The sequence below is a fragment of the Diceros bicornis genome, chromosome 24, assembly GCF_020826845.1.
Source record: "Diceros bicornis minor isolate mBicDic1 chromosome 24, mDicBic1.mat.cur, whole genome shotgun sequence".
Classification (NCBI taxonomy): Eukaryota; Metazoa; Chordata; class Mammalia; order Perissodactyla; family Rhinocerotidae; genus Diceros; species Diceros bicornis.
Window position 1 is genome coordinate 22,911,457 of NC_080763.1, and position 234,487 is coordinate 23,145,943.

The 234,487-nt window shown below is 44.0% G+C and overlaps 7 protein-coding genes across 21 annotated transcripts; 2 read left to right on the forward strand and 5 right to left on the reverse strand.

Annotated features, from left to right (window-relative positions):
• Positions 1-13,527: 13,527 nt before the first annotated feature.
• PGF (placental growth factor) lies at positions 13,528-26,660 on the reverse strand. The gene is made up of 7 exons (XM_058567390.1): positions 26,282-26,660; positions 25,032-25,074; positions 20,434-20,630; positions 19,574-19,650; positions 17,514-17,543; positions 17,346-17,408; positions 13,528-14,417 (listed from the first exon to the last, which is right to left on the reverse strand). Exons 1-7 carry the CDS (start codon positions 26,354-26,356, stop codon positions 14,390-14,392), a joined length of 513 nt encoding a protein of 170 aa, XP_058423373.1. The 5' UTR covers positions 26,357-26,660; the 3' UTR covers positions 13,528-14,389.
• A 34,908-nt stretch (positions 26,661-61,568) lies between these two features.
• On the forward strand, positions 61,569-67,816 carry EIF2B2 (eukaryotic translation initiation factor 2B subunit beta). 3 transcript variants are annotated; one of them, XM_058567387.1, is made up of 9 exons: positions 61,569-61,804; positions 61,902-62,022; positions 62,181-62,329; positions 63,256-63,419; positions 64,064-64,159; positions 64,767-64,904; positions 65,947-66,013; positions 67,077-67,166; positions 67,242-67,816. In XM_058567387.1, the coding sequence occupies exons 1-9, from the start codon at positions 61,642-61,644 to the stop codon at positions 67,379-67,381; spliced, it is 1,128 nt and encodes a 375-aa protein (XP_058423370.1). In that variant the 5' UTR covers positions 61,569-61,641; the 3' UTR covers positions 67,382-67,816. The 3 variants fall into 3 exon arrangements, with proteins under 3 accessions (XP_058423370.1, XP_058423369.1, XP_058423371.1); XM_058567386.1 differs by having other exon boundaries at positions 67,262-67,816; XM_058567388.1 differs by lacking the exon at positions 67,077-67,166 and having other exon boundaries at positions 61,572-61,804; positions 67,262-67,816.
• Positions 67,817-74,579: 6,763 nt separating this feature from the next.
• Positions 74,580-102,187, reverse strand: MLH3 (mutL homolog 3). Of its 7 annotated transcripts, none has more exons than XM_058567373.1 (14): positions 99,073-101,899; positions 97,401-98,151; positions 94,107-94,205; positions 93,333-93,418; positions 92,252-92,356; positions 91,060-91,132; positions 88,004-88,123; positions 86,447-86,518; positions 84,805-84,916; positions 83,626-83,785; positions 78,645-78,668; positions 78,459-78,537; positions 76,322-76,473; positions 74,580-75,551 (listed from the first exon to the last, which is right to left on the reverse strand). In XM_058567373.1, the coding sequence occupies exons 1-14, from the start codon at positions 100,666-100,668 to the stop codon at positions 75,429-75,431; spliced, it is 3,552 nt and encodes a 1,183-aa protein (XP_058423356.1). In that variant the 5' UTR covers positions 100,669-101,899; the 3' UTR covers positions 74,580-75,428. The 7 variants fall into 7 exon arrangements, 6 of the variants coding, with proteins under 6 accessions (XP_058423356.1, XP_058423351.1, XP_058423352.1 ...); XM_058567368.1 differs by adding an exon at positions 102,125-102,187 and having other exon boundaries at positions 74,581-75,551; positions 97,401-100,731; XM_058567369.1 differs by lacking the exon at positions 94,107-94,205 and having other exon boundaries at positions 74,581-75,551; positions 97,401-101,898.
• A 1,501-nt stretch (positions 102,188-103,688) lies between these two features.
• ACYP1 (acylphosphatase 1) lies at positions 103,689-115,691 on the reverse strand. 3 transcript variants are annotated; one of them, XM_058567391.1, is made up of 3 exons: positions 115,482-115,691; positions 111,233-111,330; positions 103,689-104,101 (listed from the first exon to the last, which is right to left on the reverse strand). In XM_058567391.1, the coding sequence occupies exons 1-3, from the start codon at positions 115,645-115,647 to the stop codon at positions 103,886-103,888; spliced, it is 480 nt and encodes a 159-aa protein (XP_058423374.1). In that variant the 5' UTR covers positions 115,648-115,691; the 3' UTR covers positions 103,689-103,885. The 3 variants fall into 3 exon arrangements, with proteins under 3 accessions (XP_058423374.1, XP_058423376.1, XP_058423375.1); XM_058567393.1 differs by lacking the exon at positions 115,482-115,691 and adding an exon at positions 111,693-111,820; XM_058567392.1 differs by lacking the exon at positions 115,482-115,691 and adding an exon at positions 111,707-111,793.
• A 229-nt stretch (positions 115,692-115,920) lies between these two features.
• Positions 115,921-127,381, forward strand: ZC2HC1C (zinc finger C2HC-type containing 1C). 4 transcript variants are annotated; one of them, XM_058567383.1, is made up of 3 exons: positions 115,921-116,179; positions 116,862-117,697; positions 123,405-123,467. In XM_058567383.1, exons 2-3 carry the CDS (start codon positions 116,881-116,883, stop codon positions 123,407-123,409), a joined length of 822 nt encoding a protein of 273 aa, XP_058423366.1. In that variant the 5' UTR covers positions 115,921-116,179; positions 116,862-116,880; the 3' UTR covers positions 123,410-123,467. The 4 variants fall into 4 exon arrangements, with proteins under 4 accessions (XP_058423366.1, XP_058423363.1, XP_058423365.1 ...); XM_058567380.1 differs by having other exon boundaries at positions 115,922-116,179; positions 116,862-118,209; positions 123,405-127,381; XM_058567382.1 differs by having other exon boundaries at positions 115,922-116,010; positions 116,862-118,209; positions 123,405-127,381.
• A 78-nt stretch (positions 127,382-127,459) lies between these two features.
• NEK9 (NIMA related kinase 9) lies at positions 127,460-165,383 on the reverse strand. 2 transcript variants are annotated; one of them, XM_058567374.1, is made up of 22 exons: positions 165,034-165,383; positions 162,390-162,567; positions 160,605-160,660; positions 159,992-160,062; positions 158,608-158,713; positions 156,576-156,707; positions 154,531-154,641; positions 153,073-153,137; positions 150,290-150,340; positions 149,642-149,834; positions 147,084-147,228; positions 146,248-146,448; positions 146,009-146,055; positions 144,610-144,765; positions 143,141-143,249; positions 142,470-142,631; positions 138,998-139,168; positions 138,136-138,195; positions 135,095-135,303; positions 133,852-134,013; positions 132,203-132,412; positions 127,460-130,016 (listed from the first exon to the last, which is right to left on the reverse strand). In XM_058567374.1, the coding sequence occupies exons 1-22, from the start codon at positions 165,250-165,252 to the stop codon at positions 129,894-129,896; spliced, it is 2,937 nt and encodes a 978-aa protein (XP_058423357.1). In that variant the 5' UTR covers positions 165,253-165,383; the 3' UTR covers positions 127,460-129,893. The 2 variants fall into 2 exon arrangements, with proteins under 2 accessions (XP_058423357.1, XP_058423358.1); XM_058567375.1 differs by lacking the exon at positions 156,576-156,707.
• Positions 165,384-170,420: 5,037 nt separating this feature from the next.
• TMED10 (transmembrane p24 trafficking protein 10) lies at positions 170,421-204,258 on the reverse strand. Its single transcript, XM_058567389.1, has 5 exons — positions 203,999-204,258; positions 186,556-186,667; positions 181,994-182,067; positions 174,481-174,607; positions 170,421-173,592 (listed from the first exon to the last, which is right to left on the reverse strand). The coding sequence occupies exons 1-5, from the start codon at positions 204,221-204,223 to the stop codon at positions 173,471-173,473; spliced, it is 660 nt and encodes a 219-aa protein (XP_058423372.1). The 5' UTR covers positions 204,224-204,258; the 3' UTR covers positions 170,421-173,470.
• Between the last annotated feature and the right edge of the window lie 30,229 nt (positions 204,259-234,487).

The window sequence follows — 234,487 nt, forward strand, 5'->3', positions numbered from 1 at the left end:
TCTTGCTCTGCCGGAGACACCTTTTCATACCTCGTCCTTTTCCTGACTCCCAGCCCTCCTCCCCCATCCTCACTCTCAGCCACAGACGTTGCTTCCTCCTTCCCTTGAAAACATGGGAGCATGGACTCCTACCCTGCCTGCTGTCCGCGACCCGCCAGGTCTGCAACCACATGCTGCCTCCCCACCTCTTTCCATAGATGCCTTGTCTGTGCCCCATTGAAGGCCAGCCTTCCACTTGGGATCAATCCTGTCCTATCACCTACTCCAGGACACTGCTCCAGCAAGTCTCCCCTCTCTCTCCTATGTCGTTAATTTTTGGCTCCCACTGGATCGTTCCCATCGGATACAAATATGATGCTGATTTTCTCATCTTGAAAGCAAAACCAGAAAACAAAACAAAACAACACTCTTGGCCTCACTTCTCCCTCTACCTACCCCCCTAGGTTTGCAGCAAAACTCCTCTTCGAAAGAAATGTCTATACTTGCTGTCTCCAGTTTCTCTTCTCCCATTCTTTCTTGACCCCACTCTGATGAGGCTTTCTTCCTCAACATTCCTCTGAAATTGCTCTTGGTCAGGTTACCAATGACCTCTTAGTTGCTAAACCCAAGGGTCATTTCTCAGTGCTCACCTACTTGATCTCTCAGGAGCGTCTGAGCCAGGTGATCACAGCCCACTCTCCACGCACTTCCTCTCCAGGCTCCCAAGACCCACTCTCTCTTTGTTGCCTCCTGTCTTGCTGGCAGCCCCTTCTCCTTTGATGGCTCTTCTCCTCCTTGCCAACTTCTGAATGCTAGAGTGTCTCAGGGCTCAGTCCTTGACATCTTCCCTTTATCCTTACTCTCTTGATGAGGGATTGTACCCAGTCTCATGATTTTAAATAGTATTCTTCCATACACTGATGATTCTGTACATCTATTTTACAGATATACAGATATCTTATATCTTCTGTACCTCTTAGCTTACACCTCTCTACCAGACTTAAGTATTTAATAGTCTAATAAAACATCTCAAATTCAATAAGTTCAGAATTAATTTTTTTTTTTTTGCTGAGGAAAATTGGCCCTGGGCTCACATCTGTGCCCATCTTCCATCTCGATATGTGGGATTCACTACAGCATGGCTTGATAAGCAGTGCGTAGGTCCGTGCCTGGGATCCAGACCTGTGAACCCTGGGCCACAGAAGTGGAACATGCGAACTTAACCACTATGCCACCAGGCCGGCCCCCAGAACTAAATTCTTAAAACACAGCCTGCAGAATTGGAGAAAATATTTGCAAATCATATATCTGATAAGGGTCTAGTATCTGGAATATATAAAGAACTCTTACAATTCAACAATAAAAAGACAAATAAACTAATTTAAAAATGGGCAAAGATTTGAGTTGACATTTCTCCAAACAAGATATACAAATGGCCAATAAGCAGTTGAGAAGATGCTCAACATTATTGGCCATTAGGGGAATGCAACTAAAACCACAATGAGATGCAACTCTGCACCCACAAGGATGGCTATAATCAAAAAGATAGACAATAACACGTGTTGGCAAGGATCTGGAGAAATTGGAACCATCATATATTGCTGGTCAGAATGTAAAATGGTACAGCCACCTTCGAAAGCAATTTAAAAGTTCCTCAAAAAGTTAAACATAGAGTTACCATATGACCCAGCAATTCATGCCTAGGTATGTACTCAAGAGACCTGAACACATGTCCACATGAAAACATATGTATGAATGTTCATAGGCGCATTATTCATAATAGCCAAAAAGTGGACAACCCAAATGTCCACTAACTGATGAATGGATAAATAAAAGGTGATATATCCATACAATGGAATACTATCCAGCCATAAAAAAGAATGAAGTGCTGATTCATGCTACAACGTGGATGAACTTTGAAAACATTATGCTGAGTGAAAGAAGCCAGACACAGAAGGGCACATATTGTATGATTCCATTTATAAAAATCTCCAGAATAGGCGAATTCACTGAGACAGAAAATAAATATCAGGGAGGGGGGAAAGAGGAGTGGCTAAAGGGTATGGGTTTCTTTTGGGGGTCAACAAATGTTCTAGAATTAGATAATGTGATGGTTGTGCAACTTGTAAATATACTAAGAACCATCGAATTCACATTGTAAAGGGGTGAATTTTTGATATGAGAATTATATCTCAATAAAAAATCATCATAATGAAAAAGAAAAAAATACTGAACTCTTGATCATCTCCCACCTGAAATCTTCTCTACCTAAAGAGAGATGGAGCCTCTTCCAGCTCCATCCTTCCAATTGCTCAAGCCAAAAGATTTGGAACCATCCTGGCTTCTCTCATTTTCTTACACCCCACATTTAATCCATTAGAATATCATAATGGGTTTTCCTACTAAATAAATCCAGAATCTGAGCACTTCTCACCCCCTGCACTGGGATGACTCTTGCAGGAAGATCTTCATCTCATATCTGATTTACTATTGGAGATTCCTCCTGTCTTCCTCTTTCTACCGTTGCCACTCCAAAGGCCATTCTCAACACTGTATTGGGGGATCCTTTTGAAACACAAGTCAGATTCTGTCCCTCTTCTGCTCAAAACTCTGCAAGTGCTCCCATCTTACTCCAAGAAAAACTCAAAGTCCCTACTGTGACCTCCAAGGTCCTCAAGGTCACCCTCTCCTACTGTTTCTCCAGCTTCACCTCGTACCAACCTCACTCATTCAACTCCAGCCACTCGAGCTTCCTCATGGCTTCTGGAACACACCTGGCAACTCCCACACCAGAGCCTTTGCCCTGCAGCTGCCCTCTGGCTAGCATAGTCTGCCTGGTAAACCCTGCCCCTGCTTTGAGTCATTGCCCTGATGTCACTTTCTTGAGAGATCTACTCTGACTACACCCTCCCAACACCTCTACTCTCCCTTACCCTGCTCTGCTTCTTTTCCAGTGCACTCAACACCACTAGCATGGTATATAATTTACTTATTTATTTTTCTATGTTTATTTTCTTTCCTCCCCCAAATGGGTAAGGGACTTTATCTGCTTTGTTCACTGACATATCCCAAGTGCCTAGAACAGCATGTGGTACATAGAGAGTGTTGCTCAATAAATATTTGCTGAATGAATGAATGAGCTCTGAAGAACTAGAAGGAATTAACCAGAAAGTGTTTGGAGAAGGCAGTGGAAGAGAATGTTCTGGGTGGAGACATAACATGTATAAATGCCTTAACAAAGTAAGGAAGAAAAATAACATTTGCACATCAAACAGATGGCATAAAATCATTTGATAAAATTTAACACTCATTCACGATAGGGACAAACTCTTAATAAACTCTAAACAAACGCATGAACTTCTTAACTTGTAAAAGGGTTATCTACCAGAAACTTAGAGCAAATGCTGTATGTAATGGTGGAGCATTAGAAGCGTTCCCACGGTCCAGTTGTCCTTTTGGCATATGGTAGCATCATACTTCTCTACCCCTTTGGAAGTTAGGCTTGGCCCCAGGACTTGCCTTGTCCTGTGAAATGCTAGTGGACAGAACATGAGTTATTTCAGGATGGAAGCTTCAAAAGCCAGTGCATGCTTCACTCTGCCCCTTCCTCCTGCCGTGGTGGTCATGGAAGCACATGTCCATGGAGACACAGAGCGCCCATCCGACTGGGTCTCTGAGAAATGACAAAAAGGAGCTCTTCCCTGTACCATGACTTGTGTTACATGAGGTGTGAGAAATAAATTTTTATTGTGTTAAGCCACTAGATTTGAGGATTGTTTGTTACTGCAGCATTTCTTGACCTATCTTGAATAATACACCCAATGCCGTCAGAAATGAACCAACATCTCTACTCTTCAACAATATACTGGAAGTTACAACTAACGCAGTAAGAAATTAAAAACAAGCAAGAGGTTTAAAGATTGGACAGGAAGAGGCCAAATTGCCATTATTTGTGATGATATGATTATCCACCTGGAAAACCCAGAGCAACAACTGGTGAGTTCAGCAAAGTGGACACCAAATCAATATTTACAAATCAAGAGCTTTCCTACATATCAGCAATAACAATCTGAAAACGTAATAATAATTTTAAAATCCCATTCACCATCATAACAAAAACTATGAAATATTTGGTAATAAACTAATTAGAAATATATAAGGAGTTCATGGAGAAAAGAATAAAATTATATTGAAAGACACAAAAAAGACCCAAATAAATGGAGAAATGTGTTGTATTCAATAATGGGATGACTATCATTGTAAAGATGTCGATTTTCTCTAACTTAAGTTTAAAACTTCAATGTAATTCCAATCAAAATACCAAAAGAGCTCTTCACAGAAACTGACAGAGTGCTTCTAAAATTCATATGTTTATTCATTCACTTAACAAAAACTTATGGAGGGCTACTGTTGGTCTGACCCTGTTCTAGGTACTGAGGTTACGGTGGTGAAGAAGACAAACAAAAAAAACCCTTTGTGGAGATTTCATTCTAATGGAGAAAACCAATAATAAACACACAGGCATACAGATACATAATATCCCATGGTGATTTTACATAGTATATACAAGTGTGCAATAATACCCCCTTGAAAAAGAACAAATGGTAGGGGTTAGGAGCTTGCCTTACCAGATCAAAAGGCATATTATAAAGCTGCAATTTTTCTTTTTTTATAAAGCTGCAATTTTTAAAATAGGTGGCATTGGTACACATAAATAGATGATAAGAATACAATATAGTTCAAAAAGAAACTCATGCATCTAGGGGGATTTGACTTAGGATAAAGAAGGCATTTCAAACCAGCGGGGCAAGGATGAATTCTTCATGAGAGGTGTTGGGACAATTGACTTATGGAAAGAAAATTGATCCCTACCTCATACCATATGTAAAAATAAATTCAAGTTTAAAATTCTAAATTTAAAAAAAGAGACAACCTCAAATTTTTAGAAGAAAGTGTCAAAGAATAGCAGCATGATCCTCAGGTAGAAAGTACCTTTTAAATATTCCTGGTAGGGAGGAATATTAAATTAGTGCATTTTGGAGGGTGATTTATCCAAACCATTTAAAGTGGAAATACACATAATCTATGATCTATCAATTCCACTTCTAGATATTTAATCTAGAAAAACACTTGCCCAGATACATAAGGATATATATGGATATAAATTGCAGCATTGCTTGCAATATCAAAACATTCCAAATTCAATATCTTATGGAATATCAATATGGAAATGAATTAATAAAATGTGGTATCGTCATATATTGAATTATTATTGTGATTCAGCATTTTAAAAGAATGAACTAGAACTAAATCTATGTATATGAACATAAAAGATCTCAAAAACAAATTTTTGAGTAAAAAGTCAGTTCCTAAATGTTACCTACAATACGATGCCATTTATATTTGTATTTTTAAAATACACACACAAAAGAATACTATATGTTATCTATATATTATACTGTATACATCAGGATTCTCCAGAGAAATGGAACCAATAAGATAGGTAGGTAGGTAGATAGATAGATAGATAGATAGATCAATGATAGATAGATAGATAGAGATAGATTTCTTATTATAAGAAATTGACTCATGCAACTGCAGAGGCTGAGAAGTCCCACAATCTGCATCTGCAGGCTGGAAACCTAGAAATGCCTGTGGCATAGTTCCAGTCTGAATCTGAGGGCCTGAGAACCAGGAGAACTGATGGTGTACGCCCCAGCCCAAGGGCAGGAGAAGATCAGTGTCCAGCTCAATCAGGCAGAGAGCGAATTCTCCCTTCCTCCACCTTTTTGTTCAATTCAGACTCTCAATGGATTGGGTGATGCCCACCCACATTCGGGAGGACAATCTGCTTTACTCAGTCTATCAATTCAAATGCAAATCTCTTCTGGAAACACTCTCACAGACACATCCAGAAATAACGTTTAACCAAATTTCTGGGCACCCCACAACCCAGTCAAGTTGGCACATAAAATTAACCATCACGTATAGCGACAGCTAACATCTATTCAACACTTACTATGAGCCTGGCACTATCGTAATCACTTAACATGAACCGTCTTATGTATATCATAAAACTACACTATTAGTTACTGTTATTAATTCTTACTTTACAGATGATAAAACTGAGGCAGGGAGAGGTTAAGTAATCTGCTTAAGCTTGCACAGTTAGGAAGCAGGAGCACTAGGAATCAAGCCTTAGCAGTCCGGCTCCAGAATCCAAGCTCTGGACCACTGCGCTGGTCAAATTAAGCTCCTAACAGGGGTGATATCCAGGAAGTGGAGGCAGGGACCTGGACTTGGGGGAGGGGGCAGGCAGTGGTCAAATAAGGCTCTACAATATCTGTAATGTTCTATGTTTTTAAAGAACAAAGTAAATTGGTATATTATTTGTGATATTAAAATTAATTAAAAAATATATATAGTAAATATATAGATACATGAAATTATACCATTGTTTTTCAGAACATAGTCATCAGTGCTACTGGGAAGCTGACAGTACTCCATAAGGTTCTAATGGTGGACTAGACCCAGTTTGATGGGGAGGGATGTTTGGAGACTTTCCTGAGGAAGTGCCTTTGAGCTGAGTGATGGATGATGCGTGTCTATTAGTCAGCAAGTTTGAGGGGTTGGGTGCGGGAGAGGGGAAGGGATTTCCTGGCAGAGGAAACAGCAATGAGCACAGGCCATGAGGAGGCACCACAAATTCCAGGAACTACAAGACAAGACAGGTGCGTTGGACCTTAGAGAAAGAGGGGGCATGGCATGAGATAAGGCTGGAGACGTGGGCAGAGGTCAGACCTCATGGAAGCTTCCAGGCTAAGGAAAGGACTGGGAGTTTAATTCTAAGAACAATGTGTACTGTTGAATAAGATGAAAACTGGAAACTCTGGCACCACGGAAATCCTTGGAGTCACTTTCGCAGGGCTGTGTTATGGTAGTGAGTGGAAATGCCAGTCAAGATTCCAAAAGTTTAGACAACTCTCAAAACATGTGCATCTGAAGCACAAGAGCAAGATAGGGAGCTACTTGGAGGGAGAATGTGCAATTGAGGGATAGGTTTGATTTTTGCTGCTGCTGTTATTTTTATGATGGAAGAACCTTCTATACACAAAGACATTTCCACAAGGATGTTCATCATAGCATTGTTTATTATAACAACAACAAAAAAGAGAACCTAAATGTTCAATGTAGAACAATTAATTAAATTACGGGATATCCAAATGCTGCAAGGCAATTCAGTACTCAAAAAATCATATTGCAGAGGACTATCTAATGTCATGGGGAACTGTCTACAATATATTAAGTTTAAAAAGCAAGTTATAAAATAACGAGTATATTACGATCTCCTTTTTGTATGAGAAATTAAGTGTACGTGGCAGGATGCCTCCTTCACCTCTTCCTTTCTCTCTGTCTTCACGCCTGGTGGTGGTGGGAGCCCCAGCCTAGGTTAACTTTATATCAAAGCTGAAAAAAAATGTATTGCTCGTGCTCTGAATTTTGGAAGAATTTGTGATGGATTATAAGGAAGATTTTTTGGGAGAAATACTGCAGGAAGATATAACCACTCAGTATCTGAAACAAGAGGCTGAGTTTCCTGTGGGCTTCAGCAAGGGAGAGCTGTACTTGCAAGGCTCCGTCTCTGAGCAAGGCAGAGAGTTAATCTCACATTGGCTTTAGGGAAGCGCAGAGTTCAGGGATAGGTCAGCTTTCCGAGTGTTTAGGAACTAGTTGACCTTTGACCCTGGAAGCACGGTCAATGGAGTGAATCTGTTGCTGACTGGTTATTTTCAGAAGGGTGGGCCAATGCTGACTGAGCACACGGTTTCAGGAGCATGGTTCCTGAAACGAGTGGTCATATAAACCAGGTTTATAGCTGGTTCTAAGAGTTACTTGTTATTATGGCCACATAACAATTGGTCTTCTCCTAAGAGGCTGGGAATGTTTTATCCTCAGGGGAAAGGGGAGGGGGTGGCAGGGAAGTCTATACATATCCACATACATTTAAAGATGAAATGTCTCAGGGAAATAGCTCCTGTGTATCCTTTGCTGCTGGAGCTAACCTTGATTGGCCAGGGCTGGTTTCTAAAGAAGGATCCCAAAGGCATCCAGAGTCTCCTGGGTTTGGACCAGGGACTTGGTTGTGAGAGAAGAGTCTGGGCCCCTCCTCAGCCTTCCCAGGTCTGGTGAGAAATGGTATTTCCAGCTGATCCAGGAGGATGGCTCCAGGATGTCCTCCAGGTTCTGACTGGACACCCTCCTGAGTGATGGCCTCCATGACCCCACAAGGCAGGCCCTGCATCCACCAGTGACTCCCGAGCCTGAGAAGCCTCAGTTTCCGCCTCGCTGCGGGGCAGCCGCGGCCAGCTGTCAGCCCCCTGAACGTCCAGAGACTCTGGGGCTGAAATTCCTTGGGCAGCTTTCTCCCCCTCTCAGTACTTCCTTCCAGCTGGCAAGTGAGAAGGCTTCAGAGGCTTCAGAAGAGGGTTGTGGCAGAGACAGCTTTGAAAAGGATCAAGAGCTCAAGGAGGGGAGGATATCACCATTACAGCCTAAACCTCAGACCCCAGCTGGGGGCGGCAGGCGGTCACATGTCCGTAAACAACCAGCGCTGTGGGCCTGGGGCTGTGTGAGCACAGGGGCTCCCCTTACCGTGTTGCCCACATGGTAACTCATGGGTGGCCCAGGCTGACTGCTGGGGGGTGGGGGCAGGGGCCTAGAAGAGAGAGAAGGAGAAAAGGGAGACAGAGCATGGGGGGCGAGGCAGGGGTTCTCTCCCACTCTAAGTCTGACTGAGGACAGGGCTGACTCTCTTGCCTCAATGAGGGGTCAGTATGGCAGCAGGACCCTCTCCCCATCACCCAGGTAACGTCCTCTCACTGAGAGAAACAGGGAGTGGGTCCAACTCTGGGAGGAAGCCTTCAACCTCCTCCCTGCCTGACTGTCCTGCCTGATAGTTTCCATGGTAACAAAGTCACCTCAGGGACTAGAAACACACCATCTTTTTGGCCTGGAGCCCGTTGGTCTCTGAGGTGGGGCCCACAGACGGCTAGCCTAGCCGAGGCCAGACCCTCATCTGCCTCAGTCACAGCCAATGTCGTGGGGGAGGGGGAGTGCTCCAGCCTTCCCTCAGGAAAGGGAAGGGTAAGCCTTCTCTAGGAAAACAGCTGCTGGGCTCTGGTGCTGACAGACAGCCATCTTTCCACACCACGGCTCTGTCCTGTCACCGCCCTGTCTGGAGCCTTGATTTCCCACCAGAGTTTGTGGAGGGGCCTATTCTGCTGACCCCGACCCACCTCACAGATGTCTGGCCTGCCTCTCAGGCTTGGAGCAGACACAGTTCTCCTCCCCTCCTCCCCTCCTCTGCTTTCCATCCTGAGGAAGAGATGATGTGGTGAGGGGTAGAGAGCACAGGCCTTGGAGACAGATCTGGATGCAATTCCATCTCAGTCACTTACTGGTAAAATTTTAAATTCTGGCTCACTTCACTTCCATGGCTCTGGGCAAGTCTGGGCCTCAGCTTCTTCATTTGTAAAGTGAGAAGGTAGAAATGGATTATTTGTAAATTTTCTTTCAGTCTTGGATTCCAAGATCGTGTCACACTCCCGCTTAAAAAATTTCAGTGCCTCCCACTGCCTAGCAAAGCCCTAACTCCCTAGGACGGTGTCCAGGGCCCAGCCTATTTTCCAGCCTCATCCATCACTCTTCTGCATCATGTACCTTAAGCATCAGCCGTACTGAACCACTTGAAAATCCCTATACAGCTATGGGTTTTCCATCTCTGGGTCTTTGTTAACGGGTGGCCTCCAGCTAGAATGCCTTCATCAGAAGCTCCACAATAAAACCCTGGCTCTTTCTCTAGATCTAGCCCTGAAGTCTACTTCCCTCTCCAGGCTTACCTTCTCTCTTAGTTCTTAGGTAGATCAACTTAGCCTCTGCAGCTAAGACCTCTCTCCTTATTCTCCGTATTCCTTGGAGAATGGGGTTTTCTTTGGTAAGTGGGGAAACTGGGAAGACTTTCACACGCTAATGTATTTTGCCCCCTCACACATGTGTCTACTACAAAATGCCTGGTCCTAGTAGACTCAAAAATGTTCATGAATGAATGAATGAATGATCAGGGTAACCAGCCCACATGCATAATTAGGACCAAACTCTCTGCTTCTCTCCATCCCCAGTGCTTCTTCCAGACCAAGCCACCATAATTGGTTGCCCGGATTTGCTACAGCCTTCTAAACGGTACTTGTGCCTCTAGTGTTGTGCCCCTAGGGTCTATTTCTTCATGCAGAAGGCAGAGTGATCTTTCAAAAATGTATGTAATATCACTTCATTCTCCTGCTTGAAACCCTCCAACAGTTTCCCTCCACATTATAACAAAACTCAAACTCCTTACCCTGCAAAGCCCTTCGTGATCTGGCCCCTGCCCACCTCTAACATCACATCTCATGTCCCTCCCTCCTTTGCCCATCATGCTCCAGCCACCCTGGGATTCCTTCTAGGCCTTTGCATCAGCTGTGTCTTCTGTTTGCAGTGCACCTGTCCTCCGTTTTGGAGTGATCTTCGCATGACCAACTCCTCGTCCTTCAAACTTCACCGTAAATGTCACGTCCACAGAGAGGCCTTCCACAGCCTCCTGATCGAGAGTACTTGCCCCCAAACACTATCTCATCACCTTTCCTTATTGTGCATTCATCCCCTATTGCTGCATAACAAAGCCCCCAATTTGTTATAATAATATCTCATGATTCTACGGGTTAGGAAATCAAACATGGTACAGTGGGTACAGCTTGTCTCTGCTCCATGGAGTCTGGGGCTTCCGCTGCAATGACTCTGATAGCTGGGAGCTGGAACAGCGGGGGGCTGGCTGAGCTTCTCTCCTTCTCATCCTCTCTCTCTCCACACGTCTATATGGCTAGCTTGGGCTTCCTTCCAACATGGCGACCTCATGATAGTTGGACTTCTTACATGGCAGCTCAGGGTTCCAAGAGACCAAGGCAGAAGCTGCCAGTCCTCTTGAAAGGACTCGGAACTGTTATGGGGTCCCTTCTGCCACACTCTATTGATCAAAGCAGGTCAAAGGGAGGGAACAGAGACCTCTCCTTTCGAGGGGAGGAATGTCAGAGAATTCAAGGCCATCTCTAATATGCCGGAACCACATTTTGGCAATAAGACACTTACTTATTAATTTCTTTGTTTACAAGTTACATGTATAGCTTGCTTATTGAGCAAACAGTGGGTGTACAAACAAACCAGTTTTATCTCTCATCATTGCTTAGATGAACTATGTTGATTCTCCTGTTCCTGTCTCTTAGTAGCATCTTGGGCAGATCTTCTAATGTTCCTGTCACTTTGATTTATTAAAGGCCCAGCCCCATTTAGCTGGTCAATCCAATTTAAGACCAACCCCTTTCCCTCCCCCAGGCAGGACCTGGATTTGGCTCAAGGGAGCGGAGAGGGGCATGGTCTGCCCTTGTACCCCCTTCTCCCTCCACAATCCCTATCTCTTCTTTCACACAGGGTCAGGAAGGAGAAATTGGGGGAAAGTCCTCTTAGCTGTGGCCATCTCTTCTCTGGCCATGAATGTGCCTGGCATGACAGGCATCCAGATGCCAACTCTCTTGTGGGCGCACTGCAGGGCCACTCTGCATCACTCTTCCCTGATGTGTTCCTTTCCAGCTCTGTATCTGAGCCCCCCCACTCAGCCATTGCCCCAACCCTACACCCACAGCCTATAGCCTGTGGGGTCTCCTCACCTGCAGGCCTCCTTCTTGGGAGACCATGGGCAAGGCAGCTCATGGCCATTTATCTACCGCCATGTCCCCCTGACCCGTGGGAAACTCCTGCTGAATACCCCGAGGCATCCCTCTCTCTGCCCTCTGTCACTCTTCAGTTTTCCATCCCCCCAGTTCCCATTCAGATAGCACATGGGCTAATCTGAATGGCATATCCAGCTCCAGGGAGAGGAGGAGGAAGGGCCAGTACCCAGGTCTCCAGTGACCTCCCTCCCTCCCCTCCCCTTCCCCTCCCTGGTCTTCTGCTCATGGAGATTGAGGACGGGGGTGGTGGGTGATGTTTGGGCCTAGCAGAATTACTTCAGCCATCTCTTAATAAATCCTGTGGGCAGCTGTGTCCAGCCCCAAATTGTTTCTTCTTTGTTTTAGAGTGTGGGGTACTCAAGACCCCGTTTTCCTTAGCTCTGGGTCCAGTCACCAATCTGAGCAACAATAAAGTCCCTCCAATAGCCTGTAACACAGGACTATGGTCTGTCTCTCTCCTCAAATGCAGGATCCATGAGAGCAGGTCCTTGTGTGTTTTATTCCTCACTGGATCATTGGTGCCCAGGACAGCGTCAGGTACATAGGTGGGGATCCACAAATATGTAATGAGCAAATGATACGGGCCCCCTAGGACCTAACTGATCTGAAAGGACTGCCGATATGGTCAAATGGACCAGCCAGTTGCTTTCCTACTTGTTCCCACTGCGAGGCTCCTGGCCATGGATGCAGATTTTTCCATCTGGCCTCCAGGAGCTCCCCGGTCTCTGTCTAGTTCTCTACAGGGGTTGCTGGCCTGGGTGGGGAGGCTGACCTCCAAGTGGGTGACTTGTGAAGCTGATAGCCTTGGAGATGCTACAGGGGCTGGGCTGGGGTCCCTGGGGCCGAGCCAGAGGCCTGGCCAAGGGGAAGGGGTGCTCTTCTCAGCTCTCAGTCTGTCAAAGGCAACGGCTCAGAATGGCTGCGGCCCAAGAGTGGAGAAGCAGGAGAGAAAGTGTGTTTCTTCCGCAAAGTATGTCCCCCGGGGCTGGCCAGTCCGCCTCCTATGATCACCAGCCAGAAGCACATTCTGACCGGAGTGTCCTTCAGGGGGGCCCAGGCCTTGGGCAGCTGCCTCAGCAGGACCACCCCACCCCACCCCACCCCATTGGACCGTCCATGGCTTCCCTCCAAAGCCCGAGGCGGGCCCCTGCCCCCTGGGCCCCTGTGGGTCTGTCCTGAACAGTCCCCAGGAGAGAAAATGGGAACTGCCCTTCCCACAACACTTACAACATAAAGACAAACACACCTTGTGGGTCAGGGGCAGATGGGAGTCTGATAGTAAGTGGTTTGGACCGAAAAAAGAAAAAAAAAAGAATTCTTTTTCGTTTCATGCCAAGGCGTTCAGGAGGAAGGCAGAGAAAGGTGGGAGGTAAAAAGAAGAAATCAAGCAGCATCTGCAGATCCCTGCATGCAGCAGCCCGAGCAGGCTGGAGAGGCTGCAGGTCAGTCCCCTGGGGCCAGGGCCCGAGGAGCTTAGAACCCCATTCACTTGGGGTCCAGAGGGCCAGCCACTGGGCTGGGTGTGGGGTGAACCTGGGGGGTGGGGGAAGGGGACTGTGCTCCTGAATTTGAGGCTGTTCATGGGTGGCCCGGGCCAGGGTCTCCCAACTTTGGGGCCAAGACTACATCTTAGGAACCTCTCGTTATGGGAGGAGTGGACCTCAGGGTTCTGCCAAAAGCAACTGGGAAGAAGATACCCTGCAGGAGCAGGCTGGAGCCACCCCCAGGGCAGCCTTGGAGCCCATAATCCCTTCTTCTGTCTTGCTTCCATTTTCTGCTGTTGCCCACTGTCCAGCAGACACACTCCCCTGGAAAAGCTGCTTCCAGACTAGAATAGTTTATTCAAGAGAATCTGGCTTGGCAGTCAGACAGCCACGCAGGGGCAGCTCGCTCCATGTCCAGCCTGGGGCCCACTCTTGGCCTGTGTCCCTGAGAGGGGCAGGATGGTGATGCCTCAGCCACAAAGAACAATGTCCCAGCACAAGCAGTGGCAAGATAGGAGGAGAGACCATAAGGGACAAGGAGTGGCAAAGGCCCCCAGGCAACCACTGTTCTCCAGAGCTGAACATTCTGATCTCCAGGGTGCAGAGCTGCTGCCAGGAAGAGGAGGAAGCAGGGGACCCCTCCACTTCCTGCCTGCCTTCCCACCCAGCTGGGGCCCTGGCGGCCAGAGGAGGCTCCTCCAGCCCCACCCTGGCCAAGAGCTCCCGCAGCAAGGGCTGCCTGTCCAAGCAGAGCCCAAGGCCCAGGAATAGACAGTGGGTCCCCCTCTCCTTCCCATGCCAGCCCCCCAGAGAGCCCCGGGGCCTCTGGGGCCTGGCTTGCCCCTCACAAAGCCACAAGTCTTGCTTCTTCTCAAGCTGAGGCACACACAGGCCTGTGGCTGCCTTCTCTCTTTCTCTCACGTTCTGTTTAAGGCACTGAATTCCTGAGGGTCCTATCCCCCCCTGCCCCTCATCTTGGAGGGAGCGAGTCATTCAGCAGGGATACAATTGGCTAATAAATAGAGGGCAGGTGCCAGCAGGGAGGTAACCGAGTGTGACGGTAATAAATACACGAGCCGCGTGTGGGGTCTCTCTTCTCCGAGGGGCTGGTTACCTCCGGGGAACAGTATCGCCGCACCTGCAGAGACCAAACACAGACGGGGAATCAGCACACTGGGGAGGGAGGCGCCCCTCCTACGGGAGGGCGGACAAACCCAGAGCGGGAGCTTGGACAGGGAGCACGGGGAGCTTGCAGCACTCCTGGATCTCTGCTCACACCGAGGCCAATAAGAAGCTAGGAGCTACTCTTCACCAAGCACTTACCCAGGTGCCCCGCCCTGCGCTAAGCACTCTCTTATTTACCCTTAACAATATCCCATGAGGAAGGCACTGTTACTATAAGCCTTTTGCAGATGAGGAAACTGAGGCTCAGAGAGGTTAAGAAACTTGCCCAAGGTCACACAGCTAGTCAGTGACAGAGCCAGCTTTGAACCCACTCTGGCTCCATGCACTAATGCCTCTGGTTACTCTGGGACAGCAGTCTGCAAACTGGGGTACCGGCACCCCTAGATGTACATGAAGATTGTCCAAGGTGTATGTGAGTATTGATGGTTTTAAAGGAATCGTTTTCAGCCTCCACATGTGCTCCGCCTGAAAACTGTCTGCCTGAGAGGTCTGCTTCCCCCCCTTAATCCACAGCTCCTCTTCTCCCCTCAGAAAGGAAGGAAGCATCTTGCCCACTCCAAACCCTGTTACAGTGCTTTGCTCCCAGGTAAAACAGTATTCAGGGGTCGGGTGGGGGGTGGACACTGAACAAAAGAACAATTTGAGATACGGGTGTAGGTATTGAGAAAGGAGACATGGCGTAACAAGCCTTCCGCAAGTCAAGTGGTTTCCAAGTCTTTGCTTTCAACAAAATGGAAGAACAACTTAACCGATTGTCAGCTAATATATCAGAAGAAGTCATTTTCGTTAGCAGATCACCTTGAGGTTTTTGGCAAATAACTTGGAAGACTGAGTGACATCTAGTTCCATTCACTTACTTATATGAGCGCAGTTTCTCATCCTTTTCATCTATAAAAACTGATGGGCAGGGAGGGAAGTAATGCTGAATGCTCAGTCTGACAGCGAGTAATAATCATTAACGGGTTCATTAACTAATTGAAAAGAGGTAGCCACATCCATCTCGTGGAGAGCCGTTCTGAATAAGATAGATTGCACTTTTATGCTCAGCATTTATTAAATATGATGTATTTGTGCCATTCTGATCAATTGGTACTACTAATAATTATTGTGAGAATTCATTCCAGGAGAAAATTTAATTTAGAGTTTTATGTTCACAGGAAATTTAAAATAATTCAGGGCCGGCCCCGTGGCTTAGCGGTTAAATGCGCGCGCTCCGCTACTGGCGGCCTGGGTTCTGATCCCGGGCGCGCACCTACGCACTGCTTCTCCGGCCATGCTGAGGCCGCGTCCCACACACAGCAACTAGAAGGATGTGCAGCTATGACATATAACTATCTACTGGGGCTTTGGGGGAAAAATAAATACATAAAAATTTAAAAAATAAAAATAAAAATAAAATAAAATAATTCAGACTTATATACACCATTGTTGTGGCAGGTATATATGGCAAGGTGACACAGAAGAGACTTTTGAACATTAAAAAAATATTTCATTAGGCTGAAATTCTGTGGGGAAAGTGAAATGGAAATATAAGTTCAAGGAAAAAAGAAGCAATGTAAATATGCAACTATTAAAGGAGAGTGTTCACTTTTTTTGTTATTGCTGTCGTTCATTTTTTAAAAAGTGGATGATGGTGAGTATTAAGTTAGGATGGCTTATTCCATGGGATACATCTGAAGAGTTATATAAGGGCTTTATATTAAAATATTTGTAACTTTTTTTAATATTTATAACATTTTTATATTTATATATAACATGCCAGAAATGATATCCTTTGCAACTATTTACAATTTTGATGGAAAAGTTCAATGTCAACTTAAAAAGGAACAAGGGAGGACATGGGTTTTTGACATTCTTTGAGGAGATTCCCAAATGAGATGTTTCAAGACTGCTGTCCTGACAGATCGAGCAACGGGATGCTTTCTGTCCGGGGCTGTCCGGCCAGGGGGAGCCCTGCATTGACTACACTGCCAGCTCCTTCTCTGAGGCTTTACTGGGGCTCAGGGGAGAAATAAGGGCCACATGTCTTCAGGGAACCAACTTCCCCAGAACCCCTGTCTTCACAGAGTGGGGTGGAAGTCTCTGTCAGGGAGGGGCAGGCTTATGGGGTAGGACCTGGGTCAGCTCCAATCCCACGGCATGAAATGACTTCCTGAGGTCTTGGAGAGGGGAGGAGACAGGCCCTGAAGGAAAACCGCACTGTGACTGAGTTACGGTGCGTGTGAAATATTTTATTTTTTCCTATTTACTCACACAGAGTTGAGTTTTCCCTTCTCTACTCCCTCTCTCTCAGCCACACTCAGGCCTGGACTCCAGCCTGGGCCTCCAGGTCTGAAGCCAAGATAGGCAGGTAACATCGAAAGGGAAAGAGGAAGCACGTGGACCCCAAGGCCTCCTGGGAAATACTGGCCTGGGAGCCAGTGAGGGGTTGCACCTTCCCCAGGGCCACCAGGAAGGAGCTCTGGGTAAGTCTTCAGCTGTTGGGCTTTTCAGTCCTAGAATGTAAGCACTGGCGAGCAGGAATCCTGTGGGTTTGGTCACTGATGTATCTGGCACACAGTAAGTGCTTGCTAAATATTTGTAGAATGACTGAATGCTCAGTGGGCCCTCGACCTCTTATTCTACACACAGAGGAAAACTAGACTCAGAGAGGTGACATGACTTGCTCGAGGCCACACAGACACTCAGGGCTGAGCCAGGACAACAACTAAGGTCCCTTGATGCTTCCTGGGCCCTCGAATCTCTCAGAGTGCGGCTCCCTGCTCTGGCCCCAAGACTGCCTGGGCCTTGCTTTCCCCTTCCGACCACTGCCCCCTGCTGGCAGGGCGGGGCTCCCCTCTGGCCCAGCCTCCTTGCCATCCCTGGGCCCCCGCGCACTCACAGGTGGCAGTCTGTGGGTCTCTGCTTCTCTCTCTTCCTCTTCCCCCTGCCCTTGGGTCTCCTCCTGCAATAAGCCAAAAGCGTCAGGACAAGGCGGCTGGGGGCCCCCATGCTAGGACAGGGGCTGGCAGGCCCGAGAACAGCCCGGAGCCCCAGCCAGGCCACTTACCTTTCTGGCTTCATCTTCTCCCGCAGAGGCCTGGCAAAACAGACAGAGAGAGAGAAGGGGAGAATCAGGAGAGCGGTAGGTGGGGGCTCCCTGCCACCCCCACATCTTGCCTCAGACATCCCGAGTCCTGGTCCTGCAGCTGGCACTGAAGCCACTAGGGGGTAGCATGGAGCTAGTGAGGAACAGATGGCCAGAGGCCTCTGGGCTTCAGCTCCACTCAAGACTGGTGACCTCACCAAGAGAGGTACCAGTTCCCTCTCCCGGCTCCTCTCCACACCCTTCTGCTCCTCAGCGTCTTGGCATCAAATCTGGGGACTTGTGAGTCTGTTGTCTGCTGCCTTTTTTGTTCACTTCCTTCGGGTGCACTCTGGAATCTCAAGGACAGTGAACGAGGGCCAAGGCTGTGGACTGGAGGATGCTGCCGCCAGCTAAGGCTGACTGTCAGGGCACAACTGCCACCCCTGCCCTGGGGATGTGTGACACTGCAGGCAACAGCAGGGGGAGTGAAGGAGGACGTAGGGTGAGGGGAGGTGAGCACAAGCCCCACAGTCACCTGGCATGTCCTGGCTCTGCCTCCTGGGGCTGTGGCTGTTGGCCCAGAAGCAAGAAGAAAGGTGTCCCTGTTGCCCAGCCCACTGGAAGGGGACAGAGCTCAGTCTTCCCCAGGAACGGGGGGTGGGGGGTGGGGCAGTGTGCTAACAGTCAGCTTCGGGGCCAGGGACTGCTGCCCTAGGCTGGCTGTCTCCTTTGGGAACCAGGGCAGGGTACTAGGGCCACTCGGGACTGCCTGGTCATGTGTCTGCCATCTTGGGCAAGTCAGAGACACTCTTGGAGCCTCAGTCTCCTTGTCTGCCTGCCTCAACAGAGTGGTTGTGAGGGCAAAGGTGATATAGAAGGTGAAGGGTCACCATCCGGCACTGTGCCCTGGGGGGTTCACTACTGAACTATTGTTATATGGCTAAGCCCTGGCTGGGAAGGACGGGAGGAAACAGACTGAGGCAGGGCCCCTGAGAGCGGTACAATGAAGAGGGCCCAGAGCCTGGGCTCAGGGCCAAAAGGGTCAGCCAGAGTCCCGGACAATAGGCAGCACTGGGGCTCCTGGAGAACGTGGTAATGGCCATGAGAGGGAGCATGAAATAGGGCAGGCGTAGGGGTAGACAGGCTGGTGGGCCCGCACTAGCTGTGGCAAATCATGCAACCAGACCAAGCCTTAGTCTCCTCATCTGTAAAATGGGGATGCCAAGAGTACCTACCTCCCAGGGTGGTTCTGAGAGCAGGGGCCTGGTCTGTCTTGCTCACCACTGTATCCCAAGCATCTAGGACAGTGCCTGGCATACAGTAGGCACTCAATAAACGTTTGTTGAATAAATGAGAAAAGTGCCCAGTGTGGGGCTAGGCACAGAGTAGATGCACAATAACCAGAGTAGATGGTCCTCCCCCTCTTCTCACCCCAGGATGGGGCTCAGCACCCCTAGTCTGGTGCCTCTATCATGGCCCAGTGGCACCAGGAGAGTATCTCTGCCCATTTCTCTCTTCCCTGAGCCTGGCTGGCGGTGCCAGGCCTGCTGCTTCTGGTGACTAATGTTCAGGGTGCCCTGGGCATGGCAAGACTGGCGCTGGTCCAAGGCTCTGCCAGGTGGGGTTGCGATTTTAAAGAAAGCCTGGTGCCTCCTTCCTTCTGCCCCTTCCTCCCACCAGGGCTTGTCCTTCTCTGTGCTCCTCTCCCAGGGGCACCAGCCTGGCCCAGACTTGTAATGTCTTTGCCTCAGGTGTCTCTTCCAGGGCTGGGCAGCTGGCTCCCATCTCTGGGAGGGGGTGATGTGCCCCAAGCCCCTGAAGGTCTGGGAGGGACCCAGGCTTCCTCTGCCCCTGCGGCTTCTCAACAGCTGTGCTCCAGCTGCTGGGACCACCTCCCTAGGCAACACTGGCTGATGGTGGGACAAAAGGCAGCTGCTACTAGTCCCCATTTTCCTGGTCTCCCTCAGCCAGGAAGGAAGTGCAGCCTGCAGCTGAGGCTGCCAAGTGTGTGGGGCTGTGCCTGCCACCCTCTGAGGACCTACCTGCATTCACAGCGCACGTGCTGTGAGAAGGTCAGCTCCACATAGGAGGGCCGGTCCCCAGAGCGGATCTTCAGGAGCTGCGGGGAGAGAAAGGTTGGCTGCCTGGATTGGGGGTGGCCCACCCCCTCCTTGGGGGGAGGACCAGACTCCCAGTTCCCCACCAGCCTTTGGACAACAGGCCCTCATTCTGCTTTGAGTGTGGGGCAAACAGCCCTCCCATCTGCATGACGATCTGAGGGAGCCCCCTGTCCCTCCCTACCCAGGGCCACCAGCATAGCAATGGTGTAGGAAGGGGGTCCATGCTCTGGAATCAGAGAGACTTATGTTCAAATCTCCACTCTTCCACCTGCCAAGCAAGTGAAATAATGTCTCTGAACCTCGAGTTCCTCATCTGTGAAATGGGAATAACGCTTGTCTCGAAGGATTGGAAGTTGAGGTGAGATTTATGAAGGGCCTAGCACAGTGCTTAGCATTACTCAGAAAGCACCTGACAAACCATTGTGTACGTGCCTGTGTGTGCGTGCCCGCGTGCAAGCAAAGTGCAGGGACTGAGCTGGCTTGAGAGGGCTCGGAATGCTCCTGGTACAAACAAGGACTTCTTGAATCTGAGCAGATTTCTTTTCCAACCTCAACCAGATATCCTGGGTCTTGGGGTAGGGCTAAGCTAGAGCCTGAGAACGCTGGTAAGGGAGGAGGTGAGTGGGCTCAGAGCCCAGATGGGGCTCAGGAAGGAGGGCGCTGTGCTGGAGTCAGTTCCAGTCCTGTGACCTTGGCCTGCCCTCCTTCCCTCTCCAGGTGGCCCCTCGAGCAGGGTGTGGACGATGAGGCAGGCCAGGACATGAGGAGGGCACTCTCCCTACCTGCATGGTGACATTGACCGTCTCCACGGGGACACAGTGCAGGTTCTCATCGCCACAGCAGCCGGTGCAGCGCAGCAGGGAGACGCAGGACGGGCTGAACATGTGCTCCACCTCGCTGGGGTACTCAGTCACGACGTCCACCAGCCTCTCCAGCGCCCGGCAGTAGCTGCGGCCCCACACTTCCTGGAAGGGCACCACTACGAGGCGGCACAGACAGCTGCGTCAGGCCAGGAGGGGCCGGCTCCTCGAAGCCCCAGACCCGGCTCTCCAGGCCCTGCAGGGCCTTCGAGGTTCAGCCTACACCCCCTCCTCCACGAAGCCCCCAGCCTATCTGGGCTCCCACTGCTCTGAACTCCTGGTGTGATCCCTCTGGGATGACTGTTCTGCTCTTGGCTCATCTGCTGGATGAACATCCCAGTGGAATGGAACTTCCAGGTGCCCTGAGCTCTCTGCTCTGTTCTCAACTCAGGCACCCACATCTGCCTTGGTGCCTCAGGAGCTCCGAGGAGCGTGCTCTGGCAGCTCCCCAGGCCCTCTGGGTCTTTCTCAGGCCTGACCTAGTGCTTCCTCAGTCTTGGGGAATTTTCAGAAAACAGTCAGTTCTGCAAGACTGGCTTGCAGAGTCCCACAGGGAGGGTTAGCCTTCCCCTTAGTCCTTATTTCCCACCCCACGCTGGGCCAGCTCCTCTGCCTGGCAGCCAAGACTGCAGCCAGCAACGTGCCCCATCCCGACTCTCCATTTTAGTTGGACCAGCCCGCGCATCAAGCCCAGGCTGCATCACCGTAATTCCCACCTTTGGGCTCTGCTCCTTGCCCCCTTCTCATTTCTAACCAAATAAAGCCCATCACCCATTTCTCAAGGCCCAACTCCCACCTCCTCCCCGAAGCCTTCTCCAACTTTTCCAGTATGAACAGATGTTCCTCCTTTGAGCATAACTGAGGGCTTGCCTTATCTCGCCCATTGGTGGCTCTTATCTCCTTTACAACCAAGTGGAGGCTCTGCGAGGCCAGGGACCCAAGCGCCCGGTAAACACAGGCTAAGTAATTACTGATTGATTAGATGACAGTTCACTGAGGATTATCAGGGATGTCCCTGACCACCACGACGTCCTGGCGGTTGTGACCAGGATCGTTTGGGGGCTGATCTGGCATCTCTCAAAAGATGCTGCTCCTTCAGGAGAAGGCCTGGGGCCTGGACCCAAACAGAGGCTCACAGGAAGTGAGTAGCTAGAACCAGGAGACCTGGCTTCTAGTCCTGGCCCTACACTGGCTGTGTGACCTTGGGAAAGTCACTTAACCTTTCTGGGTATACCAGTTTCCTCGACTGGGGAAAACGAAGAAGGTTGGGAATAGATAGTTGCTAAGGTCTCTCCCAGCTCTGACTGACGGTCTGTGATGCTGTGCATACAACCCAGCCCAGCCTTGAGACCGTGGGCAGAGAAACAACTCCGGCCCTGGGTCATCCTGCCCTGTACCTGATGGTCGTTCTCAGCTGGTGGGGGAGGACAGGGAAGCTGGGCCACCTGGGGACCCTGCAGCCTCTGCCCTAGAGCAATGGCCTCTCCTGGCAGCCCCTCACTTCCTTCCATGGCCCTTCCCAGGAGGCAGAGGGGCCGAAGTCCATTCCATTGAGCCTCTGAGGACATGAGTCTCAGGGTAATCTCAGAGGAAAAATAAACTTCAGCCCGCGCAGAGGCCCTCGGGAAAGGCTGTAAGCTGATGGAAAATACCCAAGAGGCGCTGTGTCCATGTGGAGCTGGCGGAGGCGGCCACACGGGCAATAAACCGTGCTTATCTGGGCGTCTGCTGCTCCATTCTGCCCTGTCTGCTTAGGGGGCACTAGGATTAGGCCTGTGGATGGGAGAGGGACCAGAGGCTTCCCTTGATCCTACCTCTCCAGCCACTGGGACACTCTCCCTGGATCCAAGTGGGGAACAAGGCCCTCTCCTTCTAGGCAGCCACGAAGCCCCGAAGCCCTGGGGACGCTGGCCTTTGCAGTGCGAGGTCAGAGGAGCACCCCCAACCCTAACTCCGTGAGTGTGTGTTTAGCCTAAAATCTTCATGAGCACTATGTAACTTCGAGCGTTTAATCTCCGCCTTGGAAAACATAAATAACAGCAGAGGAATAGCCAGCTGCCAAAGCACCATAGGAGGCTCAGGCTCCTGCTCTGGGACCAGCCATCAGGGAGGGGACAGCACTACAGAAGGGGCACCCCAGCCCCCTACCATTCAGCCAACAGACTCCCACCCAGTGGTGCTGTCAGGCCTCGGCCAGGCTAAGCAGAGCCGGCTGGGCCTTGGCGGCAGAAGAAGGGATTTCCTGTCCTCACCCCCACACCCCACCATGTAGGCTGTATCAACAGGTCCCAGGCTCCAGGGCCCTGAAATCTGCCACTTGCCGGGCCACATGGCCAGACCATGCTGGCGGACGGGCTGAGAAGAAGGTGGGCTGGGCCTGGTTTACTGGGCAGCCCCCAGGAAAGAGGGCAATTCATCTGTGGAGGCTGCTGCCTGGGTGTGTGGGAGAAACAAAGGGAGCCGGGTAAGGGGCCGGCTGAGGGAGCGTGGTGACCGCTCCCAGATGTGGGCTGAGCCCCTCAGCAAAGAGCTCTGCTCAGCTGCTCCTGAACGCACTTCCTCTGGCCCCAGACCTGCTCCAGAGGTAGGGGTGGCGGGAGAGGAATGGGAGGCTGTGTCCAGTCAGGCACCTGGCCAGGGTGGGTGGTCTCACAAGGGCCACCAGTGGGCCCTCAGCTCTCCCACTGGCCCTATGGACAAGCCTCCCATCTGGCTCCAGCTGCCTACCACCCAGGACGGAGGAGACCCAAGAAGGGAAACGTTTAATCCTGAGAGCAAGCTTCTGGGGAGGCTGCTGGGGAGGGGCCACAGGGCTATGCAGAGCTGCTGGTCACCAGACCGAGCCCAGCAGGTGTCCTCTCCATGGTCACTGGCGGGGCACACAGCCAGCCCGCCTCAAGGGACACCCTGCTCATGTCTGTTCAGCCATGAGCCGTGGGGAGGTCTGGTGCCAAGCACTCCAGCTCAGCCACATAAACGGAGGAGTATCTGATGCTTTAGGTGACCCCAAGGGCCTCTCGGAGCCTCAGGTTCTTCATCTATAAAATGTGGAGAATACAAATGCCTTCCTAGTTCGCAGCCTGTGGTCAGCACAGAATTATGGTAGATGCCCAATGCTATTATTAGAATAGTAGTAGTAAAAATCAATGTCCACGACTGCAAAGTGCAGACCACGTTGTCTCTTGTCTGTGTTAGTGGGAGGGGATGGCGTTTTCAGATTTTGATAATTGGGGTCCAAAGCTCATTGTACTTCCCCTGGTCACAATACAGGAACCCTGATTGATCAGGTTGAGAGATGAGCTGCCCTAATGAGTCAACACTTCCAGGCCTCCTCACCCTGGTCCCTGGGAGATATATACTCTTGTGACTCCTCTGTGGAGTCAGATAATCCTACAATTTTAGAAAGATAACCTTAAATATGTAATCTAATGCTCCCATTTCACAGATGAGGAAACTGAGGCTCAGACTTCTTTGGTAGCTATTGCCTGAAACACACTAAAAGCATCAAAAAGGCCATGGGGTGGAGATGGGTGATGGGTCCCTCTCCAAATCCTAGAGAGCCTAATGTTGTGCCAGTCCCCGAGGGCACAGCAGGGGAGGGGCAGAGTGTCAAAGAAGTCAAGGTCTGATACCTCCCCCACCTTCTCCGTGCCAAGGGGCCTGGGACTGAGTCATCGGCGCATGGCCAGGCCCAGGAGAGGCTAGCTACCAGGCAGGCAGGTGGGTGGGCGGGCAGGCAGGCCAGCAGAGAGAGGGTGTTCCCGGCTCACAAAGGCCATCACGCGTGTGCATGTGCACGTCCCTACACGCTCCCTCTCCCACGACACAGGAGGAAGCCTTAGCAGTGGTGTGTGGCCTCGCTGCACGTCTCGGAGAGGCAGGGAGGGAGGAGCGAGGCAAGGAGCCTGGCATGCACCTCCTGCCTTCTGCATGTATGTCTCTTTGGCAAACGTCTTTCTCTTTGAAGATTTCCTCTTGATGCAACTCAGGGTGGGGAGTGGAGGGGCCAGTGAGGACCCGACTCCTGTTCTGTCTATTTGTAATCAATGGAAGGCCTGGTCAGATCCCTGCAGATGCGCCTGGGCGGGCTGGTGGGAAGGTCCCCTCAGCCCTCCCTCGTCCTCTTGACTGCTTGCCCACTGCATCCAGCTCCCAGACCCCCAGTCTGGCCCCTGGCACTCACTGCCCACACTGCGCTCCAAGACCCCATCTGCTCCCTTACACATGCTGGGAAGGGGCTCTGAGCCAATCACACGCACCCTGGGTATACTGGCCCCAGCCCTGCTTTCTGTGTGCTGGGTGACCCTGGCCCAGGAATACACCTTTCTAGGCCTCTGGGTCACAAAGGGGGGATCTCTTAAGCCCTGCCAACTTCATCAGCCAGGATGTCAGCCAGCTTGCAGTCTCTCCAACTCAGTCTCAGCCTGTACCCACCCTTCATGCCCATCTCTTCCCATCTCTGCAGAGGCCTGGGAGGGAGGGCTGGATGAGCACACCGACCCCCAGCCCAGCCGGCTTACCTTCCACCTCTGACGAGCTGTTCCCAGCAGACAAGGCCCACTGCTGTGGACAGAAAGGTGCAGAGATGAGGGGACCACATGGGCCTCTGCGCTCTGGGGCCGAGCGCGTTGGCAAGAGCGTAGAGGCCCCTCTGGGCTCCTTCCCTGCCCCGCCCCCCCGCCCCGGAGCTGCCTCTTTCCAGGTGCAACTAAAACCTCACTGGACCCTGGGTGTGTCCCACCCCTCTCTTTAGCCTCAGTTTCCTCATTTGAAAAGGGTGGGAGGCTGGAGGCTCTTGGAGACTCTTTGCCCTCTGTGCTCCAAAGATCTTGCAATCCTTCGGGGTCTCCCATCTACCCAGCCCCCAGGCCAGCCCTGCTGGGCCCTGTGCAGCCCGCCTTGGCTGGGTGCCAGAGCACAGGGGGAGGTGATCAGCTGGTGGGAGCCGAGGGGCCGGAGCGGGTGGCGCCATGAGCTGGTGCTGCCGGTAACGTTACACCTCTGGCCAGCCTTGCAGCAGGCAGACGGTGGTGGGTGGTGGGGCTCTTCCGCCCCAGTGGGACCGCCCAGCCCACCCACTCTTGGGCTGGGGCCGGGGACTACCGGGGCAGCGGGACAGCACAGTGGGAAGGGAGCTCATTGGCTTTGTCAGGATTTCACTGCCCGAGCTGGCTCCTGGCCAACCTCACCCGGCTCCTGGGAAAAGGGCCCTGCTCACTTCCCCAGGCCCTGCACTGAGGACCTCCAGCTGCCCACCCGGGAAAGAGGGCACAGCATGACCTCTTGTCTCGCCCCCAGCCCACCCAGGAGCCCTGGGCTCAGCCTGGAACCCTGGTGGGGGCAGGGCCCAGCCTCCCCACCAATGGCCACTTCAGCAGGCTTCCCCTCCACCAGGCCGGGTCAGAGGTCCTGGGGGCGCCTGCCTTGTCACGGGGCCTCGACCCTGACCACAAGGCCAGGGACCCGCCTGGGATTAGTGGAGAGATGCTTTTAGCAAAGCCACCAGGGCTCCAGGGGCCAGACAGGAAACCTCCCTCCCTTCCCTGTGGCTTCCCTGCCCCCGCCAAGACAGACCCCAGAGCTAGAGTATGGGACAGCCCAGCCTAAGGTCTGCTCCCAGATGGCGTGGTCCAGCCTGGCTCCTGGGAAGTGTGTGGACATCCTCGGAGGTGCCCCTCCCCGGAGAGGGTCTGTGATTTCAGAGCCCCTGCTTCGAGTGTTGAGGGTGGGACGGTCAGGGGAGTCAGCCTGGGGGTGGGAGTGGTCTTACCTGGGGGGGCACAGCAGGCAGCGCCAGCCCAGCCAGGAGCTGCACGAAGCAAGTGAGCAGCCTCATGGCAGGCATCTTCTCAGACGTCCCAAGCCAGGGGGCTCCAAGGGAAAACCACCATGCTCGTCCCCCCGGGGGAGCCCCTGGCACAGGAGGAGAGGAGCTGAATGGGGGGCCGGATGCCCCCCTCACTGCTGCCCCGAGGTCCCCGCTGGGGGCCTGAGCATCCTCTGGAAGCCCGGGGGAGTCGGGAGCCCGCAGGTAAGGCTGTGGCTGGGGAACCTGATGCGGAGCGCCCGGCGGGGCGGGGCGGTGTGGGGCAGGCGGGTCCCTGGGGAGGGTCCGTCGGGCGCCCAGCGCGACCCCCGGTTCTCTCGTGGCTGGCCAGTGAAGATGCGACTTCCTCCTCAGACAGCAGCTCCCTTCTGGGACTGAAGCTTGTCGGCGACTGGGTTTCAGGGGCCGTGAACGGGGCGTGGCTGCAGGCCGGCCCCGCCCACCGCCGACGCCGCTCCAGACCCGAGACCCGGCGAGCGGCCGAGCGCGGAGCCGGCCCGGAGGCGGACGCGGCGGCGCGGACCTGAGCGCGCCGGCCCCGCAGTGCGTGGAAGGGGCGCTCCCGACGCAGACCCTCACGCCCCATCGGAGCCTGGCGTCCGGGGCTCCGGGACCCCGGAGCACACAGTGCCAGCCAGCGGAGAGGGGCCCACAGCTCTGCTCCTGCTCTTCTAGGCCGGCCACCTGGGGTGGGGGCATCCAGATGTGCAGCCCAACGTCTGCCAACAAGGTTCATGACCTTAGCGGCCTCTGCAGAAACTGCAGCCTCAGACCCCTAGGAAGGCAGCAATTAGGTGAGGCCCTTCCACCTATACCATCCCCACAATCCTCAGGGGTGAAAGGATTATTAATCCTATTTTATAAATGAAGAAACTGAGGTTCCCAGAGTGCCCCTGCCTGTATGTTGTACATACATATGCACACTTGAAAAGTGTGTGTGTGTATATCTGTGTGTGTGTGTCTGAGGAACTGACAGAGACAAACCCCAAGCCACATGACTCCAGAACTGTCTCTCCACCCCATGCACCATCCTCCTGGCCAGGCACTCAGACAGCAGAGCAGCCCAGCTGTGGGCACCTGGCTGGGGGTCCAGCACTATTTCCTCTTGTGGGAAGCAGTTTTCTCAGGCCTTCCCTGTGAGGCCGCCACATGTGGGTTGGAGAGTGGCCTAGTGCAGCATTTCCTCCTGGTCCTCGGAGGAGGAAGAAATGCTCCAAGGTGACAGGGGTCTGCCAATGGGTCTGTGTGTGTCTGTGCACGTATGTGGGCATTTATGTGTGACTGTGAAGATCCACGTGTGCTATGGGTCTCTGTGTGATCTGAGTGTCTGCATGTCTCCGCTGTATGTACGAATGTGGCTTGTGTGGGGGTCTGGTCTCTTGGTATCTCTGTATGCTTATGTGATTATGTGTGTGTATGTGTCTGCTGTGTCTCTAGATGTGTTTGGAAGGGTGTCTGAATGTGCATTTCAGGGGGATTGTGAATTTGTATGCCTGCCTGTGTCTTTGTGTGTGTGTCTCTCTCTGTGTGTGAGTATCTGGACGAGCTTCTGTGTGTGACTGTGCATCTCTCTGTGCATTTGTGTGTGCCCTCCTGTGGTCCTTGAGCATTCATCACTGCCACCACCCTCGCTGCACGGCTCCCTGGCTGCAAGAACCTGGCAGGATTCGGAATCATGGGTTGGCCTGGCCTGCGGCTGGTGGGCAGCTGTGGGAGAGGAGGGAAGCCTGGGAGGCGGCCCCTACAGCTCACATTCCAGCCAGGAGCGGAGAGGCCAGGGCGGCCCCTGCTCTCACCCCAGTGACCTCTGCGTCCGCTGCCTGCCTGCCCACCCACGCAGGGCTGCCAGAGACACTGCCTTTCTGCCTGGTCTGCCCCAAGCCTGGAGGTCCGGGAGCCAGGGACCAGTCACCAGACAGCTAAATGGGGGCTGCAAAGAACTTTCTGATGAGCTCCAACGTGCTAGGGCTCGTGGGCAGACAGATTCGTTCCTGGCCCAGGGTCATGGTGGAGGGAGTCTGGGGATTGCTGTGCATGTGTATGGGGGTGAGTAGACGTGTGTTTGTGCATATCTGGATCATAGATGTTTGCCCATAGCATCTGTGTATACATATGCAGGTGTCTATGTGTGTCTTTATTTTGGATTTGGATTTGTGTACATGGGCACGGGTGTGTATTGTGCATGAGTGTGTGTATTTAAATATCCGTATTGTATATGCTTGTCTATAGCTGAATGTTTTGAGCACCTATGCACTGGATGCATTTGCCTATAACCATGTATGTATAGGGGTGTGTATATTGTGTATGTGCGTGTGTTTGTAGTCATTCATTTATTCTTTAATTCACCACATATTGCTTAAGCCCTACTATGCCCCAGGGGCTGGGATGTGGTGTGGGGGTTCCCTTGAAGTTGATGTTTGGGGAGGTGGGGTACCGATGGTGGGGGACACCGCAGCTCTCTTCCTACACTCCGGAGTGAGCTCAACACCTGGGCAATGACTGTCATTCCCTCCAGTGCACCTCAGGCTTGTTGTCACTAAACTGGGGGCTATAGCCTTCTCAACCTGGCTCTTGGGTTGTGAGATGGATTAGCTGGCATAGACTAAGTGACAGAAATCAATAAGACTCCAAAATTTCCATGAGTTAGAGATAGAACTTTACTCTTGCTCACCTCCAGTCCAGGGCGGGTGTGCTGGTAGCTCGGCTCCCCTGAACTGTGACTCTAGTCCTTGCAGGCCATATAACCTCAAGTGACTTCCTTTACTTCTCAGAATCCCCGCTTCCTCCATCTAAATATATGAGAATAATAACAGTCCTTACCTCGTAGGTGGGGACCGACAAAGCAGCTGGGTGCAGGAAATTGTAGTTGTTAGGCGTGATTTCTAATTCAACTTTTCATTCTTATTAGAGATATAAAAACACTGCAGTGACAGAGCCGGGTCCTTGCCTTCATGAACATGAGACAGATAGAAAATAAAGAATCTCATGTTTCTGCCAGTTGCAGGGGAGCAAAAGGATAGAGGGATTTGCACGTGTGCATGCATGTGTGCACACACACACACACACAAATTCTCACTATCACCATCCAGGTGATCCGTCTCCCTGTCATGAGGCCTGCTGAGTATCCAGGCTCTGAGTACCTCCACTGGCAGAGTCAGTGCTCACGGCTCAGCGTTCTGTCATCAGAATTCTCACTACAGCCCTATGAAGTAGGTTTTAATTATTTTCATTTTGAAGATGGGAAAATGGAGGTGCAGGGAATTTAAGTAATTTGCCCACAGTCATGTAGCTACTAAGGAAGGGACGGAATTGGGGATCAAGCCCAGGTCTTTCTCCAGAGCTCTCTTCAGTGAGCAGAAGCTGTCTCTGCAAACTTACAAATACGTTGAAGGAGGGCCGATGTTTCAAACCCTTTCTCGGTCTTCCCCTTGCTGAAACAGAGTGGGTGCTTGACAAACTCTGAAAAGCTGACATGTGGGAGGGAGAAGCCCTCATCCCAGGCCTGGAGCTGCCCCCGTCACAGGGAGTTGGGCAAATACAGGTAAACAGGAGGGTCTAGGCCATAGGAACACTGTTTGGGCATGACAGCAGTCACCATGAGCAGCCGTGGATTCTAGCCCTGCATGCTAGGCTGCCGGGCCAGCCCCCACCTCCCAAGGCTGCCCCAAAACACAGGACTTTCCACATTTTGCATTAGTCATGGTCTTAGCCTGAAACACTTGCCTCAACCCATCCCAATTTCTTGGCTTTCAGCTTCCTGACTCATTTTCCCATTTTGGTCTGGCCTCTTCTTTGTCTTGACCCTCTGAATTACTTCCCTTTTCCTTCTCCCTTGATGACAATTCAGCATCAGGCACTGGAGCGGTGTCCCAGGTGGCCCTGGGTAAGCCCTCTCCCTCTGACCCTGTCCCTGAGCCCTGGACCTGGGTATGGCCAGAGTGGGGTGAGATACAGAGTATCCAGTGACTAGATTGCCTCCTTCCTGGCTGTCAGGGAGAGGTTGGGCCAAGGGCCTTTCCACTTTGTTAGGCTGTAGCCACCAACTAGCCAAGTCACCAGCAAGAAGATACTTGGTTGACCTCTCTGCCTTCTCGTCCTGCCTCCTGGGCTGGGATTTCCTGTGGCCCTCAACCTGCGCCCTCTTCTTCTCTCCATGCACTTCTTCCAGGCAGGCTGATGGTCATCCTGGCCACCACCACTGGGTGAGATGCCTCATCTAGGCTCTCCCAGCACCTTGAATTGCCCCTCCATCGTGGCACCTGGCCCCATGTCATCACTGCCCAGCTGTTTGTCTGTCTTCCCTCAGACCATAAGATCTGAGGGGACAGACACTTGTTCACCCTTGGATCCCCAGCACCTAGTGCGGTGCCTGGCACACAGTAGGTGCCTAATTGATGTTTGTTGAGTTGCGCCAATCCTCAGAGCACTCACTCCTCTCCCCACAGGGAAGACATCCTAAGTCTGCCCATTCCTTACCCAAATGTCCTTCAGCCTTCAGAGGTAGCCCTCCTAGACCCCATGCTCAAGACAACTTGGGTGGGCCTCTTTGGTGGGGGTAAGTGTGGAAGAACAATGTCCTGTTACTGTGTAATCATGACCTGGGTTGGTCACCACAGCCCCACCAGCCCCCAGGGGACAAGGCTCATGCCTCAGGCCAGAGACCAGAACCCGGTGGGAGGCCGAGGGTGGGGCTGAGTTGGAAGGGAGACAAGAGCAGAGCCCATGGGTGACCAAGTGGTTCCCAGGGGCGGGAAACAAGATGGCACCCACCACAAGGGCTGTGAACAAGGGAAGCCAGGGAAGGTGCCCACGGCCTTGTCCCAGGCCTTTGGGGCGACGTGTCGTCACCAAAGGATTGGAAACCTGTACTTTGGGAACTTGGCAGCCAGGGCTGGGTTTTTCGTGTTTTCTGTAATTATTTCCCTTTTGTTCTCCCTTAGTATTTAGTAAAGCCCTTTGTAAAAATGCCAGCTGGATGGGCCGACCCCGTGGCTTAGCGGTTAAGTGTGCGCGCTCTGCTGCTGGCGGCCCGGGGTTCGGATCCCGGGTGCGCACCGACACACCGCTTCTCCGGCCATGCTAAGGCCGCGTCCCACATACAACAACTAGAAGGCTGTGCAACTATGACATACAACTATCTACTGGGGCTTTGGGGGAAAATAATAAATAAATAAATAAAAAGACTACAGCATAAAAAAAATGCTAGCTGGTCTCAGCTGTGCTAAGAGGAATGATGAAGGGGTCCTCTGTGCGTGCTTGGCCCCGCGCTTAGTGGTGGCAGCAAAGTCAAGGACCACTAAGGGCAAAGGGAGGCTCTGGGGCCACGGCCAGCACTTCGTGTCCAGCAGCCTCCCCGACACTGAGCTTCCCTCCAGGCTCTTCCAGGCCCCAGATTGGGCTTTATTGAAACCATAGGGGCTAGAGGGCCGACCAGTCACGGCTGCTTTGAGGGAGGGCGTTTATGCAGATCCTAGTGGTGTCCAAAGCTCTGGAGAAATCCAGAGGCCAGGCACCTGCTGTGCCCTGGCTACCCAGTCGGGGGCAGTCCTCCCCAGCTGGGGCTACTTGGCAAGCTGCTGTCAAGGAACGGGGCTCATGAGCTGGTGCCATAACTGCCTCCCCTTCCTGCGCTCCCAACTCAGGACCCTTGCTAAGCCTTGGTCCCCTGCCTGCCTGCTGCCTGCCGGGGTGGACACTCAGCTGGTCCCTTCCCAACTGCTGGGACCCTCCACACCTTTCTCTCCCTCTTCTCCTTCCAGCCTCTCCTCGCCTCCCCATTGCTCTCTCAGCTGCCCTGGTGAGAGGGGCTGGGAGACCTTCCTCCTCAGGAACAATCGCCCCTTTCTCTCTGTTGTGTAAGTGATACGCGAGGAGAGGAAGCTATTTGTAATTAATCGGCTGTGATGTGGAATGGAGCTTTCTGAGAACTGGAGAGGCCGCCAACAGCTCGGGGCTGTCCTGCCTCTGCGACAGCTGGGTTGTTGGGGATGGCAGGTCCCCCTTCTCATCCCCCACTCCACTGGGGAGGCCTGAGGGATGATGGCGGGTGGTAGCTTCTGCCCACGTGGCACCTTCTGTGTGCCAGGCTCTGTGCTTCACACATTTAGTACATGGGAATCTCCCGACCACCTCTGAGGGAAGATTGTTGCCCCCACATTTCAGATGAGGAAACAGAGGTTCAGGGAGGTGAAGTTACTCATGCAAGTTCCCTCAGCTAGCAAGCAGCAGAAAGGAGAAGGATGGACAAGGTCCAGCTGAGGCTGTGCAAGGAGGCAGTGTCTGGCATGGATTAAGAGCCTGCCTTTTACTAGCTGCATGATCTCGAGCAAGTCTTTTCAGCTTTCTAAGCCCATCTCAGAGGTGGGTTATGTGGTTTAAATGAGAAAGTGGAAATTGATCACATAGCATAGTGCCTGGTATGCTGTAAATGCTTAATAACTTCAGCTATTATGATCATTTCCTGGAGAAAGGGAAAAGAAGTGAGCCAGATTACCCCCACCAAGCTTCAAGCAGACCCCGCCATGGTCTCCTGGACCATGGTCCCCATGGTCACCACAGATGACAGGAAAGCCATCCCAGAGGAGGCAAGGCTGCTGGGTTATTCCTCTGCCCTCCAAGGTTGAGCCACCTCAGAGACCTCCTTCTCCATAGAGTGGGAATATGGGGAGAGAATGGGAGAGAAGAGGGCACCCACATCCATTGGGTCCCTTCGCTATGCCAGTTGCATAGCGGTTCATAGAGATGATCCTGCTTCATAGACGATCACAGATAATTATGAATTAGCATCTGAAGAACCAGAGTCAAGGTGCAAAGTGTTATGGGAGCATAAAGGGTGGGGAAGAGGATGCTGGTGTGTGTATGTGATCAAAATAAATATCTATCTCCCTGGCCTGGGAATCCTGACCATCCCTTCCCCCAGGGAAGGCACCCACCCAGAAGCTGGAAGATTCTGTGAAAGGGGGAGGGAGATGGGCCCTAGAACCAGGGCCCTTGGCTTCTTGGGGAAGGAGGTCTTAGTGCCCTGGGCACGTCTTCAAGGTGGCAGTGTGACAAAAGTCTTCTGTAGGGACTTCCCCAAAGGAAAAAAAAAGTGATGCTTGCTTCCTGGGGAGTAACTGAAGGACTTCCCTGAGCTCCTGGGGGAGGGCTTTAGGGGGAGGGAGAGGGAAACAGCAACCCAAAGACCATCGCTGCCCCTTACCCTCAGGCCACTGCATCCAGAGGCTGCAGAGTCTGGGGAGGCGGCCAGCGGCCCGAAGTTGTTGCTTGTGTCCCAGAGCTGGCAGTGGGGTGAAGGGCCTGGAGTCTCGGCTTAGCATTCACTCTGATGCCAAGAGCCCAGGGGGTGGCCACGGGCTTCTGTTCTTGTCAGGAGTGACGTTGTCTCTGTATGGGTCAGAAGGTTGGTGGAGACTTTATAAACTAAACATCTCCTAATGGGAACAGCGTGCATCTGGGTGAGGATCCCTGAGAGGCCTGTATCTCTTCCATTTTAATGTCACCCCTTGGAGCCTTAGCCCCTGGTCAAGTTGTCATTCTGTGCTTCAGAGGGAGGGGCCGGGCCAGTGAATCAGCAAGACTCCAAGAGAAGGAGCTGCATCTTCTGTGGGTCCTTCCCTCAGTCAGCCCTACTGAGAGCCAGCCCCTGGGCTCAGCGCTGGAGACACCAAGAAGATTATGGCCCTCGAGGGGCTTCCAGTCCAGCGGGAAAGGCTTAATGTTGTCTTAAATATATCAAGTCTGTGCAAAACAGAGCCCTCCAGGGCCTCTGCCGCAGACTCATGGTCACAGGCGGGTGAGCGGCTGAACCTTAGATGGCCTGTCCTCTCGAGGGCCTTCAGGCACGTGAAAGATAGAGAGTTCCAGAGACTTCCGAGGAGGTCCACTGAGGGGGCAAGAAAGGCTTCACATGGAGAAGGTACCGCTTGTGTAGCATGTCACAGGATGAACCAAAGTTTTTCCAGAATCCAAAGGCGGAAAGAGCACTGTAGTCAAGTGGAATAGCTTGGTGAGCTGTGGGTTATTTGCAGGACATCAAGGAATCTGGTGGGGCTGGACTGTGTGCAGGGTGGGGGAGGGACTGTGCCCGGAGAGAAAACTGGAAGGGAAGGCTGGGGTCAGATTGTGAAGTGTTTTGAAGGCAGTGAGAGATTGAGAGCTCACAGTTTATTCTAAGGACTCCAGGGAGCCATTGCAGGTTCTTCAGCAGGGTAGTGACATGGCTAGATGTGTATTTCAGAGAAACAACTCAGAGCAGGTGGAGAGTTTGGCTTAGAGGCAGGAAGACCAGATCTGTGGTTGTCGCAGAGCTGAGAGTGGCCTGAATCAAGATAATGGCTGTGGCAGGAGACAGGATGGGACCCAATGCCACCCAGATAAAAGAGTTCATTTCTCAGCCTTCTTTGGAGCTGGCTGTGGCCTTAGGACTGAGTTCTGACCGATCCCTGCCCCTTAGGGCTTTTAAGGATTCTGGGTGTAAGTAGAAGTATTAGGTTTGACCTCGGGGAAGTCTCCTTAAAAGGAAGAGCATGTCTTACTTCTCTACCTGCCAAGCTTTTACCTAGAACTCCATTATGATGGTAGGAGCTCTTGTAGTCATCTTGGACCATGAGGATGAGTTAGAAAAAAATTGGATCTCGGAAAACTTTACAGGGTTGCCATATCAGCTATGGCCTGCTTACATCCAGAATTATTTTATGTGAGGGGGAAATCAACTTCTATCTTGTTAAGTCACTGTTATTTTGGAGTTTTCCGTTAACATACATGTTGTTCTGCATTTTGCCTTATAACGGTGAGAAAATGAATTCCACAGTTGTGTATGAGTTTCATAGGAAAAGAGGCTACATTCTTCCATGGCTTGTGCTGGGGAGTGAGTCATATCACTGTTTCCTGGGAAGAGTTGGGGCTCTCCATCCCCTCTCAGTTTGAAGCAGGAATGGAGAGGCCACTGTTAAGGATATAGACGTTGTGGCCCAGCTGGGCTGGACCTGCCTTCCCAGCTTCATCCCTCCCTTCCCAGCTCTCATCTTCCCCCAGAGAGCACAGGAAGGAAACTTTGTTGGGGGCAGGGGGTGCAGAGGGGAGTCAGATTAGTTCCTCTTATGGTTGGATTCCCAGGGGTGGAGGAGACAGAAAGTCTAGTGGAGGGTTCAGCAGACAGACAGTGGACCTCCAGCTGGCCCCTCAGGCCCCAGGCTCTTCTTTGAGCAAAGAACACTTGGCTGCTTGTCCAAAGATCGTCCTCTGCCTCCAGCTCCCCTCATCTTGGAGAAGAACAGGGGCCTTGAGTCTATAGCCCAGGAGGCCCTAAGGGGCAGGTTCCTGCCTTGGGTATAATGGGGTGGGGGTGTGGGGTGGGAATGGAGGCGGAGTTGGGTCTGGAGGCTGACATGAGCCATTTCACTCTAACTTTCCAGCTCTAGCTTTAGGTCAGGAAAGCTATGAGGGAGGGGGTCCAGTTCTCCCAAATTATGAATGAAATGCTCCAGATGACATCATATACCTTGAATCACTTCCATATCTTTCTTCCAGGAACCTGCAGGAGTTCCCCAAACCCACACTTACTGAGTGTCACGTATACTTCTCATGTCTATGTGTGTGATCTCACTCCATCCTCACAGCAGCCCTGAGAGTTGGCATCGGCCCCATTTTAGCGATGAGAATGGTGAGGCACAGACAGGTTAAGTAACTTGCCTCAGGTCACCCAGCCAATAAGTGGCCAAGCTGGAACTTGAACACTAGTCATGTGGCTCCAAAGACCAGGCTTTTTGTGCCAGTCATTGCTGGGGAGCCCCTGCGGCAGGGGAGGCCTAGGCCTGAAGTCACAGAGGGCAGTTTCCAGGTCCTCCCAAACCTAGATCAGGTTGTGAAGGAAGGGCCCTCCGTTCCAGCCCTCCTGCCTCTCACCCCTTCTTACCACCCCCTCTTGTACTCCTACCTCATCTTCACTTTCCATTGTCTGCACTTGGAAGATTTTGAGTGACAGTGGATTTGTGTCAATCAAAATAATATTATATATATATAATAATAATATTAATAATCCCTTATGGAGATTTACTGATTTCAAACCCCTTTCACATACTTCGTGTGCTGAAAACACCCCTGTGAGGCAGTCAAATGAAGAGATGGAGATTCAAAGACACTAAGAGACTTGTCCAGGGCCACATAGCTGGCGAACGTGGTGGTTGGTATTTGGACATGGCAAATACGATATGCTGTCGGATGGAGCCCGACCTCTGACCTCAGGCCTCTTAGTACTTTTTGAATGACACCTACCCTGCTCCAGGCCCTGTGCTGGGGGAGACTCCGAGGCGTAAGACATACTCTTAGCCCCTGAGATGCTCCAAAGCCAGCAGTACTAGGAAGAAAAGCTGAGGAGTCACGCCAAGACCCAGAGCTGGTGTAAGCAGCTATGGGTGGGGGGTCTCAGAAGAGTCAATCAGAGGGATCACTCCTCCCAGGGTGTCTGCATTTTTCCAGGGACCAAAAATCTCCCATAACCATGTGTCACATTCACGATGCATTGCCATATCCAAATACCACCTACGCTATTATTTATTTGTTTAGATTGATGCTTTTTTTCTTTTTACTTAAAGAATATTTGTAAAGGAAACATTATATCACTACTTTAAATAGAAAGGTAACTGTAAAGAGCAATTAAATTGTAGCTGGATGTTGCTGGTGAAGACTCTGAGCCTGAGGCCTGCTCTCTTTTTGTTAAAAAGGACACTTAGCAGGTGTTACTGAGAGGTTAGAGACACAGTAGCCCCGGACTGAGGCTTTCTTCTTGACTCATTAGGAGGATGGAAAGAGGATCAGAAAGGGGACAATTTTCTCACTCCATGATTCAATGTTATTAAAGGCTAGCTAAAATCATCTCAGACATGCCCCAAATCATCTCCTGTGCTGTCCATTCTTTGAGAATCAGTGGCATAGAAAAACGAACCTTCCAGTGCCCAGGGTCAGGGTCTGTGTGATGTTTAAGGAGCAGATCCTCCACTGGCAAGCCCGCAGGGCAATATGGAAGGGTCACTGCATCTTCTCTCTGAAAAAGAACAAAAAGGATAGTAGGCTTCTCAGCTTTGGTGCATCCTTTCACAACTTACAGAGACTTTTAAGCATTTGAAGCTCACAGCCTTGTGAGACCCACCAGATCCCTGGGTAATTTTCCTCTCTATTGTGGCAGAGAAAGCTCAGGTAGAGAAGGTCGAAGGGCCTCCCAGGGCCATCCAGCAGGTAACCCAACAAAATACTGAGCAAATGTTTGATGGCCCTCTCTAGATCCACCCCATCCTTAGGTGGGAGAATGCAGCATCCACTTTGTATGGGAAACTTGTCCCCCAGTGAAGCAAACCCAGATCCTCGGAGGTTGATCCTAGAAGAAGAGCTTCTGCAGGAGCCATCCTGGGAGTCTGATCTCTGCCCTTGAAACCGGATTCACCTTCCCTTGGGGGTCTCTCTTCCTGATTCCCACTGCTTCCACCCTGTTGGTCCCAGTGGGTACTCAGGGAAAGGAAGGACAAGAGGCACAAACACTGAGAGAATGGGAATGGGTCACTGTCCAGAGCCTGAGACGTCTGCCCCCCAGTGTCAAAGGCCCGGGGACCTCAGTTCCTGGCCTGCGCCTGCCTCCACATGGATGGCTCATCTGCTAGCCTACCACCAGGGAGTTCCTCCTACACTTTGCAGCCTCTTCATGGTCCAGGTCCAAAGAACCTCATTCCCGGGCCTCTGCCTGGCCAGGCCTTTCCAGCTCCGGGCTGGCTCTTACACCAAGGGACACACTCTTCATAACTGGTCTCAGCAATACTTCCCCTTCCGGCAAGACCCGCCTCTGACATTCGGGGTGTGGCCCAGCAGTATAAACACAGTCACCTTGTTTTAATTAGACAATATATATCCATTGTAGAAAATACAAATTAGCATAAAGAATAAAATAAAAAATTGCTCAATCTCATCACCAAGAGAAAACTCTTATTTAATATGTTGTTGTCTATCCTCTAGACGTATTTATATGCATGCATATGTTTTTTTCTCTATTGTTTTGTAGCATGCTTTCTTCATTTAGCATATTTGGTAATGCTTTTTCATATCAGTAGTGAAAATTCTACAGCTTTGCCACTCAAAGTGTGATCTGGGGACCAGCAACATGGGCATCGCGAGAGCTTCTTAGAAATGCAGAATTTCAGGTGTCACCCCGGGCCTGTTGAATCAAAATCTTCATTTTAACAAGACCCCTGGGGAATTCTTGCATGCATTAGGGTTTAAGAGTGCTGCTATTTGGCATCATTTTTAATCTTGTACTCCCAGGGAGTACTTACCACCATGTGGCTAAATTTTTCTTCTCAAAGCCACCTATAATTGGGCATTTAGGTTATATCTAATATTTTCTCTGTTAACAATGCTACAATGAGCATCTTTGTACATATTTGTTGCTTGTATCCCTTAAATTCCTAGACATAGAATTTCTAGGTCAAAGGCTTTTGATGCTTGTCGTCAAGTTGCTCTACAGAAAGGCTGTTCCAGTTTACAGTCCTCTCTGCAATGTCCAAGAGTGAAAAGATCCCTACACTCTGGCATCCTTGGTGTTATCATTCTGTTACATCTTTGCCATCAGATCTGTGACAGTGTGTCTCAGGGATGCCTCTGGATACATTTCCTTGGTTACTAGCCAGAGTATTTGCTGTTTGCCTTTCTTCTGGCTGTGGGTCTGCTGGGGTCTTTTATACCCAAAGTCCGCCAAGATGAGAGTGAGAGATGTTGCTAGTGAGGGCCGCAGGTGGCTGAGCCCATGCTGGTGGAGAGTCCTGCACAGAGTGGACACTCATGTTCACTCTCTGAGGGTCCCAGCCTCATGGTGTGTCCAGACCCCAGAGCAAGTGCCCAGCCAAGCCCCTGCCTCCTGGCCTGGTGAGGACTGCATCCTGGCTGCCACCCAGGATGGTGTTCTTAGGCCCGGCTGGGCACCCCATGGTTCCCCAGGCAGGCAAGCAGGCCAGCCAGGTGTTCTGGGGGGAGCTGGCCGTGAGGACAATTCAGGGAAGTGACCCTGCCCGGTTGCAGAGCTCCTGCCCCAGCAAGCATTGTGAGCCACCCACTGGCCACTGTTGCTGAAGCTGCTGACGGTGGCAGCAGGAAGCAGCGCTTACTCAGCCCTGGCTGCACGTGGCTGTTTGCTGCCTCCCTCCGCCCAGCCTTCCTCCCAGGCACAGCCTGCCCAGCCAGCAGCTGGAGGAAGTAGTGCGTGGGGAGGAAACAGGCAGGACCACCCCCCACATCCCCTGCAAGGCTGCACCTGTGCTTTGCCGGCCCTGCCACCTGTTGCCCGACTGGGCATGAGGCCTGACTGGGGGAACTCTGCAGCAGAGCGAGGCATGGGGCTGGGACATGGCGTGCTTCTGGCCCTGGGGCAGGGAAACGTGGAGTGGGACCCTGCATTGACATCTACTGTATGTGTCTCTCATTCCCCACAGCCACTGAAATGTATGTATTATTATCTCCCTCTGACAAACAAGGAAATCCAAGCTCAGAAAATAGGAGCAATAATAGCCTAACCTAGAGATGGCTTATTAGGTGCCAGGAACTCTGCTGAACACTTTGCAAATGTTAACTTATTCAAGTCTCACAAAAATAGTGGGTACAACAGTAGACCCATTTTCGGTGAAGAAACCGAGGCTTGGAGAGGTGAAGGCACTTGCTCTAGGTCACACAGCCTGTGAGGGGCGGATCTAAGTGTCTGACTCCGAAGTTCACACCCTTACCCCTGCCTCCTGACCCCTTGCCCATCAGGTGACCCTTCCAGAGCCCCAGACCTGGCTGAGAGTAGCAGCGGGGAAGGTGGAAGGGGCCAGCCCGCTGCACTCCTCAGATTGCCTCAGTACTGGCCACCCGTCCCCTGCAGGAGCATCCAAGCTGTCCCTCACGTGGCGCTGCTCTGAGGGAGTTGCCTGACCCCGGGCCTTTGTCTCGTCATCCTCTCCCATGTCTCCTTCCCCCCGAGCAGGTGTCCTTGGGGACTGTCTCTCAGATGCTATGTCCTCTGGCTGTCTCAATCCTGCTCTGTGACGCCCTGACCCTGGGTTTCTCTGGCTCTTCTCTTTGATGGGCAAAAGGAGAAAAGGGGGAATTTACATGAAATGTAGCAAACAAGTTGCACCCAGTTGCCATGAGCTGCAGAAAAGTGTCTCCCGGCTGGTTGCTGAATGGGTAGAGGATAAAGCAGAGGGGAAAGGAAGGAGGAGGCTGTTCAAGGGCTGGGGGGCCAGCGGGGCTGGTGTCTGGAGGATGAGAGGCGCCTGCTCCCCAGAACTAGGGAGAGTGCGGTGGCCCTGGGCCCCCACACACCTCCTTTCACCTTCCACAGTGGCGGTGGTGGCCCCAGGCTGCCCCGAGGGCTGTGCAGCTGTTGCTGCTGATGCAAGCTCCTGGCTGCGGGAGGCTGGGAAGGCCAGGAGAAAGGAGGGAGTTGTTCTCAGAGGGAGGGTCTCTGCGTAAGCCTGTTGACAAGCTTTCAAGTCTGCAAGACGGAACTCTGGGTTCTCAACCAGATTCACTCGGTCCCAAGTGGGGCTCCAGGCCAGGCCTCCGGGCCTTTGGTGATCAGGGTGGAGTCCAACCGCAGCTGTTATGGCAACCTGTATCTCTTCAGGACTGCACGGAAAGGCCTAGAGCCTGCAGCCCAGGGGACCAGGGGCTCAGAAGTATGTGGCAATGGGCAAGTCCACGGATGTGCCAGGGGGAACCCTATAGGGTAGGGTCCTGAAAGGGGCCTGACTTTGGTTCAGCCGCTTCCTTCCAGTTCTTGCCTCTTCCCAGCAGTGTCTCCTGGGTCTGGCCTAACTGAATTGGACTTCTGCCAAGCTGGCTGGCCTCCAGGTGGATTTGGGACAGACAGCTGGGATGTGGTGTTTCCCGCTCTGAAGAGATGGAGGCTGGAGATGGGACCGTGGTGGGGCTGGAGCCAGGAGTGCTGGGCCCCTTGGCTACAGATCTCAGCAGGATGGTGGGGTCACGGGTGGGTGGAGGCCGGCTGGAATGCCTATAGTGAGGTTTCCCAGGGAAGGAATATGTCAAAGGATCAGGAGCAGATGGTCCCCATACCTCCACCCGTTCTTTACCCAGGTGCCCCTGAGACCTGAGTGGGTACCTCTGGAAGGCCCTGAAGCCCCCTCCTACGTCCTCACTGCACAGCTCTCACTCGTTCAGGAGAATAGTTCCTCTCCTCCCTGGGGTCAGGTCAGCCTGCTCCAGGGTAGCATCAGGCACTGTTCACTCGTCTCTTTTTGCATCTCCCAGTGGACTTGGTCACAGCTGCCTGGACTCCTGATTCTGGTGTGGACACTGTGTTCAGCTCCTCAAGACAACCTGTGCTTGGCTCTCCGGGGCACACATGAATAATAGTACAGCCCTTCCCCCCGCCCCCAGCTGCCAGGTTCAGCTTTGGTCTTTCTTCCTGTCCTTCCTTCTCTGGACCACTCCTATCCATCCTTTGAGGCCCATGTCAGATGTGAAGCTTTTCCTGCTCCTCCCCACCTGTTCCAGGCAGAATCACTCATTTTCCCTCTCTCTGCTCCCTTAGCACAAAGCACTGAGTGAATGAAGCTTCCCAAAGAGCCATTCTGATCTTGATACTCTCCTGCTCAAACACTTTCCATGGCTTCCCATTGCAGACAGGCCTTTTGCACTTTTCGGCTTCCTCATCTCCTAGGCTGCACCAGAGAACCCTCCACTCCAATCAAGTGGTCCCCCAGCCTTCCCCCAAACTGGGCCTGAACCTTCCCCTCTCTACTCTCCTGCTCAGGCCAAGCCTTCTTCCTGGAACACACACCACCATGCTCACCTCTTGAAATCCTACCCACTCGGGAAGGCCTGGCATCTCCTGGTGCCCTGGGAGGCCAAAGGCTTCTGAAAGGGCATAAGAGAAACCTCCCTTGGGGGCCCAGTGTCCCTCTTACACCCCCTCTCCTTTTGAACAACTCCCATCATATATTCCATAATTTGAACCAAGCAGCAGCTGAAAGCCTCCCATGAATGTCCCACGAAGCGTGTCATTGTGTGTGGATGAATATATATATGTATATATACGTTCATGGGAAGATATAAGCAAGCATGGGGAGCTGTGCATGAGTTTGGAAATGTGTGGGAATGAATGTGCCTCTGCACGTGTGAAAGTGGGTGTGTGCACGTGTGTGTGCATGTGAGCCTATGCAGGTGAACCTGTGCCTGCATGCCAATGTGTGTGTGCACATGTGAACCTGTATGGGTGTTTGTGTGTGTTTAAGGTGTGTGCTTGTATATGCAGGTGAATCTGTAAGTGCACGTGGGTGTATGTGTCCTGGTGCACTTCCTTCCGTCCAGCCTAGGGGTACTGGGGAAGGCCAAGGCCCATTAGTCTGGCTTCCACACCCCCATAACCTCCAGGGGCGTGAGGAGGGGCTGCACATTGCATCCTGACTTTTGACAGAGATAAACGAAGCATTCCTGTGAGGTTGCCGGGCCGTGGCAATGAGCGGCTGTGAGTGGCAGGGGTGTGGCCCCATGGTGACCTGGCCCCTGGCCTTCAGCCCTCAGCACCACTTGTCCCCTACAGAGCTGGCAACCAGGACTAGGAGGGCTCAGGAGGGGTCCAACAAGAGATAATGACTCTGTGCTGGTCCCCAGGCAACAGGAGCACTCCATGGGCCTCTGAAGAGCTGCATATGTTGCACCCCGGCAGCGGGGACAGTGACGGGGCCAGAGTACCCGGGAGATGCCAGGTCTATGGTCCTCTTTCCTCTGTGGAGTAAACTTTGGAGGAACAAAGCAATAGGTTAATGCTGACGGAGGGTCTGTTTCTGTGAACCCACTTTAAATGGAACAAGGAGTTACAGGTTTAAAGTGCAGCCAGGAGGCTTAGGCTAGCCCTAAGGAGGCAGCGTCCTTTGCTGACAAAGGCCACAAAATCTGCGTCTGCAAAGATCCCAACAGCAGGATCCATATCCACCCACAGGGCTAGAGGAGAGCATCAGAGGCAGGAGCCTGGCCTGGATGTGCTTTAGAAGTACCCCCACACATTGTTCTGGGTCTGTCTCGTGGCCTCTGCAGCTCTGAGGGGCCCAGAAGGGAGTCTGGGGAGAGGGTTAGCCAGCGTACTTCCATGCACTGCTCCCAAGACCCTTCCCTCTACTCCTCCCTCCAGAACCTTCTTATCCTCCATTTCCTGCTGCCCTCCCCTCACCTCCAAGTGGCTGCCCCAGCCTTGCCCCCAAAGTGGCTTCCTCACTCCCTCCCTTCTGCTCCAGAATTTGGGAAAGAAGCCACAAATTCTCCCAGCAGACCACCCCTAAAGGCCCAGCCCAGTCCTGCCTGGTGCCTGGAGTACAGCCCTGGGCTTCCCGCCCACAGGAGAGGTGCGTAGAGGCCCAAACCAGAGAGGCACCTCAGGAGGGCAGGGAGAGGGCAGGCCTCAGTGGGCACCATCCCTCACCAGGGTGGTCCTGAGGCCAACTGAACATGAGAGTGTGCCCTGGGGCCACCACCTCCGTGCTGGGGTCCCCCTTCTCTGAGGAGCTTTGGTGCCCCTGCCTTGCCCTTCCTGGTGGCTTCCTCTTGCTCCCTAGGGAGTAGCCATGGGGGAGCACATGCAGAGGTGCTCAGGGAGGATGTGGAGGGAGGTGCCCCCCCATACCCCAGGCTCCCCTCCTCCTCCTCCTGGAGCTCCTGTGCCTTCCTTGGGAGGTCTGACCTAGGCGAGCCCAGGGACAAGGGGAGGAGGTCGTTAATCACCATTATTTATTATTTCTTATATAACAGGTATTATGAAACATGGGGCCTTGTACCAGGCAGGACTGGGAATATGTGAAAGACAGTCCCTATCAGTAAGAGCTTCCCATGGGATGACCAGGTAGGCCAGGAGCCATCTGGCAACTTGCAGACCAGTCTGGAAAGAGGGGTGCAGGCTGGACTGGGCTCTGGTTGAAGGTGAGTCAGTTTGCTGTGACTGCCCATTACCTCTGGGAGCCCCGAGGTAGGAAGGGATCTGGGTTGGGGGGCCCCCTGCACCACAGCAGGACCAGATCAGCTCTGGCTCCAGGGTGGCCTGGGTCACAGCTGGAGTTGTCACAATATTGACCCAGGAGGAGATAACATCCAAAGGGCTTGGAGTCCCAGTCGGACAAGGAGCAGGATGTCGCTGGAAAAGATCCCTGGCCCCCAGGGGGATCCAACTAAATGGGACTTTAATAGGTCTCTTCCAGCTCAGATTTCATGGGTAATTGGAAGCAGTTTCTGAGCTGAGCAGAGTGGGCTGGCCCGGGTGGCCTGCTGGGGACTGAGGCGGGGCAGGGGATGATGCCTCCATGCCACCCCACACGTCCCACTGTGGACTCACTGGGGGCTTCCGGACTCCCTTTATTCTGCTTCCGAAGGGCTGCTGTTTTAACCCCTTCAGAGAAAGAAGGTAGATAAGTAGAGAGAGAAGACTTGAGTCAGAGTTAGCTTACAGGGGAAAAGAGAAGCATGTCTTGAGCAGGACACGCACTAGGCCTTCATTCATTCATTCATTCATTCAAGAAATCTACACTAACATTTAAAGCTGGCAACAACGCTTTAAGATAGAACTCTTACATTTTTTTAATTACAAAAGAGGTACATACTTATTGAAATAAAATTCAAGCAATATTGTGGTATATTAAGCAAAAAGTAAAAATTCTCCTCCCCCACACCCACTACTCTGTCCCTCCCTCACCACTCCCATACTCCAGGAATGACCTCTGTCTACAATCTATTGGATATCCTTCCAGACCATCTTCAATGCATTCTGTACTACATTCTGCTGTTTTTATTCAACAGTGCATCGTTAATATCCTTCCAAGGCGCCAAGTAGAATGTGGATATTCCTTACTCCCATTTTAAAGATGAGAAAACTGAGATTCAGAAAGGTTTGATGCTGTCCTAGGCTGCAGAGCCAGGCCTGTTCTCACCCTGCCAGAGCTTCCAGCCTCTTCCCTGTAGAGGGTGGATATGATGGGGCAGAGAGGCTGGAAAATCGCTGAGGGAGGGTTGGGACGGGAGAGGGGCTGGAGAACAGGAAGGAAGCAGCAGGCTAGGGAGAGGGTGCAGGTCTGCTCGGAGTGCAGCAGTGCCCTCCTCCAGTGTCCCTCCGGAGCCCACGCTGTACTCCTGCCCAGGGGCCTGGGGCCCTGCAGGCCTGGGCTGGGCAGGGCTGGGCAACTGGCAGTGGAGGGGTTTTCAAACCAAACCCGACAAGAGGGAAGGAAGGACTGCATTTCAGCCCCAAACGTGCCTGGGGCACATACATTTCTCCTCTGGCTGCCCCCTCCCTAGGCCTCAAGGGGCATGTCTTGCCTAACACCATTGGTGGGTGCAGGCCTCTGCTCCTGCCTGCTAATGCTGACCAGATGGGCCTGTGTTCTCCCTCTCTGGCTACGGTCCTACATTTCCCTGCGGCCTCCAGTTACCTGGCCTCCAGCGACATGTCCACCAGCTGAGGGCGGGCACTCCTTACTGCAGCCAAGGCCCTGAGCAGCCAGGACCAGCTCCTACTCACAGAGGACTTGGCAACCCCTCAGGGAGGGGACTGAGGGGACAGGCATGTGGGAGGCCAGCCCAGCCTGTGCCTCAGCCTGAAGTGTAAACAAGACAGGCTCTGAAAAGGTCGTGACCCAGAGGCCTCCACACCAGCCACCCAGCCTTCCTCCTCCCTGCCTGGGACCTCCAAGGGGAAGCTGAGAAAACACAGAGGATGGACAGGGAAGAAAATATCCATGTTCCTCCTAGGCAGACATATGCACTCTCACCCAGGCACACGCGTGCATGTGCACACTCATGCGCACACCAGCTGATGCAGAAAGGGAGAACTCGGCCGAGGTGTAGCACAGCTGCCCATCAGAGATGGCTTAAGGGATGCTGCCTGTAGAGGCAGGGGAATGGACCAGGTGGCCTTTGGGGAGCTCTCCATGCCTTAGTCTGTCTGGAAACATGCTCCCACAGGGACCACCCAGACCTTGGATGGGATCACAGAGATTCACCCACAGGGTACTCAGGCCAATTGGAGAAGAGGACACCAATCTGCTCACTTTGCCAATATCCTCGGCAAACCTACTCTGTGCCAGGCACCATGCTGGGCCTGGGAGTACAGAGGGCACCTGAAAGGGTCCACTTGTACCAGGCACCACTGAGCATATGGGGAAGAGGGTCCCTACCGGCAAGAGAGGAGCCGATCCCTCCACACGGGGGTGGCTGAGCAGTCACTGAGGGGCTGCAGAGTGGTCTTCGGCCAAGCCAAGGCCACACCTAGGATTAAGACCCTCCATCCCCGCCCCAGCTAGTGCCCAGCTTACAACAAGCCTGGGAACAACCCTGCCCACAACCCACCCCACCCCCACAGTTCTGGCCCTGGCTGGGGCCCCAGAAAGGAAATCACTAAGGAGGATTGAGTGTCAATTCACAAACTAATCCGATCAGTGCAAACAGCTACAGCACACGCTGTTCCCCACGCCGCAGCCCCCTCCCCTGCTCCAGAGACCCTGGCGGCTGCTGGCTGGCAGGCCGGCCCCTGCCTGGCTGTGAGGCCAATTACAGCGGCCTTAATCACCACAGTGGCGGCGGCGCGGCGTTAACAACTGTCTGCTCATCAGTCTCCTTCCCGGGGCGTCGCGGAGGAGATGACCCCTTGCAGCTCTCCTCAAAGGAGCAGGAGCGTGAAACTGGATCCCAACAACAACCCAGTGGCCGCCGTCCAGGGTAACGCCTGGCTCCTCTCGCTGCCTGCTGGTCTCCTGTGTGTTTGCCCGGCTCCGCCCGCCCTGGGGTGGAGGGCCCACGAGGACAGGCCTGGGGACTGCGCATCCTCTGAGCACTAACGCCATTGCCATTGCTCCCTCCTAGCCGCCATTGCTTCCAACAGCTGAGCTGGGGAGGCGGGGGGACTCCCTGCCAGCCAGAGCAAATTAGGTGCCTGGACATTGAGGTCTGCTTGGCATTTCCTGTGTTGGCTTTGGCTGGCGAGGCCAGGCCAGTGGGCCGCCCTCTTGACCCAAGCGGAGTCAAACAGGCACGTCCTGGACTCTGGAGCCCACTGATTTCTGCTCTCTGCCCCACAGGGAATCCTGTTCCGGAAAAAAAGCTCACCCCTTCCCGCCTGGGTTCCCACTGAGCTGCCTTCCCTTGCCTTGTAGGGTGCTCTGACGCCTGAGGCCTGGCCAGCCCCCAACCTGGTTCATCTCAATGCATGTTCCTCAGGCTCAGGAATGGAGCCCACAGAATTCGCAGGCCGTCAAGCCTCCCAGTGCCTCCTGGATGTGGTGAGGCCCCTCTGCCTGCCGGCCCCCAAGGCTGGGGTTCAGTGTGGGGCTCTGAGCTCCTCTGATCTCCTGCTCCCATCTGTCTGTGAATAATTTCCCCAGCCCAAGCCCTGTCCTTTGCTTGGGCCCCAAGGAGCCATGGGCAAGGAGCTGCTCTGGGCGTCAGCACCTGGGATCCAGCTCGAGACCCTGCAGGAGCTCCCATGAAGGGCCGGCTTCACCTGCAGGCTTCAGCATTGCTAGGTCCGGTTCCTCAGCCCATGTTTTCTTTCTCTTTGGGTCTTTGAGACACCAGACTGTCCAAAACAAGAAGACTTCGTGATACCCATTTCCCCAAACAGCAGAGTCTGTAACACAATCAGGCTCTTTGCGTGCAGTGTGGTCCCCAGTTGCCCCATCCCTGCCCAAGCCAGCTCCCCTTGGGGCATAGAGCACTCCTCATTCCCAGTGGCCAGGGGTCTCTGGCCTAGGATTTGGCAAGGCTGGGCAGAAAGAGCAGAGCTAAATCCTATCCCATAGACCATCACTGGTCCACAGCTCTTTCCTTTCTTCTCCCCAGCTTTGCGGGGCCAGCAGAGCCTGTGAGAAGCAGCAGGAAATGGAAAGAGTCTAGAGCATAAGCCCAGAATTAGACACCTGAGTACGAGTCCAGCTCTACCGCACACCTGCTGTGTGCCTGGAACAGGTACCAAGTGGCTGGGAAACTCAGTCGCCTTGTCAGTAAAATGGGGACAACAGAGGCACCTATGGCATAGGGTTTGTGAGAGAGGTCAATGGGCCTAGCCTATAGTGATCCCTCAATAAATGGCTACCATTTAAACAGCTATACCTCTGCATGGGGTTGGCTGAGCAGTCACTCAGGGGTCTGCAGAGTGGTCCTGGGTCAAGCTTAGGCCACACCTAGGATGGAGACCCTGCACCCCTACCCCATGGTTGCTTCCTTGCCCCTAGGTCAGCTCTGCACTGCTGTCTCCCTGAGTAGGCTGCAGGCCTGGTCTGGCTCTCTCCTGAGCCCCTCTGCCCCAAGGCCATCAAGAACTTGCCACCCCAACTGGACAGGCCAGCCTGCCAGGGCAGAGCACTCTCGGGGGCACTCGGAGATGGTTGGGTACCCTGAATCCCTGCTTGTGGAGGTCTCTGCCTGTCTCCAGGGGAACAGAAGGCATAGCACAAGCATCCTCGGCTCCTCAGTGCCAGGCACATGACTGCTCAGCAGTTTGCTGAACGTATGGTGAAAAAAGAAGAGGCTCTGGACTTCCTACACTGCTCATGGTAGGAGCAATAGGCATAATTTTTCTGGAAAGTTTGGGGTGATATTTATCAAGAAGACTGAGGAGTGTTTATCACCTTGATGCGCAATTCCAACTTCTGGTACTCTCCATGGGGAAATAATCTGAAATGCCAGGAGACAGGCAGGGCTGCGGGAGTACTCATAAAAATTTCTACAAAGATGTTCTTCTTAGTATCATTTATAATAGGAAACAAACAAAAATACAAAGAAGATACCTCAGTATCCAAAGGCAGGAGATTGGGTAAGTATATTATGTTATATCCATTCACCTAAGGAAGTAAAGAGTAAGCACTAAAAATTATGTTTAGGAAAAAATTTTAATGACATGGCAACATCTGAGTAAAAACATCAGGATATCTAACTGCTGACAAAGTATAATCTTAACTATGTGAAAAAATAATTTATGAAGGGGTAAACAAAATGTGATATATGTAATGAAATATTATTCAGTCTTAAAAAGGAATGAATTCTGCACATGCTACAACATGGATGAATCTTAAGGACATTATCCTGAGTGAAATATGCCAGAGAAATATGATAAACACTGTATGATTCCACTTATATGAAGTACCTGGAGTAGTCAAATTCACTGAGACAGAAAGTAGCATGGTGGTTGCCAGGGACTGGGGGCTGGGGAGTTAGTGTTTATGGGTACAGAGTTTCAATTTGGGAAAATGAAAAGTTCTGGAGATGGTGATGGTTGCACAAAAATGAGAATGTACTAAACACCACTGAACTGTATACTTAAAAATGGTTAAAATGGTAGGGGCCAGCCCCGTGGCAGACTGGTTAAAGTTCTGTGCGCTCCACTGTGGCGGCCGGGGATCGCAGGTTCAGATCCTGGGTGCAGACCTACTCCACTCATCAGCCATGTTGTGGAGGCATCCCACATACAAAACAGAGGAAGACTGGCACAGATATTAGCTCAGGGCTAATCTTCCTCAAGGAAAAAAAAAAAAAGGTTAAAATGGTAGATTTTTTATTACGTATATTTTACCACAATTAAAAAAGGTCATAGGGAAATACATTAACATGTTCATAATGAATATTTTTGAGTAAAGGGATTACCGGTGATCTTTATTCTTTTTAGTTTCCAACATTTCGCCCCTCGTAAATGAGATTTTCTGTTTTGTTTGCTGTTTGTTTTAAGGAAGCTTGCTCCAGCGTCTCCCAGATGTGTGCGGGGGTGGGGGAGGGGGGAGAGGCTGGGTCCAGCTGCAGCTGGAATTGAGGAGAGAAGCACTGTCTGCTGGGGAGGAGTGGCTCAGAGAAGGCTTGGGCTCTCCCCTAAGCTCTCGCTCCCCTACTGACCGGCTTCTTCCTCTGCCTTCCCTCCACACTCCGGGCCTGGCCCAGGGGCCTCTCCCCAGCAACAGCACGGTCACTAGCCTGAAGGGGCTGCCCCAGCCCTAGTGGGAATGCGGGCTTGGGGCTTTCTCAGACGGTCAGTACCCACGATGCCTTCCCGCTGCTGCTCCGCCCCAGCCCAGCTGCAAAAACAACAGCCCATACCCAAAGCCCTGTTATTGAAGCCCTGAGTGGAGCCTCAGTGAGCAGCAGAAGGAGTAGGGATGGGGCCTGCCAGCCACAAACAGACCTAGGGGCAGGGGTGCTCTTGGGAGGTTGGAGAGTCCTGTTCCCCTGGGGAAACTTGGCTCCGAGATATGTGGGGAAGGGGCTTGGGGAGGACTGGGGGACTGAGGGCCAACTCTGCCAGTGGCCTCCCCAGCTCCCTAGAGACTAGGGGGGTGGGGGCGGAGGTGGGGAGGAAGTCAAGCCACTTGGGAACCCGCTGAGCCAAGCCGTGGGCAGGAGGCGGCACCACCGTGGCTCCTGGGCGGGCCAGGGCCAAGGCTTTCCCACGGGGTATGACTGGCCACTGGGCTCTGCGGAGCCATCCACCCCAGGCTCCAGCCTGTGAGCCCAGGGGGTTTCTGTGCAGTCTTCCCTTCAGGGGGTAGGGACTGGCAGGTGAGATTCAGAGCCCAGCAGGGCTCTTTCCTGTCTGCCCCCGGCACCCTCTGGTATGTGTTGGGCATCCTAGCAAGGCCAGGGCAAAGCTCTCAGAGGCCTGCTACTCAGCTTTCTCAGCATCAGCTCCAGTCTTATCCACCAGCTCCTTACTCATGTGACAGGGTAGGGACAGCGCTCATATCACAAAGATCCTGAAGGTCTCAGAGACTGGTGGAAGCCTGGCCCCTGTCTGACTCCTAAAGGCCATTCCTCCCACTCTAACATGAAGTCTGTGGATGCTGTGGAATTAGGAGGCACTGTGGAAGTCTCTGGAGACACAGACCTGGGTTAGAATCCAAGCTCTGCTCCACCAGCTGTATGACAGGGCTCATCACATGACCTCTCTGAGCCTCGGCTCCCTCCACGGTAAAATGAAGAAGTTAACATTTACTGTGTAGTCTTGGAAGGTTTATATACAAAGTCGCTGGCACAGTGTAGGTGCTTAATAAGTGGAGGACACTGTGATTCTTATTACTCAAGCCCCAAGAAGTGAAATTAGCTGAAACTGGAAAGAACTTTCTGATCTCAATTCTCAGTTCGGTCCCCCACCCGCTACATTCTGCACGCTGGAGAGAGCATGTGTGAGCAGTCCCCACATCTTTTCTTTTCCACTCTGGTCAGGAACTAGTTAATCAAAGTACCGTCTGAGGTTAGACAATGACTGTCTGTTGTTAAGGATGTTCCTGGCCACAGGCATTAAACCAGGGATAGAAACTATTCCAAGGAAGGAGGGGGGCCAGATGGGAGAGGGGGAACCTCGGCCCTTGGGAGCCACCAGCAGCCTCTGTCTGCAGGTTAGTCACCGCGAGTTACTTATGCACTAAGAGCAGCAGGAAGCTGCTCAGACCCAGGACCCAGGCTTCCTGATGGCCACATCATCATGCAAGTCTGCTGCTGTTCTGAAACGCTTTCAGGTAGTTGCAATAACTGATTCATTCTTTTTTTTTTTTTCTTTTTTGTGAGGAAGACCGGCCCTGAGCTAACATCTATTGCCAATCCTCCTCCTTTTTTTTCCCCTTTTACTTCCCAAAGCCCCAGTAGATAGTTGTATGTCATAGTTGCACATCCTTCTAGTTGCTGTATGTGGGATGTGGCCTCAGCATGGCCAGAGAAGCGGCGCGACGCTGCGCGCCCAGGGTTCTGAACCGGGCCGCCAGTAGCAGATCGCACGCACTTAACTGCTAAGCCACGGGGCCAGCCCCAACTGATTTCATTCTTGAAAGAGAGGAGTTATAGAAGTGAAAGCTGGTGTTATTTTTCCTCTGGATTACCTGGTCTTTGAAATTACAACTAGATCTTTATTAAGTACACTAAAATCACCTTTTATGAAGATTTTTAAAAATTCTCTCGATTATGTAGTGGGTATCCAGACCTACTGCTTTGAAGATCAATAGCAGTACAATGTCTCTAAATCTTTGAGACATGAAATGTCACTGTTATTGTCATCTCCACCGACAGACAAGATCACCCAGCTTGGGAGAGGCAGAACTAAGATCTGAACTGAGATCATATGACTTCCAAACCCAAGCTTTTAAACAGTTGAACATTCAATTACACTGCTACCGTAGCTAAGAGGATAACTGGCTAGTGGGCCTTGGTCTCCACGTTAATTTTTTTCCGGGATCACAGACTATTTGTTTTTGTCTACCTATGTGCTTGGTACATTGCCACTTAGGAGGAACCTATCAATTGTGGAATAATTGATCTGTTGACTGGAACCAGCTCACTTCATAGGGCTGTTTAGAGATCAAAAGAGATAAGGAATATGAAAGCCTTTAACTAAAAGGCAAAATCCTCTACAATGTAAGGGATGCTGCTTTTTACTATTGAGGTTCCCCTAGTACAGGGCTGTTTTCCAATATGCAACATGACACCTGGTATAAAGGTGCTTAGTCAACATTGTTACATATTAATATGTTGATCTATGAAGAGCAGCTGTTAATATGCAATCCTAACAACAATAGGGGAGTGTTTTTTCTAATCACATGCCCTGATACCACTACCTGTGTCTGTCATTAGAATTTCCCTCCAAATTCCTAGCAATTAACCATGTTCAAGCAGCAGGGACTCTCAAGAACAGAGCCAGATTCCACAAAAATATAAACCCACATTTAGACCAAGATTAGCTTCTAGTCGAGCAGAAGGTAGAAGAGTGGCTCTAGCTTCAGGCCTGGCTAGATCTGAGGGCCTACATCAGCTCATACACTCTTTCTCTCACTCTAGGACCTGGTCTCCTTGATTCTGCTTCTCCTGGAGGAGTTGCCTGACTTGCTCCTGCAGACAAGCTTTCTCCACGAGGCAGCAAAGCTGGCTACTGATAGTCCCAAGGTGACCTCCTTACCACAGATGATCTAAAGGTGAGAAACCTGCTTTCTTCCAGGGTCCATATAGCAAATCACAGGGGAGGACTCAATGGCTTTGCACAACCAGTCAGAGGGGAGGTGACTGACCAGACCTGAGTGGGGTGTCATCCCTGTGGCTAGGGGCCACTTGAGGCACCAGGAGGCCCTGGGATTGACAGTTCCACCCGAATGACATAGGATGAGGAGGAGCAGTTCCCAAAGGAAAGCAAGTGCAGAGCAGACAAAAACAACAGGTGTCCACTACAATAGCACTTGTTCTCAGGTTGCGTAGAGACATGACTTATCCACCAAAACAATCAGAGAAGGATAAAAACAGTAGTGCATTCGCATGCCCCAGCGTTGAGTCAAAGCCCTTCAGGAAAAGGAAGTGATCTGATGGCCTAAAGGAGATTATTTGGAACTGAACGAGAAAGACACAAATATTTTAGTCAGCCTCCCTCCCCCCCGTTGAGATTATCATCATAATCACCTTATTCTCCAAATTAACTTCGGAAACTGTGATTTGATAATTATGCAGATAATTAGTCAGAATGTTTGAAATTGGGACACTGGGAAAATCTGGAAGATGTGGTCAACATAATCATACTCCCGGTTGAGAGAATGGACCTGATTAAGGATTTCTTACTTTTCTTCTCTGTCTTACAAATAATTTCTTTCTGATTATAAATGGGAAGCGTTTATTGTAGAAATTTTGGAAAATACAGAACAGTACCAAAACGAAAACAAAAATCACTCTTGCATTTGTTAGGATTGGGGGTGACTGCAAGGGACACAAACCCAAAGCAAAGATAACAGTGGCTTAAACAAGACTGAAGTTTATTTTGCTCACAGCTACATGAAATCCAAAAGTCCAGGCGGGTATGGGAACCCGCTCCACAGAGACCTCAGGGTGCCCAGGCTCCCTCCAGCTCACTCCTCTGCCATCCCTGCAGTGTGGTCTGCATCCTCATCATCTTAGCTGGCAGAGCAGAAAGGCAGCAAGAAAGAGAAAGGGATAAAGAGGCCAAGGACCCATGCCAGCTATCTCCTAGGGAAAGTTCTCAGAAGCAGCAACACAACACTTCCACACCATCTCATTGGGAAGAATGTGGTCACAGGGCCACATCTACCTGCTAGGGAGACTGGGAAATGTAGTCTTTATTCTGGGTGGCTATTTGCCCTACTAAAACTCGATTACTACAGAAGAATGGCTTTTGAGGCAATTAGCGGTCTCTGATAAACCTGTAATCGTACTATCCAGATAGCCACTGTTAACATCTTGGTACGTGTCATTTATACAGACACACATCCACACACTCACCCACACCTATATAGATAGATAGATGAGTAGATGGAGATAGATAGATAGATACATAGCATATATACGTGTATATAGAGGTGTGTGTGTATGTTTAAGTATATGCGTGTGTATATATAAATTGTATACATGTAACACATATGAATAACATATATTTTTAAATGAAATTGAGATCCCACCAAATATACTATTCTTTACGTCCTGCTTTTTTGTTTTTTTTTGGTGAGGAAGATTGGCCCTGAGCTAACATCTGTTGCCAATCTTGCTCTATTTTGTATATGGAATGCCACCACAGCATGGCTTGGTGAGCGTTTTGTGTAGGTCCGTGCCTGGCATCTGAACCCGCAAACCCCAGGCCACCGAAGTGGAGTGTGCGAACTTAACCACTACACCACCAGGCTGGCCCCCCATATGTCCTGCTTTTTTGAAAAATTGCAGACTTTAAACAAAGTCTCTTCTATTACCTATTTTAGCACTGAGTCATTTAACAATTATAGCTAAAGTAATGTAATGCTTTATAATTTTCTTTTAAATAGATGTTTTTATTTTATAAATTCCAGTTTATGAAGTTTTTGTTTAACTATTTATTCTGAAATAATTGTACATTCACAGGAGGTTGAAAGGAATGTACACCAAAGTCCCATGCACCCTTCCACCTGCCTCCCTAGTGGTAACATGTTATACAACTATGACACAATATCAAAACCAAGATATTGACATTGGTACAATCCACAGAGCTTATTTAGATTTTACCAGTTATACATGCACTGGTGTGTGTGTGCAGCTCTATGCAATTTTATCATGTGTAGCCTTGCATAACCATCACCACAATCAGGAGACTCAACTGTACTATCTTTTGTGTTACTCCTTTATAGCCACACCCATCCCATGTCCCTACCCATCCCTAACCCCCCAACCACTAATCCATTCTTTATCTCTATAATTATGTTACTTTATGAATGTTACATAAATGGAATTATGCAGTATCTATACTTTTGAGATTGGCTTTTTTCACTCAGTGTAATTTTCTTGAGGTTCATCTAAGTTGTTGCATATATCAATTGTTTGGTCTTTTTTATTGCTAAGCCATATTCCATGGTATGGATGTAGCATAGTTTTGTTAAACATTAACCAACTGGAGCACATTTGGGTAGTTTCCAGTTTTTGGCTATTACAAATAAAGCTGCTATGAACATTCATGTACAAATTCCTACTTGGACATAAGTGCTCATTTCTCTGGGATAAATGACCAAGAGCAATTGCTGGGTTGTATTATAAATCCATTTTTAGTTTTGAAAGGAACTGCCAAACTATTTTCCAGAGTGACTGTATGCAACCTACTTTTCACAATATGTTGTCAACAATTCTCCTTATCGTTAGGCATTTCCTAAGTCATTAAATATTCTTCTAAAACATAAGATTCCATTGTATGGCTGTACTATAATTTCCAAACCAATTTCCTAATTTTGAATATTTGGAAATATTTCTGGGGCCGGCCCCGTGGTTTAGCGGTTAAGTGTGCATGCTCCGCTACTGGTGGCCCGGGTTCAGATCCCGGGTGCGCACCGACACACTGCTTCTCCGGCCATGCTCAGGCCACACCCCACATCCAGCAACTAGAAGGATGTGCAACTACGACACACAACTATCTACTGGGGCTTTGGGGAAACAAAAGGAGGAGGATTGGCAATAGATGTTAGCTCAGAGCCGGTCTTCCTCAGGAAAAAGAGGAGGATTAGCATGGATGTTAGCTCAGGGCTGATCTTCCTCACAAAAAAAAAAAAAAAGAAATATTTCTGATTTTTGTGTTATAAGTAATAAAGTGAAAAATACTGTGGATAAATCTTTGTGCCTATTTCTGATTATTTCCTTAGGATAAATTTCTAGACACGGGCATGCTAGTTTAAAGGGTATGAATGAACATTTTAAAGTCTTTTGCTCTATTTTTCCAAATTCCCCTACTGAAAGGTGTTTCAATTTACAATCTCACAGCAATATACGAGAATTGGGCCAAGTTTCTAAAGGTACTCATATTGCAACACCAATTGCAGTCAAACAGTTGGTATCCTTAATATATACACAGATCTTACAAATCAACTAGAAAAAGATAAATACCCAATATCAAGATGCTTTGGGCTGCAAGTGACAGAAAATTCCATTGAAAATTATAGAAACAATAGAGAAATTTATCACTTCATATAATAAGACGTCTAGTGGTAGGGCAACTTCTAGGTTTGTTAATTTCACACAACAACTTTAATAAAAGACACCACAGTACACAGACTAACAGCGTAGCCTCTGAAGCGAGACTGTTGGGTTTACACGCCACCTCTTCCACGCACCGGGTGTGTGACATTGAGCAAGTTACTTATCCTATTTATGCTTCAGGTTCCTCTTTTGAAAATGGTCATATTATCTATCTCATAGGATTGCTGTAAGGATGAAAAGAGTTAACATATGTAAAATATCCATTATGTGTTGATACTATCAAGAGCCTAGGTTCTTTCTGTTTTTCTGTTCTGCCATCCTCAGCATGTCAACTTTATCCTCAGTCTTGAGACCGCATGGTCGCAAGACAGCTGCAGTAACTCTAGGCATCATATCCAGGAAGACCAGAGATAGAAGAAACTAAGTAGCCTTCTGTTTTTTTCTTAAGAACAGAGAAATCTTTCCAGGAAGTCCTAAACAGACCTCCCTCATATGCCACTGGCTAGAACATGGGTTACCCTATACCATATCTATAAAAAAAAAGGAGAATGGAATTACCATGATTGGCTTAGACCAATCAAGATTTACCCGTAAGCTAAAACCACTTTCCCTTTGAGTAGAAACCAAACAAAATCAGTTATTTTTAACAAAGAAGAAGAAAGAAATGGATATTAGGTGCACAATCAGAATGTCTGCCATACATCACATTAGAAAAATGGACAAACCACATGCACCAGCAATTCATAAGAGAAGAAATGCAAATGGTAAATAAACATGAAAAAATGTTCATTATGATTAATGAAAAAAGAAACGCAAATTAAAAGGAGTTTTTCTATTTTCTCTACCAATTTGCCAATGATGAAAAAGAATGATAATCATCTACAATAGCGACAAATATATAAGGTGCCTAGGAATAAATCTTACACAAGATGTGCAAGAACTATATAAAGAAAATTATAAAATTTTACTTAACAACATTAAAGAAGACCTAAATAAATGGAGATATATACCATGTTCATGGATAGGAAGACTCAGTATCTTAAAGATGTCAATTCTCAAATTGATTTGGATATTTAAAGCAATTCCAACCAGAATCACAATAGTTTTTTTGTTTTTGAGGAATAGACAAGTTATTTCCAAAATATATACGAAAGAGCAAAGGCCCAAAACTAGTCAAGACACTCTTAAAGAAAGGAATATCGCAAGAGGATTTTTCTTACCAGCTAGCAAGACTTTTTTTTATTTATAAGATAATAGTAATTCAGATAATGTGATACTGGTTCAGGGATAGGCAAATTTAGCAATGGAACAAAATAGAGGACCCCAAAACAGATTCACACATTATAGTAACTTGACAGAATCACAGCGGTAGCACTGAAAATCACTGGAGAAAGAATGGAAAAAGAAAATAAAATTTGATTCCCATCTCTCACCCTACATAGAAAGTAATTCAAAATTATGTGTAAAGACAAAATTGTAAATTATTTAGAAGGAAATTAGGAGATTATCTTTATGACTTTAGATTAGGAAAGGATTTTTTTTTTTTTAAACAAAACACAAGAGGCATTAACTATAAAAGACGACAAGGTTGGTATATCTGACCATGTTAAAATCAAGAACGCTGTTCGAAGACATCTCAAAGTGAATACAAAGAAAATCCATTAACTGAGAGAAGATATTTATAAGATAAATAACTGAAAAAGATTAGTATTCAGAATATATAAGGAACTCCTACAGATCTATTAGAAAAATATTTTTTAAAAAGCCATAAGTAGGCAAAAGACAAACAGGTATTTCACAAAGGAGAAAAAACACATGGCCAATAAACATGTGAAAAAAATGAACAACCTCAATAGTAATCAGGAAAACAAATTAAGATCACAGTGATACATCCTTTTATATCTACCTGATTCCCCCAAAATAAAACAGTTGATAATACCAAGTGCTGGTAAGGATGTAGATCAGCTGGAACTCTTTAAGTCCCACTGGAAGGAGCACACATTGATTTAACCACTTTGGAAGACTAGCACTGTTTGTAATGTTGAATATTCACATAGCCTATGACCCAGCTGTTTCACTTGTAGGTGTGCCAAAATATACACACGAATATTTATAGCTTATATTCACCCACCTCCCAAAAAGACTGGAAACAACCCAAATATCTGCTGAAAGAAAATGAATACAAAAATTGTGGTATGGTCACATGATGGAATATTACGCAACAGTGCAAATGAGACAACTACAGGTACATGTAACAACATGGATGAATTTTAGAAACGTCATGTTGAGCGAATAAAGCAAGTTGTAGAAAATTACATTATAATGCCATTTGTAAAAAACTCAAAAACAAGCAAAACAATATGTTATTTAGGGATTGTAAATATATAATAAATTATTTTTTTATAAAGCAAAGGAATATCAACCAAAATTTAGTTTAGTGGTTATCCTTAGGTGTGGGAAAAGACAGGGAAATGAGGCAGAAGTGCACACACTTCGATGTAATGGTATCAGTAGTATTTTAGGTTTTTTTTTTAATATATCACATATTTATTTTTTTAAATTGTGATAAACACACATAACATAAAATTTACCATATTAGCCCTTTTTAAGTGTGCAGTTCAGTGGCAGTAAGTATATTTACATTGTTGTGCAATGTAAATGCACATCCATCATCCATCTTTAGAACTCTTTTCATCTTGTAAACCAAAACTCTGTACCCATAAAGTAATAACTTACCCCTCCCTCCAGCTCCTGACAACCACCATTCTACTGTCTTGTCTATGCATTTGAGAATTTTAGTTATTAAATTGGAAGATGGGTTCATAGGTGTTCATTTTGTTGTCATGCTTCACAACTTGCATATATACACAGACACATATATATACTACACACACACACAAGAATATATATATATATATTCTTTTGGATGTATAAAATAGTACGTACCTTATTTTTTAATGGCTTGATATCTGGAAAAATAAAGAACGACAATACCCAAAATTGGCTAGAACATGGCAAATGTTAGCTAGTATGTAAGTTGATACAATTTTTAAGACATTTTAAACTTAGACAGGAAAATTTACAAATCTTTTATGGCTTTTGGGAGCTACGATGTTTTCAATTTTGGTTTCTGATTATTCATTGCTAGTATTTAGAAGTAGAATTGGTTTTTGTGTTAACCTTCCTCCTTGCTAAATTCGCTTATTAGTTCTAGGAAGTTTTTTGTTATTATTTTGATTCTTTGGGATTTTTCTTTGTAGACAATCATGTCTTCTCTGAATAGGGACAGTTTTCTTTCTTTCCGTCTGTGTGGTTTTTAAAACTTATTTCTTTTTCAAGCCTTATTGCACTAGCTAGGACTTTAAGTACAGGAGTGGTGAGAGTGGACATCCTTGCTTTCTGATCTTAGGCAGAAAGGAGTTTTTCACCATTAAGCGTGATGTTAGGTGTAGGCTTTTGCAGATGCTCTTTATCAAGTTAAATAAGTTCCCGTCTATTTCTAGTCTTCTGAGAGTTTTTAAAATCATGAATGGCTGTTGAATTTTGTCAAACGCTTTTTGCATCAACTGATATGATCATGTGGTTTTACTTTTTAGATTGTTAATATGGTGTATTAAATTGATGTGCTTTTCAAATGATGAAACAGCTTTGCATTCCAGGTTTAAATTCTACTTAGTAATTATGTATTAATCTTTTTATGTATTGCTGGATTTGATAATAATTTGTTGCAGATTTTTGCATCTATGCTCATGAGGGATATTGGTATATAGTTTTCTTTTTTGCACTATCTTTGTCTGATTTTGGTATTGATATAACGTTCTCAGAGGGCAATTTGTCAATTGTAACAAAAAGTCTTAGAAATGTGTGCGCCCAAGGATTCCACTTCTAAGAATTTATCTTAAGGAAATAATTAGAAATTCTCATTACACCCAGACTTTGGGTTCAGACAGACTTGGATTTAAATATGTAGGCATCGTCTTACTAACTGCTTAAATTCTGTGGGTCTGTTTCCTAATCTGCAGAATGAGAATAAGAGGATCAACCTCACAGAGTTGCATTAGATGAGACAATTCACACACAGTCCCCAACACAGAGTAAATGGTAGCTCTTGGTATTGTTATACTCTCCAGCCTCTGTAGTCTGTCCAAACGGAAAGACATCATCTTTGCTCCCATATTAGCTCCTACTTTGAATCTCCTGATTAGTGGGTATTCGGTCTCCTCATGCTTATATTAGGTGTGCTGGGCGCTGGGAACGCAAAGGCAAAAAAGATACGGTCCCTGCCCTCACGGAGCTGAATCTATTAGACAGACACAGGCGCAAACGAACCAATAATATGCAATGTTAACAGCGTTATAATGGGGCGTCTGCCCAAGGTGGGCGCGCACTCCGAGCGTCTGTGTCAGGAGACCGGGCGGTCACCGGAGCTAGGGGACCAGGAATGATGTCAGCAACTTCTCCAGTTTAGCCTCGAGTCGCGGTGGGGGGCGTAGAAAGACCGGCTGTTTCCACAGCAACCGCACTAGCCACCCTCTAGAGACCTCAAGCGTCACCTTTGTTCTGCGTCTGAGAAACCAGGAAAGGCCACTTCCCGTCCTCGGGCTCCGCCGGCGCCCGGACACTGGGCTGTACCCGAACAACTCGAGCTCTAAATTTCTGATTGGCTCAGGCAGATAGAGGGGGCGGGAAGTGGCAGCGAGGGGCGTGGCCCGCAGTCTCCCGCACTGGAGTTTTCCTCGCAGAGCGGAAGCCGACCTCGACGTCCCCGGAAGTGCAAACCCAGAGTTCGGACAGGTGTGGATTCCGCCGGCAAGGCGGCTCTTTTAGAGATGCCAGGAGCCGCGGCCAAGGGCTCGGAGTTGTCCGAGAGGATCGAGAGTTTCGTAGAGGCCCTGAAGCGGGGCGGCGGGCCGCGCAGCTCTGAGGACATGGCTCGGGAGACGCTGGGGCTGCTGCGCCGGATCATCACGGACCACCGCTGGAGCAACGCAGGTGAGGCGGGCCTAGCTCCATCGCGCCCCTCGTCGCTTTCCGTTCCCGATCCTCAGCGCGCGTTTGCCCTGCTCACCCTCTCTCTCTTGGACCGCAGAGGAGCTCATGGAACTGATCCGCAGAGAGGGCCGGAGGATGGCGGCCGCGCAGCCCTCAGAGACCACTGTGGGCAACATGGTGCGGAGAGTGCTCAGGATCATCCGGGAGGAGTATGGCAGGTCAGGCCCACGTCCTGGGCTCTGGGTTGGACCCACTGATGCTTTTTGCACGAGCCCCCTCCCTGCTTGGAGCCTTTATTGGAGCTGAGCAGCCCCTGTTACTTAAATGACCACACCTCCTCCCCAGCTCCCTCTTTGGGTCTGGTTGCCTCCCGTAGACTCCACGGACGCAGCGACGAGAGCGATCAGCAGGAGTCCCTGCACAAACTCTTGACATCTGGAGGCCTGATCGAGGATTTCAGCTCACATTATGCCCAACTCCAGTCCAACATCATTGAGGCAATTAATGAGCTGCTTGTGGAGCTGGGTAAGAGTCCTGATCGTCGGCTGGACAGTACAGGTTGCAGGCAGATGAGGAAACAGAGGACTCTGGAAGTTGTTCATTAGTAGAGATGGGAGATAACCAGTCCTATGGTTCTCAGAGGTTTGTTCTCCATCCTGACTAGGGAGGGTTGGAACAGGTGGCAGGACTAAGATAACCCTCTCTACATTTCCTTACAGACTAACGCTTTATAGATTGCAAGTCCACTATGGCAGAGACTCGATTAGGGAAGAGCTTTATTTTTATTTTAAAGAGATGAACCCCCGAAAACCACAATTAATAGATCCTCCTTCACTGAACTTCCTCTTGAATTTTTATACATACATACATAACACCTCTATTCCCCTTGTCCTCATGACCCAGGAGACCTGCAGATATTCATTACAATCCGAGATCCCCAGGGGAGGAAGAGGCTGGGTCTGTCTGTGCACTGAGCTGCTGCTCCCAAATTCCTCCCCTGTTTTTCTTCTGTGGCCTTCCTCGCAGAAGGAAGTGTTGTGGCCACCTTTTGGAGGAAGAGTTCTTTTAGGGGGAAGCTCTGTTTACCCTACTCTCGGCGCTTTAGGATTTCCCAGATTGGACCATTTCTTGCTTGAATTTATTGTCTTCAAAGTCAATTGTAAGGAGCTGGTATAGTGGCAGGGGGCCGGGGGGGACTTGGTGAGTAGGGTACTGCTGGGAAAGAGGGCAGACTGAGAACTTGGGAGGTAGAAGATCCCAGAGGAGCAGGACTTTTAAGGAAACGTGACCTTTCACATTAAATCCATTAAGCCTCTGTTACTGCGGTCAGGTAGGTGGGCAGTCTGTGTGATGGACACATGACACATGTCCCTTTCTGTCTTCTGTCATGTCTGTTCATGATGTAGCATGGCAATTTCATATTTTCCTTGCAAAACTGACTGTTCTTACAGAAGGGACAATGGAGAACATTGCAGCTCAGGCTCTGGAGCACATCCACTCCAATGAGGTGATCATGACCATTGGCTTCTCTCGAACTGTAGAGGCCTTCCTCAAAGAGGCTGCCCGAAAGAGGAAATTCCATGTCATTGTGGCAGAGTGTGCTCCTTTCTGCCAGGTAGGGGGACTGCTGGGGTTGTTAAGAAAAATGAAAAATGAGGAGAGAATAAAGGAAAGATAGATGGGGGCCATACCAACTTTGGATTGATAAGCAAGACATTGAGAAGATAAAGTAAAACATTAAGGGAATTTTCAAGTTGTTCATCCTGTGAACATTCTTAAACATTGATTTGAGAAAATTAGGTGAACTGCTGAATCACAGAAAAGATAAATATCGGTTCTTTTAGGAATCAAAATAGGGTAAATTACCTTGGGGATGACTGATGCTTGGTCTGACCTCACTCAATCCCTAGGTAGATAATAGTTCTCAAAAAAGGAAATATGTAAGGATGCAGGATGTTGTAAAATAATGAGCCAAGAGCTAGCTTGTCAGCTATGTCTGATTATGCAAGCAAGTAGTATTTCCAGTTTTGTGGCTGCTCTAGTGCTGCTATGGAGTATTAAACAGTTATTAGCTTCTCCTGGGCTTCCCTGCAGCTCACCAGAGAATACCTCGCATAGGCAGAACAATGGGTTATCTGTTGGAAATCGTGTGTTGGAAGTGCTCCGTATCACAGAATTCCCCAGGTGCAGTTACATTTGCAAGGTCTTTCACTCTCTCTAGCTCTTTGTCCCAGCATCAGCCTCTCTCTCCTATTGCAGGGTCATGAAATGGCAGTCAATTTGTCCGATGCAGGAATTGAGACAACTGTCATGACCGATTCTGCCATTTTTGCAGTTATGTCAAGAGTCAACAAGGTGAGTGTATTTGGAGTTATATTATGTTGAATTCATGAAGATGATACTTCTGAAATAGTGGTTTCCCCCCCTATAATATCCATGAGAAAAGAAGAAAGCTTCTAGCACCTTTTGAAAATACACACTTGGGCTTTTTAGTCTATTAATTGAATTTCTTTTCCCGTTATCTGTATCCTTGTTCCTCACTTGGAATAGCCTTTTTTTTGGTGAAAGCTTTGGAAAGAATGAAGTAGGACTAAGCTAAGCGTGTCAGCTGCTAGGGATCGGGTAGAGGGCTCTGCCTTATGCTCAGAGAGCTTGCTGGTGGTGGATGTGAATAGAAGGGCTCCCAGCTTCTCAGGATGTGTGGCATATAGAGTTCCGGAAAAGCCAGGGCTAAGAGCAATAGGTATTGGGATTTTTGGTCTCGTACTATGTTCATTCTTTCCATGGGAACCCACTCTTATGCTAGAATTTGCGGTCCTGAGCCTAGAATCCCTTTCCCTCTACTGGTGTGTGACTCCCCAGGATGCCAAGACTGAGGCCTGTGCATTCAGGCTGTTGTGCCCAATGACTCTTTTATGGCTCTATCCCCGGGATGGCTCACATTTTTCTTCTGGTCCCAAAGGTGATCATTGGCACAAAGACCATCCTAGCCAACGGTGCCTTGAGAGCTGTGACAGGAACGCATACTCTAGCATTGGCAGCAAAACACCATTCCACCCCCCTCATCGTCTGTGCTCCTATGTTCAAGCTTTCCCCACAGGTATGTCTGTCTGTCTCCAGCTGGTTTCGAGTCTGCCTCTAGCCAACAGAGAGAAGGAAGCCCAAGCGTAGGCTTAAACTCTGGGCTTTCAACTTGCTTGCTCTGCGGCTTCTCTTTATCTGCATTTACTCAATGAATTAGACCCAGTAGAGGCTGTAAAAAGCCACGGAAGTCTTGATCCAGGAAAAACAATGGATAGTTACAACTGTCAGCTTTAGGAAGTCGAAATTGTAAGGTCAGGCCAGTGCATAGTTGGAGAAGCCCATTTGTTTACCTTGCCACCACTCCCTGTCACCCTGGCCATTTCTGAAAATGCCAAGCAAGTTGAAACGGGAACACAGAATCAGTTTTATTTGTCGTAGTTCCGGGGACTATCCTCTGTAGCCTGAATACAAGCAGTTACTAAGTGAAGAGCCATTGCATCAGTGATAGAAACTATTTGCTTTAAAAATATCAGGTCTCTTTTTTTTTTAATTGAGGTAAAATTCATGTAGCACAATTAACCATTTTAAAATGTACAGTTCAGTGGCATCTGCTACATTCATGGCATTGTGCAACTACCACTCTCTAGTTTCAAAACTTTCTCCTCATCCCAGAAAAACAGTCCGTATGCACTAAGTAATCACTCCCTAATCTCCATTCTCCCCGTCTCCTAGTAAACTCTAATTTGCTTTCTGTTTTTATGGATTTGCCTATTTTTGATATGTCATAGAAAAAGAATTATATAATACGTGCCCTTTTGTTTCTGAATTCTTTCACTTAGCGTAATGTTTTGGGGGTTCATCTGACTTGTAGCACAGTATTTTGTTCCTTTTTATGGCTGAATAATATTCTATTGTATGGATATACCACAGGTTCTTTAAACATTCATCTGTTGATGGACATTTTGGGTTTTTTCTGTCTTTTAGCTTTTGTGAATAATGCTGCTATAAGCATTTGTGTACAAGTTTCTGTGTGCACAAGTGTTTTTTATTTCTCTTCGGTAGATACCTAGAAGTGGAATTGCTGGGTCTCTCTTTTTTTTAAATTTTTCCTTTTCCAGTTCCCCAATGAAGAAGATTCATTTCACAAGTTTGTGGCTCCTGAAGAAGTCCTGCCTTTCACAGAAGGTACAGAAGTTGTGTGTGTGCATGTGCACATGCACGTGTGTGTGTGTTGGTCTTTTTGATTTGGTTTTTGTGGTCACTGGAGTTGAATGCTCTCAGGTTGTGCTTTTTATCATATTTCCTGTGGGGATGTTTTCTTGAGCAGCTTAGAGTACCTGGGGACCTGATAGTCCACATTCATTTTATTCTGACACTAATACATTTTAGCTGAGTTATTGGGGCCATGGTGGGGGAGATCACTTAGCATTGACTGGGTTTGGCTTTGCACCTTGTTTGAGACACAGGCAACAACCCAATGGGAAAATGTACTTGTTCTCAGTTGCCGTAAGGAATCATTTTGGTGACTTGGCTGCCAAAGGAAGCAGGCTCTGAAGTGTTCCTATTTATAAAACTTGCCTGTGGCCTGGATACCTTTGTGTGTTGGGGTCCTTCTCTCTGACTTCTTCTGAATCAGCAGCTTTGCTCAGTGAGCTTGCTGCCTCATCAACAGTTAACATGGCCTTAAACATGCTCCGGGAGCAAAGCATAGTACTTGGGGTGCCAATTCTTCTTGGATGTTCAATAACTTCATCCATTTATCCAAACATTGATTCTTTCAAGAAATATTTCTATCTGTTGAGCACCCGCAGTGTGTCCAGCACTATCTAGCACTAGGGATGTAACAGTGAGCAACAGATAGGCTCTGCTCCCACGGAGCTTATGTTCCGTTGCAGAAGACAGACAAGGAAATGTCAGGTCATGGGATGTTTTAGGAAGACAACAAATAAGGATGATGTGATGGAAAGTGGCTAGGAGACTGCCTTAGACTGGAGAAGGGTCTTAATGAGATGACATTTCAGTTGAGTCCTGAATGAATAGAACCCACTATGTGAAGATGAAGGAAAGAGTTTTCCAGGCGTTGGAGCAAAGGGCCTGAGTTAGGTACATGCTTAGCCAGTTGGAAAAAGATGGCCATATGTCTGGAGAGTAATGAGCAAGGAGAGTGGTACAAATTATAATTAGTGTAGTGCAGTGGGAGGGGCCAGATCTTGAAGGTTGCAATTCCAAGTTTGAATTTTATTCTAAGGGCTGTGGAAAGGCGCTGGAGAGTATCATGATCTGAAGTCATTTCTTCTGGTTTGCGTTTTGCTGCAGCTTTCCTTCCTTGGCGTAGCAAGTGTGCCTGCATTACTGAGCCTAGAATCTATATGCTACTTAATTATGAGGGCAGGATCCTCAGTTTTATCTTTAGCACGTGTGATTGCCTTTCAGGGGACATTCTGGAGAAGGTCAGCGTTCACTGCCCTGTGTTTGACTACGTCCCCCCAGAGCTCATTACCCTCTTTATCTCCAACATTGGTGGGAACGCACCTTCCTACATCTACCGCCTGATGAGTGAACTCTACCATCCTGACGATTATGTCCTATGACCACCACTCGTCCTAAGCAGAAGCTGCTTAGGCAAACACAGAATGGAGAGGAGGCTTCAGTGCTGCTGCTGAAACACATCTTCCTTGTAATGGGGGAGTGAACTGGAGTCAACCTAATAAAACTTGATGCTGTTCCCTGCCTCTTTAGTCATCCCATAACAAGGACGCACATCCAGGACTGTTTCTTGCCTTTCAGGTCTTAGCAGAGCAACAGGTCCGACCTATTGATTTTAGAGCCTCTTAGTGACCTGAGGCATCTGTTTCAGGAACTTAAACTTTCTGGTTTAGTGGTGTGTTAAACATAACACTGAATACCTTGCTGGGATACAGGTTTTTGCTCAGAAATGGCTACTACACCTTTTCCTAGGCTGTGCCAATAAATGCTGCTCGAAGGTTCCCAAGTTGGTTTATTTATTGTTCTGCTCTGATTGAACTGCCTGAAACAGCAGCAGCAGAGCCCTTTTCATGTTTTCATAGAGGGCTGTAAGGAGGTAATGGTCTAAAACAGAGAAGTGCAAATGGAAGTATTTACAGTTTCCTTTATAATTCACTGGAAAGGGTCTCAAACAACTTGCTAGTAGTCTAAGACAGTGGTTCTAGAACTTCTCTGATCTTAAGAATCATCTGGAAGCTTAAAAAAATACACAATCTTGGGCTCCATTCCAGACCTAGTTTATCTGATCTTGGGTGGGAATCTGTTTATTTTTATTTATTTATTTATTTTGGTAAGGAAGATCAGCCCTAAGCTAACATCTGATGCCGATCCTCCTGTTTTTTTTTTGCCGAGGAAGACTGGCCCTGAGCTAACATCCGTGCCCATCTTCCTCTGCTTTATATGGGATGCTGCCACAGCACGGCGTGACACGTGTCTGTGCGTGCCCGGGATCCGAACCCGCGAACCCTGGTCCGCCGAAGCAGAGTGCATGCACTTAGCAGCTTGTGCCACCGGGCAGGCCCCAGGAATCTGTTTAAAGCTCCTTAGAAAAGGACCCTCTCATGTACTGTTAATAGGATTGTAAATTGGTACAAACTCTTTTAGGGCAATTTTGAACCTGCACTTCTAGAATTATTTGTATACGCACACAAAGATGTAGACAAGAATGTGCATTGTAGCAGCTGTAATGTCACAGCATAAGTGTGCATCAATAGCATTTTGCATTCTGTTAATTAAAAACAAAGGTTTTTAAATAAGTATGACATACTGTGAAACAATATGTATACACTGCAATCAAGGTTTCAAAAGGGTGGCTTGAGGGCAGTGTCTGGATTGACATTTTGGTTGGTTCACCCAGTATTTAATTTGAATTAGTTACCAATATTTAAAAATCTGGAGATTGCACATTAAGCAAATGGAGATTTTTTGCTTCTCTTGAAAACTCAGAAGATTTGGCGATGCTGCACGCATATTCCCAAATGGCAGCCCTTGGCTGTGGTTGAGTAGCTTCTGATTCCATTAGATGGAAAATCTCCAGTTTTCCGCAGTTCCTCCCACGTCCATTTAACTCATTTATGTTGTCTGCTTAACCTCCATAGGAATCTGAATTGTGACCCTCATGTTGACAGAGTGGAATAGATTTGTAAGGAAGTCCATTTTAATTTCTGTTAATGAAAAACAAGCTGGGGAAAAACCAAGCTACAGAGCAATATGCGTATGACCCTTACTTCATTACAACAAAACAAAATGTGCACATGTGTAGGATAAAACTACAGAAGAATAACTTCAAACAGTACCAGCAGGAGGACGTCGTCTAACTTGATTTAGTAAGTTTATGTAGTGTTCCCATGTTTTACGTGTACTACATTAGTAATTATGTTTTCAAAAAGTCTCCCTGGGTAATCCAGATGATCTGCCGTGTTTGGGAAGTACTGGTCCAAAGCAGAGGTCTGAGGTAGACTTGAGGGTGCAGAGGAACCTCTGGGATGCTTGTCGCAAAGGCTGCCTCCTGCCCCTTGGGGCAGTGTGTAGGGTGGCGGGAGGGAGTGCTGGGAGTCTGCACGTTTAGCAGTAAGCACTTCAAGGGATTTTTTTTTAATTTTTATTTATTTATTTTTTTCCCCCAAAGCCCCGGTAGATAGTTGTATGTCATAGTTGCACAGCCTTCTAGTTGCTGTATGTGGGACGCAGCCTCAGCATGGCCGGAGAAGCAGTGCGTCGGTGCACGCCCAGGATCCAAACCCGGGCCGCCAGCAGCGGAGCGCGCGTACTTAACCGCTAAGCCATGGGGCCGGCCCCTCCAAGGGATTTTAACAGGAGATTTGATAACCACACTCCAGTAAACCCTGGCCAGAGGTGGGCTATGAGGGAGAAGCCTCTGCTCTGTGATACCTCCTTGAGATAGATCTTTGCCTTAGGGCTCTTGTCTTCCCCAAGAGGGACAAAACAAAACAGCAGAGGGTCAGTCTAAAACACTGACCTAAACGCTCTTTGACTCAGACGATCCTGACTCACTCAGGCCTCAGTCTGTCCATTATTTCCTAAAGCATCTAAGACCCCACGCTTTCTCAGTGAAGTGGCTTATAGCTACCAATTATGAGCAATTATCTCCTGAAGGCACCAATTCTAACAGCAATTCACTTGGGGACAATTGTGTGGTTTGGAGTAAGAGCAGCAGTGAGTCAAGGAATTTAAATCTGTTTTTGGCTCCAAAAACACTTTATGATACTTGTCCTTTGTGCATCTTAGTCTCTGGGTCTAAAATTAGCACCAACATCCTTCCCAGGCATAACTGAGATGGAGGAAGGTTACAAGGGTAGAGGCTCTGTCTCTTTGGTCAACTCTTCCAGTGCCTAGAACAGAACTGCACAAATGCATATTCTTCAGAATCTTTAGGACTGCAATTAAGTAAATCCCACAGAGCTATTTATATGCCTTGTTTCTCTATTTCCCTCTCTCCCTTTTCCTATTTGAGAGTCAATATTGGAAATAAATATCAGAACGTGATCTGAACAGGGAGTAACTGAGGAGTTCCATGTCGACTTACTACCTTTCAGCCTTTGTGCCCACCTCCCACCCCTGCCTTTGCAGGCAGAACCCGGAAACGAAGAAAAAAAGCTGTTGTAGCTTAGAGAGAATTAATAGAGGATTCCATGGATGTGAAAGGTTTCCTGAATATGCTAAATAAACCAAGTTAGATAACTTACTCAATACAGTTTGTAAAGATACTTTTTCCCACGGTTTATATCTTCCAATTTGGGCGGAGGGCAGGAAAGGCACAATTCTTGGAACTCGAATAAGGAACAGAAATTCCTAATTTAGCCTCAGAAGAGAAGTCTCTAAAAAACACTCTACCAAGAAAAACTTAAGTGTAAAGTGATACCTCAAAGAAATACATGCTGGTACCCAAAGGATCATAAGTTTCACAGATGTGCTTCAAAACCGTGCCTCACAGCAGTCTGTTACATCAGTCTCTGGGTTAATGAAGGCTGTCAGTCACACAGTTCCATCACTGAGCTACCTGGCTCTGTAATACCACATATGTAGAACTCAGTACATGAGAACTGCTTTGCCGTAAAGAGTCCAGATGGTGATGTAATTATTGTAAAGGCCCCATACTATCCGCCTGTCCTCGCACAAACTCCCTCTGCGGACACGTACCTAGTTGACACAAAGGAGCTATTCTGAAATGTGGTTTGAAAGTGTTTTCTATCTGGCCTACTTTGCTTTGAATTATTCTTTCATTCACCAAACAGCTGTGCCAGGATATTGTGCAATGTCTAAGCAGTTATTATTAATAAAGAGCTATAGTCTAAGCTTTCAATCTTCTTCACAACCCTTCACAGTGGAGGGCAGCCTTGGAGCCTAACTACACTGAAATGGTGATTGCTTGATGTTTATGTTAAATACTGTGCTGAAGAGAAGGAGCCTTTCAGGAGTATTTTTTCAGGCATGTTATATTTAGAATTAAGACTTGCCTAGAGAAGAAGGAAGCTACTTAAAAACTTGACAAGATTGCTAAAATTCATAATTTATATGTAAATTAAAATTCTGCAGTTAACTACTATAAAAGAGAGGTGATGAAACACCTTGAATAATGATAAACAATAGCAGTACCTAACTCCAAACCACCTTTTTTGGGGGTCAGGGGGACATCATTGGATACTCCTTGCTTTTGAAGTAAACAAGAGCAAGTTGTTTAGTCAGGCAAGTTGTAAGGGTCAAGTCAGACCAACTCTAACTTCTTTAGACTGCCACTTGAGTCACGCTAGCTCACTGGCTTGATAGATTCCAATATGTAAGACACTCAGATTCCCACAGACCTTGATCAGGTTGTCTGAACTTTATCAGATGTTTCTGGATAACACTGAGTGCTCTATGACAAATGGGCATGGAGTGAAAATGATCCAAGGGTTTGAAAAAGCCTAAGCCATAGGATGACCTCTTTTTTCTTTATATCCCCCACAACTTCTGATGCAATACATTTAGAAGGGACTCACAGTGAATAGTTACTGAATGATGAGTAAATGGAGGGGGAGAAGGAAGGAAGGGTTTATTTGGTGTAGATTAGCCAGATTTTTGGCTTCCCAGACTTCTTTTCCTCTCTCCTGAGCCCACCTTTTTGCCATCTCATGTTGATGAGCAACTTCAGCTGAGAAAGGGTGAAAACAGGCATGATGTATGGTGGCAGACATCCCAGTGAGTTCTCACTGTTAGCCTCCTTTTGTAAAGGGTTTTGATGGAATGGGGTGGCACGTCGGGTTGAGAACAGGTAAGGAGAGCCTGGTTCTCTGTGCCAGAAGCTGCTCCTCCCTTCATCCAGATATGCAGATACTGGCTCCCGCCTGAAGCTTCAGCTGAGCTTGGCTGTCAGGCTCTCTAGGAACTGATGGGCTGCATCCGTTCTTCTCACTTCGTGTGGCTTCCTCAGCCCCCTACTCATCTCTAGAACTTGGCCTTGGGCCCCCCTTCTGCCCTGCCTGTTTTGGTTGCTGTGTTTTTTTCACTGTAAGGCCCAGATCCCAGCTGTTCATTTGTGTTTGATCCTTTGCCTTGCTCTGACATCTGATTGCTAGAACCTCTCCGTTCTCAACTACTCATGGAGTTTCAGATCCCCAGCTAGGTTCTGGACATTGCTCTAGCCCCCTCCCAGTCTCTCCCCTTCCTTCTAGCCTACACTCTAAGCTTTGCTTTAAGCTTTTCTGATACTAGCTCCTATTGTCATCTATAGTTTTAACTCGGACAGAATTATTATCTCCTCTTATCAATAATAAAGACATAGCTGTAACTCAAGATCACTAAACCTAGAGGAAGTTACCATAGTCCAGCATCAGTTTTCTTGTCTCTTCCCTGACTGAAGCTAAGCTCCTTAAAGGTATGCAACCTTATTTCTCAATAAAATTTTGATTAATGTTACCAAAAAAGGAACTCTCAAGAATGGCTTCATTGCACATCTCATCTCTCAAGTTTTACTCTGAAGTTAACAAAGCCTCCACCAACCAGAATCTAACAAAGCTGAACCACTAAGTTTACAAACTTATAAATCCCTAATAAATTATAAATATATAGGGCAGCATGGGGTAATAATGGGGAGTGTGCAGTATGAACTCACACAGACGTGGGTCTGAATTCTGGCTCGCTTAGCTTGGTCCTCAGCAAACTGGTTAACATCTCTGACCTTAGTAATCTCACTGTAAAAGAGAGATACTAGCTTCCTAAGAGACTGTTGTAAGGATTAGAAATAATATATACAAAGCATCCAGTATATGTAAGCCTTCGATAAATGGTAACTAGGGGCCTGCCCAGTGGCGCAAGCGGTTAAGTGTGCGCACTCCGCTGCAGCGGCCCGGGGTTCACCGGTTCAGATTGGGCACACACCGATGCACTGCTTGGCAAGCTATGCGGTGGTGGAAGATGGGTACGGATGTTAGCCCAGGGCCAGTCTCCTCTTTTTTTTGCCGAGAAAGACTGGCCCTGGGCTAACACCCGTACCCATCTTCCTCCACTTTATATGGGACGCCACCACCGCATGGCTTGCCAAATAAGGTAGGCAAAAATTATTTTGTAAACCTTAAAGCACCATATAGGTATTAATGATTACTATCATGTGTTAGGAAATTAAATGTATCTTTACTCTTATGGCACCTGAGTTAGAACAAAACAAAACTCTAACAGGCAATAAAAGTAATGTTAGGTATATTTAACTAATAGGTTGGTTTTATGCTGATGCATGCTACTGAGTTTATAAATTATTAAAATAGGATAATTATCTGTTACATTCCTTGAGTCTGGCTAGCCAGGAAGATTGGCTACATAATTTATGGAGAACTTTTTCTAATTCTCTGCTATTCTTGTGAAAAGCATGGTTTGGGATTACAACAAAACCTTTTGAAATCGTACCCCATCATCCTAATATAAGAGGTATCGTAACACTTTTTTTTTAATCCCACAAATTGGTTTGACCTAAAAGGATTTTTAAAACTCCCAGGACAGCTGGCGTCCATGTAGCTCTGGAGAGTGGAGGCAGAGGTCCAGAGGCCACGGCACCCCACTGGGCCTGGAGGCAGAGCCCCTGACAGCCTTACAGATCCCCTGAAAACACTCTCCTTTCTAAGGTCATGTCTCCCAGTCTATGAAACCATTTATATGTATTTAGAAGAATAAAGGCCATTTTGAGACAGTGGTGCCTATTCTTCAGGGTTCCAATTACGTAATTCTACAAGGATCCCCTTGAAAAACAGTGAAGGCTTTCCCTGAACCTTCTCTGAGGCACACTCTAATGAATGCAATACTTCATTGCTCCTGTAAGATTCACCGCAGGGCTGTTGGCAAATGAACTTTTCTTCCATGAGCACAAATTTGTTTCCTCTATTAAAAAATGAAGAAAATCATTCCATTGATACAAAGGCCAATTTGAGCAGGCTGGTCAGGAAATAAATACAAAAGGGGAAAATCTCGTTGCAACATCTTTCTCATTGTACGGCATCCCAGTTGCGATAAACATCACCAGCTGGTTTTTTGCTTTTTTTTCCTTCTATAGGACTTCGGTCTAATTGAGTTTCATTAACCAGAAATCAAATCATCTAAAAAGGTGGGGGAAATACAGATGAAGAGTGGCATAACAAGCATTTGCAGAAAGATCAGTCCTGGTCCCAAATGAAATTATGAGGCCATTAGATAGGCATCCTGTAATAAAACCAAGATATAATTTGAAAGGGACCAAAAGAAGTCTTATCTCCTGAAAAAATGTAGAGAACATATCTTGGTTAGGCTAAAAGGATAAATGCTGCATTTTGATATGAAAAATTGCTTTCACATAAAGAGAGATACTTTACAAAGTACAAAAAAAGCATATTTTAAAAAACAAACTCATAGTACTTTCCCCATTTTACTGGTTTGGGATATGAACATCAGTCTCTGAAAGAGTTTTTAAAGAGGCAATAAAACAAACAAAAAACCAGGAACAGGACTTTAAATTTTCTCTATTCTATCCTTGTCTTTGTTTATCAATAGTTTTTATCCCTAAAATAATCTAACCATAGGCCTGATGGGAGACTGCAGGGAACGTTTTTATTGAGCATAGAGATTTGGAATGTGAAGCAGCAGCAGAGGGAAGTGAAGACGACTGAGGAAAAGAAGGGGACTCCTGTGGGCAGCCCAGGAAGGCCGACTCCATCCCTGCGAGGTCAGCGTCAGGTAAATTACATCAATGCAAATTATGAGGCTGGAAAAACTGCAAAACAAAAACAAAATAACCCCCATCCCATCCCAAGAAAAACCAAAAACAAATCAAGCAGACAATCAATCATTAAATTTTATCCCTAAATAAGTTACAAAAAGTAGATATCATAGGGCCACCTCCTGTGTCCATGGATGCAAATGAATGAACTGTCCAGGTTTGGATTCCATCTGGCTACTCAGCTAGAGGAGCATCTGCTCAAGGAAGAGTGATGTTGCTTGGTTGCTCGGGTACACTGGGCAGATTCAGGCAAGACCGTGGGTGCCTGCTGCTCATGCTCTTTGCACAGAGGCAGACAGCATCTCTTTGGTTCCTCATAAATCAACAATTCTGTTCTCATGGTGGCTCACAAGGAGGCATGGAAGCCTGTAGGCTTTGCCTTGTATCACAACCTTCTGCTTTTCCAAACAGACGCCAGGCCTGGGCCATTTTGCAAAGTTTAGCAAGATTGGGTTTAATCTATGGGAAGAAAGAGAATAATTCCAATTAGCACTATGAAAAGCCAAGTGGCATATAAGTATTTCCAAATTATGGCTATTCAAATCTGTTTAGATTTCTATTCTGGATTCAGAAAAGATTATAGATTTCCTTAGGATAAGTGGGACTGAAAACTTTAAGTCTAGATTTCCATTTCTTCAGGAATGGAGACAAAACTTTCTTCATTGTCACGTGAAACAACAAGTTTTTAATGGAGTAAAATCCACTGGATGAGTCAGAAAACATCAGTACCTGAAAACTCCATGAAAGAAAAGACTTTATAGTGCTTAGCAGGAAAGGTAAGCAAAAGAAAAGATTTTGGAAAGCAGCAACATGGATATTCCTATTATGCTCTCATGTTCTGTTTCATTTAAGATTATAACAAGGACAGAAAATGTTCTTTAATTCAAATCACTCTGTGCCTTTATTGCATTATCCACATCATTGTTCCTGGGCTGCTGAGTAATCAGGGCCAAAGCATAATGTGGAAATCTCCTAAGCTTGATTCCCTGCCTGAGGATCTCCAAATCATAACTCTATAAATCCATGGAGATGGCTACCATTTCCAGCAAGGTCACCATCTCCAGAAAGTACCACCAAGCAACTGGCTGTTTAGGCTACATTTATTTGCCAGCAGTGAATTTGCTGTGTTTCTACCAACTTTCTGTAGCCCCAGAGAGAACTTCTACATCTTATCAAACCTAGAGCCAGTAGGCAACAGATGTTCAGGATATGTCAGTCTATACATGTACCTGTTTTTCCTGCTCCAAGTGGTCTATGTCAGCTAACGGCAGCATAGAAGGTCTCCCATGAGCACACTGGAATGGCAGCTGGCACCAGGACAGAGCTTCAATAAGGCGACAGCTCTCCTCTAGGCTCAGGCCATCATTAAACTTAATGGCCCCTAAACGAAAGACAGAAACAAGAAGGTTATGGTGTGTATGGTGGGAAACCAGTGCTGACCCTGGGTCAGACCCAAATATCTGGGAAAAGTAAGATATGTCTTAAGCTTCTTTCATGTGACTTTAATACTGCTTGAAATTGGCACTTACAGCCATGGATGAAACTAAGGCTTCAGGAGTGACCTGTCTCTCAGCTTTTCCTTATGGAGTCATTGTCTTTCTAATCCCTGTAGGAGGCATTCTTTAACTTGCTAGGATTTTGCTTTCAGAGGTTTTCTCAAAGAGGCAAGAGCAATATTTTTGTCTACTTTTTACATGGTTGTGAAATCGAGGTCATCTTTGTCTAGAGTCAATCTATCACCAAGATCTCTGATTGTTTCCCTACAATGTCCACTTTATTTGCTTCTTTTTTCTATTTCCATAATAATCTTCCTAAACTCTCATATTGTCAGAACCTGCCTTTATGCATACATTAATTCACTCAGTCAACAAATATTTGCGAAGTATATACTTTGTCTTAGGAGCTATGCCAGGCAGTGAATGAGCCAGATGATCTCCACCCTCATGGACTTACGACCTAATGGGTGAGACAAACATTAGACAAATAGTTACACAATAATTTAAATTATAAATTTAAGTACTAGAAAATATAGAGTATGAAAGAATATATAATAGGAAGACCAAACCCAGTTTAGGAGGGTCAGGGAAGGCTTTCCTGGCAAAATGGTAGGTAATCTGAGACCTTAGGTTAAGAAAGACATGGCTAATTGAAGAAGCAGCAGGAAGGCATTTCAGACAGAGGAAAAAGGCAAGAGCAGAAGTCCAGCACACAAGAACAAGACCAAGGACGTAGGCTGGAATGTCAAGCGCAAGGCAGAGAGCGATGTGAGATGAAACTGGAGAGGCAGGCAGGGGCCAGATCATGAAGACCCTTGTAGGCCATGGTGAAGAATAAAATTTTTATTCCCAGAGCAATGGGTAGTCACTGGCACGTTTTAGTTAGAAGAATGACATACTCACAGGGATGTTTCAAAAGGAACACAAAAGAAACATCTGGTTGCTGAGGGTCCAATGGCTTGAAGGGGAGTCAGAATGGACATGGGGAGACTAAGTAAAAAGACTCAACAGTGGCAAGAACTAGGGAGGTGGCAGTGGAAACAAATCACATCAGAGAGATTTAAGATACATTTTGAAGGTAGAGGTGATGAAATTTGGTGATGGAGCAGATATGAGAAGTAAAGACAGGATAATGGTGCAAAGGAGTTTACAATATTTGCAGGAGACAAACTAATGAGGGACTGACATTACTAAGCCAGAAAAGACAGGAGTGAGAAGAGGAGAAGGCTGATGGAAAGATAAAAGGAGGGAGGGTGTCAGTGGACTGAAGACCCCACTGTGGTCAAATGATAGTTGCAGGGGATCCTGTAGCTGTCACGATCCCTAAAGTAAGTTCCTCCAATACCGTTTTCTATATTTTATCGTATTACCCTACTCAGGAACCTAATGCCTTCTGTATAAAATCTAAAGGTTTTGTTGTGACCTTCTAGGCTTCTATTCTTTCTTACTAGCCTAATTTCTTGATACTTTTTGCTGCTCCTCATATAACTAATTTGTTTCTGCCTTTGGGTCTCTGCACAGGCTAATTCCTCCCCCTATAGTAAACTTTCCTTCCATCCTATGACTCTATGTCCCTCAGCTCATTCAAAACTTGACTGAAAATGCATCTCCTCTAGGTGTTACTCCTCCACTCATAAGTCAGTCTGCATTCTGGTTAAATACATGTGTTGGTATTTTGCTTTGTACAAGTAATGTTTTCATGTTCATTTTTAGTGTATTGTTTGTTGATCTAAACTGTACCCTCCAAGAGGCGAAGTAGTAAATGTGCCTTCTACTTCTTTCATAATTTCATAATTTTCATAATCAAAAAAACCCCTGCCAGTGCTTAGCATGCGGAGGCACTCAACAGCTGGTATGTGGAGAGTCTTACCATGGCAGGCTTGGGATGCCAGCACCTTCTGGACAGTCAGTGGCAAAGTCCCTTGGATGCCTCCTGTGGTCTGGAGTAGCTAATGCATAAACACAATCTTTATTAGTGGGAAAAGGAAATGGGACAATGGAGGCTTTTGTGTGTGGTGCCTCTGTGTGAAACCCCAAAAATAAGAGAAAAGTTTACCTCCACTTGTTCTCGAATAAATTCCTACAAAGAAAAAAGGAAAACACCCATTAAGCTACTTATAATTGCCCTTTGATAGTGTACAAAATATCCCAATTTTCTTCTTTAAAATATGTCTCTTAAAGGAGAGAGTTCTAGCCATATAGTACTTAGGTGCATAATTTATTTCTTGTAAGGCACTTTGAATATGAAATACCAAGACAGATGAATAGACTCTTATTGAATAGAGAATATATTTAGCTACTGAAACTTCCTCCAGAGATAGCTCATCAGCTCATGAGGTTATGTAACCAGTGAGAGTAGTCTTGATGATTCAACTGATTCTAAATATCAGGGAGGCATCTCACTAAGAGGCTGTCTGTTTGTATTTATAATCTTAGCCAGAACAAGTGTAATATTACATGCAAACAGAATAAATACACAACAATCATCAACACAACTGTGCACTCAGTATAACACTTGCTTAAATATCATAAACATAAGCAGTCATTTTAGTTCCCACAGGCTTTTTTTTTTTTGACAATTCCCTTCAGGTCAAAAAGCTTATTTTCTGAGACATTCTGATAATAAGTTTCTCCTCCCTCACATATCTCTGTCCTAGCGCAGCCTTTTCAATAGTTATATCCCTGTAGATGATAATATTTACAAAAGGACTTTAAAGAAATTTAAATCAGACACTATTTCATGCTACCAATTTGTTTAACCTCTTGAGGTAAAAAAACACTTTTGTGATATGGCACATTTAACAATTTCTTTATAAGAAAACACAGGATTTCTTTACTAGAAAGGGCTATGTATAAATTAGTTTCCTAAGATTACAACATGGTAGCCTTCTTTTTAAACCAGACTCAGAAAATACTCTCCCCTCCCTCATATATACTCTAGTCCACCATGCTTATAAATGAGCATATTTACCAAGAGCTAGGTGGTAGACAGTATATATTTTTTAAAAGCCATGTATTTTCCCCAAAAGCCTAAACAGAAAGATGTCTTATAACACCTGACCCACTAACAAAGCTTAGAGTGGATACAGATCTAACCTAACTTCTTTGCTATTCTCCTTGTGCTTATATATCTGGGGTGTGTAAACATCAGTTTGTAAGCCTGGTGAATGGGAGATGGATCTTACTCTCTGTTCATTTTTCAATGGTTTGACTAATGCTAGGTAATTTAAATAATACTAAAAAGGCTTGTTCATCAGGCTAGAGCATAGAACTTTATAGAAAGATGTATTAGTGATCTTTCAACTGCTAGGATCTAAGGAGTTACCTCCTCCTCTTCAAGATACCAAAACTGTTCTAGCTTCTTCCAGAATCAACAAAAATCTCTCCTGATCAGCCTGACTTAACATAATCGAGATTTTCTGAAACCATAAGCTTTGTCTCAATTTGAAGTAAACTTCTTACTAGTAGTCTTTGAAGTCACTTTAGGAAAAGTTTTTATTGCAATTTTCTGGTTAAATACTTAGGGATTGAATTACAATAAAAGATTCTAACAGATCCTATCTTTTGGATTTAAGACAACTTGGAGGAGGAACCCTAGAGAAAATAAGCTCTGTCGGGAGAAAAGAGCATAGCTGAAAGGAAAGCACACAGTGTCTGATCAAAGGGCACTTTGGAAAGGGTAAACCAACATAGTCCCAGAGCTGGCTCTGTTAACTGCCTCTTCCTCAAGAATGTCTCCTCGCCCTCAGCCTCCAAACATGCTGAAGTCTCTCCCATCTGAAAACAAACATCTTTCCTCAAGCTTGGGTCCTGCCCCACACTTCCCAACCCTCCCTAACCTTTAGCTATCACCCTCTCTCTTCTGTATGCAGGCAAGTTCTTGAAAGAGGAGCCCACTTAGCCCACTTCCTGTCCCTTCACTCTCTCCCTGACCCACTGCAGTCTGTCTTCTGCCCCACCTCACCCCCAGGAACACATTCCACAAGGTAACCAATGTCCTCATGACGGCCAACTCCAACTTTCCAGGCTTTACTCCACTCCTTTCTTGCTTAAACTTCCCTTGGTTTTGGCAATATTCCTTTTCCTAGGCTTGCCTCCTCCCTCTCTGACTAAATATTTTCAATCATCCTTTACAGTTTCCTCTTTTCGGCAGTAGCTTTCCAGACCTTTGCCGAAACATATACACCCTGAATGCTGGTATTCTACGGCTCCACCCTTTGCTCTCTTCTCTTTTTATTCTTCATATTCTCCCTGGACAATCTCACTTCCTCTAGACTCCTCTCCAGCTTCTGATATTATCAAAATATATGTACTGTTAACTCCCAAATAGATACATATAGCCCAGACTTCTTTCCCAAACACTAGATTGTCAGGCTGCCTGTACACTGGACATCCCCACTTGAAGGCACATTCCATGTGTCTAAACCTAGGCTCATAATCTGACACCCCAACCAGGTATGTATTTCCTTTTTCTGTCAATGGTACCACCATCCTTCCAGTCATCCCTCATCCAAGCTAGAACCCTCAGAATCATTACTTATCTTTTCTCCTTTATCCCTTTTATATTCTCTTGCTTACCAGGTCCTCTTGATTCTACCTTCCAAATTATGTTTCAAATATGTCCATCCTCTCCATTCCCACTGCTACTGACTTTGTCAAATCCTCATCCTCTCTTATTTGAACCAGTGCAAGAACCTCTCAACAGCTCTCCCTACCTCAAATCTTTCCCATATCAATCTATCCCACAATTTATCCACTAAATCTATCTTCTAATTTTTTAGATATTACTAAAGTAATTCAGATTTCCAGAAAAATGGTAGACTGAGTTGATGTGGATATGCCTGTGCGCCAAACAGAAAGAGCTAGAGATAAAGGAGTAAGAAACCAAAATGAATAAAACAGGATACCATGAAAAAAGAACAGACAGATTTGAGAAAGAACCAAATAAAAATTCTGGAAATAAAAAAATATAGTAATTGAAATAAAAAACCCAGTGGACAAGTTAAACATCTAATTAAACAGTAGGTGAAGAGAGAATTTAGTTCACTAGAAGATAAATGAGGAAATTTCCCAGAATGCATCACAGAGAGATTAAACAATGGCAAATATGAGAAGTTAAAAGACATGGAGACTAGAAAGATAAGGTCCAATAGACATCCGACAGGATTTCTAGGAGACGAGAGAGAATGGAGGAAGAAGCAATGTTTGAAGTGATAACTGTACATTTTTCCAAATAAAGAAGCATGATGGGGGGCTGGCCCCATGGCTTAGCAGTTAAATGTGAGTGCTCCGCTACTGGCGGCCCAGGTTTGGATCCAGGGCACACACCAACGCACCGCTTGTCCGGCCATGCTGAGGCGGCGTCCCACATACAGCAGCTAGAAGGATGTGCAACTATGACACACAACTATGTACTGGGGCCTTGGGGAGAAAAAGGGAAAAAAAGGAGGGGGATTGGCAATAGATGTTAGCTCAGGGCCGGTATTCCTCAGCAAAAAGAGGAGGGTTGGCATGGATGTTAGGTCAGGGCTGATCTTCCTCACAAAAAGAAAAAAAAAAAAAAAAAGAAGCATGATGAATCCCAAGAAGGAAATGAAAATAAATCCATACAAAGATACATCATAGGGAAATGGCAGAACACCAAAGACAAAGAGAAAATCTTAAAAGCAACCAGAGAGAAAATCAGATTACCTACAAAGTAATGATAATTAGATTGACAAGGGACTTTTAACGGCAAAAATAGAATGTCAAAAGTAATGGGATATTTTCAAAATGCTGAGGGATAACTGGCAATGTGCAATTCTATTTTTAGCTAGACAATCATGCAAGTGTGAAAATAAAGACATTTTCAAAGACAATTTATCATTCATGGATTCTTGATAAAAGAACTTTTAAAAGATTTACTTCCATCAAAAAGAAAACTGAACACAGAAAGAATAAGTAGGATTCAAGAAGCAACAGTGAACAAAGACTCTGGTAACAATTTGGTTAATCTAAATAAACACTGACTATAAAAGTAATGACTACCAGGGAGATTAAAAACAAGGTGGAATTAAAATACTAGGTAACAACATGTAAGATGGGAGGGGAGTGACGGAAGATAAAGGGTTGTAAGGTTTTTGTACAGTTTAGGAAGAGAATAGAGGAACAAATTACCTTTAAACTTTGTTAAGTATGCAGGCTAAAATTTAAGGCTAATCTAAAGGAACACAAATGGAATATGTAACTTCTAAACCAGTAGAGAAAAAAAAAAGAAAATTCTAATAGAAAACAGGAAAGGAGGAAAGAAAAGGCAACAAAGACAAAATAAATTATATTTGTTGTAAAAAAAAAAAAAATGAAACACATAAGAAAAGTAAGAAGTAATGGCCTCGTCATCACCTCCAATGCCACATCCCAGCAGCAGCTTTCCAGACCTTTACAAAACATATATGTAGAGTACTCATATTTAAAATGCAATGCTAAAATGTATCTTACTCTTCTTCATTGGCTGCCTACAGGATGAAATTCAAACTACTTAGCAGAATATGCTAAATCCCTTTATGAGCTGGTCTTGATAGCCTATCTAGCCTCATCCAGTCCCACCACTACCCCATAGAGATCTTAACTGGAGCCATATATATTGGTAGTTCCCTAAACATAGGATCTGCTTCAAGTCTCTGGTATCTGTTGCTCTGTTTAGAATGCTGTTCTCCCTTCTTCTGTACTTGGCAGGCTCCTGCTGTTCTACAAGACTTTTCCTAATAAAACAGCTTTCTGTGACAGTTTCCTTGACCTCCACCCTCCTGGACACAGTAATCATTCTGTATTTCCATAGCACTTTTGAACATACTTCTACTGGCCAAATTTCACTATATTATAATTATTTAGATGTTCTTCCTCTCCTCAAGCTAATTCATCTTTGAATCTCTAGCACCTGGCACACAGCAGGTACTTCATAAATTCTCATTGAATAAAAGATGAATATAGAGTTTCTAAACAAAATATGAGGTTACTATCACTCAGCAATTTCCTCAACACCTGCAGTTATGTCTTACCTCCACGATACTCTTGGTCACAGTAGATCTTCCTCTTCGAACTTCATTAGCTTCTCTTTCTACAAAACAGAGTGGCACTTTTCCTACAAGGACCAGAGACTCACTAGTGTCTGGAAATGTAATTTCAAGGCCCAGATCTTCCAGATTGTTTTGGTAACACCTAAAGAGATAACCTCAAATGTAAAAGCATGACTTTTCATTCACATTTTAGTACTGGTACTGAATACTTAATAGTTTCTCAAAAGCTGCCACAAGTTTTAAGGGTTGTACTGTTTTTCTGACACTTATGGGCATTTATTTAGGGTTTTATTATCAAACTTCCTTTCCGAATTACAGTAACCTTCATTTTTTTTTCTTTTTTCCATTGAGAGAATCAATTTATTTCTAGGTCTTGTTCCTCAGTTTTTATTCTTCACTGAGGAATTGCTAACTTCTCATTGTTGGCACTTAGAGGAGTCTGGCACAAATAAAAGGGCTGAGAATGTTTTGAATCAGCGTTAAAGCAGGGAGGTAATTAACAGCCCCAGGAACTGAGAAGTCCTGATTAACGGGATGTAAATAAATGGATCTGCCTCTAATATAAATTATGCCTCAGGGAAAAAGATTTATTGGCAATAGCATATTCCCAAACCTGAAACAAATTCAGAGACAATTCTCTCTTTTTCATTTCCAATCATTTGCACTGTCCAAAAGTGGGAAAACGTCCTATCTTGTGATTCACTATATGATTTGCCCCTTCCCTGCGGCTCCGTGTTTTACTTTCTTCCCAATATGATTATGGTAACGAAAACTAAGAATCTAGAATGCGCCAAGGCAAAGCAGAATGGAAGCAATTACTGCAGTAACTTTGCTTTCAGAAACAGCACAGCATAAACACTGACTGGTTCCAAGAAATGTTGAGAGTATTCTAAGCCAACTGCTGGAAAAAATTATCAGAGAAACTCTATCCTATACTCAACAGCTGTGATATAGTGAAGAGAACAGCACTGGGAGTCAGAAGAGCTGCATCTGAGTGCCTGCTCCACCATCTAATAGTTGTTAGGACTTTGAATAAGTCATGTAACCTCTCCTGGTCTCAGGTGCCTCATCTGAAAAAAGGAACAATAGTTATGCTTATGCCTCAGAGAATTATTGTGAGAATTTACACTACCAACATCCCATCCTCATGGTGGTACTAACCATAAGAGTCTCCTTTGTTCCTCTGTCACTGATATCTCTAGTGGAGGACTTACAGTGGAAGACAGTAATTTTTTCCGACCAGAGCCTTGTGGCTGTTGCTTCTCATAAGAATCTGTTGGGAGAAAGATGAATGGGTTAAGAATAGGAAATGAAGTCTTCTAGATTCAGATAAAAATGAAGCATGGTAAGGCACAGCCATGTACTTATTACAGTGCTTAGCAGTGTGTTCAATGTTCAGTTTTAGGTTTTGAATTTCCATTATTGAAGTCAAACTAGTAAACATCCAGTCTGTTTATTCATTTTAGCAGTATTTTCCAAAATAAGAAATATAAGACTTAAATCTTACATTCAAATGAATAATGCACTGTTCCTGTAGATAGTCAATAAATGCGATTTTAACAACAGAGGTGAATAATGTGGATTACTGGGGAAATAAAATGGGTTTACTACACAACCCTGTGGCTCAAGAAGGCTTCCCCATTCCTTCAGAAGGGTTTCCCAGCCTCTGAAGACAAGCAGTCAGTACTATTCTCAAATGGTCCAGGGCCTATAGCAAGTAAGTTTTTCTAATACTGTTTTTACTACATCTTTCCCAACAATTAGGTCTTCATTTTATAAGGAAAAGTGAACACAGAAGTAACATCATTGTCATTCTAGCCCATCAAAGATCTCTCTAGGTCCTCCCTCACCTAACTCTTTGACATTAGGGTTTTTCATTACTTGACCACAGGGGTAAAGATGTTCCTGGTATTTTACCTCTTGGGGAACACACTGCCTCACGATGAGAAAAAAGGGTAGCAAAGATTAAAAAGCATGTATTGACTTTGGAAGGATACATAACAAATGAGTGATACTAGTTGCCTCTGGGGAGAGAAACTAGGTGGGATGAGGGACAAAGGTAGAACGGAGACTTTATTATATTCCCTTTTGTATCGTTCAGACTTGAACCTATTTGATCATACTACCTATTCAAAAACAAATTAAATTTTAAAATAAAAACAATATATTGGGCCCTCTGAACTGCTGGTGGTCTCTGCCCAATGAACTGTGAAGAAGGTATACCAACATCATATGGGCATATGGCGGGGCATATCTTTGTGCTGGATGTCATGATAAAGTAGGCTAACCCTTAGGTACCCAATCCTTAGGGTTGATGATAAATATATGACAAATATGCCTTTGACCATGTAAGTAAGACCCACATATTTGAATCAGTAAAGTGAACTACTGCATTCTTTTAGTTATAAAAGAAGCCAAACCAAAGGACTTCAGCTTAATTTTTTTTTTTTTTTGGTGAGGAAGATCAGCCCTGAGCTAACATCCATGCCAATCCTCCTCTTTTTGCTGAGGAAGACTGGCCCTGGGCTAACATCCGTGCCCATCTTCCTCCACTTTATATGGGACACCGCTACAGCATGGCCTGACAAGCGGTGCCTCGGTGTGCGCCCGGGATCCAAAGCCTGGCCGCCAGCAGCGGAGCGCGCGCACTTAACCACTACGCCACTGGGCCGGCCCCTCAGCTTAATTTTTTAAACATACAATTCATCTTTCCTCACAACAGTCACAGTTAGAAAAACTCTTTCAGGTGTACAAATTCTGCTTGGGACTCGCAGATCTTTTCTAGTCCCAAACAGATGCTTACCAATAATAAGCTGCTCCAAACGGACACGCTCATGGGCAGCATGCTGATCCACCAAAACTAGCAGGTTTCCATCTAGAAGATTAGCAAGGATTACTGGAGTTTCAAATTCTCAGATCAAGATTAAAATAATCATGTGGTGTTGAGGGAGAAAAGGTTAATTCAAACTATTTAACAACATGAGCATAAGAGAAACATACATACTGAATAGTAACAAGTCTATCTTTTATTTTCTAAAAAAGTCAAAATTATCGGGAAAACTAAAACAAATTTATCCCTGATGAAAAACTGTTTAGATCATTAGTATTTCATTTATAAAACAAGGTTAAAGCCCTACATTCTTACTGTTTAAATACTGATTTTTGCTTTATTAATTCAAATTTGATATAATGAAGGATCATTAAAAAAACAGATTATAATAATCAGCTGACCTTGATTTGCAAGCTACTCTGGAACCCAAGAAGAACGTGATCCTATTACACTCTAGATTAGAGGTCAGCAAATGTTTTCTGTGAGGGGCCAGACAGTAAATATTTTAGGCTTTTGGGATACACAGTTTCTGTCACAACTACTCGACTATTCATTTTGAACCAAAGCAGCCATAGACAATATGTGAATATTGTAGCTTTGTTCCAATAAAACTTTATTACAGACACTGAAATATTAATTTCACGTAATTTTAATGTGTCAAGAAATATTCTTCTGGGGCCAGCACTGTGGCATAGTGGTTAAGTTTGGCATGCTCCACTTTGGTGGCCCAGGTTTGCAGGTTCGGATCCGGGGCACAGACCCACATCACTCCATCAGCCATGCTGTGGCGGTGACCCAATTACAAAGTAGAGGAAGACTGGCACAGGTGTTAGCTCAGGGCTAATCTTCCTCAAGCAAAAAAGAGGAAGATTGGCAACAAATGTTAGCTCAGGGCAAATCTTCCTCAGCAAAGAAAAAAAAAGAAATATTCTTCTACTTTTGCTTTTTTTCAGCTATTTAAAAATGTAAAAGCCATTCTTATCTCCCTGGCTATACAAAAACAGGTGATGGCTGGATCTGGCCCACAGGCCATAGATTGCCTTGCTTTAGACTAAGGCTTCTCAAACTTTGATGGGTATACGCATCACCTGGCGATCTTATTAAAATGCAGATTCTGATTCAGTAGGTTAGGAATGGGACACAAGATTCTGCACTTCTAACAAAGTCCCAAGTGACGCTATTTACAGACCATGACTTTGTGCAGCAAGGCTTAAGACTCTCAAGTGCATGAGAGGAGGCAGAATGTTCTGACCCAAAAAGCCAAACCTACAGGGAAATCTCTTTCTCGTTGACAGGACTGATTCTCAGTTACATCAGTACATTTTTTTAGCTTGTAATTTTATTACTTTTGGCCACAGGGTTGTGGTTTATTGCTACCGATTATATAGAAATAAAAGTTCTCCTCTTGTATTTGATCAAAATAGATAATGCCTATTTTTCCTATTTCTACTAAAGATTAAAAAATTGTTTCTATGGCACCATCAAATTCATGGCATGAGAGATTAAGATTTAAAGAAAAAAAGGAAATACTTTTTTTGACAGCATGTTTTTGACAGCAGTTCAACCATAGAAACAGCTCCAAAATGTTGGATTTTAAACTCCTTTGAGGATAGGAGAAGTTGCAGCTGGTTGTGATGAATACTGAACATCCTGTATTGGGCAAAACAATGGAATAAATAATAAATTTTGAGGGAGCAACCTCAAACGTGAAACTAGAGCCAATGTGAATTACCAAGAGTCGGAGACCTGAAGAAGTCAATCCTGCACCTGACTCTGGAGGAATGGTTGATAGTCTATGTAGGGTTCACGACATTTTCCATTTCTCGAATGACACAGAATATATTAAGGTAATTTATTCATGTCAGAAGCTGTATTTTTGATATTCCAACACAACAGAATAGAAGCTTCATAAGGGCAAGGACTTCTGCCTGTTATATTCCCAACATGTGTATCAGCACCAGGACATAGGCACTCAATAATAATATTTACAGAATAAATGAATGCATCCTTATTCTTTAGGGTACCATAACTGAGCAACTGTATTTTACTGGAGGTGGAAAAATGCAATAAAAAATGCCAATAGATGGCATTAATTTCACTATAATTTAAAACAATAATCTATTTGTCCATTACAAAAGTATGTGCAAATATTAAAATAAAAGTCAGTCAATTATAGGAATAGGTTGCTTTTGGTATTTGTGAGCGACAGTAAAAATACTTACATTTTAATTTAGAAAATGTATTTATCTAAGAGTACTCTTTGGTGGCAGCTAATCATTACACTGATAATATAGAACCTCAAGAGAAATTTAAAGAGGTCCATTTTACTTCTCTGAACATCTGCAGATTTTGTGGCTACACCCATCTCAGGTGCCACTAGTAGAGATTTTGGTGTTAAACAACAAAGAATTCCAGGTAATCAAAACTTCAGAAAAAAATCTATTCACTTTATAGAAACAGTAGGAAAAAAACTACTAGAATTTGACCTTCGCTAATTCCATATTTATGATAATTATGACACAATTTTTAGTTAATCTGCCTTTGATCTATTATGACATTTACTAAACAAATCTACAATGTAAACAAGGTAAAAGGGAATATTTTGAAATACAAAGAGAATGAACTTTCAAACTTTAGAAGCACTCGCCTGCAGGTTTACCTTTCTAGAGCCAACCTCTCTACCGGTGCTCAGGGGTCACAGCCACTCAGGCCTTTTCTGGAACCTTACACTATAAAGCATTCCTTGTAACTGTGCTCAAGAGTCTCCTAGTTTAAAAAAAAAAAAAAAAGCCTTCTCTAACTCTCACCCTCCTCAGTCCCTCTCTTCCACGTCATAGATTTCTGAGTCTCTCCTTTTGGTCTCTGTCAGCATCCTGCCCTACCTCTTCTCTGAAACAGCTCTCATTTATTTAAGTCTCTGACTTCCACTGTCAGGAAATTGAACAGTTATTTTTGATCCTCATCTTAACATCTCGGCAGCATTTAGTACAAAGTCTTGGCTTTGCAACACACCCGTCTTCTGTTTTTTTCCTATTTCTCTAGCTGTTCCTTCACAATCTCTCTTGCTGGTTCACTCTTTTCTACCCAGCTGTTAGATGCTGGAATTATTCTAGATTCAGAATCTCTCCTCTCCTCACTCTTCACCCCTTTTCTCAGTGATAAAATGTACACCCATGACTTCAATGACCAACTTTATGCTGACAGCTCACATTTATATCTCCATGTCAGAATGTTTCTCTAGTCCCAGACCTGTAATATCCACCCACATTCTTGACATCTCTTCTTGAACATTTCAAAGAGATTTCAGACTGAACTCATGATTTTCACCCTCCCTGCCTGTGTCTCCTCCAACCTGGTCCTGCAACATCATCCACTCAGTTATGGAAGTGAGAAAACTAGGAGTCATCTTTGATATACTTTCCCCGTATCCAATCCATCACCAAGCCCTGTTAACTTTATCTCCTAAATATCTTTCTAATGCATTCACTTCTCTCTAGTCCACCCTGGTCCCAGCTAACTGTAATTTCTCCGATATTGCAATATCCTCCTAAAAGTCTCTCTGCAGTTACTGGGACTCCACTCCGACACCCAATCCATTTTCAACACTGCAACCAGAGCAATATTTTCAAAATGCAAATGTGATGTGACATGTGCCACTGTGAAAACAAACAACAAAAACAGAAAACAAAAAGCTTTCAATTGTTTCCAGTTGGTGTTGGGACAAAGACAAAGCTTGTAACTAGCATTTACGTTCTGGCTGCAACCTCCTTCTCTAGCCTCACCTCCTTGCTCTCGTTCCCGCTGCACTTGCCCTGCTTCCTCTCACTAAATGGCAGGAAGACACAAACTGCATGTGTTATTACCTCTGCCCAGTGTTCTCCTCCCTCCCTCCTGTACCTGGTTACCTCATCCTCAGACTTCAGATCTCACTTTACCAAGAAAACCTTCCCTGACCTCCCAGACTAAATCAAATCTCCCAAACCACGTTCTTATAGCATCTTGTTTTCTCTCCTCCACAACACCAGCTACAGGGAAAATTTTAATGTTTGTGTAATTGTCTGTTTCTCTGGCATGTATGTTTTTTCCCACCACTGTATCCCTAGGGCCTAGTACAGTCTCTGGCATGAAATAGGCACTCAATCAATATTTTTTGAATGAGTTAATGTTATTATTTACAAACCATTACTGTTTTATTAAAGCAGGTCACCAAGAAATTGTATATAATGCTTGATAAACCTAGCAGAGTTCATTATATAAACTTTCTATTATTATAAATGGAATACATGAAAACATTATTTAAAAGTCAAACAATATAAAATATTCTAAAGAGTAAAAGATGAAATTTCCCCTTTGCCCACTCCCATTCTCACTCCCAAGGTAACTACTACTAATAGTTTAATGTGTATCTTATATATATGTATATAAAACTAAAAATACATTAAAACTGTTGTTTCAGAATATTAATTTACAGCGGTTTTCCCTAATCTGTCCAAATCATTGTAACTGTATTGTATATAAAAATAACCTTAAAAGGAAGCTATTAGAAGACCAGCTGGTTATTAATCGAGGCTAAACTCCATTCTTACCTGCCTCACCATTCTCTTCAGTCTTAGTGCTCATTAAACAGGCAATAAACTTGTTATCCACTTGCTGGAGAACCTGCCATACATTCAAATAAGTGGTACAACACTAAATAAAGATTAACAAAGGCTTATCTGCATAGAAAGAGACAAAACCGTACTTAATTTAGAGTTGTTTGCATTATAACATTCACATCTAAGACTGAGGTAAGGTGCTGATGAACCTAAGGGAGTCATTAGGAAGGATAAAGAATGGGCAAGTAGAGTGATCAGAAAACATAAAAGGAAGGAGACTATAAGAGAACACAGACGGAGGCATCTAAGAGAGACATGCTAACGAAACTTTAGAGTAGACCTGAAATGTTCCCAACAGAATGACTCCTATTAATAGGCAATATGACCAGAGAATTAGTAATATGACCAGATTACTAACAAATAGGGCTGAAATAAATTTTGGAAATTTATGCAAAAGCAAGGAAAACCATTTTGGAGGAACTAGTCCATTAAAAGCCACCACGGTATTAGACCTTAGTGGCTCCTCTCTGTCCAGGTACAGATAAGGTTCCCCTATTGGCCCCCAGTCTACACCACTTCCCTAGGGTCTATTTCTGGATCAAGGGCTTGCTTTGCTCTGGTACCAGGTCAATGCCAGGTTAGGAGTTTACCTAGATCTGTCTAACATCCTAATTTGTTTTCATATTGAAATCAAGGAGACGAAGACAGCTTGAGTGGTGTAAAGAGGGCAAACTAGACAAGCAGATGAGACAAGGGGTCCTTTTTGTTAATGGAACTCCTCAATCTGGGGTCTCCTAAGCCATGTCATTTGTAGCCTCACATAATAGAGGGTCATTTAAAAAGGGGCAGTGTCGCACATTTAAGGACAATGTCTCTACAGTACTTAGTTGATTTATAAATTATTGTCAAAATATGAAGTCAATATATGACCTTTGAAACTGTGAGCCTGAATCCATAATTCATCCCTCCAAACCTGCTCACACTACTAAGGACATTTTTTCCTTTGTAATTATAACTAGTTCTTTGCTTTTTCTTGTGGTGATAAAAGTTCCAGTAAGATTTAAAAAAACACATGTGCCTTGACCTGCGTGGTCTATATCATTAAGTAAATCCAATTCCACAAGAGTTAGTCTAGCTTAGGTCTTATATATATTTTTATGAGATTTCAAAGTCAATCTTTTACCTGCATCGAATGAATCATTTCTTTAGTGAAACGATAAGGATACAAGATATTGTGAATTTTAACCGCTAAGCTCTCAGCCTGGCCACTGCTTACATCAACAGCAACCTAGAAAGAACCAGCACAAACATCATTTAAATTTTAATTTCCTATGTCTGAAGATGTTTTACCAAAGATCTCAAAGTGCCTTAATATTATTATTATTATTTTTTAATAATTTTATTTATTTATTTTTTTCCCCCAAAGCCCCAGTAGATAGTTGTATGTCATAGCTGCACATCCTTCTAGTTGCTGTATGTGGGACGCGGCCTCAGCATGGCTGGAGAAGCGGTGTGTCGGTGCGCACCCGGGATCCGAACCCGGGCCGCCAGGAGCAGAGCGCGTGCACTTAACCGCTAAGCCACGGGGCCGGCCCTCAAAGTGCCTTAAAAACGTTTATTTTCATAGAACCTGCTAGAGGTGGGTTGAATTCAGGGAATTTACAGAAATTCAAAAGGCTCTATAAATTATTAGTCTTAAATAATAATTTTTGTTTATAAACAAAATTACTGACAAAAATCAATGTTATTTCAGAATAGCAATCTGTCTATGCTCCGTGATCAAGTCCTTAAAGATATCTTAACTGAAGAATCAGTAATCAGATGTTCATCTATTATACACCCTCATTACAACACACTAAGCACATTCTGTGATAACCCACTGAGGAGAGAACGCACACTCAGGTCCAGTGATGAACTGTTCCTCCAGGAGAAGATTCACTGCTTTATCCAATGATAACACTTTTTATTATCACCACCTTAAATACTTTGCCAAAACTGCAAGTCAGGGTTTCTAAGAGTGGTAAACACATTTACTATTCACATACTGATTACACATGTTTAATCCAAAATGTCTGAACTCCCAAAATGCTATGAATTTTGATTCCTCTTCTCTACATTAAATATAATTTCCAAATACATTATTTGGAAACATGCCCACTTTCCATTTATAATTACAAATTAGTATAGTCATTCATGCTCATACCCAACTTAAATGAAATTCAAATTTTAAAATAACAGGTAAAGAAAAATTGCTGCAAACCCACCTCTGGATAACGGGCAAATACTGGATTGTCCCATTCTGAGAACAAAGACTGAAGCGATTCACTACCAACAGCATCATACACAGTATCTAGGGCAAAAAGGGATAGGTCAAATCAGCATCAAGAGCCTCGGGGAAGGGTGAATGGCACCTCATATTTGGTGTGGTGTAGCTCAAGACCAAAGATCAGACACACTTTACAATATTCTACAAATGTCCAGTGTTTGCTGTATCTCTAAATTGTTTTGATCTGTTATTTTTAAAACTAGAATTGATGATCGTATCTTCTGGCATTATAGCTTTTTCTCCAAATTATTTTCAAGAGATATTTCAGAATACAAGTCCAGAAGAAACTGGTCCAAATTAGTAGCCTCACTTCCTTTAGATAAAAATATACCTTCTCTATTTTCAGAAACAAAGAAAAGAAAAAATAATAAATGTCTGTAGCTTTTTTTGTGGGTAAGAGTTTTCTTACATAAAACTACTGCAATATGGAGTACAACTCCGATCTTGAAAAATAACCATTTTCTCCTCACAAGATGCCACAGACTGTGCATAATCACCCAGTATTGACCTCAAGTCTGGAAAAGTAATTTCTGATCTAAATGCATGCACTGAATTACTTAGTTCTGCTGTTAAATAGGACCGTGGGGAATTCTTGGTTCCAGCAAGGCACAGCTGGCACTGATCAAGCTTAATAATACAACTCTGCTTTGTTTTTGAGTTAGGTGGTACAGAATGTACTAGGTGTACTGTCAGTCTCTCTCATTGCCCCTACCTCTGTTATTCTGTCTCATCACAGTCCTCTCTTCCCGAGCTCTAGGAAGGAAAGGAAGAACAAGGTCGCTTCTAAAAGGATGACACCTGTACTGAGATCCTAAATATAAAAAAGAAAAACCTAGACATTTGAACTCAAAATATAAACAATTTAAAAATTAAGTTACATAAAATCTCTTTCTGCACAAACTGAATCAAGACATAAGGCAGACTACTAAACAGTAGATTGAGAGTCAGATGTTCTTTAATGAGATTATTCTGCTAATTTAGGAATCTACATTAATGCTAAGTCCCATTATCCATCTAGACCCGACAGAATGAGGACCTATTAAAAGAGACCACTGATTCTCGGTGGGGGCAATTTTGCTTGGGGTACATTTGGCAATATTTTGAGACATTTTTGGTTGTCACACCTTGAGTGAGGGGTGCTACTGGCATCTAGCAGATAGAGGCAAGGGACGCTGCTAAATATCCTACAATGTATAGGACAAACCCTACAACAAAGAATTATCTAGTCCAAAATGTCAATTGTGCCACTGTTGAGAAACTCTGTATTAGACATATAGTGGTACTTAACTGCCATCCTCCACTACTTGGTGCAACCTTCGCAAGTCCCCAGTTTATATGTCTCTTATCGTCAGTATATGTGTCTATTATAAAAATCATGTCATCATATTATAATTATGTTTAGATAGCTGTCTTCCCTAATAGACTGCGAACTCCTGAAAGCAAAGTCAATTAATCCGCAATGTGGTGGCACCTAGCACAGTGTGAAAGATCAATAAGCGAATGAATAGATGAATAGATGAATGAATGAAAAGTTCTGAATTTAATCTCCAAAGTCCAGTAAGATCTGGCCCAAATTATACCTCCTCTCTGAAGGATGATCAGATTTGAGTTTTAGAAACAATGCTGAATTTGACAGCTTTGAACAGGGGCAAAACATGATGAAACTAATATTTCAAAAAAATAAATCTGTTGGACAAAAACTGGAGAGAAATTAAATTCAGAATGATAAAATTAAAGTGTGATGTGAAATAAGGTTGTGTCACTGGTAACAGAAAGGACACAGTTCAAGACATTTTAAAGAAAAAAACTGCCAGGGCTTAGAGACTTGACACTACTCCTTAAAATTACCTTTATAGATCCTCTCTGCTGTACAACTAAATTTACCTCTTAAGAATTCACCTTATGTAACATTTTTGTGTATGCTTCAACAATGTCCTAATGTCCTGCTATATACATCAGCCATTTCTAGAAAGGTAACATTCCATGTGAATGGAGGGTGCTTAGGAGCCATCTTTTCATGGAACTCGTTTCTATACATAAAATACTTTATTTTTCATTATGAAACTCTGAGTTAACATGACCTTCAGAAGTTCACTATAAGACTTGCTAATCCAGAAAGTTAAGTAAGTTTAAGTGTTTTAAATATCTAGATTTAAGAGGAACAGATGTTTATGTTGAGTATGGCAGCCAAGATGTCCCCCTTTGTTTTAGCAACAACCATCTCAGTTTAAGGTAATCCAGTTATTTTTGGTCAGCATGTTCAGGAAGATGAGGCGCCAGTGCCTTACAGTGACGTCTGATAAGCATTCAATATAAATCAGGACATAAAACTACACAGACTGAAAAAACACGTGTCTTTAAGAGCAACCTGATAGTCTCAGGAGCAGTATTGAAAGAAAAGGCTTTTCTCCTATTTAATACTTTGAAAGTTACTACAGTGATTTTTTTTTTTGTGAGGAAGATCAGCCCTGAGCTAACGTCCATGCCAATCCTCCTCTTTTTGCTGAGGAAGACCGGCCCTGGGCTAACATCCATGCCCATCTTCCTCCACTTTATGTGGGATGCCGCCACAGCATGGCCTGACAAGCGGTGCGTTGGTGCGCGCCCGGGATCCGAACTCGGGCTGCCAGCAGCTGAGCACGCACGCTTAACCGCTACGCCATGGGGCTGGCTCCTAGTGATTATTTTTTTCACAAGGAAAAAAACTGGAAACCATTGAAAAATAAAGGTCTTATTTAACCTTAAATAAATCAGAGCCTCCTGCTAGAGATATTCATCCTAAGGAGAAATTATAAATGAATTTGCAATTACATTCATACAATTTACATTCTTCTGCAACATTCGAGACTTTTAATATGGACACACATTTAACGTTTGTCCTCCTGATGCAAAACCAAGATTATATATGTCCAGATGGAAGTCAGTTTTACCATCTCCCAACATCTGGCTCTCAACACACTGCCAAAACAATGTCACCTCTAATGTTGAGTGAGACCTGAGAACTCAGAGTCCTCGTCTAGGCTCTGAAGCAGCCTTGTGGTATGATCTAAAAGCCACGTTATTGTTTTCCTGAATAACAACTACTTATACCAAACAGATCAAGTGGATTAGCATATGTATTAGCATAAAGTACATTTGAAAAGTATAGTTATGAAAGTACATACTTAACCTATATTCAAAAAAAATTATGGCCAAGTTCTATTTTCTAAAAAAAAAAAAAAAGTTCATAAATATGGTACCGTACTGAGCCATGGATTTTATTGGGAAATCTAGGATAACAGGATCATTCTGGCTTTTTACCTGGGAGCTGCAGAGAACAACTTCTAGAAAAATACCACACTGGCATTGCAGGTGCCTTTAAAGACAAATTTCTAGGAGAGTTATGTTTGGGAGAGAGCAGAAAGCATGGTAGGGAAGCCCTGTGCATCTTCTCAACTATTAATAGTACAATTTTCATTAAAAACTGTCTCGTCCTGGGGCCGGCCCCATAGCATAGTGGTTAAGCCTGCGCCCTCTGCTGCTGCTGGCTGCCCAGGTTCGGATCCCAGGTGCGCACCAACACACTGCCTGTCAGGCCATGCTGTGGTGGCGTCCCATATAAAGTGGAGGAAGATGGGCACTGATGTTAGCTCAGGGCCAGTCTTCCTCAGCAAAAAGAGGAGGATTGGCATGGATGTTAGCTCAGGGCTGATCTTTCTCACACACACACACAAACACACTAAATAAATAAATAAATAAAATTTAAAAACTGTCTCGCCCTCTTACACATACACACACCCATAGACACATATACGTACACTTCCATTCTACATCAATCTTTCATTGTATTTCTAGATTTAAATAGTATTGGACCTAGAGAATCTTAATATATCATAAAGTGTTTTATAATTAAACTTCAAAATGTTCTATCTGCTGAGATAATCTCTTTGAACAATGATTATCTAACTCCTTGGCCATTATTCCCATCTTCAAAAGCAATGCATGCCAGTGAACACTATATACTTACCATTCTCAAGCATGACATCCACAGCCACAGTTGTCAGGTCTTTAGTACAAGCAGCCTGAACATCCTCAGTAGGAGCAGTGAATGTGCTAAGTCCAGTTATTTTGTTGATATAAACCATTCTTCCCAGTGCTACATCAAAATGCTGCTGCCAATCCAAAGAACATGTGTTTGACTCTTCATCTTCAGAACAAGTTCTTGCTATAGATTCCTCACTCTGAAAACAAGTTCCCTTTTGGTCAACTGTGGAATCTTCTATGTGACTCATTAACATTCTACTGGGAGAGTCAGGACTTCCTCTCTGCTGTTCTGAAGCTATAAGAACATCTGAATCTTTACTGAAAGACTTACAATTATTAGAGGGTAATACCAAAGGAGTTTCTGGTATCACTGAGTTCTCTGTTGTATTGTCAGAATATGTTTCATCCTGTGTGACAGAGTCCAACGTCGGGATGATGCCACTCTCTGTTTTCTTATGCTCATTTTTAAATAACTTATAAGAATCTAGGGTTAACCCACTGCACAAGTCAATGTCTTTCCTATTGGAATCTGATTGTAGAAGTTCATTAAAATGACTCATCATTTCCACTGTTGGAGTCTCTCTTTCGGAACCTTTCATTCTGGATAATTTAGAGGCTAGAGATTCAGGTGACTTCTCAACATCCAAAAGTTTTCTGTCAAAATGAGATAACTCCTTCAGAGTCGTAGGACTTTCTCTTAAGCAAGGCATCTGTTGTTCCAAACAATCTTCTTCCTTGGAGAATGGAAACTTCTCTGAGTAAAGAATGTGACTGACTGGTTGACAACTACTATTTGAATCATTACGTCTCATAGTAGTGATTTTACAAATATTGGAGTTGTCTAAGTGGTTCTTATCTTTCCGCAGACTGTCAGGTTCAACTTGAGGACTGAGATTGGTAGTGATTTCAAAATTATTATTTTCCATTTCTGTATTCAGAGGATTTTTAACGTTCCCATATTGCCTCTTAAACTTCTCTAAAGATCCTAGTTGTGAACTTAAGCTTAGCTTCTTAAGGGCTATGGGTTTGGAGGAATCAATCAACTTATCTGTTTTCTTACTACCATTTGAAACATGTTTACACCAAGGGAAAGAAGAGGATGTGTTAGGTAATAAGCAGCCTGTATGTGACTTTTTACTACCTTCCTGAAAAATAGCAAAATTTTTATAAGTTGCTATGGGTTTGTTCTCTAGCCCATAACTTATATTTGTTCTGCATAATTTTTTGTTGGGCAGTTGAGCAAATTCTGTACTTACAGTGCTGGTTAAATCTTTGATGTTTGGAGTCTCAATTGAATGCCATGTTCTATTTCCAAATGTTTCTTTGGCACTTGCAGGACCAGGTCGAACACAATTTTTAAATAAATGTTCTGTTTCAGTTAATTTAGTTTGCTCACTTTGTACCACATGAGTTATAAAGCCAGTGGAACATAATTTAACTTGTCCATAACTAAAAACGTTTCTTTTTCCACAATTACTAGGTTCTTTTTTTCTTTTCTCATCCTCTCTCTGAGCACCATGTACTCTCAATGACGTTGTCTCATAAGGCAGAGGTTGGTATCCCATTTCAGTAGCATCTTTAAATCTCTCTAGTTGATTCTGAATTCTATTATTTTTCAGGATGTTGGCAGTCATGCCATTAACAGTAGTACTTACTTTCTGTGTTTCTAGATCTTCTCCATTTTCCTCAAAGTGATAAGATGTCTGAAAAGGGCTTGTGAACATTTCTGAACTGGTTCCATATGGATTTCCTGAAGAGTTAAGTTCCAAACAGGATTTTTTATGTTTCTCATTTTCTCCTGATTCTGATGCTTCAGCTGTTTCTTGTTCTAAGATCCCTGATTTTGAGCAAGAGCTATCTTTGTTTTGTAAAGATGACTCTGTCTTTTTACTATGGCCTGGGCCATCTGAGTCATAAGTGTACAAAAATGAATCATTTGTCTTTTTTATGATAGCTTCTGAATCCTTAGAATTCTGTGTATTTATGTTTTCTATAGTAGCTTTTCTTTTCACAGCTTTTGACTGCAAATTAAACATTTCATAGGAATCCAAAATATTATTACATGCTTCCTGGAAACTGACCTGGTCACCCTTCTCATCAGAGGACACATGCTTCTGAAGAGGAGCACTAAGTAAACTAAAATCATTATCTTCACTAAATTCCTTAATGTCCTCACCTGACAATTCCACAAATAATTTTTCTTTCTTTAAAAACATTTTTACTCCTTCCTGAATGCAAACCAAAGGAGTATCCCAGTTCTGAAACTCAATCAGAGTTTTTGCTGGTTCCATGCACACATCATACTCACAGAATTGGCACTGCATATTGATTACATATATCCCATGGAGTTCTGGGTTAGACCGAAGTCGAGGACTTGAATTCATGTGCCTACTGGCAGAGCCATTCTTTGGTTTGCATATAGTACTTTCTTTCCTTAATAAAAAGTCAATGAGTTTATGTAACTTTGTCCTTAAAACTAGCCTTTTGTTCACAAACAAAAACTGCATATTCTTATTATAATGTGCGTCAGAGCTGATATAGCCACTAAGCTCAAACTCTTTATATTTAAAATTTATTTCTCTTAACTTTTGGGACTTGCCCAGTCCATAAATTTGACAAAATCGGGAACATATGTCTTTGGTTTTAGGAAGTTGGAGAACCATGGAACCAGAAACATCATTTCTCAGAGAGAAAGAAATGTAAGGGTGCATGAGTGAGAGAGCCTCTATCCTCTGCCTAACCTTCTCAAACTCCAGTCTAGGATCCATGCACTTCCTTCTCACAGGTAACTGATGAAATAGGTTATATACTGTTACTGTTGTCCCAGCGCTTGGTCTAGTCAAGTCAGCTTCACAAGCTTTCAGGGCTTTTCCATTCTGAAACAGTTTCACAAAAGTTTTCATTGTCCTGTTTTTCTTGGACGAAACTTCCACAGCACTGGCCATGTCAGCTATACTTGCCAAGGCCTCCCCTCGGAAACCATAAAACCTTGGGTTCTCCAAGTCCTGTATAGAGTTGCATTTACTAGTGAAATAACGATTTCCCACCTTGTCTACATCATCACTCCCCATCCCAAATCCATTGTCTATCACTTGAACTTGGAAGGTTTCCAGATTCACCCTGACAGCCACACATTTTGCTTCCGCATCAATACTGTTGAGGGCAAGCTCCTCAACGCATTGGCCTAAGGAGCATATAGCCAAACCAGAACGCAATTTGGCTTGTACTTCAACTGACAAGCACTTGATCATGGCAGGAGGAAAGCTGGTGAGAAGGCCAGGCACTGGTTTCCTTCTCTGACTGGAAATAATTGCCTATGGGAGGAAAACCACACACACACATTATCAAAGCTTCAGAGTTACATAGCATTACCCATTTCTCTCAAGCATTATGAAGAAATATCATCTGAGGTAAATGAAATCTCTCATTAAACCACATTGTAAAACAAAACAAAACAAATTATAGCTCTGATCTCTAGGCAGATCACACAGCTCACGTTTGGTGCAACAGATTTAACATCCAAAGTAGCATTAATAATTTCATAATTTTGACTGCTCCTTTCCAAATCCCACATGCCCTAAAGTGAAATCAGAATCACACTTGAAATTGACCCATAAAGACAGTGTTAGAAACTCTAATCACTTCACCAAAAACAGATGCCTAAACTAAATTCAGCTAAGAAATATTAGCTAGAATTTATTCATGAAAAAGACATCCAAGCTAGTTTTATAACACTTATACATTAGGTGATAACCATGACTTTTAGAAAAAATTTATAATCAAGTGCTGGGAGACACTGTAATAAGGAAGGTGAAGGGGGAAATTAAAAAAATCAAATTGTATCAAGAAGAGATGAGCATTGAGAGATTATTATTATTATTGGTTAAAGGTAGTTGCCTCAGAGGAAAGAGACTGGGATTGGGAAAGGATAAGGAAGGGAAATTCCTTTTCATTATAAGCCTTCCTTTCTCTATCATTTGATTTTAAAATATTGTTCATGTATTACTTTGATAAAAAGTTTTCAGAGGGTCCTTATTATTAATACTCTTTTGTATTAATACTTTTTTGGTCTTTACGGGTGGCTACAATCTACCTTGGCCATAATAGTGATGGTCAGGGGCTACCTGAACTTGATTTTGTTTTCTTGCAGGTAAAAAAAATTAAGATTATAGTGTAATTAAATGTGCCGTCTTTTCTTCATAGGTGAGAGAGCAGCACAGGCTGGACCTCTCCAAGATAGCAGGGCTAGTTTTTCAAACCTGGGAAAATCAGAGCTATAATCGCAGATCTGATGCTTTCTAAGCTAATGAACTTGACAGCCGGCAGCGAATGAAAGCAAAATGTTTAACAGTATTCCGATTGTTACCCAACTCAACGATTTCCTGATTACATCCCACTCCTTTCAGGGGCACAGCTCCTGGGTCAAATGGGACAATGCGGTCTGGGACCCGAGCTAAGAAAGTTTCGGAGGGCAGGGCCAGGGCGCGGACCCCCCAGGCTCAGGCTCCACCCCGTCCCCTCCCCCAACTCTCAACCCGCACCCCCGGCAGCCGGGACGGGCGCCCGCGCTGAAGAAAGGCCGGGAGGCCTCCTGGAGCTCTTGCGCAGCTGGGTCCGAAAAGCTGGCCCGCAGCAGTCGTCACCGTCCTCTGGTGTTACAAGAGCTCCAGGAACCATCCTTTCGTCGCGTGCTTCCCCCCAAGTCACCTAGGATCGCGCTTCACCATCACCCCGACACCAACCGCCTCGGACTCCGGACGCGCGCACGGTGGCTCGCGAGGCTCATGCACGCGCGAGCCCACGAGCATGCGCTTTTGAGGAGGCTCGCCGAGGACACCCTTTCGTCCGTGACGCCCCAATGCGCATGCGCACCAAGTGTTACCGGCTTAGGCGCTCTCAAGCCCAGAGTCCCTTCATACTGGTAGTCCGAATTCTCAATCCATATCCCCTTTTAGCATGGTGTGAAAAGCTGTTTCTAGCAATTTTTACTTTTGTTTTTCCCGTTTCCCCTTTCCTCCTTTCTCCGTACTACCATTTACTTCAATATATATTTTATTTGCTGCTTGTCTGTCCTCTCTCACTAAAAGGTAAGCTATATGAAGGTAGGGATTTTGTCAGTTTTGTTTTACTGCTGTGTCCCCATGGCCAAGAAGAGTGCCTGGCCTATGTTAGGATCTCAATGAATGAATAAATCCAGAGCCTTCCATCTTATGGAATTATAGCATTTCAGAGCTGGAAAAGACTGGGAAATTATCTAGCTCAACTTTCTTAATTTATAGATGAGGAAACCACGACCCCCTTCATTGACTTTTTTGGTATCTTCCCAATACCACCGCAGCTTCTTTTCTAATGGGAAGAAAGTGGAATTCTAAGAACGCTGTGAGAATAGGTGTTTCGGGAATCGTTAACCAATCCTCAGTTTTTGCTTTCCATCTCATTTTCATTGAAACCTTATATTTTTAAAAATTGGAATTTATGACAACTTTGTCAAACCCAGTAAGCATTTGATATATATTGTTTAATGGCTGACCAAACCAAATCAGGAGATTTCTAGGGCTGATGAAGCAAAATCTTAATTATTGCTTGTATGAGCCTGCTGGGGCTGCTGTAACAAAAAATACTACAGATTAGGTGGCTTAAACAACAGAAATTTATTTTGTCACAGCTCTGGAGGCTAGAAGTCTGAGATCAAGGTGTCGACATGGTTAATTTCTTCGGAGGCCTCTCTGCTTGGCTTGTACGTGACTGTCTTCTCCGTCTGTGTTGACATGTTCTTTCCTCTGTGCACTCACATATCTCTGTCCAAATTTCCTCTTTTTATAAGGACACTAGGGCATGTTGGATTAGGGCTCACCCTAATGACCTCATTTAACCTTAATTACCTATCTCCAAATACAGTTATATTCTGAGGTGCTGGGGGATTAGGACTTCAACATACGAATTTTGGGGGGACATAATTTAGCCCATAACATCACTTTATGTGAATTCCTTACCCAGAGGAAAGGAATGACAGCAGAAACTCCAGAAAACTAAAAGTAATTAGTCCAAAACATCATTTGAACAGCTAACAAATTGAATTTGTGGTATTTGTTCTTATTAGGTGTGCAATTTCCTGAAGAAAAACTTCATGGAAACCATTTAAAGAAATCATTCAAAGTAACCACTTTTTCTTTCAGATTTCTTTAAATTACCTTAAAATTCTCTTCCCACAGATGTTTACTGAGTAAATACCTCTTATTTTACCCAAAATAAAGTTCACCAAAGATAAGGATAGGTTCTGTGTTTTTATTGATTAGACCTGTGTACACCTGTAATCCATCCATCATACATATAATATACAGTATCTGTATCAAATATCTGATACTAAAATAACTTACTGACAAATTCTAATATTGAACACAGAACAGTTCTATTAACAATAAAAAAACAAAACCACGAGTTTTTCTTGGAAAATTTAAATTTAGGCCATTATTTCACAATTTGGAAATCTGCGTAATCCAACTTTAAGATGACTTTCTCATTGTTGAAGTTTGCTCTGTCGATGTGCGATTTGGGACTTCCTTTTGTCTCAAGCCATTCTTGCATGTGACGCACTTTGGAGATGGGACCTTGCAATTGTCCTTGCACTGTGCCCTGGTCAGTGTTCTGGACCCAGCCTACCAATCCCAGCTTTTTACCCTCAGCCTAAGGGAAATAAAAAGACAAGAGAGCGAAATCCAGTGAGACTAAACAAAACATAGTGAGACTACAATCTGTGCCAGAATCTTGGCCTAGAATCAAGCCACTGAAACTAATTTGATATTGTCCAGAACAGTCAAAACAGAAGGATAGCAAGGAGAATCTCATTGCTGATCTTACCATGAAGTGTTGGCCACTTGACTCCATTTCCTTCTTCTACCCTATAAAACCCAGGCACTAGAATTTTTTACTGTGTAGTCAATTTGGTTAAGTACTAAAGACTTAAGACCAAATCAAATGCTTTCAAACTAATTCCCTAAGGCTGATTGTTGTTAGGATACTGGGCTGTATCTTGCTCATTTTCCCTCCTAATCAAGAATCTATTGGGTATATTAAATAGAAAAAGCAGGAAGTTAGCTGATCCTTCTCTTTGTCTTGAACCAGGACCACACCTAAACAAATCCAGATGAATAAGTGTCCATTATATCTTTAAAGATCATTATAGAGTATTTCAGAATTTCTTGGGCAACTCATTCCATTGTTCTCACTACAGAGAAACTGTCTAACCCAAGGTCTTCAAGTTGCATCCAAAGCCCACTTTCTGTCATCCTCCTGGAGAAGGAAAAAGCAGCTGGTGATCAGCCTCTGAACACCAAAGTTTCATGAGACTACATAACTATTAGGTTTTCACTTGACTTTCTTCTCTTCCGTCTAAATAATCACAATGCCTTTAAAGTTGAATAAGTTTATGAAGACCATCTAATCATTGTAGTTGCTCTTTTCTCAACCTTTCCAATGTTCTTTCCTTTAAGTCATTAAAGTGTGGAATGACTGAAAATTTGGGAAAGGGAGCAATGTTTTAGAGGTAATTTTATTTTTGTAAAATTTCCAAGTAAGGATACTATAAAGTTATTGATTGTTAAAGTAATCTAAATAGAAAGGGTTGGATTAAAAAAGAAAATGGGAGTTAACATGACTCTATGCCCAAATGCCAGAGTAGTGACCTAGTAAATGTGGGAAATTGCTGGAGCTGGCCAAAGAAAATGTTATGCACAGCAAAACCATGTTTGAGGAAGAACTGAAGTATCCATCAAATCAGTTATATTCAAAGCCAAGACATGTTTGCATAATGAACAAAAGAGACTTGAGTCAAATAAGTAACAGTTTAAAGGATACAGAGGAAATTAAGGAATGAAGATAAATAGGAGATACCTACAGGATGTATTAAGTGCTGAAGATGGTGGCATAAAAAAAGAATGTGGGGAATGGATTTTGGGAAGACTCCACATCCAAATGACTTTGTATAACAACTGCACTCTTCTGCTTCAAATTAACCTGGGAGAGTTGCCTATCCCTAGTTCTTGGTTACATTATATGGCAACTCACTATAAGAAGGATCATGCTGAGTTTGGAGCAGGCGGTTATAACAGTGAAATAAATCTTTAAATTGCAATGTGTGATTAATCTGAACTCCCAAGAGTGAGTGAGTTCACTCTGAATGAGTTTGACTGGTGTTGAGAATGAGAATTTCCGACAGTTTTATTTGTGCCCTCAATTCTGAGCTTATTTTTTAAATGATAGCATAATGTTGCTGACTCATGTTCAGTTTTGAATATCTAAACAAGTAAACAGTGTTTTTTCCTAAGAAAATGCCAAAAAAGCTAATTCTCCCTCATAACCATATTTGTGCTTGGAAAGTCATCTGGAAACATTTTAAGGAATATAATCACCAACTCTAGTCTCAATCTAAAAAAAGTCCCCTCAAATCAATAAACTAGACTTCCACCTTAGGAAACTAGAAAAACAAGAGCAACCCAAAACAAGCAGAAACAAGGAAACAATAAAGATTAGAGCAGGAGTTAATAAAATATAGAAAAAAAGAGAAAATCAATGAAACCAAAGTTGGTTCTTCGAAAAGATCAACAAAATTGTCAAACCTTTAGCTAAACTTATAAAGAACGAAAGAGAGAAGGCTCAAATTACTAAAATCAGAAATGAAAGAGGGGATATTACCACCAACCTTAGAAAAATAAAAAGAATTACAAGGGAATACTATGAACAATTGTATGCCAACAAATTAGATAACTTAGATGAAAAGGGCAGATTCCTAGAAAGACTCAAACTACAGAAACTGAATCAAGAAGAAATAGAAAATCTGAATAGACCTATAAAAAGTAAAGTAACTAAATTAGTAATCAAAAACTTCCCACAAAGAAAAGCTCAGGATTAGATGGTTTCACAGGTGAATTCTACCGAACGTTTAAAGAAGAATCCTTCACAAACTCTTCCAAAAAACAGAAGAGGAGGAAACACTTCCCAAATCATTCCATTAAGCAAGTATTACCCTCATATCAAAACCAGACAAAGATCTCACAAGAAAAGAAAACTAAAGACAAATATCCCTTGTGAATACAGGCATACCTTGTTTTATTGCATTTCACTTTATTGCACTTTGCAGATACTGCAAAGATTATGACTTGCTGAAGGCTCAGATGATAGGTAGCCTTTTTTAGCAATAAAGTATTTTTTTAATTGAGGTATGTGCATTGTTTTTTTAGACATAATGCTACTGCACACTTAACAGACTACAGTATACTGTAAACATAACTTTTATATGCACTGGGAAACAAACAAATTTAGGTGACTCACTTTATTGTGTTATTCATTTTATTATGGTGGTCTGGAACCAAACCCTCAATATCTCCAAGGTATGCCTGTACTGATAAAAAAGTCCTCAACAAGATATGAGCAAACCAAATCTAGCAGTATATAAAAAAGATTATACACCATGAAAAATTGGAATTTATCCCAGGAATGAAAGGTTAGTTCAACATACAAAAACAGTACACCACATTAATAAATAAAACACCATATTAATAAATAAAATGGAATGTAACATATCATATTAATAAATAAAACAGAAAGCAGATGATCATCTCAATAGATGAAGAAAAAGCATTTGACAAAATCCAACATCTTTTTATGATAAAAACACTCAACAAACTAGGAACAGGAGAGAACTTCCTTCACCTGATAAAAGGCATCTGTGAAAAACCCACAACTAACACCATACCTAATGGTGAAAGACTGAAAGCTATCCCCCTAAGATCAGGAACAAGACAAAGATATCTGCTCTCACCACTTCTACTCAATATTATACTGAAGGTTCTAGCCAGGGCAGGGAAAAAGAAAGAAAAAGCATTCAGAGTGGAAAGGAAGAAGTAAAACTACCTCTACTCACAAATGACATATCCTGCATACAGAAAAGTCCTAAGGAATACACACACAGACACAGACACACACACATTCACAAACTAGAACAAAGAAGTTCACAAGGTTGCAGGATACAAGATCAATACACAAAAATCAATTGTATTTTTACACACTAGCAATGAACAATCAAAAATGAAATTAAGAAAACAATTCCATTTATAATAGCATCAAAAAAAATAAAATTCTTAGGAAAAAATTTAACAAAAGAAGTGCAAGACTTATATATGGAAAACTATAAAATATTTTGAAAGAAATTAAAGAAGATCTAAGTAAATGGAAAGACATCTCATGTTCACAGACTGGATGATTTAATAGTAAGATGACAACACTCCCTAAAGTGATCTACAGATTCTACACAATACCTATCAAAAGCCCAGCTGCCTTCTTTGCAGAAGTTGACATTGATCCTAAAATTCATATAGAAACATAAGGGACCCAGAATAGCTAAAAATAATCTTGAAAAGGAAGAACAAAGTTGAAGGACCCATACATCCCAATTTCAAAATTTACTACAAAGCTACAGTAATCAAGACAGTGTGGTACTGGCACAAAGACAGATATATAGATCAATTGGAGTCCATGAATAAACCCTTACATTTATGGTCAATTGATTTTTGACAAGGGTGCCATGACAATTCAATGGGGAAAATAATAGTCTTTTTAACAAGTGGTGCTGGGACAACTGGATATCCACATGCAAAAGAACAAAGTTGGACCCCCTACCTCACACCACATAAAAATTTAACTCAAACTGGATCAAAGACCTGAAGCTAAGAGCTTGAACTATAAAAATTTTAGAAGAAACTTTTAGAAGAAAACATAGGCGTGAACCTTCACGACCTTGGATTTAGGCAAAGCTTTCTTAGATATAACACTAAAAGCACAAGCAACAAAAGAAAAGATAAATTCGACTTCATCAATATTAAAAAACTTTTGTGCTTCAAAATTTTCATCAAGAAAGTGAAAGGAAAACCTGCAGAAAAGGAGAAATATTTGAAAATCATATAAATGATAAGGGACTAGTACCCAGAATATATAAAAATCCTTACAATTCAACAAGAAGACAACTCAATTAAAAAATGGGCAAAGGATTTGAATAGACATTTCTCCAAAGAAGATATAGAATATCTTCTTTCATGTGCCAATAAACATATGAAAAGATGTTCAACATTATTAGTCATTAGGAGAAGGCAAACAAAACCACAATGAAGATATATACATACACTGGAATATTATTCAGCCTTAAAAAGGAAGGAAATTCGGACACATGCTACAATATGGACAGTCCTTAAGGACATTATGCTAGTGAAATAAGCCAGTCATAACAGGACAAATACTGTATGATTCCACTTATATGAGGTACCAAGAGTAGTCAAATTCATCAAGACAGAAAGTAGTAGTGTGATTGCCAGGGGCTGGGAGGAGGGGAAAATTAGGAGTTATTGTTTAATGGATACAGAGCTTCAGTTTTACAAGATGAAAAGAGTTCTGTGAATGGATGGTGGTGATGGTAGCACAACAGTGTGAATGTACTGAAGGTCACTGAACTGTATACTTAAAAATGGTTAAAATGGCAAATTTTACATTATGTATATTTTACTACAATTTTTTAAAAAAGTGTGTTATATAGCTTCCAAATATTTGGGGATTTTCCAGTTCTCTTTATGTTATTGATTTGTAGTTTAGTTCCATTATGGTCGGCGAACATGCTTTGTATGACTTAAATCCTTTTAAATTAATTGATACCAGAAAACAACAAAAAACCAGAATACGTCAAAACAAAACAACAAAAAACCACTTCACACCCACTAGGATGGCTATAATAAAAATGATAGACAATAACAATTGTTGACAAGGATCTGGAAAAGGTGGAATTCTCATACATCATTGTGAGAATGTAAAATGGTGCAGCTGCTTTGGAAAATAGTTTGGCAGTTCCTCAAAAAGTTATACATAGAGTTACCATGTGACCCAGCAATCTACTCCTAGGTATATATACCCAATGGAACTGAAAACAATGCTTACACAGAAACAGGTACATAAATGTTCACAGCATCATTTTTCATAATAGCCAAAAAGTAGAAACAACCTAAATGTCCATCAATTGATGAATAGATATATAAAATGTGGTATATCCATACAGTGGAATATTATTCAGCCATAAGAAGGAATGAAGTACTGACATATGCAATAAACAATATGAATAAACCTTGAAAACATGTTAAGTGAAAGAAGCCAAACACAAAAGGCCACATATTATATGATTCCATTTACATTAAATGTCCAGAACCAGCAAATCCATAGAGACAGAAATGAAGCTAGTGGTTGCCAGGGGCTAGGAGGATAAGGAGTGAGTGCTAATGGCTATGTGGTTTCTTTTTGATGTGGTGATGAAATGTTCTGGAATTAGTGCACAACTTTGTAAATATACTAAAAGCCATTGCATTATACACTTTAAAAGGGTGAATTTTATGGGATGTTAATTATATTGCAACTTAAAAAAAAAGTCCCAGTATTCCCATCACTCATTCTAGGAGTGATGGAATTTAATTAAGAGGCCAGATGATATCAATATGCAAACTGACTGTAGCAAAATAAAACAATTGTTAAAATGAACATACATATTTAAATGATTATAAGTAGTCAAGAATAAGCTACAGGTCTAATTAAGGGGAAAAAAAGATGGCATTTTCCTTGTGGTTTTCCAAATCAATATTTGTTTCTCTGCATTCTTTTATTTGCTCTTTAAATTGAGGGCGAGGGGGTCAGTAAAGAAAGATGGGCTAGACTACCATCTGGTCCTTTTCCCTCAACAACTTTAATTAATCTTTGAAGTTGTCACCTCCATTTACTAAATCACAGGAACTTACCCTGCATAATTGGTAGCAAAGGAAATGGAACACAGCTCTTGCTACGACTTTCAGCAATTCTTTTTTTCCAACAGGCACTTCATATATGAGTATGAAACAGGAGGAAATGATGTGCAAGTAACTGGAAAAAGGGGTAGTGACATTTAACATTCATATTTCAAAGATTCAGATTTGAATTTTAAATACCACAGTTGCAGGAATGTGACACTTGGAAAGTTCTGCAGTCTTAACTCATTATTTTTGGGGCTGGAGATACACTGGGCAGTGTGATACCCCCCTATCGAAAATAGAAGGGAAATTGAGATTGCATTTGTGTGTGCACCTTGAGAGAAGATTAATGACGTTGAGGCAGAGGCTGTCAATAGTTTGTTCATCTCCTCAACTACTCCCTATGACTCTAAAAGGAATACCAGACTCCATGTGCAGTGTTACCACGACTTATCCTGGAATGTAGTATCTTCATTAGAAAAGCTTCACCTGGAAAAGGTAATTGTTCTTTCAAAGCCAAAATGAGTAAAAAGGAATTAAGTGGAGGAATGGAGGAAGGCTGAAGAAGTGAAAGAGGTCTGAGAAAATGCAGCAGCTACAGCGGAAGCAATTACATAAATCACATAAATGTCATGAGTTCATCGAAATGCCATCTCCTTGATCAACGTAAGCTTTCTTACAAGAAGTGTGGCTTGGTTTGATGATGCCACAACAGGGAAAACTGAGGAATCCTCTATGCCCCTTTGGAAGAGAGAAGCTCATGAATACGTGTCTGGGTACTCAGGTACCACTGTTAGAAAACACCAGTAGTAACACCGATGAATCTTCCCTTTACATTGTGTTTTACCCATTGCAAAGCATTTTCATACCCACTGCTCTACAAACCTCCTCTTTGCCATGCAGCTACCAAACAGCCAGCTTCTTCCGGGGTACGTCTGCCAGGAACATGTCTCTTGTTCCCACGCTCATAACCTAGGTTTGTCCCCAAAGCCTGCAGGCCACATACCTGAGTGTACTTGCGGAAAAATACCCCTTGCACCTTCCCAAAAATTTCATAATCCACTGATATCAGAGTGTCCCCTTCTGCCATGCTCACGTTCACACCTGTCAGAGACCAGGAAAGCAGAAAAGTAAAGGACTCATCATCCTATTCCACGCCCCTAATCCTGAGACAGAAACGGCCACCCTCTCCCCTTCTCCATCCTTAACACCTGCGACCTCTTCCTGACCTTAAGGTGCCCCGACTTCAGAGTACGTAAGCGGATACGTGCAAGCGCGGTGTGTGAACAGAGGGCACCCGGGCAAAGGAACTTCGGTCGCAACTGCCCACCGAGGCCTCTTTTGGGGCAATTACCTGCTTATCCAGTGACCTCCCTACACCCATCTCCGATTCTGCTCCCTCTCCATCCCTACCTCTTCCCAGGGACCTGGCTTCGCTGCGGCAGCCAGAATCCCCTTCTACTAACATTTTAGGACTAACCGAATGATAAGTGCGCCCCGTAGCCACGTCCCAGGATCACCCTCGTCGTTCTCCTCCCAGGCGGCCGAGACTACATCAGCGACCACCACGCGAACGGCCCCCTCAGCCGCGTAACCGTCGCGCCCGGAAGCTTAGAGTGCAGCTCCTCTTTCGCTGTCTCTCATGCCCATCACCTCCGCCGACCAATCACAGACGGAGCACTCCGGCGCAGAGCCCGCCCAGAGGGTGGGGTTTCGGGACGCGGTTGTCACGAGCGTGAGCGAGCCTCGGGCTGGGGATCTGTCCAGGGTCTCGGATCAGAAATAGAGTACCTGGCTGATGTTATTTCTTTCTCTAAAATTCATTTGCCCGGGTTCAGATCCCAGGCGCAGACCAATGCACCGCTTGTCAGGCCATGCTGTGGCGGCGTCCCACATAAAGTGGAGGAAGATGGGCACAGATGTTAGCCAGGGCCAGACTTCCTCAGCAAAAAGAGGAGGATTGGCATGGATGTTAGCTCAGGGCTGATCTTCCTCAAGAAAAAAAAACCTATTGAGTGTCTATTATGTATGGGACACCCATAGGATGTACAAAGATGAAAGATATATAACCTTTGTCCTCAAAGAGTTTTTCATTTAGTGTAAGGGACAAATATGCACGCAAATAATGACAAAACAATGCACAATACGCTAATTCAATGCCATGAACACCCATTGAGAGCTGATCATGAGCCAGCCCCGTGCTATAACAAGAACAGAAAATATTACGGGAGCACAAAAGAGCAAAGAGATTCACTCTGGGAAGATTGGAAAAGCTTCTTGGAGGAAACAGCATATTATCCAAGGTTACCCAACCATGACGGGTAAGTGACGGAGCTGGGATTTGGTTCCAAGCAGTCTGAATACAGAGCCCACTCCCATAAAGGCTATGTTCTACCACCTCCTAGTACGTGGAGCTTGGCCTGAGGTAGTGCCACTGAGGTAACAAACTGCAAATAGTCAGGTATGGCTAGACCAGGGGTTCTCAACCCTGGCTGCACATTAGGACCTTGGGGGAAGCTTTTAAAAATACTGATACCCAGGTCTCACCCCTAGAAATTGCTTTCCAGATAGTCCTAAAGCACAGCCAGGGTGGAGAGCAACTGGACTAGACTCTGGGGAGGCAGGGCTGGAAAGGTAGGCTGGAACTAATCTGGCAGGTTGAAATACCACGTTAAATTACGTGTTTCAGCTTTATGCTATAGGTACGACAGGTTTGGAAGTATTTAGGATAATTATTCTGGCAGCAGCATGAAGGATGAGCTCAGGGAGCAGATGTTGAAGGCAAGAATAGCAGTTAGGATTGTGATGCCATCCAATGAGAAGAGAGGAAAAACTCACCTACGGTAGAAGAAATGTAAAGGAAGGGTCATATATGAGAGACACTGCAAAGTAAATCCATCAGAGCCTGCTGACCGATTAGAGGGAAGGAGTGACAAAGAGGTACTCGGAGATGACTGATGCTTTCAGCGTGAGAAGGAACACTGGAGAAGAAGTGGATTGGGGGACTGGAGAGATGATCATGAGTTTGTTTTCTGTCACGCTGAGTTTGAGGTTCCTGAGGAACATTCATGTGGAGGTGCTAAATGAGCAGCTGGAAATTTGAGTCTGTAACTAAGTAGAGAGAGCTAAGCTGGATATCACTTATACACAGGTGAGACTTGAAATTTCAGCATTTGCTTGAATCACCAAGAAAGAGAATGTCTGAAACTGCATGTATATGAGAAATAAGAGGGCTTTGGAGAACACCTAAATTTGGGGGGCAGGTGAGGAAAAGACATAAATGCCAGAGACCTGGAAGAAGATGGAGCAAGGACATGTAGGAAGAAACCAAGGAAGCACAGGAGAGTGGGGCCGGCCCTGTGGTGTAATGGTTAAGTTCTCGAGCTCTGCTTCAGTGGCCTGGGGTTCGCAGGCCTGGATCCCAGCAGTGGACTTATGCACTGCTTATCAAGCCATGCTGTGGCAGGCATCACATATAAAGTAGAGGAAGATGGGCACGGAAGTTAGCCCAGGGCCAATCTTCCTCAGAAAAAAGAGGAGGATTGGCAACAGATGTTAGCTCAGGGCTAATCTTCTTCACCAAAAAAAAAAAAGAAAAGAAAAAAAGGCACAGGAGAAAGTGAGAAGAGAGTTCCAAAGGAGTGAAAAATCAATAATGTCAAATAAGTAGCCTGAAGAAATAGCAGCTTTTGTCTTTGGTCATTGGAAGGTCATTGGTAGCCTTGCAGTTAAATACAGTGGAAAGAGTGGAAACCAGACCACAATGGACTGGATAATGAGCAGGAGATGAGGAAGTGGGGGCAGCAAATGTAAAGTTTTCTATTAAGAAGTCTTGTGGCGAAGAGGAGAAATAAATGGGACCCTACCATGAGAGGTGGCAGGTCAAGAAAAATGAGGTTTGTTTTGCAGAGGAAAGTTAAGCATATTTTAAAACAAAGAGAAGGAATATGTGGATAGACACAACTTGAAGCTAATAAGATGGAGGGGTAAAGTGATGGAGTCAATTCATGGAGGGTAATGAAACGGACTAATTCAAGAGAACTCATGGAAAGAGAAATACTCTTCTTCCTCAGAGACAAGAGGGAAGGAAGTCAAGATGGAGGGAGGCACTCTGGCAAATTCTGCCAGACTGGAGGGGAGCTGTGGGAGCTGATGACAAGCAGGCCCCATGCTGAGATAACTAGGACTTTGAGAAGAGTGGGAAACGTCTGGGACTGCATATATAGAGAAGGCAGTAGAGAGTCAACTAGGAAAGAAAACAAAGAATATAAGGACTGCCCTGGAGGGCCCCACCAAGGAATTTCTTTGTAACATCTAAAAGATGTAATATGACAAGTTAAAGTATTAACACTGACTACTGCTGTCTATATTATTTTCCATGTGCATGAATCTTTTGAGTAGTTATGATATTGGCTCAACACAAGGTTAACATAAGGGAAGCCATACTGTAGAAAAGAAACCCTATTGTAACTTTGAATGATCTCTGATTAATTAGCCCAGACATGCTCTGTGGATTTTATGGCCACTCCCAGTTGCTGTAAGTTGATAACTTTGTTCTCTTGAGTTCCTTAGGAATGTGATGACCCCCCAACAGAGAGTCTATGCTGATAGCCATCATCAATAACAACTGAAAGATCTGGTGTGGCGACTCCCAGTCTGTAACACCAGAAGGTCAACATTCCTAAACCCCTCCCCTATAACCCACTGGCCTATGTAACTGCTTTAAGATTTTGTGCCCCTTAAGATGGTTCTTTTGGACATGAGTCAGCAATCTTCCCTTTTGCTAGCAAGCTGTAATAAAAAGTCCTTTTTCTCCTTGCTTCTTGACTATTGGCATGCCTCACAGCCAGCAGATGAACCCCCTTTTTAGGTGGTAACAGTTACAGGAAAAAAGTAAGCTGCCTGTTCTAAATAGCTTACACAAAGGAACTGAAGCATGAAGACAAATAAACTCTTTTCTGATGTTAACAATTTATACAGTATCATTTAGTGTTGAAACTAGGTTATACTGATTATTTTCAATCTGGTAGTTAACTTTATTATCATTTCATTTGGCTGAGTCATTCTTGGGCCCTAAGAAAAGACGGCCAGAGTTACCACGTGAGAATCAAACATCATATCAAAATAATTAGACTGGCTACAAAAACTACCCCGGACAGATACTGCATAGCAAAACCTAGGCGAGTTAATAAAATTTGACTGCAAGGTCCAAATTATCGGCGAGGAAAAGCACGGAGAGAGATACATAGCCATACCTGGGGCCCGGACAGAGCAGCGGAGCATGCTAAGAAAGGCTATCAGCAGGCCCACTCCCGCTAAGTGGGCGGACATCGGAATCCTGCCGCGGAATGACTGGCGGGCACAGCTAGGGGCTCGGGCGTTTGCCAGGGAGGGGCGCGCCCCAGGGTCTGGGAGCACCATTCACAGAAAAATACAAGTTCTTTCATGGAGCCCCAGAAAAGCTTCTCCCGCCCCCTCCCCCATTCCCAAGGGCAGGGCGATGGAGCTCCAGAGTTGGCAGGACACCCAGTCAAGTGATACTCAGGCTGACCGCACCCCCCACCCGCCCCGCCGCGTGCGGACTGCGCCTGCGCGCGCTGCCCCGGGCGGGCGGTGCTCGCTGCCAGAGGCGGGGTTGGGCGCGCACACGCTCCAGTCTCCAGGCAACGGGAATAACAGAGGCCAGCTGAGAGCGCCTGCGCGGCCGGCGGTTGGTGGGTGTCCGGTCGGGAAAACTAGGTTCTGGAGTTTTCCCTGAGCAGGGACGGTCCCCGAGAGCCTCAGGTACGCGCAAGGGCGCGGAGACGTGAGGTCAGCACCTCGCCCTCCCAAGAGCCAGAGGTCAGAAGAGCGCTTTGTCCCCAAAGCGGGCTCCCCAGTGGGGGCGCCCCAGCTGACCCTCCAGGACAGAACGTGACTTCCGCATTCCGAATCTAAAACCTGCAGCGGCCAGGTCAGGTGGTCCCCGCCTTTCAGGTTACAGACCTCTCGCTGTCTGCGCCGCGGGGGCTCCTTGGGTGAGGATTTGTCAGCCAGGCACCTGCTGCACCAGGCCCTGAGCGCCCTCTGTGCTCTTTGGAGTCAAGCACGGTTTCAGCGGGAGGGAAGCCTTGAGAGCTCTTTGTTGCCAGTCATTTACCTCCGGGCTGCAGTTTTCTCACCTATACAAGGATTGGGCTGGACTCGCAGTTCTAAATTCCAGTCATGTACTCTAACTGAGCGAACCCCTCAGTTTACGGGTGAAAAAACTGGAACCAGCAAGGGAAGTTGCTTGTCCTTTGTCACCGGCCAAAAGCCTGACTTTCAATCCAATAGCTCTTTCCACCTACTACGGAGTATGATGTGTCCGGCAGGAGCATCACTGTGTATGGCAGGGGCTAGTACTGCTATAAAGGAAAGCTAGGCAGCAGGAACACCTGTATCATATTCGTTTTTCTATCCTCAGGACCTAATAAGCACTCACAGGACATAATCTCTTGCCAAATGCTTATTGAACGAAAGCTCTGGCAGACCCAGCACCACTGTCCCTAAAAAGTCTAAGGGGAAATGTGGGTAGGACAAGTGTAGAAACAGTTTACTTTAGTAGCTGGGGTGAATCTCAAACTCCTCATATATCTGGTTTCAATTTCTTCTAGGCTTCAGTCCAGGCCCTGAATGGCTGGTCTCCAGTTGGTGCCACCTCTGCCTGTGGGCGTTATGCTCCCATATAATAAAATAGAAGCTCCAGGGCTGCACTCAGCCAAGCAAGACCCCTGTGAAAAAGGTGACTCTTGCCAGCGGTCCTCGATGGGGCACCTGAGGAACAATTTCCAGCAGAAGCTTTTGAGCAACAAAGAGCTGACAGTGGATAATCTCTATACTCACCCCAAATGGAACACCTGCACAGAAGCCCAGAGCCACACCTATCCCCACTGTGCTGGAATCAGCCAGCAAGATTCAGGAAGCAATACCCAGGGCCAAACAAAGTGTTTGTTTTACTCATCAAGCCATCAGTCCCGGTATCCCAAAGCAAATAACCAGGACTTCATCCCCTTTACAAAGAAGCGAGTTGGGGTAGACCGGGCATACCCACTGAAGCCCGTGTTCCATCGGAAGTCTCGTAGTACAGGTGAGGCTGGCACTGATGGGGACCAGAATGTCTCTCCACGACCCCCTGAGCCAAGAGAGTTTTCATACAGCAGCTTTGATTCAAGAAACTGGGTGAACGCATCTGTGGCTGGCACTGTTGCTGCCATGCAGGGGGAGAGGGCCATGGCAAACCTCAACAGGACTTTGTGGCTGCAGATCCAAAGACTAGAGGCTGCAGGAGAGAGCTTAGAGGAGGAAATCCGAAGAAAAGAGACCCTCCTGAGGCAAAAGCTGAAGAAGACAGAGGAGGAACTCAGAAGGATTCAAAAGGAAAAGGAACAGACAGAGGAAAATGAAAAAGGAGAGCTACAGAGAAAGACACTCCCCAGGAGAAGAGTCAAAGGTAATAGCAACACCACATACAAACCTCTCTTCTCCCCAGAATTCGGGTCTGAGGGGGTCTTCAGTAGAGACAGGGGAGAGGATGAAACTTGGGTATGGTCTCAAGAAAATTCTAGTCCATTCCAGTTCTCTGATTATGGACTACAGAAGCTCAAAAGAGAAAGACTGGGGGCAAGCAATAACAAAATCCGAGACCGAGTCTCAGGGCCATTGAAGGCGAAGTTTTCTCAGCCTTCAGAAGTGCCAGGCAGTGCTTTGCAGGGATCCACCAGCAATTCTAGCTTGCCCGGGGCACCAGACTCCTCAGGTCCCAGCTGTCCCACTGAAGAGCCAGAACTCGGCGAGTGCAGCCACTGTGGACGCAAGTTTCTCTTGGTCAGGCTGGAGAGACACTCCAATGTTTGCCGCAGGATGCAGAGTTCCAAGAGGAAAGTGTTTGACTCATCCAGGGCCCGGGCTAAGGGCACAGAACTAGAGCAGTACTTGAACTGGAAGGGACCAGCCTCAGTCAAGGTAACAAGGGCTTCATGGATTTGACTTTGAGTGTAAGGGCCTGTTATATCCTCATCAGTTTTCTTTAGTAGAATTTCATGTGTCAAATAGGGAGAAAGTGAGAATTAACAATTATTGAGTACTACTGTGTGCCGGTCACTGTGATGGGAGTTTTTCATATGGTCCTCACCACAACCCTGTGAGGATTTCATTATCTCTTATCAATTCAAAAATTAAGTCTCAGAGGGCCCAGCCTGGTGGCACAAGCGGTTAAGTGTGCGTGCTCTGCTGCGGTGGCCTGGGGTTCGCCGGTTCGGATCCCGGGCGTGCACCAACACACCGCTTGGCAAGCCATGCCATAGCGGTGTCCCATATAAAGTGGAGGAAGATGGGCATGGATGTTAGCCCAGGGCCAGCCTTCCTCAGCAAAAAAGAGGAGGATTGGCAGATGTTAGCACAGTGCTGATCTCCTCACAAAAAAAAAAAAAAAAATTAAGTCTCAGAGAGGTTAAGTTGGTTGAGATCACAAACAGCTTTAAATGACAGAGTCGGCATATAAATCTGGGTCAGAATGACTCCAAAATCTAGACTTAAAAAATATATGTCCTTTTGATTATAAAAGTAATAAACACTACTGTAAAAAATTCAAAAGACAGGAAAATTATAAAGAAAACAACTATGCAGCATTTTACCACCCTGAGAGAATTCCTTGCTCTAGGATCTGTTACCACTCCTATAACCATATCTATTTTTTCAGGATTAGCTCAATTTTGATATATCTTCTTAGTAAATACATGAAACACAACTAAGTTTGGAATTCTTTATCTCCCCATTTAGAGTGTAAACACCTTAAAGGTAAAGGAATTTATTTTCAGTGATGGTTCAAAACATTCCTAGCTACAGAAAAACTAGGTTGTATAAAGTAAGGACTTCAAGACACTTACATGATAAGTTTAGGGGAACTTCACAGGCACATTTGGACAGTCAGATCTGGAGAAGATTGTCTCGGAAATAAGTCCATGACCCTGTCAAGGTTATGCCGCTTGGTTTGTAAAATGAGTGTTTCTCAAAGTGTGGCATGCTGACAAACATTTTTCATTTTAGTGTGTATTAGAAAAATATAACAACATATTAAGCCCTTGATTTCCAGGAATCATGAATTTAAAGAAAAATATTAAGTAATTAATAGGGGGAGGGGCCGACCCCGTGGCGTAGCGGTTAAGTGTGCGCGCTCTGCTACTGGCAGCCCAGGTTCAGATCCTGGGCGCACACCGACGCACCAATTCTCCGGCCATGCTGAGGCCGCGTCCCACATACAGCAACTAGAAGGATGTGCAACTATGGCATACAACTACCTACTGGGGCTTTGGGGAGAAAAAAAAAGGAGGAGGATTGGCAATAGATGTTAGCTCAGAGCCGGTCTTCCTCAGCAAAAAGAGGAGGATTAGCATGGATGTTAGCTCAGGGCTGATCTTCCTCACACACACAAAAAAAACTAGAGGGATAAAGTGACAGTAGTATGCAAATGATCAAAGTTTGGGAAAGCCTAGACCATATGATCTCAAAGGCCCCATCCAGCCTTTGAGCTGGATATTCTAGCAAAATGTGAGAGCCTCATTTCATTTCTTTCCAGCCCTCCCTCTGCTGCACTAGCACCTCTGGTCCTTCAGCACTTGACAGTTTCTGTGCGTTTTTAATGGGGCCTTTAAAAACTCACATTTATGTGATGGCTGTTAGGAAAAGTAGTTTGCATTTAGTTACTTCTTTCAGTACAGTTTGGGAGATCACCTGAGAAAGTCCCTTCCGTGTTCAGAGATAATCTCCCTGAAATCCAGTGTCCAATAACAAGTCAACATTTTGCTCTTGCAGATGATGACATGATCACCAGTTCCTGGTCTTTCCTGTTTTCTTTCTGGTCAACCCAATGATCCACTGGGGTATTCTCTGTCCCACTATCGTGGTTTATTTCCGGCCAGAATCTGAAGAATCTTGTGTTTCTTAAATTCCTAAATACAGTGGCAGTGAAGCAAAAGAATTGGGTTTCTGAGATCAGACACCCTAGCTTTGTGGAAACTAGTTTAGGGGAATATGTTGCACTGAGGACACCAAGGCAGAAAGGACCTGCACTGAGATGCACTTCCCTCCTTGGAATGTCTCAAGTCTTATTCCAAAGCTCTGTGCCCCTGGAAGCTGCGTGGTTTGTGTCTACCAGTCATTCCTCTAGTAGACTCACAAGAACAGGTGATTTTTCCTTGTATTCTTTAATCTTCGCATAACTTCCAGCAGACTCATACCTATTGTCTCTCTACTGGACCTTAAGCATTTGAGCACAGGGACCACATTTCTGTGCTTTGTGATACATGTTAAATGAATAAAATTTCAATACAATGAAAATTAAAGTATAAGTAGCATATGGTTGAGGAACTTTCCCCTAATTCAGTTCTTTTAAAGGTTCCTGGATACCATCTCTAACACTTGATTTTCTTGCCTTCTTGTCTGTGTCAGAGACTCTCTTGATGCTTCCTTTTCCTTTGATAGCATCTCTTCCTATTATTCATCATTAATGATGTCAGATCACCAAGCAGCTACTAGTCTTCTTTCTTTTTTCTTGTTTTTAAAATTAATTTTCTTTTAATCTAAATTATATTTGAATACATTTTAAAAATCATGTAGTACTAAGTGATGCATAATGCAGACCAGCAGTATCCTGCCTCATCCCTCTCCAATCCCTAATCCAGCCCCCAGAGGCAGCCTTCAGTTCTATAGATGACTCTTCTGGTATGCATTTCCATATTTCTAAATAATATGCTTATTTTCTTGATTTATCAGTTTTGCACATTATCTGATGACTGCTTCGTATGGACGCTGCGGGTTAAGGTCTCTTTCACATCCCCTCTCCTAGTGCTTGTCTCCTTCCCTTATCCTCCCATTGTAGTAGAAGTACAATTTTGGGTTAAATCTGTAGTCAGCTTTTACATTATAATGACCTTGTAAATTTTGTTCACTGATGAGTGAACAAATTCTGCCCCTGCACCTGGAGTTAATAATTGACTCATGTTTTCATGTGTTTAGTCCTCCATACCTAATTTTTTTCCTAAATGATCTGTCTAATGTCAGACACCTGTTAATGTCTGTGTCCATGCTTGAACACCTGTCATAATCTATCAGTTTGATTTTTTTGTTCTGGAAAGCTCCCTCTCACCATTCTTTTTCCTCCTGCTCCAGTCTGGAGTGGTTATTCTCTGGGCCTGCTGCAGACCTGTTGTCTTGGGATGCCTCTCTGCTTCTCTCCTGTGTTGGGTCCCCTGTTTCCAGCATCCTGTGTCTTCCTTTTTCTTGCTTTACTTCTTGCTTTGGTGAAGCTTACTAAGAAAGGTGCATGGGAGGCATACTTTTTGTCTTGGAATGAAGGAAAATATCTATATAAGAGCCTCATATTTGATTGATAATTTTGCCAGTAGGGAATTCTACATGGAAAATTATTTTCTGTTAGAACTTATTACGCATTTTCCCACGAGCTTTTAGCATCCAGTGTACAGAAATCTGATGCTATTTTGATTCCTGCTCCATTATATGAAACCTACTTTGTTTTTTTTTTTCTTTTTCTGATAGTTTACAGGATTCTCTCTTTATTTTTTTTTTAAACAGTTTTTATTTATTTATTTTTTTGTGAGGAAGTTCAGCCCTGAGCTAACATCCATGCTAATCCTCCTCTTTTTGCTGAGGAAGACCGGCTCTGAGCTAACATCTATTGCCAATCCTCCTCCTTTTTTTCTCCCCAAAGCCCCAGTAGATAGTTATATGCCATAGTTGCACATCCTTCTAGTTGCTGTATGTGGGACGCGGCCTCAGCATGGCAGGAGATGCGCTGCGTCGGTGCGCACCCAGGATCCGAACCCAGGCCACCAGTAGCGGAGGGCGCGCACTTAACTGCTAAGCCACGGGGCCAGCCCTCTCTTTATTTTGAAATTCTGAAATTTTACAATGATTCTGTTGGACACTTGGTAGGCCATTTCAGTCTCAAGAGTAGTGACCTTTAATTCTAGGAATGTTCACTGTATTATTTCTTTAATAATTTTCTCCCTGTGTTTCTTGTGTTCTTTTTGGAAAACCTAATGGATTCACTTCCTGGATTGACTCTAATTTTCTAATCTTTTCTTTTCTACTTTCCATCTTGATCTTTTTTCCCATTCTGAGTAATTTCTTGACATTATTTTCTATTTTTATTTTTGGCTGTCAGAGTTTTAATTTATAATAGTTCTTTCTGGTTCTCTGGTTGTTTCTTTTTCATACTATATATATTCTTGTTTTATGGACACAAGCTCTTCTTTGTTGATATTATGGTTTTTTGTAAAAAAAAAGATTTGTTGATATTATGGTTTTGTAAAAAAAAGTTTTCTCCTGCTGCCTGCCTTGTTGCTGCTTCCTGAGAGCATGTGCATGCATGTGTGTGTTCGTGTACCTATTTTGGTCTCTCTCGTTAGAGCTTTACTCAAATATCTGGTGATCCTGGGCTGTCCATTCATATTTAAGTTTCAGTGGGGCTTGTTGACTAAGGGCCTTCATATTAGGGTTATCAAATAGTGAGCCTTTTAACTGGGGTCCTTCAGAGTTAGCATCTGATGGCTTTTCTCTCAAATGCTTAGTGCATCCAGAGAACCCTTCAGTCTCCTAAAAGGGTGCCAGTGTGCTTGGTACTCTGGGAGTTGAGTGGAGGAAGGAGGCCGACAGTTCCAAAATTCATTTTATATACTTGCACTCGATCCCTATTTTAAGCCCCAAGATTAACTCTGTTCTCCACTGTGCCTGGATTTCCTGAGTCTGAAAGCTGTCTAGTTCAATTTCTCCAGAGAATAAACACCTGTTCTCTTGTGAGGGTGCTAGAAGTGATGCACACTTGGGTGTACAAGGTGGGAGAGGAGCCCTGGGGCCAACTTGTTTTCAGCCCTGCACCTCCTGCCTTTCCACTACTTGAACTTCCAAGCACTGAACCTCCCAGGGGTTCTGCTGGGAAAAATGGCTTGCCTCTCAGCACTATGCCCCTTAGTTTAAGTGCCTCCACTCGGGCAAGTCAGTTATCACTGTTGCTCCTTTCCTGTTCTCTTTGACCTTGTGGATTAACATTCTTTTTATTTCCTTACTATCATTCTAATGGAGACTCATAAGGAGATGAGGTAAACGCCAAGTTGATTGATCAGTCTTCCTTCTACTTACAGGCTGAACTCCCTCAGAAGAGCAACTGGAGACAGAAGCACGAATCTTTCATCTGTACCCTCCGTCAGGCTCGAGAGGTCCAGCAGGTAATTGCCAGGCAAGGTGGAAATCCCTCAGACTTGCCTCCCATCCTGCCTGCAGAAAATCCAGACTACATTCAGTGTCCTCACTGTAGCCGCCACTTTGCTCCCAAGGTGGCCGAGCGGCACATTCACAAGTGTAAGACCATCAAGAACCGTCCTCCGCCTCCAAGGAAGCATTACAGTTGAGCAAACAACAGTGGAAATCTCTGTAGTTCCAAAGGCTCTGCTTCCCTTCAGCAGTAAATAGGAATAGAACAATTTGATGCAAAGCAGAAAGAACTAAAACTTTTACAGCTCCCAGATCTGCCTGCAGAGCTGAAATCAGTGAGGAGAGACCCCTTGCCAAGCAGCAGAAGGCAGCAGGAAGCCTCAGCTTCCCACTAAATTACCACCTCAGGCTGGCGTGCCTTATGTTATTGCCCTAAGGACTGATGAGTGAAGACACTTAAGAGTAGCAAGCAGGCTACATTAAAGCTCTCTTCTCATAAGCCCGACTTGTGGTTTGTGTTAGTTAAGTGACTCCATTTGCTGTGCCTTCTTGCCACTGCCTCTGCGTATATGTCTGTGGTTCCTGTTAACTCTTCTTGCTCTTGCGTAAAGCTGGCTCATTAGGATGAGTTGGTGTCAGAGGATCATGGTCACCCGGATGGTATCTTACAAAAGATAATACGATTTTGCTGAAAGGAAAATAGAATTCTGTCCTTAACCTCCCTGGTGCATGGTCCTGGCCAAAGGCCAATAGAAGTATGTAAGGTTAGGGTGCCAGAACATCCTAAACCCTCCCTGTGGTGTACTGTGTAATAAAGGGGACCTCATCTTGATGTACTTTACAAGGTAGGGATGGGAGAAAGCACATTGTCTCAATAGTTGTTCTTTTCTAATGGATTTCATATGTCAAAAAAAAAAAAAAAAGGAAGGAAGGAAGAAACTTGTTTCAGCTATTGCTAGCACTTTGCTTTCAAATCAGGCTGGTTGGATGGTTTTTAAATGAGACAGAAAAATCTACCATCCAAGCAAGCTGGGACACTCCAGTGTCACACGTCCCTGCCAATTATACCACAATAAACTAAACTTTGAAGGAAAAGGTACCAGATATTTTTAATTTTCTCTGTGCGGAATCATGCCTAGTGCAAGTAACCTTCATAATTAGGCCCTCAATAAATGGGTTTTGGGGATTTAAAATTAAACAAGTAATAAAATGAGTGAGTCCTAGACTTGTCAAATGGGAGAAGTGATAAGGTATTGTCTGATGGGGGTAATATCAGTTCAGATAGGATGAAGCTAGCACGAAAGATCTGAAATACTAGGATTTTTGTCCTGAGAGCATCACTCAAATTGTTAGTTTAAAATACAGAGAAAAATCACCCAACCTGACCTGGGCAAGCGGGACTGGGCAGACAACAAAACCATATTTTACTAAACAACAAATGGCCATTCACTCTTGTTCCATTTCCTCTGTAGCTTCTGCTGAGTGGCTGTGCTAACAGATCAGACCAATTTAAACTGTGAGTTTAAGGTCTTAGCTGTGAAGCTGCAGGACACTAGGCTGAAAAAAAATTATTTTTTTGTGTGAGGAAGATCAGCCCTGAGATAGCATCCATGCCAATCCTCCTCTTTTGCTGAGGAAGAGTGGCCCTGGGCTAACATCCGTGCCCATCTTCCTCCACTTTATGTGGGACGCCGCCACAGTGTGGCCTGACAAGCGGTGTGTTGGTGCGTGCCCGGGATCTGAACCCGGGCAGCCAGCAGCAGAGCGCACGCACTTAACTGCTATGCCACAGGCCGGCCCCCTGAAAAAATTTATGTATTTAAAAAACAGCATACATTGTATTGCTTTATGCTCTTCTTAATTGTTGCAAAGAAAAAGAGTTATCACATAATGGGGCTTTTGGTTGGCCACTTACAGAAACCTCATATAGAGACGCTGGATATTTAACCCAATATATACATTCCCCAGGCAAGCTTAATGAGGTATACACTTGAAGTTTCACAATGATGGTAGAAGCAACAGATGACAAGAATGAGCTGTGGCCAAGGTCACAAAGTGGTAGCCTGTGGACTGCTTTGCCCCTCAGATATGTTTCATTTGGCTGGCACTGCATTAAAATATAATTTGACATTTAAAAATTGGGATACGGAGCGTGTCTTAAAAAACTGAAAGTTCTGGAAGCACCGGGCCAGCAACCCTGCATAGCACCGAGTGAGGTTCCGAATCGGTTGCTCCTGCAGACAGGACAGAGCACTGAGATCACCACAGCCCCACCTGGCCTGCTTCACTTATTTGCCTTCTCTGCCTGGCCCCATAGGCACTTGGGTTTGGGATCCCTGGATGATGTTATTAAGGTCAGAGATCAGAGCCCTCCAGGGAGAACAAATGTGTGTGGAAAGAGTGCTTTCTATAGACACAGGAAGCAGTTATTCACTTATGTTGCTAAAGAAATAAAACAATAGTCAATGCCTTAGTGTTCCCTTTGATTTCAACATGTTTAGGCCTTGATTATATTAGGAATATATTAGTCTTTTATTTATTTTTCTTTGTGAGGAAGATCAGCCCTGAGCTAACATCCATGCCAATCCTCCTCTTTTTGCTGAGGAAGACCGGCCCTGAGCTAACATCTATTGCCAATCCTCCTCCTTTTTTTCCCATTTTTCTCCCCAAAGCCCCAGTAGATAGTTGCATGTCGTAGTTGCACATCCTGCTAGTTGCTGTATGTGGGATGCTGCCTCAGCATGGCCGGTGCGTCGGTGCGTGCCCGGGATCCAAACCCGCGCCGCCAGCAGCGGAGCACACGCACCTAACAGCTAAGCCCCAGGGCCGGCCCCTATATTAGTCTTTTAAATTCAGCTTGATCTGACCTTTGGGAAGAGGTAAGAACCCTTGTTTTTATCTCTAAGTCTCTTCCTGGATAGGAGAGGATGATAGTGGATAAATAAACGCTGCTTGTTAATGTCCATGTGTTACATTACTTTATCCAACAACCTCTAGTGCAAGTAAATGTTATAAATTTTAAAGTTCAAAAGGTTACGCAATGGGAAAAATTTCATGGTGAAACTCACTTCATTTAAGTGTGTGCAGACGTGCTGAGATAGTATTTCTTAACAGCAGTGTACTCAATGCAGCACAGTACCTTTTGGCCAACATTTGCTTTTGGGAATCAATTTATCATTCTTCACGGCTACACAGGAGGTAGCAGAGACATGATGTAGTGTTTTTCTTCCTAATGTTCATGATTCTGTGAGGGTTAGTGATCAGCATGTTTATTTCCATAGTTCATCACTGGAGTAATAAATGATTCCTGGCTTTGCGGGAGGAAGGAACATGTTTTGTAGTCCTGACTACAGCCCATTCTGCCCTGACATTATCATGAATAATACTTCTTTGGAGGCCCAGGGATACTCATTTCAACGAATTTATTTAATACATCCTTGCTCCCAGAATTGTTCTTTCTATTATGAATGTTTCCAAATACATGGCAAATCAAATGAAATGTGAGTTTAAGGCTGCTTTTGCTTTAAACTTTAGTGAAATGCCCAGCCAAGAGAAGTTATAACTTGGCTGTGCTATGCCAGAGAGACCAAATACAGTTCAAGCTCTTTGAGGGGAAAACAGTTTTATAAACATAAACTGGTATTATCACTTGAAAAAGCCCACTGAGATTGAGGAGGTAAGTACAAGAAGTGATCCTTCCTCTTTTAATGGCTCATTTTTTAATCCCTCTGCACTTTTAAGCACTATATTTTAAAAATTTGAAGGAAAAGTTGTAGAAGCAGAAATGATTCTGTTAGCAAGAAAAAAATTGGAAAGAAGCAAAGATTATTTCTGGTGCAAATGTCCCTTGCGTTGTCTCTGTTACAAGAACATTTATTTATTTATATAAAGACTCATTGAATCAGATTCATGAAGGCCTAGAATCTGGGTGTTTTATCCCCAGTGACTAAGGTCCGTGCGCAGGCTTACTGAGGCATTGCACTGATTGAGAGTTTAAATGTTTATTTAAAACAGAAATGCCAAACCACTCCACCCTCAACCTTTCAAACATCTGGCTAACAATAAGCTAGTTCTTCAGCAACAATGTCAGAGCAGAGGAGTAACTCAGGTTATACTATAACTCAAAAGCAATACTACTGGAAATCTTAAAACACCTAACACTGCATAAAGAAGAAAAGTAGGACAAATTTAAGAGAATTATCTACAGAAAACCATTCAAAGGCATTTCTGCTGCCTCACTTTTTACTTTTTGTCTAATGTATGGCTGCCACCTTTGAACTGGTTTCTGTTTGCATAGCTGTTTGGTGGGAAAAATCATATGGCTGTCCCAGGCACAATTTGGGAAAGTGCAAATTGTCTCTAAGGCACAGAACTTAGATTCTCAGCCAGATTAACACCAAACCTAGACTTCCCAAAGAAACATGCTAAAGAAAACGACCACAGCATTCCACTGCTGGAAAATGACTCCCATCTGGAACAAGAGCAGGGCTCTCACCCTTTCTTCAATGCTCACTTTCATCCCACAGTCTCAGCAACGTGCCCATGTTCCTCAGTTCCATAGCAGAAGCAATACTCATGATTAACACCCAAACTGACCCTGCCTCTCAGGCCTGCTGAGATGGTGAGCATGAGGGATACAGGAACATGAAAGGCCAGTCAGTCCTTAAAAAAGTCAAAGTTGCATTTACAAGATGAACCAAAACCCATTATTAGGGTTTATAGCAAACCCCCAAGTCCCCAGAACTTGTAACTTTAATCTAGGGTTGGCCCCTTCCCTTATTTTAAGAAAAGGCTTCAGTGATTACATTAGTACCATTGTACTAGGCTTCCCAGAATTGAGAAAACAATGGGAACATCAAACCAAAGAAGATCCCATTGAACAGAGTTGCCCATCCCCAGCCATGGGGTTTTCCCCAAGCATCAGCCTTTACACTACCAGTTTTAGGGAAATGGCAAAATTTCCATTGCACAGGTCCTTCCAAAATATTAAACAGATAGCAAATATTCATTTTTTGGTTTGGGGAAAATGAGACAAAAATTAGTCATTTGTAGGGAGGAGGATGTGAGACTCATCAAGGCAGCTCCTGGACCCAAAATACTAAAGGAACATTTCATGATGCTAGGTGGAAACACAGAGTTCACATCCTTAAGTAAAACCATCGAACACTTGCCTAGAACTTCATGAAGTTTTGTTCTTTCAGGACACTTTCTCTTTGGGAAAGCTAGCTTGCTCCTGTCTACAAGGACACAATAACTGGGATTAGAAGGGAGCTCTCGGCCAAATTCCTTCACTTGGCAGGTTCTACCCGTTCTGTTAGGCTTTAGGGACTACCAGGGTTTGGTGCTGGCTTTGGGCCACTCAAGTAGGAAAGATGATACAGATTCACTGATATGGCTTCATAAAACACCAAAAGGGGAAAAATACTGACTAGACATACAGAAAGGGAGTTGTTGGGGCTGCTGACGTCAAATTTAGAACCCTAAGAGCCATGAAGGCAGAGGCACAAGAAGCCTTCTTATGAGCAGAAGACTCAGTCACTCTAGGCCCTCTCGAAGATACCAAGTAGAGGAAGCTAAAGGAGGACCTCCTTTCCCTCATGATTTTCTCTTAAGGCCATTCCTACCGCCCCACTGACTCAGTTCTCTACAAGATACCTCATCTCTTAGAGGTAACTTCCGAAGCTAGGAAATCCCACCCTGCATTAGCCACAGCGTGAAACTCCAGCTGTGTGATGAGGAGGGACCTGCCCTTCTTTCTCTACTCCTCACTGAAGATATTTCAATCAACCCTCAGAGGAAAAGCAATCTAAGCCCACTTTTCCTCCTAAAGCATTTTAGCTGCACGAAGTAACTGAACTTTCTGAAAACAAGCCCTACATTGACTCCATCGGACAAATTTTCCTAGACTCAGGACTCCTGAGAGGGCTCAGAATACTTCACCACTCTCCAGATGACCCAGGATGGGCCACGCTTGGTTCTAGCCCATTCCAGCTTTACACTTTTCCCTCCTCCACCTAGAGGTGCAATGCCTGGTGGTGAATTCCCAAGGCAGCTTCCAATTAATGGTGAAAATGATAAATGGGATATAAGCTGCTACCAGCGAAATTAAGGTGAGCATTGTGTCTCCTCTTCAAAGGTGGGATCAACAGATGAGGTACAGAGCTGCTGTTGCTATGGCAGTCACTGAGGACAAAGCCAGGGCCATGGGGCCCTTCCATTCTCCAACACAAAACCACTCCTAGACCCTATCTAAAAGGCAATGCCACTCTCCAAGTGTACATGGAAAGTGCTTCAGAGCCTCCGCCTTGCGCTCCTTGTCTGCAAGTGAACAAAGCCAGGAAAGCGCTCTCTGCATTCAGTAAGTGTGCTGTGAAGTTCTTTGGATCCCAGTTTCCTGGAGGCTATACAGGCTCAGGAGACTAGAGGCTGGGTCGACAGGAGTCTGTTCCCAGGAGGCACCAGGAATCTGAATCTAAGTCAGGCTTTGGATCCATTTCCATCTCTTCCTTTGCTGTCTGAGTTCCTTTGGAATGCATCCCCACCTGTCCAAATAAAACACAGTTCCACATTAACAACACTGCTACCTAGTCACAGTAGTTCAGGACTAGATTTTCTTTTTTTTTTTTTTTTTAATTTCAATGAAGTCCAGCTTATCAATTAATTATTTCTTTCATGGATCACGCCTTTGGTGTTGTATCTAAAAAGTCATTGCCATACCCCAGGTCATCTAGATTTTCTGTGTGATCTTCTAGGAGGTTTTTTTTTTTGGTGAGCAAGATCAGCCCTGAGCTAACATCCATGCTAATCCTCCTCTTTTTGCTGAGGAAGACCGGCTCTGAGCTAACGTGTATTGCCAATCCTCCTCCTTTTTTTTTTTCCCCCCCAAAGCCCCAGTAGATAGTTGTATGTCATAGCTGCACATCCTTCTAGTTGCTGTATGTGGGACGTGGCCTCAGCATGGGCGGAAAAGCAAGGCGTCGGTGTGCGCCTGGGATCCGAACCTGGGACGCCAGTAGCGGAGCACGTGCACTTAACCGCTAAGCCACGGGGCCGGCCCCAGGACTAGATTTTCAATGCCACCCTGTAAGGATCTGTAGCCACAGTTTTGTGAGAAGCTCATAATGCTACCCAGATAAAGTTCACACCATTAATTTGCTGCAGGTAGGGTGACTGACTGTCCTGGTTTGCCCAGGACTGCAGGATTTTCTGGGATGCAGAACTCTCAGTTTTAAAACTAAGACAGTCCTAGGAAAAACAATCCTCATGCTTGCTACAGCTGCCAATCACCCCATGCTTATCTTAAGTGTGTATATTACTTCCAAAGTACTTTTAGAGACATTATTTCATCTAACCCTCAAAACAACCATACCAGGTGGGTGGTATTATTTTCTTCTTTTAGGTGAGAAACCAGGGCTCATAGACACAAAGTAATTTGTCCAAACATATGTAGCTGGTCACTGGCAAAGCCAAGGGTGGAGCCCTATTTCCCCACTCCTAGTTCACTTTACATAGAGCAATACTATGGCTCTTTAAAAACGATGTGAGCAGCAGCACCTGTGAACTATTTTTACCAAAAATGTTTTACCTGAATCTAATCAAGCCTTAAGTCTAATTTCCAGTTTATAGAAATGACAGGGTGACAAAAAAACAAGTTAAGCAACATCCCAAGAAAACAAGACAAATCCAGAATGTGGGACATTCTCTTAAACAACTGACCCAGTTTCTTCAACAAGTTAATGCCGTGAAAATTAAAAAAAAAAAAAAAAAGTGATGGTGGTAGAGGGTATTGTTCTCGATTAAAAGAAACAAGATATAAATGTAATGTGAGGTTCTTAACTGATAAAAACAGTTACAAAGGACATTTTTGTGGGGAAACTGAGAAAATTCGAGTATCAACTGGGTACTGGATGAGAATTGAGACTATTAGTGTTAATTTTGCTAGGTGTGATAATAGTATTGTGGTTATCCAGGAGAATAAATGTCTTTATTTCTGGATATGTATAATAAAATATTTGGGGGGGGTAGGTCATGACTTCTATAATTTACTTAAAAATAGTTTAGCAAAATAAATATATATACACACATACACACATATTTTAAATACACAGAGATATATAGCCACACATATTTTAAACACACACATACACACATATTTGAAACTAATACAGCAACATGTTAACAACCGTTGAATTTAGATGGTGGATAAATGGGTATTCACTGAGCTGTAATGTTTAAAATTTTTCATAATAAAAAGTAAAAGAGGGGTTGGCCTGGTGGCGTAGCTGTTAAGTGAGTGCACTCCGCTTCGGCAGCCCAGGGTTCGCTGCTTCGGATCCCCGGTGCGCACTGATGCACGGCTTGTCAAGCCATGCTGTGGCGGCGTCCCAAATAAAGAAGAGGAAGATGGGTACAGATGTTAGCCCAGGGCCAGTCTTCCTCAGCAAAAAGAGGAGGATTGGCATCAGATGTTAGCTCAGGGCTAATCTTCCTCACAAAAAAAAAAAAAAACAACAAAAAAAAGTAAAACAAAAAAAGTAACAAAAAACAATGGCAATTAGGTGATGAAAATGATTCAATCCAGGTGCCTGAACAAGGCCCAAGCCTTCTGGGATTAATTACAAAAGTTACGTAGTTGCAAAGGAATAAGTCTATTTCAGTCCTTGATGTTTTGTTTCTGTGATTCTTCAAAACAGAATTAGAAATTGAATTATTCTTTTAATGCTCTCACCTGCTGCCCTCCTTCTAATTTCTTGTTCAGCTTCTGTAGTTGGGTGAAAATCTGGAGGTTTTCTTGCTGTAGTTTCTGTTGTTCAGCCAGACACTTTAACACCAGACCCTGCAATCTTTCCACCTCCACCTGCAGAGTGCTGCATGCACAGGGAGGAGGCAATGGCGTTCCCTTTCCAGCACATGTTCCTGCAGGATTCAGCCGAGGTGGCTAAAGAGAGAAGAGAGAGAGGTCACAGGAGGTTCTGCCTGGGTGCCACAGCTCCCCAACCTAAACTTCCTCTAAGTGCTATCAGATTTTATTGTTAAAGTAACAAGAATATGGGCCGGCCCCGTGGCTTAGTGGTTAAGTGCGCGTGCTGCGCTGCTGGGGGCCTGGGTTCGGATCCCAGGCGCGTACCGATGCACCGCTTCTCCGGCCATGCTGAAGCCGTGTCCCACATACATCAACTAGAAGGATGTGCAGCTATGACATACAACTATCTACTGGGGCTTTGAGGGGAAAAAAATAAATAAATAAAATCTAAAAAAAAAAAAAATAAAATTATTAAAAAAAAAAAAGTAACAAGATAAAACACACATACGCATGAAGTATATGTAAGAGAAATGGAAAACCGGCTGAGATTACAGTAATACCTCACTTGAACATAACAGGGCAAGAGAGCTCTCAGTGTCTCAGTCCCAATTATGCTAAGGTAGAAGAATAATCACCTACTTTGGTGAACTTTGTGAAAAAGCATGATTTGGTTTGGAACAAGTCTTTCTGATCACAGTGAGGATCTAAAAGTATCAATATTCATGAAATGTAGTGGATCATACTTGAGAAGAGATTTGAGAGGTGTTCAGTAAATAGGATCACCAAAACAACGGACAGAGGAATTAAGACGTTCACCTTGAAGTTTCAAAGGTTTTATTACCTCTTCTGGGAAGCTTTTCAATTATCCTAGTCTAGATTTTTCTCCCTTCTTCTGCAGTACTTTGTTTATAGCAAGGGACAGCAAAAAACAGCCCATGGGCCAAATATGGCCTACTGCCTATTTCTGTTAATAAAGTTTTATTGGAACACAAGCATGCTAATTCTTTATGTATTATCTATGGCTGCTTTTGTACTACAGTGTTAGAGTTGAGTAGCTGAAAAACGAGACTGTATGATCCACAAAGCCAAAAATAATTACTATGTGGCCCTTTATAGAAAAAGTTTGATGACCCCTGGTTTACCGTTTTATTGAGGTATTTACCACAATTTGATTTCTACCAAGGTTAGGTATACGTGTGTTGCTCCCTCACTAGGCTACAAGCATTATTTCTTATATTTTGAGCCTCCAACCCACTCTAGCAGTGTCATGAAAAATTGAATTTGAATTTTGGAATTTCAATTTTGGTACTTCTGAGGTAGACAGAAAAGAAAGACAATCCTTTGGTATAGAAAGGTGTTAGCCTGTCAGAAATGTGAAAGGGTAAAGACTTTTCCAAGGCAACTTGGTTTGGCCTTGGCTAGAGGCTTTAAGCAGTCCCAAATAGTATGAGTTGATGCAGGGCAGCTGGGAGAGTAGTGAAGCTAGAGGAGGAGTCAGTGAGGCCAGGAGAACAGGACAGAGCTTACAGCCACTGGTTACCTAGTTGTGATTCAAAGGCAAAAAGCTCAGTTACCCAGGCTCCGACTGGGGGCTTGTGTTCCGAAGGAGCTTCTGAGGCCACTTTGAGTCCTTGCAGCTCTTCATAGGGCAAGGTATCTTTCTCAGACTCTGAAAAAGCTGCACTTAGGGGAGATGGGCTGTCAGGCATGGGGATGAATTCTGCATTTTCCAGCTCCTATGTATAAGAGAAAGAATCTCATCAGTTCTATTTGAGCCATTTACTTTCTCCCAAATTCCCTTCTTGCTATAGCTTTCACTCTGTCATGACATCGGCACCATCTAGTGGAGCAGGACAGGTGTGGTTATAACACAGCTCACCCTACCTGTCAACAGCCCGCCAGTCTTCCTCAAGAGGAGTAACAGTGATGCGAATTCCAACTCAAATTTAAGAACACAGTTTGCAGTGTCCGGCACGTTTCCCCAAAACATTTATTCTACACGGGCTATTCATGGAGATGGGAAGCTCTAAGGTGATGGCAGTGAGGCCGATTGCCAGGCTGCTAAAGGCTGAGGCTGAAGCTTTAGACAGAACACTGTGCTGTTTCCTCCGTTCATACCCCCAAATAGCAAGTTTAATCTTATTGGGGAGTTTTAAATCTATAGATTCTTTTTTTTTTTTTGTAAAAAAGTTAAAATTTCACAAACTATAAATGTTCACTGCAGACAATGAGAAAATACAGATGGGCAAAGGGAGATGATAAAAACCACCAGCAATTCCATCACTCACCGATAGCCAGTTAAAATGATCAATATATAATCTTGCAGACATTCTTCTACACATTACATATTTGCTGAGAGAATGGGATCATACTGCACAGATATTCCCTCCTTTTCTGCATAGCCATATGTTGTAACCAACTTTTCATATAAATAGACTCCAACATTTTTATGTCTGTACTTCAACTTTCATAAACATTTTTCTATCGTAAGGCATTCCAATTGCTCTGATATTCCACTTCTACAAACCACAGAACAAAATCTGTAAGTTTAATTTGTATATATGCATTACAAAAACTGCCTTCAAGGAAAGGTGTATTAAACTCACATTTATTTAAGTAATATAGGTATGACAACATTTTGTATCTCTTCCTGTTAGGAAGAAAAAAAGATTCGTTCCAGGTAGAAATCAGAAAGTTAGATGCCTGCTGCAAAACAGTTTAACAGGACACAGGAAATGAAGAGATCCTGGCAACTCCTCTCTAGTCCCTGCAAAGGGCCTGATATTTTATCTAAGGTACCTTTACCAAAGGAATTACCTTTCGAAGCCAGCCAGGACAGGAGCTGCTGGCCCCACTACTGATCCCCATGGCCTCCGTGGGACTGACTAAACCTTCCATTCCTCGGTCTGCTTCCATTGTTCCTCGGAAGCCTCCACTTGGATCAGGAGTTTCAGATTCCTGCCGACTGTCCTCCTCTTCTCCCCCAGCACCGCCACCGCCGCCTCCTGGGCTAGAGCTCTGAACCACTGACAGATACACAGCACAGAAGTAGAAAGCTTTGCTATGCAGCAAGAAAGATTTAGCACCCCAGTGACCCTTGGAAAGGTTCCTAGAGTTGTATGAAGTAGAATAGCAAAGATGCAAGTCAGATATGTGGGACTAGATTTTTGGTTTTTACATAACGTATCTGTATATTAGTATCTTCATAATGATAATTCACTTCTACTTTCCAGACATGCTTATCCCTATGTCCATGGCAGATTATCAGTGTTCTAAAGCCTTATTGAACAATCACCCAACCATGGTTCACCAAATCTAGCACCCATGCTTTAACAGATACATTCAGACTCCAGCATCCTCCATAGAGGTTCATCTTATATACAAACCTCTTTTTAACATTTGAGCCAAACACCTCTTAAAGTTCCCCAAACGCCATTCTGTGGAAACACCCTAATGGAGAATTCTTCAATGATGCAATTCATTAAATTCTCTGATGACTATTTGTAAGAATTTTTAAATATGATGGCTGCTTCTTTCATATCATGAAGTATACTCCAAGTTACCTTAATGAAGACTAGCTGATGTATAGTCAGGAAATGAAATTGAATTTCAATATGGGCCAAAGAAAACTATAATTAAGAAAGTAAATTTGCCAAAGCTTAAAAAAAAAAATTTACGGTATATTCCAAAGTTAAATGTAAAGGATTATTTGTGATCACCTGCCATACTGGCCTGAGGACTGATTGTGCCACATTGTGATCCTACTGAACTGTGATCCTACAGCAGAACTGTAGATGCCAAAATAAGTTCTGAAGCTTGCTTTTTTGTTTTTTTTTTTTGTGAGGAGGTCAGCCCTGAGCTAACATCCATGCCAATCCTCCTCTTTTTGCTGAGGAAGACTGGCCCTGAGCTAACATCCGTGCCCATCTTCCTCCACTTTATGTGGGACGCCACCTCAGCATGGCCTGACAAGCGGTGCGTCGGTGTGCACCCGGAATCTGAACCTGGGCCACCAGCAGCGGAGCACACGCACTTAACCGCTATGCCATGGGGCTGGCCCCACTTTTTTGTTTTAAATAGCTTTTAAAAATTATGTTACATTTGAGATATACATAAGACTATTTTTAACATGCGTGTAAGTTTTGATGCCTAACAAAATAAATACACATGAATCTACCACTTGAATAACTAGATTTCCAATACGGTAGCCACTGGCCATATATGGCTAAATTTAAATAAAATTAAAAATTCAGTCCCTTAGTCACAGTAGCCATTTTTCAAGTGCTCAATAGCTACATGTGGCTAGTGGTTACTACACTGAACAGCACAAATATAGGACATTTCCATTGTTGCAGAAAGATCTATGGGACAGTCCTGAACTAGAACATTACCTATATCACTCTCCCTGCCTTTATGAATTCCTTCCTTCTCAGGCCTCCTACTCAGATGTAACCACTGATTAATTCTGTATTTATTATTTCTTCTTAAAAAAAATACTTTATCACATATTTATGTATCCTTAAGCAATATATTATTTATTTTGCTTGTTTCTGAACTTTATACAAAGGCACGCAGTCTGCTGAAATCTGCTTTTTACATTTCACATTATGGAAATATTTATAGATGTTGCTCATTTTCCTCCTGTATAATATTCCATTGGATGATTATAACACATTTAGTCACAGATACTTATTGAACATATACCATTTGCTAGGCTCTCTTCCAGGCAATGTGGATAAAATTAATGCATAAAAAAGACAAAAATTCCTGCTCTTATGGAGTTATATTTTCTGGCCAATGGATATGTGCTTTTTTAATGACATTTTTCCTTTAAATACTGTCCCAGCAAAACAAAGCTGTAATAGAACAGCTTATTTTATCATTTGTGACAGATATTAATATGTACAAATAGATGCTAAGCAATGGATTATTTAAGGAAACCAATAAAAGGTATGATATGTGTATGTATGTATGTGAATGTGTAAACTGAAGTTCAACAAGTCTAGATCAGATGTTCAACTGTTGCTTTTTGGAGGATTAATCTGCTTTTACTTTGGGTCTTTATCTGTTTTGATTCCACAAAATATCAGAATCCAGGTTCTGAGACATCAAAGACTACAGGTACTATAGCAATGGAATACCAAAAAGGAACATAGATTCAATTTCCTGGCATGATCTAAAATAACAGAGAACCAAGAAGAAAGCAGTTAAAGAAAAACTATCAGAGGCTTTGGGCTGATTTTCCTAACCACACTGAAAGTTTAGCCAACTTTTAATTCTGAAGGCCTGTTTTGAAGGACTATTTCTATAGACTGGAATACCTCTAGGAATACCATGGAAGTAAAGGGTAGGCAGAAGCCATAGTCCCTAGCATAGTAAGGAAAGGAACAATACATAAGTCACATTACAATGTTGGGCAAGCCACTTTAATTACTTCCATATGCTTGGTGGCAAAGATATACTCTCCCTCTGACCACGATGTAAAAATCAAAACTGGGCCAGCCCCAGGGCTTAGCGGTTAAGTACGCGCGCTCTGCTGCTGGCGGCCCGGGTTCAGATCCCGGGCGCGCACCGACGCACCGCTTCTCCGGCCACGCTGAGGCCGTGTCCCACATACAGCAACTCAAAGGATGTGCAGCTATGACATACAACTATCTACTGGGGCTTTGGGGGAAAAAATAAATAAATAAAAATAAAAACTTACTGTGAAATCCACCAAAGTAAGATCTTCCCTCTTCCACTCTATTCCTCATTTCCCAAAGATATTTCCTATTTTCATTTTTTTAGAGACTGCATGGAATCCAACTCAAAGACCCACACCTCAGAAAACCACTTATACCTGAAACATTGCTACTTACCAGTTCCGATGGATAAGCCACTGCTATTAGAACGGATGGTCTTAGAATTCAATACTTTCTCTGAGGAAAAATATTCAGTAGGTAAGCACTGTATACAGCTATAGGCAGAAAAAGTGAGAAGACTAGGCTAGGGAGTTAACTTAGGAGATAAGTGCTATCCTTGACCCCAGATAACTTTATAATTATTATTTACTGTTTTAGATATTAACATCATAAGCCAACCACCACTAGCTACTCTAACCATATTCACTATGTAAAGTAGCAATTCTCCACCTTGGCTGACCTTTGGAATCATCTGGGAAGCTTTAGAAACTAACAATGCCTAGGTCCTACCCCAGAGATTTTGATTTAATTGGTCAAGGGTAGGATCTGGATAATGGGACTTCTAAGAAGCTCCTTAGAGGATTCTAATGTGCAGCCAGGGTTGCAAACCACTGATCTAAAAGAATGGACTTGTAAACCCTCACAAAGGCATTTATAATCTAGTTCGTAACAAAGTAATCTTTATACAGAAAGCAGTTATGACTTTCTTTTTAAAAGTGTACTGAATGTTTCTCACAAAAGCATGAACACAGACATCAAATTAGTGGATGACTAGAAGTAACAAATTATATGGTGAGGAGGGCAGAGCCCAAGGTTATCACATTAAAAAATGGTCAAGAGGTGGCAGATGACAAAGCTCAGGAAATGACAATGTTCTTTTTCTATCACTAGGTCTGGCATCACTGACCATTGTAAGACTTAAAGAAATAAGCTTTTTTCTTCAGGACACTTCTGTTTCCAAGAATGGGACCATTAGTACCTTAGGTGTAGGTCTATCCTCTGTCAAAGCCACCTTAACCCCCACATACGAAACTCTTACCAACAATGAGAATGGTGTGCCAGCCACGGCAAGATAGGTCTGGTACGTGATGCAGAGATCCAAAAATAGGCCGAGGCCATGAAGTACAGATATCAGAGCCATGTGGTCTCTCTGTGGGGGTCATTGCCAGGCGACCATTACCACCATTGCCCCAGGCAAAAATGTGATTATCTAGAAAACAAATTAAACAGCAGGTAGTTTAATAGAACACTGGCTGGATGGGCCGGCCCCGTGGCTTAGCGTTTAAGTGCTTGCGCTCTGCTGCTGGTGGCCCGGGTTTGGATCCCAGGCGCGCACCAACACACTGCTTCTCTGGCCATGCTGAGGCTGCGTCCCACATACAGCAACTAGAAGGATGTGCAGCTATGACATACAACTATCCACTGGGGCTTTGGGGGGAAAATAAATAAATAAATAAAATCTTTAAAAAAATAGAACACTGGCTTCCCAACTCTTTGGGTTCCCCATCTTTATGCCCTAGAGTTAGAAAGATTTCCCACTGTGTACAACACAAGGGAAAGCTGTTTATTCCCCTATATAGAGCCTAAAGTCTTCCTGATCCCACCCAGGTAAAAATGACCATGTACTGCCATTCATTCATTTATTCACTCATTCAACAACTTTTTTTTGGGTTACCATTCAAATATTTATTGGGCATCTACTTCATGACAGGTACTGCTCGAGGTACCAGGGACACAGCAGTGAACAAAACAAAGTTGCTGCCCTTGTGGAACTGACATTGTAGTGGGGGAGACTGATAACACATAAATAAAGACCTAATACTTCAGGCAATGATAAGTACTATGAAGGAAGAGAAATGGTAAAGAAAAGTAAGTGGAAATAAAGCATAATAATGGAGTACTATTACTCTGGGGTAGTCAGAGAAGTACTTTTGACACTTGAGCAGAGACCTGATTGAAGTGAGAAAAAGAGAGCCTTGAGGATATCTAGGGGAAGAGCTTTCCAGTCAGAGGGAACAGCAAGTGCAAAGATCCTGTGCAGGTAACACGAGTATCACAAACACGGAACAAGAAGGCCCCTGCAGCTGGAGCAAAGTAAGGGAGGGGACAGTGGTCAGAGAAGAGGTCAGGAGGTGGCTGGGGTCCTGGTCATGTAGGGCCATGCAGGCCACTGTAATGACTTTGGTTTTTATTGACAGAGATAGGAAACCATTAGAAGTTCTGAGCCATAGGTATTTAGGATCCCTGAGCTACCATGACTACAACTGACTTCAGGGGAGCAAGGGTAGAAGCAAGGAGACCAGATGTAGCAGTAAAGATGGTGAGAAGTGGTTGGACATATTCTGAAGATTATCAATAGAACTTGCTGATGGATGGGACATAGGGTGTAGGATGGAGCTGCCATTTACTGAGATGGGAAGGCTGCAGGAGGGACAGATTTGGGCAGAAAATCAGAAGTTTAAATTTGAATATACTGTTTGTTTGAGATGCCTATCTTATCCAAATTAGGATTTTGTTTTAATCAAAAAGGGATGTTAGGGCCGGCCCCGTGTCTTAGCGGTTAAGTGCGCGTGCTCTGCTGCTGGCGGCCCGGGTTCAGATCCCGGGTGCGCACTGACGCACCGCTTCTCTGGCCATGCTGAGGCCGTGTCCCACATACAGCAACTAGAAGGATGTGCAGCTATGACATACAACTATCTACTGGGGCTTTGGGGGGAAAAAAAAAAGGGGGTGTTATTAAGGATTAACCCAGGACAACAGGCATGAATCAGGACTGACCCAGGAAAACTATGCTACAAAGCCACCCTATCTTTAGCCATCTAAGTTGAGGGGCTGTTGAATAAGTGAGTCTGCAGGTCACAGGTGGTAATATACAGTCATGCGTTGCTTAACGGTGGGATATGTTCTGAGTAACACATCATTAGGCAATTTCATCATTGTGTCAACATTATAAAGTGTACTTACACAAACCTAGATGGTATAGCCTACTACACACCTAGGCTATAATCTTATGGGACCACCATCATATATGCGGACTGTCATTGGCTTAAACGTTGCTATGCAGCGCATGACTGTAAAGTTCTTAGTGTATGGGGGGATTTAAGATAATGACCTCACTTAGGGAGTGAAGGGAGACGGTGGAGAGAGAGGAGGATTGAGCCCTTGGCGCTCCAGAGCTTAGCGGAGTTGAATACTGCTATCATGGCGCCTTATGCATCTGCCTGTACCAGTCTGTTTATATGTATGTCTCCCCTGCTCTACTAGACTGTGAGCTCCTTGAGGACAGAGGCTTTCTGAAACTCACTTCTAAATTCGAGAGCCTAGAAGAGGACCTGGAACATAGTAAGAACTCGGTTTATGTTTGCTGTGTGAATGAGGCGATCAAATACAGTTCAGAGGAGTACAGGAACATTTATCAAGAGGTAATATGTCCAGCCACAGAATCCAATTCTACCCTCCTCATTCTGAAGTTTAACTCATGAAGTACAGAGATGTACTGAGGAAACATTACCTCTTTGAGGCCCTGACAGAAGTGCTACTGAACTTGCTGTACTCAATTTAATCCTCAGTGACATGCTGACTCTGTCTTTCTAGGTAATATTGGCATTTATCTAGTCTGACCTAAATAGTTTGCTCCCTAAAGTCTCCTGTTCTGGGACAAGCAGGGAAGGTTAATGTGCCAGTCTGAAAGTTGGTTCACTTAATTAAAAGCAGTAACAGACCACTTATGTGACACTATCCCTGGACTCCTCATGTGTATATAATAGGCACAGACCAAAAGAAAACAAAGACATCTCAGAGCATGAGCAACAACAGAAAAAGCTGAAATGAGTCAAAGGTAAGAAGATGAAATGTGACTGTTGTTCAGCAGTCACAAGAAAGAAGCAGCTACAAATATCAAAAAAGTTCAGAAGATGATATAGGAAGAAGAGAGAAAAAAGACAAAAAAAGCAGAAGAAAGAGGGAAGGGAATGAAGACTGGCGGAAGTGGCAGGAAAGAAGAGAAGCAGTGATAGGTGCAAGGAGATGCTGCTGAGTAGAAATAGCTATGAGAGGAAAGAGAGAAGAAAAATCAATTAGACCAATCCAGGAAGCTGAAAGACCCATGGTATACAGTCCTTCAAGGCCTAGCAGTCCCTAAAGACATCACTGCAGTGCAGCTGACTCCAACTAAGAAGCAAGGTTAAATTATGTTGCTGGGCAAGGTATATATAGAAGCATTTAACAATTCTTAAAACATTTTACCAAAAAAGCTAAAGTGAAAAAAGTAGGGCCTTAGAATATTAACTTGCCATTATCTAGAAATCTGACGTCTTAAAAACAATCACTATGTTGGACACATGAAAGGTTAATGAAGCTCAATATGCATAACAATTGGCCACCAATTTAACACAAATAATAAAGTAAATGTATGATTTAGCTATACAAATAACCAGCTCACCTCTTTCCCAACCAAAAATTAAAACATAGCGATCCATCCAGAAAGCTTGAAATGACGTGTACAGACTCACCATCAGTGGCAGCAATGGTAAACTCATCACCGCAGGAGACCCTGATCACTTGCTTCCCACCTAGGGGTCCCCCCAACAAGTTGATGCCTAGACGCTTCTTATAATTCCCAACGCCCAGCTGTCCACACTTGTTGCAGCCAAAGGTCAGCAGCCGGCCTCGCTCTGAGAGAGAAGCAAAAATGAATAACCAGGGACAAATGCGTCACGAAACAGAGGATAAAACACAGCCAATGCAGAGTTCCACGGACTAGCTTCTGGTTGTTAGAGTACAAAAATATAAAGCTAGCCAAAGGATCCTGGACCTAGCGCAGCTAGGGTATCCAGAACTATGACCAATTAGACCCAAGAAGTGACTCAATATTGTATTTTCTCTCCAATATTGCATTTTAAATGTGGAAAATTCTAAATTAGAATACTTACAGAGGGTACTAATTAGAGAGTAGTTGTCTGGAATTATAGGTGTGGCATTCTTATTAAGGGATGTATTGATTATGCATTCATAATGATCATCAACAAAAACTGTACTTGAATGCCTAACATGTTAATGAGATAATCCTGGATACTAGGGGGAACTCAGAAGAGTGTATATAACGTTAAGAAGAGGTAATACTTCACAGAATAAAAGAGCTCGAGCTACTGAAGCATGTGTATACAGTTGTAAATCAACTCACCATCAATAGCAGCGGTGTGAGTCTTGCCTGGGGCAATTGTACGAATCTTATAAAAGGACAACTGTTTGGCCAAGGTAAAGGAGGTTGTGTAGGGAACTTCGTGGTATGCCTGAAACAAGGTAAAACACAAAGCAAAGACTCATAAGGCACAAACTAGAGAGCTAACAGGTAACAGGCTTTCAAGCAAATCATATTACTAAGAAGGTGCCAGGTAGCTTTTCATCTCCAATAGAATACAAGAAGAAATAAGCTCAATATGTAATCAGAGAATTCAATTAGTATATGAGGCAGGATTTTCTGATAACAAAAGTTTTAGATTCCTAATTGGGGTATGCAAAACATGAACGTTCCACCCCAGAAGATATTTACATAAGGATAGAATCATTGACATTTGTCTTGGTTATACACTCTGCATGCCTAACAAGGGCAAGGGCAAAGTATTAAAATCCTGAGGACTCTCCAGCCCATAAAGCAACCAGTTTATTGTGATCTAATTTCATCTACAGGGCAGTGTTTCTCAACGTGTTAAAATCCTTGTTCCTTTAGATTAGCATTAAAAAAAAGTCCTCTCATGTAAGTTTTAAATTTCACAACAAATCCAATGTTATAACAAAACCCAAATCAAGTAATGGTAATTCTGCATATGTCTTTTCAAAGTACACAGACACCCTATTCAGACCTGCCCTGAATTTGTACTCTCCCATTTGAGAACCACTACTTCAGAGATTGCAGAAAAATTCTTATCTTTTCCAGTGATTCAGGAAACTTTTATCTCTTAATTTGATTCTTCAAAAATGATGACAGCTCATCATACTAACACAAAGAAGAGACTAAGACTTAATATTAGTGGTGAATTTCATGACATCATTGAAGGAGGAGAATGGAAATTATATTTAAAAATCCTATATAGGATTAGTGATTTGGGAGCAATAAATTTAAAAAACTCTCCAGGGAGGTGATGCATGGAAATATGTTTCTTTTCATAACGTTAATTTTCTTATACCTATTTCAGGGATAAGGTAGAATCTGAATTCCATCACTTGACTCTTTGTAATCAATTTATTTATTGAGGTATAACATACTGTAAAATATTGTACAGCTTGATACATTTTCCTTATGCATATAAATGTAAAACCACCACCCAGATCAAGATACAGACCATTCTCATCTCCCTAGGATCCCTCCCGCCCCTTCTATTAATAACCATACCCCTCCCCCTAGAAGTAACCACTATTCTGACTTCTGCCATCACAAGTTAATTTTGCCTGTTCTTAAACTTTATATAAATAGAATCATATAGTATGTACTCTTTTGTGGCTGGCTTCTTTTGCTAAATATAATGTCTGTGAAATCGTCACTTTATTCTTAAGTTAAAATCCATGGTCTCTAACCAATAATAGCATTCCCAGAAAAATTCCAACCTACAGAAGTTCTGACATTGTGGTTAGGACATCAAAGGGGGTACTCACTTCATGGTTGATGATTCCAGACATGCACTGATTCAGACCCAGCTTGTTGAACTCATTGAGTCCACAGGCCAGCACTTTGCCTGACTGGGTCAGCAGAAACGTCCCATCACAGCCACACTGAACTGCAACAATAATCAAGGCCTTGGGAACATCCACCTGCACGAAAAAAAAGAAATCCCCTAAACATAACTTGTATTAGGTAAAAAAACGCCCCAGTTCTTTCCAAAGTGATATCCTGCATTCAGCAGAATGACTACAGGAAAGTAAAGGTTGCTCTGTTCTCTTCAGATTTGCCCAGCAGCTTAGAGGCTACTGCTTTCAACCAGGAGCTCAAGTTTTATAATACAGTACAAGAAGGCAGTTTCAGGTCAGCTAAACAGACAAGCCCTGTCAAAGTCTGTTTTAGTCAGTAGGTTCTACCTAGGAAGACTTCTCAGAAAATGTTGGGAAAGGAGAAGCTTCGCTACATTGCAGATTTTGTCCTCTGAGATGGAAGGCTCCATGACAGTTATAGAAGAAACTCAGTAGCCCTGTGGGGTTCTAGTCTGGTCAAACTATAAGTGAGGTGACAGAGTACTGAGGTAGCAGCCAGGAATCTGAATGCTCACATCCCTCTGCAGCTAACTAGACAGGCCTGGAGAATGGTGGGGGCACATAATGGATGTTTCTGAAATCTGAAAACTCAAACCTCAAAGTTTCTACTACAGCCTTTTCAGAAGAAGAGGAACAGCTGTGAATCCCACTGAGCATGGTCCCACAAATATTTAAGTTAATTTTTAAAATGTAAATAAACTTCGTTAACAGTGAATGGTACAGTTGAATATAGACAACCTTCCAGTGGGCAAGCCTGTGCCCTAGGGAGGGTGTGAGAGAGATGTGACCATGCTCCTCTCTCAGCTGGTTTCAGCACTTCCTGTGCCAGCTCTTGCAGTAATTACTGAGAGTAATTAGATATCATGTGTCATACAATATGACCCCTAAGTACAAATGACTATTTCATCTGGTGTTCAACTGTGCAAGTAGGAGGGGAAAATGGCTGTGTTGGGTTAAGAGACAGTATATTGCTTTCCAATATCTTCCCAAGGAATTTTCCAGGGTGTATTTAGCTCAATGTGACTTGTTCATTTCACTGTACATGCTGATTTTAGCTCTTATCCCCGAGTTAAGATGTGACTCCAGAGTGTCCACATTGCCTGTATCCTCTTTCTCAACTTTTTATGATTTAGTCAGATGAGAAGACCACATGGTGCTAAATCAGGAATCCTGGAATGTCAGTCTCCCAGAGAGGAAATACTTCAGAAACAAACACTTTAATATGAGGAGTCAGGGAAAGAGGACATATTACTGGGGTCTATGTGACCTAGATAGGCTTTATGGAAGAAGCTGCTTCTGATTTTACCTTTTGTGGTGTATAATAATCCTCTTCTGAATCCAAACCCAGTCGTCCTGAGATACACATAAGAAAGAAAATCATTAAAATGAGGGCCTCCTTCCCAGTGAAAATATTCTATAAGATTATTCTCTTTTACTGAATTAACACTTCTCAAGTGGAAGCTGCATGATATGTTTAGATGCATAGAAGCTTGAAGTCAGGTTGTGCAGCTGGGAATCAGTGGAGAGGGACAAGGCTACACCTACCGTATTCACCACAACCCCAAGAATAGACTTCTTTGTTTCGTGTCAAAACCACCACATGATTATCTCCACAGGAGACCTGCTCCACTGGATTGTTCAGGAAGAAGTTCAGCTGCATGGGTTCTAGTACTTCAGGGCCAGCAACCTTGTCCACCCCCATGCAGCCATAATAATCAGATCCAAAGGCATAGAGTTGACCCTCATCTGCAAAAGGAAGGAAAGCAAAACCCATCAAAGGAATGACTTATTCTGTACAATCAGAAAGCTAGGCAGGGCTGGAATGAGGACTACCCCAGCCAATGATCTCACATGAGCTGATTACATCAGAAAAATCTGAAGGATAGACTGTGCAAGTCTAGAGCTATTTGTGTAGGGGGTCATGAGTACTGTTACAATAATAGTTAAAAAAAATGGTAAGATTATCATGTTAAAAAGGCTTAATATTTTACTAGGGTCATCTCTCTTTTATAGAGAAAAAGACAAGTACCAAGGAATCATTAAGTGAGTAATGGCAAGCCCAAAACTAAATTTCAGCTCTGGATTCCTGATTTAGTGTTATCCACACCTGACTAAGTGGTGAGGTTATTTATCCCCCAACTGGGACATACAACATATTTCCTGATCCCACCTCTTCTCTGTTATCCACTTGCCTTCTCCTTGTTCATCATCCCCCTAATACTATAGCAAATTTGGCCTGTTGTTTTTAATGTGTATATTTGCTTATTGTCTTTGGTTCTTTGAATCCTGTCTTTTGTTGTAAAATCCCAACTAAAATAGTACAGCATTAAGTACAATACCTCACATTAAATGCATTTGGATGCTTTCTGCTGATGGCTTACCTGTCACACAGACAGTGAAATCATCCCCACATGACACCTGCCGGATAGCTTTGCCTTGCAACTTTTCCACATGCTTTGGCTGTCGGTAGGAGGCTTTGTCTCCATGGCCCAGCTGACCATGGAGTTTAGTACCCCCTTGCATGTTCTGTGAAATAAAAAGGTCTTGTGAAGTTTTAACTTTTCACGCCAAAAGCTAATCTTCAATATAACTTCTTATTAAGAAAAATAGTAACGGGGCCGGCCCGGTGGCGCAGCAGTTAAATGCACGCCATCTGCTTTGGCAGCCCAGGGTTTGCAGGTTCGGATCCTGGGCACGCGCTGACGCACCGCTTATTAAGCCGTGCTGTGGAGGTGTCCCATATAAAGTACAGGAAGATGGGCACGGATGTTAGCCCAGGGCCGATCTTCCTCAAGGAGAAAAGGGGAGGATTGGCATCAGATGTTAGCTCAGGGCTAGTCTTCCTTACCAAAAAAAAAAAAAAAAAAAAGAAAAATAGTAGGAAAAAAATCAGCTGGAAATTTAGAAATGAAAAAAAAAATGGGCAAGAAGATTAAATCTTTTTTTTGGCTTTTTGTGAGGAAGATCAGCCCTGAGCTAACATCCATGCCAATCTTCTTCTTTTTTTTTGCTGAGGAAGACTGGCCTTGAGCTAACATCTGTGCCTATCTTCCTCCACTTTATGTGGGATGCTGCCACAGCATGGCCTGACAAGTGATGCATCGGTATGCACCCAGGATCTGAACCCGGGCCGCCAGCAGTAGAACGCACGCACTTAACCGCTACACCATGGGGCTGGCTCCCTAAGGATTAAACCTTTTAACGGTAGGTAGTATAAAACCCCTGCCAACAGGTAAACATTTAAAAAGTATCCAGATTGATATCCATCAGGCCTTAAAAGGACACATTCCCAATTTTGTCTTTCTCTTTCAAGTCTAAGTTGAACTATATATTTAATTATGAGTGATGGTGAAAAAAAATTCTTTATATAGTCTAATTTGATTGTTTTCCACAGGAGTATAGCCCCTTGGAAATCCTAAATAGAAGTTTGACAAATTTTGGTCACAGTTTCCCTGAAATATGGAACTGTCATAAAGAATTTGGCTACAGGGCCGGCCCCGTGGCTTAGTGGTTAAGTGCACGCGCTCCGCTGCTGGTGGCCCGGGTTCGGATCCCAGGCGCACACCGACACACCACTTCTCCAGCCATGCTGAGGCCACGTCCCACATACAGCAACTAGAAGGATGTGCAGCTATGACATACCACTATCTACTGGGGCTTTGGGGGAAAAAAAATAAATAAAATTATTAAAAAAAAAAAAAAAGAATCTGGTTACAAGAATCTGAGCACTGAGAACACAGCACTGAGAATAGTCCCAAATGACTTTTCAACAGTTTTATAGAGATAAGTAATTCTTTTCATTCAATAATTCAACTGTAAGTCATTATACATATGTTTTTTAAGGCACTAATTTCACTCCACCTCTGGCAGCACCCCCAGGGGCTAGTTCTTTAAGGGATAGGGTTTTAGGAAATAACAGCAAGTTAACAATCCATAACAGAGGCCAAATCATTCATTCATTCTTTCAGTCAGTCAATAGTTGAGTGTCTACTCTGTCACACACTGGAGATAAAGCCTATCCACATGGAGAAGTTATCTGAAACTACTGGAAAAAATGAGCTTCCTCAGGAAGAGGAGGAAGACTGAGAAGAACCAAGGGCCTAAGACAAGGTTGGTTAAAGGAAAGCAGCCTGAAAAGAGCCTGAGAAGGCACAGCTGAAGAAACAAGAGGAAAGCCAAGAGAACACGCTCTTATAGAAGCCAAGGGAAGAAAAGCTTCAAGAAGGAGGAAATGGTCCACTATGTGAAATGCTGCTGGGAGGTCAAGCAAGGTAAGGACTAAAAAGTATCTGTTTTATTTTCACAATTTATAGGTCACTTTGTCAAGTAGTACTTTGAGTAGTTTCAATCGAGTGGAAGGGATAGAAAGTGCATCGTAGGTGAATGAGGAGCGAGTGGGAGATGAGGAGACAGACAGCAAATACAGGCAACTTGTTCAAGAAGGTGAGAAATAGGGTAGAATCTAGAAGGCACAAAGGAAAATTCTACTCAATATATACCTAGCCATCTTCCATCAGTGATGGAGGTCTTAGAATTTTCCTGATATGGTATACTGCTTCATTTGTTTACAAAGCTATTTCACAGATACTAGTGGCTCTGAACCTCATGGTAATAGAAGAGAGCAAATGACTTTCTGAAATCACTCACCTATAAATGAGAAAGTCCAGTCTCCTGAGTCCAAATCTAGGGCTCTTTTAATTCTTTCTCTTTCATTCATTCATTCAAAAAACATTTACAAGTGACCTAATATGTACCAGGCATTGGGGATACATCAGTGAACTCAACTGACAAAATCCCTGCTCTCCTAACAGCTTACATTCCCTCACGCTATGCTGCCACTCCCGCAGCTGATGTTCAACTAACAAGATACTTAGACATCCCGGGCCCAGCAAACAATTAGGCTTACGTCATGGTTCTAAAGTACTTAGCTTTCACTTACCACCCAGGTGTACAGTTCCTTCTCCACTGTGACCACAGCAAAGTGGGTATTCCCTGCACACACCTGCCGGGCACTACAGCCACTCTTGATGACATCCAGTTTCTGGGGAGTGGATTTTCCACCACCCCAAACATAGACTTCACTGGTTCGCGATGTTACCACAGCAATGGGAGCCTCAGTCACAGTGCTTGACCTGCCAACAACCCCCAGAACAAAGTCACATTTAACATAAAAACCACATCAAAGAAAAATGCTTCCAGTCTGTTCCCTGAGAAGAACTGCCAATTATGGTATGAGAAAGTATGTTCTTTCTTGACAACTTATTTCAACCTCTATCATACCAGGCTTTGCAATTCCTGCCGCAGGGCTTCACCACAGCTTGGCCAGATCAGATTCCAGTCTGATCCATAACACCTACACTTTTCAACTTTTCAACATTCAGCATAGTAATGATGTCCACTTTAGCATGAGGGTGAAATTACAGCTTTCTTTTTCTCAGAAATGACTATTTGACATTTAAGCAGATGTTGGCTTCTGAAATGATACCAAAGGCTACTTACTGGGATCAAACAATGCTTAGGCCCAAGAAAGAAAGACGCCCTAGTGGTAATTGAACATATATTACTTCAAGAGTCTCTTGAGCATTACCTTGGTCTCTTTGTAGGTGCATTAAGCAGTGTGACTTTTTCCTCCATCTCTCTACCAAAAGAAAAGTAAAGATACATGAGCGAAATAATAGGTTCCTATATTGCAACAGTGTCTTTTTAATACATTGCACAGATTTAATCCTCTATAAACCATGTACCTCCTACAACATTACAATACTTTTAGGAAAGTAGCTCAATGCAACTTAAACAGTTATATAGGCCTGGCATTAGCCAATTCATTAAATACAAGGGGGCCAGCAGTTTGGGGCCGTTTGTTTTCTATCTCTGAGAAATGTTCCAAGCTGGAACAGAGAGCCCTGAGAACCTCTGATGCACATTTTTAAGTACCTGCTGACATCTCCATCTAGCCTGCCCACTGACTCCCCAGATTCAACATCTCTAAATCTCAGCTCATTGTCTCTCTCCCACACAGCTTTTCTTTCTTTCTTTTTTTTTTTTTAAGATTTTATTTATTTATTTATTTTCCCCCCAAAGCCCCAGTAGATAGTTGTACGTCATAGTTGCACATCCTTCTAGTTGCTGTATGTGGGATGCGGCCTCAGCATGGCTGGAGAAGCGGTGCGTCGGTGTGCGCCCGGGATCCGAACCCGGGCCGCCAGCAGTGGAGCGCGCGCACTTAACCGCTAAGCCACGGGGCCGGCCCCAGCTTTTCTTTCTGACTCTCCTATTTCCCTAACTGGCACCCCCTATTCTCCCAGTCAACTAGGCTTCAAACTCAGTCATCTCTGACTCAGCTGTCTCCCTTTCTTCAATATTCAAGTTCTACAGATTCTACCTACACAATGCCCTTTACACTCACCTCTCCTTTCCAGTCTCACCACCTCAGTTCTGGGCAGCTTTACTTCCCACCTGGACTGTGGCAGCACCTCCTAATCGGTCTCCCTTACCACAGTTCTAATCCACTTTAATCAGTCCTGTACTGATTTAACACTGATATTAGTATTGCTAAATTACTCTTCCTTAGGCATGCCTCTCAGCACATGAACTACCCTCTCACAAACATCCACTACTTCTGTACTACCTCTTGAATTAAGCATAAATTCCTTCATCTGGCATTCAAGATTCTCCACCTCCCTTTCTAGGCTTCCTTCCCTCTACTTACTCCCCAGGTTCTAGCCCAAGGGTCTTACTCTGCCTAAATCAATTACAGCTGAATTCCTGGAGTGGCACTTAGGCATCAGTTTTTTTTTTTTTTTAAGTTCCTGAGGTGGGAGAGCCTCAGGTCTAGAACCACTAATCCAGCCAAATACAACTTAGTATTTCTTGAATATTTTCCACAATTCCTGTGTCTGTGCTTTATCCTGAAAGCTCTGTCTTATGTTTTTCCATCAAAGTACAAAGTTCTAACAAAGTACTGCATGTAAATCTACAATTATCTCAATAAAAATCGCAAATAAAAATTATCAGTGGGGGCTGGCCCAGTGGCGTAGTGGTTAAGTTTGCATGCTCCACTTTGGTGGCCTGGGGTTCGTGGGTTCGGATCCCAGGTGCGGACATACACACCGCTCATCAAGCCATGCCGTGACAGCATCCCACACACAAAAAATAGAGGAAGATTGGCAGTAGATGTTAGCTCAGGGCCAACCTTCCTCACCAAAAAAAAAAAAAAAAAAAAAAAATCAATGGAAATATTTAAATAAGAGATTAAAATAGTGATTATATTGTTGGAAATAAGCCAGATAAAAAATTTAAATACGCGTAACCAGCCACAAGAGGTGATATTGCCTGAATCTGCATAGAATATAAATGAAAAATCACGGTGCTGTATCTGGGGTATTACACATAATTCTAGGCACTAAAAGACTGGCTAGAGATCAACTGGAAAAGAACCAGAAAGATTAATTAAATGACACAACAGAAGAAAGGTACTGACCAAACAAAAAAGATTATGGAATAAGGTATATACGTCATGTATCTAAGGGCAAGAGTCGAAAAAGAGCACAGTAAATGTTTGACTATCGGGAAGATACAGAAACAAAGAACTGGTAGGGAAGGAAGAAGGGGAGTAAGGCGATAACAGGATGAAATACAGACTAGAACATTTAAGAAAGATAAAGAATACCTTTTCCTTTAATTTAGGGTTTGAAGCCTCCTACAGAAGTGAGGGATAAAACACCTCCTTCCTACCTCTAGAGACCTCTAATACAGAATGAATCTCAGGAAATAACCTGTCAGGAATCAATCAAGCTCGACTTCAGGAAATGGGCAAAAGGTATCTGAAGAGGACTCCTCCAACTGCAACCTACTATCTAAAGAAAGGCACTAAAAACAAAGGCCCAATCCAAATCCACACCATCATCCAACAATCGTAGAGCCTTGTGCCAGGCCCTGGGCTGAGCACTTTATATGCTACCTCCTTTAATCCTTACCCTACCTCACTTTATAGAGGAAAAAACTGAGGCACAGAGATGGTAAATAAGTTGATAAAGATAATGACAGAACTCACATACAAACCTAAGGATGTGAGTCCAGAGCGCTCCCCTCTTAATTACTATGCTCTAATGCCCTAACTCTAGATTAAAACTCACAGATGGGGGAGTGCAGGGCTCTAGGAGTCCATCAGTATAACTTTAGAATAAAAGAGCACAGGCTAAGGAGGAAAGTCAGGAGCTACCCCCAAGCAATGAAAGCAGAGACGCTGGCAGAAAATAGCACCAGAGTAGCCAAGTCAGGAAACAGCACCCTCTCTTGTGGTACTCTGATCAGGTTTCTAACAGTCAACCATCTACAGAAAGATAACAGAGTGACTTCCTTGTATTTTACCTCCTGCGTTTCCTGAGAAGGGGGCGATCCAGAAGTTCATCTGCAGTGGGTCTCTGCTCAGGATCCTAAAAAGTACAAAAGGGGTTAGTTTTAATTTAAAGCAAATGGGCAAAATGGGATTTAAAGAGGAATTTTATGTCCTCTTAGAAAGCTGTAGGTTAATTATTCAAAGACCACTGTATATTATTATCCTTTTGTTTCAAAAAACAATTTCTTATGTCATAGTCCATGCTTCATGCTTATCATCTCATTATCATCAACACTTATATGTGAATGAGAATGCACCTTCCTCACCTTTCAGTTAGGGCAGTGGCTCTCAAATTTCAATATATACAGCACATAAGAATCTCCCATGGGGCCGGCCCGGTGGCGCAAGCGGTTAAGTGCGCGTGATCCGCTGCGGCGGCCCAGGGTTCGCCAGTTCGGATCCCGGGCACGGACCAACACACCACTTGGCAAGCCATGCTGTGGCAGCATCCCATATGAAGTGGGGGAGGATGGGCACGGATGTTTGCCCAGGGCCAGTCTTCCTCAGCAAAAAAAAAGAGGAGGATTGGCAGATGTTAGCACAGGGCTGATCTCCTCACACACAGACAAAAAATAAATAAAAAAAAGAATCTCCCAAAATGCTTGTTATAAATAAAGATTTCTAGGCTTTATCCACAGAGATTCTGATCCATTTGGTCTGGGGTGGGGCCCAGGAATCTTCACTTTTTACTTGTAAAACTCCCCCATCCCCTGGAGATTCTAATGCCTGTGGCTCATGGACCACACTTTGAAAAATAATGACCTAGAGCTACACTGCAAAGCAACTGTGAGATATTAGAACTATATTCATTCTTCACATTAGGAACTCTAAATTACCTCTGACTATAATTTTATAAAATTTTAAAAAATTAATCTTTTTTTAATTTTTGGGGGGGGGGGGGGTGAGGAAGATTGGCCCTGAGCCAACATCTATTTAGCCAATCTTTCTCTTTTTTGCTTGAGGAATATTGTCCCTAAGCTAACATCTGTGCCAATCTTCCTCTTTTTTTTTTTGGTATGTGGGACACCACCACAGCAAGGTTTGATGAGCTGTGTGTCAGTCCGTGCCCAGGTTCTGAACCCGCGAACCCCAGGCCACCATAGCACAGTGTGCAAACTTAACCACTATGCCACCGCGCCGGCCCAATATAAAAACTAATCTTGACCATAAGAAATAGAGTACAATTTACATGGTAAAATCATTTCACAAATTAATAAAGTAAGAATAAAGCAGAATAAAGGAAGAATTTATTGGCTAAACCACACAACTATCATGAATTGCCAATGCCTATTCTTCTGGGTACAGTCACAAATACATCCTACCCTGGGGAAGCAGATATGGGTTCACGTAGGTTCATCTATGCCATACCCCAAACAGGAAGGCTGGAAGGGAAAATACTAAACTGAAATCAATATGTAAGTCACAATTACCTGGTCAAGGCACGCATGGACCATCTGGATCAGTTCCAAAGAGTACTGGCTAGAATCAACTTCCATGGCCCGGATTCCTTGTACAATCTTCACACACAGGTTGAGTGGGTTCTGTAAGAAAATGATGATTGAATTATTTTTGGTTATATAAAGATGACATTATAATCTACCAGTAGGGGCTCTGAGATGTCTGTAACTATTATTTAAAGAAGTGGCAATAGTTCTGCATTGGGTCTGACTTCCCCCCCCTTTTTTTTTTTTGTGAGGAAGATCAGCCCTGAGCTAACATCCGTGCTAATCCTCCTCTTTTCTGCTGAGGAAGACCGGCTCTGAGCTAACATCTATTGCCAATCCTCCTCCTTTTTTTTTCCCCAAAGCCCCAGTAGATAGTTGTACGTCATAGTTGCACATCCTTCTAGTTCCTGTATGTGGGACGCGGCCTCAGCATGGCTGGAGAAGCGGTGCGTCGGTGCGCGCCCGGGATCCGAACCCGGGCCGCCAGTATCGAAGAGTGCGCACTTAACCACTAAGCCACAGGGCCGGCCCGGGTCTGACTTCTTTTTACAACTATTAATATGCATCAGCAAGAAATGGTTAGGGATGCACTGCTACTATCAGATGGAATGAAGACAACTGGCCAACATGGAGATATGACTATGTGGCCAACAGCATAATACTTAGAGTATATTATAATCTGACCCTTCAACTGAATCCCAAGAAAAGGGAAAGCAAGGTTAGCCATGCTTCTTGGCTTTAAGTAACTCCTTTGCCAACTAATTTGCCTCTAATTTAATTTAACTGACAACTAATTTATATACCCTAATAATGACTATACAGGTGATACTCTGCTGTACAGACAAGGCACTGAATAATAAGATGATAATGATAATAATATGATTATAATAATATCACCACCACCTTTATTGAGAGACCACTATGTATTAGGCAGACATGTTACATATATGAGCATTTTTTTCAATCCTTGCAAACACCATGCAAGGATATTATTATCATTACCAATTCAGAGATGTAAAGTAACTTGCCCAAGACTACACAGACAGTAAAAAATGGAGCCATAATTCCATCCAAAGTCTGTCTAATTCCAAAACTCATTTTCCTTCCACTATATCATTTAGGAGAATTAGATGATATACCAGAACAAACTTCAGGATTTAGAAACATAAATAGATCTCAAGAAAGGCCAATGAATTTTTATTATCTTACATCTGCATTTTTCATAAACATTATCAGAGCAACTCTGTGAGAGGGATATATATTTTTTCCCTGTTATAGATAATGAAATAGAGGATCAAAGAGATGAAGTGACTTGCCTAAGTTCTCACACCTGATTTGTAGAATACTGAATGTGAATCTAGTTTTGCTATTCAAATTGTGGTCCATGGACCAGCAGCATCAGCATCATCTAGTAGCTTGTTAGAAATGCAGAATATCAGGCCCTGTCCCAGACCCACTAAAACAGAGGCTGCATTTTAACAAGATATCCAGGTGATTTCCTATGTGTATTAAAGTTTGAGAAGCACTGCTTTACACTGGGCTTCACTTAAGAGGAAAAGAAAAAAGACAAAGGAATTTGTTGTCCATAAAACAATAACAATCTTTAATGAGTCAGTGTATAATTTTTCAAAAAAAGATCACTTTAATGATTATTATATAATTTGCTTTAGCTTTTAAAAAAAATGATGCAGCTGAAGCATAAGAAATAAAATGGCCTCTCCAAACTGCAGCATCACGTAGTTGATCCTAGAGCCGGTTTTAAAATTACAGTCAACAAATTCAAGTGCAGTGCTCAAAGTACTTGATTATGACTATTTCGATGGGGAATTCAAGTTGGAGATAAATCTGGTCTATAGCATTTTAATAATACACTACTAAGCCAGTATCTGAATACTTGTTGCTATTTTTGCCTACAGTTGATTTCTGTTCAAGAAATCAGAAGCTTAGGATAATCAGAATAAATGAAGTTGATTCTCTCAACTAAGTTGTACCATCTGCAAGGACAATGGAGGGATAATACATCAACTTACTGTAGCATCAAACGTTCTCTTTAGTGTAAGCAGTTCAAAAATGACGCAACCTACTGCCCAGATATCAGACTTGAAATTGTATTTTACTCCTTGGCAGAGCTCTGGAGACATGTAATATGGAGTGCCCACAAGCTGAACAAGAAAGAAAACAATCAAAGAATAACTTCTTTTCTGAGGTAACTACATTAATATTTCAACAACTAAATTAAATTTCCCAGGAACTAGAGATAACAACTATAAACATTCATCAGCATATCCGAAAATGGTTTTTATGAGATGATGCCACTATGGGGAGAAATTTTATCCCTATCAAATCTCTTGGGCCAATTTCTGTGGTAAAGGCAGTGTGGTAATTTGGGAGTAACAACAGCTCTGTGATTCCTGGACCAAAGAGGCTTTAGGCATTCAAGCCCCACTGAAGACTTCATACAGATAAAGACACCTAGTAAAAGTTTACTAATGGAAAAAACCAAAAAAAACTGGCAGTGGAGAGATGGTAACTGAATAAAGGGGTTAAAAGTTCTAACTGCAGGGGCCGGCCCCGTGGCTTAGCGGTTAAGTGCGCGCGCTCCGCTACTGGCGGCCCGGGTTCGGATCCCGGGCGCGCACCGAGGCACCGTTTCTCCGGCCACGCTGAGGCCGCGTCCCACATACAGCAACTAGAAGGATGTGCAGCTATGACATACAACTATCTACTGGGGGTTTGGGGGGGAAAAGGAGGAAGATTGGCAATAGATGTTAGCTCAGAGCCGGTCTTCCTCAGCAAAAAGAGGAGGATTAGCATGGATGTTAGCTCAGGGCTGATCTTCCTCGCAAAAAAAAAAAAATAATAATAAAAATAAAAATAAATAAAAAAATAAAAGAGAACCTGTAATTTAAAAAAAAAAAAAAAGTTCTAACTGCAATGTACAGTAGTGAAACTTTGTAAATGGTTCAATTTAATATTTGTAATACTAACAGCTAGTGAATTTCTTTCAAATTTGAAAAAGATCTTCTGACTTTAAGAATGGGTTTGGAAATAAAAATGTCCTGAATGGAGGTCATGTCTCTCCCAAGATGAGAGAGAATGAGTAGCCCAGAAATTCTAATAAAACTGACAGCCATCTTTAATCAGCAAAACAAAGAAATTTTCAGATGGCTTACATGGCATTTATAAATTTTCATTATCATTCCTTCTTTGCATTTAACTGGCTAAAAAAACTCAAATCTTGGTTTTATCAGATTATTCTTGATGAGAAAAATCCATATAAGGACATGACTGCTCCCTCAGAAGCTCAATATGGCACCATCATACAAGCAGACTGAGTCCTTGAAGCAGACTCCCAACCCTGGCTATCAGCTTCCTTGGATGTCTCTAAATTGCTTGCAGCCGTATCTGGACATTATCTGAAAACATCATCAGGACAAAATTAATATTATTAACTCATATTTTCAAGTTCTTTTAAGGACACGGCATTATGAAACCGGAAGAGTAATAACTGAGTTTTACAATTCCTAAAAGGATGAGATCGCTGTCTTTAAAGATCAACTTCTGTCTACTCTTTACCTAAGAAAGACAATAGTAAGGGAGGGTAAGAAGGGAGTCCCACAGTTCAGACTACATACGATATTAAAGATCAGACTGTTCTCTGGGCATCAGCCTTTATTTGTAATATAGGGCTTCTGAACCAGAAAAATTCAAAGGAAATGCAATCCTAAACTCAAAGATTAAATAAGAGATAAAGAGAAATCTACTAAAGATCCTAGGCTGGAAAAAACAGTAAAGTATTTTATTGCTTTTAGAAAAGTCTCTAGTCAGTGTTAGAAAGCACTATGAGGTCAGAGCTGTAATGTGGACAATGACTCTTGAAAGAACACCTGACCACAGAAATGCCTGTTAGTGAGCCCAGGAAAAAGATTCCTGAAGACTTGCTTTATAAGTATGGAAAACTTCCAAGAATATTGAGAAAAGTGCAAGATTTAGGAGGTACCATTATATCTCATGGTGATGGAAAGGAAAAAAAAAATTAAGACAAGGGCAACACATACTTACTGTCTCAGCCATGGAATACTCAGAATTAAGTTTCTTTGCTAGGCCATAATCTCCAAGTTTTATCAGGTTTGCCTTGGTCAGAAAAATATTTAATGTCTTTATATCTCTAAAAAAAAAAGATGCTGTGTATTAACCCATACAGTCAATTGTTTTATCTCATCCCCTACCCTACCCAGGATTAGCACAGAATAAAAATGAGCATGTCACCACTGCTCAGACTATTATGGGATCCCAAATAATGGTCATCACTTTCACATGCACTTTACATTGAAAAGGGGACTCGGGGGAGTGGAGGCAGAGAATTAACCTCATCCTCCAGGGCTTCACTGCACAGGCATGCCATACTACTGAAGCTGTTAGAAGAAGTTGAGAGGGTCAGACAAAAAAAAACAGCGCCTAGGTAATCATAATTCCTATAACGGGCACTGCATCTTCAATTACCACTTATGTCTTGAATTAGGGATATCGAGGCAATTTTAACACTTGTTTGGTGTCCAAGTTTCAAATCTGCTAAGGCAAGAGAAAATGCTGCACATCCCAGCAGCAACATGATGAGGCTGTGTGTACATCATGTCAATAAAATCACTGGCCATTTTTCTAAAGATGAAGTGACCATATGTAACACAATGTAAATGTAACATAAATAAACTGTGCCTGGTTCACACTCTGGCTTCTTTTATTGAAAGACGTGAAAAAAACTGGAACAATATTCTTTGTGGCTTTTGAAAAGAAAATAACAATATGCAACTACAGCTATTCAATAGCTATCAAGAAATATATGCTAACTGAATGAGCAAACCAAGAAAAAACCAAATGCTGGTGTATTAACATTAATCTCTAGCAACGGTCAATGACTCACTTCAGAAGGGTAAAATGACGTGGAAATGTTCTTATAATGGTTCTCTCCTATAGCTAGAAATGAACACAAAGCTGTTTTTCTCCCAAAGACCTGGTAAAATTACATAATTAATTATACAAAATGAATAGGCTTTTTATTTAAATTAACAGACTTAATTACAAAATTAAAACCAACTGCCAATTATTATTGCTCAGAGAAAACATGTACTGTGAATTCCAACCAATCTAATATGACTTCTCATAGTAGCTTCTAGGCTCTACCGAGGAATTAATGAATTGAACTCTAAAGTATCTCTTAAAGAAATGACTAAGCAGTACTTAGCTACTGAGGAGATTCTTCTCAAACATAGTTTAACTTCAGGAAGTGAAGATAACAGCCCTCATTACTCACTTTTTCTTTTCTAAATTATACCAATGGAAAAGACTTCACTGCTTAATCAAGAAAATAATGGTGCTGATGGGAGGTACCAAAGGTAGGGGTTGGACTGCTGGACAGGAATCCATCCCATATTCTTTCACTCATTACCTATGAAGGATTCCAGCTTTATGGATACAGCTCACTGCTGAAACAATCTGAAATAGGTACCACACCACCATCTGCAGAGAAAAAATAAATTGTATTTGCACTGGAAACAAAAACAGTTCCATTTAAATAAACACACACACTCAAACAAACAAAACAAAGGAAGCTACAACCAGAGGTTATGATTCAACATGACTTGACATCTCTTGCTTGTAGATTGAGTAGGCAAAGAAAAGTGGTAGGGGTAAAAAGAAAAAGCAGGTCATCATAAAATAGTTCCGATGTTGTTATAAAATACAGTATGGTGAAGCAGACTTGTAGAAAGAAATCCAGGAATAATGCAAAGGTATAGAAAACTGGGCACACCAGTACGCAGTAATAGAAATGGGAAAGAAAGCCCATAGAGACTCATGATGCGGAGGTAAACCGTTTAGGAAGCAGCTATAGACAGCTTCCTTGTTAGAGGTTTCCTTTCTCATGAATATCAACCAGAGCCCGGAAGGAGTCTGAACAAAAGGAAAAAACACTCTTCATTGTTGGAAGAGTAAATACAGAAGTAGAATGCAAGAATCACAACATTACAATTCTAGCTTCCTTCCATAGAAACATGAATTACCTCTTCCTCAAACAACTTGTCCTTCTGACGAAGGATTTTGTCATACAGGTTCCCTCCTGTAATAAAACAAAAGACAGGTTTGAATTGCTTAATAGAGATCAAAGCTTGGCTCCTGTATCTACTAGGGTTTTAACAGGTGACACAAGGAAATGAAGGATTCTGCTTCCTCTCTAAAGGAAACCCCTTCTTCCCTCTTGGCTCTTCACATCAGTACAAAACTCTTCACATCTTTCAAAGACTGTATCTGAAATATTCTTCAAATATTTCCTTCCCTAACAGAAGAGGCTCAATACAAAAATGGAAAGTATGACATTTTTAGAAAAGATAAGAGTTAAAGACCATTCCTAAGTACCCCACTTAGTGAAATTACCTTGAATGTCTTCAAAATTAGATGATTTTCTTTTCTAGAATTCCTTTTAAAAGAATCTGCAATATTTTTGTAACAGCTCTCTCAGTGTGACTACTAGAACATTTGGGTTCCACCTGTGATGCAACGTTTTGTATATACAGGTGTATATCATCAAACACTTTTTCTTTCCACTTCACAATGAAAAGGTTTTCCAAAATTCAGAGTACACCCTAGATTGTTTCCAATCATTACTCTCTTTACTAACTCCTTCCTGCAGAATAAGTCTGTTTGCTTCTCCTTTTACTTTATCAAGTAATACAGACTGCAAATGATCATGGTTCATTTTACTTCCTACCTGCAACTCTAACTTACCCTTTAGCCTTGGCTAAGTTTCACAACTTCTTTTCCCCTGCAATTTAGTAACTCAGAGTTTCAATAAATGTACACCATCTGTTCTAGTTCTTCCTAACCACAAAGGAAGTTAACTGCCTGAGGCTTCTGCTACTTCAAAAATCTCTTTTATAATCTTGTACATTTAGCATTAATCAGAACCAGGAACAATCATGATACACAAAAGTCTAGACAAGAAAGTTAGAAGTCCAGGAGCTTTCTCTTAGAGATATAAGTGAAGAATATGCTGGAACCTCTTTAGCATGCAACTCAAGAAAGGGCATTGGGGGTTCTCTTATGTAATAAGAAGGATAATAGTGAGTACAGTATGTATCAAACATTTGTTACATACCAAGTACTATGCTAGGGGCTTTACATACTCACTTAATACATCAACCCTAGGAAGTAGGTACTGTTTATCAACAAACTCATGTTAAGATGAGGAAGCTGAGGCACACAGAAGTTAAGTTTCTTGTGCAAGTTACAGAGCTAAAAAGTAGTGGAGCTTGGGATACGGGTTCAGAGTCTATTTTCCTAACAACTAGGCTATACTGCCATCTGACAAGCAAAATGGTCCAAAGAAATCAGAGACCAGATAAATAAGGCCATGCTTTACTATGTATCATTTTCATTCAGCTATGATCTTTGGACCATTTTCAATAGGATAGCTCTGGCTGAAGTCAATATAAATAAAGATCACCTATAAGACTGCATTAAATATATCCAGCAGTGCCAAGCCACACTATGTCTCTAATGTCATTTCTTGAGAAAAAACCTTGAAAAATAAATGTAAAATTCAACTGAACAAATAAGTTGAAGATGGAACTATAATCACAAGGGAGAATTTGAGTATGCAGAGGAAAATCCCTCCCCTTATTTTATATATCACTTGAAAACTCTCAGGGCCTGAACTATTTCTCTTAAACTTTAGAAATCCATTCAAAGTTTTTATCACTGTATATGCCTCTTCTTTTTCTCTCCCCCTCAAGAAAAGTATGAGCACAAGAACGTCTTTCCAGAGGAAGTCCCACTGAATTCTGTCTTACCATTACAATATTCCAGCTCAATCAGCAGGGTGGTATTGTCCATGAAGTGATTGTAGTAGGCAATGATGTTGTCATGCTGCAGCAGCGCCAGAATAACAATCTCATTCAAGGCATCACGACGTTCCTTCTCTGACAGTCGGGTCAAATCAACTTCCTTCCACACAACCAGTGAGTCATCCTACAACACAGTAATAGAGGTATCGTGCTTTCCTCTTGCTCGGCAGAGAATGAATCCACACCCGGATCTGTAAGCCTAGAAAGAAAACTTCCTAGGTGGGCAGAGAGTGACTCCTTTTATTTTTTCCTTTAAACAAAACATGAACAGACTTTAAAGGTTCTGCATACAGTTGAGTATCATAATTTACTGCAGGACTGGGGCTAGTAAAGCATGAAGATGCTGTTATATTGTTCCTACACTTAACTTGCATGATGTCAATTCCAGGTAAAAATATAGGATGGAGGGAGATCTCAAAGATTCTATTGAGGGACATTATGACAAACTGCTAATCATGATGAGGACTGTAGTAGGGCTAGAATATTAGAGAAATAGAGAACTGGAGAGTGGTTATCTATGGCTGACCATGCTTTCTTGTAAAACAGAGATATTAAACGACTCATTTTATAAATTCAGATTTCTCTAATGATTTTCGTTTATCATTTCTGGATAAGAGTAAGTCATGTCTAAAGGCTCTGAGTTCACTTCCCTCACCCTGCCCCATTCTGCAACTTTGTATCTCCTGTCATGTTTATGTATCACATGTTTTCCTCTATTCATGAAAACTTACCTGCAGTTCCCAATATCCACTCTCTTTTATAATATCTCTAATTCTTTATTGATACAGCTCCCCAGCTCAGGGGCATCCCCACCTAAATAAATCCTTTTGAATGGCTCTGCTAGGCCTTTAAAACTTTTTTGGGAAGATTCTGATAAACCTTCTACTGTACATTTATTCAAGGCAACCATTCCATTAATTTTCAGAGTTCAAACACTGAAATAATATTTGTCCATTATTTTCCATTTATATATACATACAACTTAAATACTATTTGTTTGCTAACAGGGCTAACTTGTCTTCCCATTGAAATAGAAGTTTCTTGAGGGAAAGAGCTGCTTCTAATTAAACTTTTGTAAATTTACAGATCTAATGAACATTTCATGATATGGATAATGCTATGCAGTTTTGGGGAAGTATAATCAAATTTAACTTAAAACAATCTCAGTAATCAAGTTTAACATGATAATAATGGAAAGGCACAGGTAAGGAGAGGTTCTAGTCCAAGATTTACTTCTAATTAAGTGGGCAAGTCACTTTAACATACTTAGTTTCTTTAACTATAAAATAAGAATACCAATACTCATCGCCTGTTTCTCATATTGTGAGTACAAACAAGAAAACAGAATACTAATGGTAACTCTATCGACATACATTAACATTGCATTGGGATACAAAAGAACACTTAGATATTCTCAGGGCCGACCCGTGGCCTACTGGTTAAGTACACAGGCTCCATTGCTGGCGGCCTGCGGTTCGGATCCCTGGCGCGCAGATGCACCGCTTGTCAGGCCATGCTGTGGCGGCGTCCCATATAAAGTAGAGGAAGATGGACACGGATGTTAGCTCAGGGCTAATCTTCCTCACAAAAATAAAATAAAATAAAATAAAAAAAAGATATTCTCTTGCAACTACCCTTCTCCTTCTCCATCTTTCAGCCTTAAAAGTATGCTGTTTTGGAACACATACCAGAACTGTAGATGGATCACTGATGGATGAATCACCTTCAGCAACCCCACCAAGTTCTCATTAAATGCTTAACTGTTCTAATGCTAGAGTTCTAAGACCTTAGTGACCAAACCCAGTTTATGGTTGGTTTTTGGAAGCAGAGTCACCACTACAGGGTTTTAGAACCGTATACATTCTGAACTTGGGGGCCAGTGATCCATGAATCTCTTCAAAGGATGTCTATGTGCAAGAGTGGGTAGAGGGGATTATGCTTACATTAGGTTCTCAAAAGAGTCCTTGTCCCCCTCAAAGGTAAGAACTAATGGCTTAGAATATACTAAAAAGATATTTGCCACGCATAAACACTGCTGGATAAACACCGATGAATAAATCAACACACGACGATCTTCCGAATGATCTTCAAGGACAATCTCCAATTGAGCGTTCATACCGGAACTTGAAGATAGCGGCCAAGACAGCGGAGCTGCTATCCATGTGGGAATTGTGGAGCTATGCCCCTCCTCCCCACCCCGACCTTGGAGAGCTATACAGCACGAGAGGTAGTTTTCACAATACCTCACATTCGTATACCACTTTAATTTACAGTTTGCAAAGTACCTTGGTTCGAGTCTCAAAATAACCTGGAAAAATAGATTATTTTTAAGGTAGTCATCACTAACTCCAATTTACAGATGGGGAAACTAAGGCTTAGGGAAGGTTCAATGACTTGCTCAGTTCCCCAGGTTATACAAAAACGACCAGTTAGTAAAACCAGTGATCTAACGAAATCCTAGCGCAGGTGAGTTGGTGAAGACCTGAGACACACACCCTGCGGGCGCCCAACACTAAATGAGGACGAGGCGCGGACGCGGGAAAGCGGGGCGCTAAAGAGGGGCTCGGCGGCGGGGGCCGGGGGCCGCTACCTCGGTGCGGCGGTACAGCGTGGCCTCCCCGAAGGCGCCGCGGCCCAGGACGCGGATGGGGATGTAGTGCAGCTCCTCCTGCTCCGCCGCGCCGCCGCCCGCTCGCGGCCCCGGACCGGCGCTGGGCCCCGGGCCCGAGTCCCCGCCACCCCCGGACTCGCTCCCAAAGTCCGAGTTGATGGAATCGCAGTGTCGCTCGTACTCGCCCAGCACCGACATGGTGGCGGCCGCGGGACCGGCCTGCGTGTCCCGGGCGGCGCTGGCTGTGCTCAGACCCTGTCGCTTCAGACGCCGACCCGCGGCTCCGTCAGCCCCGCACCCCCGCGAGGCTCCATAGTGGCTCCGTCCCCTGACCCGGAAGCAGTTCTGGGTGCTTCCGGCCCGCCGGGGTTTCCTTTGCCCTCGCTGGCTCGCTTACTTTGTCTCGGGGCCGCGGTTTCTCTCCCTCCGGGCGGGCCCGGAAAGTGAGCCCTGCGGCGGGGTTGGCGGGCGCGGGTGGGGACCGCGTGGAACCGAAGGGCTCAGGCAGAGGCAAAGGCGTCACCCACGGGTCTGTAGACCTTTCCCCCAATTTCTGGCCAGGTCCCCCAGACAGTTTCCAGGTCCCTAGGGTGTCCAGTCTCATCTTGGCTCCAGGTCTATCTCAATAGCAGTGAGTGATTAGGGAAGCAGTCCCTTTCAGTTGGACAGCGCTATTTCTTTAGAGAGAGAGTATAATAAAGATATTATTTCTTGTTGTTAGTGACCTCCAGTCAGTCCCACTCTTAGCGACCCTGTGTACAGCAGAGCAGAACCCTGCCGGGTCTTTTTGCACCATTCTCTGACCTTCCAGCGCTACATCAGACAGTGCTCTCCTGCTGTTCATAGCGTTTTTGTGGCCAATTTTTTCACTCTTTCCTAGTCTGTCTGAGTCTGGAAGCTCTGCTGAAATCCTGTCCACCATGGGTGGCCCTGCTGGTATTTGAAATATTGGTGGCATAGCTTTCAGCATCACAGCAACATGCTGCTGATGAGAACCGACAGACTGGTGGTGTGGTTCCTTTACTGGGAAGCGAACCCTGGCCACAGTGGTGAGAGCTCTAAATCTTAACCACTAAAGGACCAGGGCTAGCTAGGGGAGGGAAGATCGCTCCCATAAGATGCTCCCTGGCCTCAAGTCACTAAGAGAATTGCAATGCAGTGAAAAAACGTGTTCCATCAGTTATGTCACCTTGGGCAACTTCACATCTCCAAGCTTGCTTTTTAATTGTAAAATTAGGGGAATATGACCTACATCACAGGGATAACAGCTAACATTTATTCCGTGTTATGTTCCTGGCACTATACTAAAAGGTTTTCTTTCCATGTATCGTCCCTCTTAATCCTCATATTATTCCCATTCTATAGAAGGAACTGAGATACAGAGAGGTTAACGTAACCTGCTTAATGTTACACAGCTACTAAGGGAAGCCAGGAGTCAAACTTAGCAATCTGGCTCCAGATCTTTTTCACAGAACAGGATGTGTTGGGGCTTAGAGAAGGTCATGTGGCTGGCGGCCAGGGTGTATGTAGGGTAGAAGCAGAAGACGGAGCCACAAATGTTTTATAGAGTTTGGCTTTTCCTGTGAGCAATGGAAAATTATTAGAGATTTTTAAGCAGGGGAGTGTATGATTAGTGTGACTGTATGTCCTGATTTGCTGGGGAAGTCTCCATTTACGCCTTTTTCCCTTAGCATAATTGAGAGCTTTCTTTTGCTTAAGTGCCCAGCTCAGACAATAAATGATATGGTCACCTTACTTAAGACCAAAGTTAAATTTTACAAAGAACTCTGATGACAATGTGGAGGACAAAGACTGGAGGCTGGGAGACCAGTTAGGAGGCAATTTATATTCTAAGAAAAGACGAGGCACTGAGGTACTATCAGTGTGAGTGGAAAGGAGGTCCAGATTTAGGAATCTGTCTGAGGAATATTTAGAACTTTGTGATCAGTTGGAATATGGTTGGTGAGGTAAATGTGCGAGTCCAGGAGACTCACTACGTAGATAGTGATAGCAAATATAGGAGGAAAAGAATTGGTCGAATGGGGTGAGGGGTGTGAAGGAATAAGTTCCCATTCCTCTGACCTCTCTACAGTTTACCAACGTTCCTTTTAAAGGATGATATACTACACTCTGCATAACATTCCACGTCAGGTCTGAATAGGAGAGCACAAGGGGACTCGTCTCCCTTGATCTGGATCCAATATTTCTATTGGTGTGCCAGCCTTCATAATGATGGTCTGCTTATACCAAGCTCGCACTTAACTAAACTTTTTTCACATCCAATCTAATCCGAAGTAATACAGCTGTCCCACCAGATCACATCACTCCTTCTTTTCATCACAATGCTTAATAAAATACTGATGTCTTATTATGTTTACTTTATTGACTCTCTCATTCATCAGAATAAAAGCTCCAGGAGAGCCTGGATTTTACGCTCTAGTTCACACCTACATATCATCAGTACCTGGAAAAGTGCTAGATATTATACGCTTAAAAATTATTTGTTGGGGCCGGCCCCGTGGCTTAGTGGTTAAGTGCGCACGCTCCGCTGCTGGCGGCCCGGGTTCGGATCCCGGGTGCGCACCGAGGCACTGCCTCTCCAGCCATGCTGAGGCCATGTCCCACATACAGCAACTAGAAGGATGTGCAGCTATGACATACAACTATCTACTGGGGCTTTGGGGGGGAAAAATAAATAAATAAAATCTTTAAAAAAAAAATTTGTTGAATGAATATCAGGTCGTTATTATCTCATATATATAACATTTTTTAAACCTCAGTGCAAGACTGACTGACTGATAACCCCTGTTAAACTTTATTTTGTTGGTTTCATTCCAGGGTTCTACATTATACAGATATTTTTGAATTTGCAATTCATTCATTCAACAAACACTGAGTACCAACTTGTGCCAGGTACTGGGTTACAACAGAGAACAAAACATGGTTCCTACTCTCATGGAGCTTACAGTCCATGTTAATAGACAACTAACCAGGCAATTATAACTGTATAACTGCTATTATAAGGAAAGTAAAGATTCTAGAAAGGCATTTAGAAGAGGCATCTTTCCAAGTCAAACTTGCTGGGCTAGTGAAGGCTCCCTGGAGGAATATCCAAAATGTTAAGTTGGTGATGGCTAAATAAAGCAGGGAGATCATTCCAGATAGAGGCCATTCCATCTACCTCCTCCTATTAATCAGAAGGCATTTTGAGAAGAGGTATTCCTTCTTATTTATCTGGGTGCACTCCAGAGTTTAGCTCAGCACATTAAACAAAATACATGTTCAATAAATGTTTTGTTGAGTTAAAAGAATGGAAAAAGTAATTACTTAAAATCAGAAGCTCTGACTTGCATTTAGTAAAGCTGTATAGGTTTCAGCCAAAGCTTAAAAATGCATTCTTTTGGCACCTTTGCAATGAGGAACTAAATAGCTTTCTGTAACTTGGTTAGCCTGATATTGTTAATTGTTCTAGTTATAATGCGTAGATATAAGCTTAACAGACAGATGTCCTGTTCCATCTTAGAGAATATAGAACAGAAACACTCTTGCTCAGTTCTTTATTATACTGGATATAAATGAAACTAAACATCTGACCTTCGAATATTTACAAACCCAGAAACACTCAACATTCTAAACGTCTGATTTTAAAGTGCCTTTGATCAAAAATAGATTATTTCCATGTTATATTTTAACAAGTGAATAGTTAGGATGCTATATAGCAGAAGTTTCCACTTGTGAGTGGCAGATTCCCGGGGGCCACAGAGTTACTATAAAGATTAAAGAATTTACCAAAGTACCAAGCAGCTGTCCAATCTGGTAGCCATAGCTACATATGGCTACTGAACACTTAAATTGTGGCTCATTTGAATGGAGATGTGCTGTAGCTGTAAAATGCACACTGGATTTCAAAGACTTTATATGAAAAAAAGAATGTAAAATATCTCATTAATCATTTTCATATTGACTACATGTTGAAATACTATTTTAGATGTATTAGACTAAATACATTACTAAAATTAATTTCACCTGTTTTTTACTTTTTTTAATGTGGTGCTAGAAAATTTAAAATTACACATGGGGCTCATGTTATGTGGGACACCACTGCAGCACTGAATAAATAATAATTTGCCAAACATGTACTACCATTTAGTAAGAATATGATACTGTTAAAGACTATTAAATTTATGTTTTGTTGAATTCATTATTTATGTTCTCTAAAACATTAGTGAGAAATGACATTTTTTAAAAAAATTATTTATTTATTTATTTCACCCCCCAAAGCCCCAGTAGATAGTTGTATGTCATAGCTGCACATCCTTCTAGTTGCTGTATGTGGGACGCGACCTCAGCATGGCCGGAGAAGCGGTGCGTCGGTGTGCACCCGGGATCCGAACCCGGGCTGCCAGCAGCAGAGCGCGCGCACTTAACCGCTAAGCCACGGGGCCGGCCCAGATATAAGACATTTTTGATGTTAAAATATTTATACTCAAATGTTGGGAACCACTACTTTATAGACTATAGATTCATTGACAAATTTATTATCTGGTTTTTTTGGGAAATGGAGGAGAGGGTAAATAAGAGGCTACCAGTGAATGTGCAAAACACTTCAGGCTGACTGTTGGAAAGGGGCTTTATGAAAAACGTTCAACTGCAACTAAAAGGAAAGGAGAAAATGGCCTTTACCCGCTGGGATAGGGTTTTGCATAGATGTGATGGGCCAAAAAAGCAAATCTTGAGAGGTTCTAAATTGGGAGGGGTATTTTAAGAATGGAGGGCAAGGGAGAAGACCCTCTGCAGGAATAATGCCAATAGCAGTTTCCAAAAGAGAGAAGCTTACAGAGAACGCCTGGCTTACAGAACCCTATTTGGTCTTTCTGAAGATGTATAATTCTTATTATTTTTATATACATATCATATATAATTCACATATTTTATATACAAAATATAATAAACTTTTACTAGCTCACAGAAACTTGATCCATCTAGAGTAAATAACAGACGATATTTTTCCTCTAATTCATCATGCATAATCTGCCATACTTTAAAGCCGAGGAAGGGTGGGCCTCGTGGTGTAGCGGTTAAGTGCGTGTGTTCTGCTGCTGGCGGCCTGGGGTTCAGATCCTAGGCGCGCACCGATGCACTGCTTGTCAGGCCATGCTGTGGTGGCGTCCCATATAAAGTGGAGGAAGATGGGCACACATGTTAGCTCAGGGCCAGTCTTCCTCAACAAAAAGAGGAGGATTGGCATGGATGTTAGCTCAGGGCTGATCTTCCTCACACACATCCCCAAAAAACTGAGGACTATGGAGGAATTATTGCCAATCCAGCCAAAGAAGTACTCAAGAGTAACAGAAAAATACAACTAAAATGGTTTCTGCTAGCCTTTATTTGAGAAAACTTACACAAAAATCCCCAATCCAACACTTAGAAGTGAATCCGTATAAATCCATGTGCCTCTTTCCATTACACAAACAGAAAAATGGCTTATGACAGGGGTTTCTGACAATGGTATAACAAAGCTTACTTAAACTGTATCATTCTCACCTATGTTACACAGACCGTGTTGAATAACAGGCTCAAAAACGAAGGAAAGCAGGTAACATCCTTGTTTTTAAAGCTGATTTGCTCTTGCACTAACTAGCCTTTTACCAAATGCAAATCATTTTACTTTTTAGATAAAATCAAGGTGTAATATCAATGAACTTTAAACCAAAAGCACAAATGTCCGAGTTGGTAGTTTTGGCATGAGTAAAAGGAAAGGACATGAAAAAGAATTTCAGTTTCACAAAGTCACATTTGGGAAGAAAAACATCAGCAAAATAAAATATTCTCCTGTCCTATCTTCTTGACATTTTGTCAGAACAAAAGACTATAACCAACTGAGTAGCTTTCATTGCTTCTAGAAAGTGGAAAGGCACCATTCAGAAATATGAAAGTGTATCTTGTTAGGATAATGGTACAAAATAGAATTTCACCTTTAAAAGTTTAAGGATGGACCTTAACCCACAAATTTGGTTATTCTCTTCCCTACTTGGGTACATCCTCTGTCGGTCAGAATATGTAATAGCACAGATAGGCTTGCTCAACATCTGCTGCCCTTAGGGCGAGGATTCAGCTGCTTGGTTCTCAGAACAGTACCTACCAGTTCTTAACAGCAGATGGCAATGTTGCATAAATTAATGAAAGAACCACTCTTAATGCCACACCAGAGGAATTATACAGGGAGTCAAAAGAAGGGGGAAAAAAAAGGCTTCTGGGTTCCCAGTAGCTGGAACATTAACAGAACAGCCTGAGATTTTAACAACATAACTCACTCCCTCTTCCACCTGTGTACCTTATCCAGGTCATCACAGCAGTGTTCTCTGTTAACTCCAGTATGCTGCCCAACTGCAAGCTGCATGGCCTTAAATCCTGTAATTCTTGCCAGTGCGATTAGCCAAGCCCTGTAACAGTCAGCAGGGCTAAAAGAGAGATTACAGAAAGGACCAACTGCTACCCACTTTCCTGGGAGAAGTGGGGAAAATTTCAAGTGATAGTATTTTTCAAACTGTTTACAAACATGGTCATTTGTATCTACACTTTCTCTTATTTACATTAGTATTGGCCTTTAGGCACCTCATATTCCCATAGCGATTCTTGGCTTTGCTTTGACAACATGTATTTTCAAGTATTTACTCTATTCATGATCTTCCCAGATGTGTTCTTTTTTATACCTCGTATGTCTTAATTTTCTAGATGGAACACGTAAGGACAGAAATTAAGTCAATGACCAGCCCTATAAGAAGACTTGGTAAATTTTACTTATTTTTTTCTTGATAGAAGTTATGTTACAAATTCAAGCAACCACATATCTGACAAAGGACTTGTACTTAGGATATATCAAGAACTCTCAAAACTCAATAGTAAAAAGAACAGACAATCTAATTAGAAAATGGGCAAAGGGCATGAACAGATATTTCACCGAGGACGATACACAGATGGCAAATAAGCACATGAAAAGATGTTCAACATCAGTAGCCATTAGGAAAATGCAAATTAAAACCATAATGAGGTACCATTATGCTCGCCTATCAGAATGACTAAAATAAAAAATAATAACAATAGCAAATACTGGTGAGGATGCAGAGAAACTGGATCGGCCATACATTTCTGGTGGGAACGTAAAATGGCACAGTCACTGGAAAAAGAGTAGGATGATTTCTTACAATAATAAACACGTGCTTACCATACAACTCAGCAATTGCCCTATTGGGCACTTATCGCAGAGAAATGAAAATTTATGTTCACATAAAAACCTGTACGTGAATGTTAACAACAGCTTTATTAGTAATGGCCAAAAACTGAAAACAACCCCAATGTCCTTCAATGGGTGAATGGTTAAACAAACTGGTACAACCAGACCATGAAATACTACTGAGCAAGAAAAAGGAACCAACTGTTGATACACCCAACAATTTGGATGGATTTCAAGGGAATTATGCTGAGTGAAAAAAGTCAATCTCAAAAGTTACATACTATATGATTCCATTTATATAACATTCTTGAAATGACAAAATTGGAGAAATGGAGAACAGATTAGTGGCTGCCAGAAGTTGGGGCTTGAGGGTAAAGAAGGGAGGTGGCGTGGCTATAAAAGGGGAGAAGGGAGGTGGCGTGGCTATAAAAGGGGAGCACAAGGGATTCGTTTGATGGAACTGTTCTGCATCTTGCGGTGGTGGTCTCACAAATCTACACAAGCGATAAAATTGCATAGAACTTACAATTACACTAAAAGAAAAAAGTTCAAGCAGTTGAGCACAAATATTTTAATTCTCTAAAATGAAATTTTCTTTAAGAGTTATCTACAGTTCAGAGCTCACTTCGATGAGGTGTCACATCCATCCCCCTTTTAAGAGACATAAAATTATGAAAGGATATCACCAGAAGCTACCTAAACATTTCAGCTAAGGGTAAAGAGAAAATTAGGGATGTTTCCACATGGAAATCCAAAGAGGACAATCAGAATGAAACAAGTTGTACATGGTCATACAAATCTTGATAAAGGAACTAGAGTGGAAGCCCAAGCTGGTGAGCAAGTGGGAGAAGAAAAGAAAATATGGTTCAAACAGATCACACGAGGAAACCCAGTACAAATGTTGGCTCTGGCACTATCTAGGTAACCCCTATTTTTTGTCATAGGTGACTCTAATAATAGTCCTATTGTTGCAAAACCAGTCCAAATCCTACCAAGTTAAAAAGAAGTCCCTCATTGACTTGGGTGTAGGCGGTAACCCATGTCCTCCCACACCAAGACATCAGTTCTGGCAAGAAAGCTCCAACGGGCCTCGATGGTGCTGTTGGTAGGATGTTTTAGGCCAGACATGTCCCAGCGATGTTCTGCTGGCTGAGATACAAGGTGGGAGGAGACTAGGCCTTATTACTCAATCAGCTTCTTTGCCTTGAAGAAGCGACGCAGGTAGAAAACCTGCCAGGTGGCTAGTCCAATGAGGCAGAACATTGAAAAGATGCTGAAGTACAGGACCCGAGTATTTGTTGACTCTAAAAAAACAAAAGCGTTGTAAATGTAATGAAGTGAGGCTCAGCAGGCTAAACAACTGCCAGGGGGAAAAGGCAATTCATTAACTTCACTCTGATTTCAGATGGTTTTTTCTCAAGTTTTCATTATTCTATATATAAACATCAAAAATCACACAGATTGGGGCCGGCCCGGTGTTGCAAGAGGTTAAGTGTGCACGCTCTGCTGCGGCAGCCCGGGTTCGCCAGTTTGGATCCTGGGTGCGCACCGACGAACCACTTGTCAGGCCATGCTGTGGCAGGCGGCCCATATAAAGTGGAGGAAGCTGGGCATGGATGTTAGCCCAGGGCCAGTCTTCCTCAGCAAAAAGAGGAGGATTGGCAGATGTTAGCTCAGGGCTGATCTTCCCCCCACACACACAAAAAATTACAAAGATTAGTACTATCAATTTTTTTTTTTAATTCTTTTTTTTTAAAGATTTTATTTATTTTTTTCCCCCAAAGCCCCAGCAGATAGTTGTATGTCATAGCTGCACATCCCTCTAGTTGCTGTACGTGGGACGCGGCCTCAGCATGGCCGGAGAAGCAGTGCGTCGGTGCACGCCCGGGATCCGAACCCGGGCCGCCAGCAGCGGAGCGCGTGCACTTAACCGCTAAGCCACCGGGCCGGCCCCAGTACTATCAATTTGATACACTATAAACTAACTGCGTATCACAGAAGAAATTTCTATTCCCTTGAAAATCTAACAAGGCTCACTTACCTGTAGCAGCAACAACACTGAAGCAAGCAATTATCTTTCCATACAACCCCCGCTTGGCAAAACTGAGAAAAGGGTACATCAGAATTTAAAGTTGGGAATCCGTCTCCCTTGTGCTTCACTTATTGAGAAACAAGAGCCGCCCTCCTCTCACCATTGGTATCCCGCATCTCTTCCTCTCGCTTCTTCATGTAGGCAAAATCATTCACGATGGACTCTGAAAGGTCTTCTAGGCGTCGTAACTCCACCTCTAAAGGTTTGAGCTTCTCAACTTTTGCAATCTGAAAAAGAAAGGAATTATGAACCCACTTCCTGAAAAAACTGCTCCAGTCAAGAACAAAAGACAAAAGAGGAGTCTTTTAAAAAGTTTCACCAAAATTAAAATCTCTTCTGTCATTATTCCAACATATTTTAAAATTTGGGCTTTTCCCCTTCCCTACAAACTGCTTATATATTTCCATCTCAGACTTTTTCTTTTTTTGGTGAGGAAGATTGGCCCTGAGCTAATCTTCCTCTTTTTTTCCTTTTTTCTCCCCAAAGCCCCAGTACATAATTATATATCCTAGTTGTGTGTCCTTCTGGTTCTTCTGATATGGGATGCCCTCCAGCACGGCTTGATGAGCAGTGCGTAGGTCCACGCTCAGGATCCGAACTCGCAAACCTGGTCCACTGACGCGGAGCACGTAAACTTAACCACTATACCACCAGGCCGGCCCCCTCAGACTTTAATACTTTAATTTTGATTAAAACCTCCTTACATTGGGGGCCAGCCTGGTGGTGTGGTGGTTAAGTTTGCACACTCTGCTTCGGTGGCCCGGGGTCCACAGGTTCGGATCCCGGGCGCGGACCTACGCACTGCTCATCAAGCCATGCTGTGGCAGGTGTCCCACATAGAAAAAGTAGAGGAAGATGGGCACGGATGTTGGCCCAGGGCCAATCTTCCTCAGGAAAAGGAGGAGGATTGGCATCGGACGTTAGCTCAGAGCTGATCTTCCTCACAAAAAAAAAAAACAAAACAAAACCTCCTTACAAATACTTTAATATGATAGGCTGTAAAGTAAGATATACTATTTTCCCAAGATTTCTGACTTTAATAAAGCACTTTACTTTGGCTTTCCACTTGTGTCTAAGAAATAAACAACTCTATTAGAATAAGTGGTTTTTAAAAACATTTTAAGTCTCTAACAACAATGCTTTTTTGAGCGCTCACTATGTGCAAAGCACTAAGATAAATTATGATCTCTTCTCTTAAGAAGCTCACAGTCTGGTGGAGAGGCTCACATAAAGCTATAACCATAATACAATGCATTATGTATAAACTTCTACAACAAAGGTACACATTAAAAGTGAAACAGAAAGAGGGGCCGAAAGAAGTAGCATGAGATTGATTATAGTTGGAAGTTATAAGCTTAACGGGAAGTGGCTGAGTTGGGTCTCACAGGTTGTGCAGGATTTTGAAAGAGATGAGGGGGAAAGACATTCAAGGCTGAGAGGAACCTGCAAATCAAAACATGGAGGGAAGAAAGTACAGGCCATATTTAGGAGACCATAAGTGGTCTAGTCATAAGCAGACTGATGTGCATGTGCGTGCCCGCACTAATGTGTCAACACACGTGTTTGGGGGAGGGTGGTGGTTACTAGCAAATATAAGCCTCAAAAGTTAGGCTGGAGCTGGGGCCAGCCTGGTGGTGCAGTGGTTGGGTGCACGTGCTCCACTTTAGTGGCCTGGGGTTCACAGGTTCGGATCCCAGGTGCGTACCGACACACCGCTTGTCAAGCCATGCTGTGGTGGTATCCCATATAAAGTGGAGGAAGATGGGCACGGATGTTAGCCCAGGGCCAATCTTCCTCAGCAAAAAAAGAGGAGGATTGGCATCAGATGTTACCTCAGAGCTGATATTCCTCACAAAAAAAAAAGAAAAAAAAAATGCTGGAGCTGAACTGAGGAAGAGGAAGAAGAAGGTAGTATAAAGAATTAGACCTATTACTATATACTCAGAATGTGATATGTATTTTATATCTTGTAATCTCACTTAATCCTCATAACCCCATGTAAGGTAAATATTATTATCCCTAAATTTTTCAGATGAGGAAATTAGGCTTAGAGTGTTAAATAACTTGTCCAAGGTCTTAGAGCTTGGTAGAGCTGGGATTGGCATCCAAATCTGAGTTTGTATTTTATTCTGTAGGTATCTAAAAATGTGATGAAGAAAACCAGATGATGACACATAAGTTTTTTCTGAATCAAAGGTAAAGTGAACCAGCTATATTAGGCCACAAGGATCTGGGTAAGCTGTCCAATTTATTAGTCAAATTTCCTAGGTTTCATACTTCTATTATTCTAATTTTTACAGACTAATAGAATAAAATTTTAAAACAAATTATCATAAGTATTCTCAGGAAGACCCACTTCACTTGCCAGGACTAAGCATTCAGTGAATATCAAGACTTTATATCATAGTACAAAAAGCTGACAAGAAAACCTCCAACAAAACCTCCGCTGACTGTTGTTCTGCTCTTCTAAACATTTGATGTTCAAAATGTCTGTAAGAATGTGACATTATACAGGTTTCATGAAAGCAGGCCATATTCTGGTCTACTCTCTTCCATGGCTGGGAGGATGTGTGTGTTGCCAACAGCTTGATAAAAAAGCAAAGCCTATTTGACAATGTGTACCATAGGATCTCCACTACGGGGCAGCATTCCCCTTGCAGGCTGCATTTAGCTGTTAAATAATCAAAGATAAGAACTACAGACTTCGTTTTATTTTACAAATGAGGAAACTGAAGATTCCATAAAGATACTCAGTCCTTTGGGTGGAACACCAAGACTAGCAGAACCATGGTCTCTTGACTCCCTATCCAGGGTCACCAAAGCATTTTTTAGCATCAAAACTGCAAAGCTCTGCTGTAAAAGGCAAGCAAAACTGATTCCCTGACTTCCGAAAACATACACACTCAGCGTGTATAAATCCTATCTTTCAGGCCTTAACCATGAAGCCTCCTTTAACCACTCCTGTCCACAATGACTCCCTCTTCCGTAAAGCCCTAACTTAGACTGTGCCACACAATTAATACTCAATCATACATTGTTTTAATTTTCATCCTCTCCCCCACACTAATTCGGCCCTTGAACTCCAGAAAATTAAAATGATGTATACTTTGTATAGCCCCACATACCTGACACATGGCAAACACATAGCTGACCTGTCATGCCTGTTCTATGCCTTCTTCAATGGAGCCAACTTTCTCATAGCAGATAAGTGCTGCTGGTCCCCTGAAGCAAGTGCTTCCTGTAATGTTAAGAGCACTCTGCATCTACTTTCACTCAGAATTCATTTCCATGAGGCCCACTGCCTAGGAGCAAGTCCTCTCTACCACAATATCTATCACTCTCACCTGTAGGGTAGGTGCTGTTTGGAAAAGCTAGAAGTTATAAAAGCCTTTCCCTGCATATTTACAACACCTCCAAAACAACTGCAAAATTACTCTTCTTAAACTATATCCAAATCTTCCACTCCTCTAATGATGATTTGAATCTAAAGAGTTCAGAGTTTTATGTAACTGTACCAAGGAAAGGTGTTAACTCTGAAAAACTGCTTCTTAGAACACATGTGAAACCAGCCTCTGCAGAATTGCTAGATTCTTTTCCTGGTGGAACACTGAGACTCAAAAGAAGCTTCCTGTGGTAAGCCAAATTCAGTCCAATTACTTTGTTATCTCCATGCCCCTCATCACAGCCCCTGCAAATTTTAGAAGCACAGCAACAGAAGTGGAGACCATCTAGTCTAACACAATCAAGATAAAGAAGACAGATCTACACCCAAGGACAAGACTACTTGTATGGGGGGGCGGGGTATGTGAATCACAAGCCTCTTCACAGAGGCCCAAAAGTTCAACAATGTGCCAAAATAAGTCCAGATAATACCGCCAATCTTAGGGCTAAATGAAATTTAGCAACATCCCATTTACTCTGTCACAGCCATTTGGCAGTTTCCAAAAAGGGTAGAAGGGAGCCAAAATCTACTGAACTGACCAACTATGTGTCAGGTGCCTTACCCGTGTTATTTCATTTAACTTATGTCAAGAAAGGGATTTTGCACTAGTACATAGAACCAGAGTTCCTCCTTCCTGAGGGCATTTGGAGAAATAAAACTTTTGCAAAGTCTTTAGCTGTTGCTCCAACTAGGGCAACTGTGTTTTCGGTGTATCTGTTGACAGCAAATGACAGACTAATAGAACCTCTAGGCAAAACAGGATTTTTAGTTGTGTTGAGAATGCTGACATTCACAGCAAGACGGGACATACACAGCCCAAGAGTTAGAGGATGTGTCAGATAGCTCCTTCTCTGTGGGTCAGTAAATGCCTTCATTCTCACAACTGCAATATGAGACAGAAAGTCCCTGCAAACAGCTGCTCTAGTTCACAGACCACAAACTAAAAAGAAATGGTTCAACTCACATACTGATTCTACAAAGATGCCCCCCTCTGACGGGCAAAAGATAGTGATGAGAGGTCTTTAAAATATAACAGAGGGAATCAAAGGTGCTTTATTTCTGAGGACACAAGCATTCTTTCTCTTTTGTGTGTGTGTGTTTTTTTAATATGTGTGAGGAAGATCAGCCCTGAGCTAACGTCCATGCCAATCCTCCTCTTTTTGCTGAGGAAGACTGGCCCTGAGCTAACATGCGTGCCCATCTTCCTCTACTTTATATGGGACGCCACCACAGCATGGCCTGACAAGCAGTGCGTTGGTGCGCGCCTGGGATCCGAACCCGGGCCACTGGCAGTGGAGCGTGCACACTTAACCGCTAGGCCCCAGCGCGGCCCCAGCATTCTTTCTCTTTAAAGAGTTCAAACTACAAGACTCTCTGCTTCTTTACCATATGGCAACCATTCTGTCTTCCAAATAATATCATCTTACATTTGTATTGTGTTTACATAGCAAGTCCACATGCATTAACTAATTAAATCCTCCACAACAATTTAGTAGGTAGTGAGGTACTCTGCCCAGCTATTAAGATACTGATTACTACTGAATTTTACAGGACCCCCTGGGATTTCAGAATTACAAAGTCCACAAATGTGAGGGAGAGATATGTTGGATGTGAAGAAAATTAAACAAATGTGCCACCTTTCTGAATCTAAATAGTGATGCCAAAGAGCCAAAATCCTCTGGAGACAAAGGCTCTCCATTATCTCAAAGGCCTGAAATTAAATGCCTCAAAACCTCTACATATGCTCAGCGCTCTCTGGTAATTAACCCAGGAACAAGTGCTTCCATTACCCATGTTCTTGTCACAGGCATTAGCCCAGAGACAACTAGCAGCTATTTCTAAGCAGAGTTCAAGGGAGCCTAGCCATAGGCTGAGAAAAGGGCTGGTCTTTGGCCTGTGTCATAACCACTTCTCCTCCTCTGTCTCAGTTTGGTCTGCTTTTTTTGGGGGGGAATGGGGGTAGGTCGCCAAAGAAAGTAGTGGGAGGAGTTTCTTGGTTAAGAAACAGAATTTAGTGCTGTGTTGTAACCATGTGCGTAAAGAAAAGCTTAGGACGTGTCTGACTTCAGAAGCAGGAAGTAGGCAAAGGAAGCGCTGTGGTTTCCTTTCTGCTAGGGATTCCCCTCTTGGGTTATGCAAAAGGTCAGGAAAGATAAAGGCTCTTTCCCGATGTTAACAAAGTCCAAGGATGATGGAAATTCCAGGAGGTATAGGGGTTCTAAAATGTTATACAACAGTGATGTCCACATCATTCTACACGTCAACTCACAATACCATCTGTTTGAGGAGAACAAGCTATGTCTCATGGCTAATCAAGTGCTCTGCTATTTAATACATACCACTTAATACAGCCATCATATTAGGGAAAAAAAGTTACTACTGGTAAAATTCCACAAAGTAGGAATTCAATGAATGCTTGCTTAGAGAATGGACTTAGGCTGATGATACAGCAGCAGTAATCAAAAACTGAAAATCATTTTACTGATTCTTCCACCTCATAATAACAACAACATTTTTCTTCGTGTTTTATACCTTACAACAGCACTTTAACATACCTTATCTTATTTAAATATAATTCAATTCTTCTGAATCATGAAAGTTTAAAAGGATTTTCCAATTTACTCTTAAGTCCATCAAATAAAGAGACTCTCTTGCTTTATTTCTTGTAATTAAACTAGCCTGGAGACAGAAGCAAATCAAAGTCTCTACCAGGAATCATCTTCCATTCACTGCTACCTCACTTGCTCCTGTTTATTGCCTGTTACAAATAATCTAGTTTTGCTCAACTGAACACTTGAACTAGGAAAAAGAGGAAAGACCTGAAGAGCTGCAACTGTTGTACTACTACTTCCTGCTACAGAATTAGCCAGTCACTCCCCATCTTCTTCCATTTTAGGATATTTCCCTTCCAAGTCCCAAACCAAGATAGAGCAACTTCTCCTGTCCCATCATTCCTAGAAAATTCCCTTGAATCACTTGAAACAACTTTCCTTTGTTTATTTAGTTTACATTCTTCAAAAGCCATTTACATTTCCTGTACCCTACCTCTTCTTCACACCCTCAGGTACTGCTGTAATGATCTGGGTAAAAACACTCTTATCTTTCTGCAAAGATCAATCCTCTAGTCTTAAATAGTTCTTGTGGTTTTTCAAAGGTGCTCTTCATTTGAAGAACCATTTTGTGCTGCCCCCAAAGTCTCTCCTTCTTCCCCTTATTCTATGCACAGTTCCACCTCCCCAGCACCCAAATGTCAGTTTTTCTTCTCTATAGTAGTTCCTGTCAGCAAAAATTCCTATTCCTTATCACTATCCCTAGTCTCTTGCAGTTTTTCCTTCCATCTTGCTTTCTTCCTTAAAAGTTTGAAATTAAATTTTAACTGAAAGCTACTTTTGACTACTGTGTCTCTCAAAGACAGCACAAGTGTCCAAGTCTAAACAGCACTGAATACATGCCCTAGATATATACATATAAAGCTGTCAGTCTGGGAATAAAAGCCTTAGGAATTAAAAACAAATCACTTTTCTTAACCTTGGACATTAACATATAAGTGAATTCCAGCTTTTATTTTTTTATTTTTATTTATTTATTTTTTTTAAAAGATATGTTTTACCACCTCCTGAAAGGAATTCAGGTTTTTTTTTTTTTTAAATAATTTTATTTATTTATTTATGTTTTTCCCCCAAAGCCCCAGTAGATAGTTGTATGTCATAGCTACACATCCTTCTAGTTGCTGTATGTGGGACGCGGCCTCAGCATGGCCAGAGAAGCAGTGCGTCGGTGAGTGCCCGGGATCCGAACCGAGGCCGCCAGCAGCGGAGCGCACGCACTTAACCGCTAAGCCATGGGGCCTGAATTCCAGCTTTTAAAAATTATAAATATGTATATATCTGGTTTCTGTCTCAAGCGCACTAATGCATATCTTTGAGTGTTTTATCACACCCACATTTCTATGGGACAGTTGGCTCAGTCATGTGGCTGACAGCACAGCCAGAATTATTGTTCAAGCTGTTAATACAACTTTTTGTATCAATAAGACTGTAGCTGGTTGTCACGTGACTGCTGAGAAAACCAGAGCCTCTGGGCAAAGCACAGCTGGCTGGCCTGACCAGGTCACAGAAACCTCATAGCACAGCAGGCCACTGCGTCCTCTGGCTCTTACAGCAGGACATACCTCCTCATAATTTTTCGCCTCCACTCCATGCTTCATGTCTAGGATCACGAGCTGGTCAGGTATCCGCCCTGTTCCTGAGAAATAAATCAAAGGATTCATTGTGCGGAATATTTAAAATTCCGGGAAATCACCCACCCACCCTCCCTCTCCCTAACCTCTACTCTCTCAATAGAGGGAAACAGCCGCAACACCTCCCCCTACTCGGCTGCAGAAAATTCCTGGCTCTGGCTAAAATCACAAGCATTCCAGACAAAGTCTCTATCTGTGTGGGGTGCCGGAAAGCAACAAGAACATGCTGCTGGCAAACATCTCTGAGCAGGCAGGACACAAGACACTGCATCTGGTACTACAGAGGAATAGAATAGGAGAAGAGAAAACACAGAGCCTTATTGGATTAGGAAATAAAACTCCCAAGTCAAAACAGTATAAAATCAAGAGGCATATAGATCAATAGGTAGTGGGCACCAACTTAGGCTGAAAAGGTACGTTTCCACATGTGAAAATGTTACCCTGTCAAATTTTGAGAAAAGGATTATTGGGGATATGCTAAGCTTGGATTTACTTAATACAAACATGAATGTTGAAAAGAACACAGGATTCATCTAATGTTTCACTTTAATTCAAACATTTTGGTCAATGTAAGGCCATTTCAATAGATAAATAAAATGTTATAGGACTATTCCCACAAAGTCCTTAAAAGAGAACAGCACAAGAAAAAAACTTGACAATAAGAGTACAAGTCTCAGGGATGCACCTTAGAAAGAGAAATATCTATTGGGGATAGTAAGGCCAACACAGCAATGTTCACATTAGAAAGGGTAATCTGATTCAGCTTGATCAAAAGGGAATCCTAATCTTAAATCATCAAGTAGGAGAAAAGGAAAGACTCAAGAGCCCCAGAAAACTGCTCAGCCCCAATCCCCTGGAATTCACCTGATTATTTATAAAATAAAAAACTGCCTGCATGAAATTAGGAGTTTTGGGAAACAGTGCCATTTAAGCATCGGGGTTCCTGAGACCGGAAGCCACCGAGAATGGTACTGTATTCTCTGCTGCCTAAGAAACACTGAGGGTTTTCTGAAATGGACTGAAGTCAATTCAATAACTACGCATTGAGAACTCACCAGGTGCTAGAACTGTGCTGGAGATTACAATCTTTGCCTTCAAATAATTCAATGGGGACCAAAGACATAAAGACACGTAACAGCTACAGTGAATACGCAAAGCAGTATAAAACTTTAAGGAAAAAAAATGGTTCAGATAGTCCCAGCTATGGAGCAAAGGTTAGAGAGGAGAGAAGAGATTAGTTGTGGACAGAACTCACTAAAGAAGGTGCCCCTGAAGGCAGGACAAAGTATTCTAGGCAGAAAGCAAAGGACGGACAAAGGCTCAGATATTGACAGGAGTATGGCATGTTAAAAAACAGTAAAGTTTTTTGGATAGACTAGAAAGATCAATTTGAAAGTAACAGAAATAAGACAGAATAGGTAGACTTAAGAAACTAAGACAAGTCACAAATGCTTTTTGAGCAACAGACCAATAAGTCTCCAAAAAATAAAAAAAATAAAAATAGCATCCAGAGAGGTCTCCTCCTAAATCCAACACATAATTCTGATCATAGCATTGCCCATAAGACATGCTATGCAAATTTCTGCTTCTCCTTCCACATTTAACAAGTCATGAAACCAAGCAGCTCACAGCCCCACTCAGTCCAAATGATCAAGATATTCTCTTTCTGACAGACTCTCCCCACTAGCTCTCTGTTTGCCATAGCACAGTATTAGCATTATTCAAACACAAGTGAAACCACAAAACCACAGACCTCTGCCTGGTCTGAGTCCTGACCATACAGTCTCTTGCACAGAACAGCCAGCCTATCCCCTCAGCTGATATCACGGTCCTAAAGGATCTCCTTTGAAAAAAGACTCTTCAGTAATTTCTCTCTGCATTTGCCTGACAAATAGACAATCTTTTAAAAGGTGCTCCAAAGACTACAAGGTATCAGGTCTCTATTTCATACAGAGAACACAAATGAAACTAGAAACTGAGTGCTGACATAACGTGTGTGTGTGTGTGTGTGTGTGTGTGTGTGTTTATACACATACATTTTTAAATTAGTTCCTAGGCATCTACATGCACCTCAATAACCTATAAGAAATTCAGAATAAAAGATAATCTCTACCTTCAAAGAGTTTAAAATTGGGAATGTAAGACATATTCCTGAGATATTTAAATAACACAAGGCTGTGAGCGTGTGACATAAATATATTCGAATGCCTAAATAAACAATCTAATCATTAAGTGATATACTATTTAGAGGAAGCCCCATTAACCCCCTTGCTGTTTCTGAGACAGGCTCAGCCTCTCAAGGTGTTTGCTTTTTCTCCAGAGCCCTCATTACCACCTGACATATTTATTTGTTTACTGTCTGTTTGCTCCAATGAAAATGTAAGCTCCATGAGAGCAGAGACTTCTGTTTTACTCACTGCTATACCCCCAACACACAGAACAGTGCTTGGCATATAAAGGCACTTAATAAATATCTGCTGAATGAATCAATCGATTGATTAAGAAATTGAGCAGGCTAGAATGGTTGAGGGAAGTACTCTAAAAGAACTAAAGGTAAACTCATGTTTATATGGGAAGAGAGTATTCCAGCAAATGAATAAATGTGACATGTTTAGAGGGCAGAGCAAACCAGACTGGCTGGGGCCCAATGAGTGGAATATAAGGCTAGAGCGAGAGTATAAAGACTATTAAACGCCACCGTGCCTCAAGTCCCTTCCAGCTTGAAAATTCTGATTCTGGGCTTCATTCTATAGAACAGGAACATTACTGCCAATACAGAGAAAGGAAAATTTTTGAAAAAAGATTAACATGATGAAAGATGTGTTTTAGGAGATAAATCTGGTAGCAGTATTTGGATATATTAAAAGCAGGGATATCAGTTAGAAGGCTAACGACATAACTCGATTTAAAAGATTAGAGTTCAGATTTGGTGGTGACAGATACAAGAGATATTTTGAAAGAAGTATCAGCATAATTTGATGACAGACTGGAAAAGACAAAAATAATTTCAAACATGTGAGCCCAAGTAACTGGAAGGACAGTGGTAACAGAGAGGGGAACTAGTTTGAAGGAGGAGCTCATGAACACAGTCTTAGACACCTTGGTTTTGAGATAAAAGCGGCACAACCATGTGGAAATGTCTAGAATATTGTGGAGACATCCTAGTACTGGGAAGGGTGGGGGCATGGAGAAGGATATCAGTCATGAAATCACTATTAAAGTCCTTTAATTTTCTATTCTTAATCTATTATTCCGCTTACTTCAGGCGAACTCCCTTAGCTTTTAGGCTAAATTGACCCACTTTAGATCAAAGGAGTCAATTCCTGGTGAACTTCAAAAGCAGCTGATCCTCTACTGATCTACTATTCCTGGGAATCTACTGGCACTGTTGGCAAAAGTACTTGCCCTTCTTCTAGGATCATATGTTCAGGATATTCTATAAATGTACAATTGCCAGGAGTCCTTTTGCTACCATATGGAAAAAGCCTGAGAATAAAGTCAAATGGAGGCAAGGAAAGGAAGCACTAAAAGGTAAAATTCCAATGATACTGTTAAAACCCCAAGATGCAGCCGTGCCTGAGGTTAGCACCACACTGTAGACTTCCTGGGTCAGAGAGTCAAATGGCCTTTCTCTTCAAGCCAGTTTAAGTTATGTTTTTATGTTTTGGGTCTCAACTAACATAACAAGGATAAATTCATATAGCTTTTAGAGTCTAGTGTTCTTGAAGCTAAAGAGCAGGGAGTGAAAGGGAATCTGCTTTTCACCCACCACTGAGCACAGAAACCATCAGGTAATCAGCCTAAAAGTTACTACGGGATCTTGGCCCTGAGATGCACAGAAAAATCCATAGCAAGATATTAGCACTAGGACATAGCAAATGCTCTGGAGACCAAAGCTGCCTCTGAGTTTACAACGTATTGTTTGCCAGACAAACGCTACTTCTAATCCCTGAGAAAATGTGTCACTAGCTTTATAACTGCACTATTTTCTAGCCTCTATAGCAAATTCAACTCTATCATTTAAGCCAAGTAAATCACAGCATTCAAGAAATGCCTACTCCGAGGGGCTGGCCCAGTGGCGTAGTGGTTAAGTTTGCGCGCTCCGCTTTGGCGGCCCGGGATTTGCAGGTTTGGATCCTGGGCGTGGACCTACGCACCACTTATCAAGCCATGCTGCGGCAGGCGTCCCACATATAAAGTAGAGGAAGATAGGCACAGAGGTTAGGACCAATCTTCCTCAGCAAAAAGAGGAGGCTGGCAACAGATGTTAGCTCAGGGCGAATCTTCCACACCAAAAAAAAAAAAAAAAAAAAGAAATGCCTACTCCTGCACATGAAGAACTCTACTGATTAGCCAACTTCCACTTATATGTATGTGCACCCCAACAAATGCAGTTTTCATTTCCTCTTCCTGCCGGCCCAAGAGAGAAAGTTCATGCTCTATCTAACTTGAGATAAGACGCTTAATTCAGGGAAAACATTCTGATTACTTACCCTTGCTCTCAAAACACACTTCGAACATGTCATAGTCTTCAGTGGTAAAGGCAAATTTCCCCTTGGTTGCATCCTCCTTGGAGTACAGAATATGACCAGCAGAATCTGTGATCTAAAACAAAAAAGTAAGTAAGAACAGGCAGCAAATAATACTTGGGAAGAGAACTTACAGAAACTGGAGAAATGGAAAAAACCACTGTCTATAAAAGACAGTTGATATTACTCATTATGATGACTATGTTCCAACCATTCCCAAAGACAGGAATTGGATTAGAAGATGAAACCCAAATACAGCAAGTTTCATTCATTCAAGCAGCCTACCCAAACGGCACGATAGAATCTGTTGCCACTATAGAATGTCTTACCACACCAAAAAGTTAATATAGTTGATATAAATTGGGTTTATTAGAAAAAGTTCACTTTACAGAATGCAGACCTGCATTATTCCCTAGAAAGAGACATGTCACAAAAATGGAAGTGGACAGTTACCAAAAGAATGTACTATAAAAAGGAGAAAGATACATAGGAACACATTTCCTCTGTAAAACAAATCTTGATAGGGTGGAAGTAGGGGCTGGAGAGCAGAAATGGGACACCAGATACAAGGAGAAAAGGAAAAGAAGGCATGCACAGGGAAGAAAATCTGGGAGATCTATTCCCGCAAATTTTATGATAATTATGCCAATGGCCACATGGAGTAGGAGAGATATGGGGCATAAACAACAAGTTTCTCCCAAAAAAGACATTCTTGGCTTCCATAAATGATTAATTCCTTTCTTCTAGGTTGTTAGCTTTAGTTCTCCAAACTTACACTGCTCCATTCCTAGAGAATGGCCTGTAAGCAGAAACGAAGTGGCAAATATTGGTTAAGAGAATGGTCACAAATAAAGCAAGGGAATGACGTGGTAATATGACAGACTGGATCTCAGGCTTCTTTTCTAGAGCACATGGCTGTCTTAGCAGAAGACAATTTTATTACCTAAAACAGGAAGCTGCTTGCAATGTGGAAAACAAAGTATTGGCTTCATTACATTAAACTGGATGTTCTAATGCTGTTTGTAAAACAAGATTCATTTACAGGTGAGATTTTAAATATGAAAACTGGGTAGCACACAGATAAGCTTATATATTTCAAGTACTTTAATAACACTAGTTATTTCCGAGTAGTGAAATTTCTTCTTTATATTTTTTTGTTTTCTTTCAATTTTCTACAAAGGCATGTATGACTTATGGTCAGAAAGGAAGTTATTTCATTTGTGGGAAAAAAACATGTAAACTGAAGAATAGTTACCACTGCTAGACAAATCTGAATCGATGGGTTAATAAAAAAGGTTTTACGGCACATCTTCTAAATTTCCAAAAAATAACAGCAGTAATAATAATCAAGTATCTTCTGCCATGAATGATGTTGATCCTTCATTAATTTGTCACGCATTTAAGATGACTAGATTCACACTAGTCATTAGGATGTGTAAGACAGTTCCTGTCTTCAAAGGGCTTAAGAGTCTAAATGAGGAGAGGAATGAGAAACGAGATGACTTCACCTCAACGTGAAAAGCACACGACTAGAGGTATGCACAGGTGCCACGGAATTAAGAAGGGTCAGGGAATATATCGTGGAGGAGGTGACACCTGAGCTGAATTCTAAAGGATGAGTTGCAATCAAGAGAAGAATAGAAGTAAAGACATTCAGAGTAGAGGAGAGAGCAAATATGAAGGCCTGGGATCCAGAAACAAAAACAAAAACATGGTATCATCATAATACTAATAGGTAATATTTATTCAACACTTACTAAGTGTCAAATACTGTGCCAAGGGCTTTATATGCATTTTAATTTAATCTTCACTATAACCCTACAGGTAAGAACTATTATTTCCCCCAGGTTCCATAGGAGGAAACTGAGGCACAGAGAGGTTAAGTGGTTGGAGAGGTACTGGCCAGATCATGTAGAACTGCAACACCAGGCTAAGGAGTTTAAACTTCACTTAGTACAAAGTGGAAAGGCAATGAAGAATTTGAAATGAGAGTAACGTGATTCAATTTGCAATTTAGAAAGATGAATCTGATAATACTGTCAAGACAGACTCAAAAGGGACAATACTAGAGATAAGAAGATGTTCAGAACTCTATTCCAGTACTCCAGGTTAGAAATGATGAGGGCTTTGGGTACAGAGAGATGGAGCCAGATTTGAGGGATTTTAAAGAGGGGGAGCCCACAGGACAAGACCAAAATGTAAATGCCCAGAAGGATCAAGTGAGCAACATAACTGAGTCTAACAGACCAGTGTAAGTCCACAGGGTGTGGTGGACAACGTGGCGAACTGGAGAAGATGGGCCTGACTCAAGGGAGAAACCAATGACTGCCATGGCACCCCAGGTTTTCAGATCACCCAGTTTTTCAAAAGAAGCTAGACATTTTAACTTTTATTTGAAATCTAATTTTTAAGTCCTCGCAACCAATGCCAACATCTGAAAAACTATCTCAAGGCCAAACAAAAGATGTCTATAGAACCAAGTTCTTCTGGGCCACCAATTTCTGACCTCTGCATAAGACAGGAAGAAAGCTGACTAAAATCACATAAAAGAACTGCCGGGCAGCAAGGGTGTCTCAGCTGAGATCACGGACCACGGATTTCTAGTGGCAACATCTAACAGCCAGGATATAGGAACAAAGAAAAGTATTAAGTGATTTAGGCTTGGGGTTCTGCAACTGAGTGGTATGGAAGGACAAGGGGATTAAGGAATTATGCTATAAACTTTACACATAATGTTTAATCCTCACAACAATCCCTTAGAGGCCAGTCTTATTATCCCCTTTTTACTGATGAGGAAACTCAGTAACTTGTCCATTATCACCGAGTTAATAAATTGTGTATGCAGATTTGAAGCAGTCTAAAACTCATGCTCTTTTCACATTCCATGTTGCCTCCTCACAAAAGGAATGTCTGAAAGAAGTGGAATGCACAGAAGCCAACAACCACTAACAATCTGATGGATTCTTTGGGTCAGTGCAAGTCTGAGAGTCTGCGAGTTCTTTCGAGTGGGACATAGCACTGTTCAGTCTGCATTCTCCACCTCAGAGGGATTAGCAGACAGCCACAGGTAGAGGCTTTGAAGTCAGCAATGAGTAAATAATCTGCAAGGGAATATTTAGCCTTGAAGACTCCTAAAGGCCTCTTGTTCATGTGATAACTTTTTCCGAATCATCAACTAAAAGAAAAAGCGTAACAAAGGACTGCTTTAGAACCCTGGGTATACACATACTATAGGGCAAAAAGGTCTGGGAACTAATCAAATCCCAAAGCAGCCTGTAGTCACCAGTGCAGTGCCACTCTTCCCTTCTTCAGAATCTGTTCACCCATCAAATCCTCACACTTCCACTCCCTAGCCCCTAAAAGCACAATGATAATTCTTAAGAGCAAAGAGGAAGCTCAAAAAGAGACACTGTGAGAATAACAGATTTTCACATTCCAAGCTGATCTAAAAACTCTAATTTGGACTTGGTTCCTATGAATAAAGTTGCACAAAATGTAGAACTTCTCCAAGGCATACTGGGATAAAAATAAGCTTCCAGATTTGCTCACTGCGCTAGTTTAATTCTAAAGGGAGAAGGAAAGGATTACAGGTTGCTAGAAATGTTTAAACACAAATGAAACCAGTAGAAGATAGCAGGGAATAAGTATCAAGGGTACAATGCCGAACAGTCATCACAGATGTCATCATCTCCTCCGTCAGGCAAGGAAAGAGGCCAGGTCACCGGCCTAGGACAAACAACCTAACTTAATCGGGCTAACAAGATTTGGCACACATTTGCCCAAACATCTTATTTCCTCAAAGAATAGCTTACGATCTCTTTATATTCTCTTAAGATATTAAAATGCTTCTTCAAAAAAATTATTAATTTAAGAACAAGAGCCTCTATGGATGATAAAGGAGCCTAGGTGCAGGTGAGAAAACTCTTATTAAGGTATTGGCAAAAATCCTTTGTTGAGTACTTTACAACATGAATTAAGACTGCCATGTTTTTCTGAAGGACCCTGGTACAATCCACACCTCCAAACTGAAACTCAGAAGGAGTAAAAATTGTTTAAACTGTCCTCTTCTACATCGTACTGAAGTACTACAGTCATGGTAGAAACACTTGCTTTGTTGGTTTTTTTCTGTGACATCTGCAAATGTATTAAAGATTCATTGTAGGGCAAAGACTCAAATGCTTTACGAGAGGCTGAAAGCCAAGGACCCATCACTGTCTGTACCTTTTATCAGCATGAAATTTAACTCCCAGAAATAGTGTGTGATAATAATCACAATTCCCTCAGGGCCTCCCAGTTCTATACTCCCTATGACCTTCAACTGACACAACCACATGAGGGCATTTACCCAGATATCCGGAAACCCAGGCAGGCAACTTGACAACTTAACCTTCACGTTAGGCTCTTATGGGCTGTTGTGCATTCTAACAGATCCTAGAATTTTTCAGAAAATCAGTACGTTTCCCGCGTAGTTCATAACTTTGCAGCTGTTTAGGAGCCAAGCCACTGATCTTAAGAAAAAAAAACCACATGCCTTAACCCCAACCTAATTACATAAATCAGCAGGTAGCTAAAATCAGGAAATAGAAAACTGCGCCAAGCTCAGGGACTAGCCCGAGCTGGCCAAGTCTAATAGGCTGAAATGATGGTTTTAAATTTCCTTTAATTAAAATGTTCTGATTACAGATCACCTTAAAAGATCATCTGGTTTCTCAAGAATTGAGAGCCTTTATTATTTCTTCTTAAATCCTACTAGAAATCCTACTAGAAAACCACCTTTAATACGATAAATAACTGCCACTTTCACATACTGTAACAGCAAGCCCTTAAAGGATTCCTTTCTTCCTTTTTAACAATAAAAAACGCTTATAATATTAACTGTAAAGGTCTTAAATAAAGGTAATATCAAGCCATAAAACTTGCCCATATGACCTCAAGGAATGGGAAGTAATAAAGATTTGTTTCTAGATAACACCTTCTGAAGAAAAGCAAACCAAAGTCCACAATTTAAAAGTAGGAAAAAATGGGGGCCGGCCCCGTGGCTTAGCGGTTAAGTGCGCACGCTCCACTGCTGGCGGCCTGGGTCCGGATTCCGGGCGCGCACCACTGCACCGCTTGTCCAGCCATGCTGTGGCGGCCTCCCACATAAAGCAGAGGAAGACGGGCACAGATGTTAGCCCAGGGCCAGTCTTCCTCAGCAAAAAGAGGAGGATCAGCATGGATGTTAGCTCAGAGCTATCTTCCTCACACACACACAAAAAAAGTAGGAAAAAAGTGTTAATTATATATGCAGAGTAGCTGATGTCAAGAATTTGTGAATACTCACACTGAAACTGTCAAATAAGGGAGAATACAGGTCACTGGGAAAATAAACTCATTTAGAATTGGATTTTCTTGTACCATTCTAGGCAGTGGCTGGAAAACAAGTTCTTGAGCAGGTTCTGCTCCTGAAGCCTGCCCCCATTCCTTTACCAAACCTTCAAGATAATACCCTGCCTACTTCAAAAGGATCTTTAGCTTAGGCCTAAACACTAGGCAAATAAAGCCATTAGGAACAAAAGGGAATAGAGTTCACCTGGAGGAAGAAACAAATAGGCGCTGTCAAGAACTTGAATTGAGCAAATGACATCTGCAAGACAAATTTGGCTCTAAGTTTTCTGGAAGCCATGATTATAAAGACTAAAAGAGAAACAAGCTGGGTTACACATCATTTGTTTTCTGATGAAAGCACATAAATTTATCTTCAGAGATAATTTTCCTGGAACTAAACACGAACAACAATTTATCAGGAAGGTCCTTGTAAAAGGACTGTGACCAATATTAGACTCTCCATTTTCAACCATGGCCTTGCTAAAGATACAAACACAGTTCAAATGGGGGCTTTTAGTGACCCTCCTTAACGATCTGCCTGACCTAATGCAGAGGCGGGACCTGAAGGAGCTAGATGAAGGCTCGCGTGCCCTCGCTCTCGGCCCTCAGCACTACCACTTCTCTCCCCACCCCAGCCCCTCTTGCTGCTCACAGAACTCCATCCTTACTCTCAAGTGGCAAGAAGGCTGGGACTACTTTTGGCCACTTGCTGCTACCACAAGTGTGTTCAAAAAAAAAAAAAGTGCCAGGAAAAGATGTCTTAAAGATAATACTATCCACCCAGATCTTGGTTTCTAATACCATTCTCCAGTCAAAGGAACTCAGGGCTCCTTGGAGAAATGGCTGATCCCAGGACCGGGGCAGGAAACATACAACATGAGCCTGGAGCATCTTGTAGTGCCAGAAAGGAAAGAAGTGGTCAAAAACAAAACAAAACAAAAAACAAGAATAGGAGTATGTCAAAGGGACACAGGAGCCAAACGAAAGAGCTCCCAAGAGCCAAAGCTGAAACAGTTTGAGCAACAAAATAAAGTAGTAACGGATTATAATCCAAAGTATAAAGTAAATATCTATGCATCCATACTGTTATAAGTGATTAAACAAACAAACAGACGGAGGAGAAGAGACAAATCTCCCATGTAGAAGATTCTCAATTTATGTATAAATGGCACCCTTAGGTCAAGCATAACTCCCCACTCCTTAAATGTGGGCTGCACAGTGACTTCCTTCCAAAGAGCACAGTATGGAAAGGGGAAAAAAAGGAACTTTACAGTGCAGAAACCTGACAAACACTACCTCAGCCAGATGATCAATGTCAATATTAACAGTGATAAATCATGTTGACAGTATACTCCCTTGATATAACATGATGGAAATGACACTTTGCCTCTGTGTTCTTCCTCCCCCAAACCCAGAATCCCAGTTTTATCATGAGGGAAACATCAGACAAATCCCATTAGCGGGGCATCCTACAAAATACTTGACCAGTACTCCTCAAAATTCACAAGGTCGTGGGGCCAGCCCCGCGGCGTAGCGGTTAAGTGCGTGCGCTCCGCTGGCTGGCGACCCGGATTCGGATCCCAGGTGCGCACCGAGGCACCGCTTGTCTAAGCCATGCTGTGGCGGCGTCCCATATAAAGTGGAGGAAGATAGGCACAGATGTTAGCCCAGGGCCAGTCTTCCTCAGCAAAAAAAAGAAAAGAAAAGAAAAGAGGAGGATTGGCGTGGATGTTAGCTCAGGGCTGATCTTCCTCTCACACACACAAAAAAACTCACAAGGTCGTCAAAAACAAGGAAAGTCTGAGAAACTGTCATAATCTAGAGAAGCCCAAAGAAACATGACTAAATGTAATATATCCAGGATAGGATCCTGGAACAGAAAAAAGGGACATTAGGTAAAAACTAAGGAAATCTGAATAAAGTATGGACTTTACATGTAGGAAATGCTGGAGTCATCTTGTATTTCTTAATCCCTTGTTACCAGCTAAGATTTCACTGAATACCTGCTGTTAGACACTTTGTATTCCTTCAGTTTCTAAATCTTGCTGCTGCTTCCTTGAGAGTTTACCTGTCTTTTTGTCTCTGTTTCCAAGCAATGACCATTCAGGTCTTAATAATCCCTGGGTTTAGTCAATGCAGTGTACTTTATCTAGTTTGCCATCCATTAGCACTGCTAGCTTGGAAGTATAGTTAGCGACTTAAATGTTTACGGAGTTCTGAGTTATCACTAACAGTTATCATAACAACAACACTAATAATAATAACAATAATAGTAATGTTTATTGAGTGCTTGCCATGTGCCAGACACTGTTCCAGGCACTTGACCTGTATTAAATTTAAACCTCACAATAACCCCATGAAGTACATACTATTGTCCTTATTTTACATATGAAGCACAGAGAGGTTAAGGAACATATCCAAGGCTTTACAGCTAGTAAGTGGCATAATTGTGACTTAAACACAGACCTGAGGTCTGACTCTAGAACCTTCAGTGTAATTACTATGCTGTACTGTCTCTCAAAGGGAGAAAAGGATAGGTGTTTCTGTTTCAGTTCATTTTTATTCAATGTATAGAGTTTCTACAAGGGACTTGCTGTTTCTAAATTCCTGAGTTAGTCATTGAGGAACTACAAGTTGATGGTTATCCTTAGAATAATATGTACACATTGTATACTCAGTGTTATACCACAGACTGATCATAAACCTGAGGAAGATAGAGCGCAGGTAAGAGCCTATTTGAAGGAAATTTCATCTTCCGATTTTCACTAAGTACCAAAGCCACAAGCTGACTGACCTCTCCTGCCACTGGAGCACTCCTGGAAAAGAAGTTTGTTTGTTTTTTAACCCGATAAGTAATAAACTACATGAAGGCCCTAACCACATTAGGTGTGGGGGAGGGGAAGAGAGGACTGTGTGTGCATATATAATGAGCAAGGGTTGTGGGTCTATATGCTTCATTTGGTAAGAGTTGACAAGGGAATCTTGAGCCGTGGGGTCTATTACTCTGAGATATAAAAAGGCAGAAAGAATACCAAATCATTGAAGATGCTGTGGTTTTAGACTAGAAAAGTAGTATTAGAAACACTTTCAGGGGCCTGCCTTGGGGCGTAGTGGTTAGGCTCATGCGCTGCGCTTTGGCACCCGGGATTCGCCAGTTCGGATCCTGGGCTGGACCTACACACCGCTCATCAAGGCGGTGAGGCAGTGTCCCACATAGAGCAACTAGAAGGATGTAAAACTATGACATACAACTATCTACTGGGGCTTTGGGGAGAAAAAAGGAAGAGGATTGGCAACAGATGTTAGCTCAGAACCAATCTTCCTCAAAAAAAAAAAAAAAAGAAAGAAATACTTTCAAAAGGCTACCACAAGTCACCACTGTTTTCAAACATGAAGAACATGGACAACTCTGATAGCCTAGAAGCTTTATTTAATGTGCATAAAAGGAATTTACTCTGATCTTTCAAACAAGAGCAAGTACCAAGTCTATCAAATGCATCCCTGAAATCAAAGGATCGTATCTAGATTTTACCCAGAACAAGGTCAAACTTAGAAAGGCCACCAGCAGCATTTAGCAACACTAAATTCTTTCAAATTTCCAACACAATTCAGCAATGGCATAGTACAGCACAGAAGTATTGCTTAAGGACGCTTGGAGAAGTGCTGAAAACTAGAAATGGAAAATTTCCAGGCACTGGTATGATAATGGATAGATGCTGTCTTCCTGCTTCTATCAGCATTTGCTACATTAACTCAACATAGGCAATACGTCATGCTTGACTTGGGGGGGGGAGCCGGGGGGGGGGCGGAGAAAGGGGGAAAAGAGGGGGAGGAAGGGAGGGGAATGAGAACGAAAGACCAATTGCTGCCCTAACAATACTACTGCGGGGGTGAAGCCAGATCAAATGTTTTTTTTCATACTGTTCCAAAGTTATTTACGGTAAAAACCTCCAGCGTGACCCTTTTAGGCACAAACAAAGCCTTGTTCTTTCCTAACAACCAGTTGCTTGATTTCCCACACGTTATGCTGAACAATGAGGCTGGAGGCACAGGATAAAGCAGATGACATCAACCTCCCTCGAGTCGGAGACTTGTTTGGGAGCCCAAATTCTGGTCTGTGGCCAGCTGGCTGATTTCACAGAGGGTTCTACTGTCTAGGCTGCCAGGCTGCGTATGCATATGGGGGCAATGGCTCAGGATCAACCACCAGTCAGCAATTCACACAAGAAACAGCATAGAAGTCATCGCACCCCACCAAATTACCTTTATAAATCTGTTCCATTTTCCTAGAAATTAGACTGAGTCTTCAGAAGTCATCATAAAGACATAGTGTAGCAAATTCAAATTCTAAGCAGCCCCCTTCTCTAGATCTAGTAGACCCATTCACGTCAAATATAAATTTGAAAGAGATATATTTTTTCCAACAGAAAAAGCTCAGCCCTCAGTACAGACACCAGTAATAATAAGCTGAAATAGAACTGTTCCAAATAAAACCATCTCAAAACTACAGCATACACACACACACACACACACACACCATCTTTTACTACAGCTGGGGGTGGAGGGACAGTGATAAGTCAATGGTTTCCCAACTGCCAAGATGCTTGATAATTTTTAGGCTTAAATTGTGATAGGCCTATGATTCAAGGCTGAACTCTTCAAATGATCTGTTTGGCTTTCTCATCTATAAGCTAATTGGGAAAGACTGGGACCATAACTGGGTATAATATCCAAATAAAAATAATCTCATTTAGCAAAATGAATTGTTAATTAGCATTAGCAGTCTTGAAAAATGACAACCAAAAAGAAGCTTAGACCAATTAGATTATTTGGAAGAGGCTGAAAAAGTATAAATGACTGAAATTATTACCATCAGACTTTTCTTTCCTTTCTGGTGGTAATTATGACAACTCCTCACAATGCTTTTTCTCTTGCTGTAATCTATTTCCAAAGTATAAACTGCCCTTAGGCAACAACTCATCTCATCTCCTAAAATTAATTCATCCTCCATATTAACAAGCATTCTAAATAATAAATGGTACTGGAGCCTATTAAACTATTATGGTATCATCTAGTCTTAATAAAAATGTGTTTTTCAATTCAAAACCCACAGTTGAGATTCTGAGTCCCTACAACAGGCTTTTATTATGGACCTGAAGTAATGAGGAAACCTGTCTATTCACTATGAATGATGAGTTGATACTTTGTGCCTCAATTTTGTGCAGCAAAGTCTTTAAATTTCATACTATTTAGCCTGGTTTAGCCTCATTTTGTGAAACGAGTAGGGAAGGGTGGTATGGGATGAACTCAATTGGAAATCTCAACACAAAACACAGCTCAGGGGCCGGCCCCGTGGCTTGGCGGTTAAGTGCTTGCGCTCTGCTGCTGGTGGCCCGGGTTCGGATCCCGGGTGTGCACCGAGGCACCGCTTCTCCGGCCATGCTGAGGCCGAGTCCCACGTACAGCAACTAGAAGGATGTGCAGCTATGACATACAACTATCTACTGGGGCTTTGGGGCGAAAGAAAATAAATAAATAAAATCTTTAAAAAAAAAAAAACACACAGCTCAATACAGGCCTGCAGCAGAGTCTCATCCATCTCTGTCTGTTCAGAAAGGCCTTCCCTGACCACTCAAATACTCTTCACCCCATCAATCACTCTCCACCCGCTACTGCTTGATTCTTCACTACAGTGCTTATCACTACCTGAAATTGTGTGCATTTCTTTAAGTTGTTTTTTGTCTTTGTTCCCCACTAGAGAACAAGGACCTTGTCTGCTCTTCATCCTCACAGCCCCAGACAGGTCTGATATATACTATTTAATAAATATTTATTGAATGAATGGGAGAACCACAAACAAAATACTCATAATTCCTCTCACTAAAATATTCTTTATCTGGTCACTGCAATGACATGGGGCAGGGGAGTCAGATTAGCAATTCAATTTTCATTCACTAGAGACGATAGGAAAGAGTACTAACATCTGTAACCCACCATAATGAGCCCTGCACAATAAAGAACCCATCCCAATTAGTCCTTCTAACAACTCTATGAGGTCTATCATCCCCATCTTACAGATAAGGGACCCAAGGAGAAGGGTTAAATAATTCCCCCGAGACCATAACACCCTTTAAGTGGCGGAGCTGCTGGGATTTGAACCCAAATCTGTCTGACTCCAGATCCAAGCTCTTTCCACTATACTACAGGGCTTCTCGATAAGACTTAAGATATTTAACTCAGTTGTACAACAATGCATACATAGTACATTAAACTGAAGGCACAAAGATGAATAAGACATAAAGGAGTTCACAAAGTAAGCACCATTCTACATGAAAAGTGCCATGTCAAACAGGATGTAATGGAAGCATACAGGAGGGGCGTACGAAGACTGGTCTAGGTTAAGAGAATACGGTATTCAAGGAACTGCAAGGTGTTCACTATGGCTACAGTCAGGAGTGGGAGGAGAGAGGTGAAGAGGAAGGAAGAAGGAAAGATCAGAGATGAGGCTAGGACAGTGCCAATTCATTTGTTCATTCATTCCTTATGCTGAAGTCCTACTATGTGCCAGGCACTGTAATAGACACAGGCATTTCAATGATGAAATGAGACCTAGTCTCTGCTCAAAGAGCTTATAGTCTATCTGAGAAGATGGGTAAATACACAACTGCAACATAGAGTGATATATGACAACACTGATGTATTTATTCACTGGACATTGGGCTGGCCCCGTGGCTTAGTGGTTAAGTGCGCGCACTCCGCTACTGGCCGCCTGGGTTCGGATCCCGGGCGCGCACCGACGCACTGCTTCTCCGGCCACGCTGAGGCCGCATCCCACATACAGCAACTAGAAGGATGCACAACTATGACGTACAACTATCTACTGGGGCTTTGGGGGGAAAAAAAAGGAGAAGGATTGGCAATAGATGTTAGCTCAGAGCCGGTTGTCCTCAGCAAAAAGAGGAGGATTAGCATGGATGTTAGCTCAGGGCTGATCTTCCTCACAAAAAAAAAAACCAAAAAATTATTCACTGGACATTAAGGTGCTCCTTCACAGGAAGGTGAATTAGACAGGTCAATTAAGGCACTACATTCACAAAGATCCCTGTAAGAAAGACTACCTCATTCAGAGCAACAACTAATTGCCAAGCCCAGTTGGCCAGGTTTTGCACTACAGAAAGTCTCCAGTTCTCCTCCTAACCTCAACCCAAACCACAGCCGCTGAACCAGCAGTGGACATATGACCACAGTAAAGACAATCAATTGACTGTTCAGAGACCTAGAATGTGCCCTCGCATATACAAGGAGTTGAACCAATCAGATTCTTGCACTCAGGAGCTGCACTTCGGAAGCTGAAGTGATCCAGAGAGAATCCCTGTGGCAGACTCTAGGCCACGAGCAGTCAAATTTTAAGAGAAAGCAGAACTAAGTGAACAGATGCTATAAAAAAGGTTGCAAACCAGGCTAAGGGGCCGGATCAAGCCTACAAATGTGTTCTGTGGTCTATACAGTATATTAAATTTTTTAAAATGACACCCAGCTTGTGGTCTCTAATACCATTCCCCACAAAAAGGAGCCAGAACTCCTTGGAGGAATAGGTGCTTCCAGGTCAGGGTTTGGACGGACAAAACATGAGCCTAGAACACCTTATAGTTCCACAAAACAGGGAAGCTATCAAAGCCTAATGGGATTGTGTCAAAGAATACAGGAGCCAAAGGATACAAGAACACACATGTTCTTTATGTGAACATAAAGAACAAAGGCGGGCCGGCCCCGTGGCTTAGCGGTTAAGTACGCGCGCTCCACTACTGGCAGCCCAGGTTCAGATCCCGGGCGTGCACAGACACACCGCTTCTCCGGCCATGTTGAGGCCGCGTCCCACATACAGCAACTAGAAGGATGTGCAACTATGACATACAATTATCTACTGGGGCTTTGGGTGAAAAAAAGGAGGAGGACTGGCAATAGATGTTAGCTCAGAGTCGGTCTTCCTCAGCAAAAAGAGGAGGATTAGCACGGATGTTAGCTCAGGGCTGATCTTCCTCACAAAGAAAAAAAAAAAAGAGCAAAGGCAACTGACTGAAACGATGACTCTAAAAATTGAAACAAACAACAAAAAATGATTTCAGTATAATACTTAAAAATAAAAAACCTTCTTCAGACTACACTGGAAATGACAAGTGCAACAATTCCTTACTACGAAAATTGTCAATTAGAAAGAATGAATTCTGCATTTATCTTGCCTTTCCTACATGAATTATAAATTTTAGGGTAACAAAATGGTCTTAATTGATGAATTCTTTAAGAATAATTCCAGCTAATAAATACGGAAGGAATAACAGCAATAGAAAATCTTCATTTCACAACCTTAATGAAATAACAAATTCACACAACAGTCATCAATGGATTCGTAAGTGAAAGATTAATGGGAAGCTTTACAATGGAGGCTTCAGGCTGTTACCACGTTGGTAGGCAGAATAACACCCGCCACCCAAAAGATGTCTACATCCTAATTCCCAGAACCTGTGAATATGTTATCTTACATGGCAAAAGTGGTTTTCCAGATGTGACTAAATTAAGGGTCTTGAGATAAAGAGATTATCACAAGGGAAAGAGTAAAGCAGGAGAGTCAGAGAAAGACAAGATGATAGGAAGCAGAGGAGGGAGAGACGATGGGTGGGGGAGCGAGGGGAGGAGGGGGGAGGAGGGAGGGGGGAGGGAGAGAGGGACAGGGAGGGAGGGAGAGAGAGGGACAGGGAGGGAGGGAGAGAGAGGGGGAGAGAGAGGGGGAGAGAGATTTGGAGATACTACGCTACTGGCCTTAAAGATGGAGGAAAGGGTCACCAGCCAAAGAATGCAAGTAGTCTCTAGAAGCTGGAAAAGGCAAGGAAACGGATTCACCCCTAGGGCCTCCAGAAGGAACAGAGCCCTGCTGACACCTTGATTTTAGGACTTCTGACCCCTAGAACTGTAAGATAAATGTGTGTTCTTTTAAGCCACTAAGTTCATGGTAATTTGTTACAGCGGCAGTGGGACATTAATACACACCTGAACCCACTGATAACCTAAGCAGCACTAAGGGGCACAAAAAGAACTGTGTGCTCTGCCGTGATGTCACATGAAGTACACAGCACTACCCACGAAGTACGCTCACCAAAAAGATAAACCTCAATCTAACTACATCTTCACAGCTGATTCCTTTTACAGAAATACAGGGGACAGAATGGGTTCAATGACGCCTCACGGAAGCAAACAGACAAATCCAAAATGTAGGACATTCTTTAAGGACAACTGACTCCAACAACACAACAAGCATGAAAAAAAGGAAGAGTGGATTGCTCTAGATTAAAGAGACTTGAGAAATACAACAGATTAATTTTAAATGGATATTTTTGAGACAAGTGAAGAAATTTGAATATGAACTGGGTATTATTAGATGGCATTAAGGAATTATTGTTAATTTTGTGAGATGTGATTAGAGACACATAACACTGTGATTATGCTCATATTTTTTAAGAGATTCACGCTGAAGTATGCAGGACTGAAATACCATGATATCTGGGATTTACTTTAAAACGATTCAGCAGGGCCAGCCCCGTGGCTTAGCGGTTAAGTGAGCGCGCTCCACTGCTGGCGACCCAGGTTCGGATCCCGGGTGCGCACCGATGCACCGCTTCTCCGGCCATGCTGAGGCCGTGTCCCACATACAGCAACTATAAGGATGTGCAGCTATGACATACGACTATCTACTGGGGCTTTGGGGGGGGGGGGGAATAAATAAATAAATAAAATCTTTAAAAAAAAAATAAAACGATTCAGCATAAAATGAGAAGGCGGAAGCAATTAAGACACAAGTGTGGCACGACCCTGATAACTGTTGAATCTGGGTCATGTGTAAATGTTGGACTGACCGTACTCTTCTCTATAAAACTGAAAACAAACCAATGCCAAAACCAATTTGAATTAGTTGGTGACATTTAAAAATCAGGAGCTTTCACATCAAAATCTGGATTTCTGACTTCATCTGAAAAATCAGATGTGGCAACAAGGCCGACAACAAGAGATGAGTACTGGCCACTCCAAATTAACAGTTTCCCCTACTCCCAATTATCCCCCATTTATCACCACTGCTGCTGTCTTTCTTATACCTGGCCCAATTCATTCACTTATGTAACCTACTTGGCATTTGGGTTTAGGACGCCAGGAGTAGTCCAACTAAACTGGTTAGTCACAGGAGAACAGAGCAGACACGGCAAAAGGAACAGAGTGACGGGCAAAATGCTAGCGAACAGATGTGCAGACTCCTGCTGTTGAAGCCCCTTCAGCAGTCTTGGATAGAGATGTAAATCCCACAAGGTCATGCTACACTATGCATTCTGTATTAAGTGCTTACTAGAAGCAAGGCAGTACGCTTGACATTCTGGAAAATACAAACATGAAAATAATTCCTGTCCTCAGGATACTAACAGTCTAATAAAGAAGACAAGGTATAAACATAAGTAGTTACAATTAAGAAAAATTTGTGTGAGTTTAGGGTACTGTTCAGGGTGGCTCATATGCAAAATGCAATGTAGGGAGTGACAAAGTATAAACAGTTTCAGGAACAGACCATGAAGAGCACTACAGAGCATGCTGGGAAATTTAAACTTTATCAGATGAGCAACAGTGAGCCACTGAAGGGTTTTAAAATGTAAGTACAAATCAGAGGGGGCAACACTGGAGATAAGAGTAAAGTCTCTTTCATCAGTCAAATTCTCTGATTCTATGCACTACACTTTGAAGAGCCAGAAGCATGACCCCCAAAATGTTATGTCTCCAAAATTATGCCATCACAGCTGTCTTGTCCAGACAGAAGTTTGGTACCTGAAGAAAGTAATAAAAGGATGGGTCACTCAGCAATACCCCTGAAAACAATGTTTTTTTAATCTCCTAAATAAAGTATAAGTAAATTGCGTCTATTACCACTACTGGGTTCCAATACCTTAAACATAAATTATGGTCTTATTATACCTGAAGCTCTATTAAAAAGTAAAAATGTTTTTTCCTATTTGATCTAAAACCCATTCTGTTAAAAACAAAACACATGCTTACCGTGAATGAATCAAGTTACCTAAAACGCAATCAAATCTTGACTGATATCAAACCATAATAAAGTTTCAAAGATTAGGCCCTGTCATCCTAACTGCAAAATGGGACCAAATTGGCATCATGGTAGTAGTTGTCACTATCCAAGAGTATCGTCGAAATTTACATAAAACTTGGCCAAGTCCAGATTCTGGGGTACCAGAAAATGACTAGAGACTGAGACCATTCTGTGACCAATAATTAATTTTAATCAATCACAGGAATTAAAAATAAAAAGCCAAGAGAGAGTAAGATTGTAGCACTTTTCCTTCACCTTACTTAACTCCCAAACTAAGAATCAATTCCCGCTCTGACATCAGTTTATTCTACTACCTACCAGAGCCTCAGTCTCCTCATGTGTACAATGAGACGAACAGTACCTACTTCATAGGGTAGTGTGTGAACTAAACGGTAATATACGTAAGGTAGCACAGGACCTGACACACAACTAAAGCTCCAACAATAATAGGTTTTGTTATTCACAGTAAGCTTCAGTGCGTCCATTATTCTCCTGCAGGTATCAATGTGTCTTATGACGCCAATCCCCAGAAATACTCAACATCCAAAGACTTCTTTGGAAAACCAAGCTACAGCTCAAGGTACCTCAGACCAGAACTGGTATAGGACCTTGACCACGACCCAAAGTCTAGGCCGCCCTAGCTCAGCTGTCGCCACATCTGCCGAGGCCTCGCGGCCCTTCCACGGGTTCCCGGGGCTTTGGCGCCCAGCTCCGCCCCGCGAACGCCAACGAGCAGGGTGAGGGGGCGGTCTCCACGGCGCGCCCTTCGCGCTCGGGGGAGGCCACGCCGCCCTCCAGGCCTCCGCCCGCCGGACCTCCCCCACACCCCCCGCATCCTCGGCCTCGGCTGGCCGACGCCTGCGGTCTGCCCTCCCCGCCCCGCGCCGCCCGGAGCCGCACCTTGAGGTGGGTGCGCAGGCCGCCAGCGCCCCCAGACTGGTCGGTGATCTCGTACGCGCCGGTCACCAGCAGGTCCTTGTGGATCTCCTCGCGGAGGCACTTGCGGGCGTTAACGGGCAGATGGAAGGAGATGGCGAGGACCGAGCTGGGGCCGAGCAGGAGTAAAAGCAGCAACGCTAACCGGCAAGGGCCACCGTGCGCCTGTGGGCCAGACAAACCAGACATGGTGCCGGAGACTGTTCACCACCCCGGGCCTCTACCGCGCCGGAACCGGGACGGCCCACGTGACTCACCTCTGACCTTCCCATGCCGTCAGCGCCATTTTGGAGACTGGCAAATAAAAGAAGACTATATTGTAAATATTTTAAAAGGGAAGAAAGGATATAATAACACGTTGTACCACAAATTAAAGTGGTTAAGTAAGATTTTCTAGGAGTTTCCCGCAAAAGTTTTATTTTTTTTGACATTAGTGACGGCTCAGTTGGCCATAGCAAGTATGTGCAGCCCTGGAAGTAATTCTCCTTTAACTTCCGGAAGCAGTGCCGGTCGTGTTTTAAGGTCGGTGATACCATAGCAACCAAGTCCCAATAGGAAACAGCCACAAGGCACTTCGCTGGGCCCGCCCATCGGCCGCGGAAGCGCGCGGGGCGGGGGCTGCGGCGGAGGTGGAGAGTGAGCTGTCCCAGCACCACGCCGCCTTGGTGACAGCTGGGACGTTGGGCGCTTGAGAGGAAAACGTCGAGAGGCTGAACGACAGATTATAATTCGGTTATCAGGCGAGGGGAGCCAGTACCTCAGAGAATGTAGAGGTCTCCTGGTGAATGTGAGCTGGGCAGGCGTCCAGTTCATGCTCTTGAGCGGGGTATTTGGGCTGGAGTAACTGCTTTCTGAATGTGTATCTTATTTAGCAAACATTGAGCGCCTACGATGGTAGGCAATACTCAAACTAAATTTGGATTTTGTATTTAAATTGAATAAAACACTCTGTTTTAGTCCAGCCTGAGAGATGGACCTAATGCGGTTTACCAGGTAAGTGTCGTCAAGGGAAAGCAAGTATTTCTGTGTGTTAAATGCCCAAACACTTTAGGAATCAAATTGGCTGGTCTATAGTAAGCAAATTTACACAGTAATCATTCTTGCTTTAGTTTAACAAATATTTGCTGAATACCTAGTATGTGCCAGCCACTATACCATGCAGGTATACCAACATGTTTGTTGATTTAACACACCACCACTGGGATGCTATCAAATTTTCATGGCTGCAGAAAATATGAAGATGAAAAAGGAATACACAACAGCCTATGTTTGGAATAATCTGCTTTGATTAATATTTGTTGAGCATCTGCAGAAAAACCCAGAAGATGGACTATCTGCTCTTAGTAATTTAAATGATTGCTCTGTATTTGTAACTCCTTTGTCCATCTAGTTCTTTTCCTGGAACTGAAGTCCGACAAACAAAACAAGAACAAACATAAAGGAGCTGTAAAGCATTTTAAAATTTGACAAATGTCATATAAAAATTATTTTATGAGGTGTCCACTTAGGAACATTTAGTTTGATTATTTTATCCCTGATGTAAGATAAGATTGCTGGTCTACTCAGTCCATCCTGATAATTTGTGTTAGCCTTTTCTCTGCCAGTGCAGGGAATCAGTATCAAGCAGTTATCTAATTCATTGTTTTCTCAGAGTCCTGAGGCTCTGGTGACCATCTGCAAGAGCTTTGCAACCCATAAATTTCTATCTTACATTTTTTTTTTTTTTTGTAAGGAAGATCAGCCCTGAGCTAACATCCATGCCAATCCTCCTCTTTTTGCTGAGGAAGATGGGCCCTGAGCTAACATCTATTGCCAATCCTCCTCTTTTTTTTTTTTCCCCTTTTTATCCCCAAAGCCCCAGTAGATAGTTGTATGTCATAGTTGAACATCCTTCTAGTTGCTGTATGTGGGACGCGGCCTCAGCATGGCCGGAGAAGCGGTGCGTCGGTGCGCGCCGGGGATCCGAACCCGGGCCGCCAGTAGTGGAGCGCGCGCACTTAACCGCTAAGCCACGGGGCCAGCTCCTCCTATCTTACATTTCTGTAATAGCTTATATGTTTTAAAATATTTTTTCATACATTAATTATCTCATTTGACATTTTCAAAAGCCATGAGACATAGGCTGGGCAAGTCTGTTCCTTTTACAGATGAGGAAACTTAGGTTCTGAGAGGCCAAAGAACTTTTGTCCCCAAAGTCTCACAGTAAGGTGACACAGTCAGTCTGAGGCCCTGAGCCTTTTTCAGGAAGGCGCTATTATTTATTATTTTGCAGATAAAGAAACTGAGACTTAGAGAAATTGAGTTACTTTCCTGAATCACAGCTCTCAAGTCCTTTCTTGTCCTATATTCTCACTTATCCAGACCCCCAACTCTTTCCTGTTTTGCTTCCCTCCTTTATGTTCCGCTCCTTAGCACTCACAACTATCTAGTACAGCATACATTTTACAGTAGTCCCCCCTTATCTGCAGTTTTGCTTTCTATAGTTTCAGTTACCCTCGGTCAACAGTGGTCTGAAAATATTACATGGAAAATTCCAGAAATAAACAATTTGCAAGTTTTAAATTGCCCGCCATTCTGAGTAATAGCGTGCCCAGGACATGAATCATCGCTTTGTCCAGCGTATACACGCTGTGTACACCACTCGTCAGATAGTGACTTAGTAGCCGTCTCCGTTATCAGATTGACTGTTGAGGTATCGCAGTGCTTGTGTTCAAATAACCCTTATTTTACTTAATAATGGTCCCAAAGCGCAAGAGTAGTGATGCTGGCAATTTGGATATGCCAAGAGAAGCCATAAAGTGCTTCCTGTAAGTGAAAAAGTGATAGTTCTCGACTTAATAAGAAAAAATAAGAACCTGGTATGCTGAGGTTGCTAAGAACTATGGTAAGAATGAATCTTCTATCCATGAAATTGTAAAGAAGGAAAAAGAAATTGGTGCTAATTTTGCCGTCACACCTCAAATTTGTATGTATAGGAAAAAAGTACTATAGGATTCAGTACTATGTGCCATTTCAGGCATCCACTGGGGGTCTCGGAATGTATCCTCCACGTGGAAGAGGGGATGACTGTATTTATTTATCATGTTTGTTAATCTGTCTCCCTAACTAGGATATCTGTTTTGTGAGGGGCAGGGATTTTTGTCTATTTTGTCCACTGCTTTGTCTTCTGAATCTAAAATAGTGCCCAGCACTTAGAAGGCACAATAAATAATGGTTCAGTGAATGCAGGATTGATTCATTAGTTCCTAGTAGAAGGCCTAACAGTAAATTCCTTCTGTTATTCTTTAGCTATTTTCACACAAATTTATTTAATCCACAATGTATCTAAAGTGTAGGTACGATTTCAGTTTCACCAACAATATGTATATCTTTTTTTTTTTTTTTTGGTGAGGAAGATCGGCCCTGAGCTAATATCTGCCAATCCTCCTCTTTTTGCTGAGGAAGACTGGCTGTGGGCTAACATCCATGCCCATCTTCCTCCACTTTGTATGGGACGCCGCCACAGCATGGCTTGCCAAGCGATGTGTCGGTGTGTGCCTGGGATCCGAACCAGCAAACCCCGGGCCACCGCAGCGGAGCGTGCGCACTTAACTGTTTGCGCCATCGGCCGGCCCCTGCATATCTTTTTTTTGATTGAAAAATCTATTCTTGTTTCCGTATAAGGACACAAAACAAAAACACAAACATTCTCTCCTCTACGCTGTGGAACTAGAGGGCAGAGTAGATACTTCAGGGGAACTCAAACTTTTAATCTCTGCATCTGCATTACAGAAGGTACTGTTTGCATCTGTGTGGGGAAAAGGCCTCCTTCTGAATTGGAGAGCAAAGGAAACTGTCCCACAAGGAGAGAAAATGTTTCTTCCTGGCTCAGTAGTCTGTCATCCCATCATCCTGAAACTTCCCCAGCCAGACCCACCTAAGATTCCTGAAGGCCCTGGAGCCTCCAGAGGTGAAGAGCTGTCACAAGGACATACCCTCTACCCAGTGTATCCCTAAGCCACAAGTTTCTCAACCTTTCCTTTGTTTGAGAGGGAGCATGTTTATTTTTTTTTTATTTGTTTATTTTTATAATATTTATTTATTTATTTTCCCCAAAGCCCCAGCAGATAGTTGCATGTCATAGCTGCACATCCTTCTAGGTGCTGCATGTGGGACGCGGCCTCAGCATGGCCGGAGAAGCTGTGTGTCAATACACGCCCAGGATCCGAACCTGGGCCGCCAGCGGTGGAGTGCGCGCACTTAACCGCTAAGCCACGGGGCCGGCCCAGGGAGCATGTTTAAAATATGCCTCACCCCAGACAGTGAATCAGGAGCTCTTATTAAAAATCTGCATTTGTAATAAGCTTGCTGGATGATTCTCTGGTTGGGAGTCCTTGAAGCGCTTTGGCCCTCTGGACACCTCCTGTAACCAGCATAATCCTCCGGTGTGACTTGAGGCTCCCCAGCTCCAATGCAAGAGCAGTCAAGGATCCCTAACTCTGGTGTCCCTGCCCATCCTTGTGTACAGTGCCACTCAATGTGTCTTTAAATAGCTAAAACAAAATGGGTTCCGTGAAGACACAAAAGACCCTTTTGGAAAGCAATTTGGCAATATTTGTCGTGTCATACTCTTTGACACAGAGAGTGATTCTAAGTTCTAGAGTCCCCCAGGACCTCGTTCTGGAACCTCTGCGCTGCACTCTGGGTGATCTCACCCAGTCTCATGACTTTAAATGCATCCATGGGCCGATAACTCCCACATGTGGATCTCCAGCCCTGACCTCTCCCCTAAATTTCAGAGTCTATATCAGGCTCCCTCCTTGACAGCTCCACTTAGATGACTAATAGGCAAGTCATACTTAACTCTTAATTTCTCCTCTCCCCCTACTCCCAAATCTGCTTCTTCCCCATCTCAGTAAATGACACCACCTTCGACTTCTTCACTGAGGCCATCTTTGTTTCCTCTTTCTCCTACCCCCTCCCCACGCAGAGCCAAGTTCATCAGCTAGTCCTACCGGTTCTGGGTCCTAAATATATGCCTATCAGTTGCTACTTCTCTCTTAGCTAGCAGTCGGCAAACTACTGCCCAGCTAGGCAGGCCAAATCCGGTGTGCAACCTCCTGTTTTTGTATAGCCCAAGAGCTATGAATGGTTTTTACATTTTTAGAGGGTTGTTAAAAAAGAAGGAGAAGGAGGAGCAGGAGAGAGAGGAGGAGAAGAAGAATGTGTGACAGAGAGCTTATGTGGTTCACAAAACCTAAGATATTTACTATCTGACCCTTTACAGAAAAAGTTTGCTTCTCTCACCTAAAGAAGACAACAGCCTCCCTGCTACAGCCTCCCTACTGTTGTCTTTGCTTCCATTCTTACCCCACTGTAACCACGCTCCTTCATATACCTCAAGTGATTTTTTTTTTAATGAAAATCAGATCAATCAGAATAAAGCCCAAGTACCTTACCGCAGCCCACAAGGCCACTCACTGTGGTCTGGCTCCTGCCTACATCTCTAATCTCTTCATACCCGGTGATCACTTCCTCCCACCACCCACTCATTCACTCTCCTATAATCACCTGGTCTTCCCTACAGTGTAAGCTCCTCCCTGCCTCAGGGCCTTTGCACTTACTGTCTACCTGGAGCTCTCTTCCCCAGATCTTGACCTATGGACTCTGGACTCTGCAGGCTGCTCCTCTTCATTCAGGTCCCAACTCCAGTGTCACCTCCTAACCAGCCCATCCTGCATAAATAACCCTGTCCCAGATTACTTTCTATCACGTGATCTGGTTTTATTAGCTATATAGCACTCATCACTATTTGAGAATGTCTTGTTATTTCTCATTTATTATCCCCCAGCCCTAATGGAATTTAGGTTCTAAGAGAGCAAGTTCTTTGTTTTGTGCCTGATAACATCCCTGAGGCCAAGCACAGCATCCTGTACACGGTGGGTGCTCAACAAATATTTGCTGAATGAATGAAATAATACAATATAATATAGAGCACTTAACACATCAACATGGAGCAGTTGCTCAATAAGTGCTAGTTCCTCTATCTAGTATTTTCATTGCCATTTTTCATATGGAGAAGCTGAGGTCCAAAGCTGTTGAGTGACTTGCCTCAAGCTGTACGATGAGTCAGTGTGAGAGCTGAGAATAGAAATGAGAGCTCCTAACTGCAGACCAGTCTTCAGACATAATTGTCATTATACTTGATAAAACATGGTATTTATTATTTAGTTCCCACTCTACTAACTTTTAGATTCCCAGGTAGTCATTTCCTTCCCTCACTTACATTCATAATACAACTTTTGTGGGTTTTAAGTCAATTTAAGTCTTCCACAACATCCATGAAGATGTTAATAGTTAATGCGAAACTTGTAGCATCTACTAGCATCTCCTCTCAATTCACTTTGCTTGAAAAAAACAAGATTTATCTTCCTCTCCAGATTCTCATGGTGCTAAATTTTTATCTTCCTAGGTGGGAAACATGAACCCCTCACCAACTCTCCATGACAATTAATGCGTCTCATCAATGTCATCTATAGAACATTGTCAAGATAAACTATCAGGACACTGCCTTTTGTGTTACAGCCTGTAAATCCTGATTGCAGGGATCAAAGTTCTTCTAGTGATATATACGAGCTGAGAGCACTAAGAAGTCTGGATTTAACAAATATCTATTAGGAAGAATTTTAGAGATGATGCAAGCAAAAGGTACAAAATGTGTTCCAAAAGAACAAGTTTCAGAAAAGGTAAGAACCATCACATGAACCATCACCGCTACCCGTATTCCTTGAGAGCAACCCCAAGTTGAAAAGGAGCAAGACTAGAAGGGAGGCATCTCCTCTGCCGCATAAACACTCTTTGCTTATGGAGAACACCAGCCATAGTGCCCAGAGCAGAGAGAAGGCCAGGAAGGCAGAATCTCAAGGCAGGAATGAGATGAGAAGAAATCCTCTGGACCAGTTGGAGTGGAGGAATCAAGGGACAAAAAAGAACATGAACTCTAGAGGAGAAGGAAGTAGGGTCAGGGAGGTAAGATGGGAAACACAGGCACCCCCTGTTTACCTTATGTCTGTAGCAACTTACACTACAAAGAAGAAAAAAGATATTGAGAAAGAAAGAAAGAAATGGGAAAATTACTCAGTATGTTGTGAAGTAGCCCAGAGTTGAGCACCTCTAAAGGAAGATTAATAGAGAGCCAAACAGCATCTATCCCCAAACGTTAGCTACACTCTGCAGCTGGACACAGCCACCCCTGAAGCCTGTACACGTGCAGATCCTCAGAGGGCTTGGGATTACTTCAAAAGTGCTCTGAGACCTTGAGGCTTGATAACCTAAAGCAGAGGACTATACTGTTCTTGGCCTTCACTCCTGGTTCTGAGAAAGTTTTGGGTTTCCTCTCCAATGCATTTTCCTTGATAGGCCACTAAGTAGTCAGTATCTGGTGTACACCATCACCAACTGTCTCTGAAATCCATCAAAACTCATTCTACTTCAACAAAACCTCCATCTTGTGAGAGATACGGACCTTACACATGGAAAAAGAGGCACCTGGATAATGCCCATATGACTTTTCCTTTATTATTTACTTGAATCACCTTTGCACACTGGAATAACCTGAGCAGCTTTTTCACAACTGCAAACGTCTAGGACCCACCCAAGACCCAACCCAGACCACTGAAAACAGAGTATCTGGATATAGCCCCTGGGAATAGCATATTTCAGTGGTTCCCTAACTTTGCTGCACACTGGAATCATCCGGGGATCTTTAAAAAATGCTGATGCCTGACTCCCACCCCCAGACATTCTGATGTAAATGGTATGGGGGGCAACGTGAGTGTCAGGGTTTTTAAAAACTTCCCTGTAATTCAACAGGCATCCACGGTTGAAAACTAAGGCTCCAACCTACCCCTTGCCCAGTCCTCTTTTACCCCTAACCTTTCAATGCCTTTCAAGTAGCATGCTCTCAATAAATACTTCTCAGTTTGATTTACATCTCTGTTTCTCCTGCTGAAGCTCTACTGCCTTTTCTCCTAGAACGTGACATAAACATAGTCCTCTGGTGGGGCCGGCCTGGTGGTGCAAGTGGTTAGGTGCGCGCGCTCTGCTGCGGTGGCCGGGTTTGGAACCCCGGGGGTGCGCACCGACACACCGCTTGTCAGGCCATGCTGTGGCAGCGTCCCATATAAAGTGGAGGAAGATGGGCATGGATCTTAGCCCACGGCCAGTCTTCCTCAGCAAAAGGAGGAGGATTGGCAGATGTTAGCTCAGGGCCGATCTTCCTCACACACACATACAAAAAATAGTCCTCTGGTGAGTAGAGTAGCTGGAGCACCAGCCTGGGGACAGGGTTCATTCCTCGGCTGGCCACGTTCTACCAGCTCAAGTGTTAGCAAAGAGGGAGGAATGGGAAGCAAGGGCTTCAGATGAGGAGGAAGCTCTCTCCACAGACACATGAAGAGGGCTTTTTCCTTCTCCCTTGCAGAAAATCATTGTGGCACGTGGACAAAGGAAGTATTAATAACCTTTCTAAAGAGGTACTTCTCCAAGATTTGGTGTTTCACAGACCACAACCAGTGCTGTCCGTTCTACAGATGGCCAACTTCTGCATTTCAGATAGCAGCTTCCAAAGATAGCTCAGCTTGCATCCCTAAAGCAGAAGCCCCAGCTATGGGGAAGGGAACCGTCGGAGTTTCTAAGCCAGAGTTCAAAGCCGCTACCCACATGTTGGTCAGGGGCAAGAAAACCGACCACCGAGCAAAATTATTAGAGGTAATCGACTCTTTTGGAGTGAAATTAAAGTAACAACGTTACAGTATTATAATAATCAGGGCCCCATGGGAGCCCACATTGAGAGCCATGGACTGGGCATCCCACAGATGTGTGCTGTAGACAGGGGTCCTGGCTCTGCCCTGCCACCCACTCACTGGGTGACCTTGGGCTAGATATTACGCTTTCTAGGTGTTGACTTCCTCCTTTGTAAAATGTGAAACCAGAGACTGAGGGCAGAGCCTTTCTTTGACTTCTTATAAACCTGCATCCGAAAAGAAATGGAGAAGTCGCAAGCTCGCAAAGGTGCTGCCACATCCCTAACAGCGATGCCCCACTACTCTCCTTCAGGGCCTAGTGTCCTGGCTGGGGATTCGGCAAGCACAGCTGAGCTGTCTGCAGTCTCTGATCTCCATAGCTGTGTCTAATCACAACCCCTCCCCAGGGCTAATGGGGTGACTAGAGCGAAAGCCTCTGTATTCATTTCCTAGCGCTGCCATAACAAATTACCACAAACTTGGTGGGTTAAAAGAACAGAAATGTATTCTGTCACAGTTATAGAAGCCAGAAGTCTGAAATCAAGGTGTCAACAGGGACGTGCTCCATTTGAAGTCTCTAGGGGAGAGTCTTTCCTGGCCTCTTCCAGCTTCCCATGGCTCCAGGCCTTCCTGGGCTTGTGGCTGCATAACTTCAGTCTCTGCCTCTGTCTTCACGTGGACTCCTCTTCTCTTGTGTCTCTTCTCTGTCTGTCTCTTATAAGGACACTTGTCATTGGATTTTGGATCCACCCATAGAAACCAGGATGATGTCATCTCAAGATCCTTAACTTAATTACATCTGCAAAGACGCTTTTCCCAAATAAAGTCACATTCACATGTTCCAGGGATTAGGATTTCAACATATCTTTTTTGGGGACACAATTCAACCCAATACAGCCTCTAAACGGAGAAGGGTAGAGGGATGTACAAAATCCTCTCCATCCTTCAAGCCCAGGTCATCATTTTGCAGTGTATACAAATATCAAATCATTATGTTGTACAGCTGAAATTAATATAATGCTAATATGTCAATTATACCTCAAAAAAAAAAAAAAGCCCAGGTCAAATGCCACCTTATCCAGGAGACCTTGCTACATCCTGCCACCCAGATCTTATCTCCACTGGGTCAGCTAGTTATTCCTGCACTGTCCACGTGTTCTCCTCCTACCTCTAGACCACCTGCATCAGTATCACCTAGGGAGCTGGCTAAAAATACAAATTTCTGTCCTTTCTGCCCCAGCCCCTACCACCATCACTGCGGCCAGAGTCAGCCTTTCTGGGCATGGGGCCCTGGAGTGTGCATTTTAGATCATCTCCCTGGGAGACTCCAACGCACCAGAGGTTTAAGTTCCTTGCCATGCTGTGAACTCCATGACCGGTTCTCTGCTGTATCTCTAGATGTCTTACGTTTGCTTAAGCTGATGAGAGGCAGGATGGAAGTGTGTGGCCCTGGAGTCAGAAAGCCTGAGTTTGGCTACCCACTAACTGTGTGACTTCAGGCTAGTTACCCAAACTCTCTGTGCTTCTGCTTCCTCGTATAAATGAGGATAATTGCAGTGCCTGCCTCACAAGGTTGTGGTGAGAATTAAATGAAATAAAGCATATAAAACACTGAGGACAGGGCCGGCCCCGTGGCTTAGCGGTTAAGGGCGTGCGCTCTGCTGCTGGCGGCCCGGGTTCGGATCCCGGGCGCGCACCGATTCACCACTTCTCCGGCCATGCTGAGGCTGCGTCCCACATACAGCAACTAGAAGAATGTGCAGCTATGACATACAACTATCCACTGGGGCTTTGGGGGAAAAAATAAATAAAATTATAAAAACAAAAAAACAAACAAAAAAAAACACTGAGAACAGTGTCTGGCACACAGTATGCACTCAGTAAATGTAAGCTGTCATGAAACAGGTTGGCAGTGGCTTACTTTTTCACTATATTCCTAGATCCCACCCTCCCAGGGATCTACCCTGATCTTTCCACCATCGTCAATTATTGCTAACATTTATTGACACTTTTTCTTTTCTGGACACTGTGCTAAGCTCAGTACGTGCTTTATCTCATTTCACCCTTACAACAATGGTATGGGCAGATGGTATTTTTATTTCCCATTCTATGGGTACGGAAACTGAGGGTCAGACAGGTTAAGTAACTTGCCCCAAGTCCCACAGTCAGCGAATGGTGAAGAGGGGATGTGAAGTATCAGCTTGGGTCCCTGCCCCCACTGCTACCCGCACTTCTACTTCTACTGTCCCCTTCAAAGGCATTCCCTGTGCCCTCCTCAGGCCCAGCCATCTCTCTGAACCACCTTCCTAAACTTCCCCTCATACAGCTTCCCCATATCAAGTTCCATCTTTTCTGATCCCTTAAAAACATGCTTTTCCATGCTTTCTTGGTCTGCGGCCCTCCAAGAAAATGTCCTCTTCTCAGAGGTGTTTAATCAAACCATATTTCTCCTCCATTCCTGGGGAACTCCTTTAAATCCTACATCTGCCCTCAGGGTCTCCCAAACCCAAATCTCATGCACTGCTACTCTGGCTGGTTTCTCCCGCAACCCCCAGGTGGCCTTTGTGTTCCTTCTCTGTCTCTGTTGCTCCTTCAGGTGGGGGAAACATGGAGGCCTGGATGCCAGGGAAGCCAACAACCAGTCAACCCTCAGGATGCCTTGCTCATCCTTTGCTAAATCCCAGTCTCTTGGCCACCCCTAATCCTTCCCTCAGCCCCCATCAGGGAGGGGTCTCTCACCCTGCCCCACTCTGCTGCCATCCCTCCCACTTCTTGTCCCTGGCCCAGGGCATGGGGCCACCACCAGGCACACAGGCCTTATCACTACACAAACACTTCCTCTTTCCCCCAATACTGGTTCTCACACAATAGGTAATCAGGGTAAACTTCCTCTGACAATTTGCTGAGCAAACACTCTGCCCCTGCCCTATGCTCAGGCCTGTGGGGAACCCAAACCTGGCCTCCACCTTGAGGAGCCTTGAATCTGGTCAAGATGAAGCACACAAATGAGTATCAGATGCCCCAATGCTTTGAGCACAGCTGGGTCTTAATCCCATTTCTGCTCTTTACGAGCTGTCTGTACCTCGGAGCAAGTTACCCCTTTCTGATCCTGAGTTTCCTTAGCTCTGAAATGGGAATAATGCTGCCTAGGTTTGCTGTGAGAATTTACTAAGATCCTTAAAGGGCCTGGCAGAGCACCTGAGATAAGGAGTTAGTTCCTGAGTTCCTGGGGGAGGGGGACGGATCTGCCCAGAGCTGGAGGAGGCTTCCTTCAGGTGGGAGAGGAATGTGGTTAAAGGAGTGGCTTCCTCCAGGGACTGAATTCCACCTTGAAAGCAAAATGCCACAAAGAATGGCTCCTTTCTCTAGTCCCTGATCTTTTGAGGTCTAAGAGTAGGTGTGGTGCCACTTTACAGGTACAAACTCAGTGGTCCCTGCATACAACAGGGTCAGCCAATCAGTTAGTCAAGAACGCATTAGCAACTCACGTGTTGGGGAACACAAATAGAGTACAGAATATAGTCTCTTAGTTTAACGTGGGGTGGTGGTGGTGGTTAGTCATGTCCTTATGCAGCAACAAGAGAACATGATGGGTTAAGTTGATTTCCTAGGCAAGTGCTAACTCTGTGGGCGCAGCCTGCCTCTAAAGGAGAGATCACTGTAGGCCTGGAGTAGTTGGAAAATTTCTCACTCTTGAGGAGTATGCAAAGTCACGGCAACCCAGGCAGAGCAGTCAATGACATGTCAAGACACGGGAGTAAAACAGGTCCCTCCCTCCGCCCCTCCGTCAAAACATGCAAGCAAAATGGACAATCTTTCAACCTCCATGTTTGGTTCTTTCTTAGTACTTTAGGGTTGATTTTGTGCTCTGGCCCGGGTTTGTAGGAAACATGAGGGAGGAAGAGGAGAGAGGGGCCATAGGGGCTGAGCTCTGGCAGAGAAATCTAGGGGTGGGGGGCACAGACTGATGGGCAAGGGTAGCAGAAATTGGAGAGCTGGCTCCTGGCCTCAAGTGGGGTGACGTGAGGTGATACTGATTATCCCTCCGCTGAGGGAAGATTCTAGAGAAGGACACCAAGAGGGGGCACAGTGTAGTTGTGGACGGAGCCTGAGCTTTGGTGCGAGGCTGACTCAACTCAGTTTTCATCGGGCCTCAGCACCGACCAACCCGCTGTGTGACCTTTACCTCTTTGAACCTCAGTTGCTTAATCGATAAACGAGAATAACAACATCTGCTTCATGGAGCTTTTGTGAGGACTGTAAATTATAGAACACAGAGCCTGCCAGAATGTAGATGATCAGATTCCCTTCCCCCCACTCAAGCTTCTAGGAATGCCCCAGAAATACAAGACTGACTATATTTAGTGTCTGGCTCCCTCCCCCACCAACCCATGGTTAAGTTAGAATTGAACTACTTATGCTAAAGCCCCTTCCGGTTCTCAAATTCTCTGGTAATACGTGTGGACTGGGTGGGAGGGGACAGTCATTAATTCACCTCCTGGGGTTTTGTTGGTCACTGCTGTTGCAAGGCTGGGCTCTGAGCAGCACATGCAGTGCCTGTGGGTGCAAGAGCTGTTAGATGGGACCCTCAGGGGGGTGGGGAGGATCTCAGGAGCCTGACAACTCCTCCTTTCCTATCCAAGGTTCCCCATACCTGAGTTCCTTCATTTCCCTTTGTGGAGATTTGCCTTGAGTGATGGCGGGTGTGGCAATGGGGGTGGAGGGAGGGGTAATTTTAGTAGAAGAAAGAATTGCTGGCTGGCCCCACAAGAGTGAGTGTGCAGGGAGTCTACCCCAAGGCTGCTTTCAGCCCACTCTGAAAAAGAACGTTGTAGTAATGCGATGTCCGACACTGGACAGGCATTTCAGGCAGTACCGAGAGCTTGAGCCCTGGAGAGCTCACCTAGACACAATGATTCTCAACTCTGAATGCACATAAAATATCCCAGGGAGTTTTGTAAAAGGTCCCATTAGCCTGGCCCCCATGTATGAGATTCTGATTCTCTTGGCTTGTGGTGGTGGCTGTGGATCCTTGGAATTTTGTCAACAGTGCCCCAAGGCAAGTGCACTGTGCAGGTGGGGATGAGGACCAGTGTTCCCTGGGCTGGTGACCCCCAGGCATTCCTGCATCTCCGGGCCAGAGCTCCTCTGCTCTTTCTAACTCCAGGAGTCTACATGTCTGGTATGATGTGTGTGTTGTAGTCACCTGGACTTGCTTCCGTCCTAGCCCCTTGCAATCTGCTCTGAGACACAGCAGCCAGAGTGATGCTTTTTTCTTTCTTCATAATTTTATTTATTTTTTTTCCCCCAAAGCCCCAGTAGATAGTTGTATGTCATAGCTGCACATCCTTCTAGTTGCTGTATGTGGGATGCGGCCTCAGCATGGCTGGAGAAGCGGTGCGTTGGTGCAAGCCCGGGATCAAACCCGGGCCGCCAGCAGCAGAGCGCGCGCTCTCAATCACCAAGCCACGGGGCCAGCCTTTTTTTTTTTTTTTTTTTTGAGGAAGATCAGCCCAGAGCTAACATCTGCCAATCCTCCTCTTTTTTTTTTTTTGCTGAGGAAGACTGGACCTGGGCTAACATCCATGCCCATCTTCCTCTACTTTATATGGGACGCCGCTACAGTATGGCTTGCCAAGCGGTGCGTCGGTGCGTGCCTGGGATCCAAACTGGCGAACCCCGGGCCACAGAGAGCGCACACTTAACCGCTTGTGCCACCGGGCTGGCCCCCAGAGTGATGCTTTTTAAACATAAATTGGATCCCATCCCTTCCCCACTTCGGTGTGTCACATTTCAATCCCAAGTCCTGACCGTGGCCCACAGGGCCCTGCATCCCCCCCGACCCCTCCTGGCACTAGACCTTTTCTGTTCCTTAACCGCACCAAGCTGCTCCCACCCTGGGGCTTTGCACCTGCTGTGTCCTCTGCCTGCGGTGCTCATCCTATCTAGTTCCTGGCTGGCTCCTCCTCATCCTCTGGGTCTCACAGGCCCACTTTTCAGAGAAGCCTTCCCTCACCTGCCTAGTCCACGTAGCACTCCTCCCTCCACCCGTGCTTCCCTGTCACATCCCCAGAATGCTCGTCTCCTAGAAAGTAAGATCCATGAAGGCTGGCCCCGTGGCTTAGCGGTTAAGTGCATGTGCTCTGCTGCTGGCGGCCCGGGTTCAGAACCCCCGGCACGCACCGACGCACCGCTTCTCCGGCCATGCTGAGGCCGCGTCCCACATACAGCAACTAGAAGGATGTGCAGCTATGACATACAACTATCTACTGGGGCTTTGGGGGGAAAAATAAATAAATAAAATTACAAAAAAAATAAAGAAAGAAAGTAAGATCCATGAGAACAGAGAACCTGTCTAACTGGTTTATCACAGTGCTTGGTATAAATGGATTCTCAATAACTATTTGTTGAACAAATGAGTGAATATGTACATAGAATATGTTTATATATTAAAATCATGTGTTTTTATGTACATATACATAATATGATTAGAGGTCTAGAGTGGAAATGAACAGATGATATTAGGGAAGAGAGCTTTGAAAGAGAAGGGAAAGGAACATTAACTGAGCAATGACGCAGTGCCAGGCACTATTCTAGGGCTTTTCATACATTTGATCCTCAAAACAACTCACAGTTAACAAAATTCCAAGGGTGCACAGCCACTATGGACCAACAGAATCAGAATCTTGGAGATGTGGGGCTGGCATTATTGTTCCATTCTACAGATAAAGAGAGTGAGACCTAGAGAGGGGAAATAACTTGCTTGAAGTTAAACTACTAACAAGTTCCAGAGCAGGATCTAAACCTGAGTTTATTGGACTCTAAGGCTGTCTTGTACATTGCATCATTCTTGAAGGAGAAATTACCTTAATCATTACTTCTCTCCTCTCTCAGGGAATAAAAAAACCTCTGGTAAACTCAACCCCGGAGAGCAATGGCTAATTGGTGACTGGAGCTAATAATGTTAGCAGAAGGAGCAGGACAGATAATGAAGGGAAAGAGAATTTACTAACAGTCTTGCCACCAGATCAACTTAAATTCAACCTTATTTCTTAATTTTATTTGTGATCAGTTAAGAATTTGCACTCCTTTCCTTTTATTAAAATATTTATAGTCTGCTTGATTTAAGTTCCCAGAACTCAACACTTGTGAGTAAGATTTCCTGGGTCATCAGGATATCCTGAGGGTACAAATAACCTTTCTGAACACCAAAATGCATAACCTAGAGGGTTATAATGTATAAACCAAGAGGTATTTGGCCTTGTTGAGTCAGTGGGCTAGTTCCTTTGAGCCTTCTATCTTAAACTTACAAATCTAATTTGTAGCCAAAGGATTAGAATATACCTTTTAGAATATACTTTTTTTTGTGTGTGTGTGAGGAAGACTAGCCCTGAGCTGACAACCGATGCCAATCCTCCCCCCATTCTTTTTGCTTGAGGAAGAATGGCCCTGAGCTAACTACCGTGCCCATTTTCCTCTACTTTATATGGGGCGCCACCATAGCGTGGCTTAACAAGCAGTGCATTGGTGTGCGCCCGGGACCTGAACCTGCGAACCCTGGGCCATCGGAGCAGAGCGCACGCACTTAAACTGCCTGTGCCACTGGGCCAGCCCCTAGAATATACTCTTATTATTATTTATTTTTTGTTTTTCTTTATTTATTGTTGTTTTGGTGAGGAAGATTAGACCTGAGCTAACATCTGTTGCCAATCTTCCTCTTTTTGCTTGCGGAAGAGTGGCCCTGAACTAACATCTGTGCCCATCTTCCTCTATTTTGTATGTGGGTTGCTGCCATAGCATGGCCTGACGAGTGGTGTAGGTCCGTGCCCAGGATCCGAACCCACAAACCCAGGCCACTGAAGCAGAGCGCACCAAACCTTAACCACTATGCCACTGGGCTGGCCCCCAGAATATACTTTTAAAAACGTCCCCACAACTTGGTGTATACCCAGATTCTCTGTAATCTTAATCTCTGGGGACCATTTCTGCTCTGAGCCGTAGAATGCCTTTTCTGATTTTTAAATGTTCTCCATAAAAGAGAACATTTATGGAGAGCTGGTTCTCCATAAAATCTCATCAAAATACATGGAGCCGTCTAGCATAACACAGAGATGAGTTAGACACCCTCCTTGCCCATAAAATGCAAACAGTCTAATAGCCAGCTAGCAGGGGACTACTACACAGGGTCTTAAGCTTAGCTAGGGAAGGGCCGTTAGGTGAGATATAAACATGATGTGGAGATCTGTAACTCAGGGTGAGAAGTTTGCATGCTTCATTCTGTAGACAATGCGGAGCTGTGTCAGCGCTCTTCAGTTTCAGAAGACAGGAAACAATTCTGGGTTAACCGAAAAGAAAAATGGGGCAATCTGTTGGGAGGATATTGGGAAGTTTACAGAATTGAAGGAAGAACTGACCAGGCAAGAGGGGATCTCCAGAGGATGAACTAGTGACTCAAACTCTCATCCCTGAATCCCCACTCAAAACTCAAATTCTGAGGAGAGAGTCTGATTGGCTTAGCTTGGGCCATGAGCCCCCCCCGCCCCCCCCCCACCCCGCCCAGAGGATCTGGGATTGATTGTCCTCCAGAATCCTGCAGAACAGGAAAAGGGAGACAGTTCCCACATGTAGAGATGCTGGCCAGACAGACAAGACAGGTCTGCTCTAGTAGCCACTGTGCGCTTCTGAGCATAGAAATGATGTAAATAACTTAGATCACATGTCACTAGGTGCTTGAATCAATAGTTTTGATTGATCCTTCCAACAACCCAGTAATGTGGGCACATTCATTAACCTCTATTTTTAAAGATGAGGAAAACTGCAGTTTTGAGAGGTTATATGACTTTTCCCAAGAGGAAAGCTCTTTACGGACACTAAATCCTGTTTCTATTTACTATATGCTTTTCCTGTCCTTTAGAGTCATTGGTTTGGCTCTAAAGTGATTAAGAAAGAGAGAGGCAGGAGATCGGTTAGCAAGCTGTTAGAGTCGACCAATGTGAAAGGAATGACCCAGACTGGGCTGGTGAGGAATGGAAGGAAGCAATTAGACATGAGGCACAGGGGCTCAAAAAGTAGTTTGCAAACTAGACTGAGCATCAGAACCATCGGGGCAGCTTGTTAAATACACCGATCCCAAGGGTCCATCTCTGACCTTCACCAGAATCCACTCTGGGTGGTGATGGGAATCTACAATATTAAAACACACTCTCATCTTACAGTGGTAATCATTTTGCAATTCATAAGTATATCAAATTGACACCTCGTACACCTTAAATTTACACAATGTTATATGTCAGTTGTATCTCAATAAAGCCAGAAAAAATTTTAAAAACACACACCCACCCCCCATATAGGTGATTATTATGTAGCCAGCTGGACACTGGTCTGTAGATGGGCATTAGGAGATTAGTGACCTATTAGACCCTTTTTTCTAAATGTCCTCTAGTCCAGTTTCTTGTCTTATCTCTCTGCTGTTTCAGTTAGGCATTATCAAAGTATAGCTTTTGAGTGGTTGCAATTTGTACTCATTACATTTAGAGTCATATATCTGCAGTATCTCTTCTGAGGTCTGAGGGATGTAAACAAGAACAGAGAGGCAGGGTGGCTCCTAGCTGACCCTTATTTTGTTAGTGTGGCTGGGGCTTGTGGCTTTTGACAGGGACTCTTGGGAGATGACTGCCAGCTTTCCCTTTGAGGAGAATAATCCTGGGTTCTTACCCTCCCTTTCGCTATAGTAAGTCTCCACAACAAACACACCCAAGTCTGGTATTTCTGAACTTATGGGTCTGTGCTGAATACACACTGTTCCTGGAGCCAGGCCCACTTTGCAGTTTTTCCTCCCCACCCACCCGTTGGTCCCACTGATGGGCTGATCCACCTTTGGCACGTGATAACTCACAGGTTCTGGGTGTTCTCTTTACAGCGTTGCAGAGCATGTAGACTTTCAGTAACACCTCAAGTTAAAAAGAGTGGTGGTCTTTGGAAATGGGGTCTGGTACAGATTGGAGAACAGCATTCATGGTCTTAAGTTGCTCCCTCCATTCGTGCAGTGAGGGGACTCATAAGAATGAATAACTAGGAAAGGTTCCCAAATCTCAGTCATTTGAATACCATCCTCATGATTTTTGCCAAATCTATGTGCCATCTATCTGTTATTTACTTAATATTTTTCATTAAATTAATTAACATGTTTTACTGGAGTCCTCGTTACCCACTCTAGCTTTGCCACGAACAGTGATAATATTCATTAAGTCACTGATTCACAAAATCAGGTCTGACATGCTACCTGTAAACTTTCTTTTAGTACATATTAAAATAAATACACATCTATTAAAATCATGAAGATGTTCACCCATGTACTATCTAAAATCCTGCCATAGGGGTTGGCCTGGTGGTGTAGTGGTTAAAAGTTCACGCACTCTGCTTTGGCAGCCCGGGGTTGGCAGGTTCGGTTCCCAGGTGTGGACCAACACATGGCTTATCAAGCCATGCTGTGGCAGGCGTCCCACATAAAATAGAGGAAGATGGGCACAGATGTTAGCTCAGGGCTAATCTTCCTCACAAAAAAATTAAAAAAGAAAAAGAAAACAAAATCCTCCCATAGAGGGAGGTATATGTATCATTAAACATATATGTATCACATTTTGGGAACATTAGCCTAAAAAAGCCCATGTGCTAAGAGGCATGTGGTTCCAGACCCCTCAATCCATCACAGTTTGGGTGTCAACTGTAAGAAAATTTTTTGAGAGTCTATTTTGTGGAATACTATGTTTTCATATCCTCTTGCAGCAGAAGTTAAGTTTCAGAGCAGGAAACAGAAGCCATCCGTGGTATTTTAAACAATAAGGAAATTAATAATTTTATAATGATCAGAAGGGTTGGAGGACTGAGCTTCCTCTTGGGAGGATTACCAGAGCACCACAGAAGTGACCCGCCAGGGGAGCTGCACATCCTCTGTAATCAGGAGGCTGCTGATGAGACGGCTTGGCTTAAGAATTCACCACCCAGTAATCCAGGGATCAGGTACCACCTCCACCTCCTCTGCCACAAGTTCCCCTGGACACTCGTGGATCTGGAAATTGAACACTGGACTGCTGCTGCAGATGTCCACATGGCCTTGACGTTGCTCGTCAGCGGAACACAGCCAAAGCATCAGGAAGGTGACCCCTGGCTCCCTTCTGCCTTTTACATTTCTCATGAGTGCATCTAATTGACAGAACCTAATTTGCGTCATCCAGAACCCTAGCCATTAGGAGGTCTGAGAAACATAGTTTATAGCTCTCTGGCTTTTGAAAAGACCCAGTAAAAAGAGGGACTGGATGTTGAGAGCCGGTTAGTCAAATCCAACACACTGCCTGTCAGTGGCAGCTCTGCTGCTGATTCCCTGTAAACTAAGGAATCACTGAGCCAAAGGCAAAAACAAGATGAAGGTGGGTTCTTATATTACCAATTACAAAAGTTGCTCTTTTGTGAATTGGACATGTGTGTGAAAAGGCAGGTTTTGTGTAATCTGAAGGTATACACTGGCAAACATACTGGCTACATCAATAAGAGTGACCTTGGTAGCACAAGTTGACATGCCATGCCAGAAACCTTAATGGCCCCTCCCTGCCTGGAGAAGTGAAGTCCGGTAATAGCCTTGTGTTCTGTGCCTTTTACAAGCTGGCCTTAACACCCAGCATGTTGTGACAGCCCTCCCCTTCAGTCAAAGAGGTCTAGTAACTGACAAGAAGCAGCCAGACAGTCCTCCTCTCTGCCTTTCCTGTCAGCAGGGCCCTGCCTGGAAAGCTGTTTCCTCTTCTCCACTTACTTGAGTGTTAATCTTCCTTCAACATCTAATTCTGTGCTCCTTTCTCACTTCCTAAAACAGGTTTTGTTCTCTCATTCTCTGCTCCCTCTATTAGTAAAAATGATTCCCCTCAGTTGGGACCTGGTTCCCCGCCTCCTAGTCACCTGTCAGGTCTTCACTTCCCTGTAACCTGCTTGGGGAGGTGCTCCAACCCTGTGCTCCTGTTACACTCGGCACTTCCGTCCATAGCATGTGAAGCTGGAGGAAGGAAACCACCTTCACTCTCACTCCCATGGAAAGACAATGACTCAGAGGAGGGTGGTCTTGACTTAAGGACTGAATCTGGTAGATCCTTACAATGGTGACACCAAAGCTTTAGCCAAATCGTCAGCTGTGCAAAGAAGGTCTGGAGCTGGGGAAAATGGAATTGTTCTGCACGTGATAAAGGGCGAAGTGGGGTTGGCTTCTGAGAGGCAGGAAGAGGTAAAGCAGTGCAAGAAGGGAAGTTGGAGAGAGGAGAGGGGAGAAAGCCTAGCACCATGAAGGACCTCTAAGGAAAGAGATGCTTAGTGCTATGTGGGGATGATACGGTGCATGTCTCAAACCTCAGTACCATCTGCTGCTCCCACCAAGGCCACAGTGAGCAGCTTTTTGCACCAAGACTGGAATGAGACTGAGCTCCAGATCTGGGCCGTTGTGGGACAGAACAGGGACCCTTCATGAGGATGGTGAGAAGATTCAGACTGACCAAATTCAAGGGAAGGAGGAGCTTGGCCTCAGAAGTAATCATTATCACCAGAATCCTGCAAGAGCTCAGATAAATCAGGGCTGGGAATGAGACCTTCTCTGCTGTGCACAGTCAGAACAGTGCAGAGGCACACCTCCTGAGAGGTCACCAGAAGGCAGACTCCACTTCTACCCTGTCCCTCCACTCCTACCCCCACAGATGTTCAAATCCCTGGAACCTGTGAATATGATGAGATAGCACGCCTGTGATTATGTTATGTTATATGGCACCATTGGCTTTAAGACAGGGAGGTTATCCAAGTGAGCCTGATCTAATCACATGGCCCCTTAGGAGCAGAGGGCTTTCTTAGGAGCAGCAGAAGAGGAAGTTGGAGATTCAGAGCATGAGGGAGATTTGATGCACTGTTGCTGACTTTGAAGATGTAAGGGGCCACATAAGGAATGTGGGTGGCATCTGGGAGCAGAGAGTGGACCCTGGCTGGCAGCCAGCAAGGAAACAGCGACCTCAGTTCTACAACCACAGGAAGTGAATTTTGCCAACACCTGAATGAGTTTAGATGTGGGTTCTTCCTCAGGGCCTCCAGAGGAGAGCTCAGCCCAGTTGATACCTTGACTTCAGCCTTGTGAGAACCTGAGCAGAGAGCCCAACTGATGCTGCTGGACTTCCGACCTACTGAGCTGTCAGCCAATACATGGATGTCATTTTAAGCCACTAAGTTGGTGGTGATTTGTTATATGCAGCAATAGATAACTAACATACCTCCCATCTCCTGCACAGTGTTGACCTCAGCATCACCTTCTGGCTCTACGGGACTCACATATCCTTTTATTATAGGATGCTGTAGCTGGGACCCCTTCTCTCGGCCCCTCAATATTTGTCACACTCTACATGACCCCATCTGAACACAGGCCTGGCTTCCCTTAGACTGTTCCCTCTGGGGGATCCTCTTATGTATGGTGCACCTCTTCCCTCCAGTTGTTTGAGTAATTACAACATCTAACTGACGTGGACTGGAGTCCCATATCTACTGGGACTGTGACATTTATCACCCATATCCCCAACAACTAGCACGGTGCCTAGCATATAGTTGGTGTTCAATAATATGAGTTGATGATGCTGATGAATTGAGAGAGAAGGAAATCTCTGGATCGTCTCTGTCAAGCATTCCCAGTGTTGGCATTTGATGCTCTAGACATGTTGCACTACGTGCAATGCCCAGGAGACACCATGGTCTCCTTTGCCTCAGAGTTTCTCCACCCCTAACCTGCTTTTCCTCCACCCTCACCCCCTGTACCTTCCTCCTTCCTTCAACTGGCTACATCTTCTTATTCTTCATGACTCAGCTCAAATATGACATTCCCTGAAAAGCCTTCTCTGGTCCACCAGTTCAAGATTAGGCCCTCTTTTGTTCCTCGGCAGTACCCCATCATCACAATTGCCTTTTACTTATTTATTTATTTTTTGTGAGGAAGATCAGCCTTGTGCTAACATCTGCCAATCCCCCTCTGTTGTGCTGAGGAAGACTGGCCCTGGGCTAACATCCGTGCCCATCTTCCTCCACTTTATATGGGACGCCGCCACAACATGGCTTGCCAAGCGGTGCGTTGGTGCGCGCCCGGGATCAGAGCCAGTGAACCCCAGGCAGCTGCAGCGGAGCGCGTGCACTTAACCGCTTGCGCCACCGGGCGGGCCCACAATTCCTTTTAATTGTAATTGTCATTTTGCTTCTCTGGGATCCCTACTAGGTGGACGGCATGTTCTACGACGGAGAGAGAGCTTCTTCTTTCTTTTGAAACTCCAGCACCTCACACAGGGTAGGTTCTCCATAAACTTTTGGGGAATGGCTGTGCTTCCTCATCGCCTGGGGATCCTGTTAAAGTGCAGATTCTGATTCTTAGGTCTGGGTGGGGCCTGAGATTCTGCATTTCTAACAAGCTCCAGGAAATGCTGATGCTGCAGGTCCATGGACCACACTTTGAGGAGCAAGGTAATAAGATAGCCATTCCCACCATTATCCCATTGTGGCAAAAAGTTTGCATTTAAGAGAAGCAAGATGGGGTTTAGGGTGCAAATAATGGCCAGGACAAAATTTCCCGTGTCATTACTAAGCCAGCTGACTCATTTACAGAGAAGAAGCCAATAACCTTGGCCTTATTAGCAACTGAGCTAACCGCCACAAACCAATAAATAACAACATTTGGCTAATTTGCATTTCAAAATTGTTTCCTTCCCTTGCTCACACTCTAGAGCAGGTGCTAATGAACCATGAAATGTTGAAAGCATTGGCAGCAAGGAGGAAAAGAGGCAGAGCTGACCCACGCCTGAAGGATAATGATCCTTAGAAATCAAGAGCTACAAAATGCAATGTGGTATCCTGGGTTGGATCCTAGAACAGAAAAAGGACATTAGCAGAAAAACTGGTGAAATCAGAATAAAGTAGGGAATTTAGTTAACAGTTATGGACCAATGTTGGTTTCTTAGTTTTTTTTCTTTTAATTATTTTATTGAGGTCACGTTGGTTTATAACATTGTGTAAATTTGAGGTATACATCATTATATTTTGGCTTCTGTATAGACTGCATCGTGTTCACCACCAAAAATCTAGTTTCCATCTATCACCATGCATATATGCCCCTTTACCCCTTTCTCCCTCCCCCCACTCCCTTCCCCTCTGGTACCACCAATCTGTTCTCCTCATCGATGAGTTTGTTTGTTTATCTTCCACATATGAGTGAAGTCATACGGTATTTGTCTTTCTCCGTCTGACTTATTTTGCTTAGCATAATACCCTCAAGGTCCACCCATATTGTTGCAAATGGCAAGATTTCATCTTTTTTATGGCTGAGTAGTATTCCACTGTATATATATATACCACATCTTTATCCATTCACTCGTTGATGGGCACTTGGGTTGTTTCCAAGTCTTAGCTATTGTGAATAACGCTGTAACGAACATAAGAGGGCATATATCTTTTTGAATTAGTGTTTTCATGTTCTTTGGATGAATGCCTGGAAGTGGAATAGCTGTATCATATGGTATTTCTATTTCTAATTTTTCGTGTGTGTGTGAGAGGAAGATTGGCCCTGAGCCAGCATCTATTGCCAATCCTCCTCTTTTTGCTGAGGAAGATTGGCCGTGGACTAACATCTGTGCCCATCTTCCTCTACTTTATGTATGAGACGCCTGCCACAGGATGGCTTGTTAAGCGATGCATAGATATGTGCCTGGGATCTGAACCTGTGACCCCTGGGCTGTGGAAGCAGGGCAAGCGAACTTAAACACTACACCACTGGGCTGGCCCCTCTATTTTTAATTTTTTGAGGAATCTCCATACTGTCTTCCATAGTGGCTGCACCAGTTTGCATTCCCACCAGCAGTGTATGAGAGTTCCCTTCTCTCCGCATCCTCTCCAACACTTGTTATTTCTTGTCTTTTTAGTAATAGCCATTCTGACAGGTGTGAGGTGATATCTCATTATAGTTTTGATTTGCATTTCCCTAGTAATTAGTGATGTTGAACATCTTTTCATGTGTTTGTTGGTCATCTGTATAGCTTCTTTGGAAAAATATCTGTTCATATCCTCTGCCCATTTTTTGACTGGGTTGTTCATTTTCTTGTTGTTGAGTTGTATGAGTTCTTTATATATTTTGGAAATTAACCCCTTATCAGATATACGATTTGCAAATATTTTCTTCCAGCTGGTGGGTTGTCTTTTTGTTTTGTTGATGGCTTCCTTTGCCATGCAGAAGATTTTTAGTTTGATGTAGTCCCAGTTTTTATGTTTTCTTTTGTTTCCCTTGCCTGAGGAGACATGGTATTCAAAAAGATACTGCTGGGCCGGCCCCGTGGCTTAGCGGTTAAGCGCGCAAGCTCCACTACTGGCGGCCCGGGTTCGGATTCCAGGAGCGCACTGACGCACCGCTTCTCTGGCCATGCTGAGGCCGAGTCCCACATACAGCAACTAGAAGAATGTGCAGCTATGACATACAACTATCTATTGGGGCTTTGGGGGGAAAAATAAATAAATAAAGTTTAAAAAAAAAAAAAGATGCTGCTAAGACTGTTGTGAAATCCTATGTTTTCTTCTAGGAGTTTTATGGTTTTAGGTCTTACATTCAAGTCTTTAATCCACTTTGAGTTAATTTTTGTGTATGGTGTAAGATTCTTTTGCACATGGCTGTCCAGTTTTCCCAATTGGTTTCTTAGTTTTGACAAATGTATTAGGAGAAACTGGGTGAGGGGGATCTGAGAACTCTTTGTATTATCTTTGCAACTTTTATGAATCTAAAATAATTCCAAAATAAGTTTATTAAAAGAATCAAGAGCTAGACTATATAGCTTTCCTTTATTTTGGGTTTTTTTTTTTTTTTTTTTTGTGAGAAAGATTAGCCCTGAACTAACATCGGTTGCCAATCCTCCTCTTTTTGCTGAGGAAGACTGGCCCTGGGCTAACATCCATGCCCATCTGTCTCTACTTTATATGGGATGTGGCCACAGCATGGCTTGACAAGCAGTGTGTCGGTGTGCACCTGGGATCTGAACCTGTGGACCCTGGGCCACTGCAGTGGAGCATGCGCACTTAACTGGTACCCCACCAGGCCGGCCCTGAGGTTTTCTTTACCTTGAATAATAGCATTACAAGTTTCTGAAAATGTAAAACAATTGCCATTGACTTAACAATAAAAAATTGGAAATGTATGTTCACGGGAAAAAATCTCCAACCAAAACTAAGTAGCAATCAAGGAAGGAGTTAGAAGGTGGCTGGTCCCAATAGCACACCTGGCAAGAGAGCATACCAGTGATACCTACACCCCGGAAGTGCTTTGCCACACATCATGAATTCCAAGATATTTTCTGACTGCTATCGCCTCTTGATTCCTACCCTCATTTCTTCAACATGTATATATAAGGAATTTCTTCCATCCTTGAGAATCTCTTCATTTTATACTCAAGACTCAGGGTGTCTTTTGTCTGTTTGTTTGTTTGCTGGTGTAACAATATTATCTTACAGACTTGGTCATGATATCACATTTTGCCTCAACCGTATTTCCTTATCTACTAGAAACTCTAAGCCTGGTGACGCCATGGACTTGGACTTATCCATCATTGCATGTCCAGCACCTGACTCCAAACTGGGCACATTGCAGGTGCTTAATAATTGTTTGTTGGGTGGATGAATAAAGGAGGTACTTCAGTATTTGAAGTGAATTCCTGCCTGAAAAACATGAATTTTCCAATGATATTTCATTATGTAAGTATATCCCTTTGGTGGAACTTGGTGGAACTTATGACGTTTTCAGGTCTTGTAAAAAATTTATCAACAGGCCTTTTCCAACTCTACTGAATTCATGCGAAGTCATGAAGATCCTATTAACTCTTGTGGAAACCATGGCTTTAACTAAAATAGTGCATAATGAGTGTGCTCTGGTCTCAGGAATCTGCTCCCTGGGACCTGCACTGAGGCCCAAGGTCTGGGCTAGCCACAGAGGGATAGTCCGAGGCTGTGTGGTCAAAGGTTTACATATTTATTGCTTTGTCTGTCCTGCAGTACCCACTTCCCTAAGGAAGCTGCTCCTCTCCCACTCCAATGTGGTAGGAAAGGAACTCACAGGTCATCTGCCTCCCTGGTAGACCTGTAACCCCTGCCAGGCCAATCAGAGCCTTCTCTGTGGTTTTGAAAGCTTGGAGCTGGAGAAGGGGCTTTTGCATTTTAGAGCATGGAATTGGGAGGATGCGATGCAAGGGCAGCTGTTGGCCATGTTCCCTGCCATGTGGAGAAAATCTGCAGAAGGAGTGAGGGGCTTCAGACAAGACACAGAAATGGAGAGAGAGAGACCTAATACCCATGTTTAAGTACCTAGATCCAATTGTACTTCAGGCCACTTTATCCCCTTGAACTTCCCAGTTATGAGAGCCAATAAATGCCCTTTTTTCTTAGGCTGATTTGGGTTTCTGTCAATTGCCATGGAGAGCTCTATAATCCTGGAGAAAAATGTGCCATTTCCTTCCCACACTTAACAAGGATTGGTACCAGCTCAGCCAGGGAACCAGCTCTGCGTGCCTCTGCTTGGACTGGGTGCTGTGGCAGAGATAGACGCTGCCCTCCCAAAACTCAGCCTCTCCCTTCCACTGCATGACATTGTCACTGGGGGATGGGACCTCACCCACAGACCACATTTCCCATTTCCTCTTACATTCAGGTGGAAACACATGATTAGCTCTCACCAATGGAATGTGAGTGAAAGTGACAAGTGTCACTCCAAGCCTGGAAGGCAGTTGAGAAGCAGGGGTTCCTTTGCCACTCTTTTCTTTCTGCTACCCACTAGCTGGATCAAGAGAGGATGGTAGAGCCAAGCTGGAAGGAGCTTGGGTCCTGCCTTCAGGCCAGAAAACTCCCATTTGATTGTTATGTGAATGAGAAATAAACCTTGATTATATTAAGCCACTGAAATGTTGGGGATTTGTTTGTTACAGCAGCTAGCATTACTCTGACTAACACATTTCCAAGAGCTGGAGCTGGAGTGACTTGAAGGTTTTGTCAGTAGGAAGAGTCACAAGCAAAGCTTAAGAGAGAGAGGCCCAGAGTTGAAACCAGAGCCAAACTCCGTAGTCAAGTCCAAGGGATGATTTCAAGGCTGGAAACAGGAGGCAAAGTCCAAGGTCAGCAACCAAGTGGGCCCTGGAAGAAGTGGTGAGTGGGGAATAGGAGCAGGGACAGATACAGAGCGAGAGCGAACCAATCGGGGGTGCCTAGGGCTTGATTTTTGTGGCTGCCAGCAGCATGGAACATGGGTGGGTCTTCCCAGTTTAGGAGGGCAGGAAGCACAGGTAACCTGGGGGAATGGTGCCAGGTGTTGGGCCAGGGGATGAATCGAATCCACAAACAGGAAATTGGTCATAACGTCAGACCCTCCAAGGCTTGGGAACATGTTGGGATATAGAGCAGGAAACAGGTCAGGGCAAGTGGTTTAGAACTAATGACGGAAGTATTTTGGAAGCCGCATTCCCCGTGGAGTCTTGGGATGAGCTGGGTAAGGTAAAGGAAGGTAGCAGGCCAGGTGTGGATGGGGCCAAGGGAAGGGTGCATGCCCCATCCAAAGGGGGCAGCTACCGCTCAGCTCCTGCGGATTATTGCCATGTGGACATGCAGACTCAAGGTCTTCAAATCTTGCAATTTTTCAAGAAAAGCAGGAAATCTGGATTTTGTGTGTGTGTGAAATCTCCTGATTTTTAAATGCTGGCGACAAATTCGAAATTTTAAAAAACACCCTGTAGGCCAAAGAAAACACATTCACAGGCTGAATTGGCCCACAGGCTGCCAGCTTTTGGCCTCCAGTTTAAAGGAAATGGGCAGAACCAGAAGCATGTGAAAAACAAAAACAGAAAACATGAGACTCATTCACAGTTTCCCCTGATTTCCAGGCACCACAAGATACTACTGGAAAAAAAGCTTTGTGACTACCGCTCAGAAAAACACAATACATTTGGCCTTCTGAAAAGCTATGGGCTTCTGGAAGTTGCCAGAGATGTACTTTGTAGTTCCCCAAATCTGTTGCAGTTTCCTCAGAACTGGATCTGTAGCTTTGAAGGAGTGAGCTAATTTTCTTTAATCTTTTTCTCAGGCGCATCAGATTTTAGGTTTACAGTACTGTACTTTCTTTTCTGAAAGGCCCTCAACTCTAACTTGACAGCTGAGTTTCCAGTAAAAACAACCACTTGAGTGAAGGCAATTTTGAGAAACAGAACTTGAGCCAAGTAAGAGTTTGACTAACTAAATTTTATGATAGGAAATGTTTCCTGGCCAAAACCCTCAAAAAGTGATCAACGGTTTTCAAAGACTAGATCCAACGAGTTCAGTTTATTAACCTTGGCCTGTGTCCGAGCCGAGGCCATGCTCAGAGGACACGGCAAATGCAGAAACTGTTTTTTTTAAAATGTGGTCTCTTAGAGGGTAGGTATCACCGTGATTAGCTGCTGAACTATTCATTTTTGCTGCCCCAAGTTAGTATCTAGCTCAAGGTTTGCACGTGCCAACAGTCCTCTTTGCCCAGGAATGAGATGTTCTCTGGGATGTGGGACATTTGTACTAAAACTGGGATCATCTTGGGCAAACTAGGACAGTTTGTCATCCTACATCTCCTGGTCCTTTTCTCAGGGTTCGTGCTATGACGCTTTGACTCCTTGTCCCTTAAAAAAAAAGAAAAACAAAAACAAATCAAAAAACTCTCCCTCTTCAACTGCAACCGTGCTGCACTTTCCTGTTTTTTTCCCTATTTTTCTACTTGTTCTTACTCATCTCCTTTGCTGCATTCTCTTTGTCTTCCTACCCCTTCCCTATGAATTACACCCCAAAGTCCAGCCCTCGGGCCTCTGTTCTATTTTCTGCCCATCTCAGTGGACTCATCTTTATGTGGAAGACTTCCACATTTAGATCTTGAGCTCATATTCTCACCTGAGATTCAACCCTCCAGCCCTAACAACTTCACAAACATTTTCCACTGGGATGTCCTTGATCTTCTCACGGCCTGAGTCATTATCTTCCAGCCTAATCCAGCTCCCACTCACTCACCTCGTATCCCCTTCCAGTAGAGGCAACCCCATCTTTTCAAGACTTCAGTCTCAGAATCCTAGAGATGCTAATCCCAAATTAGCATCTGTGCACTATGGATGTATCCACAGCAGCTCCCATACTGCTGGGCACATTGGAAGGGCTCAGTAAATGCTTGTTGAATCAAATCAGATCTGGAGTCCAAGGAGGAGGACATGTAATAGCATCCTACCAGAGGCTCAAGATATTCAAGTAAGTACCCAGGATTTGTAGGGAGAAGCAAAGCAAAGATCTGGCAGATGTAAGCACTGCAGACATAGTTAATTCAAATCATCATCAATGCAACTTCAACCATAGACATTTGACCACCTATTAGTTAAATTAACTCGAATGTTATTAAATTTCAAGTTCACTTTGTATTGTGGTGATATACTCTCAGGCACGGTCAAAGATCTTTCCAAGGTTCCAGACAGTTATAAGGGTTAACATGAAAAATATGGATTCCACTCATTGCTTTACTGTCTAGGTTTCTGATGAAAGAGTCTGTCTTTAATTGCCAAATGCTCAGAATCAGAGCAAAGCTAGTGGT

What these genes read in the sequence shown, in the direction of transcription:
- PGF (XM_058567390.1), bottom strand. Translation starts at nt 26,356, where the DNA reads ATGCCTGCCATGAGGCTGCTCACTTGCTTCGTGCAGCTCCTGGCTGGG. An exon ending in GAGAAGATGAAGCCAGAAAG is followed by an intron (nt 17,409 to 17,513) that starts GTAAGTGGCCTG and finishes GGCTTATTGCAG; the next exon opens with GAGGAGACCCAAGGGCAGGG. An exon ending in AGACCCACAGACTGCCACCT is followed by an intron (nt 14,418 to 17,345) that starts GTGAGTGCGCGG and finishes TGGTCTCTGCAG; the next exon opens with GTGCGGCGATACTGTTCCCC.
- EIF2B2 (XM_058567386.1), top strand. Translation starts at nt 61,642, where the DNA reads ATGCCAGGAGCCGCGGCCAAGGGCTCGGAGTTGTCCGAGAGGATCGAG. An exon ending in TGAGCTGCTTGTGGAGCTGG is followed by an intron (nt 62,330 to 63,255) that starts GTAAGAGTCCTG and finishes CTGTTCTTACAG; the next exon opens with AAGGGACAATGGAGAACATT. An exon ending in AGTGTGCTCCTTTCTGCCAG is followed by an intron (nt 63,420 to 64,063) that starts GTAGGGGGACTG and finishes CTCCTATTGCAG; the next exon opens with GGTCATGAAATGGCAGTCAA.
- MLH3 (XM_058567368.1), bottom strand. Translation starts at nt 100,668, where the DNA reads ATGATCAAGTGCTTGTCAGTTGAAGTACAAGCCAAATTGCGTTCTGGT. An exon ending in GGATGTCATGCTTGAGAATG is followed by an intron (nt 94,206 to 97,400) that starts GTAAGTATATAG and finishes TTTTATATTTAG; the next exon opens with GATCTCAGTACAGGTGTCAT. An exon ending in GATGAGACAGAATAACAGAG is followed by an intron (nt 93,419 to 94,106) that starts GTAGGGGCAATG and finishes TTTTTGCCCTAG; the next exon opens with ATACTGTGTATGATGCTGTT.
- ACYP1 (XM_058567391.1), bottom strand. Translation starts at nt 115,647, where the DNA reads ATGGTGCTCCCAGACCCTGGGGCGCGCCCCTCCCTGGCAAACGCCCGA. An exon ending in CTGCTCTGTCCGGGCCCCAG is followed by an intron (nt 111,331 to 115,481) that starts GTATGGCTATGT and finishes GGTCTCTGACAG; the next exon opens with GTGTGAACGTGAGCATGGCA. An exon ending in TTTTCCGCAAGTACACTCAG is followed by an intron (nt 104,102 to 111,232) that starts GTATGTGGCCTG and finishes TATTTCCCTTAG; the next exon opens with GCTGAGGGTAAAAAGCTGGG.
- ZC2HC1C (XM_058567380.1), top strand. Translation starts at nt 116,881, where the DNA reads ATGGCTGGTCTCCAGTTGGTGCCACCTCTGCCTGTGGGCGTTATGCTC. An exon ending in AGGGACCAGCCTCAGTCAAG is followed by an intron (nt 118,210 to 123,404) that starts GTAACAAGGGCT and finishes TTCTACTTACAG; the next exon opens with GCTGAACTCCCTCAGAAGAG.
- NEK9 (XM_058567374.1), bottom strand. Translation starts at nt 165,252, where the DNA reads ATGTCGGTGCTGGGCGAGTACGAGCGACACTGCGATTCCATCAACTCG. An exon ending in TTTCACTGTCTGTGTGACAG is followed by an intron (nt 146,449 to 147,083) that starts GTAAGCCATCAG and finishes TTCCTTTTGCAG; the next exon opens with ATGAGGGTCAACTCTATGCC. An exon ending in TACCATTGCTGCCACTGATG is followed by an intron (nt 139,169 to 142,469) that starts GTGAGTCTGTAC and finishes TTTGTTTTCTAG; the next exon opens with ATAATCACATTTTTGCCTGG.
- TMED10 (XM_058567389.1), bottom strand. Translation starts at nt 204,223, where the DNA reads ATGTCTGGTTTGTCTGGCCCACAGGCGCACGGTGGCCCTTGCCGGTTA. An exon ending in AGTGTGTTTTGAGAGCAAGG is followed by an intron (nt 182,068 to 186,555) that starts GTAAGTAATCAG and finishes TTTATTTCTCAG; the next exon opens with GAACAGGGCGGATACCTGAC. An exon ending in AGAGATGCGGGATACCAATG is followed by an intron (nt 173,593 to 174,480) that starts GTGAGAGGAGGG and finishes TTGTTTTTTTAG; the next exon opens with AGTCAACAAATACTCGGGTC.